General features: G+C 45.0%; 2 protein-coding genes and 3 pseudogenes across 6 annotated transcripts; 3 read left to right on the forward strand and 2 right to left on the reverse strand.

The window, feature by feature from the left end:
- Positions 1–2,914: 2,914 nt before the first annotated feature.
- LOC107529117 (large ribosomal subunit protein uL1m pseudogene) lies at positions 2,915–3,910 on the forward strand (annotated as a pseudogene).
- Positions 3,911–10,846: 6,936 nt separating this feature from the next.
- Positions 10,847–34,523, forward strand: SSR1 (signal sequence receptor subunit 1). The gene is made up of 8 exons (XM_016202422.2): positions 10,847–10,979; positions 13,670–13,782; positions 17,969–18,056; positions 19,483–19,745; positions 21,320–21,396; positions 22,274–22,352; positions 23,510–23,603; positions 32,200–34,523. The coding sequence occupies exons 1-8, from the start codon at positions 10,901–10,903 to the stop codon at positions 32,265–32,267; spliced, it is 861 nt and encodes a 286-aa protein (XP_016057908.1). The 5' UTR covers positions 10,847–10,900; the 3' UTR covers positions 32,268–34,523.
- A 29,967-nt stretch (positions 34,524–64,490) lies between these two features.
- On the reverse strand, positions 64,491–192,178 carry RREB1 (ras responsive element binding protein 1). Of its 5 annotated transcripts, XM_016202419.2 has the most exons (13): positions 191,964–192,178; positions 131,084–131,194; positions 127,752–127,874; positions 126,933–127,145; positions 121,803–121,892; positions 121,267–121,430; positions 101,605–101,749; positions 100,919–101,055; positions 85,224–85,413; positions 81,109–84,022; positions 74,687–74,851; positions 69,031–69,849; positions 64,491–67,812 (listed from the first exon to the last, which is right to left on the reverse strand). In XM_016202419.2, the coding sequence occupies exons 4-13, from the start codon at positions 127,101–127,103 to the stop codon at positions 67,289–67,291; spliced, it is 5,319 nt and encodes a 1,772-aa protein (XP_016057905.2). In that variant the 5' UTR covers positions 127,104–127,145; positions 127,752–127,874; positions 131,084–131,194; positions 191,964–192,178; the 3' UTR covers positions 64,491–67,288. The 5 variants fall into 5 exon arrangements, with proteins under 5 accessions (XP_016057905.2, XP_016057904.2, XP_016057906.2 ...); XM_016202418.2 differs by having other exon boundaries at positions 126,933–127,874; XM_016202420.2 differs by lacking the exon at positions 74,687–74,851 and having other exon boundaries at positions 126,933–127,874.
- Positions 192,081–193,017, forward strand: LOC148092506 (uncharacterized; annotated as a pseudogene).
- Positions 193,018–202,558: 9,541 nt separating this feature from the next.
- On the reverse strand, positions 202,559–203,408 carry LOC107529110 (small ribosomal subunit protein uS5 pseudogene; annotated as a pseudogene).
- Positions 203,409–284,679: the final 81,271 nt, after the last annotated feature.

Below are 284,679 nucleotides of genomic sequence, written 5' to 3' on the forward strand. Positions count from 1 at the left end.
AATGAAGATATATTTAAAAACAAACAACAAAAAACATAATGAGACTGTGACTCAACATATTTATTTAATTACGGTGAGAAAGATCCATAAATTACATACTGAAAACCTTTAGCTTAATCTTTTAGGGTCTTACAGTTCTATCCTAAATGAGTTTCTCCTTGAGTGAGGGAAAGAATATGTTAAATGACAGCATACTTGGTTCACTATTTTTAGTTCTCCACACCACTACCACCTCTTTTTAATTATTTTTCATTTTTTTACATTATTATCTTTCTATTTCTTACAGACCAAGAAGATTAGAAAATCATCTAAAATCCATGACTGAGGTAGGTCATACTGATGATCATTACAAACAATGTTATATTTCCATGTAATTTGACAGTCACACAAGATTACATAATTGTTCCAGAAGTTACCTTTCAGTGATGCTCAGCTCAGCTTTCCCCTCTGCCTCAGATGCGGGCCTCTTTGGCCTCGTTTTGCTCCCCTCCTGCTATCTAACCACTGGACGTTTTCTAAATGTGCTGTTATTTGTACGCCTTGCTGTCGTTGCCCATGCAGCCTCCCCTACCTGGAACGCTCTCCTCTGACTCCTTCCTGCTCCTCGCTTCAGTTCCCACCTCACCAGCACTGCCCGCTCAAGCTCCACCTGCTCCGTGAAGCCTTCCCTGCCCTGTCAGCCAGATGGAACTCACTTGCTTCCTCCCGTGTTGCCACACTGTACCCTTTGATGCAACAGCACCTGTAACATTCACTAGTTCTCTGCCTGCATGTCCCTTGGCTCGACTAGAACCCTTCTAGTTCAGGAGTTGTCTCGTGTTCATTTCAGTATCCCCAAGCACCTGTCCCACAATAGGTACTAAGTGGGAGTGAATGCTAGACTGGCTTGGGACCCAGGACCGAGCTACACTTGCTGGAGTAATTCCTAATAGAAGACGCCACTGCCACTGCCCCTGTCCCATCCCAGGCCATGGATGTGTAGTCATAAATATCGTGGCCTCTCTGTGACATAGCTCTGTAGGGAGGGGTACAGTTAAAGGTCTTCACTCTGTCTGCCCCGAGACCCCCGCTGTTGGCACAGCTGAGTTGTGAGGACACCTCAGTTCTACCCAGTCTTAGTTACGCTGTGCTGGCAAGTCACGTCTCGGGCTGCTTAGATTCCTGCTTCTGTTCCTTGTTCTTCGCTCTGCCAGCTGGCAGCCAAACCAAGGAAGATGAAATGCAACCAGCCTTGTTTCTTATCATGTTCCTGAACGGGAGAAAGGCCAAAGCAAACAAAACTAGTGATTAAAATATCGTATTGGTATTATTTGTTACGTTCACCTTTTCTTGTATCACTTTTCCACACGTAATCAAGAATCAGTTGTTCTGTCACTGAATGCCTGTCTTTCCCGAAAACTTAAACCTTTGTTTCCTTTCATTTTTAGATGCCAGATATTTTAGAAGGAAGTGGAGATGATTTTAATTAAACAGGAATGAAGATTAAACAGTAATCATTTTTGTCAACCACTCCAGGAGCAGAGTCACTACTAAGCATAGTACCCAGGTCAATCCACACAAATAATACATTAAAATTATATAAATGGTGAAATTTTACATTCCAAAAAATGTGATTATTTTCTTTCTAATTTCGTCCTGTAAACAATCAAACATATTCTACTTTAATAAAAACAGATGAATACAGTGGCTTCTTTTCCATATATCTATTTTCATTTTCACAGAATATCACTCCTATGTTATCAGGTCTCTAATGACATAAAAATAGTCATATATCTCATTTCAACATTTTCCCCCCTTCAGGACATCCTTTTTCTTTCCAGGCAAACAGGCTCTTCAAACCTTTGTAATTAAACCCTAGATGAAAGGAGAGGACTGTCTTTTGAGACCTAACACTATGTTTTCCACCTTAACCCAGTTCTGAGGAATTAGTTCTGAATTTAAACAAAGGAACCAGAGATAGCTGATTTTGTGAGATGTATCAGAAAGATAAGGAAACATAGATATTATCTTTTCGGTAAATCCCAGAGCTAGGGTGAAGGTGTAACCGTTGAGTCAAAAATATACCTTGAGCCCTGGCCGGTGTGGTTCAGTTGGTTGGGTGTTGTCCCGTGCATGGGGGCATGCAGAGGCAACTGATCGATGTGTTCTGTTCTCACATCGATGTTTCTCTCCCTCTTCCATCCTCTAGCCTTAAAAATCAATAAATCTTTTTTAAAAAAAGATTTTTTAAAAAAATCATTACCTTGAGTCAAAAGGGAAGAAATTATCTTATCTCACTGAAATTAGTTTTCCACTTCAATTAGTCACATAAGCACAAGAAGAAAATATATATCTGGCCCTAAAGGAAGTGCTGAATAAAGAAAAGTTGTATTGTTTTTATTTTTGTTGGAGAATTCTTTAAGGCAGGTCTTATTTTGAAACATAAACTTTGTTGATTTCTCAAATTCAAAAAGTTGCAATAAATTTAAGAAAAACCATGAGAAATGCACAGAAAGTTTATAGACATTACAGTGTTTAGTTTCAGAAAATCAAGCATTGCCCGGGATGCGTAGCTCAGCGGTTGAGCATCAACTTATGATCCAGGAGATCAACGTTCAATTCCTAGTCAGTGCACATGCCCGGGTTATGGGCTCGTTGCCCAGTAAGGGGCATGCAGGAGGCAGCCTATCAATGACTCTCTCATCACTGATGTTTCTATCTCTCTCTCCCTCTCCCTTCCTCTCTCTGAAACCAATAAAGATACATTTTAAAGAAAAGAAAATCAAGCATTGACAGTTTTGGAAGTGATTCAAGTTTTAAAAAGAGACATTATTATTATTATTGTTATTATTATCAGTTTCATGGTATCCTTTAGGGAAAATTAAAATATTATAGGAGAAAGACAAATATTGAGATAGATATGGCTAAGTCCGGAATGGTCACTATGGCAGTGGCTGTCAGACCCCTTGGTAGAGTCTTCCCACGATGGCTTATCGGACAGCTCTTTATCCTGTTTTGCACGTGTTCCAGTGCCCAACAGACATTTTGCTGCTGCTGCTGCTGCTGCTACGAATCCTGGGGAAAAAACAAGGTGACAAAGAAAAAGCATCAAATTAAAAAAAAAGATGAAATAGAAAAAGGAGTCATACTCCTTTACGGAAGGTGAAACTGAGCTTGATGTCTACTCAAAATGCTTATATCCGAGGCAGATACCCAAGGTGGAGAAAGCGATTCGTTTACTTAAGAAATTTCAAATTTTGGATTTTACAAATCCAAAGCAAACTGTTTATCTTGATTTGACACTGGCTATGGCACTGGGAAGAAGAGAAAAGTGGAGCCATTTGCCAGTGTTCTTAGTTTGCCATACCCATTCTTTTCAGAAATCAGTGAAGTTGCTGTATTTACAGGGAATGCATCAGAGATTAAAATAGCAGGAAAAAATGGAGCTGTGTCTGCAGGAGGAACTAATCTGATTCAGAAGACATTGGATGATGAAATTCAACCAGATGTTTATGTAGCTGTTCCAGAAATAATGCACAAGCTTAATCCATTAAAGAAGAAACTGAAAAAGATTTCCAAAGCTTACTCGAAACCCCATTGCCTGTGACTTCCCCAGAAAGCCTGAGTTATTTAAAACTAGGTGTGAAGTGAAGGGAGAGGAGGAAAGGGAGAGCATTTTCCAGACCAAAATAGCAACACTGGATACGTCAAGTGGCCAGAATGCTGCCAGTCTGTAAGCTGCTGTCAATGACGTCTATAGGTACAGATTGCTGACTTGGGGACCCTTTGTAGTGTGAGCTTTCCTTCGTAGTTTGACAAGGGAAGGTTTGTTAGTAAAGATGGAGCCATTGTTGCCTAAAGAAGTAGAAACCAAAGAGTAACAGAGAAGCTGCCTGAAAGTGTTGTACAGTAAAACCTCAATATAAGGAACTAATTCCTTATATAAGGCAAGGGAGTTTCTGTTAAAGCTGGATGTCCATTATATAATAAAGAAGGTTTTCTGAATGTACATGTTAAAAAATTGACAAATTAGTTTACCTATCTTTACTTATGTAGACACATTTGTGTAATTAAAATTAAGTATGTGTGAAAAGTTTAATTTCACAGAAAAGTTTTCTTTATATATTACTGTAATTTTAAATTTATACTGAGTAGGTCTCGCAAATGCGTGCATTCACCGGCCACTGAGAGTAAACAAATGCACGTGGCTGGGGCGGGGCTTAGCTCACCTGGGAACTTAAGCCCGCACCCATTCAAATGCTGCAGAAAGTCACTGCACATGACAGCAGAACCAATTACCATGCTCCATGCAGTGTGATCACCTGCTGATCATTCCCCGCACATTGTTTACCAGTGGCGACTCTTGCATATAAATATATAGACTATAGCCGTAGATATGTAATATTTATTTATGTCGGCGAAATTACTATAGTGGTTTTTCCCAACATGTGGCCTATTCACTAAAATCTCTTAAAAATAAGTGAATTAATATAGCAAAAAAACCCTGCTAGTTTTCACATGTCATACGTACCGGAAGTTTTGTCCTTTAAATTAGAATTCTGTTAAATTGAGGTCTGCAAAATCGAGGATTTGCTATATTGTGAAATTTTTAGTGGATGAAGAAGCAACAGAGAAAATTATAAAACTGTATAATTTTTTAAAAAAAGGTAAAGATGGCTAATGCAGCACCTGGAATCTGCACATGAATGTGACGAACCAGTTGGAATGGAAGGATTGACACAGGTTATCTACACAGAGGACTGTGTGGCTCAGTGCCACACTTGCCGTGTGAATTGTTAGATGTTTATGATCTTTTGCCTACACATTGTCTCAAAATGAATGCAACTCCTTCAGCGCATGTCCCAAGGATTCAGAGTGAAATTTAATCAACATTTAGTGACTGTCAGTAAACTATGGGACAGCCCGTGTTAGATGCCAAGGATACCAGGAAACTCAAGCAGAGATCACAAAGCATCGCATAATCTATTGGGGGAGGTGTAACTGCCCAGGGTGCTCTAAAAACATGGATGGAATGGCCCTGGACTAAGTGAGAAAACCTCAGGGAAGATTTTACAGAAACGGTGACACCTGAGCCACATCATCGGAGCTGACTAGATATTCCTCAGACAGATGAGAGAGGAAGGCAACAGCACACTCAGAGCGCAGAGGCCCAAGTACCCTGTTACATTCCCTGGACACGAGTGCTGTCTAAAACCCATGTTCTTCCAAGGACAGGAGATGAAGACGGTCCTGTTTTATGCCATGCTAAGAAATTTGGACTTCATCATTATGAGAAGCTCTGAAGGATTTTAAGTACAGATGCGATGTGGTCAGATACGCATTTTTGAAAGGTCATCCTAAAAATGATGTGAAGGGTAGGTTGATGGTGAGTGTTGCTAGAATCAGAAGTACCAGTTACGATACTGCTACTGTGCTCCAGGCAAGAAGAACTGAGTCCAGGAGCTAAAACAGTGGCAGTGGAAATAATGAGAAACGTGGATGCGAAGTGATTTTGAAGGTAAAATGAAAATGATTTGGGAATTGGTTAGCTGTGGGAGTGAAGAGAGGAGCCGGGGGAACCTAGCAGGGTTCTGGGTGGGCGGCGGTCATCTTACCTGAAGGAGAGAGTACAAGAGGGGCTGCTGGCTGGTTTGCAGAGAAAGATATGCTGAGCGTAAGGCTGCTGTGGAGCGTGGGGAGATTTTAGCAAGTAGTTAAATATATGTTGAGAAGGAACCAGTGGTCCGGGCAGGGGCCGAAGGAAGCTAAAGGAGAAAGTAGGCGTAACTGATGAATCGGGAGGAAAGAGGGACTGGGTTCCACAGAGCAGCACAGGAACAGGGACATGCCTTCCCTGGGGCTGAAGGAGGGGACCAGGACAGGCATGCTGGCAGCCACAAGCGGTGATGTAAGCTGAGGGAGGTCGCTCTCTTCAAGCACCAGGAGGCCTGAGGGGAGAGGCGAAACTTTGAAACAGCCACAGCTTCTGCCTTCACAGGGCAAAGCTTTGGTTTTCGCCACAGGATATTACAAGGAGTTCCGACTTCCTCCCCACCGCACAGCTCCGTGTTTTTATTCCCTCCCTTCTCCTTCCCTCTGGCCCCTTGCTCCCTCAACTCTGACCCAGTGCTTCCTCTGGAGGACCTGCTCCAGCAATAAGTTTTACTCTCTTGCACCTTCAGCTGATGACTCTTCAATGAATTCTTACCCTGGCCTAAAAAATACCCTGAACCCTGTAGTCCAAAGCTGCCCTGGGTCCTCTCTTTTTACACCCCATTATACCTTCTGAAAGATTGTTATTTACATTTTACAAAGCACTTTCACATATGAGCTTCATCAAGTGGCTAGCTCAACTCCCAGCATTTCTAATACACATATTCACAGTCGCAGTCTCAATAGGCCACTCTCATTTCTAAAGGCTATATTAGTTCATGGAGCTCTGGGCCAGGACTGGGGCAGAGACCAATATGTATATTTTCTCTTAGCTTACAAATATGTATAAAAAATACAGTATATAAACACATGAGGAATTACTATAATTAACAGATCTTTTTATATACTCATCCCTTTATCGAGGGATGATTTACATACCATAAAATTCTCCTATTGTAAGTGTACAAGTCAATGATTTTAGTAAATTTATAATCATACAATAATGACCACAGCTAGTTCTAGACTATTTCCATTACTTCCACCCCCAAATTTCCTCTAACCTGTTTGCAGTCAATCACTGCTTCCACCCCATTTTCTCCAGGGTTCTGGTCAGTCTTGTTCCAGGGAACATGCAGGAGAAGGGTTTGTAGGACAAACTGTGGTCTACTGCTGCGTCTGAGCAGGAGGCACTGAGGCAACCACTTGGTAAAGCTTTGGTATCACCCTGTCCTCTGCCACAATCCATCTTGTTTTTGTAGAGGCCAGCTGGCAAATTAACTGGAGTTTGACAGAGACCACAACCCCTTCCAGAGTGGCACACATCTCTACCATTGCCCTGGAGTATGGTGGTATTTTTAATTTAATATCTTAGCTGGGGAGGGAGTGGTGGTGGCAGTTTCAGAAGTTTCCACTTGGTCTTTCATACTCTCAGTAGCTCTGCCTAGGAACTAGTGTGAGGGTTCTTTCAAAAGCCACTCCATCTGTACTTTAAGGGACCAGATATGGATAGGTCTGATAACCTGAAGGACCCACTGTTAGCTGGACCTGGCTCCCGTATACTCTACTCTAAAAGGGGCCATGTTGGTACTTTGGGTCCTGGATATAATGTCAGTTCAGACCTCGTGTCCAACAATCCTCTAAAAGTCTGGGTATTCCCTTCCTCAGTGCCTGATTACTGTGAGCCAATGTCCGTAGGTTCCTTTGAGGAAGGATGGTGCATTCCCCACTGAATGACAGCCGTTGTGTTCCAGGGCTCCTCATCACAGGAAGCTGGCTTCTCTTCGGTTACTGGGTTCTGGGATTGAGAACTGACTCAGGCCCTGCTGAGACACAGATCATGACTTTTTATTGGGGTGAATGCCCTCAGCCTCCTGATCTTTCTTGATTTATTTAATAATATAAATTAGGCAAATGGGATCCAAACCACAAATACTAGATGGCTTTTGATAGACCTATGGACATTTTTTATTGTAACAGCAAGGAAGGCAGACCACAGATGGGGTAAGTGGTAGAGTTTATGGGGAGTGGTCAGGTATTTGTACTTTTGTCTGTCCTTTCCAAGGAAAGATGAGTTGGGGAGACCTGGTGAGGGAGGCCTATGAATTATGAAGAAAGAGGAAAAGGTGGCAGTAGTGCTCTGGGAGGGCAGGGAGCACAGGGAGCCCTCTTCTAAGTGAACAGTTTGGTTGGAGGGCCAGGACTCCGTTGAAAGCCTTCCTATTTTTTGTTTCTTTTTCCCATCATGCCCCCTTTTCATAAGGATCACAAAAGAATTTTTTTTCTGTTGGGGGGATAGTATAGCACACCAAATCTAGTTTGTTTCTTTGTGTGTTTTTTTGTTTGTTTTTCGTGGGGTTGTTTTAGCCCTTGCTAGGTGAAAGAACACTTAAGTCTTTGCTTGCATATAACAGATGTAACTTTTCTTACTTGACATTTCTTCATTTCTTATCAGGTCTGCAGCTGAAATTAGCTTGCAGATTTGTGGGGGGAAAATGTAACTTGTCACAACACAACAAATTCAACAAATATTTTCTGAGTTACCACTGGGTGTCAGGTGCTGTTCTATAACATTGACTCAAAGGCACAAAGACTCCTGGCCTCAAGATGTTGACAGGAGACATAATTAACTGTATGTTGTGTTAGAAGGTAACAAGTGCTGGAAAAAGGAGATAGAAAGGAGGAAATGGAGGGAGGGCGAGCGAGCAGGGGAAAGGGTGGAGGAGGGGGGTTGTAGTTTAAAAGTGGGAGGTAAGGGTTAGCCTCACTAACAAGTGACAGTTGAGCAAAGGTTTAAAGGATATGAAGTTCCTTAGCTACTCAGTTATATGAGGGAATAAAACAGAATAAAAGCCGGTGCTATTAAGCACATTTAATAATTATGATGAGGAAAATCTTAAGCAATCAAAGGGAAAAAATGCTCTGCTTTTACAAATTCTAAGTGAATAAAGTAACAGCAGTGGAGAATCAAATGCAGATTTGCCCGAGCTGTGTGCATGAGAAGAACCCAAATGTGGCCTATTCCCGGGAAACAATCATCTTCCAGGTGATAGGTGCAGAGGTGACAGAGGGAAAACATGGGGGGATATTTGGGAGGACCTAAATAAGTGAGTAGATGGAATTCTTTTTTTTTAAATTTATTTTTGGAGAGAGAGGGGAAGGGGGAAGGAGAGAGAGAAATATTGATGTGAGAGTGAGGCATCGGTCGGCTCCCTCTGGCGTGTCCCCGGCTGGGAATCAAGCCTGCAGCCCAGGCCTGTGCCCTGACTGGGAATCGAGCCAGTAACCTTTCGGTGTACAGGATGATGCCCAACCAACTGAGCCACACTGGCCAGGGCAGTAGATGGAATTCTTAAGTCCATAAATTAAAGATTGGAACCAACTAAGGGGGAGAGCTCTTGGGTGGGCACCAAGGGAAAGCTGCTTATTACAGGAAGAATGCAGATGACAAGCATGCAGAATGTGTGAGCACTAAGATCAGGGTGAGTATTTTAGTTCCCTGGTCCATAGGCTACTGCTTTTTATGCCAACTGGACAATTACACAGGTCTCTGTTTTCTGTATGTTTTTCTTTTTCCTACATTCATCACATCAGTCACAGCCACATTAGGCACACTTTTATTTGTCCCTGCTGTACCTTTAGTAGCTGGTTGTCTAAAATGCAAGTCCCCAATTAAATCCATTAGTTAACATAATTGGAGTGAAAGTCCCAGTTTAAGCCTAACCTGGATTATCCTCACAGGTTTAGGCTATGTCTAAACATGTCATAAGAACTGGACAGGCAGCACTACTAGAAATCTCTTTAACATAAAGAAAGAAAATCTTCCCCGGAAATCAGTTCTCTTAAGAAGAAAGTCTATGAGAGGCCCTTGCCCGGTGACACAGAGAAGTGATTTTAAGGACAGCAGAATGTCTGCATCTTTTTTTTTTTACAGTCCACACTGGTTTCTTTCTGGTGTTAGGAGAGAGCAGCAAGTTAAATAGAAGGATGTGTTTGTCAAAAAAATCTGTCAGACTCAGGAACCCAGAGCAGGTCTGAAACAGAAAGTGCCTCCAAGTGGGGAAGGGAGATCCTTCCTTTGCCGGTAGAGTGCACTCAGCAAGGCTTCGCCACATCAAAGTGGGGTCGGCAGTCCTGGCGGCTTTGGCACGGAGCGGAGCTTCGGTAGCCACGCACAGGAGCGAAGGCGGCCGCTGCCAAGGGGGGGGACGCCTTCTCAGGGAGTCCCCCACTTCTGCCAGGTGCCTCGGTGGCCCGGCACTGGTGGACTGCAGAGAGGGGTGGCGCACAGTTGGCTGAGCCCAGGCCCGTCAGGTTGTGGCTTCAGCAGACATAAACCGCGGCGGGGGCGGTAGCCCCTAGGCGCTTTTACAGGGTGCCCAGGGCAGCGAGGCCTTGGGCACAGCCAACGCAGGAGAACCGAAGATGCCCCAGGCCAGCGGGCGTGGAGGCTGGAATCAGGCCTCAGGTTCAAATCTTCCCGCCGGCCACTGACTAGCCTTTAAGCCTTTGGTGAGTTACCAACCTTTCCGTGTCCCAGTTTCCTTCTCAGTAAATAATAACCCGCTCATAGGGATTTTTAGGGATTAAATTAGATTATACATGAAAGCACAGTTCTGAGGGGGCAGTAACTGGCCGTCGTGAGCACCCAAACAGGGTGAGCTAATTTGTTTCAGCATCGATGTGGCACGTCACACTGGGCTAGTCCCACAGTACCTGGTATAAAGATTGTTTAACTGCATTAAACACTTTGGCAGCAACCCAAACAAAGCCCAAACCGGATGAGAAGGGGCGTGTACAGCCTTTGGCGCCCCTATCATACATTTGCCAAACGCTTTCTGTATGCCAGGCACTGTCCCTGATATCCCTCATTTAAAATCAGATACACTATAAAGACCTTACCGCGCCAAGCGCCCAGTGAAGCAACCACCACCGATGCTAATTAGCCGGGGTGGGGCCGGCAGCGAAGGGCAGTCGACTGGCCGCAGGTCGTCTGCCCGCACTAAGGCGGGAAGCCGGCTCTCGCGGGATCTCAGAGCCTGAGCAACCGGCCACGTGACTCCCCGGGCCTCCCGCGCACCCCACGTCGGGCAGCTTAGTGGCAGCCACGTTGACGGCGCTCCGCGACCGCAGAAGGGGGCGTGGCGAAGGTCCGTGCGTGGTACGTGCCCCGCCCCTCCCCTCTCGGAGCCCGGATGAAGAGTAACGCCATTATCGCCGGAGCTGCCGAGAGCTCCCGCGGACGGCCAGTGGACACCGAACGGGCCGCGCCATGAGGCTCCTCCCCCGCCTGCTTCTGCTTCTCTTGCTCGTGTTCCCCGCCACCCTCTTGCTCCGAGGCGGCCGTGGAGGTGAGGCGAGGGGAGTGGGTGGCGGGGCTCGGCCGGGAAGGAGATGCCAGGGACGGCAAGTTTAAAGCTGGAGGCGGCAGGGGCTCCTGGGTCCGGCGTCCACCTCGCCCGCCTCGCTCCACCTTTTCATCGCCCTGGCTCGTAGTAGGGGCCGCAGGGCACGTGGGGCGAGGCTCCGGTGGGGCCTCTGCAGCCTCCACGCGGAGCGCGCGGTACTGCCGGGCGACCTCGCTGGGTGCTCGCGCCGGGGCTTGGGCTTGCCTCCCGGGCCGGCGCCCGCAGCTGCGCTCGGAGCCGGCGGGTCCCGGCTGCAGGAGGGAGGAGAGGGGGCAGCGGGCACGGCTGAACCCCGAGCGCGCCGCAGCCCGATTTCTCCCCGCCGCCTTCAGCCCGCTCCACCCCCATCCCGCGGCTCTGGGCTGACGTGTCTTTCGTTTCCACGCTAGGAGTCCGCCTTCATTCATTCATTTGCTGAAACCTTTGTTTTCTAAACACCTAAACTCTTAGAGCACTTTTTGTTTTTCTCATCATCTTCCCGTTTGTCAGCCCCTGGTCCCTGTGTGTTGCCACGAGTCTTGATTTCAGAAAAGCTCCCCATTCTCAGCCCCCATCGCCCATCCCTGTGCTCCCGGGCGGACCGAAGAATCTCTGTGGGATGTGCATCACTTATGCCCTTTTTTTCCGTAACCATTTTTTGATCCTTGGAAATATGCCCTGAAAAAATACAGTCTAATTCGAGTTTTACCCTTTTATTTAGTTTTGTTTATTCCTTCCTGCGGTTAACCTGGTGTGAAAATAACTTAGCAGAACATTAAAAACGTGGAAGACTTGGCTTCTTGCCCCGGTTCTTTCATGAACTTGGATTTTTCTAATCTGTAAAGTGTAGTCTGACTCAATGATCGCTAGAATTCCTTTGATTCAATAAGTTGAAGCAAGCTGTGTGGCAAAATGAATGATAGTGACAGGTATCCACAAGTTGTTTTGCAAAGAAAAGTGAACTGACTGGCTTCTATTTAGTGGTTAGAGAAACCCAAGTGTGAAAATTAGCCGAAACTGTTAATGAATTCATTTGCAGGTTGAGGGATTCTTTTCCTTTACCAATTGCTTGCTGTTTTTTTTAAACAAATATTGTCAATTCTATTTGTATAGAATTTAGACTATATTTTTCAGGTTTTAAACTTTTAAAAAAACAAAAAGAAAGAAACATCAGTATCTAAACTGAACTGGGTATCTTTAAACATTTTTTGTGAGAAACAGTCTTTCTTTCAAAAGATGTTTCCTCTTGAAATAGTTTAATATCCACTGAAACATAGGGTGAAAAGCTGTTATGTCTCAGTGCTTAAATTTAAGTACAACTTTTAAATTACGTCAGACCTAGATTTTTTTTTACTAGTTTTTTATTTTCTCCCTCCTTCCCTCCCTCCCTCCCTGTCTTTTTCTTACTGGTTTTTAAAATGACTTGTTCAGGAAGAAGTAGAACTGAAAAGACTTAAAATATGTGGTCCTTAATGTACACTATTTCTCTTGGGTATTGCAGGATATGCACATGCTTCCTTTCCCACATTTTTTTCCCTCTTCTGAGTTGCCACATCATCATTCTTTCTGAGAAATGTTGGAAGAGTTGCTAGAACTTTGAAATTTCTTTTGAGTCTTGCCTGAAATAGTTTTAATGTGACTTATTTGGAATACGTTTGCATATAAAACTATGATTTATAATTTCTTGGCTATATTACAGTTATGCTTAACTTTTATTTTCATATTAAGTGTAGGGGAAATAAAAAAGTATCTTAGGACACGTTTGAAGCCATATGCAAAAATAAATGCATGATTTCTCTGCTATCAACCCTGAAGTTAACAGCATAGGGTTTTTACTAAACAATGTGTTTTATGCCAGCTAGTTTTTACATGGATGCCATGCAGATATTTGTTCCTTGGAATTACATGCTATCAAGTTCTAAGCCTTTGAGCTGTAGTCAACTCTAATAATAATGTTTCTTGCCTAGATATTGAGATTGCTGTTTTCCTTTAGACATGAGTATTTTTTTTGTTTTATTTTGTAGGGTTAATGACAGATTAAATTTTGGAATTTCTTTGGAAACACTTATTTTCCTTCATTTGCTTAACAAGATTGCTTGAAGTTCTTTATTTGAACTTCAAGGCATCTTTAATTTCAGGAGTTCATTTTTTCTAGTTAGGTGCTTTTTAAAATTGAACAGCATTTCCCATTAAAATTAACATTCAGATGTTAATGCTCTAAGATAAAGTCATATGAATATTCTTATATCATTGTAATTTGACATCATTCTTGTACGCTGTGTGATTGAATTGCTCCGAGGGGAAATTTTTGTTCACTATTCTTTTTTGTTGTTGTTGCTAATCTTTAGCCAAGGATATTTTTTCTATTGACTTTTAGAAAGAGTGGAAGGGAGGTAGGTGAGAGTGAGAGAAACATCGATGTGAGAGAGACCCATCAGTTAGTTGCCTCCCGCAGGCTCTCCATCCAGGGCCGTTGATTGAACCTGCAACCTAGTTGCATTCCCTTGACCAGGAATCGAACCCAAGACCCTTTGGTAAGAGGACCAAAGCTCTAACCACTGAGACACAACACCCAGGGTTGTTCACTATTCTGGAGATGAAAAAACATTAGTGTTCCAGGGTAGTTAACTGCTTGTTTTATATTTTATTGTTAGGCTCAGTAGCAGCAGCTCAAGATCTTACAGAAGATGAAGAAGCAGTGGAAGATTCAGTAATTGAAGATGAAGATGATGAAGCAGAGGTTGAAGAGGATGAACCCACAGACTTGGTTAGTGCGATGTATGATTTAATGTGTAGATGTGATATATCTAGAATTTGTTCTTGTATAAATAATTTGGTTTTAAAATTCTTGATTTTAGAGGCTTGTTACTGTGATTGGTGTGGACTGAAGTTGGGAGAATAGGGACCAGATCATTAATATTTTCTGGAAGGGAGGGCGAGCATATGGACGTGACTCTATGAGGCTAACAGTATAGTGGGAATAACACGGGACCATTTGTTGATAGATTTGGCATACATACTACTTAGCTTTCTCACTTTGGGTAACTTGTCTCTCTGGCTCTCAGCTCCTGCTTTCTTTTTTTTTTCCTTCAGTAAGCAAATATTTATGTGCCCTGCTATGTGTTGGACACTGTTTTGGATGCTGGGGTGAGCAGACCAGGTATTTTCTCTGCTGTCATGGAGTTCATGCTCTTGGAGCGGTGTCCAAGGGGTGAGGAGCATGCAGTAGACAGTATGTACAGGGTGTTCTGTACGAGTGAAGGACTTGGAGAAGATCTCTCAGAGGCCATCCAGCTCTGACACTGTAATTGTAGGATTATAGTATGACAGTAAGAATATTGGGCTAGAATAAGGATGATTGCAGCATGCTTCTGGCTGATTTCGTTTCCTCTCTCGGACTACTGTATCTGTGCCACACAGATATTTTTTGTTTTTCTCTTTTCATTATGCTACTTTTGAACCTAGAAACTTGTGATTCTAGATTTGAATTTTTCCCCCCCAAGATTAAACCAAGTTTCTATTTTTCTGTTATGTCATCGTCAAAATAATTAGCCTTGTATGTAGATACTGCTCCTCTTTTCCATCCTCATTTTTATAGTGTATCCTTTCCAACTAAGCTAATCTGCTTATTCTTTTGTTGATGATTAAATGACCATTTTATGCATTTGCACATACTGTTTCACTTGAATATCCCTACTAGTTTTAGTGCTTTTCTAATTCCCCCTCCTTTAAGAAACCTTTACTGATTACTATGTGTTAAGCTTTTCACATGTATGTATACCTATACTTTTAGGGTTTATATTAGGGCTCTGCATCTTCAACCCAGTTCATTCGATGTACTACTTTAACTAGATCAATGCATTCCTCCATCGGTGATGGTAACAAAAACCTCACTACTCAAAAAGTGCTGTTTGTGGTAAAATAACTTGGAGCCAACACTGTAAGGGAATCCATCCAGCAAAAGGGGATTAGAGATGGTATTTAGGGCTCTGAAATTTGGGCATGCACAGAAATTTAGTGATAGATTATATTAAAATCACTTTTCTGGAATTCAAATCTCTAGCAGTGGAATGTATTTATTGTGGAGGAAAAGAGTAGAAAAGGAAACTGTTGGTTCTTTGTTATAGTTACAGTTTAGCCAGAACTTTTCTATGCCTTGATCATCTCCCTTACCTTGAGAACTGTTAGAGGTGAAAGAATAACTCAGATTGTTCACTCTTCACCCTGGCCAGTTAGTTCAGAAGTATTAGTACCCTTTTCTATGTAGTTTTTCTCAAATCAGGAAATGGTTAGGGCAAAGTGAAGCCGGAAGGTACGGAAAGTGTTTACTTCCTTTAGACTAGCTAGTAGGTACCAGTAGTAGTAGGCTTATGTGGAACTCTGTAGTCTAACAAATGGGCAAGAGTTGGTAGAAAAGTTACCTCTAGAACTGAGGGCCCTGGAATTTCTCCTGTTTTTGTTGTACCCCAAGATTTGTATTATCAGCTTATACACAGCTGCCTTAGGCATCAAGGAATTGGGGGATATGGAAGGATCCTTTGCCATTGGGCCTGTGTCTGGAGTCAAGGGACAGAAAGGAGAGTTTCCTAAAATCTGAGCTACAAATAGCTGGTTTAGATGCAAGTTACTGGTTTAAAATTTTTCAGTGCAAACTTTTTAAAAATCACCTTGGGCTTTTCTACCCCCTTGATTATGCTTTAGTCTCTAAAGCGATGGTTGTAATATAGCTTGTCATCATTCTTTGAAAGTATTTTCCTTAACTGATAGCAATTTTTGTTTTGATTTTTATTAAAACAAGCACTATAGTAGTAACACTAACATAAAATATTAGTGTTATTTAAAATAGATAACATCCTGGCCAGTGTGGGTCAGTAGATTGATCATCTGTCCCATGCACCAAGAGATCATCTGTTTGATTCCCAGTCAGAGCCCATGCCCGGGTTGTGGGCTTGATCCCCAGTAGGGGGCATGCAAGAGGCAGCCAATTGATGTTTCCCTCTCTAAGAATCAATAAAAACATTTAAATAAAATAGATAATACATTCAAGTGGACTAGAATTTAAAAGGTGCAAGGTATATAGTGAAAAGTTTCTCTTACATGCCTGTCCCCCAGGTGCTGAAGTAATTTCTGCAGTACTGCCAGTGTCTTGATTCTCCTGGAGACAGTCTGTAGTAGCCAAAATATTCTAGCATAATCAGGTAGCAGTTACTAAGCAGTATACATCTTATGATATGCTAACTATAAGATAAATGAGTTTACCTTTACTTCCATATACTTTCCAGTTCTCACAACTAGCATTTCAAACATTTACCACTTTCAAGTGCCAAAATCAGTCCTCTTTCATCTTAGCAACAGCATTGTCTTCCTTGTCAGAAAGTGAAGGCTGTGAAGTATGAACTGTGTCAAATTTTCTACTCTCTTCTTCTAAATATATTATTCACCCATTTTTTCTACATTTTCTTTCCCAGCATGCTTCTTGAAACAGTGAACTGTACAGTTTTTCTCTTCTTCTCATTTCACATTTGTTCTCTAAATTGTTTGGTCCCCTGAATCCGGTAAAAATGTTCTTGCTAAGTCACCAGTGACCTAATTGCCAAGTTCCGGGCCTCTTTCCCATTATTATTCTGTTTGATCTCCTTTTAACATTTGCTGCTTACCCCTTTCTTGAGTCCCTTCATGTTGGCTTCTTTTGCACCCTCTTAGTTTTCCGTGCCAAGCTGCTGCTGCTTGGTCTCTAGTACAGTCTCTCACCCCCTTAAAGTGGTTTCAGCCACCACCACCTTATATTGATGACTTTCAGAACTCATTTCTAGCCATCTACTTTACAGTTACTGAGCATTATACCTGCATTTTCAGTGCTTTGCAGTATGGCACCATCTGGATGCTCAAATTTTGTATGTCCAAAATGGAATTCAACATACGCTGTCCATGCCACCTCTGTAAACTATTTGTTTTGATATGGCTTCAGTAGTTCAAGCTTCTGCCTTGCTGCTTTTTTTTCCTTTTTTGTTGCACAATCCAGTAATCAAATCTTATGGTTGGTTTCTCGTAGATGTTTCTCAAGTACACCTTTCTCTTTATTACTACAGCTTATGGTTCCTGCCTTCCTGTCTTTGGTTTAGAAATGCTGCACTGAAGTTTAAACTTTTAAACTAAAATTTGTTTACATTTTTAAATAAATTTATTGAGATATAATTTATAATAACTGTTTTAAGCATACAATTTAATGATTTTTTAGTAAATGTACCAAGTTGTGCAACTTTAATCAAGTTTTAGAACATTTCCATTACTCCAATATGAACTTGTCACTTTTTTTAAACCTTTTTTTTCAGTTGTGTGACAAATTCTCACAGGAATATTCTGTTAATCAGAATGGAAGTCTCTGTAGGCCGATAAAGGTATTCTAGGACAGAGTGAGCAAAATGTGGCCACACACCAAGTCTAGCTTTGCCCATTTTTTATGTATTGTCTGTGTTTGCTTTTACATGGTAGCCACATAGAAAGCAGCCACAGAATTGAGTAGATGCAACCAGGACCTTATAATTCTCAAAGTAAAAAATAGTTGATATCTGGCTCTTTACAGAAAAAGTTTACCAGCCCACACTCCAGAACCTTACAGTTCAAAGTGTGGTTTGAGCACCAGTAACGTCAGCATTTCCTGGGTGCTTGTTAGTAATAGAGAATTTCAGGCTTCACTCTAAACCACAGTCAGATCTGCAAAATCCCAGGGGATTGGTATGCACATTTCTGTTTGAGATGCACTGTGTAGAATTTTTATTTTAACTGATGAGATACGATGAAATTCATACAAAGCCTTGGAGAGGCAATATTTTGTCCCAAATCTTAGTGAAGTTGTTATTTTTAAGTGGTGGTGGTATGCTGTCATGGTGTCGTGTCGTCCTGTCCCCCCCCCCCACCTGCCTGCAATAATCCGTTTTTAACGTTTTTCTTAGGCAGAAGATAAAGAGGAAGAAGATGTATCTAGTGAACCTGAAGCTTCACCAAGTGCAGATACAACTATCCTGTTTGTGAAAGGAGAAGGTAATAGAGAAATACTAGTTTTAACTCAGATATAAGAATTTTTAAAATGACAAGGTCACTTTTTTGGGAAGCATTAGTAATGCTTAAGATTCATCTTCCTTTCTTACAAGTGCAGTGTAAACACATTCTGAAAAATACCTTATATATATGTATGAATACCCATGCCTATAAGGTACTATTCCTGGCATTTAAATTAATGGGGAAAAAATACTACCCATTTTAACTAGAAATTAAGTGTTCCTTTGAAAGAAACTTTTCTTAAACTCTTTTCAGACTGCCACAGTAAAGTAACATATTTTGATTGGGAAATTAGTGAAATATTAAATCTTTACAATTAGGCCTTGGTTGGAGCTTAGATTTCATGAAAAGAAAGTAAGTAATGGCTTATATTTAATAAGGGCTGTCGCAGGCACTGTTCTCAATACTTTGCTTGTATTATTTAATTCTTACAGAAATCCTGTGGGGTTAGTTACTATTGCTAAACAGATTTAGAGAGGTTAACAACTTGTCCAATGTTAGCCAGTTAGTAAATAGAGTGTGGAGACAGGGTTCAGACCCAGATCGGTCTGACCCCAGAACCTGTGCTGTACTGGATGAAACTCAGCTCTGTAGACTACAGTATAAATATGAAGGCTTATTATTTGAAGTTAATCTTCTTGGGCTTTTCAGGTTTAATGTTTTAGTCCCACACATGCTCCAATTTTATGCCTATGAGAAGTGTGATTTGATTAGGAGATTCCCTCTCCCCATTTATTTCGTAGCTGCCTCTTTGGGTCTTCCTTTCATATTTCATTTTGACTAATTGCTTAAAGTAGGTAGGGATTACCTGATTTGTGTGTGTGTTTTAACAGATATAGTTTTGGTGAACATCTTAGACTTTATCTTTCTGTTGTTCTTCTTTTCATTATTTGCACAGATAACATACTGAGTTGGGGGGTAGGAGGTGACTTCAAGACAGCGTCACTGCAAGATAATCTTACTGCTAAAAGTACACGACTCTTTCTTAGACCACATAATTTGGGTGTGATCTTGTCTGAAACTGAGATATCAGTTCAGCTCTGAAGTTGGAATGCTGGAATGTAGACAAGGATTTCAGTTTATACACCAGTTACTAGTTAGTGGATGACTGGAGTTGTCTATTGAAAGGGATTCTGGGGCACCTGGGTGTGGGAGGAGATTAACCAAAGAACTTATATGCATAACCCATGGACACAGACAATAGTGCAATGAAGGCCTTGGGGGGTGGGGTGGAGTGGGAGTGGTGTGGAGGGGGTCATTGGGGGGATATCTGTACTTAGAACAATAAGGATAAATTAAAAAAGAAAGGAATTCTGAAACCAAGTCTACATGTATCAGGAAAGGGTGCCAAAATCCACTAGTAATGTCTTTTTTTTCTAATCTTTCTTTTTTTTTTTTTTTTTTTTAGATTTTCCAGCAAATAACATTGTGAAATTCCTGGTAGGCTTTACAAACAAGGGTACAGAAGATTTTATTGTTGAATCCCTAGATGCCTCATTCCGTTATCCTCAGGACTACCAGTTTTATATCCAGAATTTCACAGCTCTTCCTCTGAACACTGTAGTGCCACCCCAGAGACAGGCAACTTTTGAGTACTCCTTCATTCCTGCAGAGCCCATGGGTGGACGACCCTTTGGTCTAGTCATCAATCTGAACTACAAAGATTTGAACGTAAGGCCCTCTAAATTTTTGTTGTTGTTGTTGTTAGAGATAGGTGAAGACAATTGACATTCGAATATTCTCGTGTTTTACTCATTCAAGTGCCTGTTTTGTGGTTAAAACTCCAGGGAGGCAAAGGTAAATTGCATGTGTCTGTTTTCAAGTCTATAATCCACTGGGAGAGATGGATGTAAGCAGGCAGTATTACAGCATAATAAGTGATACATTCTAGAGATAAGTGTAAGGTGCTAGAGTATTAAAGTGGAAGAGACTTGAGCTGGATCTTAAAAGGAAAGTAAGCCACACAGTGGAATCTACTATTTTTAGTAGAGTTTTAGCAGTAAGATTTATGGTTTATGAGATTCAAATAGCCTAATATAAACACTCTGTCTTACAGTTTTTAATATGTTATGGTATATCCAATGAATGAATAAGAGAAGCCCACACTTGTACTGCTGGGAGTTGACCTCTAGGTGCCAACTATTATGTCCACCTTCAGACAAGAGCATGTCTAAACCATTCCCTTTTCAAAAAGTTCTCAGAGAAGGAAATTTTATCCCTTTTGGAAACTTATTCAACCTTTCATCACTGTAGTGTCAACATGTTTATCTTATGTCTTACTTAAATTTCTTGTGCTGCAATTAAGTTTTTCTTTTTTTTAAATTAGTAGAGTGTAGAGAGGGTTTTTCATTTTTCCTTCAAAATAAGGTGGTATTAAGCTTTCTCAACTTTATGGTAAAGTGACTTGAAGAATTATATATTTCATCTTGTTTCAAACAGAAAACAGTCCATCAGGCATATCTGTAGTTTCAGTTCCATTTTAAATAGTAGTTTCATTAATCTATTCTGAGTTTTGGAATTGTCAACAGAAGAATGCCAATTGCAAGATCTTGAAGTAAAACTTATATAATTATAGTTTAGCAATAAGTAACACTATACCACCTTTGTGCAAAGCATCAAACACTGAAAACGGCTATCCATGTATTGTTCCAGTGATTCTGATGTATTTGAAAACTGAAATTGTGTTGAACTAACAAAATTGTTTCAAGATCACAACAGAAAAATATTTTGATACTGAAAATCACTAACCCATTTATTATAAAGAAATTTATTTCCAATCCATTGTTAATTTAGAACATGAATTTGACTTGTTCAAGTCTAGTTCTTAAAATGATCTGCTATTACTTACTGTACATGTTCATGCTCCTTTCTTGTTTTGGAGGGTTACACACAACAGAACCTAGGGCTTCTAGTTGTAAGAGTGTTCTGTGGACTTTGTTTCTTTCCGCATATTTTATCTTGGTTTTATTGTACTTCCCTGGTTCTTCAACTTTTCCCTGCCCCCAAAGGTAAGCAGGGGACAACGTTGGCAAACTTGGAGGCATTTTTTTATTTTGTAGGAGAAAGTAGCAAACATAATGTTGAATTCCCAATACTGAATTAGTACCATTAGGTATGACTTTGAGTATAATTTTCTGAGTAATAAGAAAGCTGTACTATATCTCTTAGGGTAATGGTTTTAAGAATTCTTATAGGCTTTTATTTTTTCAGTGCATTTCAGTTTTAGGGATTTGTTTTTTAAACAGGGCAATGTATTTCAAGATGCTGTCTTCAATCAAACAGTTACAATTATTGAAAGAGAGGATGGGCTAGATGGAGAAACGTAAGTGGGAGTTGAAATATGTAGATCTTGTTCTCATTAAGTAGGACTAGAAGGCTTGCCTCCTGTCAACCTATTTTTATTAAATGATGAAAATGGAACGGACTATAAATTTGGTGAAATCCTAACTATGTAAATTCATATTTTAGATGATTCTTATAACTATTCATACCAAGTTAATAAAGATACTTGAAACTGACAAAAATTTGTTTTAAAAATGTAGCTTCAGCTTTCCATCCTTGCCCTCTTCTAAAATCTTTTTCACCCCATTCTCTTAAAGTGATTACCAGCCTAACCTATGTTGCATGCCTCTAAAATTGCTTTTGAAAATGTAAACTATAAGATTTTATCTTGAAAAATGTGTTCTTTGTAAATGATGAGTTATTTCTTACTGTATACTTAGAAGGAATTCACCAAAAGTAATTTTTAAATTAAACTGAAAAATGGTCTAATATTTGAGGGAGACAAAACCTAATACTATTATAAAGCAGTTTTATTAATTTGGGGTCATATAATTGCTTTTCTAAATTGACTAATTCTTAGAAATAAAGTAAAAAATTTATAAGACTTATTACCGGGATCTAAATTGAATTTAAAATACTTTATTCCTTTTACTAGCAAGTTATTTGGAAAGCTTATATAGTGTTAGCATTATACAGGGTGGGGCAGAAGTACGTTCACAGTTGTAAAATAATACAGTGATTAATAAATAATAATATAAGAACAAACTTTCATCTACTCACAATTGTAAACCTATTTTTGTCACACCCTGTAGATATAATTAGCTATGATGTTTTTATAAGTTAAAATAGTATAGTTTTAATTAGCTGTGATAGTTCCTATGAGTTAATCCAGTTTATATTTCTTCCTTTTATATTAGAATCTTTATGTATATGTTTCTTGCTGGTCTTGGGCTCTTGGTTGTTGTTGGCCTTCATCAACTCCTGGAATCTAGAAAGGTAATTATAGCTGAACGACTTTTAGCCATACTTCAGAAGTTGTTACAGCCCAGTTACTGGACCCTTTTATTAAAATTAGCAATAAGTGTTACTAATAAGCACTTGCTCTTTAAAAGAGAAATACTTAGTCCTTAAGTGTTAATTTCTATAGCTTTCTTTGCCTTATTTTCATAATGGGTTTTTTTGCTCTAAATTTGTATATTCAGTATAATGGCATCTTCAGTTTTTCCCCCATTTGAATGAAGCCATTTTTTTAATTGGCTGTGGTTACCTTTCTGTGTATTCACAATCTAATTTTTGGACTGTATATTTAATACTCTTTTAGGTAAATAGTTTTAGGGTTGTTTTTGTTTTTTTAAGAGCAAGGCTAAAGAATGGAATTGAATTCTTTTCTTTCTAGCAGTTCTGCAAAAACTCTAGGGACAAAGTTTTCCATTGTTAGCTTAAATGAGATTTTAAGTTTTTGTTTAGTTTTAATCTGTGCCAACTCTTTAAGTATATTTAACTAACAATGCAGGAACCCGCCTGCATGCAACCTTTCAGAAATTTATCCTAAATTTTGTTGAAGTTAAAAATAAATTTATTTTTTAACATTTGATACTCAAAGGGAAAAAAATCATCATATAAGTAGAAAGTCTTAATAACATATGATGCTTTATAGCATAGGAAAATCTTTTTTTTTTTTTTTTTAATTTTTTAATTTTTTTAATTGATTTCAGAGAGTGGAAGGGAGAGGGAGAGAGAGAGAAACATCAGTGATGAGACAGAGTCATTGGTCAGTTGCCTCCTGTACTCTCCCTGCTGGGGATGCAGCCTGAAACCTGGGCATGTGCCCTGACCAGGAATCGAATGACGACGACCTGGTTCATGGGTCAATGCTTAACCACTGAGCCACCCTGGCCAGGCAGGAAAATATCTTCAAAGCCTGAAAATCAATCATTGTTTGAAGATATATTCCTTATTACTTATTCTTTAAATTGGTGCTAGACATGATTTCCCCCCTCTGATTAATAAAAACTTGAATAGGAGTATGTTTTAAAACTAGAAGAGAACATATTTGTCTATTAAGATATTTAAGTAGCTTGATAGGACTTTTTAAAACTATGGTAAACAATATAACGAAACTCCTCTGAAGTACTGTATTTATGTTCTCTTAGCGCAAGAGACCCGTACAGAAAGTAGAGATGGGTACATCAAGTCAGAATGATGTTGACATGAGCTGGATTCCTCAGGAAACTTTGAATCAAATCAGTAAGTACTCTTACTAACTTGGCTGGGAACTTTTTCTCTTAAATTGAAATTAAATATTTTAGATTTAGCAAAGTGCTTGGTCAGTGCTATTTAACACTCATCTTTTCCATTACTTGTATAGAATCTAGTATATAATGAGTACTTTAAAATTTTATTCTGTGTAGTTTTTAATTTAGAAATGCTTCCAAATCTGCAGTTTATATACAAATGTGTGAATTCTCTATATTTCTAATCTTTTTCCTGTCTCTTTTCTTTCCTGTTGCTTCAGTGCAGAGTAGACGAGGTGAGGCGATTAATTTTTAATGGTGTTTGCTATGTATTGGGGGTTCTACTTTATATTAAGCTAAATGAAAGTTTTTTAGCACTAACTTTGTTGGGAAAATTGCTAACTACCCAGAATAGTTTGAAAGAATAAACCTAAAATACTGCTTGATAGTTTCCTGAACAGATATATTTCAGTTTTATTACATATGCAATTAGTTAGAATATTAATTTTTCCAAAAGAATGTAGAGTTTTTCTCTAATTGTAAATGAATGTTTCAAAAACATTTATTATAAAAGTAATAAGGCCTCATTGTAAAAAATAAATAGTATAGAAGTGAAAAGCTAATATCACCTCCTGGATCCACTGACCCCATTTTCCATAAGTATTTGGCACTTATGTGTTATTCTAAGTATTTTCTATATATATCTCAGCATATATGTCTATTGTTCCAGTGTGTTTTACACAGATGGCATTGTATTGCACACTGTTGTACAATCTGAGTTTTCATGCTTTGAGTATCTTTTTGTGATAGTTACTTACATATTTACCTTATTCTTTTAATAACTAGCTAATATTTTATATAAATGTGTCATCATAGATTAAACCTATTCTGTATGGAAGGACGTTTGTTATTTCGAATTTTTCAATCTTAAAGTTAAATCTGTAATGAGGAAGCTTGTCATACAGCTATTAAGAGGTGGAGCCAGGATTCAAATGTGTTTGTGCAATTAAACACTGCACTGTGCTACCTAAAGTGGTAGTATTATAAAGTGAGTGAAGCAGAATTATCAAGTAATACTAAGTGCTCACATTTAAAAAATTTATTTTTAAAAAAGTGTAATTGAAGATTCTTATATTTAAATTTATGCAATTTAAAAAATTTTCTTGTATGTATTGCAAAATGATTATCACAGTACGTGTAGTTAGCATTCATCACTACACATAAGTTATAAATATTTTTCTTGTGGTGAGAACTTTTAAGATCTACCTTCTTGCCCTGGCTAGTTTGGTTCAGTGGTTAGAGCATTGGCCCGCAGACTGAAGGGTCCTGGGTTCGATTCTGGCCAAGGACATGTACCTTGGTTGCAGGCTTGATCCCAGCCCCAGTCGGGGCACGTGCAAGAGGCAGCCAATCGATCTCTCTCTCTCACATCGATGGTTCTTTCTCTCCCCTCTCTCCTCTCCCCTCTCCCCTCTCCCCTTCCCCCTTCCCCCTTCCACTCTCTCTGAAAAGCAATGGACAAAATATCCTCAGGTGAGAATTAAAAAAAAAACGAAGTTTATTTGATCCATATTGACAATATACCAGGAAGGAAGATCTGAAGTGCTCCCAGAATATACAGTTTGCAGTTGGAGTTAAGGAGGGACCGTAAGGAAGATCACCTGAACGTGGGGAGAGCAAGTCAGGGAAATCTCTGAGATTTGATTACAGATAGTTATCAAGATTGTGTGCTCTTTTGAGGGTGGTTACACTCCTGAGAAGTCTGAAAAAGGGGCATTTCTTTTGTGGAGGGGGCGGTATTTAAAAATCTCTTTTTTTTTAGAGAGAGAGAGTGGAAGGGAGGGAGAGAGAAACATTGACATGAGAGACATGTTGATTGGTTGCCTCCCTTACAGGCCCCAGCTGAGGCCAGGGATGTGCCCTTGACTGGGAATCAAACCTGAGACCCTTTAGCCTGTAGGCCGATGCTCTAACCACTGAGCCAAATGCGCCAGGGCAAAAGGTGCACCTTTTCAAAGGTGCACACAAAAAATGTGTGGAGCCCGGCTGGGCGTGGCTCAGCGGTTGAGCATCGACCTAGGATCCCAGGTGATCGGGGTTCGATTCCTGGTCAGGGCACATGCCCGGGTTGCGAGCTTGATCAATGACTCTCTCATCATTGATGTTTCTATCTCCCTTTCCTTTCCTCTCTGAAATCAATAAAGATATATTTAGGAAACAACAACAGTGGACAGCCCTGTCTGGTTTGGTTCAGTGGTTAGAGTGTCTGCCCGTGGACTGAGGGGTCCGGGGTTCAATTCCATCCAAGGGCACATACCTTGATTGCAGGCTCTGCCCCATTTGGGGTGTAAGCAGGAGGCAACCAGTCGATGTTTCTCTCTCTCCCTCCCTCCCTCCCTCCCTCCCTCCCTCCCTCCCACTCTCTGAAAAGCAATGGAAAAAATATCCTCAGGTGAGGATTTAAAAAAACACAAAACAATGGACAGGGCTTGCTTAAGGCAAAGGTAATCTTTTACTAGGGAAGTTATAGGCCTGAGGCAGGACCTTCCCAATTAGGAATTTATGATCAGACCATCCTGTAAGGTTATTTTGGGTTAGATTTATTACAGAGCCCCTTTTTTGTCCATGCACAGTACCTCTAAACTATTTCAGTTTGCGAAGAAATATTTTTCTGACAGAAACAGCTATCATATTTAAAGGTTTATTTTATTATATGTAATAACCAGTTCACATTGAAATTTCTTACATTGTCTCAAGACTACCCTTTATAACTGGTTTTTTCAGTATAGGATGATACATTGTGTCTGGTTATATCTCTTGAGTCCCTTTTCATTTACAGTAGCTCAAGCGATTGGTCACTTGCCTTGTGGAAAAGGGCTTCCCAAACATTAATTGTGTACAAATCACTTGAAAATCTTATGATATAGGTTTGGATTCAGCAGCTCTAGGGTGAGGCTGAAACATTGGTGTTTCTAATAAGCTTCCAGGCGACCCATGGATCACACTAAGTAGTAAGGCTCTAAAATGTCCCACCTTCCAGATTTGCCAGATTGTTTTTTCCTAATGTCTTTAGTTAAACTTTATTTAACCTGGAAGATAAATCTATAGGCTTAATTAGACTTAAGTTGATCTTTTTGGCTAATAGCATACTTCAGCGATATTCACCTTTTTCATCTCATGGCACACAGAAACTAATTACTAAAATTCTGTGACACACCAAAAAATACTTTTTTGGTGATCTGACAAAAAAAAGTATCATTTTGATTCTTTCACATTAGACGGCAATTGTTGTATTGGCTCTTGTCATTTTTTTATTTGAGGGTCTAAGGGAAAAGAGGTCAGTGTCCCTAATAGTCAGGTGTTGCATGTTTTAAAATTCTTGTGTCACACCAGTTGAAAATTGCTGGCATACGTCATACTCGCTTCTTCCTGTATCACATCAAGTACAACATCCCGTCATTAGTGATGCTATGTTGAGCACTAGAGTAAGGTGAAGTTGAGGTGTTTCTCCTTCCAGCCTAGAAGTTACTGCAGGGTGTTACTTTGACATCACATCACACACGTGTCCAGTTCTCTAAACTATTCACCAGTTGATAATCCTCTCCTGAGTCAGTATTCTAGAGGTTGTGATTATTTTCATGGAAATTTTTAGTAACTGCCATTCTTTTTTAAAGTAGAACTTTTCCTCACCAACTGAAACTGTTTGGCACCCAAATGGTAACAAATAAGCTTTTTTCTAGTTTTCTCCTTTGTGTTTTGATTGTCATCTCTAAATTTGGATTTTCATAGAACTGGTGTGTTAACTATATTCTTTTTGATGTTCAAATTGTTAGTTTTGGCTACTGGCTTCCTTTTTGAATCACCTCCAGTCTTATCCTTTTGATCTTTGAATGATCCCTTACTTGCCAGCTCAATAAGATAATCCAAACTTTTATACCTTCTCTGCTCTAAGAATGGACTTAAGCATGGTTCTTTTTCTGCAAGGACACCTAGATGATACTAGAAATGAAAATCTGAACTTTAGGGATGTCATTGATACTGGGTAACATTGTTTCTAGGCCCATTCTGTGAACTGAGATAGAAAATACATATTCTTGAAATCATAAATTCATACTGATATTTTTAATTCAATTTAAACAGTATTTTTGTTTAATTTTGTATGCTTGGTTTTTTTCTCTTACATTTGATTCCTTAGAGCAGTAGTTTTTAAAAATTTATTATTTATTGATTGATTTTAGAGAGAGAGGAAAGGAGAGAGAAAAGAGAAACATCAATTTGTTCCACTTATTTATGCATTCATTAGTTGAATCTTATATGTACCCTGACTGGGGATTGAATCCACAACCTTGGCATATTGAAATGATGCTCTAACCAACTGAGCTACCAGGCTAGGGCCTACAGCAGTAGTTAAACTTAGCATTCATCAGAATCACCTGGACTGCTTGTTAAGTTTGCTGAGCCCCACCCCCAGAGTTTCCAATTGAGTAGGTCTAAGGTAAGACCCAAGAATTTGCGTATATCTAAGTTCTCGGTTGATTTTTGAGGCTGCTGGTCCAGACCACACTTTGAGAACGACTGTCTTAGAGCATGGTTTTCTTAGAGTTAAGGGGTTGAACCAAATTGCAGGTACTTTAGGAAAAATAGCCATTTCTTTGAAGATAGGACATGTACTTTGCGTATTTGAGGATAAAATGGAGAAAACCAAGAGAGATTTTGAAGATCATGAAGCAGGAGGCGTGCCTGGAAGGTACCTCAGGCTTTGAGAAATTACCTTTGGAGAGGGATGGTATAAAAAGTAGGATGTATGAGTCCAATATTTAACTTTACAGGAGCTTTTCTCTGTCTCATCAGAATGTAAATGAAGGAAGGGTGGTTTGGAACAATTTGAATACATTGCTAATACATTTTTCCTGATTTGCCTTTGTCATCTAAAAATGAAAAGAGTTGCAGTGAGTTATGATTTTACTATAGCTGATTAATTTCTGAATTTTTTTAGGGTTTGGGGTGGTGGTGGTGAGGGATTGGGCTGAAAAGTATCATTATACACATTGTTTTTTGCCTAAATAAAATGCCACTTTCTGAGCTATTGAGATATTTGGAGCCATTTTCCCAAAAGCTCAGTGACTCCAAAATGCTATTACTCTGTTTCTCATTTGTCTGCTTCCTAACTTTGATTTGCTGGACAGGCAGGTGAAGGGAGGTGTGTTCCATGTATTCACGTATTTAAAAACCTGCAGGTGGCTGAAGTTGCTGGAAGTCATTGGTCACCACTTCACATCTGCTTAGTAGCAGCTATGTTCACACAGATGGCTGTTAGATTCTAAAGTACTTGTTAATTCTCAAAAATTATATTCAGCATATTGTTTATTTTTTAAAGTTATTTTGAAATCGGTAAGCTATGTGATGGCACCAGTTCTTAGTCTAACCTTTTTGAAAGTCTGGCCCGGCTGGCATGGCTCAGCAGTTAAGCATCAACCTATGATCCAGGAGATGGTAGTTCCATTCCCCGTCAGGGGACATGTCCAGGTTGTGGGCTTGATCCCCATTAGGGGGTGTGCAGGAGGCAACTGATCAATGACTCTCTCATCATTGATGTTTCTATCTCTCCCTCTCCTTTCCTCTCTCTGAAATCTATAAAAATATATATTTTTAAAAAGACTGATGAAAGTTGTAGACTATCTTCATCAGATAAGTGCTTCTGTGCTCAGTTTTAGGCAAGTTGATGCCCCTAAACACAACATTACTAACCTATGTAATAAAGGTCAGTTTTCATGTGATTTGTAGACTTAGTTTTAATATTTCTGAGTCATAACTCTTAAGATTTTTAAAAAGAATTTTTAGTTTCTAAATATGCTTGATAAAAATCTATTTTTTTTCTTTTTATCCTCACCTGAGGATATTTTTTCTATTGCTTTTCAGAGAAAGTGGAAGGGAGGGAGGGAAAGAGAAACATCGATGTGAGAGAGACACATTGATTGGTTGCCTCCTGCTGGGGCAGGGAGTGAACCACAACCCAGGTACGTGCTCTTGACAGAGAATTGAAGCTGAGACCCTTCAGTGTGGGGGCCAATGCTCTAACCACTGAGCAACACCAGCCAGGGCTATCATGTTTTTTGTGTTTTTTTTTAAATTTTATTTTTGTTTGAAATATTACAGATGTCCCTTTTTCTCCCCAATGACCCGTTCCACCCCATCCCATCCTCCTCCCCAGTCCCTCTCCCCCATTTTCCATGTCCTTGGGTTGTGCATATCTGCATATCAATTCTTTGGTTACTCTCTCCCGTTCCACCCACCTCCTGCCCTCCATCTCTCTGACATTCGTCAGTCTGATCTATGCTTCCATGTCATTGAATCTGTTCTGTTCATCTGTTTATTAAGTTCTTTAGATTTCACATATAAGCGAAATCATGTGATGTTTGTCTTTCTCTGCCTGGCTTATTTCACTTAGCATAATTTTCTCCAGGTCCACCCGTCCTGTCCCAAAGGGTACGAGATTCTTCTTTACAGCTGCGTAGTATTCCGCAGTGTAAATGTCCCACGGCTTTTTATCCACTCATCTACTGATGCTGTTTCCAGATCTTAGCTATTGTAAACTGTGCTGCTATGAACATTGGGGTACATATATTCTTTCTGATTAGTGTTTTAGGATTCTTAGGATACATTCCTAGGCAGCTCCATTTTTAATTTTTTGAGGAACCTCCATACTGTTTTCCATAGTGGCTGCACCAGTCTGCACTCCCACCAGCAGTGCACCAGGGCTCCCCTTTCTCCACACCCTCACCTGCAGGAGTCCTTGATTGTAGCCATTCTGACAGGTGTGAAGTGGTACTTCATTGTGGTTTTAATTTGCATCTCTCTGATGATTAGCGATGTTGAGCATTTTCTCACCTGTCTCTTGGCCATCTGTATGTCCTCTTTGGAGAAGTGTCTGTTCAGGTCCTTTGCCCATTTCTTAATTGGGTTGTTTGTCTTCCTCTTGCTGAGTACTATGAGTTCTTTGTACACTTTGGAAATTAGCCCCTTGTCAGATACATCCTTGGCAAATACGTTTTCCCAGACTGTGGGGTTCCTTTGTATTTTGAGGCTATTTTCTTTTGCTGGGCAGAAGCTTTTTAGTTTGATACAGATCTATTATGTATTTTTAAAATACAGGCATGGTCTAGTAATTTTGGAAAATAAAAATTAAGATCTTTTAGGCACATTACATTTTTCATACCATTGTTCTTGAAATGCTTACAAATTATCCTCTTACTTTGGTGGAAACAGCTTTTTCCAGCCCTTCACTTTTTTAAAAACTGGAAAAATAATTACTTATTCCATAAAGAGAGCTTATCTTCCTAATTTGAAAAGTGCCTCTACAAAATAAGAAGACACAATGGTAAAAGAGAAGATAGTCCTTCCTTTTTTAAAGAAACTTAAAGATGACTCCTTGTACTGAATGGAAGTAGAAGAAACTCACCACTAGTTTATTTTTTGTTTGGTAGTCTTCACTAAGACTCTAACATAAGATATAAAGAGAAAGTAAAAGCATAATATTTGTGTGTGTAGGATGGTCTTAGTATTGATACAGTGTTTTAATTTTCTTTATCCTACTGCTTATTCCAGATAATCTTATGAAAGTGCCAATATTATGCAAACTGCATGGCTGCATTTGTAAATACTGTCTTTAATTTTATAACCAACAAATATTTTTGAGCTGCAAATTTCATACCTTTTACACTATTTCCAAAGTGTTTACGTATGCATGTATAATCATGTTAAATTGTAGAATTCAAGAAGATTTTGCATGGTGGCTGCAACATTACATTAACCAAGATTAGATCTTTTCTCACCCTAATTGCAAAAGGTTTCATTTTAATTTAGTTACCTCTTAAAGGATTATATTAAAGGTTAGTTAAAATATCTAAACTAGCCCTAGCCGGTTTGTCTGAATGGTTAGAGTGTCGGCCCATGGACTGAAGGGTCCTAGGTTTGATTCCAGTCAAGGGCATGTACCTCTGTTGCAGGCTCAGCCCGGGTCGGGGCGTGCGTGGGAGGCAACCAGTCAATGTGTCTCTCTCACATTGATGTTTCTCTCTCTCTCTCTCCCCTCCCTCCCACTCTTTCTGAAAAAGCAATGGAAAAAATATCCTCAGGTGAGGATTAAAATACACACACACACACACACACACACACACACACGCCTAAACTAGATAAGGGGAATTTATTATTAGATGGCATATTCTTTTTTTTCTTCTTCCTGTTAATCTTCACCAGAGGATATATTTTTTCAGAGAGAGTGGAAAGGAAGGAGAGAGGGATAGAGAGAGAGTGAAAGAGACACATCTATTGGTTTCCTCACACACCCAACCCAGTCTGGGACTGGGGATCGAGCCTACAACCCAGGTACGTGCCCTTGACCAGGAATGGAACCGGAGACCCTTCAGCGTGCAGGCCAGTGCTCTAACCTTGCTGAGCCACACTGGCCAGGGCTAGATGGTGTATTCTTGCATGTGTGTTTGTTTTTAGAATTTAATTGTAAAGTTGAAGGGAAATGCTTTTTAAAATATCTTTTGAATCCAACATGCCTATAATAGTCAGGCAAGTTAAAACTTCCTCTTTTCTTCCAGATAAAGCTTCACCAAGAAGGTTGCCCAGGAAGCGGGCACAGAAGAGATCAGTGGGATCTGATGAGTAAATGTTCCTTTGTGCAACAGTTCAGTCTTTACTTAACCTGCCCTAATGTTTTTCGGCCTGATGGGAATTAGTGCAGAGAAGCCATATCACCATAGAAGGCAACTACTACTTATGTGTGGACTGAGCAATCAGAGTCTGACGATAATGTTGATGACAGTGCACTGCATTCATTTTTCTAAAGTAACAAATTTGTTTTTTTTTAAAACCATTAAAATTTATGTGTGCGTGTGTATGTATGTGAGCAGTTGGTCTTACCAGAATCATCGTTGAACTATGTAAGGCGTGCCTTTAGAATACTGAATATAATGTAACTGTTGCCTCTTTCTTACTGACATTTTCTGATATTTTCTCCCCAAAGTCAATATTTGCCCAATATGATTATAGATGTCCTGCCTTGGAATGTTTTAAAGAAAACAATCTGCTTCTTCCTTAGAATCCCAATTGATGGCACAAATTAGCATTTGGTTGTTATTGTTGCTGTTCTACAAGTAGTATTCTAAAGGCACAAGCAGGAGCAGCTGCTTTTAGCAAGAGTTGTTGTGGTATTTGCTGCTGTTTACCATGGTATGCACCTTCAGAGCACTTCCCAAATGAGTTCAAGGGACTTGGGGATCTCTAGGAACAAAATTTTGAAACATGAAAATTCTGCTGAATTTAATATATAAAAATCCAGCCCCCTTTCTTTTTTATCAAAAAGAAAATGGTGTGTTTGTGGAAACTGATTGTTGTGTTGTCCATTGTTCTATTTCTTACCCAAGGGATTGCTTTGGAATGATTTTAGACCTACTTAGTTCTTTTTAAAGAGATCATTTGTCTCTCCTTAGTAGAAGCATTTTGCTTAAGAAAAGTTGCCTTGGCTACAGACTAAGCAAAAGGTCAATTTATAGGGGCAGAGATATATTCCAACTAATTCTAATCTGTTATAAAAACTTAGTTGGGTATTTTTTAAATGGTTAACCAATTGTTTCTTATCTAATCTTTTTGGGATTTTGGTTGTTGATATAACTTTTTTTTTTTTTTTTAGTTAATCTGAAGAATTCCAAAATTCTAAGCACTCAGGATCTAAAAACCAAAATTAATTTGGACTTCATAAAATCCTCTTAGAGAGTTACTTTTGCCCTAGGTAGTAAATTAAGTTTGGCATTATTGCCAGACGGGATAAAAGGTAAAGTGTAATAGTATGAACAAATAAGAGGCTTTCTTTTCCCCCCTCTATCTGTAAGCCATATTCTTCCATGTATATTTTGTAAGGAAATGGTACGTGAAATTTTAGTGGCTGTTTAATTCCTGATTGTCTTCATTATAATGAACTGGCCACTCTTCATTATAATCCCCACCAGCACCCATGCCCACACAAAAACAATAAAACAAACAAAACACACACAGAATCTTTCCAGGTTGTTTAAGCATTTAAACATCTGAGCCACAGTCAATGACAATAAAATAGAAGTCATTGTATAGTTATTAATTGCATTGCAAGTAGGGGTGAAGGTGTTAAATTATCTGTTGGCATTGCTGAACTATAAACTTTCTATACCTGTAATATAAAGTGTTTGAGTTTTTAATTGGGCTGTATAATCTGTAGTTTATTTGGAAAAGCTCTATGAGCTTTAAGAAACTGCATGATTTTTTGTTTAATGTAATAAGAAGGAGAGCCCTCCACCTCCTCAAGGAATATATTCCCAGATATTTTTGTGATTGTCCAAGTTTGTGAAACTACTAGAACAAAATGCAGTGAGGTGTAGTTACAAAATGTAAATGACCTGTAGAGAGTTTTATCACCTACCTGGTAACACTGAGGCAGTGGCAAAGCCACACTGATGGACAGGTGCCAGCCCCTCTGACCCCTAAGTAATTTGCCTTACATACTAGCCCCTCCACTTCTGAGGTTCATGGTTGTGCCTCAGAAATTACTTGTCATGTTTTACTTTTTTAGAGTAGATTGGGAACACTTGAAAACTCAGATGCCAGGGGTCTTCTCTAGTATCAGTGAGTGTTGAGCAGGAACTGAGTCCATAGTAAATGGATTTCAGTTCCACACATGGTTTGTTCAAGCACACTGAATAAGCAGCCTGTTGTTTAAATGTAAATATTTGGGTGGCGTTTTTGTTGGTTCGATATATTCATTTGCTACATCAGCCATGATTTCAGAATTTACCTTTGAACAACTTGGTTTCAGAATCTGTAAAATGAACGAAGAATCTTGTGTATCAATTCAGACATGTGAGAATATGTGTTTATAAAGTGTGGATCTTGCTTTGGTTGTATAGCTTCATCATTCATTTCATGGATTTCAATAGTAAGTGACTTCCGAAACTATTCCTGCCCTCTGAGGTGTTGGAGGGGGGAAGGGAAATGGGGCCTCCAAGGTAGAAGCCTGAGGAAAACAAATCAGAAGGGAAGGAGCCTTGACTTGATTTTAGTGATGATTTTAATTTTAAATAAGCTTCAGATAATAGTGACTTTGATAGGAAAAGACAAATTTGGATCTTGAATATATATTTAAAAGCCACTGCCTCAAAGGTGTATTTGCAGTGTATCAGCCTTGAGTTGTATTTTGGCTCTGTTTGGGAGAAGTAAATGGTGGTAATGTGACGTCAAAACTTTAATGATAAGTTATTTTGGAGCCACAGTAGTAGATAAATGTAATATAATATGCAAGGCTTTTATATAGCATTCATCTTTTGTGGTACAGTGATAGCCATACCCTTGGTATGAAGGAAAATTTACGTTTTTAGTGAATTTAAATAACGTGTGTGTTTTTTCTACCATGAACTCAGCAATATACATCATCTCTCACCAAGATTTTGATAGGTTACACCCTTGATTTTTCAGTTTTTATTTTAGTTTCAAAATTACATGTTAGCTTAAATTTTAAAACACTTCCCGATACACTTGAAGTAAGTTACTACAGTTTGAGACATCATTTATAGCTGTAAAATTAATAAATTTGTTCTGATTTTATTAAGTCATATGCTATTTTTCTTTAAACTACATCTCCAGCTTAGCGAGGAGCAAGCTGGCACATATACAAGACCCTCCTTACTTGTATAAGCGGAAGGTTAGGTTTGTTAAGCTTCTCTGTCTAGATATCATTAGAGGACATTAGGAGAGACGAACAGAGCTTCAGAACTGACCTGCAGAACTCTAAGTAATAGTTTTTAGGGCTCTTATGTGCTTTACTAAGTAGTGTTTGCGTGATTTTGCCCTTTTTTCACTTACACAAAAACCTAGACTTGTAAGTAACTACATATATAACCTGAAGCTCTGGAGCTTTCTTTCTGGACTTAGGGATTATTCAGGAATGTGGAGCTAAGGGTTGGCTGCCTTTTTTAAAGCAGTAGGAAAGGAACTCATTTATTAAACATTAGCTATATAGTTTTCTGAATGAAAGTTTCGAGACTTTCATTCATCTCATAAACCTTCACAACAATTCACTGAAGGAAGCTGATAACTGTTCTCATCTTATAGGTGGAAAAAAACAAAACCACCTGAATTTAAGTAGCTTGCTCAAGGATACACATTAAATATGAATTCAGAGCTGTCTTATTCTAAAACATTCTTTCCCCTGCTCTGTGTTTAAGATGGAAATTTAAAAGATGGAAGTATTCTAAAACCAAGCATTTGGGCAGCTTACAAATATTTGGTTTTCCAGAACCCAGCAATCAGGAAGTTCAAATAACTCCGGTATGGAATGTGCTATATATACACACTTGCTGTACTGTCCAGTAGTGCGTCAATGCCACTCAACTCCACAACACAAACCCCAGAGTCTTCTGAGCTGTTATAAATTGATTAGTGTGTTAATGTTTGTGGTATGTGTGTATAATTTTTTAATTTGATACTGCATTTTTATATATAATTCAGTTATCCAGAATGCCCTATTTCATCTCTAACAATGACACATCTCTTTAAATGTCCCTTTGATTAACAAAATCACGATCTTTAAAAAAATTTTTATTCAAAATAGATTTACTAGTTTGATTGTATTTTCAAGTTGTAAAGGGTTGGAAGATTCATCCTCATGTTAGAGATGAGAGGGAAGCATCTGTCCTTTGGTTTATACACCCAGCTAGTGATAGGACTGGGGTACAGGTTAAATTCCTCAGTCACAGCCAGAGAAGATTTGACGAGGGCTCCTCTTACCTCCTGCTGTTCCTTATGTAGATTTCTTATGTAGACAGACAAGATGACAGTATATCATCTTGTCTGTCTTCCTCTGCTGGACTCTGCGCTTGTATCTTGTTTGCTTTTTATTCCCAGCTTCTGGTTCACGATTTTCAGGTGGGAACCTATCATAGGTGTTCAGGGAAAGAACAGGAAAATGTGGGCCAGTTTTCAAAGCCATCTTCCATGACATTGTGTTCAGAAATATTTCTGGCGATAACCCAGTCTTGGTAGTTCTGTGAGGTTGCACGGAGGTGATGTGTGCCCGCATGGGGATTAGGATGTAGTCCTCCCTGGCCTCTAACCAAGGGTGACCTTCAGAAGGCAGCTCATCTTGACTTTTGATGTGTGCTTTTTAATTGAGAAATATATGAAGTGTCAGTTCCAGATTGTCTGATTCTGTTACCTACATACCCTTACTTAATACAATGTTATTAAGTGATTCTTTCTTAAATCTATTTACTCAGCAGAAGAAAAAATTAAAACTAAGGTATAGTGTGGACTTATGTCAGGCTGCCTGGGTTCAAAATCCTAGCTCCCTCCTCTTAGTTGGAGGCGAATAACTTCTCTGGGCTTCAGTTTGGGGTGCTTAGAACATTGTCCAGTGTTAGGAAGCCATGTGAATGATGGCTGCTGCTGTTGTAGGCACTGCATTCTGTGAAGCATGGAAGGGGAAGGAAGTGTATATGGTACTATTTGGACTTCGATGTGGAGTGATAGTTAAATTCTACTACATAGAAAAGTTAAATGGTATTTTTTTTTCTTCATATGTCTTTATTGATTGCAGAGAGGGGAAGGGAGAGGGAGAGAGAGAGAGAGAAACATGACACTTCTTGTTCTTGGAATACACCTCGCCTCTTTGTCCGGTAGCCGGTTTGGTAGACATTGTGGGAGTCCTGGACATCAGCCATCTAATGTGCACCAATAACTAGCAAATTGTGCTCTGGGGCTGCACGAGTGTGTCTGTCCTCCAAGGACTGGCTTATTTGTAAGTGGTGGCTACTGTTCTCATATAGGCTTTTAGCTCATAAAAACTTGAACCTGGCGATAATGACAAAATTAAAAAGAACACAAAAACATAGTGATGGAGAGAGTCATTGATCGGCTGCCTCCTGCACCACACCACTGGGAATTGAACTGTGATCTCCTAGATCATAGGTCGATGCTCAACCGCTGAGCCATGCCGGCTGGGCAAACAGTATCCTTTTTTAACTACAGAGTAAAAGTGTTAAGATGGACATGAAATATGGCTAGGTCTGTGGATTTAATGAACCAGAGTAATAAGGCTGCCATGAGTAGTTTTTGTTGTAATAAATCTGTTAGAACCTGCACATCCAATTGAGAATTACCTTTTTCAGAACACTTGGAGAGGCTACGTGTTTTCCATTGTTTCCATTTTTGGAACTTAGAATTTCTTTCAGCTGCAAAGTCTAAGACCCAATAAACAAAGTCTTATTTACTTTTCAGAAATCTGTTTATGTGGTCACCCATCCTATTCACATTGTCAAAATAGGTGCTCAAGCTCTAAAGGCATTTTAGAAAGCAGTGTGAGAAATATTCTAGTCAGGGATAGTGTTCAGATTGAGCAGATACATATCTCTCTCTCCACATGTATTCTCGTTCAGTCCTCAACTTCTCCTCTGATCTTCCACATGCATTCTTGTTCAATTCTCACCACTCCTGCTCTGCTCTCCTCTCCACATGCATTCTCATTCAGTCCTCACCACTTCTGCTCTGCTCTCCACATGCATTCGCACTCAGTCCTCAACTTCTGCTCTGCTCTCCACATGCATTCGCATTCAGTCCTCACCACTTCTGCTCTGCTCTCCTCATGCATTCGCACTCAGTCCTCAACTTCTGCTCTGCTCTCCACATGCATTCGCATTCCTCAACTTCTGCTCTGCTCTCCACATGCATTCGCACTCAGTCCTCAACTTCTGCTCTGCTCTCCACATGCATTCGCATTCAGTCCTCAACCCTAGGCATCCTCTCATCCGTGATGAAACAGCCTCCAGGAGACCGAGGCACCCACACCACAGGTTTGGCCCATTGCCCTCTCCACCTTTGCTGGGAAAAGGTATATGACTTCTTAGTGTGGGAGCACATTCACATTAACACAAAATATTTACCTTTGTTCTGGTCACATCATTTGGGATTTGCTTGATTATTTTCTCTGAGGTAGACATCTGCCTCACTGCTCTAATTTAAGCTACATTTATAAATACTCTTCAACAGTAGCTGTCCTGAAAGAATCTGTCGCCACCACCCTTGGTAGAAGATTTAAAGCAGTGATACTTAGGTGAGAAGGGGACTTCCCTGCCCTTGAACTCTCTTGGGTTTATTATTAGAGTCACATATTTTGTAAGGTCTTGCATTTAGTATCTCATCCTCTTAGGTATTTTTAAATTTGTCCCTATAAGCTGATGGCACTTCCCACTGAGGAGGAGGTAAGATCTAGAGCAGGCTGTAGACTGCATTTCCTGAAGCTGTGGAGAAGACCGTGGTGGCAGGGTCACTCTTACGTGGTGTATGAGAATGGTTTTGCTTGAGTTTTTAACTTAGTTGAATCCACCTGGATAACACACATGTGGTTTATATCAAAGCCCCTGCCTAGAATTATTCTCATTTCAGGAAACACTGCGGTGGCTTTTCACATGTGGCCAGTAGGTCTGCTTTTAAGGAGAGATCCTGTACATGTCGGTCTTGGTCATGTCTACACAGTGAAGACTGTGCCAAATGTAGTCCACACAAGGCGCTCGCTCACACTGTGACTGAGTCTTACTCATTGTTACCAGTCCTATCTTCCAGATTCTTGAGAGAGAACCTTCAGATGGCACCTCCTTTCCTATCGCCCTCCCCATCTCTGGCTTCTTTCCTGATGTGTGCACCTTTAAAAAACCTTCCTGTCTTGAATCTTTTGCCTGATTCTCTTGCCCCTGTATTTATTTTTTAAATATGTTTTTATTGATTTCAGAGACAGGACGGGAGAGGGAAAGAGAGAAACATCAATGATGAGAGAGTCATTGATCAGCTGCTTCCTGCACGTCCCCTGCTGGGAATTGAGCCCGCAACCCGGGCATGTGCCCTGACCAGAAATCAAACCTGGATCTCCTGGATCATAGGCCGATGCTCAACCGCTGAGCCATGTCAGCCGGGCTCTCTTGCCCCTTTAACTGCATTCTTAGTTTTTTTTATTTTCCCTCTTTGTCAAAATATATACTAAGCTATTGGTTTTCTTTTCTTCCCCAGGCTGTCAATCTTTTAAATTTCCTTCAATTTAGCTTCTGCCCTGCAAAACATGTTCTCTTGGGATCTACTTGCCAGCCTTCTTTAGTCACAGTTCTCTATCCTCGACTAGTGCATATGACCCATGGACCACCAGCCTCCACGTTCCCCTTAGCTTCTGTGACCTGCTTCTACCTCCTCTCATTTCCACTAACTAATCCCAACTCAGGCACCCTCTCCTCTCTGTACCAGCCTTTGCAGAATACGCATGGCAGTTGTCATGGCTTCATCTGTTAACTACGTTTATTTCCTCAATCCTAATGTTCTAAACCTGAATTATTGTCTTCAGGCCATTCTGTCTGCAATTCATTCTCACTTAAATTTTCTGTTGTAGCCCAGGCAGCATGGCTTGGAGGTTGAGCATCGACCTATGATCCAGGAAATCGAGGTTTGATTCCTGGTCAGGGCACATGCCTGTGTTGTAGGCTCCATCCCCAGTGGGGGGGGGGGGGGGGCGTGCAGGAGGCAGCTTATTAATGACTCCCTCATCATCAATGGTTTCTCTCTCCCTTCCTCTGTCTGAAATCAATAAAGATAAATTTTAAAAAATTTTTTTCTCTTGTAACTCCAACAAATCGCAGGTGTCTTTTTCCCTCCATAAACCTCCCCAGTCTAACTTTGTACATTATTCAGTAATATGATTCTTCCATTTATCCCATACTGAATCTTAAAAAGCCCCAAGTACGGTGACTTACATGTAAGTATTTAATAAATTCTCATTTTATCTCTGCCATGAATTAGATTTCAGTTCTTGCTAAACTTTTTTCTGCAGCGTGAGGTTTTGGCTGTTGACTGAAGATGTTACCTGGCTATCTTTTAGGACTTTGTATTTAGGGAAAGTGGCAGTCATGAGTCCATAAAACTCTTGTGAGGCTTTGAGAAGTGTCCCTGCCCAAGAAGTATCTGGAAATCACAGCTTTTCCAGTTTGCCACTTAAACTGGTTTGCTGTCCTATAAATGCATCTTCTTACATATCCCTTAACAAAAGGCAGTCTTCAAAGTATTTGTGTGCAATACGAAATGTTTCCTAAGTGCCAACGCATATTACTGCTAGGTTTTTTTCTTTTTTCTTTCTGTGTCTTAAATATGAGAAGCACAAAGGAAATCTAAAATATTAAGCAAAAAAGAAAAAACAACTAAAATACAGTGTATCCCAAGGTATCTATACACACACTTAGAATAATTATAAAGGCAGTGTTTATTAGAATACATTTCATTTTCAAAATTGAGCCCTCAGCTGTTAAAGTGTGTTCATTTTTTTGGGACACCCTGTAGTTAACTTGAGATGATGATCATTAGACACCCTCCCCCTCCACATACTGAGAGTTTGGGTTCCCAGTAATTGTGGAGACTGCATATTCTGACCATTTAAAATTTTCTAACTGAGCAGAGCCTTGGACTTACTTCCTCATCTGTGTATCAGTGAGTCAGTAATACCTAAACTTTCCTTTTTTTCAAAAAAAATTTTTTTTTTTTTACAAATTTTTTTAAAATATGTTTTCATTGATTTTAGAGAGAGGAAGGGAGAGGGAGAGAGAGAGAAACATCAATGATGAGAGTCATTGATCAGCCACCTCCTGCATGTCTGCCACGGAGGATCGAGCCCACAACCCAGGCATGTGCCCTGACCAGGAATTGAACCGCGATCTCCTGGATCCTAGGTCTGTTCTCAACCACTGAGCCACGCTGGCTGGGCTCAAAATTTTCTTGAAAGTGGTAGAACTGAAAATAATTTGATTGGGGCTCTGCAAACTGGAGAGTTAGTCTCTGTAACTGTGTTATGTTCTCAGTCTTTTCTTCTGAAAGGAAAATATGAAGAATCAAAAGTACTTAATTCGGACAGTAAGAACCAGTATTTAAATGTCCTCTCTACAGTGCTTAAAGTGCTCAGTGCTAAGTAAACTTTAGATTTGTCCCAGATCTGAAAAGAAATACACAAAATGCTAAAGTAGTTTTTTGTGGTAAGGTGGGGGAGTGTATGGTCACTTTACATATTCAAAGAGAATCAAGGTAGAGTATTACTGGAAATACTTGAAATTATTTTTTCTTTAAAGGAGTCGAAGCTTTCCCTCTGTTATTTTTAAAATTAGTAAGCCACCTGTAGCTACAGCTGGTTTTATGCCAGGCACTGTGTTAAATGCTGCAGCTCTTGCCCCACCTTTTGATTCCCAGTCCCTCTGCCCCTGCCTGGCTGAAAACCCCTGCCTCCTGTTGCACTTGGGTGGACATAGAGTCTCCATCATCACCTGTAGGCCCTCCAGGATCTGGACCTTACTTGCCTCTTGCCCCTCTGCTTCCCTCCAGCCCCAGCCTTGGCAGTGAGTCCCTCTGCCCAGGTCTCAGCCCTCACATCATCTCTTGCCTGTTCATTAACCTTCCCTGACCTGCTTACCTCATCAAAGGCAAGCGCCTGCATCACACCACCCTGTCTGTTGTCCTTATACCCCTATCACTGTCTGAAGTCACCTTGTCCTTCCATTACCCGTCACACTCCTGAAATGTAAGCTTCATGGCAGCAAGAATTCTGTCTTCTTTAAGTCACCAAATCACCAAGTCTAAAAACAGTACATGGCACATGGTAGATCTTTAATCAGTATAATTATCACAACCATACAGTGAAGTACACGTCCCCATTTTGTAGATGAGGAAATTGAATACCCAAGTTAAATAAATAGACGTCACTTTATTAAGTGGCAAATCTGAGATTGGCACACAGGCCTGTCTGTCCAGAGCCTTCACGTGATGCTGCTGCCTCAGTATGGAAGTCCTGTAGGTTGAATTGCTGTGCTCTGGGTCCACATATGCCAGGCCCCTGCTCATGGGCATCACCTTCCAGGCCCATGCAGACGGCTGCACCTTAGGGGTTCTGAAGATGAGCAGCTGCATGGCCCCCTGGTTTACATTGCAGCTCTACCAGGAAGAGCTTTCCAAACAAAACGAAGGAAACTGCCAGCAGGTGCCCAGGAGCTGCTTTGTGTGGTGCATATGCCATCACTTAGGTGAGTTCTAGAAAAAGAAGTGAAACAATAAGATCACAGCCAGAACTTTAAAATGAAAAGTTAGTACCTAAATTGTAAGTCAGTTGTAACATCAAATATTTTTTCCCTTAAATTCATAATGACAAGCTTAGGAAACTATACCAAGTTGAAATAGCTAAATAAGCTTGTTTTTGTAATTTTAAATCTGTAGTATTACTCCCCTGCAAGAATTCTCCAAGTGATGTGAAGGCATTTTTAAAGCATAACCGTTCCTCCCAGGCTCCCCTGATACCTATCAGCATGAATGTATTTTGGTGCCCTCTGCTGCTCATGAGTGGTATGGCAGTGAACTGCCCATTCCCAGGGTTGCCCCTTGGCATTGCCAGAAGGGTGCCAAAGGATTCTGGAGATAAGACTGTTAGGAATTGTTCTGTTCTTCAAAAGCAAAGGCCTACTTCAACCAGCCTAAGCATTCCCTTGCTCCAGCCCCACCCCAGAAGTAAACATTAAATTAAAGTGAAAAATACTGCTTTTGCTAAGACATCACTGAAATGATTTGGGCTTTTAAGTTATTTGAATGATCACGTCAGTAGAAGGGTGAATGCTGTAAGAGACCCCCCTGTGGGTCACCTTAGAGCTGGCTGAGCACACTCACTGTGCTCTCTAGATTCATCTTGCCCCCCACGGTCTCAGAGGGCACAAAGCCACCACCCCTCTGCTTCACCTCCATCATGCCCATATATATACAATGCACGTGTTTATCTTGGATGAACTGATCAAATATTTTCTCTCATTGGACATCAGTGTGGTGTGATGGTTAATTGCTGTTGGAATTAGCACTTGTTTGAATCCAAGACTCACCCACTTACTGGCAAGATAACCTTAGATAAGTCACCTAACAGGTCTCAACCTGTTTCTTCATCTGTAAAATGGGAATAATAATATAGTTATTAATATTCAGTGAATATTTATAAAGCCCTCATTATATGTCAAGTGTTCTGTTGAATTTTTAAAGCTATTGCATGTAAAAAACAAACACCCTGCTCTCAGTTCCTAGCCCAGAATAACCTAATTTTCACTTTGAGGAATTCTTTTCCTTGCTACATAAGCAATAATCATTTGACAGCCAACTAAAAACCATTGACTCTTTTTTCTAGAACTGTGAAATTCTGTTTAAAAGATGTCCTTTTTTTTTTTCCTGTGCTTAATGGAGTCTCATATAATATTAGAGTTGGAGAGAATCTTAAGAATCACCCAATCCGGCCTCTTGCCCAGTGCAGGACCCCTGCAGGGACACCTCCACCTGACTAGGTGACCCATCCCATTATTGGACAGCTCAGCTGTTAGTTCTTTCTTGAACCCAAATAAAGTTCCTTGTGGTAATTGGCCACATAAAACCTTATATAGTTTATTGAATTATATAAATTAAAGGGTCCAAAAGGATTACTTGAGATACAGGATTACAATAATTGTCGCTAGTTCTCTCCCTCCAGAATGCGTTACCTGAACAATTATTCCTTGATCCGAGGCAGCATTCACAAACTCAATCACCTGCAAGGGGACGAGACGTGCGGGACAGGGCAGGAGGGTGCGTGTTTGCAGAGTTCAGGGCACCGTCCCCAGATCCGACCCCAGCTCTGAGCTGTGCCGGGAGTCGCTTTAATAAGCACACTGGCTCTTACAACTCCCTACTGCACAACATGCCCAAGGAGCCTGAAGACGCTGCAGCACGAGCTGGTCCGCCCCGCCCGCCCCCAGGGAGCCCTTAACCAGCCGCAGCCATGGCGGTGAGGGGGCCCGAGGAGTCTTTTCCTTGTACAGAAGCGGGGCTGCTTCACTTGCCCCTTCCTATTGTTTCCTACTCTCCTGGTGGGTGCCTGAGAGGCCAAGAGAAATTGGTGGCAGCGGCGGTTGACCCTTTCGAGCACTTCCTCTGATCTGGGGGCTCCTCTAAGCATTTTACTTGTGCTCAGTCATCTCATTCTCAGGGCAGCCAGCCCTATTTGGGATAAGTTCTAGTGTCACCATGTTGAGAAACCTGAAGCACAGACGGTAACTTGCCCAGCTAGTAAGGGATGGTAAGGCCCCAGAATGTGGACACAGGCAGTCAGACGGCGACATTCCTGCCTGTCTCTCTGGATAGCTCCTCAGCCTCTCCCAGGAGCCTCGGACTCATCCAGCCAAACAGCCAATGTCACAAACGCCCCTCAAACCCACCGTGGGAACAGGACGTCTTCTTTCCCTGAACTGCTTCCTCAGTATTCACTGGGGTTCCCCACTTCGCGGGAAAATCCCTTTTCTACAGGTTCTCCTCCATCCTGCCTCTTAAGCTCCCCCCTCTTATGTCCCTGTCATCCCTGCTGTGTGCTGTCATCCAGGATGACTGAAGCCCTTAGCTCAGTCCCTGCCTGTTAAGGGAGCACTTGGCAAGTGCAGCAGCCCTGTGAGGCCATGCAGGCAGGGCCTCGTGCTGTGAGAGCTTGGGCCCAGTCTCCTGTGCCAACCAGCCCACTGTGACCACTCTAACACAGCTGCCTGCGACTCCTGTGACTGCTCTGCTTCCATCCTTTCAGCAGTTCCCACAGCCTGCAGGACGCAGACCAGACCTCTGCTGTTTGCTTCTGCCGAACCTCGAACCTGACCTCTCAATAGGCCCTGCCTTGAACCTGTGTCCCCGCTGAACTGTGTCCCCTCTGCATGCACCACACTGCTGCCACCTCTCACCCTCGCACAGTGTGCCCTCCCCCGACATGGGCCATGCTGACACCCCACCCCTACCTGCTGGTCCAGCACCCTGTTAGGGGGTCACCTTTAATTTTGATACAACTTTAAACTTACTCAAAAGTTGCAAAATAGTACAAAGGGATTCCCTATACCCCTCGCCTTCACCCAGATCATTGTTTGCCACATATGTACACGCACACATTTTTCTGACCTATTTGCAAGTGAATTGCAGTCTGCTGCTTTGCCCCTGAACACACCAGAGTTGATCTAAGAACAATCTTTGACAATCAAATTACAGTTATCAAGACCAGCAAGTTTCACATTAGTGCAGTGTCTTCTAATCCACTGGCTGCGGCCAGACGTCACTAGCTGTCTCGAAGATGTCCCTCACAGCTATTTTCTTCGGGTGCAGGAGCTAGACCCAGATAACTGCTGCATGTAGGTGGCATGTCTCCTGAGCTTCCTTTAATCTGAGACATTTCCTCAGTTGGGACACGGATGTTTTTAAGGAGTACAGGCTAGTTGCTTTGCAGTGTCCCCAGCTAGATCTTGTGTGCTGTTTCCTCATGATTACGTTCACATCCTGCCTCTTCAGCTGTGGCAGGAACAGCGTGGAAGTGATTTGAGCCCTTCTCAGTGCAGTGAATTGAGAGGCACAGTTGCTGCTCACTTGTCCCTTTATTGTGATGTTGATACAGGGCACTTGGGAAAGGAGGGGTCTTGTTGACTTTTTCAACCTCAGTTTTCTTGTCACCTCTTTGAAGGAAGCTTTCTAAGGACCCCCACCCCAGGCATCACAGTTAGGTGTTTGTTCACATAATGCCTTGGGGTTATTATCTATTCACCAGGACTCAGTTGAATCCTGATGGTCGGTTGTGTGTCTGTCTTCCCTACTCGACTGCAAGCTCCAGGAGAGCACAGCCCACACCTTGCTCACCATAGCAGCTTAATAAATATTTGTTGAGTGAATGAAAGAATGAGTGAGACTATTTGGGAGCTGACTCAGTTACAAAGCAAAACCCTCCAAATCTGTCCAGATGAGTCTTTGTCTGTGGTGTTTCCTGCTTTACTCACAGAGCATGGCTAAGTTTTTGGATTTCTTTTTATGCCAGATTCTCACTGAATGCATGGAAGTCTGACTAAATCCCAACAGAGAGGCGCAGCAGTTGTCTTTCCTTTTGCAAATCACAGAATGTGCTAATTTAGAAACTTGGAGCCCCAAATCCTAGAGTTTTCCATTTGTTTCTTCATGGGAGGAAGGGGGGAATGAGGGGAGATTCTCTGGGTCTTTTATCATGAGAAATGCTTGGACTCATAAGAGCAGCATGAAGTGTCTTTCATAGTATGAAGGCCCTCCCTGCCCCACCACCGCAGGGCAGTGATTCAGTGATTCAAGGGCTGTCCTGAGGCTGCTCACTCTCTCCCTTTGTTGTTTCAGACGCAGGAGGAGGGAGACGCACTGATGTTGTCATCAGACCCTCCTGCAGCTCCCATGATCCCCAGGTGCCCGGGCTGCGCGCTCCGCCAAGGCTGCCGCAGGAGAACCCCTGGATGCGTGGCTCCTGGAGACTGGCCATCCTTCTGCACCGTTTGCTCCATGTGAAACTTAGGACAGCGTCGGTCCACTCAGCTGGGTTCTCAGCTGGCTCCTGCTGAGCCGTCCTCGCCGGGAATGGCTGTGCAACCAGGGCTGTGGCTTATGAGTACCAGCTGTTGTGCACTGCTTCTGGGTGGAGATTTCTTAGTCAGGCAGGCCTCCTTGCCAGCCAGTAGGGTGGGGGATGGGGGTCCCCACCAGTGAGGACTGGATGAATCGTGCAACCTGGGCTTTAGGCGCATTCAGTTTAGCTTGCTCTTACCTCATCACAAAGATGGTGACTGAGGTCGGGAGACAGTGGCTCTGGGTGAAGTGACTCAGGAGCCCTGTCACGTGATGGTTGCAACACATACTTAGTGTTTCCAGTTTCACCTTAAGGAAATGTTCCGGGTGAGCTGGGTGGGGAGGGGCCCCAGAAAGCCTTGAGCAAGTGCGGCAATGGATGGGGCGGGGCCTCTGCAGGTGGAGCTCAATGCCCAGAGGAGCAATGCTTCGTGTGACTGCAAGTCATCACGTCCGATCAGTGAGTGGGGTCCTCCCACCCACGACAGGCCTGGTTTTTGCAGGTGGTGCTTGTAATGGGCTCCCCAGGGCTTTTATTCTGACATGAATTGGGTGCGTTGCATTGCATTGCATTGAATTGGACTGAAATAAACTGAATTGAAAGGCCTACAGACAAGTATGACTCTCTTGCTGAGTGCCTGGCCCTGGGGAATCACAGACAGTCCCTGTTTTCACTCCAGCTGGGCCTATAACTGTAATACTGTGGAGAGGAGGAGGGAGAGGCAAGAAGGACAGTACAGGCCCAGAAAGTAGCAGGAGCAAAGGCACATTGTGTTTGAGGAATAGAGAGCCAGCCTGAAGCAGCTGGTAATTGTCCAGCTGACAGAGGATACAGACGGAGGCCCAGACGTAGTTCCCGTGGAGTGTGCACGGCTCATGCGTGGCCTGTGAACTGCGTGCAGCTGAATCTTGGAGTAGGCCCAGGAATCTGCATTTGAAACAAGCTCCAGAAGTGAATTTAAAGCTGGAGACTCACTGTCAGGGGGGAGGGATGAGCCTCTGCTAGCTGATAGGGAGCCACTAAATGATTTTAAGGTGGTAATATCATTAGTACCTATGTCAAGTGACTAGTTGTCACACTCCAGTGCACATCAGAATCCCCTGGAGGGCTGTCGACACTCACACTGCTGGGCCTAGTCCTGAGGTTCTAAGTCAGTTGGTCTGGGAGGTGCCCAGGTGGGTGATGCTGATGCTGCCAAGACATAGGTGATTCAAGGAGACTGATCTGAGTGAGAATTCCAGGAATACACCCAGACTGAAGGAAGCCCCACGAGCTCTTCTGAGGCGCTCGGTAGTCAAGACAGAAGATTTGGAGCACTTAAATTTGACCAGGTGCATCTTATCTACACACCCTTCTGGGTCGCAAACCCTCTGACAGAGTGTGGCACTAGGCACATGACAAATGCCATTGCTCATCGATCTGAAGGTGGGCAGGCCTGGGCCAAGCTGTCCAGTGGTGCCAGCTGGGGCATTTTGGTGTCCCGTGCTCAGGGTTATGCTGTCTAGCAAGCAGGTCCTGCAGAAGCCAATTGCTCTGAGGCCCCCTAGATGGATTTCTAGGGACCCATGCAATGCCTAGATTTCTGTAACCAGAAATGGTTTTGGTTTCCCCGAGGTAACAGGTGAAATTCCCAGGTGTCCCTCTGAAGGGTGTTACCCTTGGGGCCCAGTCACTGTGTAGGACTGGAAGCATTTATTTATTAGCAGCCTACACAGAATTGTGATTGGCTCCACCTGAAATGACAAATCTGTTCTTGCTACCACCCCATTTCTCACTGGCGAGCTTAGCACTACACTAGAGCCCAAAGGCACAACCAAACCAAACCAATTCCCAAATCCCAGCTTTGCGGACCTGTCCCCCAGGACTGCTCGTGACTTCAGTTCTGTATCAGTCAAGGTCCAATCAAGAGAGAGAAAACCACTAGTTAATTTGAACAGGGGAAGCTTGATGTAGCTATAACGGGGTTAGAGGAGACCTCTAAAGAACATGGGAATAACAGCTATAAGAACCTCTCCCCTAGGGCTGAAGTAGGGCACTCAAGGAAGAACCCCAGTCCTGGGCTGAAATCTGCTCATTGCAGAGAGCTCGCTGCAGTCACTGAAAGGCTGATAAGTTGCTGGTGGTGCCACGCTGGGGGCTTGCTGGAAGCCCAGCCTCAGGGCTCCCGGTAAACTGTTCCCAGGGAGGTGTCTTCCTGAAGGAAGGACTGGGTGCTGCTGACCACGGTGCACTGGAGGAGCCTGCTGCTGCTGGAGGACCCCCGCTGCAGCAGTCAGCTGAGTCAGCGCACAGGAGCCCCCTCCTCTTGCAGTGCCTCTCCACTGCCCTCTGCTGACAGAATTTAGCCAGCAAAGGACAAATATATAAAGGGCCCAGGTCCAGTTTCTCAGAGCAGCCAACAAAGGGTGACCTTAGAGCTGCACAACACTAAATTGATAAGTGGCACATTCCCAGAGATCGTTCAGCTCTTGACAAAAGAGTGCAGGTTCCGGGAGTGTGGCAAATCCATCCTTTGATCAGAGGAATCAAAGCGGCCTTTGATTCCTTTGAGCTTCTCTGTCAAACCCCTTCACATTACAGATGCCAGATGACCTGCTTCAGGCCACAGGACCTGGGAGGGTGTGAGGGTGGGCGAGGCGGCCAGCTAGCTCCCATCCTCCCTGCCCCACCTGTCTCCACAGGGCTTTGCCATTTAAATGGGCAAGTGGACCACTAACATCCATCTTACGGCTAGGCACCCCGAGTCCAAAGGGAACTCCAATCACAGGTCGTCTAGTTTTAGGCCAGGGGATACCGTGACTTTCAAACAAAAAACTTACTGTCTTGTCTTTCTGATTCTGTAAGGATATTTTTAATGAAATGTGAGGAAAAGATGGCGTGACGCTTGCAACCCTTTCCCTACTGAGCTTGCACTGCAGGGCCCAGCAAAGACTTGCTGATTTGACTCACACGCACCGGCACAGCCCTGGGCGCTTGGGCCATGCGCTCTCCTCTTGCAAACGTCAGGATAACCTTAATAGCGATGCAAGTAGCGACCCCTGGCACTTATCAGTGCTTCCTGTGTACCCGACCCTCTGCTCTGTGCCTTACCAGCAGGAGCTATGAGGCCCCACTTTCTTTAACCCTAAAATAGCCCACTGTCAGGTATCAAGTGCACCCCAAAACCAAACCAGGGAAGTGCCTTAGTCTGCTGGCGCTGCCATAACAATGCCACTGACGGGCGGGTTGAACAACAGACATCTGTTTCTCAGTTCCAGAGGCTGGAAGTCCTGGGTCCAGGTGCTGGCAGGTTTGGTTTCTCTAGAGACCCCTGTCCTTGGCTTGCAGACGCCACCTACTCCCTCTCCTCCCATGGCCTTTCTCTGTGCGAGCACATCTCTGGGTCTGTGTGTTCACATCCCCTCTTCTTATGAGGACACCAGTCAGACTGGATTAGGGCCCCCCTGATGGCCTCATTTCAACCTAATTATGTCTTAAAGGCCCTACCTCCAAATAGTCCCATTCTGATATACTAGGGGTTGAATTTTGAAGGCATATAATTTGTTAAAATTTCAGAAATAACAGAAGTAAAATTATTGTGCACACACCAGAAAGTTTGCAAACCAGAGCACGGGAACCAAGACGTGGGATGAGGCTCAGGGAAGGGTGTGTTGTTATAAAGCAGCTTATTCAGTGGGGAAGGAGTGACTTCATTCTCCACAGAGACTGGTGACAATGTTAGAATTTTCAGTAGTCACCGCATATCAGCCGTGGGAAGCAGTTCAAGTTTTGCCCACAGGTTCCAGAGGCATAAGCAAGAAATGACACAGGCCACATAGCCTTGCAAAATAAGCCAAAGTAAGCTTTGTATGTGCAAACTGGTCCTGTCTGCTCAGGGACACTTCTGGCTGCTCTCTGTTTTTGTGTGTGTGTGTTTTAATATATCTTTATTGATTTCAGAGGGGGAGAGAAAGAGAGAGAGAGAGAGAAACATCAATGATGGGAGAGTCGTCATTGATCAGCTGCCTCCTGCACGCCCCCGACGGGGGATGGGCCCGCGACCCAGGCATGTGCCCTGACTGGGAATTGACCGCAATCGCCTGGATCCTAGGTCGATGCTCAACGGCTGATTTTTTTTTTTTTTCAGCAAATGGGACATACGAATTTTGGGGTGGGGGATACAATTCGAACCTAACAGGCAATATTTTCTTTGCCATAAACTTGAATAGATATGTGGTTAAGGGATTTGAATGATAATTTAAGAAGCGCCATCTCTCACATTTAAGCTGCCTTTCCGTACTCAGATCCTGTGAAGTTTGTCTTCAGATAAACATGAAAGATTTGCAGCCTCCAAACTCTTGAAAATAGGTGGCGTCCATTCCATTGTTAGGATTCTAAGCGATTTCTCGGCGAGCCCCGCTCCAGTATCAGTAAAAACCTGAACTCTGGGCCCAGAATTTCCCAGCCATGATATAATGTAGAGGATCTTGTCCAACTGCCCTGGAACACAAAAGAGACCCATGCTTGCCATTGGCCGGTGTCCCCGCACACCGAGTGGGTGTCAGGAATGTGTCGGCTCCCACAGGCAGTGCAGGCGGGGAAGCAGGGCTCACACTCCCGCGAGGGGAGGGAGTCCAGGGCCCTTCTGAGGGCTCAGGTGGCAGCAAGGCCAGATCTCGCCAACGGAGGGACGCAGCACCCGGCTTTGCAATCTGGCCGGACTCAGGGTCTCCCAGTGTCTTTTAGAAAATGAGAAACTCTAAAATGAGCAGATATAGATGATAGTTTTGATAACATGTAGGAACATGTGATGGGTCGAGTTAGGGAGGCTATGAACCTCTCCTCTACATCAGAAGGAAATTTAACCTTTAAAAGACGGCATTTAAAAGACAGCATCATACAAACTCCATATATTTTCCAGGATCAACTGTACAAATAATGGTTTCTTTCCTTTCGCCTGTAAAAAAGAACGTATATGCTTAGGTTTCTGAGTATTTTACCTTTAAAAGACGGCATTTAAATTCCGTCAGCATTTAAATTCGGCCAGTGGGACCCACTCCTTGCCGGGAACTAAAGTTCCCTTTCATCGGATAAAGGTTAAGGCTTATCGTGGCCCAGCTCCGTGAAACGACCACGCGGCCCTCATCTGAGTCACAGCACCCTGAAAGGGGCTGCACTGTCCCTACAGGTCTCTAGATATGAAAGACTGTGTCCACCTCAGTGGAGGCCTTAAGGGCTCAAGGGGGCCTTGGGACTTTCATTTTAGGTGGCTTCTAATTATTTGAAGCTCTGTATGCACCTTACATTTTGGAAATGGGTGTTTTATACCCACTTTGGAGACAAGTACAAGGTCCAGAGGAACAGAATTGCACACCAATAGTGGGGCTGGGATTTGAATCCAGGGCTGTTTGGCTCCAAATCCCAGAAGCTTTGCACTGTATCACCCTCCAGGATACCTGTCAGCGGGCAGGTTCCAGCCTTCTGCACATCAGAAAGCCGGGGTGGGGGCGGGAGGGGGAGCTAAAGCTCTCATCGTGGCCCTGGCTGGTGGCTCGGTTGGTTGCAGTGTCATCCTGTACGCTAAAAGATTGCGTCCCGGTCAGGGCACATGCCTAGGTTGTGGGGCCCATCCCTGGTAGGGGGCGTGCAGGAGGCAGCCGATGGAAGTTTCTCACATCCGTGTTTCTCTCTCTCTCCCTCCCTCCCTCCCTCCCTCCCTCCCTCCCTCCCTCCCTCCCTCCTCTCTCTCTCTCTCTCTCTCTCTCTCTCAAAAAATCAATAAAAACATATCCTCAGGTGAGGATTAAAACCTCTCAGGGTGCAGCTGAACCTCAGAGGCTGATGAAATGGCCTGGGTGGAGCCCCACCAGGTGGCATCTGAACAGTCCCCGGGAGAGTCTAACAGGCAGCTGAGGCAGAGAACAGCCACCGTCCCTCAGAGGCACTTGGGGAGGTGAAAGCGACATTGCTCTTTCTGGGAGTGGGTGGGAGTCACGAACTGAAAACGCACAGCAGTCCTGCCGCTGGCCTGCTTCAGGGACCAGCCGAAGCTGGGCGCCCACCCGCCGCCCAGACCGCACAGCCTCTCAAGGACCGCGACTCGGGGCTGTGTTTCCATCTATGAAAGTAACTACTGGAGGGGACACAAAAAGAATAATTGTCCTTCCCTTTCCTTCAGTCTAGCTGAGGAGACCCAGCTGAGTCAAAAAAAGAAAAAAAGAAAAAGAAAAGAGACAAATATATTCCAATATATGGTAAGAGTCAAGTGAGGGATCTTGCAAGAGCCGGAGTAGTCAGGGAAGGCCTCCAGGAGGGGGTGAGGCTGAAGGAGCAGAGTCGGACTGGGGAGAGCCTGGGGCCGTGGCCATCTAAGGGAGAGGTCCATCGGGCACCAGGCTTGTGCCAGGCTTGAGCAGTTTGGAAGCCATTCTCCAAGCCCTGGTGCCACGGGAGACGTGGCGCAGGAAAGACACGTGGGAGGTCCCGGAGTGAGCCAGCTTCCATTCGTCAGTGTCCCCATCCACAGGCCCCACGGCCAAGCACCCCCGCAGTGACGGTGGCACCAAGTCACCAAGCCCAAAGGCCTGACTTCTCACTCCCGCCTGGTGGGCACGGTTGCCCTGCCCCCTCCCTTTTTAGGCACTACTGTCACTGTTCTCACCCTTTCTGGGCCTTTCACCCTCCTACCCTCAGCCTCTCTCTTCCCCAGGGTATTGCGTGTCCTTCTGGGCCTGCCTCCCCTTCCCCCCACTTCCCCGTTTCTGAACCCCTTCACTCCTAGAGCGTCAGCTCCCCTGCGACTCAAATCCCGCCCTAGCTCTCACCTGTCCCCTCAGCTACAGACATCGCCCCTGCAAACTCTCCCTCTCCTCCTGGTGGCCCCGTGTTCTCCTGTTGGGGAGCTTTCCACTCAGGCAGCTCAGGGACATCCGACTCGCCCGCTGCCCCAAGGATGGCATGCGACCCAGATGTGGGCACGTGGCTCAGACCAGCCAGGCTGAATAAATCTTGGCGCCGCATTAGAACGCGAAGCTGGGTTTGCTAAACTGTCGAATGTGAGAGGCAGCTGCTGGGGCCCCTTTGCTGCCATGTCAGGGACCCGCCTGGAGGACCAAAGCAACATACAGAAAGCAGAGGAGGGGGAAGGGACAAGGCGGTCCCAGCACCGTCCCGTGCATGTCTGGGCCTGGCTGTGCGACGTGGGGACCCCAGTCCCATTTGTGCACCGCTGGCCCGGGCTCCCCTCTGTCACTCACTGTCAGAGGCCTCCTGCGGGCCCCTCAACCAAGACTGAACCCCGTCTCCACGGCCCAGCGGGCCGGCTCCTCGGCTGGCTGTCCTGGCTTCACCCAGCCCAGGCACCTACCCCCCTGACCATTCATCTCTCCCTCTCTAACCCTCCTTCTCTGGAGCTTAGACTATTTTCATACTTTCTTCACTGGGCTTCCTGCCTCCACTCAGCCCTACACTCTGCTGCTTGGCTGTTTCTAGAATGCAGCTCTGACCTGCTAACTGATTTGCTCAATGACCTTCAGTGGCCCCACTCGCCACGGGAACCTAGCTCCAGTATTCTCAGCTCTCCTGATTCCCTGTTCACTGGCTCATGCATTTTTCCCTGTCTACCCAGGCCCTGTCCCCACACCCCTTCAGCCATTGGTGCACCCCACCCTACCAGCAGGCCCCACGCCCTGCATGGGCTACCCTGCCCTCTCCCCAGCCTTCCCTGGCCCTGGCGTCCCCCTCCCCCTGCCCTGCCTGTGGAGACTCTCCAGGAGCTTCTGAGTCCCGGACCAGGGGAATCCTCTGGCCTCCGAGCGCCCCGCGCCTGGCGCTCCTGCGCCTTGAGCAGCGTCACCCAACTACCAGGCCACTTGCCTACAAGTGAGCAGAGTTGGGGTGTCTCTCATCTTTGGATTTCTGATGAGCTGCGCATCCTGGGTGCTCGTGGGTATTTGCTGATGAACAAAGGAATGAACGCCCGGAACCATGACGCCTCCCGGGCCGGCTCCCTCTTCATCCTCTGACCCGCTCCTTCCAGGTGATTCCAATGCCCGGGAGCCCGCTCCCTGTCTGCGGGGCCAGGCTCCCCACCCTCCTTTCAGAGGAATGGAAAACTCGCGTCAGAGGCGCCATTCCAACACACTTGTCTTGCTCCTTTCCCCACCCAATTAAACAGACTTGCTCCCTGCGCTCTCCCAGGGAGACCCATGGAATGACACCTCCAAGAGCGAACCCTGATGTCAGCTGTGGACTCTGGGTGACCGTGACGTGTCTGTGTGGCTTTGTCCTTGTAGCAAATGCCCCACTCCGGTGGGTGTTGGTAATGGGGAGGCTGCGCAGCTTTGGGGGCAGGGCATATACGGGAAATTTCTGTATCTTCCTCCCACTTCTGCTGTGAACCTAAAACCGTCCTAAACAAATCAAGTCTTATAAAAAAGAAACAATACATAACAGGAAACACGGGCACCCCAACCAAGCCTGAACCCCCGGTCTCCATGGCCCAGCAGGCCGTGAAATTCAGTTTCAATGAAAAATTACTGTTTTCCTCTTTTTACTTTTGCTGCCCACATCGGCCTGGCTTTTGCTTTCACCCTCCTTTGGCACCGCAGGGGCCCAGGACTGACCGCCGACCTGCAGGCCCCCAAGCTGCTGGACGGGCCTCGAGAGTGAGCAGAGTCCTGTGCTGTCCCCAGGAGCTCAGGACAGGGCCTGGTGTGGCGAAGATGGGTTGAAGGCAAACCCATCATTAACATGGCACGACTGAGCCTCACTAGTTCCCATCGTGAAACTAGGTACCATTTTCAGAAAAGCAGCAAATACCGCCGTATGCAGGCCCAGGGACAGCAAATAAGATCTGGGCTTGAGGGCAGTGGGGGGACAGCAGCCCCCAGACAACAGCGGCCTGGCCTGAGACATGAGGGGGTGCTGGGCATTGGGGCGCGGCAATGGAAACACAGTTCTGGGTCGGGGCCTCTTTGGGCCTCAGAGAGAGGAGAACGGAGCCAGGTCACAGTGCCTGTGCAAGGTCACAGGGCCTAGTGCTCGGAGCTCAGTGCTCTGAGGAGCCATCTTCAAATCCTTTATGATTTTATCTTTGAACTGGTTTTGCGGGTGAAGTCTAGTGACACAGCGGAGTGTGCACCAGGGCTCGGGGCCTTGGCTCACCTGGGTCCTGCTCCCTCCACCTCCCAGCTGATGGGGTCTTGCCTGCCTGCTCCCACCCTTGCCTAGAGATCGCAGCTCCCTCGGCCCCAGTGGAGGCCTGAGGCCTAAGTGTGGGCGACCGAAAGGCCAGTGAGTGTGTCCCACATGCCAGGTTCCAGTGAAGCCCCAGGCACCTGTGGCCACAAGGATTCCCATGTCCAAAGGAATGTGGCCTTAAATAGCAAATAAAAAGCATCATGGAGAGAGAGAGAGAGAGAGGTTGTTACTGGGGCTTAAATCAGGGCTCCACAGTTTCATTTTTCATGGGGTCCCTCAAAGGATGCAGCCTGCTCAGGCTCAGGGACAGCAGGTGCCAGAAGACAGGGTGGCCCAAAGTTCCAGAAGGCAAGGCAGGTGCCTTGCTTGCAGGACACCGTGCCAAGGTACACCTGAGGGGCAGGAGTCTAGGACAGTCTTTAACTTTCCTGGGCTTCAGAATTCTCTGAATTTCCTAAAAATTCAAATGGCTCAGCCCCACATCCTGAGATCTTGAATCAGTATGTCTGAAATTGAATTTTTAATAAGCAACCGGGGAATTCTTTTTAGTGGGTGGGTTACCTACACTGTGGCAGGGAGAAGAAACTGTTCTGGAGGTTTGGGCTCAGCAGACGCCTGGGGGCAGAGGTGAGCTGTTGCTGCAGAGCCCTGCCCACCGCCCAGTCCTGCCCCTAAGTTTGGGTGTTGTTCGTTCTGCAGGAAAAGAGAGCTGGTACAGTTGGGGGTGCACTGAGTGACCTTGGGAATATATGGATCTCTTCCACGTTTCGCAGAAGCAGGTGTTGGAGGTCATCCAAGGGGCTGACCACCAGCTGACCTTTGGGCAACCTGAGGTTCCAAACCCCCTCCCTCTCCTTGAAATGCATGTTCTGCCCACTGTCCCCACAGTGGGAGCCGTTTTGAAGGGTGCAGCCTTGAGAGAGTGAGGTGTTGAGACCATCTGGATGGTGCATGTGACTGAACCCTTCTAGGGCCTCTTTATAAACTTGCTAGATTCTGGCCGGTGGGTGCCAAGATCTGCGCATCCCGTGGCGCCCAAGACAAGCCTCGCATGTAAGTTCCTTGCTTATCACACCTGCCACCTACGCATCTGGGTGGCCTGCCTCTGTCCCTGGTCTCTCCTGGCCCTCTGAGTACAGGGGTCATTTCAGATCACGAGCACGGCCCTGGCTGGGTGGCTCAGTTGGTTGGAGCGTCCTCCCTACACCAAAGGGTTGCAGATTTGATCCCTGATAGAGGTGTGTACGGGAGGACACCTATCGATGTTTCTCTTTCTAAACATATCCTTCGGCAAGGATTATAAAAGAAAGGAGGGAAGGAAGGAAGGAAGGAAGGAAGGAAGGAAGGAAGGAAGGAAGGAAGGAAGGAAGGAAGGAAGGAAGGAAGGAAGGAAGGAAGGAAGGAAGGAAAGAAGGAAGGGGGAGGGGAGGGAGGGAGGGAGGGAGGGAGGGAGGGAGGGAGGGAGGGAGGGAGGGAGGGAGGGAAGAGTTAAGAAGAAAGAACAGCAGCATGTGCTCCTAGTTTTCTGTAACTGCCCTTTCAGTGGACACCACAGGCCACAGATGGGCCACACGAGCCATGCCTGGGTTTAGAATTGTCCTGGTGGGCAGTTCCATCCTAATAAGGCCACTCATTAGCTGGCAGATCATTTCAATTCTCCTCTCTGCTGTGAGGCGATAAGGATATTTTCCTTCCCAGCTTACTGGACACGGGTAAAGACAAGACCCAACCGCCACAGGAAAACTCTGCGACGTGCAAAGTGCTGTAAGAACATGCCTGAGAGTGGGGAAGGAGACAGCGCTGGGCTTAAATAAAACGCTAATATTCAATGAATAAAAATAGTAGCGGAGCCCTGGCCAGTGCTGCTCAGTGGTTAGAGTGCCGGCCCGAGCACCGAAGGGTCCCGGGTTCAATTCCTGGTCCAGGGCAGGTACCTGGGTTGCAGGTTCGATCCCCAGCCTGGTCAGGGTGCGTGCGGGAGGCAACCAACCCATGGGTCTCTCTCACATCGAGGTTTCTCTCTCTCCCCCGCTTTCCACTCTGAAAATCAATGGGAAATATATCCTCGGGGGAAGATTCACAACAAAAAAGTAGCAGGAGAGAAAAAAAAAAGCTGTTAAAAAAAAATAGGATCTGAGAAGCAAGATGATGACTTTGGTCTTTATATTTTCCTGCAGCTCCCACATATTCTGAACCAAGAAGGCATCCCTTTTATTTCAAAGGCCTGTGGAAGCTGCCGCAGGCCCAGGCGGAAGGCGTGCCCCGCGCTGGCCCCACGGCCCGCACTGACCCCGCGGCCGGGCCAGGTGCATCTCTCCACATTTGGCCGCCGCTTCCTTCCCCTGAAAGCAAATCGGGAATGGAGTGCCCGCTGGTTTCTTATTTAGGACATTGCCTCTGGCAACCTCGAATCGGAGGGCACTGTTTTGTTGTTGTTAAAGAGCAACCTTCAATTTTAAGTTTAAAATAAACCTAGCTGTCCTCCCCAGTTCCTGGCCCCTCGGGGCGTTGAGGATGGAAAGGGAGGGGCCCAGGGCCTTGGCACCAGGCGTGGGGCGCCCGCGGGTGGCCAGCAGCACAGTGGCGTCCTTCTTGCTTCCCGGTCCCTTCAGGGAGCCTTTGGAAGCCGCGGGCGGGCAGGGGTGCAGAAACGGTGGCGGAGGCTGGAGACCCGGGGTGGCTGTGGCCAGGCAGTGGCCGAAGCGGGGGCTCAGAGCCCACACATTGCAAAGGCCGAGCTGGCTTCGCTCGCACTTCTCCTCCTAAGCTGGTTTCTCTCTTTTAAATGAGAATCTGCCCCTGTCTCTGCAGTGCCTGCAGGGCCATCTTCTTGGGGACCCGGCTCTGGGCTCTGGACCCCACTTCTCGCACGTCCGCCGCGGGCATGAATCCCCGGCAGCGCGGGCTCGCGGGTCTGGGCTGCCCCACCCCGTGCCCTCCCAGGCCCCCCGCCGGGAGCGGGCTGAGGCCGGGGCTTCCTAGGATGCTGCCTGGTGTGGGGAGGAGCGGGGCTCAAGGCCCAAACGGGGCCCTGGGCACCCTGCGGCTGGGGCTGGGCGCGGGCAGGTGACTGAAGCACAGAGCTAAAGGAGGGCGGCTGTTCCCTGGGACCCTCCTTGCTCGCAGGGAGCATTTTGTCAGGCTGGGCACTTCCCCAGCCCTGGGTGGGCGGTGGAGCAGGTGCCCCCGGGGCAGGTGGGAGCCTCCTGGAAGCCTCTCTTGGCCCACCCTTCCCCCTCCGTCAAACTGGCGAAGGCCAGGTGGGCCAAGGGGTCGGAGAAACCTGTGTCCTGAAGACCCTGGCTGACCTGGGATCGTGGGCACTGAGTGTGGTGCTGGCAGCAGGTCAGGACCCCAGGTCCCCTCTGCAGAGCGCCCACCCCTCACCCAGCAGGGGCTCTGTCAGCAGGGAGGAGGGGGGGCCTGAGGGCAGTGACTGGAGCTCAGTCATCTCCCAGGAGCTTCTCCGCAGGCTGTTCCCCCAGCATATGTGGGGCGAGTGTGTCCAGTGGAAGCTCTGCCTCCGGGGCAGCAAACGCGGCACTCTCACGGGGAGAGGTCCACAGAACAGTCTGAGAGATGCCACCACTCCCACCATGCTCACTTGGCAGGTGCCGTCCAAGCGCCTTAAGTGCATTAACTTATCTGCTCTGCACGGCAATCCTGAGGCAGGCGCTGTTGTTACCACCGCCTTAGAAATGGGGAAACTGAGGCACAAGGCCACTCATCAGGCATAAGGGGCAGAGCTGGGACTTGCACAGCAGCCAGCTTGCCTTGAGACCTGGCTCCTGGCCCTTTCTCTACCCGGCCAGTGCAGGGCAGGTGGCCGGCTGTGCGTCGGCTGTGGCAGGGATGGGGTGCGCCTGGGTGAATCCCTTGCAGGCATGACCCTCGCCGGAGCTCCCACACACACATCAGGTTCTCAGTGTGCTGATTAAATTCTCCGTCTCTCAAACATGGGTTGATGTTCTCTCCACTTACATGAAGTTCCTTGAGGAGTGAAACTCTCAGAGAGAGCAGAGCGGTGGGGCCAGGGGGCCAGGGAACAGGAGTTCGTGTTTAATGAGGACAGATTTTTGGCTTTATACGGTGATGGATGGATGGTGGTGAAGATTGTACACCCGTGTGAACTGTACGCTGGAAAAGGCTAAGATGGTACATGTTGTGTTCTGTGTTTTAGCGCACACACAATATAAACATGTGCTGTTCTAACTGGAGACCAGCGGCAGGACAGAGGTGCTTCCTCCTTAACAGCTTCCGGGGGCAGAGGGGACAGTGATAAAAGGGCCTGCTTGGCCCTAAATCCTCAAGCACAGAGGTGCTGATGGTCGCCTCACTGGTCAGGAGCACTGACCTTGGAGTCAAGCAAGTCAAGGTCAAGCCCAGTCCCACCTCTTGCTGGCCTTGGCTCCTTGGGCAGGGGCCAAATAAGAAAACGTGGAGAGAGTGATCGGCACAACCGGGCGACCGCTAAGCTGGTCTGCCTGCCGTCCGACTGGAAAAGGGCAATCGGAGGCCAAGGGCAGGGCCGTAAGTGTCCACTCAGCCCATCGAAGCTCATCTTGCTCAGGCAGAGCCACAGGCTGCAGCCAGGGAGTCGGAATCCTCGGGCTTTCCCTCCCCCTCAGGCAGAGGACAAGGTGCCCCAGGCTTCCCTCCCACTGCCTCTGGTCCCTCCTGCATATCGCTGGGGAGTGGCCTGCTGGCGGCACCTGCGGTGTGCCCTGGAGCCTCTGCCGGGTTTGTGGCCTCCAGAGGCCAGTGGGTATCGAAAGGCGAGGGTGGTGGGCAAGCCCAGAAACCACACTGGGGGCGGTGGCTGTTTCTTTGGGACCCACCAAGAGAGACTCCCATGTCCCCGGTCACAGGGACGTCAGCAGCCACAATGTGGGGCTCCTGTGGGGTGGACAGAAAGGACCAAGGATTTCTTCCTTTCTTTTCCTTGGCAACATATATCCTATCAAGGTTAATTCTCAGGAAGGAAGACCCCTCGTCCAGTGTGGCTCAGCTGATCGGGTGTTGTCCCTGGTTCCGTGCGGCAAAAGGTCACCAGTTCAATGCCGGGTTGTGGCACGTGCCTGGGTTGCAGGCTCGATCCCCAGCAGGGGGTGTGCAGGAGGCAGCTGATCATGTTTCTCACACAGATGTTTTTCTCTTCCTCTCCCTTCCTCTCTCTCTAAAATCAATAAAAACATTAAAAAAAAAGTTAATGCCAAACATCACACACACGTCAGAGCCTGTGTTCTGGGTGGACTCTGCAGGCTTTGGTTTCTCTGTAGCTCTCGTATCTGTCACGCACGCCTGTTGGCGCCCCTTGAAAATACACCCTCGACTCAACTTCTTCTCTGCCCCTTCACCCATCGCTGCTCCAAGCCCCTGCCATCGCGTCTGCGTTACTGTGGCTGCCTCTTGGTGGTCTCCCTGCATCGGCCCTTGTCCCCATCACCCCACCGTCACTGCGCGGCCAGGTGCCCCTCCTCACCCTCACCTGTTATCACTCCACCCTTGCTCACCCCACTCCGGCCCTGTGGTTTCTGCGGGGCCCAACATGCTCCCAGGGGCTTTCTCTCCGGGGTTCTCCCAGGCATCTGGGTGGGTGACTTTCTCACTGCTTGTTGTCCCTTGGCCTTGCTGGTCATCCGGCCTGTCCCTCCCAGGCCCTGCCCCTCATGCCTCCTCCCCTCCTTGGACTTGCACTAACTGCGTCTTCCCCATCTAGTCAGTTTACTGCCTCCCACTGTTAAAACCCAACTTCCACAGGGAAGAAATGTTTGGTTCCTTGCTGTATTTCTCCCTGCCTAGGACAGTGCCTGGCACAGTGCTGCCCAGCAGACGCTTTGGGGGGATGCGTGACCAAGGTTACCGGATGCTGGGCCGGAATAGACTGGAACACCCACAGCCGAGCTTTTACAGCTACAGAAGTAAAACTGATTTTCAAACACAAGCTCCCTCCATTTTCCCTCTCTGATCGGGGAATCAGCGTCACAGTGGAGAACACGGCTGAGGGAGGAGCGGCCTCCGGCCAGGGCAGCGTGGCTCCGAGAGGAAGGTTCCCTGCATGACTGGGATTCTCTCATAGAGGAGAAAACTAAACCCAATCTTTTAACCTAATAAATGCATTATTTTTAATGATGGAGTTGATAAATAAGTTCTGCAAAAAAAATGTCTCCACTCTGCACCTGCCTGACACCCTTCCTTTCAGTAAAACTGCCTGGGACACTGGACACAGCCGGAGACCTGGGTTTTCTCCATAGCTCAGGGTGTCAGCCAGCGGGAACCTGAGATGAACCCCTGGGAGAGGAGTGGGGTTGGAGTGGAGGGGTTGGAGGAGAGGGTTGGGGTTGGAGTGGAGGGGTTGGAGGAGAGGGTTGGGGTTGGAGGAGGGGCTTGGGGTTGGAGGACAGGGTTGGGGTTGGAGGAGAGGCTTGGGGTTGGAGGAGAGGGTTGGGGTTGGAGGAGAGGAGGGGTTGGAGGAGAGGGTTGGGGTTGGAGGAGAGGAGGGGTTGGAGGAGAGGGTTGGGGTTGGAGGAGAGGGTTGGGGTTGGAGGACAGGGTTGGGGTTGGAGGAGAGGCTTGGGGTTGGAGGAGGGGGTTGGGGTTGGAGGACAGGGTTGGGGTTGGAGGAGAGGCTTGGGGTTGGAGGAGAGGGTTGGGGTTGGAGGAGAGGAGGGGTTGGAGGAGAGGGTTGGGGTTGGAGGAGAGGGTTGGGGTTGGAGGACAGGGTTGGGGTTGGAGGAGAGGCTTGGGGTTGGAGGAGGGGGTTGGGGTTAGAGGAGAGGAGGGGTTGGAGGAGAGGGTTGGGATTGGAGGAGAGGGTTGGGGTTGGAGGAGAGGGTTGGGGTTGGAGGAGAGGCTTGGGGTTGGAGGAGAGGGTTGGGGTTAGAGGAGAGGAGGGGTTGGAGGAGAGGCTTGGGGTTGGAGGAGAGGGTTGGGGTTGGAGGACAGGGTTGGGGTTGGAGGAGAGGCTTGGGGTTGGAGGACAGGGTTGGGGTTGGAGGAGAGGCTTGGGGTTGGAGGACAGGGTTGGGGTTGGAGGAGAGGAGTGAGGTTGGGGGATTGGGCACATTCCCCGAGGCCTCAGTCAGCTCACACCCAGAAGTGGGAGAGGCACCAGACCGATGGGTCTGCTCAACATCAGGTCTGCTGACAGGCAAAGAAATTCCATGTTCTCAGCGCCTACATGCGTTTCCCGAGGACCCCAGGCTGCGCGCAGTATGGCAGGCTTCGGCGGGGGGAGGGTGTTTCCCTCAGCTCTGTGCTCCCGAACTCCGGTCCTTTTCTATCGCACTCCCCTCCCCCTTCGCTCTTCACACGGACCAGGGACAGGCCAAGTTCCGTTAGGAAAATGATTCCACTCCTGTGGGCAGCTGGAAATGTTGCCCACTGGCGGCCAGCAGCACCCTCCCCGGTGAGTGGAGAGGTTGGGAGGCTTGTCTCTTGCGAGCTGCTTGTTTACGTGACAACCATCCCCGGGCTTTTAGGTTGTCTCCCTTAGCACAAGTGGGGACCCCTCACTGGCGTCTCGGCACAGCCCGTCCCGCGCTGGGCGGTGTGCGCGGTTCTGTGTGCAGTTGTGTGTGTGTGTGTGTGTGTGTGGGGGGCAGCAGGGCCCCGGCAGGGAAGCCTCCAGGCCCAGAGAGCACCGCAGCCCTGGTCCCGCTGCGAGCTGGCGCTCAGGACCCTAGCGCTGAAGCATCGCCGCAGTTCGCTTCCCTGGAGCCCAGATCCTTGAATTGTTGTCTGAGAACCACTCCCAGCCGAGAACACTCAGGACCCTGTGTCCTCGCTGCTTCAACGACAGACCTTCGGGATGTGTGCTCAGATGGCTCTGTCCTTGAGCCCTGGGCTGGCCCCTCCCTTGAACTATGGGGGTCCTCCCCCACCCAGGGGCCACTCTATCCCTTGTAACTGGCAAGAAAAGGAAAAGGCAACGTGCACTTCTCAGGAGCTGCTACCCAGAAAACAGAATTCCTGGCTTCAGCTGTCACTAAACCGTGGGGCCGGCCCCTGGCCCCGGGAGGGACCACCTGTGCATGGGATTAAGTCACCACCACAGCCGCTTGTCCTGACTCTCCACTCTCACCCCAGGCGGCCCCACAACTGCAGCTGAGCCCAAGGGCCACCGGGTGACGGCGCCTTCAGGGTCCCACGGATGCCGGTGCTGCCGGGAAGCAGGACACACGGACGGGATTACAGCAAATCACAGGACAACTGTGTGACGAGCAATCGGCCGTTTTTAAAATATAACATTTATTGCTTAGATGGTTTGATACAGAACAGCTTTTCTTCTCATTTGAATTTGGAAGTATTATACAACCGAGTACAAAGAGGGACGAAAGTACCAAAACTAATCTTGTGATTCTGTTCATGTGGCATAAACCAGTTTTGTACATAACCTGTAGCAGCAGTTTTTAAGTTCCCTTTAGAAAAATATGAACTCTACACATTTATTATTGTTTCCTGTTTAATGCACGGGCTGAAATCACCGGGATCAACTTCCTTCTTGAAGAAAAGACAGGAGAGGAAAGAGGCGAACAGAGTGTTGAAGGGGCGGCGAAAACCATCCGACTGCCATGTAGCCCCCGGGCGCTCGGGGAGCAGCCCCCCGGGTTTTCTGTTTTGTTTTCACAGCCAGGAGTTTCATGTAGTGATTGAATCTCAGCATTGTGTCCACAAATCAAAGAGAAAAACTTGCACCTCAAAAAAACTTTTTAGAAGATCCTTATATATATATTTTTTGTAAAAGCCCTGAGAGGAGAAAGAATCAAACAAAATGTATAGAAACAAATTAGCGGGACATGCAGACTAAGCTACGATTCACCCAGAGTTTAAACAAATCACAAATTTCACAGTTTAATATTGGGGGGGGGCAGAACAAACAAATAATACATTTCTCAACCTCGCTAATAAAATGTGGCAAGACCTTACCGACTACGGGGCGGAGGGAGGCTAAATAAAGCTTTAAATCAATAGTGATCGCGGCGAGCTGCGTCTCGCTGCAGCGTAGTTACGTCACGGCCTCTCCACAAAGGGGGCAGCTTTCGTGTGGAGAGTTGCAAAGAAAAAGAAAACGCGAGAAACCCCAAATAACAGCAACAACGAAAACAACAACAATCGTCATAAAAAAGGAAGGGATGCATGAACTGGCTTTAACTGAGCGGATCACACCTGGTTCAAAGTGATACGGGGACGGCTGGTTCTGACGTGCATTCGCCTGGAGTAAACGAAACTCCATTCTGAAGCTAGTTCATGCATCCCCAATACAGTTAAAAATTATATATACCTCAACTTTTTTCCTTTCACATGCAAAGACATCGCTTTCCATTATTTCAAGAATATATATCTTCCTTTGAAGTCTGGGTAGTTGGGTTTTGGCCACCAGAAACTGGACAGGAGGGGTCTGTGTGCCTGTCTGCACACTTACACTGAGGGGGAGGAGGGGCCGGGGAGGGCGGCAGGCGTAGGGGCTCCCCCAGGGCAAGGCATGAGGATCTGAGTGGTGGAGCAGCAGGAGGCCCGGCGGCACTGGGCCCTGGGCGTCCTAGAGGTCCCAGCTGAAGGACAGGATGCTGAGCCCGAGCTCAGCTACAGTAGGATATATTTCTTTTCACTGCTGGCGTCTACAGTGAGGGAAGTCTATTGCCTGCATAGTATGCTCACCAACACCCCCCCCCAAAAAAAACAAACAAACAAACAAAAAACACCCTGCCTTTTGGTACCCAGAGGTTCAGGTTATTTCAGAAACTAGGAACAACACATTTATCTTCAAGCACCAATCCCAAATCGCAGGAAGGTAAATAGAAATCTACTTCTCGTTTTCAATCTTGCATGTGCAGTTTTATTACCAGTAGTAGTATTTCCTCACTTTGCAAATGACAGTAGCACACGCGGGTAAGGCTTGGGCTGGGTTTGGCAGGGGACCGGTGGGTGGCCGGTCTCCTCTCTGCCCGGCTTCCTCAACAGCCCTGGGCGCACGCACCCTCTCCCCCTCTGAGCTGCTCCTCGGCCGGCCGTGTGCGGGGGGACCCTGCTGGATTCTGCAGTCACGGAAGAAAGGCTTGTCTAAGTACAGTAGAAGAGCTCCCACCCAGGGGCGGCAAGGAAAGCTGCGGGCAGACGCTTACACGAGGACCCGGGGGACCCGGGTCTCCAGGACAAATATTGCCCATTTGTTTCTGCTTACTGCAGAGACCAGCAAACTGATGAGCTAAAAAAAAAATAATAATAATATTAATAATATATATACTGAAAGGGGGGAAATCAGACACATGACATCTGTGCATGTTCTCCATAGATTAAGTTGCCAGGGTAACTCTTCTCTCTAAGTTAAGAAAAAACGTCTTGAAACTTGAATAGGAACAGCATGTCTAATGCTGAGAGTGGAAACACGTATGAGGTCGAAGCTGGAATCTGTCCTGGTTTTGGCTTGAACCAAATTGGAAAACTCCATCCACCACATCCTGCAACATCGAGGACCAAATTACAGCTCCGCCATATAGCAGACCAAAAAAAAGAGAGAGAAAGAAAAAGGTCTATCAGAAATGAGCATCTCATCCATATTTCCTCTGGTAATTTACATGAAATTCACATCATTTTCTTCCAGTTATTGGCTATGGGTATCCAAGGGCATGTTTTTTCTTCTGTTTCCAGCTCACAAAAAGTACGTCACTATCACAGATTCGCAAGAACAAGCTCACACACACCAACACAGAAGGCAACGTTAATGCTTAAATGAAAAGGTCCTCTCCAAATAATTCATTAAAATATTTGCTTTGTTTTTAAAAAGTCTTTTTGGGACAACACAACACCCAGGACGACACTGAAGGACCGGTAAGTAGTTAAGGCACTCGAATCGTCCGCGCTGGTCTCCTGCACGGGCAGGTAAGGCTGTGGCATGGAGAGAGGGCCCCCTCCTCCTCGACGCGCACTCTCCAGCAGCTGAAGGGCACTGAGGAAGCCTCGCGAAACATAGATTCAGGACACTTTGCTCTGCTGGCTTTCATCTGTGTGCTGGGGGAGAGGAGCCGTCATTCCATCCCCAGCAGTGGCGAGGCACCGTCGGCGGCGGACAGGATGGGGTGAGCGGGCCTCTTGCCGTTCAGCTCCAGCAGGTCTTGCGTGAGGGCCACCGGGCTCTCCGGATCATGGTCACCCTGAGGTGCTTGCTCCTTGGGGCTGCCCATGGGAGCGGTCTTGGGAGCACTCCTGCCGGCTTCAGCCTGCCCGGCACCAGCCGTCCGACCTGCAGCCCTGTCCTCCCTGCGGCCAACGTCCTTGGCCAGGCTCTCCTTCCGGCTCCGGGTGACAGCCACATGGTTGCTGGCCAACAGAGCTGAATCGGCCTCATTCTCTGAGACGGGGTTGTTGCCGCTGTGGATGGACTCGCTCTCACTATCCTCCTCGCCCCGCTCGTCCTTGTCGCTGTCCTTCCCGCTGTCCTTCCCGTGATGTTTGGCGTGCCTGGCTTTCTGGTGGACACGCTGATGGCGAACCAGGCTGTGCTTCAAGGTGAAGGTTCGCTCGCAGGTCTGACATTTGTACGGCCTTTCTCCTGAGCAGTGAGGGAGAGAAATGATGTCTGTTAATGGTAGAGCACCAGGAGCCACCTCTCAGCTCCACACAAAAGCAGCCAGGAAAGGCGAGAGGCGTGGTGGCAGGGCCAGGACTCCCTCCTTCACAGGGAAACCTTTTGTCTGAACTGGCAAAACAGGGAAGCAGAAATGCCAGGGGCCAGCCACGGTTTCTCTCTCCTTTCATCTCTCAACCCAAGTTTTTCACACACTGATCCAGGAACCAGAATCTCATGGGAGGACAGCAGCAGTGTCCTTCCCACAGAGACAGGCACCGTTTCTGAGGGCCCTGCGGGCAATGGCACCTCCTAGGTCAAAGGCATGAGACACACTGTGTTCTTATATGAAGCAGCTGGGGCTTCCCTCTGGCTCACAAACACGGGTCTGTGAGCAGCTGAGCCCACCACCTGCCAGGAGCCCAAGAGTATCTCTCTGTTGGGAGCCAGTCCCGGAGCCCCCCAAATCCCTCAGCCCAGAGCAGAGCTGGTTGCCTGAGGTGGGGCAGTGTGTGGGGAGCAGGACTGTGCACCCTGCTGGCTGGGAGGTAGGAGGAAAGCCAAGACCAAGACCAGGGCCTGGGTTGTTTTGCAGGAGGTGGGGGGTGACATGCTTGCATCTTTTGGCTTCATGAGTGTATCCAGGTCGCCTTTGTTCTACTAAACAATAGCCTCTGCTGTGGGGCAGCTGGTGAGTTCCAGGAGTAAAGGCCTGTGCAGCAACCAAGACAGGAGAATCCCCCCACTCCCGTGGTGTGCCAACCTCCCACCTGAAAGCTAATAAGACAAACCCCGGTGCCTCCAAACAGACCACTGTCCCTACTGTCTGCCCCCAGGCTATAACCTGCAAACGTCCAGCAACACATCCTCCTGGATGCTTAGGAGAGGACAGCCACCACCCCTGGTCCAGAGACAGAAGGCTGAGGCTCAGAGGGACTGATCACGGTGTTCCCAAGGACAGCCCTGCCGAGGGTCACCCCACTGCCTCCCTGCAGTAGCCTGTACATTCAGGGGCTACGAGAACAGCCTGTTCAACTCCTAGTTTAAGGGCTTAACACGGACACGCACAAGCTGTCCATCCACTGCTGCTGCCGCTGGTGCGGTTCTGTTACTGCTTCTTCCTGACTCAGGCAGCCCCTCAGCAGGCCTGGGACCCGTCCTCCCTGAAAGAAGCCCCGGCGGCCGGGCCGGGCCTGCCCTTACCCGTGTGGGACCTCATGTGCCGGGTCAGGTCCTGCAGAGACCAGAACCTCTTGTTGCACACGGTGCAGACCTTCTTCCTCTTGTCCGCCTTGCTGGACACACTCCGGGAGGAGTCCGTCTTTGGCTTCTTGTCATCGTCACTCTTCTCGGAGGACTTCTTCTCGGCCGCGCCCTCCCCGTCGGAGGTACCCTCCGCCTCCTCGCTCTGTTTCTCTCCTGAGCCTTCTGACACGGCCTCCCCCTCGGCAGGGGGCTCGGGCTTCTCCTCTGGCTCCAGGGCAGCAGCAGCAGCGGGGACAGGCAGGGACCCCTCAGCCGCCCTCCTCTCGCCCTGGCCCTCCCGAGGAAGCGGGCTCTCCTCCCGGGGCACCTCGCGGCCATGGGCCTTCCTGTGGCGGCTCAGGGTCCCGACGAACTTGAAGCTCTTGCCGCAGACATCGCAGGTGTGCTTCTGGTCCTGCTGGGCCGAGCCCCCGCCGCCCACGGCATCAGCGTCGCCCTCGGCCAGCTTGAAGCCCATCAGCTTGCTGGCAAGGTTGAGGTCCAGGCTCTTGTTGCTGACCGCGTCGTCCTCCGGGCCGTCTTCCTCTCCGTCCCTCCCCGCCACGTGCTTCTCCTCGGGCTCCGGGCTCTCCGCCGCTCCCCGCTCCTCCCCATCCACGGGCTCGGCTGCTCCCCGAGTCAGCTCCTCCACAGGGGCCTCTTCTTTGACCTGGTCAGGCTCAGGGGCCCCCTCTGACCACGGATGCTCTCTCTCCCGAGAGGTGAGGTCCAGCACTTCGCCCCCCGTGGCTGAGATCTCTGCGTCTGACTGGCTGTCTGTGGGAGCAAGCACAGGGCACGGGTTGAGACCAAAGGCCACCTTGCATGCCCCTTCCAAGGGCTCTGTCGTGAATCTCAGCTGGACCCGCCCCGGATTATGACCCCTTACATCCATCCTCGAGGGCCCAAATGAATCTGGGGTTAACTTATAGAAGGCAGAAAGAGCCTCCACATACACACAGGTGGGGGCCACAGGCTGGCTGCGCCTCGGAGCCCCTGCCCTCCCCTCTTCTGCCCACCGGTGGCGCCCAGCGTCCCCCCTGCCACACACAGCGATGCTCAGGCCCCAGGGAGGTGTGAGCGACGGAGGGCAGACAGACAGAAGGAATGGAGAGGGGAGAGGTGGTGCATTCCAGAGATTCACAGCGCCAGGGAGGGTGAAGCTGAGCTGTAAAAGTTATTGTTGAGTGCAGAGATCATACAAACATGCAACATACACGGGAACCACCCCAAACATGGTATCTGATGACAAAATGGCCCCAAACACGCACGATGTGCTACAGTCACGCTCTAGCCTGATGCCCACTTTCCGGGGGAGCTCCAAGGCGAAAGGAGACATGCACACCCGGGGGGCTCCCTGGCTGCTGCCAGGACCCACGTGGGGAGTGGAAGCGCTTCCTGTCTCTCGATCTGTTCCTACTTGTCCACTCTCCACAGCAAAACCAGATGCGGACGGTCCATCAGTTTTTAAGACCTTCTCGAGGGATGGCCCTGTGGCAACACTGACGACACCACACCGACCGTAGTATTTATCGCAGTCTCCTCCTCCTCCGTGTTCAACAAGGGCTTAATGACCTTTCCACTGTGTGCTGTGACAGTGAAGCTGTCTGCTGAGGCCTACTGCTTACTACAGTCCCAATAGCCAATTGGGCTGATGAAACTCACTGTTTCACAGCACATACACGAGATGTGCCCCCCTCACAGGAGCCCTGATCACACAGTATGTGAGCCAGCAGACTCAAGCACCTCACCGGGACCCTTGCTTGATGTGGCTACATGTACAACGTCTCCCCGCACCCATCACTCTGAGCCACAGGTTTGAGTCTCTGCCACTGAAGCGGTCCTGGGGCCGGGGGTACAGGAGCTGACGCCGCCCCTCCCGCGGTGCCACCTGCCGGGGGCCTTTGGTTTTCCTACCAGTGTCCGCACGGCACGTCCCCTTACATCGCTTCATTGGTTTTGTTCTGCCTGCACCTTGGCAGCCACTGTTTGGGTATCTCAAGAGGCTTCAGAAGGAAAACAACTAATTGTGGCGTGATTGTAAAATTTCTGACAATGATTTTTGAAAATTATTCACCAGTTTAAAGATGAATCCTGAGCTAAGCACCCCAATGTTGAGCCACATTCTAAGCATAAGCCAGGTGCTCATTTTCTTCAATCATTCCAATAGGGGGCGTCTAGTAAATGGATTTTGGTATAAACTCTGCAATAAAAAAATATAAAACGCTCAGTTTCTCATTTGTTGGCTTTGTGGTAGCTACATTTTTAAAAAGAGGCTTAATCTCTGGTTACTTCCTATTTGCCCCAGTACATTAGGTTCTCTTAAGTATTAAGTTTTTTTACCAAAGAACATGGATTATTTTAAAGTTTAACTGTAGAATATATTAAGATGAACGTGGGAAAAAAAATCATAATGAATTCTGAAACCAAACTCAAGTCAATATACTAAGATCAGATCGTCCTCACTCCGGGGCCCTTCTCCTCTGTGTGACCCCAAAGTCAACCAAAGGCCAACTCCCTTCCTCTGGTGAACAAAGGCCACTTGGCTGTGTTCTACCAAACTTCCACCAGGGGGAGCGGGTCAGCAGGACAGCCCAGCCCCGCGCGGTCCAAGCAACCCAACTGATTTTTATTAGTGATTCTTGGGAACAGGCTTAACCTCTTCCCGTCACCTCATGAATTTCCAGCTTAGAACAGCAGGTCCTTTTTTGATCCCTGCCCTCCTCAGCCACCCACATGTCCAAAGACAGGTAGCTGATGACTTTTTATAAGCAATGCTACCCACCTTAATGCCTTAATTCTCGGTCCTCAACATGTGTGATGCTAAATCTAGAAAACTGCTAAAGGAAGCAGACAGAATCCCGATGGCACTACCTCCTACGGGAAAGTGGAGACTTTCATGTCAGCTCAACAGCGAAATACCTACTGCCTCCTAGAAGTTCAGGTTACTCAGCCGGAGTGAAAACGACCAACCTAAAGACAGCATCGGATGGGGCAGAGGCAAGGCTGCCCAAGCTGTGCGTGCACATCACCTCCGGAGAAGCGCATCCTGGGCTGCAGCCCACGCCGCAGGCAGGCCCGCAGGCAGGCTGCAGGCTGGGGAGGGCGGCCACCAATACGGGAGAGTTTGAAAACTTTCACATTTATGCGGCTTTAAAAAGTCATGCAGAGGTGCCCACAAATACAAAGGCCCCTACAGGTATCACCTGAGGAAAAACCATTCTAGTATTCCCCAAGGGCCAAGTGAGCCCGGGGACCTCTGCCCGCAAGAAAGGAGCCAAGTTTCAGTTTGACCCTGAATGAGCAGTATGCCCCTTTAAGCAGAACCGCCTCCCACCATAGCGTTTTCAGCATTCCTTTGGGGAAAATCTAGGGTGTATTTTCGTGAAAGACCTTATGTGATGGATAAAGTCAGACCCACGTTATAAAACACGTTTAGGGATTTTAAGAAAATGCAACCCAGGCATATAAACCTAGAAAACCCCTCAAGAACTTCCCTGGTCATTTCCTGCCTTTGTTTTTTTATGGTCTTCCTCTAAGGCCCCGCTTGTGACTTCATGGGAGGGAGAGCCCGAAGGAAACTGTCACCCCGCCATTATGCTCACCTGGTTTTAAAAATTCTCCCTGAAGTCACTGAGCCCCACCTCCCCTTCTTCAATCTCGGCCCTCTTTCTCAGCAAGGTCTGGGATCACAATTAAACCAAACATGTATTTTCTCTTTGCTGGTTTCACATTACAACTCTCAGTGAATTCTCTTTTTCCAGAGGCTTTTTCCTTTAGAGAAAACCTATAGCGCGGAGGTGAGGAAGGACTCTGAGAGGACTTGGAAAAACAAAACTCTTAACTGCAGGTTTAAAAACTAAACCCACCCACTGAGTAAAACCTGGTGCTGAACAAAGCTAAGACATAAACTCTGATTAGCTGGTGTGTGCAGGCTTCCACGGCGGCCCCTCATGGCAGGAATCCCAGGGCTGGTTCCTCAGTGCGACCCCGGTGAGCTCAGTGTGCACCCGGCACTCGTTATAACACTTTCAGACCTGCAAACTCCAAAACCAAGGGCACCCCTCGACCACCTCCCTTATCCCCTCCTCTCTCTCCTATGGGACCACCGGGTAGAAGCTGGTTCTAAACCAGGCTGCCCCCCTCCCCCCGGTCCCGCAGCACCCACTGCTAAGCACTGAGAGTCATCCTCTGCAGCAAACTCGAGTTCTGCCAGTGTCGCTGTGGTTTCCTGGGGGTTGACCAGCAGATGGTCCACCACCTTTGGCTCAAGGGACCCAAGTCATGGCAGCATTCCGTGGGAGTCCCCATCTTTTTTTACTCAAAGATCTTGGCAAATTATGTGGGAATGGAAGCTATGGGTGCAGCCAGCAAACTGACCCGCATTTTTAATACCCTTAGTGGGGTGGATTTTAACCAGAGGGCCTGGCAGTTCAAGGACTCGTTTCATTAGGGCTTGGTGGGAGGTGTGGGGAAAAAGCAGAGGGTCCGGATCAAATCTTCTCTTCCTGGATAAGCTACCCATCCACGTGCGCCCCCACCTCAGTAAAAGCTAAGGCTAAGGGGACCTGGTATGAAAGCTTCACCCTCTAGTCCACACTGACAGGGGCAAGGGACTCCCCGACAACACAGCACCCCATCCTCATCAAAGTCTGAGGGAGAGAAGCATAGAACACAATCACAACCCTAGAAAAATACATTTTTGGGAACTGTCACCTGCTTCAAGCAATGGGGGAATGTCAAGCTTTCAAGATTTGCAGAACTGAATCCATACCTGTAAGACTGTTATTAACCAATGGCCAGCTAGCTGTGTGTCTAAGTGACCTGCAGCAGCTAATTTTTTTAGTTTTGGGGGACGAGGGGTGCCAAACCCCAGTAGTTGGAGATGATAAATGTACTGAGTAGAAGACATGAGTAAATGCAGAAGCTGTGAGGGGGAAAAAGGTGGCGGGAGGCGCACTGGGCAGCGTTAATTGCTCTGTGGGGGGCTGGAGGAAGGAAGCGCATATCAGCACAGGAGAATACCCGGATTCAGTCAAGCAGAGATGTGATTAAGGAAAGGACATGCAGAGTGCTTTTTCAAACAAGACAAAGTTTTGTTTTACTGGGAAGAGAGTTATTGAAAAGAAAAACACCCCACCGCTCCCAGTCGAGGGCTGGGCATCCCTAGTTCCTGCAATACCCTGACATCTGTGTAGCCCATCCCTGCTCCATAGGATTGGGCAGAACCCCGGCCGGAGAAAACAACACCCCAAGCCTTGAAGGTTTCACATCCCTTTGAGATGTGCTGCTACCAGAGCTGAAATTGTACACCCTCCCTCATGTCCCGCCTCCAGCAGGCCCACGCCTGAACAAAGGGGTCTGCTGGAGGGCGACCGATCTTCCCCAGCAGCTCAGCACAGCCACCCAGGGGCTCTGCGGCGTCCCCACACCCCCCGTGCGTGCCCCCAGCCTGGGCAGGGCCCACCTTCCTGACTGGAGTCCTACGGGGAGCTGGGACGGCAGCCCCTCCACGCTCGGGGGCCGGAGCTCGCTAGGAAGCTAACCAAGGTGAGCGGGGCTAAGCGATGGGCTCTCCTCTGTCCCTCTCCTCTCCATCACCTGGAAGCACTACCTGTGCTATCATGGGGTCCAAGATCACTCTCTTTTGACTGGGGAATAAGCCCGTTTCTTCTCAGGGAACAGTTGGTAACTCCATGTTTGCGCAACTGGTGGCGTTCACAGTTAGATTTGGTAGAAAAGAAGGCATCGCATTTTTGACAAGGGAAGGGTTTCTGACCTGAAGCAGGAAAAAAAATAGATATTTATCTGGCTTTCTACTGCAATGACAAAGAAAAGTCGCTTTCGAGTCATTCTCCTGGGATTATTGGCATTTGCTTCCCCCTCCCCCACCCCATTCTTTTAAGAAAATAAAACACATTTTTAAAAAAACCTGCACACAAACAAGTCAAATGATCGTTTCCCTTAGCCTGAGTGGGATGGAAAGAACATTTTGACTTCAAAATACTAAAAGTTAACAATGAAACCAAGATACATGTTTAAAGTAAAACAATAGTATTACAATTAAAAATAAAAAATAATAACAGGAAGTGAATGAAGGGATTTTAGAGTACAGTAAGAAAACACCCATAGTTTGTGACAAGGACAAGACAGCTTGTAATAATTTCTAGCATCCTGAGTACTGTGCACGCTGGAAAATCAAAGGGGACTACTCCCGCCCGGCCCTGCTGCAGGAATCTGGAACCCCTGGATGTGTCTGGAGGAGTCTCCTCTTCCTGACCTAGGTGGGCCTGGCCTCCCACAGAAGAGGAAGGTGGGGAGTTCTGACTTCCCAGGACTCCTCCTGTCTGACTTGATGGGCCATCCGGCAGTGACCTCTGCCCAAGGTCACTGTGCCCCTAGCCAGCAAGTCGGAGGAGGTCTGCTTGTGGCATAAAAGGTTCTGTTTCCTGCTCTCGGCTCCTGCTAGTAACAAATAAGTGACCAACAAATCCCGAGTCTACACTAGGAGACCATGTGCTCCGCTCAACAGACCTGAATCCAAGGAGAAGGCACTCCACGGCCCTATCCGCCACCCCCCAGAGGGGTCACTTGAGAGAGGAGCCTGCCCCTCCTTCTCCCCAGCAGTTATCTGCCTTGGTTTGCCTATCCTCTCCTTTTATTTGGATTCCTTTTGTACTGTAAACATGATGTTTTAAAATGCAGGCCAGGCTTCTCTGCAACTTGTCCCTTGTTTGCATGCATGTGTGTGTGTGGGGGGGGGGGAGCAAGAACCAGAGTAGAAAGTGTGGACAGAAGGAAGGAAGGAAGGAAGAAGGGGGGAAGGGAAGTGATTAGGTGGGCCTCGGGAGAGAGAAGATGGGGGTAAATTGTTTACTGCATCACTGGATTCTTCTGCTTTTCCCCAATCTCCAGATTCTAAGGTCCCAGTTTCTGATTTTACAGGGTAAAAAGTTTGTGTACTAACAAACGGATTTCAGAGCTGCAGCCAGTATGTCTGTCTTGTAACCTTGGGAATGCCACAATCAGATGCACGTGTAGAGCTGCCATATGATCCAGCAATTTCACTTCTGAGTATTAATCCAAAGAAAACAAAAACACTAGCTGAAAAAGATATATGCACCCCTATGTTCACTGCAGCATTACTAGTAAGCCTAGATATGGAAGCAGCCTAGATGTCCATCAATAGACGAATGGATTAACCATTTGGCACCCCTCCCCCCAAAAACAAACAATAAACAAGACGGAAACAGAGAACAAGCTGATGGCTGCCAAAGGGGAGGAGGGTGAGAGGACAGGAATAAAAAGCAGTAATCATAAAATAAAATAATAAAACAACAAAAAGGCATGGCACTAAATACAATGTATGAGTCCAGACTGGATTACAGACTGGAGAAAAGTAGCTCAAAAGGACATTTTTGGGTTAACTGATGAAATCTGATTATGACTGTGGATCAGGGGGGAAAAAAAAACCCGGCAGCTCCAGCCGGGTGTGGCTCAGCGGCTGAGCGTTAACCTAGGATCCAAGAGATTGTGGTTCGATTCCCGGTCAGGGCACGTGCCCGGGTTGTGGGCTCCATCCCCAGTGAGGGGCGTGCAGGAGGCAGCTGATCAATGACGACCCTCTCATCATTGATGTTTCTCTCTCTCTTTCTCTCTCTGAAATCAATAAAGATATTTTTTTAAAAAAAAGAACTGGCAGGAAAGTCGACCTGCACAGTTCCATTGAAACCAATCATGGGGGCCTTCAGCCTTCCGTTTAGATAGCTATGAATGGAGGCCAACTAATGCAGGTGCACAGACCCAGGCACTCACGACAATGGATGCAGCATGGGCCTGGCACCTGGGCTTCACAGAGAGGGAAGGACTAGCATCATCACCTCCCAGCTCCACAATTCTGGGGGTGCCACTCATGCAGATTGGGCTGGCGTGCGACCCAGCACCACAGAATCACTGCCCCGCTAAGTTCTAGCATCAGTACTAATCAAAGAGAGGGAACCTCCATTCCCTCCTGAGCCGGAAGACCCTTTCAGGCAATGGTTCCACATCATCCTGGAGCTTTTTAAAAATACAGATGCTAGTGCAGATGATGTATTATAGAATTGTACCCCTGAAACCTATATATAATTTTATTAACCAATGTCACCCCAATAAATTCAATAAAATTAAATAAATTAATTAAAGAAAGAAACAGAATACATATGCCTAGAACAGTCAAAGACCAGGGAATCAGAAGCCTGGGGAGGGTGGGATCAGAGACCCAGGGACCTGGCTCGCTCACATCCAAGGAACTCCACAAGGGCCTCCAGCATCAAGAGAACCCTCGGATCACCTTAAAGTTTACCTTTACAGAGCTCAGTAAGTGTTTTCTGCTAAAATTATAAAAATGACCTTAAAAAAAATCATGCTTTTGAGTAAAGACTAGTTTTAAAAGTATTTTAATGTTAATTGTGTACCCTCCAAATTTTTCTTCCTTTTCACTAAAGATTGAAAATGATATTTAATAATTATGTGGACTCTGTTTTAAGTAAGAAAAAAATATTTTCCTTTAACATTTTATTATCAAAAGGCAACACGATGGTTTCTTGAGAGTCAGGCCAGTGGAGAGGGAGAGAACTGGGCTGAGCAGAATCGAGTCAGAGGCTGTAACTATGAAGTATGATACGACTCTTGGTTTTAAATAAAACTGGTTTCTTGCTTCTACCTATTACATGCTTACTCTATAATTTTCAAGCTGGTAAATGTTTCACTTTTATAACTGGGTTGACAGCCAGGCGGATGTCCCATGATAAAGATTCACATTAATGCTAAAGTCAGAAAACAAAATAATGACGCCGAAGTACTGTATCAAATTATGGAGATTCCCAAAGGGACACTAACGGGAGTCTTAAAAAGTTCACATTTCACTGCGTAAGTCATACATTTTAAATAGCAGCATGCTTTCTGGATTGCAAGGACAGAGGAAAACATGAGCCCTTTCAGTGTTTTATAATTGTACAGGTTTCAAACTTGTTGACTGGTCATCTATATGAAAAGTATCAAATGATTTCATTTACTTGGTAACTGCCACAAATTACTGCTTTAGCAGGGTGTTTTAAAATGTACATGTATGCATAAGGAGTTACCTTTGTGCCAACGACCTGAGATAGCCCTCCACCCAATGTGGGAAGAACCACTGCCAACCAGTTTTTACTCTCACAGAACAGTCAAAAAAGGAAATAAATTTTATACTAAACAATGCTATCTGGCAGGCACTGGGGCAACAGACAGGAGAAGAATGCACACTGAGAGTAAGGTTCATGACGCGGCTTCACAGCTCACACCTCTCTCCACCACCCCTCCACCTTCTCAGGAAAGGTCTCTTTCTTTCTGTATTTGCCAGAGGTGTGCACAGGGCTGGCTCAGTTAAACGGCCAAAGCTGCCACTTAGGAAAGTTCAAGCAGCCGAACACACCTGTTGTCAGAAATGATTTACATACTGAGGTTTGCACATCTTATTGATTTCAACTGTGATGCTTGTGGACCGTGAGCAAGGAGTAGAAGAGGTAAGTGGGGAGGGCCCCAGGCTGGTAAAGAAATGGGGTAAAACCAACGGGAGCAAGTGAGTGAGCCAGGGATCCCAGAATGCCGGAACTGGAGGGCACCCGAGACAACGCAGGGTCCCGGCCCCTGCGAGCTATGAGGACAGGTGACAGAGGAGGAAGCTGAGGACAGGGTGGGCATGGGCTGGCTGTGCTTTTCTGGCACTCACTCCTCCACCTGTGGCCTAAAAACACACAAACTGCTCACAAGGGGGAAAAGGAAGGAACAGTGAACTGTGCTCCCCTAAAGAGGCAACACTGCTCAGGCAGAGAAAGGTAAGGAACCAGGAAATGTCCCTGATCAACAGGACACCGTGGGCAGGAGAGGAGGGGAAGGAGGAAATCTGACAGCCGACACCAACTTCCTCATGAGACAGAATTCCTAGAACCTGAGCCACGCAGAGAGAAAGGGTGAAACCAGGTGCCCTCACCCAGAGCAACAGTGAACCCCTAGCTGGTCACTCAAATCCCGGTCTACTCAATGCTGCCCATTCGGGGGTGGAATGGGTGGGAAACATGTCTGCGAGATAACGGACAGACATGCTGGTGATTCTATGTGTTTGCCGTGTGGTCGGGGGAAGACTCTCTCTCCAGGTACAGACACAGTCTGCCTAAATGCAATCTAAAGCGCACAGGCTGGAATGCGGCTGGATTTTAATGCTACAACTAAAACCCCCCACAAAACCTCTTCCCTGTATAACACTTGTTCACAGGATCATTTCAGAGCCCATGTTTAATTTCTCTTATGTGTGAGCCTTAGTCTTATTTCAAAGTTTCTGGAGAGGCATGTCACAGAAAGCTGGGGAGCCAGGAGACAGGCAGCTCAGAGATTCTTCAACAGGAGTCGCCGACCAGAAAACCACTGGCCTGTGGGAGGGGGGTGATCGGATGATTTCCCAGGCTCTGCCCCGCTCCACCAGTTGATGAATGGGAAACGTTCTAACAGCACCAGGCACAGCCTAGTGCTCTATAAAATGACTTAACAGAGGTAATGCTGAGATTGTAGCTTGAAGCTGAAGCAGTGAAAGAGCCAAGAAAGTTAAAAGCCCAATGGGCACCAATGTTTGTGTGTGTCTGTGCGTGTGGCTAATGCCATTCTGTGGTCATTAAATCTCTAATATATAGGATTTTGGTCCACATCTGTCTTCTAACCTTTTCTCAAACCTCTTCCCAATCTTCCCCACTGGGACATGTGAGGATACAGGAAAGGAGGAGGCATGATCTATATAAGTTCAGACAGAGGACCGGGAGCCACACCACCTTGGCCATGGGGCAGTTGCAGGGACCCTGACCCTGGCTCTGACCTCGAGCTCTCCTACTCACTGCTTATTACTCAGGCGACCATAAGCAAGCTACCCTCTCTAAACCTCCGTTTCCTCTTGGCAAAATGTGGACATCGCCCTCAGGGGACAGTGATGAAGACTGGCTCTGAAAGTTTTCTCCACCGACCCTGAGCGCTCCCCTTATGGGTCAAGGTCTGCAGCCCACCCACTACGAGAACACAGTATGACAGGATGTCAGGGATGGGGCCAGCCAGCCATTAGGGCTTAGGGACGTGAAGGGACAGGGGGCAGAACATGCGTATAGTTACAACCCCTGCCTTAGCCCCTCTTCAACAAACCTCCCATCTTCCTCGTTTGGTTTCAGACGCTACCAAATTTTAAACCAACTAGAAAACTTTGGTATCCAAAAGCCAGGCAATCAAAATGACTGGATTCATAAGTGGGAACTTGTATCAGACATCTTTAAGGACACGGGCACAACTCCTTTTGAAAGGAGTCCCGGCCACGCCAGTCCTCTGGTGGAGACTGACGGTTTGCTAGGGAGAGACTGTCCAAGAAAAACGGCCTCACCCGAGGAAAATGTGCATGGGGTCTATGTACTAAGCACAGGACTCCTAGAGGGAGGGCGGTGGTGGGGAGGCTGACGGTGGGGGGAGGAGGCAGGGCAAGAGCTACGCTGGTCATCAGGCCCAGACCATCTGCTTTCTAACAAGTGGGAACAGAAGTATGCTCCTCCAGACTCTGAAGGCGACCATGAAGCGTCACCCAAAAAGGGCAGCAAGAGAGGCTGTGTGTGGGGGGGCAACTTCTTTCTAAGAGGCATCTCCTTTTCTGAACTGCCCCTTTCATTAGAATTGTCACTTTACTTTGTCAGGCTTACATCATTTTAAATGGAAAGAAAATGATAGTCTGACAATGCAGCTTATACTTAATAAACCTAGAAATTCTGGCTCCTGGTAAATGACTCCTCTGAGGACAGGCATGCCTGACGTGCCACCACTGGGTTCCACCAAACCAGAGAGAAGGAAGGAAGGAGGGGGGAAGGGAAGGGAAGCTGGGAATGGGGTCATGTGAACAGGGTCCCCGCTTTCGACCCCACCCTCCCTCTCCCCCTGGTCGGTGGCCAGTCTCCCTGCCGGGAAGTAGCACCACAGCCTGGCAGGCCCTCTTACCAGTGTGTGTGAGCATGTGCCTCTGGAGGGAGCTAGCCCAAGGGAAGACGCGTGGGCAGTGGGGACAGTTGATCTTCTGCAGGCAGTTGGCGTAAGAGTTCCGCTTTGCCCTCAGCAGCTTGTCTTCTGGGGGGCTGCCCCGCTCTTCGTCACTGGGCCCATTGTGGTCCATGGGGGTGCTGGCCAACTCGTCCTGAGTATCATCCTCTGCTGTCTGCAGAAATGGACTGAACTTGTTGGTGTCTGTGGTGGCCAGCATCTTCTCAATGCTGGCAAATTCCCCGCTGGAGTCCAGGTCGACCCCACCACTGCTGGTGCGGGGTCGGCTCCTCAGCCCCCTTTTCCGGCCTCTCTTCTTTGACAAGCCAGCTGGCCCCTGCTCGGTGGGTGAAGCTGCCTCTGGACTGTTGGCAGCAGGGGGTGGGTCGCTGGATTCTTTTGGGCTGGTGGTGTCGGCGGGGGCAGTGGCAGCTTTGGGGGCAGTGCTTCCTAAGCTGTCTGAAGTTGTGGTGTTACTGCTGGTGCTGGTGGGCCCTGGGTCAGCCACCTTGGCTTTGAGCAAGGTGGGGGCCGAGGATACCGATGAGATGATCTGGGCGATGGAGGCCAGTGGGGGCAACTCTTCTGTCATAGGGGGCTTTGGCAAGAGCAGGGGGGGCTTGGGGCGTAGAGGCCGCAATAAGGCTGGGCTGCTTATCAGGGTGGAGTTGCCCAAGAGAGGGGAGCTGTTGATGAGAGCTGATGAGTAAATAGGGACAGTGACCTGAAGGGAGCCCTGCAGGGGCTGAGCATGGGCTTCCAGAGTAGTGGCTGTTGAGGCTGCTGCTGAAAGGGCCAAGGGTTTTTCCAGGATTCCACTGGGCCCCAAGGTCACCGGCAGAGTAGGGCACGGTGGTGGACAGGGAGAGGGTTGCTCCCTGCTCCCTGGTTCCTGCTCAGGCTTCTTGGCTTCACTGGGAGCAGCCGAATCCTTGTCTCCTCTCCTAAAGTTCTTGGGGATGGACAGGTCAATGGGCTCCATGGAGCAGTCATAGGGGGCCGAGGAAGAGGGGCTCAGGAACAAGGCTGCGTTTTCCTGCTTCACTTGGACCAGGGCCAGGCCCTTCTGGGAAAAGTCCAGAGGCTCGTTGAAGTCTACTGAGAAGTTGCTGGCTGGCTCCAACTTGACAGAGACTTGGGAAGGCGGAGGCTGGGTGGGGCCCGCATGAAGATAGCCATTCTGAGACTCCAGAAAGGTGGCAAGGGGTTTGAGCTCGCCAAAGGCCCCGCTGCCCTCCTCCATCCTCGCTGAGGCCTCAGCCACCGGGGCCTCCTTGGAGCCCAGGCCATCCGCTGCCAGGATGTAGCTCTCGATGTCGTGCTCGGGCACATGCAGGTGCTGCTTAAGGATGTGGTGGACGCAGTTGCGCTTGGCTGAGAAGGCAGCGCTGCACTCCTTGCACTCGAAGGGCTTGGGGCCCTTGGGGCAGCCGCCCAGGCCGCGGCCGCAGTGCGTGCGCATGTGGATGCGCAGGGCGCGGTAGTGTTTCAGGTCTTCGCCGCACAGCCGGCACACGGTGTCTGGGGAGCAGAAGGCGTCCACCATCTCGGCCGCGCTGCTGGTCACGTACTCGATGTTCTTCTCGATGTCCTTGCGTGTGGCCTTGAGGTGCTTCTTGCGCAGGTGCCGCTCGCAGTTGGCCTTGACGGTGAAAGGGTAGTGGCAGATCTTGCAGATATAGGGCCGCTCGCCACTGTGCGTGCGCAGGTGGCGGATAAGCGCGGCCTTGTCTGCAGCGATGTAGTCGCAGATGTTGCACTGGTATGGAGAGATGCCCAGGTGGGAGCGCACGTGCGCGCGCAACACGCCGGAGAAGGCGAACACCTGGTTGCAGAAGCGACAGGGATAGAGCACCTTGCGCATGGCTGGCGATTTCTTGCTGCCCGGGCCGGTCATGATGGCCTTGAGGTCCCCCTCCGTTATCTCCTGCTTGATCTTGGCCTCCATGTTCAGGGGCAGCAGGGCCTCGATGATGCTGTCCTGCTCCAACTGTGTCTTCATCTCAGCCTGGCCAGGCAGCTCCACCCGTGGCTGCTGCAGGAAGAGCTGCATGGCCGTGTGTGGCTGGACCCCAGACTTGGACTGCAGCAGGTGGGCACTGGCCACCTCAACGGAGCCTTTGAGGAGCTTCAGTGGCGGTGGAGGCAGGCTGGGACTGATGGAACCAGGGGAGGCCTGCTGGGCATTGATGAGAGGGGGGGGTGTTGAGGTGGCCACCACCGTCCGCGGTGTGACCAGGGGCTTTGGCTTCAAAGGGGGCATGTGTTTGAAAATTGCCTGCAGAGGGGTGACAGGGGCCTTGGAGAGAGGCGGAAGACTGATTTGAGGGGGCGCTGAGGCTGCCATCTTCAGGATCTGCTGAATGTCGGCCAGCTCAATAGCCGACTCCCCGGAGATGGGCTTGACCACAATACTACTGTCGGGCTGGATGATGAAGCCCTTTTGGAAGGGCTGCAGGGACAGGTGCTTCATGCTCTCCTTGGTAGCTGGGAGGACTGTGACAGATCCCCCCAGGGAAGAAGCTTCGAAAGGAGACAGCCTCAGCATGTTGGTGCAGCCGGGGTCCTGAGGTAGCTGACACTTGAGTGCCTGGAACTGTATTGCTTGGTTGTCATCCGGCAGGGGCTCCTCGGCCGGGACAGGCTTGACGTCTTTGGTGTGCTGCAGGCCCAGGAAGGCCAGGAAGACCTTCTGGTCCAGGGCGTCACCAGGTAGGGTCTTGGCTTGCAGCCTTTCCCGTCCCTGGTCCATAGTGACATGAGTCTGCTTATGTAGGGCGAGCGAGGAGAGCATGGGGAATGCCTTGTCGCAGACGTCACAGACAAAACGGTGCTGCTCACTGATGCACCTTCGCAGGTTTGTTTCACACCAGGCCTGCAAAAGCAAGGAAATAAAGAGGAGCATTTAAAAATCATCGTAAACTGAGATGCAGAAAGCATCTGTTGTACAACTGCCGCAGCATCCAGCTTTCTCCATAACACATAAGGAGTTGACCTTTCCCTGCTCGCTAACTCCCGGAGTGAACAGGGAAACCCACAAGCATCTTAAGTATCATGTCTTTTTGATGAATGGCATAAGGTATCTCAGCAGAGAAGCAATGAAGTATAGTTAAGTGGTAATACCACGACAGTAGGATTTTCTTTTTAAAAACGGGTGCTTTGCAAAACTAACTGATGGGGACTACCTACCATTGGTGGAGAACCAGCTCCCTGTGCTCTCAGGAGAGAGAGAGTAGCATCCGGGATTACATGCGTGTACACATACGGGTGCCTACATATGGAACTGAGCTTGAGGCTTATGCATCGGAAGAATTTCACTGTTGATATCTTCTATCTCAATTTTTAAAAATTGGAAAAAAGGCCCTAGCTGTTTTGGCTCAGTGGTAAAGAGTGTCAGCCTGCGTTCTGAAGGGTCCCAGGTTTGATTCCGGCCAAGGGCATGTACCTTGGTTGTAGGCTCGGCCCCAGTTGGGGCGCACGTGGGAGGCAACCAATCAATATGTCTCTCACATCATGTTTCTCTCTCTCTCTCCCCCCTTCCCTCCCTCACTCCCTTCCACTCTCTCTGAAAAGCAATGGAACAAATATCCTTGGGTAAGGATTAAAAAAATAATAAAATAAAAATTGGAATAAAGTAGTTTCAAAGTAGTTTTAGCAGGTGCTTTAAAAGCAGAGAACAAATACGGCTCAGGTTAATAACGACCCAAAACATTTTAAATAAAAAAACTATAATGCCGGAAATATTTAGCTGTAAGGCTAGTTAAAGCTGCGATGTAATTAAAAATAAACATTCAACTTTGGTAGGGCCCAAAGAGCGGACAAAAGCACTGATGAGCTAGATTCAGGTGCAAGTGAATATGAAATTTAAAACAAAATGAAAGGCGGTCTACACTCTCAACCCACAACCCAAATAAGTCTAAAAGGGCCAAACTGAATTTCGAGAGGGAAGGTGTTGTTAAAAACAACACCTAATAGACCTAATTTTGAGGAAAGGAAACCTCAGGGTGAGGAATTTAAGTCCAACTCTGCAGACCATGGAGGAGGAGAGTGCTGGTTGTGCCACCCAATCCGCATACCTGAGAAATCCGAGGAAATTTCCTGCAGGAGAAGTCAGTGAATCCCAAGTCATGGAAGCCAGCAGGAATGGAAGGGTTGTTCTGGATGAAAGGCCTTCCCGTCGAGTCTCTGGGAAGCTGTTTGTGGACAAGCGCATTGTGACGTAGCAATCCTCGATGAGTTCGAAAGGTGACACAGCAAATGTCACATCTGGGAAGAAAGGGACAGGATATAAAGAGGGAGCCAAGTCGGAATTTCCACTTTCCCATTAGTCTTACTGTATAAGTAAATGAAAATAAAGTGATACAACAAATGACTGTAATAATAAAAATAGAAATGATATGACATCAAGAAGCCCGTCTGCTAATGGTCAGCAACAAAAATCTCTTCCTTAAAAAGAAAATTAAATCCTAACCACCTCTGGGTTCCAATCTCTGCAGACAGCACAGGTGTGCACACTGTCGCAGGCCTACTTATTCTACCCGATTATGTCACACAGAGCGACATTTCAAAGTTTCTCACTCCCTCTGCTCAATGTATTCGAGTCACAAAACATGTCTGAAAGTCAAGCACAAATTTACACAGTGTCTCAAGCAATCCCATCAGCATCCCATCATTATCTGAAAAATAACCATGGATCCCCCCTATTAAGTCCACACTAAGTCAGGCTACGCTACAGGGCAGTGGCACAGTCCCGGCAGGGGGGCGGGCATCCTGGCCTCCGTCTCACAGAGGAAAACGCTAAGGCTGAGGTCACACAGCTGGTGCCGTGACGCTGTCTCCCTTTTCTAGAAAACCTCCCACAAACGCAGTCCCTCTTAGTATCATCACGCTGCACCTGAGAGATGACCTCCTCCTTCACCTTAAATGTCCCAGGTCACATGGATGCATCAGAAACACCCTTTTTCAATACTTTTTCCACGTTCACACCAGTGTTGTCTTGTAGGTCTTTGCCGAGAACCACCATCTTAAGAACTATACAATCATCAGGATGTCACCAACATCCCCTACAACAGCGATTTTCAACCTTTCCCATCTCAGGGCACACATAACTAATTACTAAAATTCTGCGGCACACCAAAAAAAATGTATTTTGCTGATCTGACAAAAAATAAAGGTGTAACTTTGATTCATTCACACCAGATGACTATTGTTGTTGGTTGCTGTCACTTTTTTATTTGACGATCTAAGGAATAAAAGGTCAGTGCCCCTGGCTAAATAGTCAGATATTGCATGTTTTAAAAATTCTTGCGGCACACCAGTTGAAAAATCACTTCCCTAAACTGTCACTAGAGCTACACATGGTTATTTACATTTAAATTAATTAAAATTTCCTCAGTCACATTAGCCTAATTTCATGGGCACACTCCCATGACCACAGTGCCGTGTGCCAAAGATCATTCCAGTATTTACCCGTATAAGCCCATCTGTCCCTGCATACACCTCAGTGGAAACCTTTTTCGCTTCAAAATGCCTCTCTGGAAATAGATAACGAAATCACCCATGAAGCAGCTGAGCTCATTTTCATCGGGCGATGAAAGAAAGAAGTGCCAAGTATGTGCAACTCTGCCTCCTTTATCGCGCAGAGGCAGGCCACGGCAGGGCGTCCCGCCGTAGATGTGCCTCTCCTATCGCCCCCGCTAACTCGGCCGCATCTTGCCATCAAGATTCCTGTCATCATTCAATTCGTTTGGAATACCGAACCCTCCCCGCCACTCAAATGTGCAACTCCTGAGGGAATTCTGCTGCAGCTCGCCAAGGGTGATAAAGGCTCTGGGGAAGAGACAGCTTCTGAGAGCCCCAAATACCTCTAGGTATTGAAAGTTCTCACAGCAGAGGGCCCAGGCGAACCCCAAACCCCAGGGACCATTCCCTGCCAAAGTACCAGAGACTACATCACAGGCTGTGAGGCAGTTAAGTAGGGAGGCAGAATGGTTGCAGCCACTCTGGCTGGAACACAGTCAAGTTCCACACTGCATACTCCAGGGGGCGGCCACCCTCAGAGCCCCATGGCCGCCCCGTCCTGTCCTGCTGCCCTGGAAAGGGCACGTTCTCTTCTATCACCCTGGCTTTAGTCCTCCCAGGCTCAAGTTCAACTGCATGAGCCATGTGGTCACCAACCCATCACCATGTCACCAGTCTGCTGAGAGCTCTGTACTGAATTGAAAGGGCGAGAGAATATCTGAACTGGGGAAATTTAACACTAACCAGATATTAGATGATGTTAGAATATTATTTTTAATTTTTTAGATCAGCGATTTTCAACCAGTGTGCTGCAAGAATCTTTAGAACAGGCAGTACCTGACTATTTAGTCAGGGGCACTAACCTCTTTTCCCTTAGACTGTTAAAAAAAAAATAAAAATAGCCAACACAACAATAGTTGTCTAGTGTGAATGAATCAAAATTATACCTTATTTTTTCTGTCTAATTACCAAAAATTATATTTTTTTTTGGTGTGCTGCAGAATTTTAGTAATTAGTTTGTGTGCCACAAAATGAAAAAGGTTGAAAATTGCTGTTTTAGATGATAATAACGTCTTGTCTACATTTTTTAAAAAGTCCTTTTCCTTTATAATATGTAATAAAATACTTATAAATGAAATGTGTTGCCTGGGCTTTGTTTTGAAATCATCTGGGGTGAGGAAGAGATGAAACACAATTGCCTGTGGGTGGATAATTTCTGAAACTGAGTGATGAGTGTATGGGGGGGTCATTAGAGTAGTCTCTGTACTTCTGCATGTGTCCAAAATGTTCCTTAACACATCTAAAAAACCATCTCATTGCAAATGGCCAATGAGAGTGGGCTGAATTTTTGCTTCTTTTTCTAAGTTTCAACAATGTCCAAACCACTACTTGCAACAGTTGTGTGTGGGGGGCTCAGTCTACAGAAACTCCAGAAGAGAAGCCCCGACACTGAATCTCACTGTGGCACAGGCCATGTAAAGGAGCCCATTTCTCCAGGAAATGCACTGGACAATCACAGGGGCCGGGGGTCTGGAGGGCTCAGGAAGGCCCCACGTTGTGGGATTTACAGGCTGGCAGAATAAGCCACCCAGGGTGGGTTGGGTGGTCAAGTCTATGGTCCATCTGGTTTGCTACTTTATGAACTAGAGATAGTTCACATTTTCTCTCTCCCCTTTCCCCTCTGTCCTGCCTGGGGGGTAAGCAGGTGAGGTCTGGGGAACTGTGGGAGATGGACTCTGGTCTGTGCTGTGCCTGGAAAGAGACTAGGAGATAAAGGTAAGAAAGACTGGGGCAAGCTATAACACAGTGGGCCCTATAGGCACCTTCTGCTTGAAGTCTACACTAACTTGCTCTTCCAGAATTCATAATTAGCACCGCCTACATACATCTTGTGTAGAACATTTGCAGTGTTTTAAATTAATTTTTACCAGTGCCAGGCACTGTCCTGGATTCTGGGTCACTGCAACAAATACCTAAACTCATTTCATCCTAACAACCTAGCGAGACAAACAGCATTAGTAAGACTCAATGATTGAGTGATCCTTCAATCACACCTGAAAGTCCAGGCCTGTTCCTAAGCTCATCTTTCCCCTGTGAAGACAGCAGGGTTTACTATGCCCTGCAGAGAAGGGCTCGTTAATCAAAGTCAGGTAAAGAGGGGGACTTGCTCATAAAAAATGCTTCATGCACATCTTAAATTTTTTATTTAATCTATATAGTTAAATAAACCAGAAACCCTGAGGACTAAGAAGGGCTTCTGGTGGTCAACTGGGCTCAAAAAACAAACACACGCACAAAACCCTAGAGCAGAGCAGCCATTTCTGCACAGGGGCCTCTCATGCAATCTGCACTTAGCAGAGAGGCCTCCTCACTGAACTGCCAGCCGGCACTGGGTTCCTGCCACCTGAGCCAGCCCTTATGAGGGTTTCCTGGAATCCTATTTCAACCAATAGGGTCGAGGCTTTCCCCAGCCAATCTGGGATGCACAGCTCCGACCAATCAGAGCAGCTCTATTCTAACCAATCAGGGGCCAGGAGCGGGGACTTCTGTCTATATAAGCCAGCTCCCCTGTGGCTCTGGAGCACACTTTCCACAAAAGACTGCCTTTCCCTGGCTGGGGCTGAAACACTGAAGACAGGCAAGTGGAACTGACTTGTGCAGAGCAGGCCCATCACAGCAGAGCTGCCTAGCTGAGGAGGGGCCTGGCCTCAGGGCCACCTGACCCCCAGGAAGCCTCACAGGGAGCTGTTCCACAACTGCCATTTTCACAGCCATGCTGTATTACCTGTGAGCTGTTTGCACTAAATAAAGTTTCCTTCTTCACCACACCCCAAACTGGGGGCTCCTGCTGGTGTTTGAATTGGTGCCAATCACTGGTTGACAAAACACATTCCGTTGATCCTCATTATTTGTGGATTCTGTATTTGTGAATTTGTCTTTGTTAAAACTTACTTGTAAACCCCAAATTAGTAGTTGCAGCGCTTTCTGGATCATTCACAGATGTGCACAGCGCTGTGAAAAATTTGAGTTGCCCATGGCACATATTCCCAGCTGAGGTAAAAAAAGGAGACACTCTGCCTTCTTGTTCAGCTCTCAAACTGTAAACAAGTGTCTTTTTGCCATCTACTGAGTGCCACAATCTATTTATAGTGCTTTTTGGTGATTCTGCTGCATAAAATGGCCCCCGGGCACAGTGCTGAAGTGCTGTCTAGTGTCCTAAGTGCAAGAGGCTGTGATGTGTCTTATGGAGAAAATACCTGTTTAAGATAAGCTTCATTCAGGCATGAGTGTAGTGCTGTTGGCTGGGAGTTCAGTGTTAATGAGTCAGTATTATTTATTAAATAAGGTGTCCTTAAACAGAAACACAAATAAAATGAGGTTATGTACTGATCAGCTGATGAAATGCTGGGACCGTGTTTCCTCTAGGAGTAATGGTTCAGCATTCATTCTGTGCTCATGTTGCCCTTACAGAAAATAAGTACAGGAAGAACAAGAACTGACTGGACGCCCATTCACCCATCGTATGTGTGAGGCTAGTTCCACTGAGTGAAGTTCCAGGTTCCTGTCGCTGCATGAATCATACTCATAACATAACATCTTTGATTCCCAGTTTAGATTCAAGGGGGAGCAAGAACCTACATTTTTCCAAGCCAAACTAGACCAGAATCCTATATTTTTACAATTATTTCTCTCGACTGTTTACAGGTAGTCCTGCCCACCCTAAATACGACATAAAAAGAGGCCAATTTGGACAATAACCAAGTCTGCTCAACTTAGATTTTTTTTTTTTTTAAATCCTCACCTGAGGACCTGTTTTTACTGATTCTAGAGAGAGAGGAAGGGGGAGAGAGAGAGAAGCATTGATATGAGAGAGAAACATCAATCGGTTGGCTCCCATACTCGCCCCGACTGGGAATCGAAATTGTGACCTTTTGGTGTATGGGATGATGCTCTAACCAAGTCAGCCACCCAGCCAGGGCTAGTCTATTCTTTTTTAAAAACAATATTTCACTGGCTCATATAAAATTTAATGAAATTGTAGTAAATAATTACAAATATTACTGAACAAAAAGGTTGGGAAGAAATAATACTGACTCTTGGTAGCATGTAAGTCAACTGTAAAAGGTGAACAAGTGGGATGCAAACTCTCTGAACTGTACACCACCTTATAATTAAAGCTTTTGAGCAAGTACCTCACATCTATTTGTTGTTTAACTGAGAAATATGGGTATATTATGTATAGGTATTTATATACACATATATTTGCATGTATATATAACAAGCCGGGTACATTATAAAATATGAAAACAGAAAAAATTAAAGGGTGAGATAAAGTTCTATTTTTTTTTTTTGTACCTTAGAGACCTTTCTGAATACTCTCCACTACTGAGACTACTGCACCAGTGTACAACCTATTGGACATGAATATTCAGTGTGAGAGGCAACATAAGTCGGTTTTATAAAAACAATAGAGAGTCTTTCTTAATAGGGCAATCAGAATTTGCTGCACTTCTATTGTAGCAATTAATTTTTAATAAGGTTGAGTTTTCATCACATCTCTCTCTTCCTCTATTCTCTTATTCAGTTTATAATCCCTCCTGTTTCTGGCTTCAAGGACAGAGGTTCACACATAGTAGGTGCTCAATGAACACATGGCAGAATAAACCAGTGCCAACCACCACTCTGTGTCCTCTGCGGAAGGCAGCTGTGTAGTCGTGGGGGGATGGGCCCAGGGACCACAGGCACTGGGTGGGGAAGTTCCGATTGTGTGACCTTGTAGGATTTATTTCATCTGCATTTTAATTGCCTACTATGTAAAATTCCCCAAACATGCCTGAGATAAGAATCCCCTCATGACCTTGCCAAGAAACCAGAATCCACGTAAGAAGACAGACCTAGGAATCTGTATGTGAACAACACACCAGGTGACTAATAGACAAGTTTGAAAAACAAATTATACTGAGACTTAAGTGATGGGATCTTGAATCTATAAACACCTTAAGCTACAAGCCTGTGAGAGCTTTCACCTTTCTTCTCTAAGCCTGTTTTCTTTCTCATCTGTATGATGGGGATCTTTAGAGCTACTGTAACAGATAACAAAATCTTTGGAAAACTGCAAGGTAGTATTACAGATTTAAACATTATTTCATATTGCTAAGAACATAAAAAAAAAAAAAAAAAATCAGGAACAGCTCATTTCCTGGCAATCAGAGCAAACTGAAAATGCAGGAAAATGGAATTTTAATTTCAAAAGGATGTGTTTTCTCTTTTCACTCTTGAGAACTTCATAATCGTCTCTACTACTTCTGTTTAATTTTGAGATCCTGGGGAGAAATGTGTGTTCTTCCTGGTCAGCCCTCTGCTATATGCCTACAATACCTGCTTCCTCACCACTTTCCCCACCCTCCTGGAGCCACAGCTCACGAAGAGAAGCCCGTACACACACTCAGAGCTTTCTAACAACGTCTAAATAAGGCCCTAGATCTACAACTTCACACCTCTGTTTTCATGGGATTTCAACCAAGGGGCTCCCATTTCACTTCCAAGAAGATAAAGTGTCATCTCACACACAAGCTGCTCAAAAGTGGCAGAGGGAAAAAAAGTGCTTTGAAACCAGAAGCACTTTGCGAGGCTGGTTAAAAGGAAGGAAAAAACACCCACAGAAAAACACTGCCTCCCCTCTCACACTCGGCACCTGTTGACAGACCTAAATAAAACCAGTGAGGAAACCCATCACCCTGAACATTTGGATCAGCCTTTGTCAGCCAGAGACACCCCGCTCAACCAGCCCTCCCAAGGCCCCAGGAAGAAAGTTCTGCAACTTTGTTTCTAAGCAGCTCTTCAAGGACAATGAAGGTCATTGTACATCTGTAAGTGATGCTGGATGCAGAGCCAGCGCAGGCACGGTTCCTGGGGTATTTGCTAACCTCACTTGGGCCTGTCAGTCTTCATTAAGACCACAGCCATTGGTCAGGTGGTCCCCACAACTCTCCCCTTACCCCTAGTTTGGGGGATCTCTCAACTCTGCCCGGAACTTGTGAAGAGCATGACTGCAAAATGTATCGATGGAGTAGAACTGTAGAGTCCTAGGAGAGGGGAGCACTGTAGGACTATTTCATTTTGCAAGTGATTTTGACAATCTGCCACAGGGAAGTTTTACAAACCCAAGAGGCTGTTTTCTGATTTTCTGGCAACAGAGATGGCCCTACGTAGGAAACTGAGGGTAGCTTTTACAAAATGGAAACTACGCTCTCAGTAAGACGAATGCATCTGGGAGGAAATTTATCTAGTTGTAGGATTTAAACAAGCTAATAAAACTCCATCAACTCTTCTAAAAGCAAACTTGTTTCTTTCCTTTTTAAATCACATACAGAAATAGGTACTCTAAGGAAAACAAAAATTCATCAGTGGAAAAACAAGGATAATTTAAGTAAAGGTAAGAGTCCACGTGAAACACAGGGATGAATGCTAACGTGCCATGCAGCCTGTCCTCAACTACAAACGGGTGATCGCCTGTATGAACGCCCCATCATTCTGCTCAAGGAAACATGCTTCTGTGCCCCAAGGCAGCTCACCAGAGCCTATTTCACCCAGAAAACACTTGAATCCCAGCACATGTCAGCAAATGCCTTTATGAGAGAGTCTGAAAACTTAATTTAGAATACTTAAGTAGATTTTAGTATCCCCCTTCCTCCCACGTGACATCCCAGCCCTGGTCCTGCCTCTCACAGGGCTGCTTCCTGGAGGTGGTTCCTATGAGCAGGGCGGGGATCTAGCAGCTCTGTTAGGGGTGGGTGGAGAGGAGGAGCTATAGTTTCAGGGGCATGCAGAGTTGAGCTCTCTTGAATAGCAGACAGGAAAAGCAGCTGCCTTGAGACATATCTCCTCTCCCTTAGCACCACTTGTAATGTCACTGAAGAGGCCTGGGAAGGTGTGAAGCACACATAGGAGGGGGCTGAGGTTGGGGGGGGGGTATGACCCAGGGCACAGAAGTGCCCCCAGGGAAGCATGCAGGGGGTGGGGGTGAGCCCAGTTTCCACTGTGGCCCCTGGTATGGCAGGACTGGGGGCTCCCAACACTGGAAGCTGGAGGGAGGCACCCTGACCGCAAAGCCTTCAACGTATACTTTAGCTCTTCTTGTCCCTTCTCTTTTGGAAATCAAACAAAACAAGCAAAATCCCACAGCACACCGGCTCTGACCTTGACATTGGCCGGGCTAGAAAGAGCACATTGTTAACATGGTAGAGAAGTCTGACTCCCACTACAGCGGCGAGCTGCCCGGGTCCTAAAGCCACAGAGAGACCTGGCCCGCCAGCCAGTACTCAACCCCTGCCTCTGGCTGCCACAGCAAGATGACAGCAAGGGAAAGGCTGGAACCAGCCAGTGCAGGCAGGCCCAGGAAATACTCTCCTTTGTTAGCTGAGGTTTGTCCTTTCAATCCTCAAAGGACTTTATTGCAAATAAATGATGTTCTTGTTCATAGCCAGATCCACGACTAGTCTTAAAAACAAACAAACAAAAGTTAACATTTTAAACTCATTGAGTTGAGAACTGACATGTACCACAGCTCGCCTAACGAGGCAGGGCACCACAGTATCTGTTCTTTTTCTTTCCTTGCCTGGCTAGTGTGGCACAGTGGTTAAGCATCGACCCATGAACCAGGAGGTAATGGTTGGATTCCCGGTCAGGGCACATGCCCAGGTTGTGGGCTCGATCCCCAGTGGGGGGCGCGCAGGAGGCAGCCGATCAATGACTCTCATCATTCATGTTTCTCTCTCTCTCCCCCTTTCCCTTCTTCTCTCTGAAATCAATAAAAAAACGTTTTTTTTTTAAAAAAAACCATTTTCTTTTCTTCTAAGAACACTGCATAATTCTGGGCAGGGAAGACGCGCAGTGTGACAATGTGCTGTCATGGTCTGGTATTCTGGGTAAGGAACCCTGAGTAGAGCCAGCAGTGCTGATGGCTCACAGTAGGGATAACAGGCACTTATCAGGAATAACTGCCATAAGTAAAGGTATAAGCACTGATAACCACTAAAAAGCTGCTACTTTTTATTTTATTTTTACATATGAAAGGGACATTAGAAGTATGATAGCAAGAAACTGTTTTTTAAAATCATTACCTAAGGATATGTTTTTATTGATAATTTTTTTTTTAGAGAAGGGAAGAAAGAAAGAGAGAAACATCGATGTGGGAAACATCAGTCGCCTCCCATCCGTACCCTGACTGGCAATCAAACTCACAACCTTTTGGTGTGTGGGAAGATACTCCAATCAACTGAGCTACCCAGCCAGGGCCTAACAACAAGCTTCTAAACAACTTTCCCAAAGCACCCAAAATGGGCGGGGAGCATGTATACACATCCAAGATTGAAAGTCAGCCCTGAAGGCAAATTTATCAGCAATGGGATTTACAGAAATGAAAAACAAGGCAACCAAAAAGGTTTTTTGCTTTTTTAAAAATAAACCTAGTGGCTAAACAATCTCGGGACTAGCCCCTCCCAGTGCTCACTACAATAATATTTTCTCCGTCAGGTGACCTTAACTCTCCAGAACAAGAAAAAACTTTTTTCCCTATGCTAAAAGTATTTTCAAAAGAACGCTTTGGTAAATTTCAAACATCAGGAAACACATTTTGTTAGCATCTCAGGTTTCTCCAACAATCTAAGGAAAATGATGTGTGGTGCTATTATTTAAAGGTATCAAGTCCCTTCAAGCTTTTAAATATGTGACTTTTCGCACAGGTGGATTACAAAACTTGGTAGGTAGGATTCAAACCAAATTTAAGTAGTCACTCAGTTTTCCCAATCTTTACAAAAGCAAAACTAGATAAAAGAGGCTCTTTATAAAAATAAATAAAGGAAACCTGCTTTAATATTATCTGTCAAGTAAATAGTACCTGGGAGAAGGTCTGGAATTTGACTTCTCAATTTCACTGGAATGGGCGACCCAAAAAGAGACACAAACCATAACTGTAAACGTTGCAAGGTTTAAAATACCAGAAAGGGCATATTCTAAATGATAGTATCAGAGGTAAATGCTCATTCAGCATTTGTTACAGTATGATGGACTGTGAATTGTCTTCTTCCCCCTCACAGCAGTCCTGAAATCCATTTTGCAGATGGGGAAACTGAGTCTGAACTCTTGAGAGACCACAGAGTTGGCAGGCAGCTAGGATGGAGCCAGTAGCTTAATACCTCCCTGCTCCACTGCTATGCTGTCAGTTCCGAGGACAGTTATCTGCAGGTGCCCAGCTCCTTCTACAACCCGCGCCACATTCTTGATGCCTGCACACTGGACAGCGGCTCCCCTGGGAGCCTTTCTTAGCACTAACACTCCCGAGCTGCCAGCAGGCCCAACCCCTGTCATCAGAACCTGTAAAATACCTTGCTAAGAAAGCTGCTGCTCACCATGGCCAATTTCCTGAGATACTGGATTTCTTGCTCATTACAGTGTTTTAATCGAGACACTGACATTCTTTTTAAAAAGGGATTTCAGGCTTCATTTTTCCTGTTCTGTCTCCGGAGGCAAGAAGGGCTAAGTGCAAACAGCCTCTCCTCGGAGCCCTGCCCAGCTCAGACATTCCTCTCCTCTCGAGCCCACCCTCCCCTCCAGTCCTGTCCCAGCTGAGAACTGACATCCAACAGCTGCACTAATCTCTAGGTTGCTGGGAGCAACAGTGTGGGCCCTGTGACAGGGCCCTGGCCAGGGGCGGGGCAGCCTGCCCTCCCCACACCCAGGAATCCACCAGGCTGCACACGGTGTCCCAACACCCTGCTCGGTCTGTTCAACCAAACCAGTGTGGCATGAAGCCCAGGCAGACCTAGGGCTGGGGTGAGCCCAGAAGCCAGTGGCTGTCCCCACCCGGCACAACCTAAGTCATAGAGAGTATCCTTGGGCAGGGTGGAGAGGGGGCAGTCCTGACAAAGGTGTCTCCTGCTTCTAGGCCCGCTGGGAAGGAGGGGGGGGCAGAAGGGAAGTGTCCTCCCCTCCACCCTCAGCCACCAGCATCATTTTAAATTTGCTTCCATCCCACCTCTGAGTTGAGCCCTGGACCCCTGAAACTCAAATACAAGATGCCAACAAACATTTTGTAATACCCTCTTCCCTATTTTTAGAATGGCATTTAACAAGCGTGGAACCAGTGTCACCTGAATTAGTCTGAGGGTCTTCCTGCAGGTCATGGGTGTGTGGTAAAGGGAGTTGAACACTCTGTGGAACACGTGAGAACCCCGAAGAAAGAAGGGTCTGGCACCTCTCTCCACTGCCGAGACGAGGGGCAGCCCCAGCCCGTCCTCCACGCCACAGCAGCACTGACCCTCCCTCCACGCAGCGGTGCCTGTCAGAGGCCACCTGGGCTCCTGTGGACTAATTCCTGACACAGACTTAAGGGCACTGCCTTCAAATCTGAAATCCCCTTACAGACAACCAAGATCACAATCCAGTCAGCAGAGGGCCTCCCCCAGAGGACCGCAGGGAGCACTACCAATCCCATGTAGTACCCAGGGAAGCTTTACACCAGCGGGGTAAGGCTCCCTCTGCTTGAACACGGGCATCCTGCCCTCCCTGGCCCTGAATCTGCCCCCTTCGCTTTTTATACTGCTCGTTTACTTGCTTTCTGACTGGCCCCTGAGGGGCCGTCCCCAACATCACTATTTTTTTCTCAAGTCTAGTCCATCACCTGACACATAATAGGCACTCAATCATTTGCTAAAGTGATTAAAAAATTATTACTCGATCTCCTTCAATCAAGCCATGTAAGATTATACAATAACTTTTGCCAGACTGTGCCCCCAGCTGCAGCCGCATCGCCATGGCTTTTGCCAGACTGTGCCCCCAGCTGCAGCCGCATCGCCATGGTGACCACCCAGCTATCACCTGTTGGGGCTCAGCCCCGGTCAGCCAGACATAAGCCACTCAGACACAAGACCAGGGGCCACTGAAGCAAAGCCGCTGCCCTGGTGCCCTCCCCGCCACAGGTGGGCTTGTCCTAGACCTGCCCCTGCAAGGTGGGTTGCAGAGCACCTGGAACACGCCTGCTCAAACGGATGGGCTGTGACCATGCCACACACCCTGACTGCAAAGACTTAGTACATAAATAAGAATGTAGAACACATCACTGATGATTTTTATGTTGTACCTGTGTTGACATATTTTGGACATACTGGTACAATCAACAAAGCATCACCAATTTCACCTGTTTCTTTTTGTTTTCTAAAATGTGGCTACTAAAAAATTTAAAATGACATTTGTGGCTCTCATCCTACCTGTGCTGGTGGGCACTGACGTGCACCTCCCTTCCAGCTGGCTTTATTCATGACAGTGTACTGCCTGTTACTCTGTTCTATTCTTATAACCAAGCAAGAAATTCAACACCTCGAAACATCCCCACACAGGGATGTCCTTTTTCATCCACCTGCTCGCTGAACACTCTTGCCCATCACCTGATTCCAAATGCCAAGTCTCAATAAGCCCTGCGCTTCTTCCTTTCTGGGGAGCTGTGCAGAGGGGCCGGTTCAGTTCTAGTCTTGTCAGGGCCCAGGCAATAACTGACGAGAGCCAGAATTGCTATAAGCGGCTTCGTGTCTGCCTGTTGTTCTACGCTGACACTTCTGTTAATTTGAAACACAGAGGAACAGAGGACAACAGCCTTAGCGGTTATACGAGTTTAGATGTCCAACACTTTTTATTAAGAAACAACGAGCATCCTGCCAGTTTTGGGGGTGGGGGCAAGGGTAGGAGAGAAGAGAAGCCAACAGCTGTTTTGAGTTATAAACTTTCTGTCTAAACTGGTAGCATCTATCCCACTGTGGTTCTGCTGCCTCTGGGGTTTGCAAATGGAGTTGGTGCCTATTTTAGCTCTGGGTTAACAAGCAGTTTCTCCCACCAGCTACTGTCACAGTTCACTGCCTGGCTGGGCCCTGCTGGCTCCTGCCTGCCCCCATGGCCTCCTTGATAGCAGGCTATTATGTGGAAAGGCAGAGCAGTGAGGAGAAAAGGGAATTAACTATGTTCTGTAATCAACTCCTTTTGGTTTCCAGACACAAGCCCCACCCCACCTAGCAACAGCCACTAGACGGGATGGCTGGCTGTCCCGTTTGCCCAACAGAAGCAAGGCAACCCCTTCTTATGGCCACTGCTGGGCGCTGTGGGTGCAGCACCCAGGGACTCCAGTAGGAGGGAGGGCTGCCAGGAGGGTCGAGTCCCTTCCAAGCTACAAAACTTCTCCAGTCAACCTCTCACCAAACAAGGAGCATTATTAACTCCTGGGTAGGGAAGGAAAACAGGCAGGACTTGAGGTTCAACATGGTGGTCCTGGTGGCCTTGGCATCATGGCAAGCGAATTGCCCACCAAATTGTGCAGAACGGAACCACCAGTGTCCAGTGCAATCCCCATCTCCATCCTTGCTGAGTAGCAAGCACAGCCTGTCCCCGGAGAAGTTGCTTGTGGAGAAGGCTCCATTCCACCCTCACGCAGGCCGGCGTTTAAGAAGGGACACCTGATCCTTCTCTATCACTGCTGCAGCCACCCAGAAATCTCTACTGGGACTCAAGCTATTTTCCCTGAGGGGAGAATTATCTAGAAGGAGGCAAGTGGGTAGTTCCTAATGCTACCTGAGCACAGAGTAAAGCATGAAGTGAAATAAAACATATGAAGGAGCTCGGAGACTAGCAGTGAGTTTACTTTGCAGTGACAGGATCTGGGGGTCCCACAGGCTATTCCTGCCTCTGCCCACAACTCGCCATGTGGTAACTTCACCTCTGTTTGCTCAGGTCCTCAGTCTAGAGAACTATTTCAATATTCACCACCCACCACAAGCCCACATCCTGGAGATGCTGTGGATGTTAATAAAACGGTGAAGTCAAGTTCCTGAATCTCTCAGAACTACAGAGCCTATAAAAGAAAGAGTCAAATGCTTTTTCTTGGTAGACAAAGAACAACTGTTAAGAGACAGGTCTCAGCATCAGAGAACTGAAGGCCTGAAAAGGAACACAGGGATTATCCTTCAAGGTTCAGATGCAGCTGGTCCAATCCCGACAACAGGCCCATGCCCACTCCCAGGCATCCTGCAATTTCCCAAGACGGGGGAGTTATGCAACGACATTTTATAGCACTTCAATTGCTCAGCAGTTTAAAATCTTCATAAATCCTTTTTCCCCTAATGAAAAAAATGTCAAGCTAATGTGATTAAGGATAATGATATTTGACACAGCTTTAAGTTACCGTACAATTAATTAGGCTTTTCCCTCAACACACAAGTCTTCAGCTTGCTCAGACCCCTTCACTCCTCAGTCACAACCGAACAGGTGTCTCAAGAAGGCAATGTGGTCCATACATTGTGAGTCACACACAGATGTCGATGTCCAGATTTCTACACCCCATTGTCTCCTGAAACCCGAAGCTGAAGCCGTGCATGCGCTCGCCTGCCCTGGGGACCCTGGCAGACATGCAACTCTCCTGCCGCACATGGCGCCTCCCGATGGCGCCAGGCTCTTTCCAATGCTTAAAAACTATAAAAGCAGCAGCTCAGTAGGGAAAGGTTCCAAGCCTATCTGCTCACTAAGAACACAGGGCTTTCTGCCTGATGAACATGTTCTCAGAGAAGGTAGGGAAAGAAAGCTGAGTGCCTGCCCCCCACCCCTGTCACATTCTGCTGGGAAGTGATATTAGCATGCACTGTATGGGAAGGCTGAAGATCAGAAAACTAGAGCCAGTGGAGACCTAACCTTGAGGCTGGACCAGAAGAACCATCACCCATCACTGTTTCTCTGTGATGGGCTTCAGTTGTCAAATGTTGCATGAAGTTGAACTTGGTCTCACCCCAAAATGCACTCTCCATGGTCAGTGCTACCAGTCCAGTCCAACACCTATGGGCACCGGCTATGCCCTTCCTGTCCTTACCACATACTCTTGCACAGCTAACAATCATTTGGGTTGCAACACCTCTTGTGAAAATAATGTGCCTGCTGCCCAAAAGCCCGTGAGAGGAGACTCGAGTGCATGCCTCGCCGGGAGTGAAGGAAGCAGTGAACCTCAGTGAACACGTCCTGTGGCTACAGTCACCTTCACTCTCACACCTTTCAGCCCGACCACGCACACCATTCTTAATGGCCTAACATCCTCATTCCAAGTTGACAACATTTCAGCCCAGTATGTAGTGACGAGAGAAAGGGATATGCCAGCTGGCAGAGGAAACAGGAACGGGAAAGAGATTTCCAGAGTGCAGGTACAGTCCACCCTCCCTCCTACCTTAGTGGGTTATCTGAGTGGGTCTCCATGTGGGTCTCCAGTCCATACTTGCAAACAAACTCCTTGAAACACACTGGGCAGTGATACACTTCATCAGCCTTCTTCTCCAAGTCACCTGACTGCCCATCTTCTACCATCTTAGGGGAGAGGAAAAAGCAAAGTCATGAAGGAGGCTTCCCACACGGGCTTGCTTCCGAAGAGAAGCCACCACTCAGTTCAGAGGCTATCTAAAAGGAGAGGGTGCCACCTCCTAGGTATTTAGGATGCACCTGACCGGTCCTTCACTCATGCAACCAGTACTCACTAAATATAACATCTATCCGTCCGTCCACCCACCCTCAACCCACTCATCCATTCAACAAATATCTACAAAGCACCCAGCACCTGACAGGTACTGGGAGTAAAAGAGTGAGGACAAGTCCCTAACACTTATGAAGCTCCTATTCTAGCCAGAAAAAAAAAAAAGCACAGGAGCAACAGAGCAAGCTCTTCATTTCATCAGTGGGCTTGGAGAGGGGGCTCCACAGAGGAAGCACACAGGCTCTCTCTTCTGTAGACACCTTACAAAACAGTGAAAACAGTGTGGGAAAACACAGGCCAGTCCCCAAACTGCTAAAACAAAGACTAGTGGTATTTCTACCAAGAGTCCTGTGGTTAGGCACATCTGGGCTGGGAGCAGGGAGGACCTTTTTAGAAGGAGCTGGGTCTTCTTTCTCTGACTCGACATCGTGACTCAGTTTCCTTTTGGAGGACAGCCGCCTGCGCTTCAGCGGGGATGGAGGGGCTGTAGCAGTAGCACTGTTAGGGTCCTTCTCATGAATCTTCATATGTCTGGAAAGAACACAGATACACAATGTGATTTGGCAAAAAACTGAGTTGGTTGATGTCTTTTAAATTTTTTATATTTTATGTTTAGGCTTTGGAAAATATTCTCAAGAAGTATGATAATTTATATAGTGACTTCTCTGTTTTTAAAACCTATAACCTCCTCAAAGCCTCTTCAATCTCTTGCAACTGCTATCCAAAAATGTCACTTAACACCCTGCTGTCTGTTGGGAGACATCCATGAACTTCACTGACACCAATGGGACAAAAACAGAGTATCTGATGACCTATTCTTCTTATTCAGGCAAAATGGACTATTTTAGGGCACAAAATTCTACAGAATAAAGAATTCCCAGGCACCACTAGTTCACAAACCAAGTAATCACTTTGTATTTGCCCCAGAACCCAACCCCCCTTTACGAGTACTGTTTTCTCTTTCTTCTGCTTTCTGAAGGATGTTAGGGGTCAAATTTGAGAAGTTCTGACAGAGTAAATATCTGGGGTGCTTATTAAGACCCCCAAAGCCTTTCCATGCTGTTCATGGTGTTGGTGGATTAACAGCTCACGCGAAGAGCTGGAATAGTAAAATGAGTCAGTTACATGCTACAACCCTGATATCTACGAGACTAGGATGATACATGTAAGAGTTTTATGGATACCTGCTTTAAAGTGACCTAACTTGACCAAGTTTTAAAACAAACATCCTAAGAACAAGGTCTAGGACCTATAAGGAAGGAAAGTGCATTACGAAAAGACAGTCTCAGTGTCCTCCCACTGTGACATAAAGGTTCAGTCTTCCTAATGACAATCACCACGTCTCTGACTGAGTTAGACTGTGCCCCACGGCAGGTTGCAGCCACAGTTTCTATAAATAACTTTTATAGGATTGCCGTAAGGAGGCGTTCTTAGGATGGGAAGAAAAGCATCGTTTTCATGAACTGTCCGGTCACACTTGTAAACGGAAGTGCGGCCCACTTTCTGCTGTGCCTTCTTCAGAGACAGGCTGGGGATGCAAAGGCGAAGGAGCCTGCGAACCACAAGCCGGACACAGGCTCTCGGCCCAACTCCACGACACGGCTAAGACAATGCCTCTCCCTCCACAACCCGCCCTGCGACACCTGCATGGCCTCTTTCCCGTGTGTGTGGAGGGTAAGATGCTGATTTCCCTCGCTCTGGTTCTACAGGCGCATTCTGGCCGACCGAGAGGTCCCTGCATAGCCGCTGCCCAGAGCACCAGCCTGACCCTACGCCGCAGCTCAGATGTGGCCTGACCTCTGCGGAAACGGCCTCAGGGAGGAGGCAGGCCTGTTCTTAGGGGAACTGCTGTGGTGGAGCCAGAGACCCCGTGGCAGAGAATGGAAAAGAACCCCAACCGTAACACCCGTGTTGACGCAGTACCTCACTTAGGTTATTAGGAGAGGGTGCTGTTATTAGTTCTTGGTGACCCAGAGCCTTGGGAAAGTTCATGAAAACAGCCTCCCTCCAAGTATGTGCTCTATTCTAAGGTGATTTAAGGAGACCACCACTTAGTATCAGCATTTGGAGGGGAAAAAAGAAAGGCTGGCAAGTTTCTTTCTTTCTTTTTTTAAAAAAATGTATCTTTATTGATTTCAGAGAGAGGAAGGGAGAGGGAGAGAGAGAGAAACATCAGTGATGAGAGAGTTGTCATTAATTAGCTGCTTCCTGCACATTTCCTACAGGGGAATGAGCCTGGAACCCTGGCGTGTGCCCTGACCGGGAATTAACCTTGATCTCCTGGATCCTAGGATGATGCTCAACCACTGCGCCACGCCCGGATGGGTTGGCAAGTTTCTTTAGACATTTATTGGATGGCACATTCCAACTTAAAAAAAAATTTTTTTTCATAGCATCTAAAAATTAAGAAAGTCTGATAACACTAAGGGATACAAATTAGTACCAAACCCACCCTCCCTTTCAATAAATAACTTGAAATTAACTTAAGAAAAATGAATACCCTTTTCAACTGTCAACAGGTTCCTTGTGCAGATGACCATGAGGCTACAGTAACCTGTGAGAAGACCGGAAATCAGATCGACAATTGTGGGCAGTTCACTAGCTCATGCCAAGTTGTGCCTTCTCTATCACGTGATCCTAGTGTATCTAGTTCTTAGGATTTATGACAATTTGTTTTCACAGAGAGAGGAAGAGGAAGATAAGAGCGAGCACTCTGAGGATCTGGCGGGAACTTGACACAGAATGTTAGTCCATGTTGCAGATGTGGCTGCTGAGGTGCGGAGAGGCTGGCAGCCCCAGGACCTCTCAGCGAGGACGGAACGGTCCTTCGTGTGCCGACACCAGAGTCCATGATTTTCCTCCATGTCGCCTCAGAAGGCCAAGCCTTTGGATCTGTGTTCTAGGATCACAGGCTGAAATCTTAGGGCTCTAACAGAACCTGGACACTTCCTTTCTGAGTGACTATGGCCCAAGGACGAGCAGCTGATAGCAAATGCTAATAAAATTTCAATAGGGAGTGAAGGTTCCGAGGTCAGGCAAAACCATTCCCCGCATCCAGTCCTGCCTCTGTCTTCTTCTAAAAAACTGGGACAGCCCTTGAACTGCATCCCTGTCAAAGGCAGGGAGAGGAGACCAGGTCCAAGCAGTCTTGAGGGGCTGGGGCAAGTATGAGGCTTCCCAGCACACCAACCCACTCCAGTTTTCCGACTGAGCCCAGCTGGAGAGCCAGGTTCGAAGCTAAAGCAATACTCCGTTAGAGGGTTAAATTTCCGGTTGCTGGACAACATACAGGGTGTCCCCAATCTGTCCTTTCAGCTACATGGCGACCAACAGCTGCAGGCTCATTTAAGAACTTAATTCAGTCAATAGTTGAGCTGCCAGGGTTGGGAGCTCCAACCATTTCTGGAGTTGGTTGTGACCTGTGGTTAATGATACTCCTCCCCCGACCCCTGCTCTCCTTCCCTGGCCTCTCACAGCAGGACTGGCTGCACCGACTGGCTGCATTAGCTGCCCACTTCTTCCCGAACCCTCACAGGAAGTGGGGCGAGTCACCACGATGAGCCAGTCTCGGCCCCTTTCCCGCAGAACACGGCCAGAATGGAGAGGAGAGCTGGTGCGGGCGAGACCATTCTATTTCTCTTCCTTTTCCCCCCTCAGGTTTTGTATCAAGGACAAATTCATCTAATTTCCCTAAGAATCAATAAATTACAATGAACTTCAGAACTGGGAGGGAGATGAGATGATGTCCAACTTCCCACTCAACACGGAAAGTCTTCACTGTTGTTCAGATATAAACACACCAGACATACCACCTAGTTCTGCTTGAATACTTCCAGCCACCAGGATGTCTCAATTTTCAACAGTGCTAATTATTAAAATCGTCTTCCCCATGCTAAGTCAAAAATTCCACCCTTCTTTGTCCATCTGTCCTCAGGGGTAACAGAGAATCAGTCTGCATTCTCTTAGACCCAGTAGCTCTTCAATAGTTCAGGACGATGACTGCCTTTCTCCAGAGCTTCCTTAAAATCTCCAGCTCCTTCAGCCAGCTCCCCCAAGCTCAGCTCTCATCTGCTGAATTATACTAATCACTACTAACCTTGGAATGCTCTCCAGTTTGTAAATGTCTTTCACAAAATGCTGGGTCAAAAGGGAGTACCAATGTGGATGTGGTCGGAGAGTGAAAGCCACAGGGCTGGGACCCCCCCTCCCCCCAAGGCTGTGTAAACAGCTGGGGTTTCCTTATGTATGTTTAACAGCAACGTCACAACCTCAGTTCCTAAGAGCCGTCTCCTCCCTTCTGCACCTGAACAGTTAACGACTTTTCACACTTTCCAGATTGGCAAGGATGAGAAATATGCAGTGTTGGTGTGGTAAAGTATGCTTCTCATTCCCAGCACTAGCTCCTAGTGGCACATAGTAGGTGGTCAATAAATATCTGCCAAAATGGATGAATAAATGAATGAATAAGTATTTGCCGAATCACTGAATGGAGGGAGGGGTGGGTGAAGTAAATGCTGAAAATCTATTACACCTGCAGTATCACTACAACATATGCCATCAGTTTCTGAGATACCTTATAGTTTCCTTTACTAGGATTTAATGCTAGCAAACTTGCTATGAGACTGTACAGTAAACAGTGCTGTACTGAAGACTTTAATGAAAAACACCCCAAATGTGAACAGAGGACACACGCTAATTTTTCTCTATTGGAATTAATCTGTATTCATGCATTCAAAACTCAAAGTTTTGAGTTAATGTAAACTCAAAGTAAGCATCTGCTTTCTGCATAACATTCTAAAATTTTCTTTTGGAGGCCTGCCACTTCAATAGTAGCAATCCTGCCACACCTGGTCTGAGGAAGGGGTTTTATAAGAGCTCTTTCAGGAGTCCGTTCACAACACCCAGAGGAGCTTTTACAGTGAGGATCCAAACAAATACTGCAGATGCTTCCTAAACTAGGAAAATAGTCTAAACTGGAGTACTTTTTAGCACTGACAGGAGCCTACTTTGAATTTTGAGATGGATGCTGATTTTCAAAGTTTTCCTCCCATAAATATTACCATTATATTCTAAAATGTGAAAAGATCCACTATAGCCAGGGTGGGCCGCCTGGAAGAATAAGGAATATATCAGAGCTAAACCAAATATACCTTGTACAAGAGCTGAAGGCCAATCCAGCAATTCATGGAGACAGACCCATTTCTAAAGCACATCCATCTTTTCCTCCTTGAACTTCCTCGTTTCTAGTTCCCAAAAGGGGAACTTTCTGCTGACCTTTCTTAGGTATGTAAATCTGTGCATTTGGAAATAGAGGTAAACTCTTAGCCATTCAAGCCATGGCTTGCTCTGAGAAGCAAACAGGAATTGGGACAAATGAAAAAAAGCAAATTTGGGTAGAAGATGGTGTAGGAGACAGAGCGACCAGGTGATGGCACTGAAGTCTTGGGGCAGTCTCGGGGCTATGAGACGGTGTGTCCTGGTTCTATCACCTTGAAACCATGGAGACTCCCCAAGTTACTCAGGTGACCTCAGCTTCAGTTTTCACATCTGTAAAATGTCCCAGGAGAATAGTACCAGCCTCCTAGAGCAAGACACTGACATTTTTTGGATGTAAGCATTAAATCTCTTCCTGGCTCACCAGCAGTCCCTGCATAAGTTTACCAGGTACAAATATATAACAAAAAAGTTGGGAAGTTTTGCCCTGGGCAGGTGGCTCAGTCAGTTGGTAGTGTCATCCTGTAAACCAAAAAAGGTTGTGGGTTTGATCCCCAGTCAGGGCATGGAGGCAACTGATTGATGTTTCTCTCTCCCTCTCTTTTCCTCATTCTCTAAAATCATTAAAAACATATTTTTTAAAAATAAACTGGTCTTTAAAAAAAGTAAATACAATCAATAAAAACATATCCTCAGGTGAGGATTTTTTTAAAAAGCTGGGAAGTTAACATTATAGAATTATTTTTTTGGGTAAAATCCTTTGAAAAACTCTCAACAAGTTTAAAGAATCATGTTGTAGAAGGTGTCCTCAAGGCAAGTCTCAAACATTCTCCAAGAGTTCCCATATCTAACTTGCAGGTGAAGGCCAAAGCTCAGGTGACATCTAGACACTTCCAGTATTTGCTAACTTTTCAGCCTTAATTTCCTTATAAGTTTTATTTATGAACAGCATTATAAGGAAGGTCACTCCTTCAGGACACAGGACACAAACTGTACACAAATTGTACTCAGCACTGCTTAGGGACGCCAAACTGAAGTCAACAGGTTCAAAACAGGTTTTTACAGCCTGATTGCAGACATAACTCCACTCCTACTATTCCCTGTGCTTTTCCAGCAAAGCCTTGTGACAACCAGAGAATGAATGAGATTTAGAAGCATCACAGCTCTACAACCCATGCTTGGGTCAAAGAAAAGAAAGCCTGCAGAGAGACCTGTGTATGTTCCTGTAACAGATGCTCAGAGGCAGAGAGGGTGGGAGCTGTGACACTTATAATGTCAACAGAGTCCAGTGCCACCAAATGAGGGGAAGGGAGTGAAGACAGAGGTGTAGGGGGGCGAGGAGACAGAGGATGGCACAGCAACAATCAAGCCACTCCCCGTGTGGCCCCACCTGTGAGCTCAAAGGCACCTTCTAGTAATTCGGGTGTTGTTCAGGGTCAGTCATGCTTATCCAGAAGGCAGGCCACACCAGCTCTGCCTGGGTGGGGAGGAAGGTCGGACAATGGTGTACGCAGCCTTGCTGACTAAGGAGACAGCACTCTCAGAAAGATCTAGAAGCCAGCCTAGCGTGAAGTGCAAACCTCAGGGAGGCGTTTCTGCTGGCCGCAGGCTGCTCCCGAGGCTCTCGGGCTGTGCTTGGTGAAATGCTTGGATGTTGCGTCCGCCCCAGAGCAAGCCAGTGAGATTCCACGGGCTCTGACACTGGCAATATAGCCCGCACAGGCTAGGACAAGGGGAGGTCTGCACCTTAGTCCTAATGCTCAGGTTTACCCGGCTGCCTTTGCCTCTGCTCAGGGCAAACAATAAGGGAGGTGTTGAAAAGACCACCATGTCGCCTTGTTGACTGCAACCCAGCACTCTGGTGCTGCCATAAATCGAAACTGCATAAAGTTAAGGAATCTTAATTCAGAGTAGGGGTGTGCCGGGGGTTCAGTTTCACTATCTCCACTGCTCCTCAGCCAGAGCTGCTCTCCAACCCAGACTCAAGGGTGCATTTCTGGCTGGCCCCTCACACCTGCTCTCCTGTCTCCTTTGTCCTGATGGAGGAGGCAATTCCTACTCCATCTTGGTCTCATGTAATACCTTGGTACAAACCCCTCTTTGTCGATGGGAGGATGATGCCTGAAAAACAATTTCCCCTCAATGTTCCCAATCTCTCAGCCATCCTTCAGGCAGAAGGAAGGCAACCTTTTGGCTACTGCATTCCTTTCCCCCACTTCCACACTGATACTGGAAGCTGCTGACCTCAGATTGGAATCGAGGTACACTGTCTTCCAGTTACTGTCTGAGAAAACAGAGGGCCCTTCACTGCTCAGTCTGAAGCTCCTTCCTCCTCTCCTGACTCTCAAACACAGCGTAGGAGAGCCTGGCAGGTGGCCCATGTCAATAAGCCAACCTTTAAAAAAATCCTGATTCCAGACCGTTCTATCATGCTTTAGAACCAGTACACCCTAAACCCTCTTATGCTATTTTCCTTTGCCTTTCCTTGTTTTGCTAAAACTTTCATTTGTTATAAACACGCTTTGTACAGTATTTTGCTCCCTAGATACCTGTATATAATACCCACAAAAATACATAGTATATGTTGCCATGTAAAATCACAAATTCTTAAAAACCAGACAAAAGATCTCAAACGTCGGATGTTGACCTCTATCACACCCGAAGAGGCCCCTCTTATTCACGCAGAGCTAAAATGGGCTCGCTGGCGCTTCCCTGAGCTAATCCCGGGAAGTAAGCAGAAAGCTGCCACTTTCCCTTAGGTATTTCTGGGCAGCTGCTATGCTGGAATGGAATCCCCTTCCCCAGGCTACCCTCCCTCCACTTCTTCCCTCTTCCCACGCAGCCTGGGGTCGCAGTCCCACCCTCAGAGTTGGCCCTGCAGCGGGACTCGAGTACCTATGGTCTCAGGCGATGAAGCCCATCTGAAGCTGACATTCCCACAGTCACTATCCCCGAGGGAAGGGGTCCCCATCCGCTGCTGGTGAGCGCCCTTCTGTGGCAAACAGCTCAAGAGCTCCAGGTGAGCCAGTCCCCAAGCCTCAGCGTCCTGCCAGAATGGCAGCGCTGAAGCCAGAGGCCTTCCCTGCCTTCAGCCCCGAGGCATCAGCTTCGACTTTCTCAAGATGGCAGAAGCTGCTTATTCACATCCTCTTTCTACGTGCAGAGGGGGAAGAGATGGTTATCACCGTAGCAAGGTGGTGCCAAGTCACCGTTTGCTGCTCCTCAGCTGCTTCCAAAAGAGGAACAAGTAATGCTTAGGCTGGGTCCTTCGAGATGGCCTGCGGCCACAGCGAGAAATGGGAGGTGCGGGCGGTGGGAGCAGGGGACACCATCTCTGTCATTTAGGGGCCGTGAGAGAGCCCAGGAGGAACAGGGTACCGGGATCAGTTGGTCTCTGAGGAACAATGAAAATGAGTCCAAAGAGAAATGCCACCCGTGAACACCAACTAGGTGACAGAGCCCATGCTTGATGGCAGCAGTGCAGTCACCTTTTATCTAATATGGGATTAAGGTGGCACACACTGGCCTCCGCTCATCACAGGTGACGCATCACCAGGTGATGTGCTGCAGGGAGAGGAGCACGCTGTTCTAGCAACAGGAGCCAGGGAGGGAAGGAGCCAGAAAGAAGGGGCCAAGATTTGCTTCTGATTTTAGCTGAACCTGTAACATTGCAGCCCTCAGTTTTCTCGCCTGTAGAACTAGAACAATCCTTTGGGGCCAGCTGGGTTATATAAGCACGAAGAATTAAGTGCGGACACCACATACCAATGGGCCCATTTAAGGAAATATAGTCTCTCCCCACTGAAGGCCAACAAGCTCTCCATCAACCCAGAGTCTTGGAGGAGAAAGGCCCATGGGTGCGACAACACACGCCCGAGGGGAGGCTGAGTGGGACCCTATGGCCTACGCGTGTGCACTAAGATTTCTGCGCTGCTGGTTCGCTTTTTAGTAGAGGGGTGGGGGCAGATTTTGTTGCTAATCACCTTCCTTAACAAATCAGAAAAACGTTGACAGTGAGTGGGCACGTTTGGATGTTTGCTAGCACCAGCTTGTTCAGCCCAAACAGGTTGGACAGGTTGAATATTTAAACAAAGGTGGAAAAATGCAAGGCATAGAGCAGGACGTGCTGCGGTGGGACTGCGGCCAGCACCTGCAGGTTTAAGTGAGTCTGTGATGTGACGCAGGTGACCAGGCTCGCTTTCCCGCTTCTCCTCTCAACTTTAATACTTTCGTATTATAACATGAAATAGGACACACACTCAGGATGTGCTCAAAGCGGTCAGGACAGCAGGGAGGGCAGGTGGGCGAGGAGAACGGGGCACTCCGGAGCAGCAGCCAGCTCTCCACTCTTCCTCCTACCCCAGCGAACACATACCTTCCCTTCTGTGACCTAATTTCTAGCTCTCACAAATGCCAGGCTGTTCAAGTGTGGGCAAGCAAAGGTGCTCCAGACTGCGATGCCACTCACCAGTCTTACTTGGTGCAACTGAGCTTTAGAAATATTTCAAAAAGATATGTCAAAATGACCACACTGCCTGCATGCAAGAGAACAGTTTTTCTGCATCTGCTTAATCTCCAAAAACAAACCAGTAGACAAACACTGCCTCTGCCAAACAGAAGAAAATCTAAGCTATAAACATCAGTATCCAGCCAGCCAGATGATAATAAAACTATTTAATTATGAAGCAGATCGTAAATTCAAGAATCAGTTTTAGTATGAAAAAGGCTTCACCGGTATCCCAAGCTTGGGAAGTTTTATGAGCGAGATCTTTGGTGTAACTGTCCTCCAGAGAAAATGCAGAACCAAAAGTGAGCACATTTTTGAAATATCCTTTCAGAAAAATAAAATAAGTTATTCTGACTGTTAAGGAATATTGGAAAAGAAAAACAAAGTAGAAGGGAATGTTTTAGAGAATATCAGCAAACACGAAAGAGGTTGCACAAGAGACTGTCAACTAAAATGAGTCAACTGTCAGCTTTGCTACTTTCTTATGCTTTTTATCTTATTTGAATAATAAAGTTCTATGGCAAATCACTGTGCCTGGTCCTTATTTTTAAGGTGAGGGGTAACAGACACAGCCTTATATTAGTTTCAGGTGCACAACGTCCTGATTCGCTAAGTCCACTGACCTGTTCTCTTTCTCAGGGAATAGTGGTAGCGTCCTACTCTGTGCAGATTTCTAAGATGCAAAGAATTCTGACAGGGACGACAGATGCTCATCTAATACTATAAATGTTAATCCACACGAGAAATGTAAAAACACCACAGAACAAGGAATCCCGAAAAAGGTGTTCAAGTAGTACAGATTCGCACAGTTTGGTAAAGAAACAGGCGTAAGGCACACAGCTACTCTACAAAACACCGTTCCCAGACTGCAGGTTCTCAGGACACAGCTTGTGCACCCTCAAGGTTGAAGGGCACACAGGGTCTATTGTTTTGGTTTTGAAAATACACTGGCTTACCACCAAGCAGAAGGCACCAATGGATTAAGTTTTCCTAAGGGAGACGAGAAAGGAAGGGAATACAATTTGTTGAACATCTTATGGGAACCAGAGGCTTGGCTATATATCATAGCATTTAATTCTCACAGTAACAAACTCTGTGAGCAAAACGTCGCCCTGTTCAAGATGAAGAAAGGGAGACTCCCTCTGCCATCTGTGTAGCATTGTTATCGGTCCCACCCAAAGAGGAAGGAAGAGCTCTCAAGAGGACACACAGAGAGGCCACCTTTATTTAAGCCACTACTGAAGTTCAAAATCAAAGCAAACAGGTTTCAATTCCAGTCAATGAGATGTAAAGAAAGGCTAAAAACAAATATAATCAACAGCTCAGAATTTTTTTTCTGGTTAAAAAGAAAAAAGTTTCAATGGTTATTTTTTAAAAAATGCTTTTTAAACTACACCCAAAGTATGTCTACTTCAGTACACAGAGTACTGAATGTACAGAAACTGCCCGGATGCCCGGGAAACTACCATGTACTCAATGAGCATCCACCATGTCAGGGTTGCATGTCCAGGCCAGTTCACAGGGTCACACTGTAGCATTAAAATCACTTGGGGACACCCCACAATCACCTTTGCTGAGCTGCATGTGTGGTCACAGGGCACTGATCGTCGTCAGTGACTGGATGTGCCAAGGGCTCCAAGCATCCTCAAACGATTTTCTTCCAGGTTGTCTTTCTCCCAAGGGATAGTTGTAGGTAACTGAAATGTTATTATATAACCATTTCCCCTCTTTTTTTAAACATTTCAAAGGAAGCAAATGTTCATCTTGTCCTCAGTTGGGTGACACACAGATTTTTATCCTAAAAATACTTTCTTCCCATGTGAACTAGCATGACACCGTCCTTCCCTCACAGGAGTTTGTCAGGCAGCAGGCACCTGGCGACTAGGACGTGTTTCAGGATGGAACTAGCTGAACCTCTGAGTGGTCACCTCCACTCCTGAGAAGTAGCAAGTGGCAGAGCTAGTTACAGCGTGTCTTTAGAAATTCGATATTACCACAAAGTTCAAGGGGCCCTCCCTCTTGCGGGACTCTGAGGGTAAAGAAGTGACATCCCCTTCCAAGACACTGTCCTGCCTCTGCTCCTCTGTCCTTTCATGCTGGCCACCTGTTCAAATACCCCAGTTCAGTTGTGCATGCCAAGGGCTGGCTCCGCCTGAGCATCGGAGAGCGGCTCGCTAAATTCAGAGCCTGCGTGGTCTCATTTGTCATGGAGTAGGTCACATTTCTGTGCAGCGAATGCTTTCTTCCAGCATAACAGGAACACATAAGCCTCTGCTCCTGAAGGCTGTCCATTACCCCACGGCACCCGCAGGGTGTGCGTTCCTGTGCTCGGCAACAGAAAATCACCATCACTGCGGGAGGAGAGAAAGCCCTTGGCAAACAACCAGAGGACGTTCCAGGGATTTCCCTCCCTCACCTTCACCCTCCCGATGCCACAGCAGAAAGGAGAACACATCCCTGTGCTTTGGAGAATGCATGGAGAAGCTCGTCAGGAAAGTTTGCTCCTGCCAAGGTCTTCAGTGTGTTCTTACTCTAACACATGCTCCACAACTCTCTCCATAGTTTAAGCCCATAGTTTGCAAAACAAAGAACAAAGTGGGACTTAATTTCCTATTTTCCCAAGGCAATTACGGTGTGCAGAAAAACAAAAACCATCCATTTCAGAGACAGGATTTCTTCCAAATGAGGTCTGTTTCTATCCTCTCTTTCAAGTTCATCACTCCTTCATAGTGCTGCAGCCCAGCATGGTTTGGAAAGTTTTGCAAATCACAAAGCTCGATGCCCTTTTTCCTACATCCAGCTCTCCGAGGGAGTGCTCTGGCTCAGTTTCCCAAGTTTGTTTTGGAAGACAAGCAAGGCTCAATCCAAGTTTTCAACGTGGGAGCAACTGATAAAGAGTTCTGGGAAGTCAAAAGCTGGAGCCATGGTGATGTTTCCGTGATACATATTTTGTACTTGATGGCAACCTGTTATTCTGATCAGGAACTAAGCTGTGGTTAGAAAGGTCTGGGATAAAGAATTTTCAAACCTCAAAAACACAAAAGTCCGCAGACAGGGAAGCGGCAACTTGAAATGCTACACCAGATATGGCAATCCACTGAGATGGTCTCTTCCCCAACCTTTCTCAAAATGAGCTCGAATTCGCATCACTCTTGTCTCCCTAGTTACCAAATATACAATTACTTTAAAAATATCATTTACATTTACTTACTAGAATTAAATTATAAGTTATGGGCTTTTATCAGAGCTATAATGCAACTGATTACACATAACCTAAAATGCTACCTGATTCTGTGAAGCTTGTTTTCTTTTACTAACAAATCTGTTGGGATGACTGTGTGCTGATGGTCCTCCCATAAAACTAAGATAAAGGAAACTACAAAAAGACTGACTTGTGTCCTGGCCGGGTTGTTCAGTTGGTTAGAACGTCATCCTGATAAGCCAAGGTTGTGGGTTTGAGCCCCGATCAGGACACACACAAGAATCAAACAATGACGCATAAATAAGCAGAACAACAAACTGATGCTTCTCTCTCTCTAAAACCAATCAATTAAAAAAAAAAAAAAAAAGGCTGACTCGATAGAAACAAAGATAACTAACATATCCTCATAACACGGCTAGTGGTTAAAAGAAAATAAAGTGAGCTGTTCTATAAAGTGGGCGCCTACAAAAGTACCTCAATATCAGTTAAGAATAACCTGAAACTGAAAAGAATGGAGTTCTCGGGGTCCTCGTTACACAGGCTGTAAGATGTATAACGAGGCCTCTGAGTGCTGCAGCAACACAGGCCTGGGGTGGAGCCCACAGCAGCTGCTCACAGTAAACACCAGCAGGCAAGGCCTACCTGGAGGAATGTGCACACGCGGAGATACGGGTCACATGTGCATGTGCAGGCGACCTTCAGAATGGGGGAGGGGTGAGCAGGAGGCGGGGCAGGTGAATTCCGTGCTCCTACACCAGCCCTGTGGAATCGCGCCTCAGAGAAATGCACCTTCAAATCCACACACAGGGAACCCTTCATAGCAGAGGCCCTAGGCAACCCTCCGGGGCTCAGGGGGTGTGTGTGCTGGGGATGTGCTCTGGGTGTGTCCCGTGGGCCCCGGAGGCTGCAGGCTGCAGGGTCTCTAACCGCGCAGGTCAGCATGGGCTCCGGCGCCCCCAGTCAGCTCTGCTCTACTCAGTCCTAGGTGGTCCACAGATCTCAGGCAGCAGCAGCAACAGAAGCAACATGAGAACAAGAAGTCTGGGCTTCACAAAATTCACAGTCCACTGACTTCCTTCCACGCTTTCAAAATCAAGCAAGGATGCAGCTCATCAGTTTGGGTTTTCATGGTTCCCTTTCATTCCTGCACACATGTCCTGGGGCAGCTCTGGCCCCTGATTAATGTAACACAGGTATGTGCTTAGGAGAGATCACAGCTCACCATTCGAGTTTCAGATTCTGGAACAGATCCACCGGGACAAATAAATCTAACTCCACTCTCTCTGGCACATTTTTGTAACTGTTTTCACATTTTCTTTTTTTTAAAAGTACAGTTTCACCAACAAATGAAGATGGTAAAAATTATGACTGATTACCAAAAACCAAATATTCTTTTAACCCATTATTTGCAACTTTCTTCAGAGAACATAAGATAAATGTACTGTAGTGTGATAAACTCAAATATTCTAAATAAGCTTTGTTATGAAATAGCAGATTTTGTGTAGCAAAAGGCAAAACAAAGACAAAATGATCTCTCAATTTATTCTCTGGAATTACAGGAATGGTTATGTGGTATATTTTCCCTCAGTGGCACACAAAACAACATTAGTGACCATTTATTTGTAAGTACTACTTCAACATCATCGTAAGTGCTCTGCATGTATCAGACCATGAATCCCCACAATGTTGCCACGTTAGAATAGATATCACTGCCTTCCACACATGAAGCAACTGAAAGACAGAGAGGTCAAAACTTGTCCAGGGTCACACAGCTAGGAGTGGCACACCTCCCACAGAGTATTGCAAGGGTGCGTTCAGCTCTAACAATACAGACTCAGAAACAGCCCCCACCCAAGACTTCCCCACAGTACACTGTAGGCCTTCCAAGTGCTTTCACAAACATTACTGCAATTTTTAGCACAAGTTCTAAACAAGGTTTTACTATGCCATTTCGTTAAAGTATAGAAAAATTAAGCGACTGCTGCAAAGTTCTGCAGAATTAGGACTAGCACTTGATCCCCAACAATCAGTCCTCTCCTTCAAATCAAGATGATGCACAAAAAATAAAATCAGTACAAGGGCCAAATTACACAAACAACCCTAAGGCCTACTTTAAAAAAATACTTATAATAAATAGTAATTTACCAACAACTTCAATATACACTGTTCATAAATGAGGAATGTATCTTAGGATAATATCAAGGGCAGTGCTATAAAAAATTCAAAATCGTTTCTAAGTCTATCCACACAGACCCAAACAACACACAACACACAAAAACTTATGGGCTGTGACTAAGGCATGTTTAAAGGGAAATTTACAGCTGTAAATACCAATGTTAAGAAAAGAAGTCCTCGAACCAATAACCTCATCTTCTCTACCTTAAAACACTGAAAAAGAGCAAAGTAAACCTAACACAAGCCGAGGGAAGGAAACAATGTTTAGAGCAGAAAATTAATACAATAGAGGACAGAAAAGCAAGAGGAAAATCAATGAAATGAAAACTGTTTCTTTGAAAAGACCAACAATGCTGACAAGTGTTTAGCTAGACTGACTAAGGAAAAAGACAAAGAAGACTCAAATTATCAAAATCATAAATGAAAGAGGGTCCAATACCACCGACTTCACAAAATAAAAACAATTATGGGGGGGTACTATGAACAACTGTATGCCAACCGATTAGATCACTTATAAAAATGGCCAGATTCCTACAAAAGACATAAACTACTAAAACTGACTCAAGAAAAAATAGAAAATATGAACAGACCTATCACAAACAAAGAGACTGAATTAGTAATTTAAAAACTTCTCAGTGGCTTCCCTGGCGAATTCCACCACATATTTCAAGAAGAACTAATACAAACTCTTCACAAAGTCTTTCAAAAAACAGGAGGAGGAAATAACTTCCTGAATCCCTCTATGAGGCTTATATTAATTACCCTGATACAGAAACCAGATTAAAGAAAAGAACACTACAGACCAATATCTCTCATGATCACTGGCGAAGAAGTCTAACAAAATACTAGCAAATCAAATCCATCAATATATGAAAATGATTATACATTGTGACCAAGTGGGATTTATCCCAGGAATAAAATTAGTTTAACATCCAAAACTTGACCATCTCAGTAGATGCAGAAAAAGCATTTGACAAAATCCAACACCCTTTCATGATAAAAACACTCAGCTAACCAGGAATAGAATGGAAACTGAAAATGATGAAAGGGCATTGATGAAAAACCCACAACTACCATCATATTTAACGGGAAAAGACTGGACGCTTCTCCCTAAGGTCAGAAATAAGTCAAGGGTGTCCATCTCTTTACTTGTACTTAACATTGTACTGGAGGACCTAGTGAGGGCTAGCAGGCAACAAAAATAAACAAAAGGCAACCAGGTTAGTTTCAAAGGAAGAAGTAAAACTATCTCTATTTGCAGATGACACAATCTTGTATACAGGAGAGCCTAAGGAATTCACTAAGTAACTATAAGAATGAATACACAAGGTCAGCAAGGTTGCAGCAATGAGATCAACATAAAGTCCGAACTGTATTTTCATACAACTAGAAACACACAATCAAAAATGAAATTAGAAAACAATCCCACTTACGATACCACTAAAAAGAATACAACACTTAGGAATAAATTTAACAAAATATAAAACTTGCCTCTGAAAACTAGAAAACACAGTTGAAAGGAATCCAGTAAGATCTATGTAAATGGAAAATAGCCCATGATTAAAAATTTAGTATTATGATGGCAATGCCCCCAAATTGATCCACACATTTTGCAACCCCGTAATTATTCCAGATGCTTTCTTTGAAAAACAAACAAACAAACAAACAACCTGACAAGCTAACCCTAAAATTCATACAAAAATGCAAGCAACCCGGAAAAGCCAAGACAACCTTTTAAAAAATATCTAAGTTAGAGGATCCATACCTCCTGGTTTCAAAACTTACAAGAAAGCTACAGTAATTAATACAGTGTTAGCCTCAGGAAAGACATATAGATCAACGAAACTTAGTAGAGAACTAAATCCTTACATTTATGGTCAACTGAATTTTGATAAGGGTAGCAAGACAATTCAATGGGGAAAGAAAAGTCTTTCCAAAAAAAGTGCAAAAATCTGACCTTGGACCCCCCCTTCCTTGCACTATATGCAAATATTAACCTCAAAGAGATCATAGACATACGTGTAAGAATTAAAATTATGAAACTCATGAGATTCTACTTCAAGCCCAGTAGCATGGCTGTAATGAAAAAGACAGAGACAGACAGTAACAAGTGTTAACAAAGATGCAGAAAAATTGGAACCCTCACCCGTTGCTGGTGGGAACATAAAATGATGGTGCAGCTGCTCTGGAAAACAGTGAGGCAGCTCCTCAAAATGTTAAACATGGAGTTACCACATGACTCAGTAATTCCACTCCTAAGTATCTACCCAGGAGAAATAAACACATGCGTCCACACAAAAAACTGTTCAATAATGCTCTCAGCAGCATTATTCATAATAGCCAAAAAGTGGAAATGACTCAAAGGTCCACCAATTGAGGATTAAGTAAAACGTGGTATCCATATAATGGGCTATTACTTGACAATAAAAAGAATGAAGTACTAACACATGCTACAACATAGAGGAATCTTGACAACATTATGCTAAACGAAAGAAGCCAGTCACAGAAGACACATTATATAATTCCATTTATATGAACTGTCCAGAACATGCAAATCCAGAGACAGGAAATAGGCTAGTGTTTTCCTAGGGCTGGAGGGTGGGAAGTAATGGGAAGTGACTGCTTATGGGTATGGGTTTCTTTTGGGGGTGATGAAAATATTGTCAAATTGATTATAGCGATGGCTGCATAATCCTGTGAATATACTAAAACCATTAAACTGCATACTTTAAATGGGTAAAATGTAATGTATAATATATAAATTATATCTCATAAAGACGTAAACAAATAAAATAGAAATTGCTTAGCCCAGTGCCAGATGCATAGTGCGCTGTAACTTCAGTTATGATTATTTATAAAATGTGTTGTCAGAGACATCACTGTAGAAGGCAGTATGTATGCCTTTCTATAGGTGTACTTAACATGTGTCGTACTCAATCACAGATATTGTCTCAAAATACAAATTTTTAAAATCAGGCGTGATTGGGCCTAAGACCAGCGGTGGCTTGTGGAGGACCATAAGCGGTAAGTAGTCAGGGCTAGAGCAGCCAGGAGGGAAAGCACCCCATCGCGTCACCCTCTGCCAAAGTAGAGTTGGCCCTGGGGAGGCCCGCTGGGCAGAGGGCTCAGTAAGACAGAGCAGGGGAACTGCCCTCGAAGGGGACAGCGCCACCACCTCTTGGAGCAGATTCTGAGAGGACCTTTTTTTTTTGGGGGGCGGTTGGGGGAGATAGGAGGAGCGGGCAAAACACAACAAAATGGCAAAGAGAAGGCAAAATCATACCAACAGGCTGATATGGTGGCAAAAAAGCAAAAAGCTAAAAGGTACCATATATTTAAAAGTGGCAACTGTAATTCACTTCCTTCTTTGTACCCAAAACTCCTACCAGGAGAGGAGGCGCAGAGAGAGAATTGAACTTTTTATATGGAAAACAAAACAAAACACTTTATAAAAATTATTTAAAGTACTGATACCTTTCAGAGAGTCATACTCTACTTCTAGGAGTTGGGACTGGGAAATTCATAGGCTTTAAATTACTGCAGAACTACTTGGAAATGCGAACACTGGACAACGCCCATTGCGTGCTCACCGTGTGCTGAGAATTGTGTGTACTTATTTCTTAGCCCTCATTCTAGTCCAGTGACACGGGTATAAAATCTCACGTTAACGAGGGAGTAACTGAGGCGCACAGTTTAAGGAGCTTGCTCAAGGGTGGGACATGGGCAAGTGGCAGAGCTGAAATCTGCAATCAGGGGCCTAATTTCAAAATCCAGAAATTTACCATTATACTTGTATGTCCCAAGTATACCATCAGGGGTTCATCTCATATTAGTATTTATATGTAATAAAACAGCAATTTCACAATAATTATATAAAGTTTTCTTTTGAAATAAATATGGAAAAAAAGATGTTAGTCAACTTTAAAAAAGAAAGCACTCTAACTAACACCTAGAAGGAAATATAGAAAAATAAAAATAGCCTGATTTTCTGAGGTGAAATTTTGAGTCCCTTCAAAAAATTGTCCTAGAATTCTAATGTTCCCAACATGTTTGTGCTTAAAAAAAGCATTTAAAAAAAAAGTCTATTCTGCCCTGGCCAGTGTGGCTCGGTGGTTAGAGCATCAGCCTGGGCACTGAAGGGTCACGGGTTTGACTCCCAGTCAAGGGCACGTATCTGGGTTACAGGTTCGATTCCTGGCCCCAGTCGGGGTGTGTTCAGGAGGCAACCAATTGATGTGTCTCTCTCACATTGATGTTTCTCTCTCCCCTCCCCCCACTCTCTCTAAATATCAATGGAAAAAATGTTCTTGGGTGCGGATTAATAACAACAAAAAAGTCAGTTCTATCCCTAAAAACATATGTAATCATTCTATAAAGTATATTTTCCATTGATTCATTCCACAAAATTTTAATATGCCCACCACAGAGCTCCCTCCCGCTTCTGAGTGCGCCTCTTTCCCCTCTAGAAGTAAATTCTTGATGTTTATCAGATTTTCTATTTCTTCCTTTTATCCTATCTTACCCTGAAGCTCCAGGATCAGGGAACTTAACTATTTATTCAAAGGTCCCAGAAATTTTTCATAGAGAGAAAGATCTGCAGGGAACCTAGTAGGCATATGCAACTAGTTTTAAAAAGGCAAAGTTACTGTGCTATTCCTTGAGGGTTCCTCTGTATCTGATAAGCTGCCCACCTTTGGCACCAGAACAGAGAAATTGCAACTGGTAAAGGGGGGAGGACTCTAATCCCCAAAGGGCCAAAGACCTAGCCCAGGTACTTCTGTTTCCCAGAATGAGACACCTCTAATACTCCGGAGATAGTATGCATAGGCAAACAAAACCATCTCTGGCTTTTCCATACAGTGAACCAGATTCAGAACTCTTCATGTTTTCAGGCAAGTCCTCTCTCTGATGATGGCTGAGAGGAACCAGGCCAAGGCGGCCCTCACCCACCTGTGCATGTTCCCATTGGTGGTAAAAGACTGGCCACACACAGTGCACTTGTAAGGCCTCTCGCCAGAGTGCACCAGCATGTGGCGGTCCAGGGAGCTGGCCGAGCTCAGAGACTTCCCGCAGATGCTGCACGAATGGTCTGCCCCTCCAGTGTCTGTGTTGTGCTGCAGAAAGCAATCACCACAGTGGTCACTTAAGATGGGTCAAAACTCGGTAACGCAAACTCAGAGCTTTATCATAAAACCAGTAAGGCTTCTCAGCTATTTTTTTCTGTTTCACGTACGATGCAAAGTCTTCTGTTATATGTGTTCAGTGAACTCAATATTTGCTAATTTCTGAAAAGGTATTCTGTGATGACCTGGGACGTTGTCACAATTACACAGACCAAAAAAAATTATTTCATCACCACCTCTCAAAATAATGAAAATATTAAATCTAAATTAAACACAACCACAATTTATACGCTGAGATCAAATCACCTTGTCCTCTCTTAATGAAGAATGATTTGAAACAAAAGTATAAAAGCAGCAGCAAACCTGACGAATGTGCATAGTTAACTGGTGCTGTGTAGTGCAAATCTTTTCACACAGGGGACAGTTGTAGGAAGACTTCTCCTCTTTCGTTTCCTGGAAAGACATAATAAAAGGGAGAATCAATTTCACCTCGCAGTAAACTGGTGCCTATTCTCTCTGTCACGAGCACCTTGTCTCACAAGCTGCCACAATGAGATGGCTGAGGGGATGGGCTCTGGAGCGCCTGGTACGCGCTTGGGCAAGTCGCCGAACTGTTGGCCCTCAGTTTCCTCATTTGTAAAATGGAAAGAACAGCATCTATCCCATCACACTGTGATGAGGATTAGTTCAGTCAGCACATGTAAAGCACTGGAAGAGTGCCTGACACAGGGTAAGTGCTCAATAAGGACTAGTGCTCTTATTAGACGTCTTCCAATTAATCATCAGTGATGGCGAAAAATTAAGCATTAAGTCACGGCAGAGCTAGAAAGGAATATATTTCTCCCCAAGTCTGACCCAGGCTCCTGCTACTCTTTTCCACCTGTTCTCGGGGCTCCCAAGAACACATGAGAGGTAACGAAGTTCTCATGACGAAAACCCACCCTCCCAATGGTGGCAACGGGCGGAGCCTCAGGGCCCACCTGTGTGCCCAGCAGGCATCAACATGACCCTTCATTCCCTGCTGGGCGCCTCGACACTGCTCGTAAATAGTAAGAATAAGAATGCTGGCCTGTACTTGGAGAAGGGGTTCGTTTTATGTTCCTTCAAAACACAAAGGCCAAGCTGCGCTCAAGCAGTATAGTTTACCTTTTTAAGGAAAGTGACAAGCTCCTTCACTACCTGTACAACTCCTCTTTCAAAATAATTCAGGGGGGCTGTCATGGATGTGCTGTCGCAGCCTTCTCACACACACGATCCTGAGCACCACAGGTCTCTGTTCTCATCCCCCAAGCCAACCAGATCAAGGCCTGGAAACCTCTCCCAGGAATGTGGAATTGAGATGCTCAGAGACTACAAGGTCTGTGGATTTCCAAACATCAGCGGAATCACCCGAGGAGGTTTCTGAGCTTTCTCAATCAGACTCACAACAGGCTGGGTCAGAATCACTGGGGTAAGGGGAACTGAACCCCAAGACTCTATGTGCCCAGGTTTGGGGATGACTAAGTTACTAAGTTAGGTGATCACTAACACTTGAATGGAAAGTTCATGCAGGGTTGGGGCGGGACCCAGCAGCTTGCTGAGCCCAAGCCACGATGTGTAGCCGGGGAAGACGTCTGTGCTAACGGAAGTGGGAGACCGGGCAGCCGGAGAGAGCCGGGAGGGCTGGACCCTTGGGCACCTTTCAACAGACCTCTTTTTTCCTTATGCTCATTTCAGTGAGTTTCTGTTCCTCGCAAATAATACCAATTATAGAGCACTTACCATGTGCTAAACTCTGTACGTATAAAAACGTCCGTTTTTTCACAACCACTAAAAGAGACAGCCACTATTATGGATCCCTTTTTCTGGATGAGGAAACTGGGGCACAGAGAGGCAAGTAACCTGCCCCAAATCAGAGAACTATTACATAGAGCCAGGATTAAAACTCAGGCGAGCTGCTCAACAGCCCATGCCCTAAACCACCATGCTATATAAGTGTGACCAAAAAAAAAAAAAAAAAAAAAAAGACGCACTCCAAGGCACAGAAAAGAAACACCTTGTGGTTGGCTTATGAGAGATGATGAAAATAAAAGTCGCCCTGAAGACTATAAAAACAAATGGCACCACACACAGACAGGGTGGAACGAACGCACGATGAGGCCTAGTTTGCAGCTGCCGACGTGGCGCCCTCTCACTCTCCAAAGACCGGCAAGCCTCCTTTTAAGCAATACAGCCGTCCCCCCTTATCTGCAGTTTCGCTTTTCATGGTTTCAGTTACCCACGGTACAAAAATATTAAACGGAAAATTCCAAAAATAAACAATTCATACGTTTCGAATTGTGTGCCTCCTGCGCAGCGTGATGAAATCTCACGCCATCCTGCTGTCCGCCTGGGACGTGAATCATCCCTTTGTCCAGCGTCTCCAGGCTGTACACACAGTCACTTAGTAGCTGTCTTGGTTATCAGATCAACTGTTGAGGTATCACAGCGCTTATGTTCAAGTAGCCCTTATTTTACTCAGTAATGGCCCCAAAGAGCAAGAGTAGTGATGCAGGCAATTCAAGTGTGCCAAAGAGAAGCCACAAAGTGCTTCCTTTAGTGAAAAGTTTTGTATGTATAGGAAAAATCATGGTATATATAGGGCCCAGTACTATCTACAGTTCAGGCACCCACTGGGGGTCTTGGAAAGTAACCCCTGTGGACAAACCATTTTCTAGTCTGTGGCACTGGGTCTGAGAACTAGGTATGCTATATATTTTTGACTCTCAAATTTTAAAAAATTACAGGTATCAATTAACCCAGAGACAGTAAAAAGCATGCCAATGTCACTGAATCATCTGGAGACTTCCACTCCTCCCAGGGGTACAATGTATGTGTCTGGGGTGGGGTGGGGGTGTCATACCTTCTCAGCCCAGTTCTACTACACTCAGAATGGAGCTGGCCAAGAACCACCAAATAAAAACCAAAAACAGAAGTAGCAACGACAAAATAGGAGCACTCACTATCATAATGAGAAATGCCTCACAGCTGGGCCAAAATTCAGTCTTGGATTTTTTCGATGAATTATTAGATTAGCAATAATATATACTTAAAAAATATTTTAAAAGAAAAATATTTTAGAGGAAGATTCATCAGTAGGATGCGAATAAATGTTAAAAAGCCAGGTCCTCGAGTGACCAGCTTCTTGAGGCAAATTTAAAAAAAAAAAAAAAAAAAAAAAATCATCTTTCGTTCACCTCGAGGTAGGTAGCAGACATACACTGAGCAGCTCGTGGGCTAACTGGCACTGCTTCTGGGGCTTATCATGATCTGGACCCAGACTCGCTCTGAGGCTCACAGAGGCGCGCTGCAGGCCATAATGCCGGCCCACAAAATCCATGGTGCTCTGGGAAAAGGAAGTCTGTGAACTCGGATCCAGCTTTTAGGAACGAACCAAACAGAAAAGACAGCATCGTGATGCTGGAAGGAGCCCTACTGGATAGTTCTGAACCCAGTTATTGGGGCCATGCTAGTGGAAAGAGCACACTTTCTGAGCTGACAGATAAAATTAGCAGCTAACGTGATAACTAACCATTCCATAACGAAACGATCTGGCACCCGTGTCAGCGTCCAGCTTGGGCTAATCTGTCCTGGAGCTCGGCGCGAGCTCCCGCGGGCCTCCTCCCAAGGCTCCCTCTCAGCCGTCCCCATCCGCTCCCAGGTGAGGCTGAAGCTCTCTCTCCCCCCCACCGCATTCGGCTCTTGTTTTTCCTTCCAGTGCACTGTCTTTCCCATGCTACCTCTGGCCCAGACTTCCCTTTCAAAAAAGAACCAAAAAGAACCCGAGGAACCCTGGAGGCACAGGAGGTAGATGAAAAATAGCCCGGGTGCATACCTGTACCATTTGCTTCACCACACTTGCATAGTCATGCCCAATTACCACCCAGGGACAGAAGGGCTGTGTGTCCCCTCCTAGGGCTCTACCTACTGTCTCTGAACCACTGGGAGAGGGCCGGAGCCTGGACTGGTGCCAACTCTGCCTGAGCTGGGCAACGTCAGGCTATTTAAAGGGGAGGTGATCCCTACCTACCCCTTTCTTCTGGTAGAACAGAGAAGAAATAGGAGACAATGACCTGGTCTATGTCATTCATCCCCAAATGCCTGACACCCGGGTGCAGTACCTGGCTGGAATTAGGAGCCAGTATATACTGTGAAATGAGTGAATGGGTGGAGAGATGAAAGAACAGATGGATGGATAGACAGTCATGTGAGAGTGGAAATAAACCTTTGTTTCCCAGAGCTAGCGCTCCTTCTCGACTCAGGCCACAGTCATACAGGCTGAGTATTTTCTCAGGAACCCAGAGGAAGAGGCACGTGGAGACGAGGGAAAAGAGAGAGAAAAAGGTGTCAATGTTCTAACCCTAAAACACTGTTTAACTCTGTCAAGTCTTCAGCCTTGAGAAAGGTGTGGAGAAAATGGACACTCTCCCATGCTGAAGGGATTTTAGGCTGGTGCAACTTTTCCTGGAGAGCAAGTTACATCGAAAGTTTTAATTAATGTTTTACCTCTAATAATTTATAGAAAACCATCATAGATGTGCTCAGACAATTCTGTTTAAGGACAGTCACTGTAGGGTTGTTAATAAAACAAATTAATTCACAAGAGCGAACAAGGTTACTTTTGTCTCTATCCCTGGTATCTAGACAAACTCTTACGACTGCCTGCTCCCTAAGGATTTGATATAACCCCATTAAATCAGTTAAACCCAAAGCTAAATGCGGTTCATGTCATATGGATTCAGAGGGGAAACGAGAACTATTTACTCTCTACCTCATCCTTGAGCTTCGTTGAACATGCTGCTAACAGGACAGTAACCACTTTGCAAGTGCCCCTTTGCATGTCAATTAGAAGATTCATCTCATTTCCCGATGGAGGAGACTGGACTTTGACTACATCATTAATCCTCCCAGTCCCTGCCCACTCAGTTGCTCTTTCCCTCTTCTCCTGATCTGATGCCCACTACAAGTTCAAAAGGACTAAATCGCCTCTTAAGTGGAATTCTCTGGAGCCAAATTCTGTGCTTTGTCAAGGATGGGAAGCTGGAGAGCAGCCCTAGCACAACCAGTACTTATTTGCTCCCTAATCGGAAGACACTTAAAAACACAATCAAGGAGGTGGCTTTGGAAACCAACTTAACCAGCGGGTGAGTAAGGAAATGAACCTCACAGTACAGGACTAAGTTAAATTCTCTGCCTTGGCCATCAAATGAAGAAAGCTGGCAATCAAATCAAATCAAATCACAGGGCAGAGAATCAGGTGCCTTTACCAATACTGACACCACAACATAGAAAACTGAAATAAACTATGAAAAGTTTGCATTCAAAAAATGATCACAACCTCTGGGTATGTCTGTTTATATCTCAATACATCCCAGATTTTGTCTTAGCAAGCTGAGGCTCAAGGGAACATCCTTCTCCCAATGTTCTCAGGGACTGAAGCCACCAGATGTCACCACCTAGTACACAGAAGCTTACCTGGTTCCTTCTGCCAATCCGATTTGGTCCTGGAGGCTTCATGGGGGACTTGACGCTCTGGGGGCTCCCGCCATTCTCGGCGACCTTCCCTACACTCATTACTGCTGACATCATGGTGTTGATGGAAGACAAGTCTGAACCTTCCAAGCCAATGGGCGAACTTGACATCATTGGGACAAGGGTTTAAGCTTCTAAGAAGCCTCTGCCATAGAACTGAAAATTGGAAATTGCTGATGTGATCATTGGGAAATTTAGGCATCTGTCAGAGCCAGGTGGCCCTGGCCATGGCTACCATAACTGTGAGTCAGGCTAAAACACCTAAAACCCTGTCTTCAGTTCAAGAGGACACTCACATCCATGACTTAAGCTTTCATCTAAATGAAGTGCTGTCATATCAAAGAAAAACCTTACTTCCTTTCTAAGTGTATGCCACCAATACAACTCCCAAGGCCACCTGAGGCAGGTCTCTTTGCCTTTCCTAATCTTTCATTAGGCAGAGTGGCAAAGGCTGAGCCAACAATTAGGAAGCCCAGGGAGCTGCCACTGGCCAGCACCCTCCTCATAACCTAACTCATTTACTGCTACAGGAATGTAGACCTGACAACTTAGAAATCAGCAGGTTTTACTGAACTCCACTGCCGCAAGCCAGTGATTTCAATGGGGCCCAAACTGTAAGACAACTGAGGTGCCAACCCTATCAAAGATTAGAACCAAATTTCAAATCAACATAAAAAAGACTGCTTCTTAAAAAATACAAATAGGTAATGTACCTATACCCCAGAAAATGGAAGGAAGAAAGCCCAGCCCACTGCCAATTACCTCCATTTTCTGCCCCAACTGATACACTATGAGATTTTCCCTTGCTATAGCTATATCCACGTGGAGTAGGAAATGAGTCTGCGTTTCACTTCTTTTTTTTCTTCTCGGTATCACTCGTTGACACTGGAAGGGAAGCAAAGGCAAAAAGATTCAGTGCATATATTTTCCCTTAGTGAAAAAAAGATTGAAATCATTTATTTGCTGTAATCTCAGACCACAAAATTCAGGAGAACACAGGGAGCACAAGTGAGAGGCGATTTCTAAGTCTTCTTTTTCTTCCAAAACCATATTTTGTGGCTGCATTTCAACCTTAACTGATGTTCCCTACAGTGCTGTCACCCTCATTCCCAACAGCTAGAACTATTCTGTGGTATTTTACTTTCTGAAGCCTATATTTGTTTGTGTGTATACATGTGCACGCACATGTATATGTGTGTGTGTATATATACACACACCAGATTTTCTTTCACATTCTACCCCATACCCCATAAGGACACTCAGACTCCTACTTGACCCACTTCTCACCTCTACCTAAAACTCACCAAAGACAAGGGAGCTGAGGAACTCATTAAAGGCTCATAGTTCAGAAGGTATTAGGTCAGACCTAAAGGAAACCAGGTAACGTGAAAAGAGTGATCAAAGGGAAAACTGGCCCACGGCCACATCAAAAACCTACCTCCTTCAGGCCTTTTCTAGTTGTAGTCCTTGCAACTAAAAGTCGAGGGCTATAGGTATGGCCAGATGTGAGTCTACAGGTAAACGATTTCCCTCATTTTAAATGGGAAGGCATTTCGTAGCTGAAGCCTGCCGGTGGGCCACGCACCCTGCTCTCCACAGTGTGCATGAGCAAACCTGACCAGTCCACAACTGCCATGAAAGATCAAGCTCATTATCTAACAGCAAAGTGAATGCTTAGGGAGAACACCAGGAAGAACATGATTTCCTGTGGTTTCCTCCTCCAGCTTCAGGCAGTGTGACTGGGGACAAGACAAGTGGCAACACCCCGAACAGCTACGAGTGTGTCCAGCACCAGAGCAGGAGAGGCCTGGGAACATAACTTCATTAAGTGATATTGTCATCAGCTCAGAATCCCAAGCTAAAATCCTCCCAGAAAAGTCAGAGAGGATCTCAGGAACAGTACTTCTCTTGTCAAGAGACAAAATGTGCCTTCTTGTTAATAAACATTTTGAAGATATGAACCTAATGGTTTTCCAAATGGTAGATGAAAGGACTAAATGCAGAAACACCGAAAGAAACCTGCTTCAGCCTCACCCCACCCTCACATATTTCCTCATAAAGAGGAAAGTGGTGATCAAAACTAAAGGAGAGATAACACTGTCTTCCTACGAGTTTCCCCATGCTAGAAGACCATTGAAACTTATCAAAGATTGTGCTTCAAACTTCCCATTTTTAACTGTCTTTGAAAGTTTGCTTGGAAGATTTCTCTTTAAGAAAGACCACGTGATGCAAGTGCACACACGTAAGTGCACACACACCTCAATTCCGGTGTAATGGGTTTCTAACAAAAGTATCATGGGTCCCCTAGAATTGTAATCAATCACCATGTAATTATTTGATTCAAATAAGTGGACACCTTCAATACCAAAATCACCTTCATTCTTTTAAAGATACTTCCTCCCTAGTTTTAATGTACATCAAGTTATAAATAAATGACTAGAAATCTTCTTTACTATAATTATGCCAGTAAAGAGAAAATCAATCTTTCTACCAATTTATAGTAGGAGTTTAGAAGAGGATTGTGCTTTCGTCCTATGACTCTACTTAAAAAATAATAACGTGGCAGAGCTTACCAAGTCTGAAAGTAGGTTAGAATAAACACCTCTAGGCCTTAATATAAAATTTTAAGTTAAAATGAAAAATAAATTTAATTCTATCATTGTACAGGGAAAGAAATTGGAGAGGAAGGAAACATTCAATATGAGATTAACAAAAAAACATTCACCAAGCAGAGCCAAATTGATGGTAAGAATTTTTGTCACTGTCACTATAACGTCAAAGACACAATCTTGCAAACCTCCTAAGTGCATTAAATAGAGAATATCTAGCAATAGTCAAGACAGCTAATCAGCATATGGACTGAAAGTCGCAAGGGCTCATCCCAACTGGAAAGGAGAAAGGGCATTCAAACTTGCTGATTCCCATTTTGTCCCGAAAAAGACACTTGCTAAACTGATTTCTTCTTTTGGGATAAAGTGTGACATAAGCTGATGACACCAAGACCACTTACACTTAATTCCTTTTCCTGGTTTAAAGGTAAGTAAATAGTAATTAAAAAAAGAAACATAGAGACTGCTTATCTCTGTTCGGAAAGCGCAATGAACAAAATGAAAGCCGCAGCTACACTGTTTGAAGAGCCGGGGCACTCATTCCTGAAGAGCTGTTGGAGAAGCAACTCACCCCACCCCTCGGAGCTACTGTAAGCTTTTACTCCAGTTTGCTCTTATCCCGGAATTCTCCTTTGTGACCATGGTGTGGGGAAGGAGGAAAAGAACCTGGTGTGAAACACAGTGTAGCACATTCTTCCATGAGGAGGAAACAATCTACTTAAACATTGAGCTCATCTTTGCGCTAATTTAACCAGAGGCCAGTGGGCCAGTCATTCGCCAATTCTACCTACCCCATGCCCAACCCCAGACTCCATTAGAGTAATAACCCAAACTAATTAACCTAAACCTACTGATACTTCATCTCTGGGAATGAAAGATAAGTTTAACAGTTTAAGGTCCATTTACAAAGCACATTTTTCTTTATGGATATTTATAGTCTTAATATTTTTATTGTCTCCTTTGCCCTATTGCTACTCCCTGACAACATTCTGTACATCAGCCCCACCACTGCAAATAATAATAATAATAAATAAAATAAAAATCACTGGTCCCATTCTAATATAATCTTCTCCAACTGGAATCAGAGGGGATTGGGAACTCAGATGAAATTCCCAAATCACAGATATGAAAAGAAATCATCATCTTCATGGACATGGCCAAACGGACTGGCCTGGTGTTCCAGTTTTTAACATAGTCTGGATTTGGGGGTGGGAAGGGAGAAGCAGGAAACGGGGTGTATGAAGTGTTGCTTTTTTGTGAGACAAACACTAGGCACCCTTTGCGATTTCTCATCCCACATGTCAGGTCCAACAGGTCAAGAACTAGCAATTCAGTTACACCGGGAGTTTTGCATAAAAGCCTCTGGGGGACCTGGGGAAGAGGGAAGGAACCCAAGGGGACGTGGAGACAGAGAGGAAGAGTTTTAAAGGAGACTCAACATTCAAAGTTACTGTGACTCAAGAAAGTCAATAAAGTTTAACTGACCTGTTTTCTTTGTCTTATCAAGCTGGCCTCCTTACTGAGGAACTGGTGCTGGCTGGGCCCAAATGTGGGCAGGGTCACACCTCAAAGCCTCTGGAGCGGAGTGGGAGCAACCTACACAATGAGAAAAGGTTGACGACATTATGGAGGAGTCAACAACAAAAACGGTCCCATCTCTGTATTCTTCCACTCAATACAAGCAGGAGTCACAAATTAAAGATAACAAAACATTTCCCACCCCCTGCCTGCACTTCATAGGCAAGCTTCCAGCACCCAGGTGGATTCTACCCCGTCCAGAGCAACTGGAGTCAAGCGTGCCTTGGGCAGATGGGAACTTGAAAAGCATGCTCCAACAATGCCAAGGGCAACATCACCTGAGAATGCCTTGGACCACTGGCTCCAGGTAGAGCTTTGAGCATCTTAATGGCATGTTAATGCTGACGGATGGCCCGCTTAAAGGGTAGAGAAGGGCAAGACATCATTAAGTGCTATCAGAAACAGAGGAAAAAAGAAGAGCTGAAAAAAGTAAGAAAAATGAAACTGAACAGTTCCTCAATGTAAAAGAGTCGGTACATCTTTTCTTGAGTGACGGGAGAAGTGTCCGTAACAGTTCAAACAGGACTGAATGCGTATTTTCTTCTGCAGAGAACTCAAATTACACGCACCCTTCAAGAGCTTGGGAATGTCTGTTCCGGGCGCCAAGGGCCTCAACCGGCTGGCTGCGGAGAGAGCGGCGCCTGGCCCTCCACGGAGCGCGAGGAACCTGGAACGCAGCACTTCCCAGGGCCCTGGCGCTCGGCCCCACGGGCCTCTGAAAGCAGCATCCCTAGCTGAACTCAAGGGCAAAAAGCTGGGCGGTAAAGTAAAGTAAACTGCCACACAGACAAAGAAATACTTGCTCGGCGTGTTTTCTCATGTTTATTCCCTTTCGGAGTCAGAAAAGCTGCCCAGTTCTGGGAATGCCCAGTTATCATCCTGGCTCCTCTCTCTGTCCGCGTGGAGTCACTGAGCCCAAGGTGGCAAACCCCTGCCAGCCCCGCAGGCCGAGGGAGAGGAAGCCTCCCTGGCCCTTTCTGTTAGAAGCAGTGCCTCATGGCTTCTGACTCGGGGAACAGTTTCTCTCTTTACACCTCACTCCTTCAATTCATCTTTTTTTTCTCAGGCCTTTCTCTTTTGAAAAGTTCTTTGGATTTTGAACAAAGTATCGAGAAACAAGGAGTGACTCATAGGGACAGCCCCTAAATGGGGCAGAACTCCTTAAGCACGAGCAACCCCAGTAATTCTCAATGATTCTTGGAGACAAGACCTCCTTCAGCATCTGATGAAAATTATGGACCCTCCCACCGAAACATGCACATTCTCTACACCCAACATTTTTTTTTTTCAGTATCAGGAGGGCCAGGAACCCCAGAGACCCATCTGGGAAAAGGAGGAGAATACTGGTTTTACCTGAGATACAGAACCCATCTTCCTTTAAACTATGAGTCAAGTCAATTTTATTAAAATCCCCATGAGGTTTCAGAAATACAGGAACGAAACATCCTTTCAGATCATCTCCACTCATCTAAACTTAAAGATGCCTACGGCGAAATTAAACACTGTTAAAAAAAAAAAAAGGGGGGGGGGGACCCAGCAAGGTTTCCCGGTTATTATTCCTTTTTCATTAATGGCACATTTTATTAGGAGAAAAATCTAGAGAGAACTAGCTCCATGCTTTTTTCTAGAAACTGCCAAGATCTACAAATAAGTGAGCTACAGTTCTGTACATAATAAATAAAAACACACATCAGAGAGACAAGTCTCTGGAATTAAAAACTTTCAGAATATATCTAAGAATCTCAAAATTTGGGCATACTCCCTCCCCTCAATTAAAAAGATTCTTTAAAAAGTCCAAGTAACCTCTCAGCACACAAGGGGAACCAAGGGGAAGAAAGGACAACCTGACAGACCTGGCCCTGAAACTTCAGTCCTCTGATCTTGGATGTAAACGGTTTGAATATTGAGAATGTCTTGCAATTAAGCTGAGTAACAAGAGTGGCTATCCTGTTTATTCTGGGTTCCACCAGGCCAGAGGGATTCACAGAACTCAAGAGTGGAAAAGTACAGGGCAGTTCTTGGAAGAAAACCCAAGATACCCCTTACCTCTATCAACACTGCCTCAGGGGGAGAAAGAGAAAAAAAAAAAGAGCAGTGAGGGAGGCTGTGTCCTAGATGACAGATGACGCCTGTAGGGGAAATGTGACAATGCAGGCAGGGGAGGGCCGGGAGGGCGAGGCTCCTGGCTCTGGAGGGAGGATGCTAAGTCTCTGGCTTTGCATGCCCACAGAGGCCTTGCCCACACCCAGTGGAAGCAGGGTGACTTGGAGAGGGCAGAGGTCCACCTGTGAGGATGAGGGGGAGGGGAAGGCCAGCCCCCCAACTCCTCCTCCACCTGAGGAGACAAGGAACAATGCTGTGTAAAGCCAGAAAGAACCCGGTCCCAGATAGTCAAGAAGAGATGAAAGATGAAAGGGGAGATGCTCTAGAAATAAAGCTATCCAGCTTCTGAAAACCCTACAGACTCTTAAGGTGAAATCTAAAATCTGTCCTAAGGCCCCCAGGAAAGATGGGTAAGGCCTGGGATGACAGAGAGTCTGCCCCCTTCCTTCCCCCCCATTCGTAACAGCGAGCTTTACACCACCACCAAACTGGGAGAGCTGCTGCACTGAGCTTGTTTTGGTTGATCACTGATTGGAACAGCCTAGTGAACAGCCTAGCTGGCTCGTTCCATCCAACCCAGGAGAGGCTAGAAGAGTTTAAGGAGCTCAGGTACTAAACTGCCGTGAGCTGCTAGGGGACTTAACAAGCAGCAAGGACAGCTCTGGAAGGATGGGCTGAGGCAGAAAGGAAATATTCTTCCCCAGTCTTGGCCAGCTGGGGACAGAACCAAACCAGACTAGATGTCGCAGCATGGCACTGGCTGTCCTCCCCTGCCTGCCAAGCTCAGGGCAAAACAGTCTCCTCCAACCAGGACAGCCTCGCGTGTGCTCTGAGGCCCAAGACAGCTGCAATGACGGCTCTGAGTTCCAGGAAGTTGATGTGTTTCTTGGCTTAGGGTGCAGTCTATGCCTTGGATAGGGCGGCACCCATGCAAGTCACCCTCCCCCCTTGCTGACATGAGCTTTGGTCCAACGGGGCCTTAGAGTGTCACACTGAGCAGGCCCTGCACAGTCAGATACTGTGAGCTGCTCAAGGGGGCTGCTAAGAAGAGGGGGATGCATCTCTTGGCCCACGTTTAAGAGAGCAAAGTGCGAAGGGGTGGGGGACTGCAACCCTGGGACGTAAGCCCAGGTATGTGGGCCTCCCCTTGGGTTGTCTCCTGATCTTTGCCTCAAGACGGCAGAAAATACTTTTTAGTCTGCCATTGAAAGCCCTACATGCTATGGCCTCAGTTTACTTTCTGGCCTTCTTGCCTACCAGTTCCCATGGTTATCCCTCTGTTCAGTTTCTTCCCCCAGAACATTCCTTTCTCCACCCCATCCCTCAGGGGCCACTTTCCACATGCAGCCTCCCCGATTCCCACTAATCCCAGGCTCTTAGTTCCAAACTTGAACTCTGTAGTAGCAGCAGCAGCTAATACTTTTTGAATACTGTGTTGTCTGCTTTGACCTTCATTATAAAGACCCTTAGAGGTGTATAGATGAGAAAACTAAGGTGTGAGGGTTAAGTACCTTGCCCCCAACATCACGGTAGGAGAGCAACGTGAATCCAGTTTCTAATCTGTTTCTTTGGACAAAATTTGCAACTCCTAGCACAGGGTTTGAGAGAACAGATGTGCTTCTCTCAGTCACATTCTCTGACTTCTCACAATCACATTCTGAGTCATTTTTGCCGTTCCAGACTGCTCAGTGCCTGGCCTCCCATTTCCTCCTGATTCCAAGCAGGAAAAAGGAGCTCTCTCCTCCCACCTTCACTTCTGCCTTCCTCTCTGTGCCAGAGGCAGGGCTGAACTTCCATCACGGCACTGGGCAAGAGTCTGCAAGCACTCACTGCCCTCTCGGCACAGAGGGAGGGGAACTCCACATCCAGCACCGCTGTGTTCTGGAAGCACCCAGGCAGGGAGCTCGGAAGGAGGCCACCAGGCTCTGCCTGAACTCCCGCACAGCCCAGTCCTGCCCAAGTGGCTGAATCCAGCTGATCCACCAGAGCAAGCTGGAGCTCAGAAGCGACCTGTATGCTCCAGGTCACCTCTGCTTCCTTGAAAACGGAACGCACACGTGGAGCAAGAGGAAGCTCTGATGGGGGTGCCCACACTTTCAGGTGCTGGGTGGGATTCCAATAATATGTGTGTGCAGGAAGCAGTGGGGGCCAGTAGATGGGGAGCACTGATGGCAGGGAGGGAGTAGCCAAGAGTGCACAGAACAAAAATTAAGCAAACACTTCGTGAAGGAATTCTTACAGTCCTAAGAATTCAGTGAGAAGTTTCCTGTTACTGACCCTCCAGCAGAGCCATCCCAAAGAGTAGCTCCTGTCCAGCAGTCGCAGACCTCTGTCAGAAACGCCTTCTCAATACATGGAGGTCACTATGTGGTACACCTTAAACTTACACTGCTGAAAATGCAGCTTCTCTGGCCCGGGCCCAGAACTGCTGCCTCAGAAGATCCTCTGGGGGGGCCCTGTGGTCTGCGTGCTCACTCCAGGGGACCCAGCCTGGAGAACCAGCTCTCCTCCTTCCGCAGAGTTCTGGAAGAAGGGCAGCACAAAACCAAGGAGCTGCCTGAAAACGTCCTTCTGTGAGGACTTGAAAGGAGCCACCCTCAGAGCAACAATCAAGGCACTGGTTCTAACTTCAGCATTATTTACCACAATAAAATAATAATAAAGAAATAAGGGGGGATTAGTCCACTTGAGCTTCCTCAGGACCAGGGACATGTGGGATGTGAGCTTCAGATGGGGCAGGGCCTGCCTGCAGTTCACGAATCTAAACCACTCCGCTGGCTCCACGCAGCTCCCAACCCTCAAAGCCCTCTCCCCCAGCAGGTGGCTTCCCCAAGGTGACTTGAGGAAAAGCTCCTTGGAGGGTGCACCTGGAATGTCTCCAAAGCTGAGCCCTTCAGCCAGAATTTCCAGTGGCCCTGGACACCCTCGTGGTCCCTCCAAATCTCTTCCCTTCTCTGCTGCCCCTGGGCAGTGAGTGTGCCATGAGAGGTGGTGAGGAGGAGGAGTGAGGGAGGGTGACCCCAAGGAAAGCAGGCCTCCATGTGGCTCCCCCTTGGCCTCAGAGCCACCTCACCACCTACTGCGGTTTGTGTCTTATGGGACTCAGAGCTGGAGGAAGAAAAACCAGATGGAGTTCACCCCTGCTGTCTAGAGAGGCTCCCCTGCCGAGGTCTCCACTGCCCCGAGGGGGGGGGGGGTATCAGGGCTGGCAGGAGCCGCTGATGTTCCTTTCACAAGGCACAGGTCCCTGTCCTGGGTAAAGGAACACTAACATTCCGGAAGGTGACGGGGAAGGAGCGGCTTAGGGGAGAGCGACAGGTTCCATGCTGGAGGCAGTTTCTCTCTTGAAAGTAATTTGGACATTTTAATCACTACAGTGTACACGCTTTCAGCAGAGAGGCAAGTGCTGATTCGGAAGGCGAGGTTTTTGCTTACAGTTTCTCTGTGGAAGTCAGTTTCCACTCACTATTTAAAGTATGAACTGCCGGAAAGGTGGAGAGATCTTTCTGGTACGCGTGAGATAAAACCATCTCACGATACCCCATTCTTCCTGCACCTCTCTGCAGGGCTCTTGGCTTCTTCAGAGGGAGGAAATGGGGCAAAGTCCTGCGTATAAGCTTTTCTGTCAGGAAATAAGACTATGAAGAAGCAGATTCGTCTTTGCAGCTCTCCTGGGAGCAGGTCTTACCGACAGGATCTAACTACTGCCAGACTCATGAAGGTGAGACGGAGCTGCCACACGGCTGCCCTGTGCCACCCAGGACCCTGCTCTTCTGGGAGGGGCCCTGTCCCTCTCCCCAGGTGAGCCGGTCTTTTCCTAAACATTGCTTTTCTGCCAGGCCACCAGGATCTGGTTACTTCATCATTTTCTTTCCCAACTTAGCAGAAACCTGTATGGTTTTCCATTCTGCCGAGGAAGGTGTGAGGAAGGGAGTGGGCAGTCAAGGGAGCCTGAACAAGGGGGCACTTACACTGGGCAGAGGGCCTACTGCACCCTCACTACCCCCATGGCAGGGAAGGGTCTTCCAGGCTCAGGGAGAAGATGCCTCAGGAAGAGCGTCCTGCAGGAGATTAAGTCTAGGAGCCTAGAGCCCACCCCACCCTAAAATCTACTCTCTTGGCTTATCAAAAAAGGGTTGGGAGAGGCTCCCGTCACTCCCTGGCTGAGGAGTTTATATATCCCCAAATCTTATAAGGCAATGATTAGATTATTTGCTGGGTATTACACAGCTCTTAAGGGGCAGGGCTAAAATTCTTGTCCTTTCTGCTGCACCACAAAGAGGACTATTAAAAAACCACTCAGAGAGGGGTGATTAGCAAATTAGAGAATTGGGAACCAAGTTAGGGGGGAAGTAAGAAATGGCTGAAGGGACTAGAGATACTCAGCCCATTGAAGATAACTGCACACCTGCAAGGCAGGCTGCAAATACCCAAAGGCCTGGTGTGTGGAAGAAGGTTACACTCCTCCTACTTGTCCACCATGGCAGGAACAAGGTTTGGGTGGGAGGCACAAAAAAGCAGGTCTGGCCTAGCTGGGTGTGGCTCAGCTGTGGAGCATCAACCTAGAATCCAGGAGATCGCGGTTCAATTCCAGGTCAGGGCACATGCTCGGGTTGCGGGCTCCATCCCCAGTCCAGGGCGTGCAGGAGGCAGCCGATCAATAACTCTCTCTCATCATTGATGTTTCTAGCTCTCTCTCCCCCTCTCCTTTCCTCTCTGAAATCAATAAAGATATATATATATAAAAAAAAAAGCAGGTCTGGGGCTCTATAATTCTTTATAGCAGAGCTTTGAACAATTAATGCTGCCCACAATGAAATGAGACCCCATAAGGCAATGAGCTTGCTGTCCCTGAGTGTATTCAAGCAGAGGATCCTACAGTGGGTGGGAGACCAAATCAGATCATTCTTCTAAGATCTAGATTCTGGGCTTCTAAAAGGATGGTCCCTTTTCCATAATACTGTAAGATTCCAAAGCACACAGCAGAGAATAAAACGTGGTAGTATAGCTTCAAGAGCACATGCTGTGGTGTCCAAATCTTAGACAGGAAACTCCGCTGGCCACCAATGAGGCAACTGTGAGTCTCTGGGCCTCAGTTCCCTCATTCAGAAAATGAAGCTAATAATACATGCCCGCCATACCTTAAAGTACAGAAACCAATCAAAGGAACATTTATTAAAACGCTTTACAGGGCACTCTCCCTGTGGGGAGCCCACCAGAGCCTTTCCCTGCCCCCTCTTCTGCCCCCAGGCACCTAAGTTACCTCTGCCTTTCTCCTAAGCTTTAAGGGCCCTTCAACTACCTTCAGTAACTTCCTAAATAAACTTTCTCTTATAATTTGAAAAAACAAACAAACGAACAAAAAACACTTTACAAATGTTACAGTACCCCCAGGATGAGCTATTGGTATTATCCTCTTTACCTCCCTACATTCCAATTTATTTTGCCCCTGGGCCGGCTCTCCCCAACCCTTTGATTCACCCACTGGCTCCCCTCTCAGACTGCCAGTGCTCTGAGGGCAAGGGCCAGTTTACTGATTTTTTAAAAAAAATTTCAGCTCCAGCCCTTAACTATGAAATATAAATATAATTTAGCTTATGGCAAATGTAATCCCACTGACAATAAGGTGCAGAACATGCTGTAGGATGAGCAGGAAATAAAACCCCTCCAGCTTCAGTTCACGGCTGAAACAATTCCTGGTCAGCTTCACATTTGCTTAATTAATCAAGGAAGTTCCCACTGCTGGCTCCCGCAGAACGAGGCTCCCTCCCATTCTCTCCCACACCTCTCCCCTCCCAACTGCAGAACTCCATACAGTAGCTGACACCCAGCACCCCATCCCAGACTCTTAGGCAACTGGACCCCAGCGAAGGGACTGCTCTGGACATTCCTGATGCCTTCAGTTACATTTGCAGCCTAAGGGAGGAAGCTGGGGTAAAGTTCAGTAGCAGTTTGCTGACAATTTTGGGCAATATCCTGCAATTCTTTCACAGGCCGGAGGTTGTGGGGCTGGCCTTTGTGACAGGCTCTGGTAAAGGATTAGAAGCTGCAGAAACAGGATTCTCTCGTTTTCTCCTGAGGAGCTGGATGCAAGCTAAGTACCTCTAGGGCAGGTGGTTAGCCCAGGATCTGGGCTTTAAATTCCCAGAATTCAGGGTGGTTCAGCACGACAGCCCTTATAAATCAAAATTACTTTGTGAAAGACAGTGTTGCCACAAATGCTTCTACTCTACTAGCTCAGAGTAGGCAGTGGACAGGAGGAGATCACATCTTTCCTCGCCCACTGGAAAAGCAGTCAGCTGTGGTCAAAATTTCACTGTGGGTAACCAGACATTACAGACCGTCAGCTGAGAATGACTGTGCTGGGCAAGTTTACCAAGCGCTTGATGGCCTGCCCTTTATGTCTTCCAACAGATGAACTTTCCCCCCCAACTTTGCCTCTAAGAAAATTCTCCACCACTTTATCTGTGAAGAAAAACAAATGCTCCAGGATATAAGTGGTTGATAAGTGTTTACAGAGAGCCAACCAACTGAAAACACTAACAAGCCAATGTATTTTCTTAAAGTAAACTGAGCAAAATCCAAAAGCTACTGTGGGGCAGGATGGGGTGTTGGGAGGAAAGGTGTCTTGTGGGGCAGGTTTCTGTCTCCATCCCCAGCACTAATGAGCTGACCAGCAGAGGCACCCAGAAAGAAAGGCAGGGCTGTGGACTGGCATGGTCCTGGAGGAAGTCTGGGGCACTAAAGCCCTCTCGGTTCCTTCCCAACCTAGTTCAGGACAACTGCAGCCCCTGGAGTACCTAAATGCGCTGCTTCTGCACCAGCACAAAGGGCCCAGCCCCTCAGCCCCTAAGGGTCTGAAACAAGCATAATGCGCCCAAAGCACACTTGTCCCTTTGTTGGCTAAGCTCACACAGGGCACCGACTATACCCAGGCCTTTCAATGTGGGTTCACGTTTTACAAACACCACCCTGAGAAACAGATAACTGGTCTGCAAGCTCCTAAATGCTTCTTCTCCCACCCATCCCTGCAAGTTACAAGGGATAGGAAGGAAAATCTAAAAGCGGAGATCAGCACCGGTCAGACAGGACCCTTCTCTTAACGTCTCTGGTACCTGAATGAGAGTTCACCCAGGTGACAGAGGGTTGGCTGGAGTTCCCACCCACAAACTGGGTCATCGCTGCGGCAAAGGGCTGCCCTGCTCACCTGCTTGGCCCATGGACAGTCTGACCCTTCTCCACCAGGTCCCCGTGGGGCAAATACTGCACAGGGGAAATCTCTGGAGCACAAAGATTTGAAAACCCAAGCTCATGCCCATTTACTTCAGCAGTATGTAATGCAAACACTCCCTGTGAAATGGACTGTTTGGGGTGAAAAAAGACTGGCCCCTACCAATGTTTTCACTACACGAAATTGCTTTAGTGCACTTGCAATCATAAGCGGAGGATCTCTTGCTCACCCCCTTCATTTTACTTGAATGCCTGTGATAAAGGCACCCTCCTGTTGTTCAAAAAGAACATCCCTGCTCTTTCCTTTTATCTTTCCTTAACAGTTTGCCATCCACTGATAGGAGGGGCCCTGCCTTCAACAGTCCACACTTTTATCTCCCGCTGTCCCTGCAGCAACTCGAAGCCAAGGGCTGGATTTCCTGCAGTTCGCCTAGAGGGGCTGTTTGACTTGTTTAAAATATTACTGGCCTCCAGAACCTTGGAACCATGCCGGAGCAACACCTACCCCGCATCCATTTCAGCGCCAACTTTGAAAGTCTCCAAGTCCAATGTACCAGCACTCCCCGTGCCTCGGTGTGGGAGAGGCTTGGCCACTTCCAAGAAAGAGAACTCACTTTCCAGGCTCACACGCATGTTTACTTTGTGTCTGCAGCAAACATAAGCACTATCTTCATCAAAGTCCACAGACCCCAGAAGTTACAGTAGCTCAAGTAAAACTCTGAGTTTATACTACTAGTATTAAAATAATTAAGTAGCATTTAATAACACCCTTTAACCACTGGAGCGCAGACCAGTACATCATGTGCTTCCTTGCAGAAGCAACTGGCCTGGAATACACTGGACCCCTCGTCTGCAGTGATGAGGACATGATCTTTGATGTCCCTCCCAGGCCTGAGTTGGCGTATGAGATTCAGCTCAGCTGGAATGCTGGCGTGTTTTTAGGTCGGGTGTCAAAGCCCTTCCACCTGCGTAAGGCTACGAGCGTTCCCACGAATACTCAGGATCGGAAAGAGCAGCAAACTCTACTTCTTAATCAAGGGCAGTTGGGGGGCCGTGCACCACTTACGGGGTGGGACAGCCAGAGCAGAGGACCCTGACTCCCTGCCATTCAAGGCCAGGAGTTGCATTTTCTTGGCATCACACCAACACCAGTGAGGTTAACGGGTTCAGAGAATGATAAGATCAGATGTTCAAAACAGTCCCCCAGTGTTCCTTTTCTGGAGTATAAGGAATCTTTCCAAAGTCAATTAAAGAAAAGAAAAATGTCCTTGCCTAAATACCCCTTAGCCCCTCACAATCTCATAGGTAAAAGGGCTGGGCGGGAGAGAAGCAATGGAGCGATGACAGTAGAGGCAAGGCCATGGAGAAAATGGTGGCAAATGAGTGACAGGAGCCAGGTTACAGATTAAATCCACAACATTGATTTCTATGCCAACACTTCAAAACGGAGCTGGTAATTTTTGGATCTTTCTTTTTTTTTAAGAGGCTAGATAATGGAGTAACAAAGGGTGTTCAGAGACCAGAGCAGCCATGCAGTCTCCATGCAAAACCTAAAACGTTGCATCCTGTGTGGCCCCTCTCCTATAGCCACAGGACCTGGCCCTGTCATTGGCTCATCTGAGAACAGGAGCCAGCTAACCGGTTCGGCCCCACTGGCCAAACGGCAAGCACTGTTCAACATCCTCAATTTCCTCCCAGCCATGAAGTCAGGAACAACCTGTACAGACAAAGAAAGCAGAAAACTTGCGAAACAACGGCATCTACCGTGCTCACAAAATACGCCCGAGGAAACTTTTTCAAAGCCCTTTAAGATGCTTCATTACAATTCTGGAAAGAAAAAGCAGTCCACTACACCCAGGCACGTACATGTTCTCACAAACCCAACTTCATGCTCTGCCGGCCCCACAAGCAAGACACAGAATTCAAAATACAACTCAAGAGAGTGGCCCTGGTTGCTTCACAGATGTGGAATTGTAACTGACACTTTTCCATAACTCTATTAAAGGCCAGTGACATCCTGGAATGTTCCCAATCTGGAAACAGAATTTTCCTAAGGGGGAAAGAAATATCTAACAGATTACACAACAGTTTGCTACCTGGCCATGGTGAAAATGCTGTTTACAGGATGTTCAGAAAAAAAACCCTTAGTGTCTCTTCGTTCCTTATAGTTAACCCGAATGCGGTGCTCTGGCCAAGGCAGGAATCCTTCAAAGGCTTCTCCCACAAGAAACTACTAATTGTAGTGATGACTTTTTTGGTACTCTCCTAGCCAAGATTCATTTAATGGGATGAGAGTTTGGAAGACAGATGTGGAAAGGAATTCTGGTTCTGCCTATCTTACATAGATATTTCGAAAGAACCATGCTACTCATATATTCTGTACAACCCAAATTTATAGTCAAATATTATTATTCGCACTCACAACACTAGGCAAATGCTCCTTTACTTTTTCTTAGCTTACAGAAAGAGAAAACAAATGGACACATCAATCCATCAAAGTTGCCAGGCTTCAGCCACCAGACAGGTTTCATTTCAGAAATGGGTCTCTTTAGTTTGCTACATCTCAGTCCCAGCGGCATCCTGCTGCTTTCAGTGCTCAAACCGAAGCCTAGGAGAGTGTGCAGAACAACATGTACTCTCTTCTTCAAAGGGTTAAAATTAGTTGCTTAAGATGTTCTATACTATTTTTGTACTCTAGACATAGGGCAAGATTTGGTATCAGTGTGAAGACATAAAATAAGATGACCATCTTTCTTCATCATTAGTCTACTGTCTCAGACGTTAGAACCACCAAGAGCTGAGTGACAGAGCCCATGCCTCAAAGGCTGACACTCAGACTGGGGAGACAGAGGAGACCTGAGACAAAGAGATAAACTCCAATCCAAAGGAAAGTAGATTATGAGTCAAACACTGTAAGCACTGCAGGGTGCCCCAGAGGTAAGTCATCAAGCACGAGGGCAGTAGGGCACCGATTCTCAACCTTTTTCATCTCATGCCACACATAAACTACTAAGATTCTGTGGTACACCAAAAAATATATATATTGCCGTTCTGACTTTTAAAAAGGTACAATTTTGATTCACTCACACTGGATGGCTATGGTTGTGTTGGCTGTTGTCATTTTTTTAATTTGATCTAAGGGAAAAGAGGTCGGGGCCCCTGACTAATAGTCAGGTACTGCATGTTTTAAAAATTCTTGCGGCACACCGGTTGAAAATCGCTGCAGTAGGGAAAAGCAAACCTGAGCTTGAAAGAAAGATGCAGCTTTCAGAAGACTGGGCATTCCATTTAAAAGGAAACACATGCAGGAAAAGCTTGGTGACCTAAGAGGTACATCTGGATGGAGCACAGTGTCTCAAAAACATTGAGCTCCTAAATGTCTATGTTTTCACTCTTCTCAGGTGAAATGAAAAATTTTATTGAGATTCTCACAATGCTAAATTCTTTTTTTTTTTTTTTTTTTAAGGTTAAAATGCCCTTTTAAAAACGAGATGACAAAGATAGTAGATGGTGGAGATTGTTTTTTTAATGCCCTTATTTTGGGTGTGTGTGTGTGTGTTAGCAATCCCATGTCTAACTGCAAAAGTTTTGCCTTAGGTTTCTGACCCATGAAAACAAAGCCCTTGGGGGACCCGACTGTACCAGTCATGTGTGAAAGGAGGGAGAGAGGAGTGGGGGAAATGGCAAAGATGGGCTGACAAAATTATGCGGAGGTCAAGGTTCCACCTCGCAGAGATGAACTTTATATCCTGTGGCCACAGAAACCCACTGAAGGGTCCCCCACTTTTTTTTTAAGCCCTACGCTGAAATGATCACATTCATGTTTTTAAAAGCTCTTGGGTAGCAGTTTTAAAAGATGGACGGTTAGAGGCACATAACCCTGTTAGGAGGCTACTGCAAATATCATCTAAGGGACAGATATGAGGAGAACAGGGGTCCAGAAAACCTCATCAAGGGACCAACCTGGCTGTGCAGAATGAAGGCCAGAGAGATGCTGGGCTTCCTGCATTAGCAAGAAAATGAGTGGCAAGGCAGTTAACTGAAAAGCAAAAAAAATTCCCCATACAGGAGTGAACACAGCAGGAAGAGACTGGCTGTGGAGTAGCAGGATTAAGACAGTTGTGTTTAAAGGAAAACCTAAGAATGTCCATAGAAAGGAGCAGATGGGAAAAAGAAGGTCCTGGAGGAGGCAGGAAAGGAGGGCCAGGGGCTCCCAGGCATGGGAAGACGAAACACTTGTGATTATAAAACACATGTAGCCCTATAAATATAAGTATCACTGTCAAACCATGAAAATTGCTAATGAAAATTGACCATCACAAGCAGCTCATGTGGGGGAAAATGCTTAAAAAGGCTAAACTTAAAGTTACAAGTCTACGCAAAACTTTACCAAATATAAAACAGGAACAAAATCTGTCCTCTCACTTTCAAAGAGCCGATCATATAAAACTAACATGTTAGATACTGAGTTAAAACATTCTGTTGAATTGCTATGTTCTGGAGCAAAGCTGTACAGCTGAGAGTTCTGTACCAATGAAAACATTCTCGATACTTAAGGTCCAGTATGGTAGCTGCCGGCCACACATGACCAGCCAGCACTTGAAATGAGGTGAATGTGACTAAGGAGCTAAATTTTAAGTTTTTATTTAAGTTTAACTTAAACTTAAATAGCTACACATGGCCAGCAGCTGTTTGGCTGTTGTACTGGACAGCACAGGATTTATTGTCCTTTTTCTTTCTCCAGTAACCTTGGGTTACTAGATTGCAGTCCTTATTGTGTTTGATCCCTGGAACTTTTAAGCCCTAAGGCAGAAATAAAGATGACCCAGTAGGGCTTTACCTGCAGGCAGGGGAGGGGTGATCCCAAGAGTAACTTACTTTGCTATCATTTTTCATTCTTCCAGGTGTTTATCAGAGGTTCAGTGTATACAGGGAAACAACCCATGAAACCAGCAACAGAGGGACATCTCCTAAACCTGACCAACTTCACCCAGGTGAGTCACCACCACCACCCTGCCCCATCTGCCCAAAACCTGCTTAGGCCTGGCCCCACCTCAAACATGAAGGTCTATGTCTGAAAACATGAGAAAATATTTTAAAAGTAAGATCAAGTTTAAAAAGCAAGTGAGTACATTTAAGCATTCAATGTTCTGATAATATATTTATGGACGAAGTCTGGAAAATGCAACCTGAAGTGAGATATGTATCAATGGAATATGGCGATTACAAAAAAAGTGTATAATTTAATGTCACTGTACACTTAATTTTTGTAATTTAAAGTTATTTTTAAGAATATACAAGAAAGAAAATAAACTGCATTCCTTCTCAAGATACAAAACTCTTTCCCTCCCTCTCTCCCCAGGTTAGATCTAGTCATAGCCAGCGCCTTGCTCACAGTAGGCATTTGCTTATTAGTTCATTCTGTAAATATGAGCCAATTATGGGCCACCTATTGGGCAATATGCTCAGATTCTACAGACAAGTACAAGACTCATACCCTTGAAACTGTGTGTAAAATTTATGTGGTATTTGTTTTTTGGAGAAAGAGTCCATAAATTTGATCAGACTTTCAAACCTTCCTTTTTCTTGTGAAGATGAGATCAACCATATAATTCACTTTAAATAGTATCTGACATATACATGGCAATAACTACTCAATAAAAGTTGGTGAAATCAATCCCCTAAACAATCTCCCAATGACTGCCAAAAACAGTTATAATTTTAGAACAGAACCCCTCCCACAGAAAGGAAGGGGAGATGCTGGTGAGCCCCATCTACGTTGCTGTGGCCGTGGTTTTTTCCTATCCCTCCAGTTATTTCAGGAGTAACTGTTTGAAGACTAACAGGAGTTAGTTTCTTGATGCTATTAGGTTAAAACTTTCTGAATGCACGTATTATCACCATCTCCAGGCCATCAAAGGCATGGAGGAGGTTTTCGGTAACTCCACGTGGAGGTGTGAATGTGGCCCAAGCACCAGCAATTCCTGGGAATCTCAAAGGGGTCCCAGAATAGTGTGTGGTCTTGTGGAGGATGTTTGTTTTGCAATTAAAGAAAAGTACTGGGGGCATTAGTGAGTCTTTTAAATAGAGGCCAAGAATTAAAACTGTCTCTATGCACCCAACAGTTCTTACTTAAATAGAAATGCACGAATAAAATAAATTGGCTATAAAAGGGATTATATTAACTATAAAATTCAAGAGTCACAACAAGGGGAGTGGGGAAAGTGACTGATTAAAAGGTGTTTGGGGGAGGGGCTGGCTCTGTTCTTGTTTTCTGATGTCCTTTGAAGGTGAAAACAAAAAAGCCTTTCTGAAAAAAATAAACAAATGGGCCCTGAAATCTTCCTTTTGGGGGGAAAATATTCTACTTAAGGCTCTCAAATATTTCTTAATGATAAAAATACATGTCAGTCATCTCAATTAGTAACTACTGATCTACTACTAGACTGGCGGGGTGGGGGGTGAGTCCAGGAGCTCACCACCTAGCTGAGGGAAAAAAACAACACGTGAGAATTTAAGAGAACTCAGTGTTGTCTATGCAATACTAACCTTGAGTCCAAAAACACTGGCCTGTGCAAGTGAAGGGTATCAGGTGGAAAAGAGGGTGGAAGGAGCTGATACCCAGTAAGGACCACGAGAAGCCAGGTTCTGATTCCAGAGGCTGTGAGGTGGGGAGCAAATTATGGGGAGCTGGGAAAGCTGGGGCAGTGGGGGGAAAGGATGTTGGAATTTTAAGAGAACCTGCTTGAACATGGTACAGGACTGCAGGGGAGACCTGGCTAAAATAGGAACAAAGGGAATAGATAGGAGAAGGTAAGCCTGAACGTCTCTCAAAGAACTGAGGGGACCTGAAAAAGCAGAGGGAGCTACGGAATGAGTCGCTCTTGCCACAGGCTAGACTTCCTGGGGCACTAGAGTGTGATTAAGGGGGATGGTGACACTGTTTTTTAGACACTTGGAAAGTGAAGAAAAGGAGAGGCATCAGAAGGGAAGGCCTTGGTACTATGGGATTAGTATACCGGTGAGAAATCAGAGATAATGTGCGCATGTGGGATTGACCCCTCCAGAGAGAGGTGAGGCCTGAGCTAGGTGAGCTGACACTTAGAGATAAGAGGGTCCAGGATGGAACATGAACACCCATTTTAAGCCACTGAGATGGCAATAAGGGCTGGTAGGATGAGGTCCCCAGGAATTAGGAGAATGTGTGGTGTCCAAATAAATGCGAAAACATTAGCAATGAAGGGGCATAACCCTTCTGCGTCTGAAAAGATGAGAGTAAAGAACATCTGAAGGGGTGCTCAAGGAAGCTCATGGTTAGATGGTCTTAATCTTGAGCACATAGTAGGCACTCAATTATTTTACTGATTAGTAATCTCAAGAAAATGGGCAGCTGGTCATATGCTCTGAGTAGGAGGAAGAGAAAAGGGGAACAGATGGTGCAAGGAGCCAAGGGCCCCGGGGAGCTGGAGGGAAGAGGACAGTGGCAGTCAGTGATAATCAGGCCTCCCTGCGGCCAGGGGCAAAGAAGGCGACAGAGGGGGCTCTCAGTTGGCTTAGGAATTACAACCGCATGGTCTCGAAGTGCTCGGGAACAAAAATGGGCTGAGGGCAGCAGCGAGGAGGCCCTCCGGAACCCTATCCTACTCAGGGTGAATCTGTCATGTTTCCTACTCTGGATGGCTGGCTGAGAAGGGAGGAAAACTGCGGGACTTCAAACGGTTGCATCTTTTATTCCTGCTATTTGAGGCAAGCCTGTTCTGTTTCTCCCAGCAGATGCCCAATTTATGTATGTAGCTGCTCTCCTAAACAGTAAACAAGTGGATTCTCTCTACAACTACCAAGGGCACCAGGTCCTGGAGAGTAGAGAAAATGGTTTCCAAACACCCAACCCAAAATGGCTTTGCCTTTTTTTCAGGCTGAACTTCGTAACTCTAACCCAGATGCAGCTCAGTGCAAAAAGCCACTGAGACACCACAAGGGGCTCACGGGAGTTGGTTCTTCAGTGAGCACAGCCCTCCACAAACCCAGGGTTCCCAGCCCTTCTCTCAGGGCAAGCTGGTCTGGGCAAATCTGTACTCAGGGCTTGGTGACTCAATTAGTGTGAGTTCAGTTGCTCTTTTTTAGGTCAGTTCTTTCTTCTTTTGTTTAGATCTGATTCAAGATTTACTTCAATTATCTACACCTCTGTTAAAGTACCTAAGTAAATTAAACCATTGTAAGAGATGATGGGAAAGGAAGTGATGAGGGAAAGGAAAGGAAGAAACTGGATCTTTAAAACAACATAGGCAAATAATCTTTACCCTTTCCCCTCCACCATCTCTGTGCTCCTAAATTACTAAACTCCTAGACAAGCAACTGTTTTCTCAAAGGAAAATTTAGACTCTAAGACTGAAAACCCCGTGGTTAAGCCCTGGCTTGCAGAAAACTAAAAATTTCAGCAATTCTGGAATGAAATGTCATGGTCAGAACTATACAAAGCGTAGCAGCTGTTCCCAGCCAACATGAAAACCGAAAGGAGTGATGCTATCTTTAGCCTTTACCTAGAGTCAAAGCTGGTACCGTCCTGGGCAGAGCTGCCAAGAAGCTGTCTCAGTTCTAGTCTGCTGAGCACAAGAGACAAAGAAGGCAAGGGAACGCATGGGCCAGCAAAGTACACCTAAACAACAACAAATAATAGACCCACCTGTGAGGAAGAAAATGCAGTTAATAATTAAAACTTTTTAAAGGATGCAAGGAAAAACAACTGCTTGAAAAGTAGTTCTCAATGTCATTGGGAAGATCCTTTTCAATTAAATCAGTTCAAAATGCAAAAGATTAGATCACGTCTAACTCTACCTGAATTTCCCAAGTGGAAGAGGAAGAACCCTTTTATCAATTTTCTTGGAAGCAAAAACACATTTTCTCTATTAAAACTCAAGGCCTGCTCAAAAAAAAAAACAACACTTAACAAAAACCTTCTTCGGACCACCTCATGGAATCAGGTCTCAGATCAGCATCTCAGAGGGCAACTGATGATGGAAAATGAAAGACCTGAGAAGAACCAAAAGAGAAGCTTATGAGAGTAAGTTTCTCTCATAAGCCTGAAGCTCACACACAGGTTAAATGAAGACAATGTTTTTCTGATGTGACTGAACTACCTCATCTGAGAAAACACTTCCTACTAGCAACCCCGTTCTACCCCTAACAACCCCATTCTACTTACTATTCAGTTTTAAATGACTGGGCAACTGCTGCCTCTCTGTGCATCCTCAGGATTGGCCAACACTGTTACCCCCCCCCCCACATAAACCACCAACGAATGAAGCTGGTGGTGAGGGGACTGAACTTGTAATGTGAACTGCCACTGACACACCACACTTCCTGCTAATTCTGATTGGGTCTCCATTCAAGAAAAAGTGAAAAATTACTGCAAGGCCTGGTAGGTTTCCTAGGTCAGCAAGCAGACTCACATAACAGTTAGGTGGATTTGGGAGCCAGTTGCCCAGGTCTACATTCTGCCTCTTCCGCTTGCCAGTTATGGTAAGTAGCTTGACCTTGTGGCACCACCCGTAGACAGTTATGGAACCTCTTTCTGCCTCAATTTCCTCATCTATAAAATGGAGACGATGATAATACCTACAACATACGGTTGCTATGAGAAACAAGTTAAATCTGTAAAATGCTTAAACACAGCCTGGGACATATAGTACAAACCCCCAAAGTGCTTGCTATTATCATGTATGTGCTCACACCTGAACATACATTTACTATACAAATACACTAACTAGCAAGTGCTTATCAGGACTGCAGGGTTGATTCATTATTATCAGTTCAACAGGTGGTAAAAACATTCCATTCATCTAGGGCAGCGATTTTCAACCGGTGCGCAGCAAATTTTTAAAACATGCAATACCTGACTATTTAAGGGGCACTGACCTCTTTTCACTTAGATTGTCAAATTAAAAAAAAAAAAAGACAACAGCCAACCAACAATAACCATCCAGTGTGAACGAATCAAAATTACACCTATTTTTGTCAGATTGGCAAAAAATATAATTTTTGGTATGCCGCAGAACTTCAGTAAATAGTTTATGTGTACCATGAGATGAAAAAGGTTGAAGATCTCTGGCCTAGGGTAATGGTTCTCCAACATAAGCATGTACCTAGGGAGCTTTTCGTAACAATTTCTGGACCCCACCTCTAGAGTTTCTGAATCAGAACGGCCGGTGGGGCTTACGAATCTGTGTCACAAGTTCCCAGGGGATGCTGATGCACTGGTCTGGAGATAAAATTTGAGAAGGACTGGTCTATGGGATAGTTAACTCCTTATGTTCTATGTTTCAGGCCTAAGCCTTACCTAGTTTATTTATGTGCACAGTGAGACTTAAGGAGATAAAAGAAAGGAGAGTAGCAAACATGTCTGAAAGAGGTTAACTGCTCAGGGAATATTCATGTGCTTCTCCACACTGCCTAGCATCCCTACGCCTCTGCACGTGGCAGACCACGTGACAAGTTCTGGCCAATCAGCTGTGAGCAAAGAAGTGCATCACTCCCAGTATGAAGCTTTTAAAAGCCGATGTGTGACCCACTGGCCTTTCCTTACTGTGGTGACCTGAAAGCTGGCTGACAGCAGCCTGGATCCCCGGGCCACTGCTTGGAAGGGAGCTACATCGGAGAGCTGCTAAACCCGTAGCAAATTTCACATAAACAAGCAATGGCATTTTACGGGTTGAGTCACTGAGATTTTTAAGTTGGTTTTATACTCAGCACAGCGCTTAACCCAACTAAATTTCTTATCATCATTATAAAAAGGACATCCACATCAGTTTTATTAGGTCCCACCTATCAAACATATATGCGAAGTTAAAATCAGTTAGCTAGGATTTCTATCCTACTCTCATTCACTTCAATTGGTCAAAACAGATGAGTTTTTTAAAATCTCCTATTTGGGGTCTGTTTCTAACCAAATATAAAACTTCTTCACTGCAACATGATTACGTAACAGTTGCCAGTAATTTAGAAAGCTAAATATGCTAAGAAGTATTGAAAATGTGGAAAGTAAATACACTGAAGGATTCAGATCAAGAGCCCCATGAAACAAAGCACATGCGCGTGGCACGTGCACTACTGGAATCCCTGGCTCTAAGGGCAGGCCAGAGGAAAGGGTATAATTTTATACATTAAAGCATGTGCAAACTGATAACATATTTTGCCCAAATGGGAGGTGGTCTCTTTAAGGTAAAAACATTACCATTTAACCACAAAACTGCTCTTGAAAAATATATTTCTAGTCAACCTAGGAAAAGTTTGCAATTTACCCCCCAACACACAGCCAAAATAAAGTATAATCTGGAACAACTCAACAACATAAACTAGAAAACTTATGAAATACAATATTAAAAGAATTAAAGAGAGAGAATTAAAAAGATGTACTGGAATCACACAGGTCCTTCCTGGCCAATAGAGCAAAACGGCACTTCTTTGCAGGGCCCTTGATGAGGACTTTAGTTGAGTGGGATCTGAAAGGAATCTCACAGGTGAGGAATTCTCCCTAACTCTTTCTCCAAACGGTGGGGAAACACCACCTTAGTGTAACTGAGCACAGGCACACTTTCAAACTCATCTTCAGAGGAGCTCATGCCTCTCTGCTCCCCAATTAGCACTGGCAAAGCTCAGTGTTGAGATGAGGGATCCTGCTGCTTCTGGCCTTCTCAAGTTCTTAGGCCCTTTGAGTGTCTCATTCTCTGGGTGTGTCACATTCCATCTCTTTAGGTACTTGCATGTGGCCAAAAGAAAAAAAAGGTAAACACTCATGTAATGCATTTGGTCACATATTACAACTCAGCTGTAAAACCGGAGTTGAAAATAATAAAAAGGCCCCAACACTAAAAGCTGAATTTCTCTAATATTCAGCAACTGTTGGGTTTCTTTGGTGAGTGGTGTGTGTTTTTTTCTTTTTTCTTTTGTATCAGGAGACTTGAAAACATCATTTTAAAAAATGAAAACCTGAAAATTTAAACATCTTTATTTTTTTTTAAATCGTATGACACACTACCTTCCAGGACATGAAGGAGGCCAATAATCTCCATGTGTACCCTAAAACAGGGTTACTTCTTTACTTTTTATTAAGGAGCTAACACTGGGGGACATTCTCTAAGAGAGAACAGGAATAATGTGCATTTAGATAATAGATGGATGTACTACTAAAAAAAAGACAACAAAAATTCAGCATCACATCTTGCTAGCGCTCTCCTGTAAAGCCCCTGAAAACTCCCTATTACCTAGCAAGTTGATTTTATAACGCTCATAATGTATCCTCGAATCAGAATCACTGTGTGTGCCTCTGCAAGAAACATAATGGGAACATCCACATTTAGAAAATGAAAGATATATAAAAGCGATCTCATGTGATTTCTGTAGTCTAACTTGTTTAGTTTAATTCTTCCATAGTCATGTTCATAATGAATCAAGTGATAAGTCAATTCCTGAGGGTTTATAAACATTATGCTTTATACAGCCAAAAGCCCCTTTTCATTTACTTATTGCCCAAAGAGGTTTGTGGTTGCAGACTTCTACGCATTGTCCACATGTTGGGAATTACTTTGGAAGCTTAACAAGACGGTTCCCTCTATCCCCGTGCCAACCCAGCAGGGCCGGCCACCCTCTCCCAGGCGCACAGGGAACCAGTGTGCTCATCAGCAGAGCTGTTCCCACTGCTCTCACTAACACTGCCTCCTCCAACTTGCACCCAAATCAATCTCAGGACCTACAAATGACATGTCTCTGCAATGTGCAACTTTCACGCAGACCTAAGGCCACGAGGAAAATCAATTCTTGACTAAGTGACTCCCAAACCAGCACATCCCACACACTCTGAAGTTGCTCCTCTCTACAGACTCCTCAGCACAGAGACCGCTCCAGGGGGCTGGTGTGCAGATCATATGACTACTGAAATCCCTTGGATAAAAGCAAGCATTGTCCACTTTTCCTTAAAATCTCAAAATCCTGGATAAGATCAGCAATCAAGTAACATTTCGATCCTCCAACAGCCTTAAATCAATTGATCAAGTTCTTCTCTTTGGTTCTCAATCTCCCCCCACCCCCCAATAAATAACACGATGACCAGTAAAAGCCATTTTAGTCAGCTTTTAAAGCAGACTGACAGCATTTACTTTAAATAAAAGATTAGGATTGTGTGAAGGGGAAAGCTTTGAAACAAACAATGAATGTTATGGACTGAGATGCTAACAACTGCCCCCCAAATTTCTGCCGTGCCTCTAACACGCGCTGGAGGCATCAGAGTATTCACTGAAAACATGCTCCCTTCCTTTCCTTCTTCATGCTCGGCCTCCAGGCACACAGACAAGTCTCCGTGCCTGTGATTCACGGAGGCTGATCTGCAGCCGGCCAGCAGCTGTTCAAGTCCTCGCCTGGATGTCCTCCGCCCCTGCACCTCCAGCTCCAGTTGTCCTTGAGGCCGGCCTACCCAGTGGATGCTGGAAGCACATCGTCTCAAACTGAGCCTGAGCCAGCGCAAAGGGCTGCAGGTCACTTCACAGGTTACATAAGAACAAGACACAAATTCTTTCACCTCTGCACCGTCCCCCCTGCAAGCCCTCTCTGCCCTGTCCTCACACAAAGAGTCATCTCAAATATCTGCTCTTCACTTCCTGGGAAGTAATGGTTTTTATTACTTTTCCATCTGCTGTGAGCATCTAACACCCAGATAACTAAACGCCTATTTCTTATATGCAATTCACATACATTTCCCTTCCCCGACAGAGGCACAAGCCTCTAACCATAAGAGAAAACTTTCCACCTTTGGCATGGCAATCAGAGGTACAGTTTCCATGGACACTCAGAAGACCGAATTTCAAAACTAATTTCCATTTTCAATAGGAACAATTTCTCTTAATTAAAAAAAGGTATTTGATTCAGGAGCAGAAATGTTTACAGCAACCTTATTCATATGCTAACAATGAATTACAGCAAATCTAAGGGCACAAAAGACTTAAATTTAATACTATTAGAAGCTAATATGTGAGTAATTAAAATGCATCTATGGGTATGATTATTAAAATAGGGCCAGCAGCGTTCCATATTGAAGGAGATGAAATCGAAATGCTTGGAAACCACTGGTAGATGTTAGCTACCCAGGGGAGTTCTCAACCACAGGAAAATGTCTAAGATACTTAATAACGCTGAGAGAGATTTCAGTGTCCCACCACGGAGTGCTTGCTGTAGTCAGCTCCATCTGTAAAACGGAGCTACTGAGAATAAAATTAACAAATAACCTAGAAAATATACTAGACTCTGCCAAGCAAACATAACATTATTCTTCCTGGCCAAAAAAAACCACGTGGACACAATTCCGGGTGACATGTTTGGTTCTGGGCACGGATATGAACTATGGGAAAATACTGAGTAAAATGAAGGCAAACTCATAAAAACAGACCAAGGGACTTTAGAGCTAAAGTCCCTTCTAGCTCTAAATTCTATGATTCTTAGAATAAGCCTGTAGTTGGGATGAGGGAAACAGTACTATTCCTTCCTTCCATTCGTCATCTGATGCCTTAAAGTTAATTGCTTAGATATTTAAGTTTTCTGAGGCTTCCTTTAAGTTTGGAATTCCTTTTCTACAGAGACTCCATCTCCCAGGGTATCCAAGACTTCTCTGGTACTCACCAGATAGGGGGTCTTCTCTATCACCTCCTTTTTAAAATTCATGACATTTTGTGTATTATTTTAGTTAAGAATATAAAAAAATTCACAATAGAAATATAGATAAACCACCTAATAATAACTGAGACATCATTTGAATCTGTTAATGAATCTCTTCTTTTCCCTGCAAATCTGAGTAAAGTACATTACATTTTAGTGTCTATCTGAATACACTGGGAGGTGCATCCTAACACTTCATGTTAACTCACAAAGCAGCTGCACAACTCTGAGGGGTGTTGTGGGGGGAAGTATTCAGGAGTTAATTTTCCATATAAAACTCCTGGGTGTAAATCATTCTGAAGTATCTTTCAGACTTCCCCCTCTCCTCAAGCAGAGCCTGGTGAATCAATGTATGATTAACCTCTTTGGGCAGTGACTCAGGATCACTGCAATGAACAACTATTACACAAGGTGCCTTTGGAAACTAGCATAATATCCCCCGTGCATCAGTTCTGCCCCTATATCATAGGCCTCAATAGATCCACCATGTTTTTTTTAACTGAAGTTTTTATTGAGAACATGTGGATACACAGAGTTATAAGAAATAACCAAGAGGGCTCCTCTGTTCACTTTGCCCAGCTCCCCCAGTGGTAACCAGCCATACTGTTAGCATTCTTCTGTCTCACCCCTGAAACCCTTCCGTGTTGCTGTCAGTGTACCTCCTTCTGACGGCTTTTCTCCACCGACAACCGCCAACTTTGGACTCTAACTTACTGTTGACTGGAGATGGGAGAACCCAGGTGGTCACGGCCATATCTAAAGAAAGAATAAATAGTGCTAGAGTGTGGGTCTGAAAGATCTCATGAATCAAGGGGAGGAGGGTTAGTACTAGGACTTCCTACCCTGCATGGCTTTGGAAAGCTTTATTTTGCATAAACCCATACCTCCTGCTGGTCCTCCCTCACTCACATGCTGAATATTCTGGACCCAAGAATGCCAAATAAGTGACTTCCACATAAGTGACACATTACTTTGGAGTCCATCAAATACCAATTAGTTGCTGTTTCCATACTAGAAATCAGTACTCTGGCAGTACCCAGTGTCATACTGTTTGTTTATTTTGTTTTGTTTTTTGTTAGTCTTCACTCGAGGATATCTTTTCCATTGATTTTTAGAAAGAGCGGGGGGGGGGGGGGAGAGGAAGAGAGAGGGGGGAGAGAGAGAGAGAAACATCAATATGAGAGAGACCCATTGGCTGGTTGCTTCCCCACACTCGCCTGGATCAGCGGGGATTGAACCTGTAACCCAGGTACCTGCCCTTGACTGGGAATCGAACCCTTGACCCTTCTGTGCACAGGAACGACGCTCTAACCACTGAACAACACCAGCCAGGGCCCAGTGTCGAACCCTTAAATTTTCCACCAGGCCCCATTAATAATTTGAAATAAATACACATAGCCTTGAAAATAAATTTTTTTTTCTGGCCTCACTGATGTTTTTGAGGTAGTTTTAACTCATCAGTCACTTGTACTACTTGGAACAATTCAATTATATAAGTTGACAGAATAAAGTTCTGAAAAAGAGACAATAAAGAGCATAATAAATGTGCTTTAGAGACTTCAGTGAGCGAGAAAACTGTCACTTTGTTCTACCGCATTAGGAACTTCTCAAACAAAGAGGCCTGATGGAGGCAGACAGAAGGGGCTTAACAGCTTAGGAAACGGGAAGGATGGTACCATTAACTGTCACACAGTCAGATACAATTCACTCTGCCGAGGCCAAAGAAAGGAAACGAGGCAAAGAAAGTGCCCATCTTGTCTCCGCACGGTATCCAGACAGCCCAGCACTGGAGACCACCTTTCATCAAAGGTTATCATAATACACAGGTGGCCTGGGAAGGCTGGCAACAGCCTTGGAGGGAGGGGGGAGGAAGGAAAAGAAAAGAGGAGGAAGCGGAAGAAGCCTCTTATCTGAACCACAAGACTCACTCCCAGCCCAAGTGCCTATCCTTAGGTATTCCCAGGAACAAAACAACTGCATTTCTTTCTTATTACTATGTCCTCTCAGCTCCAGAGACCCAGCCCTGCCAAGTGGAAAAGGGCCGCAGTCGTCCTGCCCCGCAGAGAGGGGAGTCGCACCCCGGCCCTGGCAATCCGAGGGCGCGGGGCTGTAAACACAGGACAGCTCAGGGAGATGGGACAGGAAACGGTGCGGGGACGGGGCAGGGTGGCACTAAGGCAACTTCTCCACGGTGCCCTTGGCGCATGTTACTGGGAGAGCTCACCCTCACAGTGCCACAAGAGGCCCCCCCAAAAAACAGTTCAAGACCGGGAACCATAAAACACAACGCGTGTGGTGTTAAAAATACTAAGAAAAACAAGGTTTTTATTCTGAAACAGATGAAGAGAATTCAGTTTCTCCTCACATGACAATACAGTTGCTTTAGTTTTCAGAGTGCCAGGCACACTGGGATCAGAAACATGTTTCAGACAGTGTGAAGATGGCAAGAAGAAAAGCCCCTTTTCCCCTCCCTCCCTCCCAAAAAGAAAAGGAAGCCACAACAGAAATAGCCTGGGCCTGCTGCTGAGTGCGCCGGTCTGCGCCGGGAGAGGTGCCCTGCAATGCGCGTTATAGTGAGCTGAAGCATGCCTATATATGGTCTGTTTACGGAGGGGTGCCACACAAACACCACGCAGAACTTATACGAGACCAGAACTGGCTTTTAAAGAGCTCGGTTTCTCAGCATTTACGGCCACAAGGTATCTCCTAAGTCCAAGCTAACTTCAGATGCTTCCAAAAGCAACGTCTCATGACTTACTGGCACTGGGAGGACAGGGACTCCCCTCACTGCCCTCCACTCTCCATCCAGACCTCGCCTCCTGCCCTTCCCACCTCCCACTCCCCCCACAAGGCACCCCCCCCACGGTCCCGCAGAAGCATAACTGCGCACTGAAGAATGTCTGCTGAATGGGGCCTATGTTACACGATGAAGGGCACAGACAAGCACGCCATCGATTTCTGGAGAAACAGCTGGCAAGGCTGAGGCCTCTCGCACAGGCTCCTCATCAGCACAAAGCATTTTCATCACATCAGATGTTCTGCTCTGGAGAGGGAGAGCCAGACACTGAGGCGGGTGGTGTGCTGTATGTGTGTGGGGGGGCGGTTAGGGGATAATGGGAAGATGCTTTAAAGTCCTGCAGAGGAAAGGGGGAACAGAGGAGGAAGGAGGAGAGGGAGAGACGGAGACAGAGAGAGAGAGACAGACACAGAGAGAGGGGGGCAGGCTTCATCACTGGCTTTAACAGTCTTGCCCAACCTGTTCTGCGGTATGTTCTGTTAACTCCTTTCTGGCACATGGATGCAAACAGCAACCCCTTTCTTTACTCTTCTTTTCCCACAGCCATAATGCAACTTGAGGCAGGCTTGCAGGGAAAGGTCCCAAAGAAAAAGGCTAAACGCCTTACTGACTAGACTCAAACCTGTAATTTTTATCATATAGCTTGAGACCTTCACTACTAGCTCCTAGGGCTGTCATCTTGCTGGATAATACCAACCCCTCAGCCCTCTCCATCTCCTAACTCTTCTCCTCCCCCTGAAAATACATAAAGTGAGGTTAGGTCCTCAAACAGGTAAGCTGAAGTTAGGCTGAGCCAGGCCCAGTTTTTATTCACTTGAACAAAGCACTGTGTAAGAAGGAAGCATACAATTAATGGTTTTTCTTCTTGGTTTTTTTTTTTTTTTTTTTGCCTGACATTAGGCATTTACAGGGTTAATACACAGCCTGCAGACCAGAAATCTACCTGCTTAGCAACAGAAGCATCAACTAAGCCACACTGGTTGTTTTGACACAGGAAAAGCAGTTTCTACCTGGTGAAAATACCTGGTGATGTTTCAGTTGCCATTTTAAAGCAACACACATATTAATCACATGAAAAGAGCAGTCAAGAAACAACATAAAGGGAGAAATGTCCAATGAGCGTTTACCCAGCTTAAAGGTACAGATCAAACCAAGCATGAAAATGCAAGACTGCATATGGAGAAAGCACTCTAAAAGTTAAGAGCAGCCTCAGGGTTGAGAAAACTGCTCTTGGAATCAGTAAAACCTGGGCTCACTTTCCCATGAACTTGTTTGTAACTGCTTCGTCTTTACATGGACCATAAGGACTCTTCAGGCAGTGGGAGACCTAATCCTTACAGAAAGGCAGATTTCCCCCCTCTAAATAGTGAGATGAAAAGGAAAGCATGAATCTAACAAAAGGCTGCACTTTTTCCCTTAAACATGTTAGTATGTCTCAATTTTAACAAAATGCTAATGCAACCCCAGGCCTCCATAATCTCTTTGAAAGACAACAAATATTCCTTGAAACCTAAATATCTACTTTAAAATTCAACTATAGAAAGCTTCTTCATTTTTAGCAAGTGATTATTTCCTTTTCTGAACCTCCAGGATGCTGAGGCTTGTAGAGTTGGTTGCTGTGGGGTGTTTACTGCAGTTTTAAGAGAAATTTGTCTCCCTAGCCAGAACAAAGGCGGCCTAAAAGCAGTTAGAACCAACAATTTGGCCCAGTTGTTGAATATGTAAAACACAGCAGAAAAATATGTTAATACACTCTTTTAACTAAAATACAATTAAGAAAGAATACTGTTAAGGTATGTATATGTAACATATACAGGGTGTCCCCCCAAAAATGTATACACACTTTGAATGTATAAAGTCAGTGTTTATTAACATACAGTTCATTTTCAAAATTTAAAAGACTCTACAGAAATGAATAATTTTTTTGGTTCATGCCTGTTTTCAAACTGATGACCATTCTGGTCCAGGCACTGCTGATAACTCGAAGCAGTGGAATCGCAAACATCAAGAATCATTTTGTTCGGTATTTGTGTGACCTCAATTTGCCGACTGCTGCTGGTTTTGTTCCGTAAACTTTATCTTTTATGCATCCCCATAAAAAAAGTCTACTGGCACTTTAGGATAAATTTTCTTTGTTCAAAGCTTAGTCTGGCTTCACCCATTATTTCAAATCAGTTAAACCTGAAAAGGAGTAAAAATTAAGTGAGTTATCAGCTGTTATATGTGTATACATTTTTGGGGGATACCCTATATATTTACAGGGCTCAAGAATGTATATGTGAGAGAAACAAAACAGAAGTAAAAATTTTAACATTTTTGGAAATAATGATACCCAAGTACTCCAGAAAACCACCTTGAGAGTTTGGTTTTGATAGCTTCCCTTAAATTCCAAACTGAAAACAATACTTGAAGACAAAGAGATTGTGTTAAAGTTTAAAAAGAAGGAAATATAATGACCCAGGAAAAACCTAAACTTTCTAACTTCAATGCAATTTCAAATACAATTTCAAACACATGGTTCTTTGAGATTATTTTAAAAAGCATATATGCAAAACCAAGCCACAAAAGTAATCTCCTTTAATACTTTAATAAAGTAAAATACTTGCACTTATTCAGAACCCCTGTACTAACAATTTGAGCAAATAAAACCTTATTTCTGAAACTTATATTTCAAAAATGTAAGCTGGGTCAAAGAAACTGTAGTGTGGACAAAATGGTGGTATTTAAAGCAAAAATCTGGCCTATGCAGGGGAAAAAAAAAGAAAAAGGGGGAAAAAAAAGGCGGCAGTGATACACTCTGGTCGCAGGCAGAGTGGGCTGCAAGGCCAGTTGTATCCAACAGTTGTGCTTGAAACAACAAATGGTGCATTCATAAACTGCAAAAGCCAGGGCTGTTCGAGGCCATAAAGTCTGCACACGAAATGATGAGCAGCCGACTTTGCTGTTGTTTCATAGTAAAGGAGTGAAAAAAGGAATGAATTCAGTTAGAGGCACTGGCTGTCCCTTCAGCTGTGGCAAAATGGTGAGCAAGAGGGTCTAGATAAAGAGGCCCCAAGTCCTGTATACCCTCTTCTAACAAGAGCTGGGCCTAATGATAACTGAGTAAACACCTCTACATAAGATAATACTGCAAGAACCTTGCAAGGAAAAAAGGCTGAGCAGAAGCCAGAGAGTACATCTTCCTTCTATCCTTTTAAAGAAAATATTCAGCATCCTGAAATCCACAGCTTCAGACCAAGGGATTAAACACTGGTAGCCTTATTACCTGTGACATTACCTCTCCGTGGCCTTAACAAAAGAAGCATCTGGTACCAGCTACTCAGCATCCCTGATAATTCTCTCAGAGCACCGACTTCTTAAAAAATTAATTAGTGGCATGTACACCCGCCAATGCAGACAGCCTATTCCAGCCCGGGTACCACAATACCTTGCTTAATAGGAAACACAGGGTTGTATCAAGCAAGCATCAGACGGGAGAATTTCAAGTTTTCTGTCATTTCCTAAATCTACTTTTTAAAAAACTCCCAGTGTCTCCAATGTATTCGTCTCATTTGCTGTAAATGTAAAAGTAACCTGTCTGAACCACTCACTGGGAAAGCATTTTTGAATGGACAAGCCCCAGCCTTACAACAGACCTACGGAATCTCAATCTCCTGGAGTGGGCCCTGGCAGGTGTGTTGGGGAAGTTCCCCCTCCTCTTAAGAATCACTGGTTTGGATGCTGCGGCTCAGTGATCACCAAAAAAAGCACATCGAAAATGAGAAAAGTCACCAAGTGAAGAGGCTGTGCAAAATAGGTCACTGAACTTGTTCTACCTATGTTGTTCATGGAGTAGTGCAGGCCGCAACGTCCCTGGTTCAGTTAGCCGGCCACCTCCAGTTCTGCCCCAGCCACACGACCGAAGAGAGAAGCAGGCAGGAGCCATGGGCACCGTGGGCTGTGCCAGCTCCCAGAGCCGGGCCTGCCTGGGGAAGGCCGGGCACACTCAGCGGGGTGCCCCTGCGGCAGCCGGCCTGCGCCCATCCCAAGCAGGGCTGCTGGTTTCCAAACGACCTGTTGTCCTCACTGGTAAGGTACCTGAAGTACAGAACATCAAGAAACTACATCCCAGCTCAATGGGATCGCTATTAAAATACTGATTCTGGGGGAGGAAAGGGGGGGGCCCACTTTCAAGAGAGGTACAAGACTAGGAAGTGGTTGAGATTTAAAACGTGAAGCCACTGTCGCCTGTTTGGCTCTACTTTGCCCCTGCGCCTCGGTTCTCAGGAGGCGGGTCCTACCAGGCGGGAGAAAACAGTTGCCCAATACTCTGCGCAGAGGGGCAGGAGGCCCACCAGCGGCGCCCCCGCGAGGGCCCCCCTTCCTCCCACGGTGCCGTCCCTTCGCTCCGGCGGCGTCCGCACCCCTCCTCCTCGTAATAAACGGCTCTGCGGGTAATTTTTTAGCTACCTGCTGTTTTCATTTTAAAACAGCCATCAGGTAGGTAAACCGAATGTCTCAACGCAGAGCTCTTCGGGGAAATAAATTCAAAATGCAAGGGGCTAGCTCACGCCTGGCAAGACTTCTGAAAATTTAAGTGGTCACGGGGCCGAAGAGCCTCAATTCAGGGGGGGAAAGGAGGGGTGGGGAGGGAGGACTTCACTGAGAGCGCACACATTTTCTAATCTCTCCCTACGAGGAATTCAGTTTTTTAAGAAACAAGCTCATTACTGAACGGGCTCTTGGAAGATCGGCGGTAGTTCCTTAAATCGCCGCCCGGCCGACGCGGGCCGAGCGCGTCAAGGTCCTCTAGGAGGAGACGCCGGCGCTGCCCACCCGCAGGCACGGCCCCGCCCCCGCCGGCCCGCTGGCCAATCGGCGCCCGCCGCTCTGACTGACGGCCCCGCGGCCCGCTCCGGGGGCCGCCCATCGCGGGCCCCGGGTGGGGCGAACAGCAGAGAGGGCCCAGGCTGGACCAGCGCCCCCGCCAACCCCCGGGGCCCGGCGTCGTCGGCCCGCCTCCCACACGGCGCACTGGTCGCAACTGCACCGGCGAGTCCCCCGGGACTGCGGCCGACGGGCTTTCAGCTGTGCGAACACATCTGCTTAGACGGCGTCCCCGGTGTCCCAAGGCTCCGGGGCCGCAGGGCAGGGCCGCGGCCCAGGCCTGCGTCCCCCGCGGGCCCAGCCGCCCCCGCCCAGCCGGCCGCACGCCCTCCCGCGGGGAGCGCAGGACCCAACTCGAGCGCGAGCACCTCAGTCTGCGCCTCCAGGGGAGACGGGACCCCACGCAGCAACTTGTTTTCTCTTCCCAGCTTCACCCTTCAGTCATCTGCGACAGTCGCCCCGGCAGATGCACAAACGACCACGCAGCTAGGGAGCAAAAAAAGATGCCCAGTGGCAAACTTTTATTTAGATGCTTCCACACTCCCCGCTGAAGGCAGGAAGAGGGTAATATTTACTGTCAGTAATTCTTAAAAACGTGCAAGCCCTTTTAATTAAAGAGCATAAACCACATTCCTATTATGGAAAAGGATCCAGAGAGGCGAGAGTTTTAGAATATTACATGATTTCCGAAACGAGCATGTTTATTCTATATTTGGCAATATTTCATTCTAGCACTTGCTTTATGACTTACTGTGCTAACTCCGGACATGAAATTAGTTATCAAAGGGCAATCCTAAATAATCTTTGAGAAAGGGGGGAGGGGAAGGAAGAAATCCCTATCAAATTGAAAGAGATCTTCAGAATCACTTTGTTACAGTACTTCTTTGTTGAGGCCTTGAAGAACCTAGAAGGCAGCCCTGAATAAAGCTTGAGATTTTTTTAAACGAAAGAAAAAAGTTTTAAAAATCACTTGCTTTGCCATTCAGAGGGAGCATCTGAAGAAATGTGTTTTAACCCCAGTACACAGCAGTGCTAGGCAAAGCAACCTTGACAGGCCCACAAAACTAAAAGAGAAGATACTTAGTGTGAAACAATGTCTTTTCCCTAAGTTCTAAGTCGTTTTTAAAAACTCAACATCCATGTGACCTTGGACTCTCATTTTCATCTGTCTCTTGCAGTACACTCTCTTTGCTAACCATTCAGCACACTGCAAGCCCTGATAAAAGTAGTTAATGTTTACTGAAACCTGCGCATGAACTGTACTAAACCTGATAGCAGTGAAAAGGCAAAGTTCTGTTAACAGCATCCATGTACAATTTAAAAAAACGGGGTGGGGGGGGACAAAAGGGAGGAATCATTTTTTTCTTTCTAGTTTGAACTTAAAATTTCTCACTGATGAATAAGTTGTTATACATCACCAATGATGCTTTTAGTCTATTTAGTTCTTTTGGGGAAAGAACTATTTAACATTTTTCTAATTTTATTTTATTTTTCACAGAATTTAAAACTGAAACCAATCTTTTTATATCTCATGTTCTCTCACTTTTTTTGAAGATTACCTGATCAATATAACTGGTTTAAATTATATTTTTAAACATTTATTCATTTGAATGGCTGCTTACAGGTTACAGCTAAAGAACTATTTCATGCAAAAATTTAACATTTCAATGGTTACCACCTAAAATGTTTTTCTCCCCTTGAGCCTTTAGTTTTTCAAATGTGAAAACTAATTAATTTCAGTCTAATCAGATCTTTAAATCCAACACTCTTAATATTACACTCTAAGCACAGTGAGTTAAATATCAAAACTTGCTGATATTTTAAACTTAGTGATAATGTCTTTTTCTCCCATTTCCACACTGTCCCCTTTTCTCCCATTATTTCAGTTAAAATAATGTTTCAACTTACACACACACACACACACACAGACTGTATGTATCCAGAACAGGATGCTCTCAGGTGTTTAAAGCCAACTTTCTCTCTCCCCCATCCCCCCCTTGCTTAAAGGGCGGCAATAGAACCAGTCACCTTGGAAACAAACATCACCCAGTGTTTGCAGAACAAACAATGGTACCTTTTCAGCCAGTACCAGGCAGGCAGGCCAAGGGGCAGCCGAGCAATTCTGGGCCATACAGGAGTGTTAACATATTGCATTCATTCAGTGCACGAAAAAGTAGTTCAGTACTGAAAATGAAGTGCTCTCAAACGTGTGAACCTTTGGCTAGAAACCATAGACAAAACAAGCAAGGTTTAAAGTCAAACGAGGTTACCCCTAGTCAGAAAAAAATATATTTGTATTGTTTTTAGAATTGCTTTACGTGCCTTATAATAAATACAATAAGCTACACTTTTTGTCACTGAAAATTACCTTCTCCGGCAACTGGGAAGAAGTTGCTGAAATTATTTTTTTCAAAAAAGCATGTTTCATTTAATAAATCACGCCTACAAAACCATCATGGCATTTTTCTAATATGCCACCATTTAAAAACATGCATATTGCTAAGCACCTTAACCCACGCCCCCTTGTGAATTTTTGGTAGTGATAAATCTGACTATAAGCTAGAAAATTAAATTCGATTTTAAAAATGGCACCAGACAGACACATAAATTTATCAGGGCCCTGAATAACAAGAACCACTTTTTCACCTTGGATAACAACAATAACTAAGCTCCCATTTACTGAAGACTTACAAAAACTATTCATTTTGGGTAGTTCAAATATGAGGGGAGATTCCTGCTGCTGTTTTTTAAAAGTTCAACCGAATAGCTAATAAAAAAACATGCAAGTGTTCTTCAGATCCTTCAGAATGAAATTTCTCAATGTTAAATGTAAGTCACAGTTTCCTCCTGACTCTGGGTGTGTGCTGAAGTTTTCCTTTTCACCAATTAAGAGAGAAGGCTGGGCCCAACTGAATTATTTGGGCAGGAGTTTGAAGTCAGTTAAATACCACAGTAACTGGCATTTTCGATCACCTCCAGACTAAGGGACAAATGCCTAATTAACATGGACCAACATGCAGCTTAACCTGGAAAAGTGCCTGTCCTTTTTCTTTCTTTTATTTTTTCTCAAAGATTTAGGTCTTTAACATCCTTGAGTTAAAGTACACAAAGAGTGTCTAATGCCATCTGACTGAGGTGTAAAAGTCTAATTAACTAATGCTTTTTTTTTTCTTGCAGCGACAGTAAATCAGTTAACGTTATTAATCTTCCTGGCTGGGTGTGAGTCAGGAGGACGACAGAAAGGGAGCTGAACGGTCATACTGGGTGCCCTTGAAAATGAAAAGGAACTTTGCAAGTGATGACTGATAATCCTGGAAACTACTGAGAAATACTTTAAAGCACAACAGCTGGGCGTAGCACCAGGCCCGATACTCTAAAAACTGAAGCTTCGGCTCCAGGGCAGGGAAAGGAAGAGGAGGAGTCAGGCGGCTGAGAAGTGACTCTCATCTCCCATCCTTTCCTTCAGCATCAGGGAGAGAGGGAAAAGAGAGCAGAGCAGGCGCCCAACAAAAGCAGAACTGGAGCCTTCCATTCCTTTATCTGATATCGCACATTTCCAAGTAATTTTTTTAGTAGACCAAACAAAAATTCCTACCTGGAGTAGTTTGGGCAAATGACTCCCAGTTTGGCCAGATAGGCTAGTTTTAATTAATCGGTAAAACAACTGTTTTAACATTTGGCTTCTTAATTTTTATTGCCTACTCTGCTCCCCAAAATACGTGCGTGCATATCACACTCATACTAGCAGACCATAAAGTTATCTAATGCATTCACTGAATTTGCAGACAAAATGCCAATAGTCAGAAAAATTTCTGAACCACAGCTACGTCTGTACTGAAACAATGGTAGTAACTGCGGTCAGCCCCTCCGCCCTCTGCTCTGGGTTCCAACTCCCTGTCCGGCTCCTGTACCCATTCCAGAAGGCAGCTCCTTCCCTGGTGGCCCAGGGGGCTGTGGGGAGGCCCGGCCTGAGGAAGAAGGCACTTTCTCAGTCCCTCCCCGCTCCTGCCTCCTCCTCCTAGGCCTTCCTGGGAAACCCAGGGACAGGTCTGAGAGTGAAGAGTCAGTGCCGGGCTTTGGGGAAGGAACTCCCTGTGCTGAGCCACTCCCTTCCCCAGATCCAGAGCAGGGCGAGATCCAGGGTGATGACCCCAACCGCAAGCAGCTTCCTCCGTCTTCTCAAAGAACATCTCAGAGGGGCAGAGTTGGGAAAGGAAGTGAAAGAAGGAGGCCCAGGTGCCACTGCGGCTTTATCTTTTCCCTCAGTGTTTCTATCCAGTTTCTGTTTCACTGCCCCCTCCCATAAGGGGTATATGAACTGATGTGCACATACCTTCTAAATGAAATTCTGTAGGAAACACAACAGGTTTGATTAACGACATGTTTTTACAAGCCACCTGATAATAAAGCACTCTTGGAAGTGTCAGGGTTCAGAACTCAATCCATTTTGAATAAAGATATTTATCCTTTGTTGATTTAAATGTAAATGTTTTTAGAGATTGGTATACATTACTTTGTGCACTATTATTCCTAAAAGTCATCTTTTCTCCTGTTTAAAAAGAGAAAAGTCTACTTATGTACTCCTGTTTATTATGTATTCAAAACCCCCTCCTCAAATAACATCTTACAAAAAACTTAGTTATTTGCTATTATTGCCTACTCACTGGGGCCTGAAGCAAGCTGCTGAAGGGGGAAAAAAGCCCAGATGATTAAACAAATTTTCAAAATAAACTAAAGTAAAATCCTTAAAATATAATTTATAATTCATTTCTTTTTCTTTTTTTAAATGGTAATAACATCTATAAAACCAAGGCAAGAGGAGGCACTGATAGAGTCCCCTTTCAAATCAAACATTTTAGAATCAGAATTGTAAAACTGCTTTGGAATTCTTCAAATTATGTCTGGAGGGTTTTTTCCTTGGAAACCTTTGTGAGGTCAGTGTCCCTCAAAAGAAACCATAGCCTTCAATGTGTGCAGAGGAGATTCGTGGTGGCTGTGTGTATCAGTGAGGGGAGGTTCTGGTCCCATTGTACAGATGGCCACCACCCCGTAACTAAGGTCAGCTGACTCTAGTCACATACTGCCTCTCTCACCAGGTCCACTTAAAGAAGTACGTAATTCTTTCGGCCTGCTTTGTAAGAATCCAGTTTTATTACTTGCAGAAAATCCAAACAGCAAGGTTTTTCAGGATAGTAGCTTCCTAAACCCTATTCATTCCCAGGCTCAGCTGATATGTACACACTGTTTTGCAAAGAAACTGCTGAAGATTCCCTAGGGCAACTTAAAAAAGCTACAGAAGCTTGAAATAAAGATTACATTCAACATTAACCACATAAGCAGAGTATCTGCTTCTAGCCCTGATTCCTAAGAAAAGGTGGAACATTGGGATGAGTTGCCTTCAGCAACAAAGCAGCTTCTCCTGCCAGCATCATGGATCATGGGGGTTAAACAATGCAAAAACTGCATTATTAGAGGCATCACTGTTGAATAACAATTACCAAACCAACAAACATCCACATTTTAAAAAGAAGAAAACCGGTCCACAGGAGAATGGAGATACCGTTTTTTGAGGCAAATCACTCCACTGGCAGGTCTTTTGGCTGCTGCCCTACCTTAAAGAAGTTTTCGGGATGCTTAGAACTTCCTGAGTGTGAGGGCACACTTCTTTCTTAAATGACAATAGCTTCTAAACTCAAAGATTTTAGTTTGCTTCTACAGATTAAAAAGAAACAAAATGCTGCCTAAGGCATCATTATTTCACCACCTAAGAATATGATAAAGAGATTCTGCCCATTTTACAGATGGAAAAATCGAGGTGCACAGTATAATATCTTTTCCTTAACCATAATCAATAATGGGCTTGGGTTTGGGACCTTCGTCTCCTAGCTAACAAATCCAGCCCTCTCTAAGAGATCATATGAAATTAATAAAAGCGCCAAGGAAGATTATGGCAGCAGGTATGTTGAAATATTTCTGATTCAACTCACTTCTCCAACATTCCTTCCTTTGAAATGATGAGAATGAGGTGAGGTGGGCAGCTTTGGAAACTTTAGTAGTGAGCAGGTGGGAACAAAATGCATCTTCCTAACCTGTCATACAATGGCCCTCAGATCGTCCACCTACACAGTGGGTCCTGGAGTTAGAGAACATCACTAGGCCTTCAGAACTGACTTAATTGTTATTTTCCTATTAGCCCTTAGAGTTATTCATATGCAGAATCTATCTTCTTCCAGGGCAGGGGGATCCAGGGAGCTATTTCAGGGGTCCACTTATTCCTATGCTCATCAAACCAAACATCTTCAAACCAAACAAATCACAGACATACAATATACTATTATTTGGCAAGAATATGAAGTAATTAATATAGATAAATTCCACTGCAAGTGTTATTTTAAAGAACTTTTTGTAAGAGCTGCCCAACGAATTCTAAAAATAAAACTAAAATTACGTTTGCTCTGGAAAAATTTTTACATTAAAAGAGGTCTTTACATTGGAAAAGATTGGGAATAATTGTTCTTAAATGTCCAAATAACATGACATTGATTAAAGCAAAAAAACCTCATTAAAAATACAACCACAGGCAATTAACACATCGCATCAGGCATAACAAGCACAATACAGTATCCGACAAGATGGAAAACAGCTTCCTCTCGGGAGAAATTGACCCTTTAGACGGACCCTTTGAACTGCTCAGTCTGTTTTTCAAAGGTGACTCTGATTTGTTTGGAGTAATAAGATGACAGAATATATGCTAATCAAAATTAAAAAACAAATACATTTTATTGATGTAGCCTTTTCCTTTTTAAATAAAATAATTTATGATTGACTATGTATTCATATGTTTATAGTAAAAATTTTAACCCTAGATTGGCTTCACTAACCTAGGAAAATACCCTTCCTCACCTTACATGGTGAATACATGGAAAATGCAAAATAATTAAAATAATAGCCCATGATCCCCCCAACAAATTATGCCCCATTAAAATGATGTGATTTTCATGTCTAAGAACACTTATATGGATAATACTTATCACATATTTTTAATAGACATGGTATAATTTAAAGGTATGCACAAACATGAATTATTTATTGTCCACAAATGTAATAAATCTAATTTCTGTAATATGGGTATATAACCATAGAAGACCATCTTGAAGGAGATATTATAAAATAAAGTAATTTCTGACTCATGAGAGTAAATAATTTTACTTTCTTTTGTGCTTTATTAGATTTTTTTTCCCTTTTGTTCATTTAAAATTTTTAAAAAATATATCTTTACTAATTTCACAGAGAGGAAAGGAGAAGGAGAGAGAGAGCTAGAAACATCAATGATGAGAGTCATTTATCAGCTGCTTCCTGCACGCCCCCGACTGGGGATTGAGCCCGCAACCCGGGCATGTGCCCTGACCAGGAATCGAACCCCGATCACCTGGATCCTAGGTCAATGGTCAACTGCAGAGCCATGCCTGGCCGGGCCACTTAAAATTTTTTTATGGTAAATATGAAATATATGTGCAATGAAATAAAAACCTAATGGGAAAAAAAAAACAATTTTTATTCTTAGGAACCTCTCCTGGCCTCATGCTCCTCACCTGTCAATTAAAGGGGTGTAAGGGGAATAACTGGACAGTGATCCCCGAGGCCGCTCCTGATTGCAAACAGAGAAGATGCAAATACAGTTTAATCAAATCTTGCCAATCAACCACTTAGCCAGGGTAGATTTAAATGGACTTTACCAATTCCACTGCTTGTACTGCTCGATAGATAGTATGCCAAAGACAGGAACACTGATGGATAAAACATGTTTTTAAAAATTTCAGTGGCTAGCAAGCTTTCAGAAGGCATCTGCAGACAAGAGGCCTGAAACCCAACAAATGCAAATGCCACTCATAGAATGTTTACACTGTGCCAGGTACTGGGTAAGTATTTATAGTGCTTTACATCATGCTCTGTGATCCCATGACATAGATCTGATTACTCCCTAGATTTTAGATGTGTAAAAAAATCTGTTAAAAAAAAAAAAGATCTGTGGTGTGAAAGGCAAACATTTTCAACTGCGATGTGTGCCTACGGGCAAGTTACCCAACAACTTGGTCTCAAAGCCTCCATCTATAAAAGGTATAATAATCCCTGCGCCTTATTCATTCGCTCAACAAATATTGACTGCACATCCAGGATATGCCAGGCACTGAGGGAGGTGCTCAGGATCACAGGTGAACAAAAGAGATAAAAAGGGACAAAAAGCTCTCATGGAGCTTACATTCTAATTCAAGGAAAACAGGTAATACATGCCTAAAACGTAGTGGGTGCTTGATGAATGGTAGCTCTCTTTCTTCTTCCTTCAGAAATGGAAAAGGCATTAGAAAACAAATGCAACAGAAGCCAGCGAGTCAATTTAGCACCAAACGTTGGTGCTAAATTAAAGATTTTTATTTCATGCCCGGCTGGCATGGCTCAGTGGTTGTGCATCGACCTAGGATCCAGGAGATCGTGGTTCAATGCCTGGTCAGGGCACATGCCCGGGTTGTGGGCTCGATCCCTAGTCGGGGGGGGGGGGTGCAGGAGGCAGCCGATCAATGACTCACTCTCATCATTGATGTTTCCATCTCTCTCTCCCTCTTCCTTTCTCTGAAATCAATAAAAACATATTTAAAAAAAAATTCATTTCATAAATACAGAAGAGCAAAAGATTAAGAGCACGTGTACTGGAGCATGTGTATTGGGCTCAAATTCTGCCTGTCACTTACGGCGGGAGTCACCCTGGTCAAGTTATTTAAACTCTCTAAGCCTGAGCTTCCCTGTCTGTAAAATGAAGATAACAACCACCTCATAAGATAGATGCAACAATTAAATGAGACAAAGTACAAAAAGCAGGGGGTACCGTGCCTCTTATACATTAAGGGCACGTGGTATGATCAAACTCCACCTTCCATATCTGCAAAATGCGGACAATGGACGCAGCTCGGAAGGGCTGCTGTGAAGATGACAGAGATAATGCACAAAAAGCATTTCGCACAACAGACATATGATGGCACATATGTGCTTCTTAAAAATGACTATTAAGCCCTGGCCAGGTGGTCCAGTTGATTAGAACGTCTTCCTGTATACCAAAAGGTTGTGGGTTCGATTGCTGGTCAGGCACATACCTAGGTTGTGGGTTCCATCCCTGGTCAACGTGTATATGGGAGGGAACTGATGGATGTTTCTCTCTCACATAGATGTTTCTCTCTCTCTCTTCCTTTTGCTCTAAAAATCATTTTAAAAAACCCCAACATATCCTTGGGTGAAGATTAAAAAATAACTATTAACACAAACGAATGGGGAAGCGGCAAGAATGGCACCCCCACAGGCAGAGATCCAAAGAGCAAGAGCCGGGGAGGCCACACCCAGAGTTAGGAGCCAGGGAAGAGTTTGCTCTTAGCATAAGTGCAGAGTGTGTCCACAGCGGGATAGGTGCAGACGGTTGTGAAATGACAAACCAACCAAATCTGAGTCACCAGGGTGGCATCTGTAACGTGCACATCATGTAGGCCATGGCTCTGATTAGCTTTCCTTTAGGCACTTCCAGCTTTCCCAGAGGGTTGAAGGAGCAAAGGGAAGGAGGAATGGAAAGGAATTTATACTTTGCAGGTTTCTAGAAGAAGGCATGCTGGCTGTGGAGGGTAAAAGTGATTTGGGGGATTATCAATAAAATAGACATCCAGACCTCCTGTTGCCCTCACTTAGGGCAGGAGAGGGCACCCCTTCTCTCCTTTTGGGCTGAGGCAAACAATACCAGCTTATTTGTCACCACCTGGAATGCCAAACACTAAAGACTTGAAAACTAGGTGTGGGGGCTGGACAGGGCTGTAACACCTGGGCAGGTGTTCACAGTGCTGCAGGTCAGGTCTCCACACACCACACTGCAAAACACACATGAACCAGGAGAGCTTTCGGCCCTACCTAGTGTTAATTAACACAGAAACCAATACATCAACGTTATAAACATGGTTCAGTATCTACGTAAACAAGCCCCTTAGGAGACATACCGGACCAAAAGGATCTGAACCCAACCCTTCTATGTCAGGGCCCAAACTGGAAACAGGTCTCCGGTTGCCCTGCCGCACCCTTCCAATCACACATCACCCTCTCAAGGGTGGCTCACCAGGAGCTGGTTAGCTAAGAAATAAAATATTGAGCCAGAGTATATGATTGAGCTTTTAAACAAGTCTATGGCTGTAAAGAAATAAAGCCTGCTTGTGTGTATGCATCAATCCAGTGGCTTTAGGCACCTTGGAGATCCTGAGCATCGCTTGGTTCATCCTGTACCCGTTGCTGGGATGCGCTCTCTGCCTCGGGCCAGAAATAAACAGACAAGTGAGCCACAGCAGCCACCCAAGCACAGGCACAGCCATGCTCCCCCTCCGAGGATGTCTGCAAAGCCTCATCAGGCCAACCAGTCATTTCTCTGCTCAAAACCTTAGGACTCCCACTTACAGAATAAAAGCTCCAATTCTGTCTGCCCCAGCCCACCCTGCCCCAGGTAGCCCTCCAACCCTATCATGTTCCAGTACACAGTCCTCAGCCCCAAATTACACCCAAAATGCCAACCCCCTCTGCCCCTTCCCGCTTGGACCTCATCCCACGCTTTTTCCATAAGCCTCAGCCTTCCCAGGCATACCTGGCTCAGGGTTCAGATTGCACTCCCAAAGACAAGACCCACCATGCTCCACCAGGCCTAAAACTAGTGTCCTAAAACACAGGAGTTGCTCAATCAGAGATAGTTCAGACAATTTCGAGGCATTCAAATAATGTATTATGCTCAAATTCAAGCAAACTGTTAAAAAAAATCAAGACAAATGAACCAAGTCAAGGTTCAGAATTGTTGGACCAGGAACTCTGCAGGTACCGCAGTCCAATGAGATTTTGTGTAACACGAGGAAGTCCCATAAGCTTAAGGAGATAGGCCATGAAGCTTCCTGGTAGTCTAACTAGCTGCAAGACCTCAGAAACGTGAACATTGATAAACCTGTCTCCTGTCTTTAAAAAGGAGAACAAACAATGCACCTCAGCCATGGAGTAACACATGCAACCCGAGCACAAGGCCTGGGCATAGGGTGCCTTCCTTCCCTCACCAGTATGCCCCAGCTGGTCATACAGGCAAAGGGAACCACTCAGCAGCACTTTCAGATGCCTCCCCACCCCAATTTCCCTCCTGGGCCCCCAAAGCCCCACTACAGTTTACCAGCATCCCACTTCCTCCTGCATAATTCTAGCTCAAATGAGAGACCACGTCAAAAAACAAAACTAAACAAAAAAAGGTGGCAACCAGCTAGTTAAATTGTAACATAGAAATCAGTTTTAGGTGATGAGAATTACCAGTTTACCGAATCCACAGGGGCCTACCCAATTTTTCACAACCCTTTCATCCAGGTCCCTTAGTCTGTGGGTACAGGCTTTGAAGTGCATGGTCACGCATACAAAAAAGTGAGTATGTCCTCCCCAGAGCACAGAGAACTGTGAAAACCTAAGAGTAAAGGCAATATTGTGTCTTCGAGGCCTGCTATCTGACTCCCTTCACATCCCCCGCCCCAGATTTTTTAAGCCTTGGGCGGCACACAGCAACCCCTTTCCTGGCTGAGCTCCAGAGAGGGAGCTGGAATCCCAGCAGAGGCCTGGCAACGTGAGGCGCAGAGCAGTTACCTGGGCAAGTGCAAACGCTCTGCAGGCGAGCGTGGCCTGAACGGATTCTGTTTCCACCAGTGGCGTTCAGCCCCTAAAGCCTCCATCCACAGGGTCATCAAGACTGCACACAGCCCTGGTCGGGTGGCCCAGTTGGTTGGAGCATTGTCCTGTACACCAAAAGGTGGTGGGTTTGATTCCCGGTCAGGGCACATACTGGGTTGCAGATTCCACCCCCGGTCATGGTCATGAAGCATAAGCATGCGGGAAGCAACTCATCCTTGTCTCTGTCTCTCCCTTCCCCCCCTTTCAAATCAATAAAACATATCCCCGGGGAAGGATTAAAAAAAAAAAGCTAGCCCTCTACCTGCTCCCTCTCCAAGCCCCCATTCACTCCTAGCTGGCAAAATGCTGCTTAAAATGAATTAACAGACCCCTTCTGACAATCCACCCTCAATACAAGGTGGGGCAAAAGTAGGGTTACAATTGTTCGCATGGAAAATACTATAGTAATTAATAAATACTAATACAAGGATAAATTCTGTGCTTCGTGTACTTACAACTATAAACCTACTTTAGCTCTGCCCCTGTATTTTTGAGAGGGGGGGAAAAAAATGAGTCTCTTTTCTCTAATTCCACTACCCTTGATGGGCTTAAATAAGTACTAATGAGTATAACACAACTAAGGAAGTTTAAACACTGTTAAACTGAATTCCATTTGCTGAAAATAAAGGTCCCACTTTTCTAATCATTTAACACCACTTCAAATGGCTGCCCACAGGTCCTGGGCTGAAAATCTCCTGGAAGAAAACAGGGAGGGGGAGAAATTATCCTGCTAAATATGGCACAAAATTCCAAGTTCATCTGCACTTCGCTGAACATGTCTCCTTTCCTGCCTAATTTTTCTAAAGGGTTAGTTAGCAGTGTTCTCTCTCTGAGCAGAGCTGCTCACATCATGCCCTAATTCAAAGCACTTGATGGCCCACAAATGCCTACACAACAGAGCTGTTTTCTAGTCACCTCTCAACACCCCTCTCACCCTAACTCAACACAGCATCCCCAACCCTATTCTCTAGTAACACTCGTTGCCCTACCTTGTCCCCAAATAAACCTCATATTTTTGTACTCCGGGGCCTGTACTTACACTGTTCTTTTGCCTAGAAGTTCATTTTCCCTTCCCCACATGCTTCTCCACGTGGTCGGCCCTTCATATCTGAAAACATCACTTCCTCTTTCCCTGACCACTTCCCACTTCCAGGTCCTCTGCCTGTCCTGGTGTCTGATGGCTTGATGCCCTGGTGAATTTTAGGGCAGGGACCATGTTGTGCTCATCCGTGTGTCCCCAGACCCTGGTACCCTGGGCAGGTGGTCAAGAAGTGGTTTCCAGTACAGAGAAGCTGATGGCAGCATTACACGGACGGGAAAGCACAGAATGCTGGTCTCTTTTTCACTACCCTTCTGCTGAAACTAGCAAATTGTCATGAGCAAAACAACAATGATAACGAAAGTATTACTAGTAAATAGAAGACAGCTCTGTTATAATTGAGCTGGTGGCACACAAGGCTGAAACTTCCTATTTGTTACTAATTTCCAAACAATCCTCCTCCCCAGACCCACCAGAAACAGAAAACAAACCATCAAGTGCTCATCATAATTCAAGACCTGCCAGTTCTGTAACTTGCCCAGACACCCCCACAAAAGGGGAGGAACAACACACACTTGTAACCCCACCCCCAAAACATCCTAAGACTGGAGGCCCCCAGTGCACATGGCTCCTATTGCTTAAAAAGCAAACAAAGCCCTGACCGGTGTGGCTCAGTGGTGGTTAGAGTGTTGGCCTGTGCACCGAAGGGTTGCAGGTTTCATCCCCAGCTCCGGTTGGGGTGTCTGAGGGAGGCAACTGATCGATGTGTCTCTTTCATATAGATATTTCTCTCTCTCGCTTAGGTGCCCACTCCATTCCACTCTCTCTCTAAAAATGAGTGAAAAAAAAATCCTCTGGTGAGGGTTAACAACAACCAAAAAAAGCAAAATAAAAATACCTCCTACAGGCTGTCTCCTTTAAATATGGACAAATTTTAAGATTAGGTTAGTAATTAGATCAATCCAATTGCTGCACCTACTTCACTATTACCACAGATCACTGGGCCTCTTCCATCACCAGTCCCGACCCCAATTCCAATTTCAAGGCAAAATCTTGAATTTATATATTAAATAAAATGACAATAACTCATTATTATATAAAACAACAATGGAGCTGTTTTCAAGGCACTGGCCTACAGAAACCCTGAGAAACACTCAATCCCTCAAATGCTTATAGAATGGACAGTTTCCGGGCTCCTCAAAAGTGGCCAGCATACAACACAACATACTATTCTTACTTTGAAACAGAGCACAAGCATTTTTAGTGAAGCTAAAAGTGAGTGCCCACAAGAAAGAACTCGAGGCACGCACCCACTGCCCACCCCACAGAGGGCCAGCAGGAGCCCCAAGTCCACACCCACCTTTTCCCACTTCAGAGCATCTCCCCCTGTGTGAAAGACAACTTCCCTTCCACTGGACCCCCTTGAATGGGAACTTGGGGACAATTTTACCCTCGAGCAGGACTTGTCCAGGGCCTCACCCCACCTCTGCACCATGCTGGCCCAAGCCGCTCTGGGGCAGCCCCTCCCGGCTGGCTGCCCTGTGAACCAGCACCATGTCTGCACGGCCCCCTCCTGGTCTCCACAGAAGCTCTGGTCTAACTCACCTTGTCAGATGCCCAAGAGAATGACGTGTTTCATAGGTAAGTTTCAACCCACTATTTCCAGAAGGCAGCAACCCCATCTCGTGCTTGGTTTTGCACAGCAGGCTTTCAGAGGATATTCACGCAGTGAATACATCATGTCGTCATGGGAGGTAGTCTGGCAGTGGCTACAAGCTCAGGCTCTGGAGTCAGGCTGCACTGTGGCTCCCACTAGCTGGCTGCCTCTCTGAGTCTCAATTTCTTCATCTCAATAATGAGGATAATAATTGTACCTACATCGCAGGGGCAAAGGGTTACTATGGGGAATGAATGAGATGGTGCATGTCAAGAATCTGGGGGCAAAGGTAACTAACTAGTACTTGCTCAATAAACGCTGTTCCCACTACTCTCTTGCTAAGAGTTTTCCACATGAAAAGCCTAACAACCGAAAAAGGGTGAAAATTAAAGTGGAATAATTCAAGATGTTCAACTTATCAGACTGGAGTCATATGGCTTAAGTCTAGCAAGGGCAGAAGAGAAACTGAAAGACAACTTTTGGTTTATCTGATTTAAAGCAAATACAGGCGGGCCTTGACTGAAGACGTGTTTCACCAAAGGTGGTCAGTAGAGCGAATGCGCTATTGAACATATTTAAAAGCGCCCTGGGTAGACTGGTTTGTAATATGAATCACCACGCCATCATGTCTGTGGTTTAAGGCTGGGTTTCTGGCTCCGTTTTCTGTGGGGTGGCTACCATCAGACTTCCCAGAGACAAGCAGCCAGAGGTGCCTTCCAAAGTTCCATTCACCACAAAGAACGCAGTGAAATAAATCTACGGGGCCATTGTGATCATGGTCTTTAAATGTAACCATGTGACCAGTGCTAACCACACTACCTCCCCCAACGCGCACACACTCCCCCTCCTTTTTCTTGACTATACCACAACATGGACACATGACCACACACCATCTACTCTCCAGTGGATGGATAAAGGCCCAAAGCAAGCTTCACTGGACACGTGTGCCACAATTATTCACCCATGTCAACATCAAGAACCGCTCGAAAAGAGACAAAAACAACAAAAATGAGAAGAGGGGTAACCTCCCTGGACCACAACAGAACCCGCCCTGCACCGCACTCACCCATTCTAAGGCAGAGCAGCCATTTCCCGAGGAAAAAGTAATCTTTCCAGCCTGCATCCCAATGCCACACTCTTAGCAAGATCCCAGTGGCTTTGGGTTCACAATGAAAGGACATCTCAGACACCCTTAAGAAGCACTGGATGGCCTAGCCCGACTTAACCACTTTGACCTTCTCTGAGGAACGCTCAATAAAATTCCAAAGCATGTAGTTCCTTTATTATTATTATTATTTTAACCTTTTTTTTTTTTTTTAATCCTCACCAGGGGATATTTTTTCCATTACTTTTACAGACAGAGTGGACAGGAAAGAGAGATATATGTGGAGAGAGAAACATCAACGTGAGAGAGACACATCAATTGGTCGCCTCCTGCATGTGCCCTGACCAGGGCCAGGAATAGAGCCTGCAACTGAGGTACATGCCCTTGGCCAGAATCGAACCCGGGAACCTTCAGTCCATGGGACAATGCCAAAGCATCTATTTCTTTATTAACTTGTTTCATTAACCTCTTCAAGAGCTTTACATAGAATATACTCAATTTTTGCCCTGGTCGGTGTCGCTTAGTCGGCTGAGCATTATTCCATGCACCAAAAGGTCACCAGTTCGATTCCTGATCAGGGCACATGCCCAGGCTGCAGGTTCAATCCCCAGTCCAGGTGTGTGTGGGAGGTAACCAATAGATGTTTCTCTCTCTCTTTCTCCCTGCTTCCTCTCTCGCTAAAAAAAAAAAATAAAAACATAAAAAAAGAAAAATATATATTCAATTTTCATTCAGTTAATCGTAACACAGCAGATGGTCTAACATATCCAGAAGGCAGCCACGTAGAAGATATTCCAACACCAAAGGCTAGAGAACCTAATACAAGCCCTTCAGAAAGCAATAGCAAGGATGCAAGTACACAACTGTTTAAAGAAAAAGAAGTCACCCAGCAGATAGAGTACATGGTCACCATTATCTAGTAATTATGGGTGGGTTACCCAAAAGTGGGCACTGACACCAATTCTGGATGTTTATTACAAGGTCATTATCTAGTAAGCTATATTTACAACAAATTTCTCATTAGACCTCCCAATCCATACTTCTGTTTGGTCAGAGAAAGGTGAAATACTGAGTTGTTCGCACACTACCTCAAGATTAAAATTTTCAAAATATATGTTTAAATCCAGTTTTAAAAGCTTTTCTTCCCAGCACCTCCTTACCAAGCTATTCCAATAAGAAAAAAGTGGGAGGGGGCAAGGTCTTTGTTGAGGCTTTTCCCCTTATCAGTTAGTCTTATCAAATTTAGGGCTAGAATACAGTGTGACCTGTTCTAATGGGATTTATGGTGGCAATGATGCAGGAACACCCAAGCTCCTAAGCAAGAGATAGAAAATCTCGTTCTCAATGTGGACAGACCACCAGAGCTCTCTGGGGCCCAGTGAGACCTTCAGGTTACATCAGTCAGGACTGACACCATAAAGGAGAAGCATCTTCGGGGCATGCTGGGGCTCACCTAATGTCAATGGGATGACATCAGAGAAAAGCATCATTAACGAAACCTGGGAGCACTGCTCAGACTTTCTTCTGAGACAGTGATAAAGGATGGTGTCCCAGCTCACACACAAAGGGATGGCTGTGCAGTCAAGTGAGGCAGACACCCCCTCAGAAGCAAGAGTTGGGGACAGGAGAAAGGAACTGAGGGTGGCACTCACTGAGTCTCCCAGAGCACTCACTAATGGAGCTCTTGGAGCATCAGACTGCACAAGGCAGCATGCGTGCACTCCAGCTTCTAGTTTTTACCAACTCAGGGAAAAACACATCACTTTTCTATCTCATTCCACAAAGATTTTGTCTGCCTTGAAGAAAAAAAAGTTAACTAAGGCAGTAAAAACCCAAGGACTACCTGGGGTAGCAAGTCTGCCATCAGCAGAGGTGTTCAAATGCAGGCTACACAATTGCTCAGTGGGAACCACCTCCATTCCTTGTGAAAGAGATTAAATCCTTTTCTTTGGCACCCACAGGCCTAGTGTAAAGCCCGGGACACAGTAGATACACAAGTTTTGTTTATGAAGGCACTTTGTTTTCACACAAATTACTGGTCAAGCAAAATACTGATGTGGGTCTGAGACATTCGGAGCCTCAGGTGACCACTGAGAAACTAAGAAATAAACTGGAAAGTCGGGTCATGAAAGGAGTCCTGACAATCCTAAAAGACGCTTGAGCAAGTCTGAGAGTCCTAACCTGTTCTTAGCCAGAGCCTCTTCCCCTCAGGCCCGTGCCCCAGCCACACAGATGAAGCATCACTGAAACAAACAGCGATCTGAGTGCCCTTCAGATCCAGCTGGGTATCTAGCTCATCTGAAAACCGTGCAGAAGCTCAGGCTGCCTACGCCAGCCCATCCATGTTCCTTTTGGCATCAGGACATTAAAGGAAGGAGGAAGAGGGGAGGGGAGGGAAGGAGGAAGCCATTCGTCTGTTTCCATAGGGAAGACCTAACTTCCCTTTCTCACTTTTGTAAGTACTTTTTGTGCTTCATCCATGCCAGGCATATAATTTTGAAGCAACAGAAACATAATACAAGCAGAGAAAATGATGAAAAAAATAAATATTTAAAAACTTAAAGGGTAGGGAACGCACCTTGTTCATAAACCTTGCTTAATCCCCCTTTCTGATCTCAAGGAAAGATGTATCACCCTCTACCCACTACAAAAGCCAGAAACCTGAAAGCCATCTCTCTTCCCCACCCTACCCCACCCAGCTGTAAGTCCTTCCTACCACTTAAATCTCTGTCAAACCAATTGAGGCTTCCCATCCCTCTTGTCACCATACTCCAAGCCGTCACTGGTTTTCGGAGTTTTGAAAAGCTAGCCTTCTCACCAACCTTGAAACAGAAGGCAAAATAGCTGCCTCCTTCACGTCTAGTTTATTCTCCCCCCTGGGCAGGAGCAGCCTTTTCAAATGCAAACCTCATCATGCCATTTCTTGCCCTCATACCCTCGGTAGCCTCCCCAAGTGGGGGGGAAAAATTCCAAATAAAGGTGAGCTACAAGCAGCATGCCCTAGCCCCTACCTACCGAACCACGCGTGTCACTGACTCCTGCGTCTTTTCTCCCTAACACCCACACTTCTCACCTCAGTGGACACATCTTCCTCTCCAACCTCGGGGCCGTCTGTATAAGCTGTTTGCCTTCTCACACACTCTCCTTCCCTTCGCCATCCTTCAGGTATGAGCTCAAATGCTACTTTTGTGGGATGCCTTCCTTGACCTGCCTCCCAGCATCCTCTGCTCCTCCCACAGACACAGAGGCCAAGTTTCACTTCACATGTTCTCGGCATACTTAACTTTCAGCACTTAGCACAGATTTAAATATCTTTAGTGGTCGCATGTGTCTCTTTCAACGTCTATGAAGCAGCCAGCAATTGTTTCTCATACTAGTATAGTACCCTTGGTGCTTAGACACACAGCAGATAGTCATATATTTATTGAATAAATAAAAATCAACAACTGAAGACCTATAAATGTTTGGGTTTTTTTTAAGCCACCATGAGGTTGGCAAATTTTGGGTTGAAAAAATGTGTTTTCCAAAAGGACATTGAATCTGATACTGAATTCAACTTGATATCATCTTTAGGAAAGGGGGTTAGGAAGCTTTACTAAGCTCTTGAGCCACAAACAGTTCTCAGAAATCTTATTTTCACAATTCAGATGCAAATTAAATTCAGAGATATAAGAGTTAAGTGTCCTTTAAAAATTACACTTGGTTTAAAATTTTAAGTAGGACAGTTTAATCCAATATAGTTTTAGTTTAACTAACCAAGTTGTGGTAAACCTGTCTGAGATGTTCACCAAACAGTTTTATATAATTATCGCCTCAAAGCAATTAAAAGTCCTAAAGTGGAAGAAAAATGACTTTAAAAATGTTTTTAATTCCTTGCTTGAAAAGGAAACTCATTTACATGGTTCAAAATGTAAAGGTACAAGAATGTTCATAAGCAAAACACCTCTCACCCCATCTTCTTGGTACCTCCCCTATTTCTGGAGATATTTATATCATTTTAAAAGAAAGTTAAGAAAAGATTCTGAGATGATTTTGTGTATTTGTTTTTGTGGGGTTTTTTACAATAAAGTCTCAGCATAAACAAAGTTCCCCTAAAACAGTGAAAATGATTTATTGTATAAATATTACATATAACTGACCTCTATCAAATACACATTGCACATGCATACACACAAAGAAAGCAAGACCCATATCCCATAGGTTTCTGGTTTGGCATTTTGTTTTAAATCCAAGGAGTAACGGGAAAAAAAGGAAGATTAAATTATACACAGACCAACACTCCTATTAACTCATACCACTAATGAAACAAAAATCTAACTAAGCAGAGAAAATGGGCCCACACATTGGAGCTCTGAAGTGATTTTGGTCTTTGATCTGTGTGCCCATCTCTCCCATTTAATATAAACTTCAAACCAACAGCCAATCAAAAGTAGTTATAATTAGTAAGGGCTGAGTGTGACAGCTTTTAGTGCAATTAGGCATTAACAAAGATTTTTTTCCTCTTAAATTTTGAGTAAATTAAGCTGAGCAAACTTTTATTTTAAAATGTCTGTAATTCAAATGCTTTCCCACCAGTGTGCACTTAAAACCAAATCTCTGCCTGATGGGTGTGCTGGAGATGTTAGTTTACATCTGTTTCCTCCTCTTACTTTGTACTGATATTTGGGACTTGGCTTCCAAATTGTATGCTCTTCTCCAAAAATAATGTGCACCTCTTCAAAAACTCTCATGTTTGTATTAGAAAACAGTTCCAATCAACACTCACTACCAAATAAGCACCAACTATGAAATATTTGAGCTAGGTACAGGAGATGGAAAAATAGGAGTAAAAGTCTCTCCCTACCTTTTTAAAAAAATTGATTTTGAGAGAGGTAGAGGGAGAGAGGGAAATATCAATGTGAGAAACATTTATCAGTCACCTTCTGCTTGCACCCCAACAAGGGACCGGACCCACAACTTGGGTATGTGCCCTCACCGGGAATTGAACCAGTGACCCTTCAGTGCACAGGCCGATGCTCAACCAACTGAGCCACACCAGCCAGGGTCCTCCCTATTCTTGATGGGGGTTGGGGGGAGGGGGGAAAACAGGTCAACAGGTCAATTACAACAAACACTAGACAGATGGGGGAGGGTTATTCTGGGTGGAGGACCCAGTTCTCCCTGCAAGAGGTGGTATTTGAGATTCGCCTTGAATGAGGATTTAAGAAATGCTATTTGCTAGAAGTGGATGGAGACAATACAGAGGGACCAATCCATGCAAAAGCAGAAAAAGTGAGAAAGTACCCAGTGTGGCAATGGTGTAGGGGAGAGTGGCAAGAGCTAAAACTAGGCAGACAGTTTGGAAGCAGACGATGAAGGTCCTTGCGTGCCAAGTTGAGGAGTTTGGATTTCTTCCTGTGGACAAAGGGGAGCCAAGCGATGTTTTTCAGCAGGCAAACGCCATGTGCAGCTTTAGTTTTTGAGCGGAACAGAGAATGAACTGGAGTTCGCACCCACTGGTGGCAGGAAACTGACTGAGGAGACGTTTGCCGCATGATGAGGGCCTTGGGTCAGGAGCAGTGGGACAGCAGGTGTCACAGTCAGATTGGAGAGAAGTTTAGGGAGGGTCTGCTAACGGAACGTGGGGGCTGAGGGCTGAGAGACGAGTCAAGGACAGCAACGCAGTTTCTGGCCTGGAAGACTGGGTGGATGGTGAATTTCAGATCACATTCTAGAAGTGATGGACATGACTTTTACATTTATAAGTTACTTCTGAGGTACTTGCAGGTGATCAGGGTGACAAAAGGTCCCAGCCTGGGGAAAGATGTAAATGGAGAAAGAGAGCAGGGAGTTGCCATTTATAGGTTGGAGGAAAGGGCAGAAGAGCACCAGAATCCATGGCTCTCATTACTGGTACCTGGTGTGGGAGGGCACAGGTGGCTTCAGAACAGGCCACTGATCACTGTCAGCACCAACAATGCAAACTGGATGCCGACAGCCCGTCCACTGGTTTAGGATGTGAAAAAAGCTCTGACTAAAAGATCACTCCTGTCCCTATCAGACATTTCTGGTCTGAGGAATTCAGTTTTATATTTGTACGCTACATTAAAAAAATTTTTTTTTAACTTTATCTTTAGTTATTTATTTATATTTCTTTGATCCTCACTCGAGGATATTTTTTCCATTGCTTTTCAGATGAGATAGGGCACGTTCAGGGTGGTATGGCTGTAGACTCCATTGCTTTTCAGAGAGTGGGAGGGAGAGAGAGAGAGAAACTTGGATGTGAGAGAGACACATCGACTGGTTGCCTCCGGCACGTGCCCCAACCAGGGCCAAGATTAGCCTGCAACCGAGGTACATGGCCTTGGCCGGCATCAAACCCAGGACCCTTCAGTCTGCAGACCAATGCTCTAAACACTGAGAAAACTGGCCAGGGCCACATTTTTCTTTTTCTTTAAATCAACCACCTTTTTTGTGTATTCAAGGTCCTGGAGTCCCAAGAACATAAAAATAATCATGGTCTCTTCCCTGTGTTCCCTCCCCATCCCTTCCAGCCCCGGCAGCAGGTCTGCCATCCACTCTCTCAAAGAGAAGAGGTATGGAGAGAAGACCAGACTCCAAAACACTGCCTTGGAAAAAGGGCGGGTAGTTATGTAAAAATTTTGCAAAAACTTGAGAAAACAAAATAAGGGAAACTAGGAGTGCAGAAGCACTAACTGTCAAGCAAGCAAGGGCCAGTTCAAACACTTTTAAAAGGGGTGGTGGTGGTATAATCCACATAGGGTACAATGTGGGGGGGACTGGCAACAGCACCAGAGCAAGTTTCCTAAATGACTGAAGAAGCGACTTGGAAAGCTGAGCCCCCTACCAGAACAGCCTCCCGATGCCAATGAATCTGGTTTCTTTCAGAAGCAGCTGAGTTCTAGAACTATTATTTACTAAGAGGTTTTAAAATACATTTGATGCTGCTTAATGTTTTCCCCAACCCCAAATTTTCTGCAAAACCTTGAACTTGCCAACCATAGTACCTTACAGGCATGTAACAAGAGCTTACTTGCTTTATGAAATCTCAGATACCCAAATGTATCTCATGCTACACTGTGAGTACACCCAGGGTACCTGCCCAGGAGACACGGGCTAGGGCTATGGTACCTTTAAAGCAGACTTTCTCACCATCCACTGACACTGGGGACCGAGGAATCCTCTGCTGTGAGGCCATCACTGTGGTTCCCATCTCTAGCCTCTCCCTGCCAAAGGCCAGTAGCACCCCTCCCCCAGCAAAGCTATCAAAAATGTCTCCAGACATTGCCAAATGCCCCCTGGAGGCAAAACCGCCAGGCTGAGAACCAACTTTAAAGGGAGAGTCCAAAGCTTACAACTTGCCTTTCCCATATCCAGTCCTCACTGAATTATTCTTATCCACTAAGAATAATCTTCTAGTTCTGTTTGTCTCTTGCCACTCAAAGCAAAAAGAAAGTGCTGCCTTCCCTGATTTGAACACAAGCTCCTAGGCAAATTCTGCCTGAAGTGATGACATTGTGCACAATTCTGGAAAGGAAATCCAGAGTGGGCACCCACAAAGTTTCCTGAGCTCAAAATATAATACTTTCTTCCATATATAGGTTTTGACTTGCTGGGACATTTATTTCATCCTTATAACCCCATGATGTAGAAAACCTGCTGAAAAAACATGTATAATCATACTTATCAACAGAAATGCTCCCAAAGGCAAAAAGTTTCTTTGTTTAATTGCCTTATATCTTCAGATTCAACCACAGAATTATTTTTTAAAGGATCTGGTCTCATTTTAAACACACACACACACAAAGATAAAGGGATACTGTATATTTAATGCTCAGTCTTCTGAGGCCAAGCAGACTTTAAAAAGCAGGTGCTATACAGAGCTAGGCTAGGGTTAGGGTCCTAAGCTTGATTTATGATCAGCCATTGGGTGGATATTGGCACAGTTGTAAAATGGGTTAAATATACCCACCTAACCCTCACTGTGTAGCTCTGAGGACAAAATTGGAATCTTATTAAAGGCCTCTTCTCAAAAGCAGGGTGAAGTTAAATTTGTCCAAGGTACACCCTAATGAAAAAGGAAATTTTCAAAGTAATTAAGCCACTAAAAGTCCCAAACATTTGTGTAACAATCCTATCCCACAGTTTCTGAAAAAGGGGGGAAAAGAGATGAGATACCAAGCAGGCCAGGGGAAAAACAAATAGAGCCATTTAAAAGCTTTATCTAATTACCCCCACTGAGACTTTTTCTCTGCAGTCTGGCTGGTTGACAAAGAATGTGGGGGTTTTCATTGGGCTTTCTCCACCCTATCAGGACCACCCGCCCTCATAGAGTCTGAAAGGCCTCAGGTGAATCCTGCAGGAGCAGTCAGTACCCAGTCTTGGGGATTTTACAGAGGCTTTCAAATTCTCTTAGCATTACTTGCTTGAATCACACTGAACAAACAGTCTCCACCCTCTCCCACTTCTTTTGTCTGAAGCACCTATTCACCAACAGCCACCTCTACTGATGGCTGACTGGCTCACCTGTATCCTGAAGTACCATCAGAAACAAGATGCACCAGTAGCTGGAAGAAACAGCTCCCTGCACCCTCTTCCCAGGGCCTCCCTTCCTCTCCACCCCACCCCATCTCACCAACAGTCAATACTCAGGGAAGGTGAGAAGAGAAACTGAGACCAGCACAGTTGATGACACTGTCCCACAGGACAGCTAACATAAAAGGGAAAAGTCTGCCACCCTCACGCCCCATCTTCCTCATTCTTCTACTAGTCGTAATGCAAACACGATGGTTCTGCTCTCTGTATTCTGCCTCCTATGGGAGTGGGAGAAATTAAAAATAAGTGATGCATTTCAGAAAGCACATCGTATGCCTCCCTCTGTGTTTCATATAGTACACCTTTTACCTCTGATTTATGGGGAGGCCCCCCAAGGCATGGAAACCACAGTCTGACCCCAGGATTTTGAAGAGGGCCAGAGCTATTTCAACTCAAAAATCATTTCCTAAGTCAGACAGAGAAAACTCATACACCCTGCCCCCTCAAAGGAACCCATCCAATTTCTTAATTATATTTGGATATGAAAAATATTACTCAACTTTGCCTGTTCAGTAGGTCATATGTACAGAAGTAACCTTGAGGCAGGGAAACTTTTGACTTACAGAGGACTTGCCTTTCAACCAAGAGATGATTACCAGCCATGGCTTCAGTTAGACTTCAACCATTTTATCTCAATGAAAAACTCCAATATCCTTTAACATACTTATGGCAGAAATGTAATGTAAATCACATTTTTCCCCTAACAGTTTGTCAGTCCTTCCAAAGATATACTAAACCTAATACAATTATTTTTTTGAAGGTATTAAGAACTGGGCTTAGTTAACTGAGATGGGGAAATGGAGTAAAGAGGGGGAGGAGCCCTATCAAAACCTGAGGGAATGATAATTTCAGTAAAGGGGTAAGAAAACTATGTCCTGTTATCAGGAGAGACTATATTGCATACTTTCTACTGCTACTATACTGCATTTCTATCTTTTAAGTGCAAATCTGTTTAATAAGGAGTGAAGTAAGATATTGCTTCATGTATTAGGTAGATTTCCTAAAACCAACTAAAAATTCTGTTATTTGTAAATGAAATACATGATGTTACTCACACCTATCCTCCAGAAGGGAAGGTTTAACCTGAACACACAGGTAATAGGCTAGAAGTCCGCCCAGACAAGCTGCCATCTGACACCGGAGTTGGTCAGAGAGCATGAACTTCAATTAAAAGACACTTTAAAAAGAAAAAGTGATTATTTAAATATAACAAAAACAAAACAAACTTAACACCATATCTTTCTGGGTCAAAGGACATGGAGGACTCAGAAATCAATTAAATCTAGTAAATAATGTAAACCGAAGAAGCGCTCCCTTTCAAAAATGCTTTGGTTAATTTTAGCATCCTTCTGTTTAGCTGCTTAGCAACCCTTATCCTATGACCTTTTGAGCATCACCTACTTTTCAGAAGGATAATGAATAGAAACATCAAAAGGATTCACTTCTGACTGTTTCTAGTGAATATGTTTAACCAATTTTTGTAGGAGTTAAATTTATATTAATTATGCCATACAAATCCCTACAAGAGTAGAATTTTTAAAACTTTATTAATTAGGAAATAGCCTTTGCTGAAGGTAATAAATGATGTTGACAACTGAGCGTAAGATAGCAAGCAAAAATTTCCAAACTGACCTAGGAAGTGGACCAACATAGCAATTTAAAATGGAACAGAAAAATGAAAGCTACATAATAGCAACCGGCTACTGCCTGCCATACAGCAAGTAACTAATAAACAGCTGTACATCAGGTGAAGGATTAACAAGGTTAGCTTTATTTCCCCCCTTCAATATTCTGTACCTGTCTTGGATGTAAATAAGACGTCAGGAGTCAGCCTGAAGAAACCTAAAATAAAAGACCCTTGAGTCAAAAGGTCACTCTTGTTGGATGATGTAAACAGTTAGGAATGGATGCTCGACCTGTGCCAGCTGAGTCAGACCCATCTTCCCCATCACATAACAAACACTTCTCTGCCATGAGGGCTTAGACTCTTAATTTTCTAATGATAAATTAATATCTAGAAAAACTCAGAGAATCATATGCCATATAAGAGTAAGCATCAGCAGCACCTAAGAGTATCACATAACCAGCAAATACTCTTTAAAAAAACAAAATATCCTAAAATGCAACCAGCTTAGCAGTATTTTTAAGAATGATAAAACAGTGCAAAGTGCAAGTTCATTAACAACCTAAAATGGAGCACGAGCTAAACAAATAACTAAATCAAAGGGCTCTCCCTTTCTTTTGTAAAAAGGGGGTAGGAGGGAAGGTATTTTTTCACACATTTAAAACTTGATAAAAGCCATTCAAATGTTTAATTCATCAGTGTAACCAAAGCTTAAAACACATCAAAGCAGGATCCATCAGCCGGTACCCAGAAGGCTCCCTCCAAAGAGCAGCAATAAAAAAAACAAAAACAACCCTAAAATTAGTGGCTCACCTTTGCATAAATTTGAAGAGTCATTCTGAACCTATTCCTTCAAAAGTTCTCTGTGACTCTTGAAGGAAGCATACAACTAAGCGTTTGCAAAAAAAGAAGAAGAAAGAAGTTTTAGCCTTAGACTTCCGGGTTACATTGTGTTAGAACTGTACCTGCCTACTCGAAATCGCACCAGATCTGGGCGATGCTTTTTAAGGACGAAGCTGCTGATGGTGGCTGGGGGCACCCCCCCAAGCAAAACAAAACAAAAACCATCCCTTTCTTTGCAGTTCCTTTTCCTCCACCTTCCCCTTCAACTGAAACTTATTTCAGAATACACTCACGTGCATGCACAGACCACTGCACAGCTGAAGAAAAAAGATCTCAAAAATATGGGATGCACATTAGCAACTCAGCCTTTACAGAAATCATCTCAAGTCTCCTCTTCAAGACAGAAATACCTCGCTATTTCCAGCATCCCTATCCAACAAGCAATCTTTATTTCCATTGGTTTTCAAAAGGCTCAGCTTAAATCTACACTCTAAAACAAGCAGGAGGGTTAATTCTGCGACGGATGAAAATCTTCGGGCAGGTTTTTTTCAGCACACCAAAAGTTCTATTTTTTTATTCCCCCTTCTATCCCTCTCCACTACCATCACCGCCCCCATCTCCCCCCCAAAAAAGAAAAAAACTCCAAAGTGCCCCGAATGTGTGCTGCTGCTGGCTCTGAAGCCGTGTAGAATTTCGTAATGGAATGTGAACTGCTCGTCCGGATCTGGGCTCACGTTCTATCTTCTAACCAGTAAGGATCGAGGGAGGGCAAATCTGCTGAGCAAGGAGAAATACTTTCCTCCTCTTTTATAACCCATCACGGATGCACCGCGGGCGCTGGACGCGAGCTGCGTGCGGCGCCTGTCAACCGGCCCGCCCGCCAGCGGGTCCCCGCGACCCGGGGGTCCTCGAGCCCCCGGCGTCCCTCCTCCCCCCGGGGCCGCACTCCCCCCCCCCCCCGCGCCGGAAAAGTAAAGTAGCCCCGCCGAGCAGCGGGCTCGGCCGCCGCCTCCCGCACTCACGAGTTTCGCTCGGCCCCTCGAGCGGCAGGGGAGCGAGTCACCACATCCTCGACGCGACCCTCGGCCCGGTTCAGAAAACACGCCGCGTCCCAGGGAGGGGGCCGGCGACGGGAAGGACCTCCCCGCTCCTTAGCAACCATTAAGGTCGCAGTTTCCTAAGAGACCGCGAGCGGGGAGGGGGTGCGGGGGGCTGAGCCCGAGGCTGGGGGGCGCGCTCGGTCCCCAGCCTCTCGACGACGACGCCCCCCCCCCCGCCCCCTCTGGGCGCTGCGGGCCGGGATGGGAGGAGGAAGGGAAGCCCCAGAACTCGCAAAAAATTGGTCCAGCGGGCAGCGGACAAAAGTTTCCGAGCGCACTCCACAGCTGGGAGGCGAAGCGGGCCCCGGCGGCCGGCCCCGCCTCGGATGCTCCCGGCCTCCTTCCTGTGCTCGTGACGGCGCCGGGCGCCGAGCCCCCCCCCCCCCCCACCGCGATGCAGGCTCAGCTCCACACCGATGGCTCCCACGAAAACACGTACACCGCCAGCGGAAGGGCCAGGGAACAATACGCGGACAGGGCTCCGGCCCCCGCCTCCCCTGGTCACCGGGGCGGTGGTCGGCGTGACCCCCAGCCACGAGCCCGGAACGGGCGAGGGCGCAGGGCTACCCGCGGCCGCCTCACGGCCGGCGCCGTCCGCCAGGGAGGATCAAAGTCCGCAAAGCAGGGCGCGGCGGATGCTCCCACCGCGCAGCCCGAGCGGGCACCCCCGAGCCGGCACCCTAGGCGGGTACCCCCGGATACCTTGCGGCCGCGGGCAGGCGCCGTCATCTCCGCGCTGCTCGGCCCGAGAGGGACTCGAAAGTATGTAGGAGAAAAGTTTCCCCTCCCACATGGGGGGAGGATGTCGGGGGAGCGAGGGCGGAAGATGGAGAGCAGCGCTGGGAAGATGTTTCTGGCCGGCGGTGCGTGCACCATCCGAGTCCCCACGGTGCTGGTTAAAAATAAATTGGGCGGCGGGCGCGGCGGCGCGGGTCGGGCTGGATTCCTGCGCTCGGACGGCTAATATGGATGCGCATCAGGTCCTGGCGGCGGGGCGCTGCGGCGGCCGCGGCAGCTCGCGCTGGGAGCTGGTTGGCAGAGCCGGCGGCTCGGGAAGGGGAAAGGAGCGGAGGAAGGGGAGGAGGAGGGGGAGGAGGAGGAGGAGCGGCCCGGCGCGCAGCCCGTGGGGAGAGGGCTGCCCGGCTCATCCCCGGCCGGCCCCACCGCCCCGAGCGCACGCAGCGCGGCGTGGGGCGCTCCGGTCCTCGGCTCCGGGAAACGGCGAGTTTGAAAAGTACAACGCGCCCTGCAGACTTCGCCCTCCCCATCCCCAAAAGTTCTTTAAAAGGTCGCTCCCACTCAGTCCCAGACATCTCGCTGCCACCCGAGTCCCGCGAGCCGGAACCCCGGGCGCGTACTTACGGCACGGCAGGGCGCTGGGCTCCCGGGCATGATGCCGTGGGGACCGGTGGGCTTTGGGGAGAGAACGAGGAGAGATGCAAACTTGTTCCGGAAAAGGAATCAAAATGGCGTTTCTGGATGTGCAAAGTTCATCAACTCCGTAGTCACTTCCCCTCCTCCTCTTCTCCCACAGGGAGGGAGGTGGGCGAGGAGCTGGCGACCCCGGCGCCCCAGCCGTCGTCCCGGCCCCCGCCTCGGCCCCCCGCCCCGCTTCCTCGCCCGCACGCTCGGAGACTCGCTCTCCCCCTCTCACCCTGATAAGTAGACACATCACGTGTTGCTCCTGCCAGTCTCCTGGGGACGTGTTACTGAACGGCCGCGGCGGCGGCTCGGCCGGGGGTGGGAGGGACCGCGGTACCCGCCTGTCCCCCCCGCCTCGATTTAAGCGGGGTGACCGCAGTTTCCATCCCGGGATGGATGGAGGTGGAGTCCCCCACCCCACCCCCACCGCTGCCCCAGGTTTGCCCCACGCCCTCCGCAGGCGCCTCGGGCCAGGGGATGGGTCCGGCCGCCCCCGGGGAAGGGTCGCGGCGGCCGCCGCCGCCCAGCTCGAGCCCGAGCAGCCCCGCGCTCGCGGGCCGGCCGCCTCCCGGGACCACCGCGCCCCCTCCCCTCCCGCCCCTCGCGGCGGGCGACGCCGCCTCCAGCTTTCCATCACCGCACTCCGCGGTTTGTTTCACTATTTTAACAGAGGAAGGGAGACAGGCGGCAGTGCCCGGGAGGCGAGAGAGGGGCGCCTCGGGGGCCGGGACGGGTGGCGTGGGGGTCGAAGTGCCCGGCCTGGCACCGCCCCTCTCGGTCTCGATGGGAGGGTGAGCCCCACCCGCGCCGCTCCCTCTCCACGCGGTCCCCGCTCCGCATCCAGGTGGGGCGAGCAGATGCTGAGACAGGAGATTTAGGAACTGGCGCTTCACTGGGCCCCCAACTAAGGGGTGTTTCTCTGCAGGGCGCGGTCCCTCTAGCTCCGGTGCTGCCATCCGGGAGCGTGTTCTCCGTCCAACAAATTCAACGCTGACTTGGCCTTTGTCAATCTTTTCTTCACCACACTCCCCAACCGATGCTCAAGGGGGGGGGGGCTGTGGCCCCCAGGGGGCCGAGGAGGGCAGAGGCTTCTAGCGCCCCAGCGTCCCCACCCCCTGAAGGAAGGGCTGGTGCTGTGTCATCCGCATCGCCCTCCGCGGCATCGGGGAAGCCACATGCAATATCTCTTTCTCTCAGAGGGCTCCTGTTTCAGCTCCGAGAAGCAGGGGCCTCCCAGGAGCCGCTCTCCATCTCCGCAGCTCCCACCACCACGCTGCGGCCCGGGCTGCTGAGGCCCAAGTTATCACAGGGCCCAGGGCAACCAGGCCTGGGCTAGGCTTCCTCCGCAGAGCAGCTGACATGTTTCCAACTGTTAATACTTTTCGTACTGAGGTTCTGAAAGGGCCTGTTCTCAGCCTTTGGAAACAACTTCAGACAGATAAAGGGTGACTGTGGTTGTGGAAAATAAACACCACCACACACCCCAAATCCTAAAGACAAATATGCCTCTTAACTAGTTGCAGAGAATACTACTGTAGAATTATGCATTTTAGACGAGTTAGGCAAGGTGATGTTATACACACAGAGAGCTTGCTACTCTACTATGACCTTTGACCCTGACTCCACCACTGCAGCTCCTCTGAGGACACCTGCACACCACACAAAGTTTTAAGTCCAATCATGGGCCTTTAATTTGCAGCCTTCAGTGGAACTCGAGTTTTCAGGGCTGCAGGCAGAAGTGTCCGTCTAGGCATGGACTAAGTGGATGGGTTCTGGCCAAGAGAGAACTCTCTAGAACCAAGCAAAAGCTCATTACCTCTGACTTGAGATAAGAGGGCTAGTCCACTGCCCAAGAGGGAACTAATTCAGCTGGCTCTTTCTCTGACGTCCAGATTCATCAAAATTAAGTTTTCAGAACCTGTTATGTTTCCCATGGTCTACTGTTTACTGAGGAAAACTCTACCCAAAGAAGCTGTAGCACTTGCACTTTTCTGAGTCTCTCCCTACCCCCACCCCATCTCCCCAAGTGTATTATCAAATGCTTTTTTGAAGACGGACCTGCCCTGGGAGGAAATGGCAATTCTCTAAACAGGCGTAATAGTTCACAGTCACCACAGAATTGGTGTCTGGAGCTTCAAAGTTGTAATGTGTTCTGAAGAGAAAGCAAAGGAAGGGCCGTGTGGGGAATGCTACTTTATTCATTTGCCCTGCCTTGGATTCAGGAATTAGCCTTTCCTGGTTTCCCCAATCACTGGTGGGGTTTGAGTGGGAACAATATCAAAGTTGGAATTTTGCTTGTGATTTAACTTATTCTGTAAAATACATTACACTTGCAAAGCTACATTAATTTTCATGACAAATCACCACCTTTATAATGTCACATAGATAACACTGGCAACTAAAAAGAGAGAGAAACCAGTATAAAAGTAACTTTTAAAAATTGAATTCTAATGATTCTGGGTCCTATGTTCATCTTTTCTAGCTAGCTAATAAACTTGCAAGTCAGATAACCCACTGAAAGATCTGTTTGTTCATATTATGTATAAATATCATTTATCTGACAAATATCAAATATCTAATAGGTAAAAAAAAGTCATACTATCAAAACCACAATGAAATGCTACTTCACATCCACTAGGACGGCTACAATAAAAAAGACAGATCATAAGTGCTGACCAGGGTGTGGAGAAACTGGAACCCTCATGCATTGCTGGTGGGAATGTAAAATAGTGCAGCTGCCTTTAGAAACAGCTTGGTATTTCCTCAAAATGTTAAACATTGAGTTACCACATGACCCAGTTATTTTACTTCTAGGTACATACACAATAAATAAAAACATATGTCCACATGAGAACTTGTACTTGAATGCCCATAGCAGCATTATTTATAATAGCTTAAAAGTGGAAACAGCCCAGATACTCATCAACTGATGAATGGATAAACAAAATGTGGACTATCCATACATGGAATATTATTCAGCCATGAAAAAGGAAGAAAATACCAATATATACTGCAACATGGATCAATCTAGAAAACATGCTAAATGACATAAGCCAGGCCCCAAAGGACAAATATTATATGTTTCTGTTTCTATGAAATGCCCAGACTAGGCAAATCTATAGAGACAGAAATTAATGTTTTCCTAGGGCTGAGGGTTTGGGGGGAAATGGGGATTGAGTGCTCATATGTACAAGGTTTCTTTTTTGGGGTGATAAAAGTGTTCTAAAATTGATTGTGGTGATGGCTGCACAATTCTTAATATTATAAAACCATTGAATTGTATACTTTAAATGGGTGAATGGTATGGTATGTAAGTTATATCTCAATAAAGCCGATATGTATTTACATATATGAAATTGCTTTAGGTTCTATAGTGGAGATATGATACAAAAATGGATAATTTATAACCCATGCCTTAAAAGAGTTCATAATCTGCCCTAGCTGATTTTGCTCAGTGGTTAGAGTGTCGGCCCGTGGACTGAAGAGTCCCAGGTTCAGTTCTGGCCAAGGGCACGTACCTTGGTTGCAGGCTCAATCCCCGGCCCAGTTGGGGTGTGTGCAGGAGGCAATCAATCGATGTGCTTCTCTCACATCTCCCTCCCTCCCTCCCTCCCTCCCTCCCTCCCTCCCTCCCTCCCTCCCTCCCTCCCTCCCTCCCTCCCTCCCTCTCTGAAAAGCAATGAAAAAAATACCCTCAGGTGAGGATTTTTAAAAAATTTACAATTTAATCTCTGTACATGAAGTAATCATGAAATGCAAGCCAGCAACATATATGAGAACCATCAACTAGATACAAAATTCAGGGGTTCAGAGAAAAAGAGGTCATTTCTAATAAGAATAATCAGGGAAAGCTTCATGGAAGAGAAAGCAATGGAGTTGAGACATGGAGAAGGTCCAGTAATTTCGTAGTGGAGATTGGGATTAGAAACAGCAGGTGCAAAGGCATGACTGTAGCAAGTCATGAGTCCTGTTCAGAGATCATTAAGGATTCCAGTGAGGCTGGATTATAACAGATACAGGAATATATGCGTGATGAAACTGCAAGGTAAACAAGCTGAGGCTATCCCACAAAGCATTTTGAATACCATCCATGGAAAACCTTAGGTCCGAGGGCCTGAACTAGGGTGCAGGTAGAGGGAATGGAGCACAGATGATCAAGACCCATTTCAGAGGAAGAAGTGACAGAAAAGCAACTGGTGGACTGGGAATGTGGGTGTAAACAAGTGAGGGCCAAGATAATGCCTGGGTCTTAGCCAGGTGAGTGAGAGAATGAATGACAAAATGAGAGTCAGAGGTTGGGGCCCATGGAGGAGGAAGGTGCCAGGCTAGGTGATGTTGAACTGTATGGAAAACACAGAGTTCTGCCATGAGAGAGAATTAGGAAGAAAAAAGATGTGGACATTGGAAAAGGCCACTTGGAGGAGATGACACATCTGCTGAATCTCACAAGATGTGTAGGTGTCCCCGAGGCAGAAAGGAGGGCCAAGGCCCTTCAGGCAGAGGGAGCAGTGAGTAGTAAGCTCAAGGGCAAGACGAGGAAAGCAAGGTCAGTTCCCTGAACTGCAAATATGTACCTCTGTGGCTGGACCAGAGCGAGGAGGGGAGGCAGTAAGAGATGAAACTGGAGAAACAGGCAGTGGGTCGGACCCCCTAGAGCCCTGTGCACCTCGCAGCTAGAGTGCACTTCATCCAACACTGAGGCCCTGAACGGGCTTAAGGAGGAGAGTAGACAGAGCCTCCCTCATGGTGCCGTGGAGAAGGGTCTGGAGGACTCGAGACAGGAAGGCTAGTTAGGAATTAAGAGAAGAGTTCATCTAAGAAGCAATAAGGACCTAGTAAGCCACTGGCTGCAGAGGTGGAGAGAAATGGATTGATTTGAGACATAATTAGGACATAGATTCAACAGAATTTGACCAATTTGATACAAGAGCAAAAAAAATCCCTCTGGAGCACTGGCGAAGAGGTGTGTCACCAAAAGAAGGCAAATCACTGCAGCAGTGGCAGAGTGACCAATGACAGTGCAAGGATTAAAGCAAAAACAGTGAGACAGGCAGAGGGACTAAAGGCAGGAGATGGTAAAGAGATGGAATCCACTGGGCTTGGTCCCAAAGGGTTGTGGCGTGAGAAGGGAATGAAGGAAGGCTGCTTCTCTGGTCCCAGGTTTGGTTACCTGGATGGGTGGCGGGTCCGTTCACCAGTGGCATGAGTGGTGGGCAGAGGCCAGTGGTGTGTGGAAGATGAGAAGAGGCTGGACCCTGGAAAAAGGCCTGGCGAAACATCTGAGAGATGGAGAGGAGAAACAGTGAAGGGCTAGAGGTTGAACCCAGGGAAATGCCTGCAATTAGGTGGCAGAAGAAGGAATGACAAGAGGTCTCTCATGTTCCTCTAAAGCAGCAGAACAGCCAAGGAAGTAGGGGCTGCCAAGGGAAAAGGTGGTTAAGAGTGTTAAGATACAGAGAAATAAAGGCAAGTAGCTGAAAAAAAGGTAAGATCGGGCAAACTAAGTTGATTTGAGAGTGGAAGGCAGGGGCCACAAAACAAGGGGTTAAAGAGTGACTGGAAGAAGAGGAAGTGAAGGCCATGCTCCGTGAGAAGTTAGGTGACAAAAAGGACAGAAAGGAAAGTACCAAGAACATGGGTAAGAGCAGCTAATATTTACTGAACATCCCTGTGTGCCAGGCACTGTTCTAAGGGCCTCGTGTGTACTGTCTTGCTTCCTCCGCTCCACCTCCAATCTGGCAGGTGCTATTATCTCACCCATTCTACAAACGAAACTGAAACAGAGTCCCGACATCACACAGTTGGTACACAGAGCTGAGATGCACACCAGGCAGTCTGACCCCAAAAGTTGTTGTCACTGCTGTTGTTAGTTGAGAACTAGTTTGCCAATAACAATGCTTACTTGACTATCTTGACTCATCTCAACAAAATGCACGGGGCTGGACTTTTGCAGAAGGGCCACTGTTATCTGTGCAGTTGTTTATCAAGGATTTAATTGGAAAGGTATGGAAAGTACAGCATTAAGTGTTGCTCAGTTGCTTTCTAACCATCTCTCCTTCACATCAACCTAAGAGATGAACCTCCTTCTGTTCCCCAAGAATTACACGCCATATGTGCGGACTATATTCTACAGCTGTAGCCGGATATTCTATGTACCCAGCACAGTAGGCTAGAGATGATCTACCAGGGTCCACCCTCTTAATGTCTACACCAGTGGTTCTCAACTGGGGTGATTCTGACCCCTGAGGGATGTTCAGCAATGTCTGGAGACATTTTTTGGTTGTCACAAGTTGGAGGAATGGTATCACTGGTATTTACGGGTCGAGGCCAGAGATGCTGCTTAATATCCTACAAGGCACAGGACAACACCCACAACAAAGAATTACCAAGGCTCAAATGGCAAGAGTGCTGAAGTTGAGACTCCTTGCTCAACAGTGCCTTGAAAGTTATCTCTAGGAATATCAGAGTCTGGAAAGGGGTTTAGAATGGGTAAACCACCCAGACCATTTATGTGAGCAGGAAAGGAATGTAGGTCCAGAGGGGAGAGAATACATAAATATGAGACAGAAACAACTTTTGAAGGAAGGTGTGTCTGTGTGTGTGTGTCTGTGGCAGAGAAGAAATGGTAGAAAGATCATACTTGGGGAAAAGAAGGATAATTCATATTCTATGATGGGGGGAGGGAAAAATAGTAGTAGGCACCTACTGAGAATAGTCATGGGAGAAGGCGCTTGTGGGGGTTCCCATCGATGGCTCTGAATGGGGAGAAGCAGCAGCGCCGAGAGCCAGGGAGCAGCAAGGGGCTGAGGCTCAGAGGGAAGAACCCAGGAATCGGTGGTAGGAGGGCTCAGCTCTGTTTTAGCTTCAATACCATGGAGCCGCAGAGGAAAGCAAACATATGGTAGGGATTACTGCCGGTTGGAAATTGAAATGAGTAAAATCCATCACAAGGGGGATGACACCGGCAGGGGCTGGGGCTGTGGGAACAGGGAGTGGTCTAGGACCCAAAGATGAGGAAGGAAAGCAGGTTCAGTGGCTGGGAGGGTGAGGCAGGGTGAGGGAAAGGGGGGCTGAAAGTGGGGAAACAGGGACAGAGACCTCAGGGAAAAGAGGGCCAAAGGACTCTTGTGAGATGGAGCAGAACTCCTACTGACGAGGCTGAGGATTGGAGAAAACTATAAAAGGCCAGAGGACGCACTCTTTACATGGACGGTCCTGTCACTGAAAATGAAGGAGGGGACGGGCTTGAAAGGAAAAATTGAAGTTGGTATCAGTAGGTGACCTGGGTACAGACTAGAAGAAGCAGGCATAACCAGATGTCACCAACGTCAGAGGAGGTATTATGGACTAAATTGTGTCCCCCCCCAAATTCCATGTTGAAGTCCTAGCCCCCAGGACCTCAGAAGGTGACTGCATTTGGAGATCGGGCCTTCACAGAGGTAATTAAGGTAAAATGATATCATTAGGGTGTCCTTATAAGAAGAGATTAGGACACAGACACACACAGAGGAAAGACCAGGTGAGGACACGGAGAAAAGGGAGCACCTACAAGCCAAGGGGAGACGACTCAGAAGAAACTGCCACTGCCAACATCCTGATCTCAGACTTGCAGCCTGAGAATGTCAGGAAATACATTTCTGTTGTTTAAGCCACCCAGCCTGCGGTACTTCCTTACGGCAGCCCAAGCTGACTGATGCAGGAAGGAGGGACTAGAAGAAGATGGTGAGCCTGGTATGGAAGGGACAGTAGGGAACGTGTTCGGGGACTCTACGGCCCCGCCAGTGACCTGGGACTAGTCTTCCTGCGGAGGGGCTTTTAGAGGAAGCAATGTCTCTAAGGAGAAAGCAAGTTCCCATCAGGATGTGGAGGTAGGGGAAGTGCTGTGGAGAGGCCTGCGAGTTAGATTCCTAGAACAAAGGGTTCCCCGGCCTGAATGGATGGGCTGTCCCTTGAAAGTGGGAACAAGTCTTGGCTAATGGTCTCTCCATCCCAGCACCAGCGCAGGACCGGCACACTGCAGGTCCTTAAAGGATATATTTTGCAAAGTGTGCAGAGGGAGAATAGGTACATAAGTGGGGTGGGAATGACCTGGAAAGGGCTGGGGGCATAGGAGAGTTGCTGGAGGAAGGGGTTTGCTGAGGAGTGGCAAGTAAGCAGACGGCCGAGAGGCAGGGGTGAGATGTCATTTAGAATTTCCAAACCCCTGCAGTTTAGCTCAGTGCTCCCTCTCAGACAGCAGCACCGTCATGGGATGGGCTACTGAGAACACCTCTACTGAGAACACCTTAATGATGTATTTAGGGTATTTGTGTTACCCTAAATACATCATTACTTTACCCCGACCACTTAAGGAATGCATTATTTCCGATGGCTGGTGGTTTTCCCTTTGAATTGCCACATGGAATAAAAACTTCTAAAATGTACTATGCACTGCCTCATTTTTTCCCTCCCTTTTCTAAAAAAAAATCAGAAAGTTAATATATAAACAAATTATTATCATAAACTTCAAATATTACATTGGATTGCCATACAAAGATTACTTTTTATAAACAAGATTTATACTAGGCCGCGAGATGGTCTCATCTTCAAGAAACTAGACATACCTGAGGCAGCTATTTGCTAGCATACCCTAGGACTCCACAGTAAGTTCCAATTTGAGTTTTTTGTCTGCTTCTATTATTTTTCCTCCCTCACTACCTGGGCTGTCACTTGTCACTTCTTTCTGAACTCAGTGAGCCCGGCAACAGCAACCTACTCTTCCCTAACAGTTTGTTTCTGATCCCCAGAGATCAGCGAGCAAGGTAACCAAGATTGTTAGAAACGGGCGGCTAGTAAGTGTGAGCACCAGCATCTCCTTTTGTTGCCCAGAAGCCAAAAGTTGCTTATTTCCTGATTCTCAGTTGGGTTTTAGATTGATGACTCATCATACTTCTAAACTATAAAAGTCATTTCAAAGATATCAGAACATTAGGGAAGGTTAAATAAATAACTCTTCTAAGCCAACCTTTCCTCCAAGACACAAGTTCATTACTTATTAGAATTTTTGAATGATTTAACTTCAGGGACCAGTTGTCTCCTCCTTCTGACTTCAGACAAGAGAGCAGAGACTAGAAAAAGTTGCTCTATTTTCACTGAATGGAGATTCTTTATTTGCTTAAAATACTAGTCATTATAATTAAATATTTGTTTTTTTCTAAGATAGAGCTCTTCATTCACAAACCAGAGTATAAAGAAGTGAAATAAATACTCTTTCAATAAGGAGTATGTACATGTACCTTTGTGTGTTCAATGGATGGGGAATGCATAGAACCAAAGTAAAATTTCTGCAATTTCAGGCAAGTAGACCCCAAACAGCACTTATAAGTGGAGACCACTGACAGTGCTTTAATATTCCCAATGACACTGTCCATACTGCCTGGCCACCGATCATCTTGATCACAAAATAGGTTCCCATATTCCCAGGTCCAAGGATCAGACCAGAGTTTTCAACTGTAAAAAGTGCTAAAGATGTTGCAGTAAATCACACAGCTAGATAGCTGTCAAAGACTCTCACCATTTGTAAACACCGAAGGTAACATGTATATCCTAGCACACAGAAAACTCTCTTTCTTTCCCTCAGAAAGAAAGAAAGTCAGATCTAGTGCTTGTGTGTTATTTCACGGTGAGCTGGGTACTGGGTGATTTTACCCATTGCCTCTGACTTCCATATGGCAATGGACTTGGCACTGTCAGGCACACTTCAGGTAAGGAATAGAACACATGCTCAAAAAATAAGTATGTAGGTTGACTTTATGTTACTTCATGTTACTAAAGAAGCTTGACACTCATTTACTCATTTATTCAGCCAGCAATTGGTAGGCACTGATGATGTTCCAGACTCTACATACAACAAGAAACAATCTCTGCCCTAGTGAGCTTACAGGCTAAAGATTTGTTATGTGCTGAACAACAAAATGTCATTAAAACTATAAAAGCTACACTACAGACTGCCTCCTCTGTGGGACCTTTTATAATAAAGCCAGTGTATGCCTTTGCTGTGGGCTGAATTGTGTCCCTGCCAAATTCATATGTTGAAGTCCTAGTCCCCGGTACCCAGAATGTAACTATATTTGGACAAAGGTCCTTTACAGAGGTAATTAAGGTAAAATGAGGTCTTTAGGGTGGGACATAATCCAAATGTGCTTATAAGAGAAGTAGATTAAGACACAGACACACAGACACACACACAGAGAAGACCATGTGAAGACGGAGGGAGGGGATCAACAAGCCAAGGAGAGAGGCCTCAGAAGAATATAATCAATAATACTGTGATAAATAGCATGGAGACAGATGATTACTAGAATTAGTGGGGTGATTGCATTGTAAGGTATTAAAATGTTGAACCACTATATTGTACAACTGAAATTAATATAATTAATATAATATTGTATACCAACTACACTTAAATGTTAAAAATGAACCTTGAGAATACTTAATTTCATTTAAAAAGTTCATTTTTAAACAGGCTTAATTCAATTTCTTTTTCTTGTATAAAATTATGTGGTAGCCACAGCTGGAACCTGGGTCCTCTGCACAGAAACTCTGGGGTGGTCTTTGCAAGATGGTCAGTGAGTTCCTGATAGGGAGACTTGGTGAACGCCATCTCTTTCCAGAGGCCGGGGGTGAGATAGCTGTGGGTCTTGGAGATGGCATCAAAGGTGGCCTCGGTGAAGTTGCCCAGGGTGGCAGTGCAGCCCCTGACTGAGGTGTAGCAGTCATTGATAGCAGCCATCAGCAGCAGCTTCTTGGGCACAGGAGCTGAGATGATGCCAGTGCCCCTGGGGACAGGGATGAGCTGTACCAGCACAGAGCCACAGCGGCCAGTCACCTTGCAAGGGACTATGTGGGGCTTTGGATCTTGTTCCCCTAGTAGCCTCCCCACACAGAGACAATAGAGAGCTTGGCCAGGATGATGGCCCCAACAGATGGCAGTGGCTACTTCCTTGGAGCACTTAACACCCAGGCTGACATGTCCATTGTAGTCCCCAGGGTGACAAATGCCTTGAACTAGGTCCTCTGGCCAGCATGGGTCTGCTTTTGCCCTGGCATAATCTTCAAAACCTCGTCTTGAGAGATGCCCCCAGGAAAAAGTCAATGATCTCAGATTCCTTGATGGGCAGGGAGAAGAGACAGATCTGCTCCAGGGACCTGATCATGTTGTTGACCAGGAAGCCCAGCTTGGTGATGGGGACCTACTCTTTGTCCTTGGCCTTGCCTCCTCAAAACTCTAGGCCTCTGCTAACTCCAAACGCGGGCTGCGACCTTGGCCTGATGCACTGCAAAAGCACCAGGGCCTCCCATTCCAGCACCCCCAGGGCCTCCTCCAGCACCCACGTCATCCACCATTTGGTGTTTCCTTGGAAAAGATGCTCATATACATAAAAGATGCTCATATGATGCTCATATATATATATATATATAAATAAATAGAGGAAGAGAGAGAGAGAGAGAGAGAGAGAGCTCAGGCAACACTGATCAGCTGCCTCCCACATGTGCCCAACCCGGGATCAAAACCACAACCTGGGTATGTGTCCTGACCAAAAACTGAACCACAACCTTTTCATGTATGGGAGGACACTCCAACCAACTGAGCCACACCGGCCAGAGCTCATGATATATTTTTCATGAAAAAAAAAAAAAAATAGCTGGCTACAAATAGATAATCCCATTTTTATAAACAATAAAAAATTATACTCACATATACATTTAAAGAGACAGAAGGGTAGACACCAAAAAGTTAAACAGTGGTTATTTCTGGGAAGAAGGGTTATGAGGGATTTCCTCTTTCACCATTCTGCTTATCTCTATTTTCTTATTTCTCTACAATAAAATACAATGATTTGTTATAAGGAAAAAAATTAGTTTCATTATATCACATGAAGTGACTCTCTTTAATGTCATGAACATCTGCACCAAAGTCAAGGATCTGAAGCAATTATCTACAGAATGTAATAGGCACTGCAGGTAATTCAAATTTTAAAACACACAGCCCTCTCCACACCAAATCCATTCCTCTTCCACACAATGTACCTTTACACTATAACTGCATCAGTTCTTCATATATCCTATGGATTACAGCCATAACATTGTGTATCAGATCACATTTTATTACTAAATTGAAATCCAAGTTTCAGGCTTTAGCTAAAAGAATAGTTTTTCTTTCTGTAGCTTCTCAGAAATTGGATTTTATAAAGCAAAACAAGGACTGCAAATATACTTGGATGTGGCAGATTACTTGGAAAGAGCATAGACTAGGACATGAGACAGCTCTGGGTTCCATCCTGGCTCCATCAGTTACTGGCTGTCACTAATACAGTTGTCCAATCTGGCAAACTTCAGTTCCTTCATCTACAAAACAGATGTAATTGCCACCTGGGCACTGTCATGAGGATTAAGAGATGACATGCATAAGGCATTAAAAAACAGCATCTGGTCCAGGGTAGGTGTCCAGTAAACTGTAACGATTATTATACATTTCAAACACATATATATTAATTCAATAAAAGTGTTAAGGTTACAGCAAATTCCCTATGTAATCTTTAAAAACACACACAAAACAGTCTTGGCTGGTGTGATTCAGTCTGTTGAGCAATCGCCAGTTCGATTCCTGGTCAGGGCACATGCCTGGGTTGCAGGCCTGATCTCCCATAGGGGGTGTGCAGGACGCAGCCAATCGATGTTGCTCTCTCACATCGATGCTTCTCTCTCTCTCTCCCTCTCCTTTCCTCTCTCTCTAGAAATCAATAAAAATATTTGAATAAATAAGTAAAATAAAACCCAGAAAAATGTCACATCCAGGTCATTATTTCTTAACCACTACATCATCATCATTCATTTATGAATATGATTATACAGCTGGATTTATATGTGTATGCATGTGTATGCATATAAGGTGCTTAGTTGCTCATAACATCTTAATGTTATGTAAATTATATTATGGTGACAACAGATAAGATAAAACAGAATGAAAATACTGACTTAGAAATTTTCTGCAGCATTATAACAGTGGTTTATTTTATAGAATGGGATACATCTGAGTGAGGTGACTCTGGTCAAATTGGTCCTGTTGCCTCCGGTGAATTTGAGATAAGTGCTGATTTTCACATGATTACTCCAATAGAGAACCCGAAGTGCACAGAGGGTAATAATATGCCCAACTTAAACAGCTGGGAAGTGGTGAAGCCAGGTGTGGAACCCAAGTCCTAGGAGTCTGTAGCCCAAGTTCGTTCTATTGCACTAAATAGAAGGACAGAAAAATTTAAATCTTCAGTAGGCTGTAAGTCTGTAGTTACATACAGAAACAAACTTGTAGTTTTAAAAAAAATAGACAGGAGGGAGAGGGGATGAGTACATCCAGATATTAAACATGCAATAAAGCTAGAATGTACATAATGTACATATGCTAGATATACTATGCTATGGTGCCAATGTAATGATAGACTGATAATGGAATCACGCAGAAAACCTGGAAGTAGTCGGGATATGAAAAAGATGGCATTTCAGATCACTGGGGGGAAGGATAGATTAGTCAACATAGTTGGAAAAATTGAAAGGGAAAAAATTTACACAAAATAGTAACATCACACTAACTTTACACAAAGGCTAAAACTTATTCCGAATGTTCTAAAGAATTAAATGTAAAATATAAAATGGTAAAAGAACCAGATGGAAAGTAGGTAAATATTTATCTGATCTTCAGGGGTATAAAAGGTGTTTTTTTTTAGAGAAAAGGAATAAGCCATAAAGGAAAAAGCCATGTTTTGTTTACATAACAATTTTAAATTTAAATACATAAAAGACACTGTAGGCTAAATTGAAAGGGAAATTATAAACCAGGAAAAAAGCCTCTTTACAGGCAGAGTGGGTTAAGAACCTCGATATAATAAAAGCTACGCTTTATTGAGTCCTTATTAGGTGTAAGGCAAGCTAAGCGCTTTGCACACAATATCTCATAATAATCCTATATGAGAGATACAATTAGTTCCACTTTTAAAATAAATAAATGGAAGCACTGAGTGGTTAAGAAGTAACATGTCCAAGGTCTAATAGCTGATGAGTAGCAGGACAGAGATTTGGGTGTTGAATTCTTTCTGAGTTCCACACTCCTAACTGCTATGCTCTATCTTGAGTCAACATAAAAAGAACACCTCAACTACAAAATCGGCAATGCAATTTACAGAAGAAAACATATAAATACTTAATAAACATATTTGTAATGTTCAACATCAGTGGTAAGAAAAGAAATGTACATTAAAACTTGCCATAAGATTCTTTCCCTAACAAATTAGCAAAAAATTTTTAAAATTTCAACATCTAATTTTGGCAAAGCTGAGAAAAACAGGTATATGTAGTGGGAATGATACTGTTTTCAATTACCTTAAACAGAAATTTGAAAACTTAAGCAATATGTCCTTGAAAATGTATACCTCTTTCAGTCATTCTACTCTAAGAAAAAGAATTATAGCACTGGCCAGTGTGGCTCAGTTGGTTAAGTGTTGTCCCATGCACCAAGAGGCTGCCAGTTCAACTCCTGGTCAGGGCACATGCCCAGCTTGTGGGTTTGGTCCCTGGTCGGGGTGTGTGCGAGAGGCAGCTAATTGATGTTTTTCTCTCACATTGATGTTTCTCTCTCTTTCTCTCTCTGAAAAAAACCAATAAAAACATATTTTAAAAACAGAATTGTAGCCTGGCTGGTGTGGCTCAGCAGTTGAGCACCGACCTAGGATCCAGGAGACCACGGTTTGATTCCTGATCAGGGCACGTGCAGGGGTTGCGAGCTCGATCCCCAGTAGGGGGCGTGCAGGAGGCAGCCGATCAATGACTCTTATCATTGATGTTTCTATCTCTCTCTCCCTCTCCCTCTCTCTGAAATCAATAAAGATATATTAAAAAAAAAAAAAAAAAGAAATGTAGAAACTTTCCCAAAGAGATATAGACAAAGATATTCGTATAAGGATGGTTATCGTTAAATTATTTGCCATTATGAAAAACTGAAAATGAGCTAAATACATACTAATAGGGCTTTGATGCATATATGGTAAAATACTCCCATGACAGAATAACATGTTAACCACTAGCAATCATGAAGTATAAAGCTACTTAAAATAGGAAAAATTCAAAATACAGTAAGTGGGGGAAAAAAACTTATAAAACTGTATGTAGCATTTTTAAGGTTTTTGTATTTGTCCACATTTTTCAAATTTCTACAATAAATACTGATTACTTTTACATTAGGAAAACAACTGTTATTTTAAAATACCAATAAACTTTAACCAGAAGATTACCTAGTTTAAGATTATAGAATTTAAATATGGTTTCTACTTAAAACTTAAATGTTTCAACTTTTGGTGTGCATGGGAATTCAAAGTAAGAATCAAGATTAAAAGGTTCCTGTGGGACCCAAACCAGATAAAAGCAAGGTATAGATTTCTATATAGAGAAACTAGGGATTAGGCCATTAAAAGGAAGATTTTCAACCCACCAGCTCACCCCCAGGAGATTAATTGCTTTCCAATATTCAAATCCATAAGAAGACTCATAAAGACCTCATACAGAGACAGGTAATTTTAGAGGAAATAGTAACCTGTATATTCAAGATAAGATTGATCCTTAATTTCTATCTTTCTTCCTAGGTAACATTAACATTGTAATTTATATATAAAGTTGTTCAAATTGTATGAATCTTCCAAGATAACTGATTTCTAATTTAAAAACACTTAAAAGGTAAGAAATGAAATATACTTCTCCAACATATAAACAGTATCTATTTCAAACCACAGCCAACATTTTAAAGGAAGTCCTTTAAAAATAAGAATAAAAATCTCCAAAAAAGAAAAAAATTATTTAGTATTGTTTTGTAAGTTTTTCTGGCCAATGCCATAAGACATGAAACAGATAAAGAGATTTAAATATTTGAAAGAAAAAGGTAACTATCATTAATTATAGATTATATCACTGTCTAACTAGAAAACCCAAAGAAATGAATGGAAAAATATATTTAAGAAAAATCTAATAGCAATAGCTATCATTTATTAAAATCCTGTATGTCCAATATTGTAGCACTGTATTCCCAGAGTTGGGCATCTGGTAAGTAGTAGAGCTAGGATTCAAACCCAAGTCTGACAATCCAAAGACTGCACAGACTGTGTTCTTTTCAATGCTTTGCTCTGTAAAGTGAATAGTTACAATGTGCATGTATGTGCGCGCACATGCACACACACACACATTTCCTATATGAAAGCAAAAACTATCACAAAAGTCCAATTTTTAAAACTCCATTCAAAAGCAACAAATTCATAAGGTTTGTGTGTAATCAATAAAAGGGAAAAAAACCACGTAGACATAACCTAAATAAGTATAGATATAATAAGAAATAGAGATGAAGCAAGATTTAGATAGGAATAAATTTTTATATTTAAAATATATATTCCAAATTAATTTATACGTTAAATGCAATTCTGATAAAAACCCCAACTGGGTAAAATATTTTATAGAGAGAAATATAACAAGATAATTCCTGCATGTGTCTGAAAGAAACAAACAGACCCTGGCCTGTTTGGCTCAGTGGTTAGAACTTCGGCCGATGGACTGAAGGGTCCTGGGTTTGATTCCGGCCAAGGGCACATACCTCGGTTGCAGGCTCAATTCCTGGCCCCATTCGGGGGGCAACCAATGGATGTGTCTCTCTCACGTCAATGTTTCTCTCTCTCTCCCCTTTCCACTCTCTTGGAAAAGCAATGGAAAAAATATCCTCAGGTGAGGATTAAATAAATAAATAAATAAACAAGTGAGACTAGAAAAAAATTTGCTAAAGAACTATAGGCAAAAGGGGTAGTATATATTACAATAATTATAAGTCTGTAATTAAAAGAGCCTGGGACTATGCAAGAAACAAACAAACTAATTTATAGAACAGAATAGATAAACTAGAAATAGATTTGTCTAATATACTTATTAGAAGTCAGTTTATGATCAAGAAAGCACCAGTAATCATCAGACATGGAAGGAATTATTCAGTAATTAGTTACTGTTGGAATAACTGGCTACCAATTTGGGGGAAAACATCAAGTTAAGTTCTTACCTCACACCATACACCAAATAAATTCTTTAGGATTAACTAAGTTAGAAATGTATTTTTAAAACAGAAAAATAAGACAAAACCAAAGTTTGTTATACTGCTGGAGAGAAAAAAAAAGTATCATACCACTGTAGGGGAAAGAAATTTTACAACTTAAATGCAAATAAGGAATAGACTATATAAAATTAGAAATTAAAGGCACATCAAGGAAAGAAAAACCATAAATGCTTAACTCAGCAATATTCAACTGGTGTGCCTCAAGAACTTTTAAAGCATGCAGTACCTGACTATTAGTCAGGGGCACTGGTCTCTTCTCCCTTAGACTGTCAAAAAAATGACAGCAGCCAACACAGCAATAGCCATCCACTGTGAATGAATCAAAATCATACCTATTTTCTTTTTTGTCATATCGGCAAAAATATATTTTTTGGTGTGCCGCAGAATTTTAGTAATTCATTTATGTGCCATGAGATGAAAAAGGTTGAAAATCACTGGCTGAAACATGTAGAAATCTGAACCATCTCAACGGCTCTCTCCCTGGAGCACACCGGTGTCTTTCCCCACCCTCTTCCCCAGGCATGTTTTCCTTGCCTCTCTCTTTTTCCTAAGCTCCAAAGCCCTTCAAAAACAAAACAAAACAACAACAACAAAAATACGAACCATCTCTATGTCAAAAATTAAAAACAAAAACGGAAAAAGGTATTTTGTAATAAAAAATTACAAGAGAAATATATATTAAGCAAAATCATTTTTAATTTTCCTCTTTCATTAGAAAAAAATGCCCGAAGTCCACCAAAATATAACAAAATAATACAAATACGTTCATTGCTGTATTGTTAATGGCACTGTAAATGGGCACAACCCTTTTGAAAAACTTTATTTACACACTATATGTACATATTATTACAGCTTTGTGTTTTAAAAAATGTTAGAAAGGACTGAAAAGGAAATTACAAAAAGAAGTGTGAGAAATGGTAATGGGTTATATATTTTCTATTTCTCAAATTTTATGTAATTGCATTACAGTATTTATTTTACCAATTTAAGTAGGCAATCTTACACGTATTGAACTTTATGTGTTATCCCCTTGCAGTACAGAATCTGGGATTGGAGACGCAATTTTCAAAATCATCTAAAAAGCAATCATTCCACTTAAAACATAAACCTGCGATAAACAAATCTTGCATTTATCCATTTACCCTAGAAAACTAATGCTTTTGTGGTAGGTGAGTGTGGAAGGAGTAGATCTTTGTAAAACTAAAGAATGTGTGAGTGGTGGGTTAGCCTCCCACTGAAAGCACACCCCTCAGCAGACTGGTCAAATTAAGTGCCTCAGCCCCTGCCCACGTGCCTGGAAGAAAGACCTTCAAGGAATCCTAACCCGCTCCAACCCACTTCAACCTCCTTTCTAAGAGCAAGTCCCGATCTCATGTCTCTTATCGTAGGTGCCCGAAGAGCCTTAGAGCTTAGCTAGGGCAGACAGAGCACATGCTCGCAGCTGTGGACGCCAGGAAACAAAAAGGGGAAGGAGCCTCTCCTCACGCCCTGTCCCATCACACAGAACACGGCCGGAGGCTTCAGCCGTGCACACCGCCGAACACCAGCGTAAAGCAACCACTGTCCCAAACCGCCGTGAGACACCACCGTGGGCTCATCAGGATGCCTAGCATCAAAAAACCGGAAAACAACAACTCAGCGTTGGCAAGGATGTCGTGTAATGCTGGTGGGAATGGAAAATGGTACAGCCTCTATGAAAAACAGTATGGTAACTCCTTAAAAAATTAAAAATAGAGTTACCCTATGATCCAGTGATTGCACTTCTGCATGTCTACCCCAAAGAATCCGAAGTCCATTATCACACCAGTGGGAAAATGGAAGCAAGCCGGGTGTCCAGAGACGATGAGTGGATAAACCAAATGTGTACATGTACGATGGAACATTATTCCATCTTAAAAAGGAATTAAGTACTGACACATGCTTCAGTGTGGATGAATCTTGAGGAACGTACGGGGACTAAAATAAGCCAGACACAAAAGGACAAATATTGTACGGTCACTTCTGTGAGGTCCCTAGAGTAGTCAAATTCACAGAGACAGAAAGCAGAATGATGGGGGCCAGTGGCCGGCGGGGAGGGAATGGGAGTTTGTGTTTAATGGGGACAGAGTTTCAGGTTGTGAAGATGAAAAAGTTCTGGTGATGGATGGTGGTGATGGCTGCCCAACAATATGAAGGTACTTAATGCCATGACAATGGCTAAAGTGGTAAATTTTACGTAAGGTATATTTTACTGCCATATATATATTCACACGAATGCTAAAGGCACCAGTCACATTCAGTGACTATTTTATTCAAAGATGAAGATTGCACCTGGCGACATCCCGTGGTTGGGTACATGGATGTACACTGAGCCGTAGCCAGTTCTAGGGAACCAGCAGGGTGATCCCTGCTTCTTGGGCTTTGTACAACTCAAACCAAAGAACGCGGGCACCACAGGACACTGAGTGCTGGAACCATAAAACAGTGCCAAGCAATTTCCTTATCGCTGTCTCCTCAACTCAGAATTTTTTACCAAGGGCAAAGTTCTCAGCCTGTGGAACTCCTGGGGTTTGGCTCATGCAGTGCTAACAGTTCTTTCATGTTCCAGAGAGAACACCTAAGGGGCTGTTGTCCCAAAGGATGACACCACATTATAAAATGAGGCTGGCTCAGAGGTCTGGTCTGAGTGTTTGCTTCAACAGTCTGAACTCCAGTTCAGGGATTATTTTGAGAATTTAACAGCTATAGTCAAACATGTCAACTTGTAACTTGCCTAAATAAGTCACCTGTCCCTAAGCTGGGGTCCTGAAGCACCATTCAACTCCTCCAGCATTGTTTGCTGGACAAAGATACAAACCCACTTTTCTTTTTAAAACCTGGTCCAATGGCTCTCTGAAGCCGTCTTTAGTCTTGTAAAGACTCTCTGGCCACCTACTGGATTTTTTCAGCTCGAGAATCAGGCAGAAAAAGAGCAACTCACTACCCTTGTTCAAAGGAAAGCGAGAAGAGTTGCAGACTAGAGGCTAGACAGACTTTATTATTCAGTACCCACTGGGATTTGCAAGAGAATAGCTCAGACGCAGTCTGTTACTACCCTCCTCTCAAGGAAAAAGCCAATTACTTCTCCTACCTAAAGAGTTTAGCAGGAGTGTGGAGCACAAAAGCATCTGACATCTTTATCCTGGGCACAAGGAGGGAAAAATAAAAGGCGACAAAATTCAAGCAACTCTGCTATTTTTTCTAAGTTACCAGGAAGAAAAAGGTTTAAGTGACTTGCCAGTTTTTTTGAATATAAAAAAGGATTATCAGCTACTTTCACTTTCTAACAAACAGCTCGAGTCTTCTAAATGCGTCCTGTCTGTGTAAGGCATTTCATTTAAACCAAAGTCATTTTGATTAATAGAGAAAGAGATATTGAAAAAAACCACCAAGACCTTTTCTTTTTCCTTTTTTTTAACACGACTATTCTGTTGGATGTGGCCCTTTGAGATCAGAGAGCAAAGCTACAAAAAAATGGAAGTTACAAGTCATTCAGGAAGAGCACACCCAGAAGGGAAGGCAATTCATTGATGAGTTGCTGACTTGGGGCTGTGTGGCCCATGAGAAGCAGGCTCAGGGGACAGATGCTGAGACAGGCAGGCCTGAGGGGAGGCAGCAGGGGTGCTGGGAACCGCGAGGTTGTTGCTCCAGCAACCTTGGCCACAGCTGTGGACAGGAGGCGAAACACTAATTTTTCAAAACCGGGGCAGGGTTTGAGAGGTGCTGGTAGTGAGCGCCTGCTCCTCAGGTGCTAATCCTGCCAGGCGGTGCTGCCTCTGAGAAGGCCCGGAGGCAGGGTTTCAGATGCACACACTGCAGTGCGGGGAGGACCTCAGGGCCTACGAGTGTAACACACACGTTCACAGTACTCAGAGAGCCTGGGGTGCAGAGAGCAGGACTCAGAGAGAGACACTGGGGTGCAGAGAGCTGATGGGACTTGCTAAAGGTCCAACGCTGCACAATGGTGGGGTTGGCGTCAGGCTCCGGCCTCCCAGAGCAGAGCCTTCTGACTGCTCGGGCCTGGGAGCACTCACGGTGTTAGCATCAGTCAGAGGGCGGCCCCATAAGGCCACGTCGCCCTGTGCAGGTGCCACCGGGGTCTGCTCTGTCGTCAGGAGGCGTGGCATGGGTACACACTCCCGGAGCCCTGCAGGCCCCCCAGTTGTCTGGGGGCAGCCCGTGCAGCAGTGAAAGCAGTCAGCAAAAGGCTAAGCGGCCAGCAGGCCGGGCGCAGACGCGCAGACGCTCCCCCGGCTCGCACCTCTGCGGGTGCTTTCCAGCTGCCTCCAGTGCTGCCCTCCAGTAGTTCTCCCGGAGTCCAGGCTGCTTGAAGCAGGGCTTTCACGTGCCACTCTGTTCTGTTCCCCTTCCACCCTTCCAAGCAGCTAAGGACACCCTTATGGCCATGACGGCCTTATTAAGGCTAATTGGGGGGGCGGTTGTCGGATCAACAAAAACTGGTACTCTGAACAGGTTCAGATCACGAAGCTGGACACAAAAGGAGTTCGCAAAAATCAAGAGCCCTGACTCAGTCTTGACCCAGAGACTTGCCTACCTGATCCACTTAACCCTTGCCCCGGCCCTTGGAGGCAGATATATGCCCCCATTATGTAGAAGACAGGTTTAGAGGTGAAATTGCCCAAGGTCAGAATGAGCCCAACTCACTCCAATGTCCCCACGTTACCACCACCGGTCCAGAAATCACACGGGGGGGGGGGGGGGGGGGAGCTCCGATTGGGCTGGCCCTGCTTGAAATAAAGAGTCTGGCTCTCCTCAAAGGGGCTGTGGTTAAACCAGACCAACAACTCCATCTTGCTTTGTTCAGACAACTCCGAAGGCACCCGCCCGGACAATGTGCCTTACCCTGAGGACGGGGCCTGAGGGGGCCACTAAAATGCCGGGTGGAAGGCAGGAGCTGACAACCCGTTTCTGAGAAAGGGGAGTAAATTCCCGATTACCCCTGCCAGGTGAAAACACACCCAGCTGTAAATACCCTACTGGAGCTGCCGTCCCCGTCTCCCCAAACGCCAGCCAAGACGCGGGGTTTGAGAAAGCTGGGGAAGGGCCCTTGTTGAAACCATGGTCAGAGAGTTACAAGGGGCAAGGAGGCCTGGGGAGGGGGGGTGCGGGGGAGACTGTTCTGAGCACCGAGGCACTGTTTTCCTGCTGGCCCTGTGAATGTACCGAAAGTTCTCCAAGCTTACAGTACAAAGGTTAGGGAGCGACTGATAAGTTGGGCAAGAGGTCTGCGGCCCAGACGGCTGTGGCTGTTTAAATGCAAGGATGAGCAGCCACAGGACAGGAGAGGACAGTGAGGACAGGAAGCAGGGCATCACAGGTGACAGGGCTTTGTTGGCTAAGGAATTTTTCAACCGAAGAAACCATCCAGGGGAAACAGGTACACCTGCCTGCACGGTTTACACTCAGCTACGTAACACGGGGCGTGCCTCTGCCACCATCACCAGCTACCTCTCCACGCTTCGTCAGCTGCACTGACAATGGGTGTTTCAAATTACAGAATGATATGCGTGGAGTTAGGATGCAACTCAACATTCTGGCAAGCAGAGGCCCTCATTCCATCCTGACCTGAAGATTATTTGTGGGTATGCGTGTGTGTGCACTCTCCACTGAGATGAGACATTTTCAGTTGCTGAGATTTCTGAAAGATTCCAAAATTGGGCACAGATTTCAGACTGTTTTCTGGAGGGCGTGGCACACAAAGCAGTCACTATACTGGGCTCTGACCACAGGTGACGATGTCCTCTGGCAGTTAATGGAGAAAGTTCTGGGAGGGTGGAAGGGGCAGGGGGAGTTGGTGCATCAGAAAGCTCAGAGGAGGCTGCTCCAGGACCAGAAGTACCTACTGTGGCAGCTGCCAGGAAAACTCAAGTGGCTGAAACCTACTGTCTTTGAAGCCAAAGGTGCTCCTAGACTGGGCACCACACCTATCAGGGTCCAAATTAAAGCATTTACAGGTCCAGAAAGGTCACCTCTAGGAGAGACTTAACAGTGTTCTGCTCTGGCAAAGAAAGAAGAAATGTGCAACCTTCGCTGGCTGTGGCAGAAAGGTGGTGTGAGAAAACAGGCCTTCGTGGTTATTCCATTGGCTGCTTGGTGGTGGAAGATTCCCAACCTGGATGTGAAGGTTTCTGTCCCATTGCTCTCTGCACCTGTGCAGGAACATGGTCCAAAGACACACTGCCTTAGGATGGTAAGGCCAGTCCCTTCTCTAACACGGGTGTGGGACTGTTAAAGGGGAGGTCTATTGTCTCCTTAGAATAGAAAGACTACCTAAATCAGTGATGCTATAAAAATGCACAAATCCTGACTCGCTCTCTTATTAGCTGAAAAACTTAAGACACGTTATCTAACCTCTCTGAGTTTCTATTTCCTCACCTCCACAGGCACCCGACGTTCTACTATACAGGGCTGCTACGATGTTAACGCGCACAGCACTCGGCAGGGGCCTGGCCCACAGCGGAGAGAGGCATTCATTCAATCAGAAGTCCACTTCGTACCAATCCCAGAGTCACCACTGGATACCAAGCGTATGTATTTATCTCTCATATACAGTATTGTAAATGCCTGACAATTCTGCTTTCTCAGCACACATTTATTAGACATAAGTTCCATGAAGGCTGAGACCTTTCCTGTTTTATTAATTGCCATAACCCCAATGTTTAACTAAATATCTGTTGCATGAACACACTGCTGAACAAAGTGGAGATGCCCACACTATTTGGAACAATTGTATGTATACTTGTAGTTTGTGTCCAGGGATGATGTAGAGGAGCATTTCTTAGAACTTAGGGGCCACACTGCTCTGTGTGCCGTTATTAATGCCCGGTGCCCACAGTCTCTGGTGCACACACTCCTAACACAGGGGCTCTCACATGTTTTGGTCTCAGGACTCCTTTGATGATCAAAGAGCTTTCCTTTATGTCAGTTATATATATTTGTATTTTCCACTTTAGAAATTAATTTAAATCCAATTTATCAAAAACGACAATCCTATTACATGTTGATATAAATAGCATATTTTTTATGAAAAATAACTCTATTTTCCAAAACAAAACTTTATTAGAAGTGTGCATTGCTTTACATTTTTTCAAATCTCTTTGAATGCTGGGCTCTAGAGAAGATGACTGGATACCACACACCATGTATCTTCTGGGTTAGCCCAGATAATAAAAAAGTAAAAACCAGAAAATCTTATTGTTATAAAAACCGTCTGACCTCCCTCATGCACCCACTGAAAAGATCAGGGATCCCTGGGAGTCCCCAAACCAGACTATGAGACCTATTACTTGACCAGTGAAAATAATAAAACATCGTATTTGTTTTCTACTATTAAGGGTGGTTTATTTTACAAACATTCGAATTTCAAATTTCAAAACTGAACCCTATTTTTAATCATTTGCCTCAATATACATGCCCTCATTCATCTGGAATCTGCTAGATACTGTAGCTACCATAATGACAAAGCTACATGAGTGTGTGTGTGTGCGTGTGTGTGTGGGGGGGGGGGGGAGAGAGGGAGGGAGGGAGGGAGGGAGGGAGGGAGGGAGGGAGGGAGGGAGGGAGGGAGGGAGGAATAAAGCTTCCCTTGCAGGGAAGCTGAAAACCCAACATGTCCAAAACTGACGTCTTTATCCTACCCCGAAACCTGCTTCTCAGGGGTGAAGGTACCATAATTTTTTCAATGAAGCATATTTTCCCCAAGGTTAAGTCCTTCATGTCTCAGGCTTGCATCTCTCTCAGACTGTAGTTGACACCCAGAAAGTCCACTCTGCCTCAGCTTCTCCCAACCTCACTTTCCCAAGCACCCCATAAAAAGGCTGCTTCCTCCTTAGAGTCTCTTAAGGACAGTAGTGGAAAATTCTTTGTTCCCATCCAGTCTAAACCTACAGTTCCCACTCACCATGCCACTGCTTGGCAGGTTTAGAAACTTCACAAATAAAATTACCAGCTACATGTAACCAGACTGTATTAATTTTCATCGTTATCATTGTAATAAAATGGAGAATCGAATTTTATCAGTTTATGGTCATTCATAAAACTATTTTTACAAAATTGGGCATTGGTTTTGAGGCAGAGCCTGGGATGCAGCACTATAAATCAGATCGTTTCTATGTGTTAGAGGGAATCCCACCACTTTACATCAAGTTCTCTTTGTGAAGACCCATGGAAGGAAGGTCTTGGTGCCAAGGCTAAAACTGTGTTTCTCCTGCACCACTGTTTTTATATTACAGGGTGCTCTGAATTTTATTACTAGTCATTGCCCTTATTTGCTTTGAGTGGTAAGAAGCTCAAAGCCAACTCTGAAAACCTCATCTAGCAAATGATCTGAATTTCATGCATTTTGTGTACCAACCTTACCCGAAGCTTTAGCTTACATTTCTACTTCAGCCTCCATTCACCTATTTATTTGTTTTAAATACTGTTGTCTTATGTGTATTTCTGTAGTCCCTTTTTGGGGTGAAGCAGGATATATATGAATAAATACATAGTGTGAATCTTTAATCTACCTCAAACCAAGTTTCTCATATGAGCCCTTGAAGAGAATGGGCCAAAATCAGTTGTAGAAAAGTAGGTAGTTAACATTTAGCCACTTGTTTTTTTATAGTCCATATTATTAACTACACTTCCTGATTCATGAGCTGTTATTTAACATTTAAAAAGTTCAACTACCATACATTTGATCCACTTTGAAGGTGTTCATGTACAGAAGCTCTCCTGGGATTGAGGAAAGGAAGAATGCCAGGTAAATTATATGTATTATCATCTACTCCCCACAAATACCGATGAAATGCTATTATTTCTTTCCCATTTGATAGGTGAGAAAACTGAGGCTCAAAAAGGTTAAATAACTTGCCTAAGGTTACACAGATGGTAAGTGAAGCCAGACTGTGAAACCATGTCTGTGGTGCTCAAATGCTGCCCAGGGTGTGTTCGTGAAATTCAGGGAGCTGTACATTTATGACATGTGCAGTTTTCTGTGTGAATATTACTATTCAGTAGAATGTTGAAAAGAAAAGAAAAAGGCCACCAGCTTTTCAAGTCTATCTCAGAGCGAAGTCAATGGGACAAAATTAGTATGAATGAAGTAGAGCAGAGGGCCAAGTAATGAGTTAGAGGCAGGGGCCCTGATGTTACTGCCTCAACTATTCAACACTGATGGGATTATATTTAATGAATGAACTACTGAATTTAATGAATGGATCCTTTATTAGGGCTCTTCCACTCTTACGCTCACTCTCCAAGGACACTGGGTCAGAGGGATGGCATAAGTTACAGCCCACGCCTGTGAGTGTGAGGCCTCCACAGTAAGGCAGGAGGCCTAGAGTAGATTAAAAAGTAGTAACGGTGGTAACAACCATATGTTCCACTTCCTTTCAGGAGCTTTTTGTTAGGCTTTCTTCTGCACCCTTATAAATGTGTAAAAGCAAATGGGTATTAAACTCTCCTGGAGGCCTGGTAATATTTTAGGAGAGCTTCTCCCAGCATCTGCCATTGTATATTTAGAAGTCTACAATAACTTTATCACTAGCCTTTAAAAGAAAGCCCTACCATCGGAATCATTTTGAAGTTAAAATTCTCATGGCTTATTCATGACATGATTCAGCTTAAGGCAGTGCCAGTATAAAATCAGATTAAAGGGGTAGAATAAAGGTACTGCGCTGGGTATCAGGAACTAGGTTCTAGTCTTGCCACTAACTAGTTACCTTGAACAAGTCACTTAATACATAGGTATTCCTTTCCCTTTTCAGTAAGATGGAGAAATCAAGCTAGATGATTTTTTAACTGAACTTATTGGGGTGACATTGGTTAATAAAATTTAATAGGTTTCAGGTGTACAATTCTATAATACATCATGTTTATATTGTGTGTTCACCACCCCAAGTCAAGTCTCCTCCCATCACCATTTATCTCCCCTTTACCCTCTTTAACCTCCCCCTCCCCTTTCCCTTTGGCAATCACCATACTATTGTCTGTGTCTACAAGGTTTTTTTTTTGTCTGTCTAACCCCTTCACCTTTTTCACTGAGCCTTTCAATCCCCTCCCCTCTGATAGCTGTTAAATCTGTTCTCTACATCTTAAGAGTCTGTTTTGATTTTGTTAGTATATTTTGTTCATTAGGTTCCACATATAAATGAAACTATGGTGTTTCTCTTTATCTGACTGGCTTATTTCACTTAGCATAGTATTCTCTAGGACCATCCATGCTGTTGCAAAACCTCAGACTTCCCTCTTTTTTACAACCAAGTAGTATTCCATTGTGTAAATATACCACAGCTTTAATATCCACTCATCTACTGATGGGCACTTGGGCTGCTTCCAAATCTTGGCTATTGCAAATAATGCTGCAATGAACACAGGGGTGCATCTATTCTTTCAAATGAGTGTTCCAGGTTTCTTCGGATATATTTCCAAAAGTGGGATCATTGGGTAAAATGGCAATTCCGTTTTCTAATTTTTTGAGGAAACTCCATACTGCTTTCCACAGTGGCTGCAACAATCTGGGTTCCCACCAGCAGTGCACTAGGGTTCCCTTTTCTCTACATCCTTGCCAACACTTATTGCTTATTGATTTGTTGACGGTAGCCATTCTGACAGGTACGAGATGATATCTCATTGTGGTTTTGATTTGCATCTCTCTGATGATTAGTGACATTGAGCATCTTTGCATATGTCTCATGGACATCTGTATGTCCTCTTTGGAGAGGTGTCTATTCAGATCCTTTGCCATTTTTAAAGTTGGATTGTTTGTTTTTGGGGGGGTTGAGTTGTATAAGTTCTTTATAAATTTTGGATATTAACCCCTTATCAGATGTGTCATTGGCAAATATGTTCTCCCATACAGTGGGTTGCCTTTTCATTGTGTTGATGGCTTCCTTTGCTGTGCAAGCTAGATGGTTTCTAAGGTTTCTTCATGACCAAACACTCTACAGTTCTGAGGTGCCTCAAAAATAATTTTATTAAATTCCCACCTGCATATGGAACAATACTAGACATTGAACATCCTCTCATGAAAATTAAGGAGCCCAATTAGGGCACAGTGGTAAGCAAATGGAGTACTTATGGGCAAAGCTGCGATGTTCCTTCAAAAACATCTGGGCCTCCTCCAGTTTCTAGACATCTGTCAATCTTGTTAGAGGCCATGAACCTGGCCATGGTAATATTAGCTCTGAAGGAGCCCTACCTGGCCAAGAGGTCAGGCAAAGACAACAGAGCCCAGAGACAAAACAGGAAGGCCAAGCAAATGATGAATGACATTATAAGCCATCAAAAGGTCTCTTTAAATCTCAGAGTGATCTTACTGACTAGGGTGTCTGGGTTACTGTCACACGGATAGCCATTCTCTCGAAAACAGAAAATCCTATTTGATTATGGAGTCAAAAGCAGAAAATACAGTAGAACCAGGCTAGGTCTGGACACACAGGGGCATTATCTTCATATCGCAACCACAATGTAGAATTTGTATGACCATGGGTTTCTTTACGTCACTAAGCCTTAGTTACCTGGTTCAATTGATTATTAATAGAAGTTAATGAAGAAAGTTATTCTGAGGAATAAGTGGGAAAAAACAAGTAAAACACTTATCACAGAGCCTGGTAGAAGGCAGTATTTCTATTTCATCCCAAAGTCTTCTCATTTCTGCATGGGCATCTGCTAAGAAGTTACTAGTTTTTTTAAGAGACTGTAATTTCCTGTATATGCCTTTCTTTTGTGGATTCCCTACTCCAGGCCAATGGGCCTCTGAATGCTCAGGAAGGACTTCCTAAAGGAATAATTTATGTCACATAAGACAATCGCAAGGCACAGTTATGATCCAAGTAGACCTTTTGGGCCCATTTCTGCTGAAGGCCAGTTTTTGTTTTTGTTTTTTGTAATTCACAAAGGTCAGGATTTTGCTTTGAGGATCCACAAAGACAATGACAATTCTGTATCAGCTATTTGACTCTCTGGGCAAGTTATTCAATCTCTCTGTGCCTCAGTTTCCTCTTCTATAAAATGGCACTAATCACAGTAGTCTACTCCTAGATGTAAATGTGAAGTGACTTGACACACGGCACTTAACAGGTGTTGGCTATATTATTTTAAACCTCTTATGAAATTTTCCATTAAGTGATATGTGATCAGTGAAAACCTGAGCTTACCATGACTTCAGCATTGTTACCAGGCCCTGCGGACTGTCAGTACCCCCAGGGCATCTTAAAATATTTAAATCCCTGCCTCCTTGTCTTATTCCCTTGGCCTGGGTCAGGCCCAGGAATCTGCATTTTCACTGAGCCCCTTGAGCAAGCCCCAACCGGTGCTCACTGAACTAACACTACCTTGGAACATACTGAGAAACCGGATCAAATTTGGGTGATTCCCCTCTCCCTCCAAGAAACAGATTTATGGTTTGGGTAAAAACCATTAAGAACACATTGGTTTTTTTCATTGGTTTCACTTTGAGTTTCTGCCTCCTGCGCTACGAAGTGAAATCACACAGAGCCTGGCAGTTCGGGTCCTCACCTCCCACGTGGGGCAGAGTGCCACATGACCAGAAAGCCTAAACCGAAACCAGGGGAAGGCACATGTCGAGGGGAATCTCTCTAGTTTTTCCCTTTCCTTTCTCTCTATTAAAAGAAAAAATTGTAACCCCAGAGAGGTGTATGTGACATGTGTGACAAACAGAAAAGGAACAACCTGAGTTTCCTCCAGAGAAAGCTTACTTATGCTGGGTGCTAGTCAATGCACAAAGTAGGCACTCCAACCTCAAAGGGTGTGGCATCTTCAGTTAGGAACACTGGAAATAAAACCTTACAAGGGTCTGAAGCACACTGTGGGTGGTCTACAAGTAAATATTGACATACAATGATCTCATAAATTTAAAAGAAATAATGAACTGAAAGTAGCCTGCTATACAACGTAAGATGAGCCAGATCACCAAAACTCTCAAACAGGCTTCAACAACAAAGGCAATGAGATACAATGGTCTAAAATTATGCAATATTCGTAAAATGTTCAATCCCGTGAAACCAGGGCAGCAATTGTGATGGGAAATCCCCCAGATGGAAGTGTCCATATTTCTTGCCTGCTCCTAGCAGCATCTTATGCAACATAAGCACTAAATAATTATCAATCAAACATTGCCAGCTCATAAAACATACTAATAAAAACACAATAATATTCTACACACCCCTAAAAAAACCTTTAAAAATATCATTTACAATAGCATTAAAATTTTTAAGATTCCTAGGAATACATATTATATGTATTTCTATATGTTATATGTATATGTAGCAATATATCTTATATACATTATATATAGTTTTATAAAGAAAATTATAAAACTTTCTTGGGACATTGAAGAGGTTATAAATAGAGAAATCGATGTTCATGGGCTTATATAATGTTTTCTACGTGCTAGACACTATTCTAAGTACTTTACACATATTATATGTAACCATTTAATCATTTAATCCTCTCAATTACCTTATAAGGTAGGTACTACTATGATCCCTATTTTACAAGTAAGCAAATTCAGGCGCACTAAGGTTAAATAAATTCTCCAGGGTCATATGGCCAGTGAGGAGTGGAGCCAGGATCTGAACCCAGGAAGCTGAAGATTCTGCATGCTGCCTTTCAGTACGGTGGACTCCCTATTGTAAGCATGCCAGTTCTCCCGAAAATGGTCTACAGATTCATTGCAATCCTAATAAAAACTCCAATGGGTTCTGTTAGGGAATTGCACCTGTCTTCAAAATTTATGTCGAAGGGCAAAAAGCCAAGAAGAAGGCATGCTTGAAACAGGACTAGGGCAGAACATGCCCTCCCAGGGGTCCTGACTTCACTAGGAAGCTGTGGTAGCTACGGTGGTGCAGGGCTGGATCAGGATTGACAAAGAGGTTAGCGGAACAGAATAGACGGCACAGCAACAGACACAAGTGGCCACTTGCTGTGTGTGTGACAAAGGCAGTCTTCCAGATCACGTGGAAAAGATGGGCACTTCACTGAATAGTGCCTGGACAACTACTATACATTCAGGCAAAAACCAAAAAACAGATCCCTACCTTACAACATCCACAAAGATCAGTTTCAGGTTAATAAGATACAATAAAATAGCACGTAAAGGCGAAACTATAAAGGACACAGGAGAGTATCCTCATGAACCTGGGACAGGGAAGAATTTCTTAAACAAGATATGAGAATTATTGACCATAAAGGAAAAGATTGATAAATCCAACAATATTACAATTAAGAGTTTGTGTGCATCCAAAGGCTTTATAACCAGAGTAAAAGGACAAGTCACAAAGTGGTAGAAGATATTTGCAACACATATAATTAACAACCGATTCATACCAGCATATGTAAAAGAGTCCTACAAAGCAGTGAAAAAAAAAAGACAATCCATAGAAAAATGGGCAAAACATTTGAACAAATACTTAAGAAAACAGGCCAATAAGCCGCATTACTAATCAGAGAAAAGCAAATTAAAACCACAATGAGACACCACAGCACATTCACCAGACTGATGAAGGTTGAAGTCTAACAACACCAAACTGCAGTGAAGATATGCAGCAGGAGAGCCTCGGAAATATAGACTGGAACAAACACTTTGGAAAAGAGTTTGGATTATAGCATAAAGTTAAACACACAAATACCCTACAACCCCACAATCCATCTCCCACATACACCTTAGAAATCTTTTGCACATCCATACTAGATTATATATATGCATATATGTGTGTGTATATATCACGTATGTACACACACACCACACATATGTGTACACATATACGTGTGTGTGTGTGTGTATGTGTGTATGTTCTTACAAGCCTTTTTCATAAAAGCCAAAAGCTGGAAACAGTTCAAACACCCATCAACAGTAAAATGGATTAACGGACCGGCGTAGTACAGAGGAATGCCAAACAGTGCAAACCCATAAATCCCAGCTATAGGCTACGTCTTGCAATCATATTGTTGATAAAAACAAACAAGTAAAAAGTGTTACATACCAAACACTTGCAAAACTAAATGATGTCATTTAAGTATATCTATAGAACTGTAGGCTTCCTATGGCGAGAAGGGGAAGGTGGTTTTGAAGTAGAGACGGTTCTCAGGCAATGTTCTATTACTTCATCTGGATGGGGGTTACATGCGTGTCCACTTGCCAAGTATTCATTCAACCACAGATATCCATCTTTTTCTATGTTCTTCTGCATGTATGCTCTATTTCCTAATTTCTGATTATCCTCTTAAGAAAATGCAAGTCATCTTCCTGAATAGAAGAGGCCTGCTTTTAAAAAGAAAGGCACCCACAAACTTCCAAATTTAAAAATTCAAAGATATATTTCAGAAGATAAACCATTAAAGACAGCTAGAATGTTCAATGGTAAGGAATCCTAAATAAAAGCAACACCAACTCACCAAAATCTGATTTTACTACCATTTCTATGAAAGTTAAAAGCTGGAGCCTGACAATTAACATCGATGCTGGGTGGTAGTAGACAGCAGAGGGATTAACACTGAAATGATTAGAGAAGCGGTAAGAAATGCAGAGCAAATACCCAATAGTGTTTTAGTCACGTTTTAAAGACAAGCTATAAAATTTAAATAGAGCTATACAACAATACTTTTTAAGAATTCTTTTATACTTCTTCATCTTCATCTTTTCATCTTCTTCATATTTTAAAAAAGAATTAAGAGCCCATGCCCAACTAAGACTTTCCACTCCGACTGCAACTAAGTACAAAATTATACAGAAATACAAATTATTTCCCCAAATGTCTAAACTGACACTCTGACAGCAAATAGGTTTCTCCTCAGCAGAGTTTTCTGAAGTCAGTTCTGCCTTTGTTTTTACTAGGAGGCCACTTAAATTTTACCCACTTGTTTAACTGCAAGGATTGAAACAAAATGTTTGCTGGCCAAACAAAAACACTGGTTTTAAAATTCTCCACTTGGGCTGCTGGATAAAACACGTGTTTACTGAATCAAATGTTTTATTTGGAAAAAGCCTGCCAGAGTGGACACTATCCAAGAAATACACCAGGATGTGCTAGGATGGTGATATCACACTTTGATAGAAGCTGACATTTTAGGGCAACTTAAAGTTTATTTCAAAGAACAGAACAATAAAAAAACCTATTTGTCAAAAAAAAAAAAAAAATCAACCCAAGGCCTAAAATGCTCTTACTGGATCATTAAATTAGGGCACTTCAATCCCCCTAAAAGTTAATCTCTTTCTATAATCAAAAGAATCTTACGACATTCAAAAAATTATTATTACTACTATTTTAGAGCCAAGCCTCTTCCTTTACATTTACTCTATACCTTCTGGTCCTCCTATGGGACATGGCATGAAAGACCATTTCTCTCTCTTAATAAGATACACTATATTGTTTAAAACTGCTTTCAACATCAAAATTACCTTGGGTAACTTCTGATAACTTACATGTATACTAAGCTAATAGTGGTTCAGCACTTGCCTGAACATGACTTTTAAAAATCTTCAAAAAAAATAAAAATAAGATACACTAGAACCCTGAAATGCATTAACCACAAAATAGGATTGAGCATAAGTCAAATCTAACTTGAAACCCATCCAAGAAGATTTACTTTCTTAAGTGCTAAAAGGAAACAACCTAAAAGATAGCCTTGGGACCCTGTGGTTAGTTTCATATGGAGACTCCAGTGAATGTATATTTGGCCAAATCAGATTCGCTTAAGAATTTTCATCAATAGTTTCCTGCTAATGTTAGGAAAATAAATAAAATGGGTCATCGTTATATTGTACAACAATGGTCTCCAAACTTTAAAAAGTATATCCCTCACGTTTAAAACCATTATGCATATATCGAAGCACATGCAAATTTTTATTAACTATATACTACTATTAGGCATTACATAACATATATAAGGCCCTGGCCAGGTAGCTCAGTATAGTCCTGATGTGCTAAGGCTGCAGGTTTGATCCCCGGTCAGGGCACATACAAGAAACAACCAATGAATGCATGAATAAATGGAACAACAAATCTATGTTTCTCTCTCTCCCCCTTCCTCTCTCTCTAAAATCAATAAAAATTAAAAAAAATAAAAATATATATATATATATATATAATGGACAATGCAAAGGACTTAATAAATATTTCTCTAAAGACAACATACAATTGACCAATAAGCACATGAAAAGATGCTCAACATCATTAGTCATCAGGGAAATGAAAATCAAAGCCATGAGATACCACTTCATATCCACTAGGCTGGCTATGGTCAAAAAAATAGAATATAATAGGAGCTGGCAAAGATGGGGAGCAATTGTAACCCTTGTGCATTGTTAGTGAGAATGGAAAACGTGGAAAACAGTGCAGTTCACAATGTTAAACATGGAGTTGTCACACAATCCAGCAACTCTACTCCTATGTATATACTAAAAAAAAAACTAGAAACAGGGATTTGAACGGGTACTTGTACAGCCACGCTACATAAATTCACAGCAGCATTATTCAAAATAGCCAAAGTATGAAAACCACTCAAGTGTCCATTAAAGATGAATGGATAAATAAAATGTGGTTACACAGACAATGGCATATTATTCACCCACCAAAAAAATTTAAGTACTGGCACATGCTACAACATGAATAACCTTTGAACACATTATGCTAAGTGAAATAAGCCAAATCCCAAAGGACATATATTGTATGATTCCACTTGAAATATCTAGAATGGGCACAAAAGACAGAGAGTAGGTTAGACGGTAAAGGTGAGCCTGGGAGCTATTGCTTAATGGGTAAGGTTTCTGCATGGGGTGACAAAAATTTTGGAAACAGACAATGGTGATGGTTGTACAAAATACTGAATGTAATCAATGCCACTGAATTATATTCTTAAAGTGATTATGACGCCAAATTTTATGTTATATCTCTTTTACCCTGCATGCTATACAGGCTGGGTTTGGGGTGGGGAAAGAGCTTCCAAAGTTAGTGAACTGGATATAGGGTAAGGGGAATATTGGGGAGATAACAGGGTCTGAGTTTTGGTAATGCCTACGACTCAAAAAGCATTTTATTTTTAATCCCAACGGCAAGAGGAGCCCTTTCTGAAAGCTCTCCCTAGAACTGAGCGCGAGCGCTCGCCTACCTCCCGGGCAGGCCTGGAGATCTGAATCGCTGCGGACACCAGGAAAGCCTCACTCTCCTCCAAAGCGCTCAGGCCCCGCCTCGCAGAACAGACCGTGTGCTTTCTCAATCGTTTTATGGTCTCAGGTAAGACCCAAGTCCAGCTTAAAATACTCCTTTTCAAAGCTGTTTTCAAAGTCATTTTCATCACTTCTCCCCCCTCAGGCTCAAGAGCATCAATCATGGCGCAAGTGACAGGAAATAATAAAAAGATTAACAGCTCAACATCAAGAAGCACCTATGTACTGCCTATGAGGAAAGTGTCGAATGCGAGGCTGGCTGGGGACCAAGGTAATCAAAAGCAAAATACACACGAGTCTGAGGGCTGACATTTCAGGAGGCAGAAGGCCCTGCTAACCACAGAAATGACAAAGCAAAGGGGCAAGGCTGTAGAACAATATATTTCTGTGCTAACACGCAGCACAGAAATGTCCGATGTGTCATAGAGTTTCATCGTAAAATAGGTTCGTGTAGATTGCCGGATGGTTTGCTTTTTAAAGCTGGAGTATTTTTCTAGTAAAATGTGTAATCTCAGTTTCAAAAGAAAAGTAGAAATTGAGATATGCCAGACTCGCAGGATCACCTGAACTTGCACGTTTTATAGATTTGCGATGCAGCAGCATGAACTGACTGCCGCTTTCCTTTTGGGAAATCAGCTGAAGTTCATGACCACACTGCCCTGGGAAATAGTTAATTCACACCCTTCAAATAGTTCACGGGACTGACTCTCAAATTAATCCTTTAGAGAGGGCTCTCATCTGAAGTACTGTATTTCTATACCAGGAGAGTACAAAGTCTTCAAAGTCTACTTCTAAACACAATCAGTCAGTTGTCTAACCACTATGCTGTACGCCTGAAATCAATACAAAATAATATTGAGAGTAACTGCTATTGAAAAAAACAAACGTGAAACAGAAATTCAGAATGCCAAAAAGTCAAAAATAGCACCTTACCTTGTGCTAGCAATATATTTTGATTTGTGTAAAATAAACAAAATTGATTTTTTTAAAAAAAGAGAATCAGTCAATTATATTGGGTGTACATGTGTGCAGGACTGTGAATACGTCGGTATTCATACAAAAGAAACTGCCTCCTGAGTTCTTGGTGAAATTCTCAATGGCCCATGCCTGGCATTACTTCCACTGGTAATTAAGTCCCACCATGAAATCTTAGCTCTTAAAAGATGAGTCCTCCAAGCACAGAGAAACATATATCATGAATATTCCTGTGTAAAAAAATCATTCCGTTCTAGTTCCAACACTGACAGTGTTCCAAAACTCTCTGCACAAAGCCCTCTAGCATGCTATATTAAAAAAAAGTTGCCAAACTGGTTTTCACACATCTTCTCAGGGCTGATAAGCAGAAGTTTACTAAGGCAGTTTTGAATAAGGTAAACTCAGAAGGATTCTCTAAGTTTTCCCAAAGTTTGCAGCGCTTTTTAAATGGAGGGTTGTGAAATAAGCTCTGAACCTCCAGAGCCAGCAGAGATGAAGGCAGGCATGTCTCCTTTGGGAAAACACGAACCCACAACTTTTTTGGACCGGCAGGAAACATCCTGTTGGACTGACTAGCTTCAAACCTGTTTTGTGGGTATTGTAAATGACTGAGTGCAAACAGTAAGGGGTTGTGAAAATAAATTTTCTAATGTAAAAAAAAAAAAAAAAAAGTGAGCTAAAAAAAAGAAGTGATCTATAGATTTGTGTCCACCAAGAACTCTGATGAATGGCAATAATGTTCCCAATCTTTCTTGTGAATCTTAACTATTTAAACTTAAAAACTGTTTCATTTAATGATGTGATCATTTACATCATAATAAATTCAGAGGTTCTTGCTTACTGAGAATTTCTATGGTTGCTGATACCCATGTTTTCATAAAAAGCTGCATTTCACTAGAGAAACTAGGATCACAGCAGCAAATATTACCTGGCCGTCAGTGTATGTCAAGAAAATATTTCCAAAAAATATGCAACAAACTCTGGAAACTCTAGGAAACTGTGTGAATTAAATTCTGTAAATTCACATTTGACCGAGCACATCCTCTCATTCTACACTCAAGGCTTCAAGAAAACTTTAAAATCTGTATCAAGATACTAGCACTACTTCTGGCTTCTTAAAGAAACCCCAAGCACAAAACTGCTGCTTACTGCACAATCAGCTGCCATGCAAGGACGCACTGGGGCACTGGGGCAAGAGCCACCTACCTGCCTTGTCTTACGAGAGGACTTGGACGCTCAGCGTTTGTGCTTAATGCTGTTCTCTCTCACTCACAGGGTTTTGTGTCATCTGGATTTCACTTGCTGACATTCTTAGACTATCCCCTTATATTCCAAATGGATGAAAAACTTGAATTCTATTAACCAACACGGTAAATGTACTTAACAATACTGAACTGCACACTTAAAAATGGTGAAGTTGGCAAATTTTATGTGATGTGCATTTTACCATAATGCAGAAAAGAAACCAACTTCGTTCTATCGTCTTCTACTGTTCTTTGGGGGGGGGGGGGCTCCACAACAACAAAATAACCCACCCCTGGCTGCAACAGTTAGAGGCTTAGAAAGACCGGGAGTTTAAATTCTGCATGGAGGGGGAGGGGCCACTGCCCCTACAACCTCCCCCATCAATTTTAATCATTGGCTTCTGCCCGTTGGTCCACCAGACGTGTAGTAACAGGGACATGTGAATTTGTCTCTTTATCGTTATAAACAGGGAAGGAAAAGGAAGAGCGAATGATCATTTGTAGCCAGATAATTAGCATCAGGCTAACTGAAAGTTGCCTGTGACAAATTGTTTGCTGCTGCTCAGTAGCAGAGACTTTTGTTTTTCTGACAATAAAGAAACATCCAGACACATAGACCGACAGGTATTCCTTGAAAGAGGTGTGAATAGTCATCACCCTTCAGAAATCCAACCCCACCGTTCTGACCACTCATTTCTCTCTGAACTAGAACAGCTCTGGTGTTTAGAGCCCAGAGCTCGCCTTGCCTTGTCTCTGACTTCTCAGCTCCCTTGGAGAGGATCAGCCAGTCTCCTCCTGAGAATACTGCCAACTGCCACACCCTGGGTCTATGCAGCCAAAGGTACAGGAAGTGGTCTGCCCAGGGCCTGCAATATTGCATCATTCTCAACATGCTTCGATGGACACTGTGTGAGTCACTCAGCACACACATGGCACTTCACCCCAACCCTTCCCACCTAGCTAGGCAGAGAACTTCTGACATCCACCCAGGCTTCCAAACCTGTGCTAAATTTGGAAAGCAGCAGGTCATCAGGATGTAAACAACTTTGAGCACTGCCTATCAATGACAGTCCATCAGATACAAAGCAAAAGAACAGGCTGAAACCAACACATGAAAAGTCAGAATTCTTGCTCTCCTGAGGGGAGATAGAAGGCTCAGGGAGAGGTCTCAGACTGTGGAACAAACTGGCTAAGGTACTAGTTCCTCCAAAGAAATCCACACCAGACTGACCTGTAAGAGCTTATTATTAAAAACGCAGGCTGCCAGCCCAGGATATCGTGATTCAGTGCCCGTGAGTGGGACCCATTAATCTGATGCGCCAGGTTAGAGGGCCACTGGGTTAAAAAACTTGGGTGAAACAGGGTTGGTGCAGTAGATCATCTCGAACCAAAGCCCCAGGAATGACTACCTTGTACTTTTATGAGGAAAGAGAATTTTGAAAAATTATATATGTACATATATATTCTAATGTTCGCTAGAACTGGCCACCAAATTCAACTTTAGTTTGTTCTGTACCTCTGACCAACAATCACCTACTTCTATGTAGATGACTTGCATCTCTACTGTGCCAAGACTCATCCATTTTTCCTAAATCCAGCTGCCAATCACAATTCCATTCTCAAATAAGCTCTTCAGTTTACCTTGAGCACTGGCTTCCTGTTCCATTTTCTGTTGATAGTACCACCTCTCAAGATTTAAATCCTCGGTCACCTTGGACTCTTCAAGTCCACTGACCTCTATAACCAAACACTATAAAATACTGTCAATTTTCCTTTTATAACAACTCACAAAGCATTGCCTTCCAACCAATTCCCATTGATACTACCCTTTTCCAAGGCCCCCTTGGATCTCTGCAGTAGCCATCGATGGTCCCTAAACTCTCATTCCACTCTAACTCGCATGGTTAACTTTCCCCAAATCTAAATTTGTGTATTTTCCTTGCTCAAAATTCTGTCACAATTTCCCACTACCTGCAGATAAAGTCCTACCATCAAACTTGGCCAGGCATTTATGAATCCTCATTGGTCTGTCCCCAATCTATCATTTAAATGACATAATTTCATACTTGATCCATCTCCTGCAACTTCCTGCCTCTTGGCTTACCTATTACTTCTATCACTAAGAAGGCCTATCTCTCTAGCTTTAAAAATCGAGTACATCCTTTAAGACCTAAGTTCAAGTTCTACCAACTCCCTCTGGAGCACTTCCTGATGGCTGTCACCTGACAGCTACCCTCGCAGGACATGAAGAGCACCGGGCAACATCAGAGCCTTCCTAAAGTAAGGGTGTGTTCTCTCTTACCTTCCCTCTCACCCTCTGCTCTCGCCCCTGCCCCACCCCAAGGAAGTTCCTGGGCACTTTATGACTGAACTTCCATTGACAGTCCACTGAACAATGGCAGCCTGGCAACATCTCCCTAAAATAAGCAAACTTTTATTCTTCCACAGAAGCGATACCGGTTGATTGTTAACATTTTAGAGAATAAATAGAAGGAAAAAAACTCTTTTAAATCTCTCATTATTCCCCTTTGCAACTCATTCTTTCACCTAAGAATCCATCATCTCTTCTTACGCATATATGCACACATTTTTACTGGTGTTTTTTAACTTCTGAACAGTTAAAAACTTCTTATATTTGTCATCAAGCTGTCACCCCCAACTAAACCATATTAGACTTGACTCTTTTAGGAACAAAAGTATGAGTCTCTATAATCTCCAGAGTGCTTAACACAATTCTATACACAAAGTAGGTGGCTAAGATGTTTAAAACATATTTTCAATCAAAAAAGTATTTTGAGGGTGCCAGTAAATGATTACCAATGCACTGTCCAAAATAATCCATGTGAAAACCTGCTTACACATACATGATTTCTTGAAAAGTGCCCCCAAATTTATGTAACAAATGTTTTAAATATACAAGAACAACCCTGGCCAGTGCATCGGCCGGAGCAGGGAAGGGTGGTGAGTTCGATTCCCAGTCAAGGGCACATACCTGGGTTGCGGGTTCCCTCCCTGCCCCTAGTCAGGGTGTGTGTGGGAGGCAACCAGTGGATGTGTCCCTCTCACATCACTGTTTCTCTCTCTCTCTCTCTACCCCTTCCCTCCATCCCTCCCTTCCACTCTCTCTGAATAGCAATGGGAAAAATATTCTCAAGTGAGGATTAACTACACTTCACATTATATGAGAACATTTCCCTTTATGAAGAATCCTATTGTCAATCCTTTAACAGACAGTCATTCTTTAATTTGCTTTATAAATCTGATTTATAACTAAAATGAAGATCACCCTATATATGTTTCCTTAATTCAGATGAAATTCAGGGAGTAGGAAGAAGGGATCAGAGGAAAAGAAAGCGTGCCACTTCCTTCTTAACTTCCATTTTCAATCTGTTTCTATAGCAACAATTCTGGTTTGAACCAAGATTTTCAAGTCTAACTATCTCACAAAGAAGGAAATCATGCTCCTTAACAGAGTGACAAAATCTACAATCATAAACATGTTCATTTTTTCCAAGTTTCCAGAAGACTTTTATGTAACTCTATTTTCATTCAGAATGAAAGACTATTCAACGTATGGAATTTGTCAGCTTCCAACCATAGTTGTTCGACAGTTTAGGCAAACACCATAAATGAAAATGAAGGCTTTTGCCAATTGAACTGAAGATCTTCTATCTAGAAAGTAATGTAAAAAGTCCAGTGGACCACTCCAAAGAAGGCCAACTACTATTATTATTTTTTTATTATTATTATTTTACTAATGAGCAACTCAGTGAATAAAAAAAAAAAAAGGCAGATTGAGGATGGTTAGACCACAAGTTTTCACAACAAAATGAGCTCTTCCATATATTTACAATATGATTCAACTTATAAAAGTTCAACTTACTAGTTTTTGCTTCCTATGGAAATATACTCTTTAATTTAAAATATATCAATTTTGCCTGAGCCGGGTGGTTCAGCTGGTTGGACCGTCACCCAAAGGTTGATAGTTTGATTCCCGTCAGGGAACATACCTAGGCTGTGGGTTCAGTGGATTGATGTGTCTCTCTCACATTGATGTTTCTCTCTGTCTCTCCCTCCCTCTAAAAAAATAAATAAATAAATAAAAATATATATCCTTGGGTGAAGATTAAAAACAAAATGAACAAATAAAAAAACACACATCTCAATTCAGATTTCTTTAACTAGGGTTGCGTTGGAAAAAGAAATTTACGTTAATCCTAAATCAGCTTTCAGATAACTCTTAAGATCTTTTTAAAGGATAACACACCCTTTTTACTTCTGAATAAAACTCCAGCAGCTCCCGTCCTTCGGAGTTTTCCGCTTCCTGGGTGTTTGGGCCCTGCTTCCACAGCCTGTCCTGCGCTGGGTGACTAAAGCCCAGGGGACAAAACCAGCAGAGGGGAAAATGGGAAAGGTGCTCAAGGAGAGCCGGCTGCGCACTTAGCACAGCTAATCTTTGTTCTTTGAGGCCTCATCTTTTATTATTATTTCTTCCTTGATTCTGCCCGTGCCACCCGCTTTCAAACCCAAAACCCATCACTTTTCAATCTGGATCCCTCCTTCTAATCACGTGGGTGGGTGGAAGGTGCCACTGTGCTCAGGAGGGAGCTGGGCTGCTCTCCCGCTTTGAGGAAGGATGGGGTTTGGAGTTGTTTGTTTTCTTCTTTTAATAAAGGCCTTTTCACGTTTGTTTCTCAGGCCTTCCCCAAATACAAAACTGTCACTGTCTCCCGCTCCTTCCAACTCTAGGACACCAGCTTCAAACCTTTGTAGCAACTAAGTCAGCGTTTGTTAGAACTTGGGTAAGTTTATGGCAGCCTGTGCCTGCATTTGGGAGACTCAAAAACTCCAATGCAAAAACTTCTCCGTAACAGTAAAAAACAAACACGAAACAGGGCAAAACGCCACCGTCTTGCCAGCTTTCCTTTCACGTTTTGGTTCAGTAATAAGAAAAGTTAACCCACCCCCCTCGCGCAACTGCAGCCTTCTCTGGGTCAGGCTCACCTAGAACATTCACTGCATCATTGCATCCAAGCCAAACTCGGTTACTGAGGCAACTAAGTTTTTCTGCCCAAAGGGTCACGGGGAAACACATCCCTCGGGATTCCCTGGTAACCGTCCACCGATAATGCCGGGGAACCACAACAGCAAACACTCGCTTTCCAAGGCCGGCGCGGGCCACCTCTGCCCGACACGGGGGCGGGGAGGGGGATGCGTTGCGGGTGCGCAGCGTCCAGTTACATTCCTGACCCACTTTCGCATCCCCTCCCTCCCCTCCTCCTCCGCCAACTCCCGGGCCGGCCGCGCGGGCAGCGGCGCGCAGAGCAGCCGCCCGCCAGCAGCTCCCCAGCCGCCCGGGCCGCGCGCACCCGCCGTCGAGCTCCGCGGGGGACCCGGAGGGAGGCGGCGCCCGCCCCCCACCCCGGCTTCCCCTGCGCGGCCCCTCCCTGGTCACGTGGGCTCGCGAACACCTGTCGGTGACTTCAGCCCCTAGCGGAGCCCCTCCCGCGGCCCCCCGCGAAGCCCCCTACCGGAGGGGATGGAAACGCCGCGCGGGCCCCGTCCCGGTCCCGCACACCCCTCTTTGCTCCGGGAGGGTGCGGGGTATGGCAGGCGAAGCAAAGTGCAAAAGCCCCACGACATCCCCCCCAGCCCCATGTACCCTGCACGGCGGAGCGGGGAGGTGGGGTGCGCCCGCCCCCAGCCCGCCCCCGCTGGAAACCTGGGCTCCTCGCGGGCGCCGGGAGGGATGCTGCCGAGCCTGGGCGGGGGCCGCTGGGGCGAGGGCAGGTAGCGGGTGGTGACGGGTGTGTATGTGCGTGCGTGTGTGCGTGCGTGTGTGTGTGTGTGTGTGTGTGTGTGCGCGCGCGCGCGCGCGCGCCGAGTCGCCCGGTCCAGGAAGGGGGAGGGAAGCTGCCGTCTCGGCTGCAACTTCGGAGCGTGCGGAGCAACTCAGCAACTTCGCCTGCGCCGCGCCCCTCCCCCGCGCCGCCGGCCCGGACGGGGGCTGCGCCGCGCCTGGGGACCCCGGCGCCGGGCCCCGCGGGGACAGACCGCGGGCCGGCCCGGGCTGGAGCTGCAGGAGCCGCACCGCTCCCGAGGGGTGGGACTGGGGGTGCGCCTCCACGCGCCCCAGTCTTGGAAACGACGCGCGGTCCCCGCACGGCGCACGCACGCCGCGGTCCCCCACCGGAGGGCCAGGCGCTAGGCCGGGGGCGGAGGATGGCGGCGGAGCCATGGGAACTATGCCGGGGGCATAAATAAGGAGAGGGCCGGCGGAGGCGGTCCCCAGGCTTCCAGCACCTCGGGGGCGCCTGCGGAGCCCCGGGAAGTGCGGCCGAGCTCGCACACGTTTTCTCGCCGCCCCGCAGCTCCCTCCCGGCGGGGGAATGCGGACGCCGCCTGGCGAGACAGGCCCCTGCCGGCGGATAGCCCGCGGGGGACACCGGGCCCGGGGCCGGGGAGAAGGCTGCGGAGTGTGGGGCGAAGGCGAGTTCGAAGGTGACCCGGCCTCCGGAGGTCACGGGCTGTTTGTTCTGGGCCCGAAGGACGGCGCGAGGGCCTGGCGGGTCCCGCCAGCCCTGAGAGCGCGTGGGGACCGCCAGGTCCTCGTCGGGATAGGTGGAAACATACAGCTCGGACTTTGCGAGGAGCTAAACTCGGGCGTGCGGGGGGTCACGGGGGAGCCTGGGCCCGCCTGGGGTGGTACACGCCGTCCCCGAAGTCATGCCCACCCCCCCTCGGCGCCCGATTGGCTGGGTGGAGAGGGTGGACTTGGGTCGGGCCGTGCGCTCAGGCGTAGGGTCCTGCCAGCCTCCGCACCCTTGGCCTGGCAGCGGATTGACTTACACCCCCAGCCTACCCCAACACTCGCATCCTTCATCTGACTCACTGTAGGGTTACTGATGCCTTACGCCCAAGCCTACTGCCTGTAAAGTGCTGGAGATTTTAATGACGATGTTACGACGTTGAGTCACTTCGGGGTGTGGGGCTTTTCAGAGGCAAAGGGGTTCGTTACGTCAAGTGAAAGGAAGCTACCTGCGTGGAGAAGCCTGTCAACCGGCTGAATGATTTAATTACATGCCATCTTAATTTAAAGAGATTTACATGCTCGTTGAGGACAGCTGGACAGTTATCTTCTGACGTGGACCTGGGAATTACTTTTTAACTGAACCACGTCCGTTTCACACCAAAACGGGTGACCAGTATATCTTGTTTTTTAACTTCAAAATTTTTATTTCTTTTGCTTCTTACTAAAAAGAAATAGCCTTTATTCTCTGAAATAACTCTGAAAGCTCTAGGCTACAGTGTAGTTTTCTAGAGTGTTGTTCCAGGGAACACTAGATCCTCTTTAAGTTCGTGGATGATACTTTGGGGGGGGGGGGGGGGCGCTGAGGTCATATACCACATTTCACCTATTCCAAGATGCAGATACATAGTTTTGAATTTAACATCTCTGATGTCAGATTTGACGGCATCTTAGCATTAAGTCTTAGTTTAATTGGCAGTGTTTTTCTTTCTCAGTGGTGCATAAAATAAGGAAGTTTGAGAAATGCTGAGTTAAACAGGTTTCTTTGTTATACAACAAAAATGCAATCTGTAGCTCTACAGCAAGGCCTTTCAGAGTCTTCTGTGTGCTAAAGATGTTTGTAAATCACCAAAAAGTGGTTATGATACGCAAACTTTCCTAAATGTATTTGTCCAGTCGCCTGTTTTTGTGAGCATTACTGCTCAGGACTAGTATTCCTTTCCGGAAGTGCTGCTCTAGGGGTTATGCCAGATTTGAACGGAGCAGAGGGAAATGTTCACCTTTCAAAATGGTACCCAAGTGTAATCAGGAATCACTCATGTTAACTAAATTTAGTGTCATTACAAAAAAAGAGATTTGAGGAAATACTCAACAGCAGAGCTGTTCACATTCAGCTATATAGTAGAAACTGAATCAGGATCATCTTTAGGGAACTAGTTCCAGTGAACATTTAGGTCATCAGAAAATTCATGTCCCTGATATATACAATTGCTGTTACACTACCTCCTGCATTATTTAGATTTGTAGAAGTTAATGCCTTAGTTAAATTAGACTGGCACTAAGCTACTAACCAATTACTCAAAAAATTCCCCTAAAAGATCATTATGAAAAATATAAAAAATGGTGAGTGCATAGGCGTATATTTTTAAATTTGAAAAAGGAAGGAAGAAGCATATAAAAATTCCCAAAGAGAGATAAAATTCAGCATAGGAAAGAAAAAAATGCCTATCATTCATCCCTTACCAAAGGTTAGAGGCAAGGTTGGATTTTTATAAGTGAATAAACTATTCTACTTGGAATGTTTAAAATACAAATAATATTTAATTTTTTAATACGGACTATAAAAGGTGCATTTTCATAAATTAGCTCATTTCGCCAGACGATAATCTTGTAAGGCAGATGGAGCAGTCATTCATTCGTTTATATAAGAAATTTTTATCAAGTACCTACCAGATTCCAGAGATGAATATGAGAAAATATCACTCTAGAAGTTATATCTGATAGGAGAGATGAATAAAATAAATAATTGTAACAGCGTGACAGTGAGGCTCAGAAAGGTTCATGACTTACCCAAGGTAACTAGAGTTCAGGATTTAACTGGTCTTACATTTCAGATACCCTGCTCTCTTCTATAATAGACATGCTCTCATCTTTGCAAATAACATCATGTAGGTATAGTATTTGAAATTAAACATATAATCAAACATGTTGAACCTTAAGAACCAGAAGAAATTTAGAGGTTATGTAGGAAAACTCACTCATTTGACAGGCCTGGAAACTGAGAAACATAGAAGAAAAGGATTTGTTCGAGGTTATATAATGACCAAGTGCAGAGTAGAATCAAGGTGTCCTGACTCCCAGCTCTTTGTGCCGTAAGGTGCTGCCCTCCATTAAGAGATTGTGAGCAACAGCCTTAGAGAAGTCTTTCTCCAGTGGTTCTGCCTCTGGGCCCATCTCAGTAAAGGCCTAGAGTGATTGTTAAATCTATGATAAAATGCCCCATGACTAAGCACTTACTTAAAGAAATATTTCTAAGAGGAACTGCAAGGGGATTTCAGCTATGCGAGTTCCTTAAAAACAGCCATTATTTTTAAAAGTTGAAGATATATCTGATAAAAAATAAATATGGGACATTTGGGGAAATTTCAACACTGACTGTGTATTAGAGACTATTAAGGAATTACTGTTGCTGGTTTAAGTGTGAGTGGATTTGTGATTATGCTGTTTTAAAAAGGAGTTCCATGTCTTAGACATATCTAGTGAAATATTTGCATTGAATTTATATGATGTCTGGTATTAAAATAATCCAGCCTTTTTTGTTGGGGGAAGGGAAGAAATGAAGACTATAAATGAAATACGATGCCGTATGCTGAAACTAAAAGGTAGGTATGTGAGAGTTCATTATACTATTATCTCTACTTTTGTGTATCTTCAAAATTTCCAAAATTAAACTTTTTTTGTCTATATAAAAGAAAAACTTATCACTTCTCCTGTCCCCCCACCCCAGGAAAAAAGTGCTTCATAAATGTTGAAATACTTCTTGTTGGATGTTTCAGAAAGTTAGTTTTCCTAGTCAAGGTTAGAAAGAAGCATAATCAGTCATTTTAATTGCTGACATTTGCATAGGCTAGCACCTTATAATTTACAAACTCTATTCATATCAGCACAGATCTTTCTTCACTCTCCTGATTTGCTTGGGCCTGAAGTTGAAAGCAAAGGACCTCGATTGTGTTCTGCACAGAACAATGCCTGAAGCCCTATCTGAAAATTAAATTTTCTTAGCACTTTTAAATGGTAGTAAAAATCCAATGGATTTCCAGGCACACGCTGAGCTGCTTCTGCCTTGCAAGAATGTATTTTCCCTTTCATTTTAGGTACCAGAAGGGGCTGTGCTAGTATTTATTTCAGCCAGCTCATGTTCTTCTTATAGAATATTAAGTCAATCTCAAAGCCACATCATCATGGAATCTATACTATTATTAAGGGCCTCTTTGCGGCTAAGAAGAGTTGGTGTCTTACTGTTTTTATTATAAGATTTATAGAGCTGGTTTATAGTACTGTATTCTTAATTGTATGGGTAATACATTTAAAACACATGTGGCAGTTACAGTTCTGGTTCTATTTTGAGTTATTTTGGGTTTTCCCCCTTTCTATTCGTATAAGGTATACCTGCATCTGGAAACTATCAAAATATCACAAAGACAACGCAATGAATGTGGTTAATTAAAGGGATAGACACCACAGAGGTTATAGGCAAGATCATTATCATTCAATAAATATTTTATTGGCAATACTTGTTTTGCAAAGAACTGGAAAACTAACATGGGTGGCATTTCTAAGCACATAGAAATGAAACTAATTTCAAGATGAGACGAATTTCATGTGCTCAGATGGTTAGGGGAAAGCAGTTTATCTCACCTTGCTTGCAAACAGGAAACACTTTAAGGATGTGTTGACCATCCCTTCCTGTTTTCACATCACGTTTCAGCTCTTAAGTCAGTGGTTCCCGGTTGGTGGCTGAGTAGTCCCTCAGGGACACCAAGTTATCCCAAAGGATCAGGGGTGCTTTATGTGCATCAAACACTTTCTGTAGCTGAATAATAAAATGACTTGCAGCCCGGCCGGGCGCGGCTCAGCGGTTGAGTGTCAACCTAGGATCTAGGCGATCGGGGTTCGATTCCCGGTCAGGGCACATGCCCAGATTTCGGGCTTGATCAATGACTCTCTCATCATTGATGTTTCTGTATCTCTCTCTCCCTCTCCTTTCCTCTCTCTGAAATCAATAAAGATATTAAAAAAAAAAAAAATGACTTGCATAGTGGTGTACTCTGTCCAAGCGTATGTGTTTGTCATTAATAGATAAACTAAAAATTCACTTGAAAGTTTTTCTAAATTTATGCTATCACTTTGTTCTTATGCATCACTTAAACAATGGGTCATGAAAGCACAACGGCAGTTGACCCTTGAACAACACGGCTTTGAACTGTGTGGGTCCCCGTATCCATGGATTTTTTTCAGTAAACACAGTGCAGTACTGTAAATGTACTTTTTCTTCCTTATGATTTTCTTAATGAGATTTTCTTTTCTCCAGCTTACTTTATTGTAAGGATAGAGCATTTAATACAGATAACATACAGAAATATGTCTTAATTGACTGTGTATGTTACTGGTAAGGCTTCTGGGCAGGAGTAGGCTACTAGTAGTTAAGTCTGGGGGGAGTCAAAAGTTGTAAGTGGATTTTTGACTGCACAAAGGGTTGGTGCTCAGAACCCCTGCGTTGTTCAAGGACCAACTATACCATCTTATATATGGAAGAAGGCAAAACAGGAGAATCAGCTCTCTAGGTGCGAGGTTCTTTGTCAATTTGGTAAAGCAGATTCTCTCTCTCTAGTCTTATTCTATGTAACACATAGTACTTTTATTGTTTAGTTATATACTACATGACACAAGAGATAAATGGTGCCAGGGACTATTCGATGCACTCATCTGAACTGTTTTATCATTTGGTTATCAGAACTGAAAGTTCTAGGCATACCTTCTTTGTCACTTTTTAAAAATATATCTTTCTGTTGATTTTTTAGAGGAAGGGAGAGGGGGAGAGAGAGAAACATCAACGTGAAAGAGAAAAACACCAATGATCAGTTGCATCTCGTATGCATCCAGGCAGGACATCTGGGACCTAACCTGAAACCTGGGCCTGTGCCCCACCTACCTGGGAAGACTGGAATCGAACTGGTGACCTTTTGGTGCACGGATGATGCCCAACCAGCTGAGCCACACTGGCCAGGGAGCCACTTTTTAAATTCTTCCCTAATATACTCATTTTAGTGTTCAAAGCCAAGAAAAGTTTTCACAATCTACATACACTATCAGACCCGAAATATCCAGGACGTAGAGATCTCTGCAGGAACTTTGTACAGCCATGGAAACTTAAAATTAGGTGATGCTTGTCAGAAATGCAAGTGTTGTTCAGAGTGGCTCAGAAGGCTGTTAACACAATAAATGTGTATTCTCTAAATTTCTCTACTCGCTCTTTATGCACTCTCCCTCCAGTGGGGTAGCCTGTTGTTTTAGGGGACGTTAGTCTTGAATTATTACAGCAAGCAAGCAGATGGCATCATTGCTGGGTGGGTCCACCATGAAGGATGTTACACTGAGTTCCTAAATCATAATTGGAGGTGGGATTAGTTGGGGGAGTCTTTTTTATTAACAAATCCTCTTCATTTCATTTATTATCCAATCATTATTTGCCACTTACTAAGCCCTTACTCTGCATCTGGCACATTATGCTAATCTTTACAACAGCCCTACAAGGTGAAAACTGTTATTCTTCCATTTACAAATGAGGAATTTGACACATAAAGAGGTTAAGTAATTTATCTAAGGTCATGCAGCCAGTAAGTGACAGAAGTAGAACTTGAACCTAGGTCTCTGACTCCAATCCCTGAACCAGGACAGACTACGCACTCCTCAGAGAGGAGTTTCAATTCTTGTGGGGCCTCCTGTCCAGCTCTTAGGTTTAATGCCTTAAGCACCTGCCTACTCTTATCTTTAGAAAGACAAGAACTTCTATAAACGGAACCAAAATAATGGCAGCTGTTTTCTTAGACCATCCATCATTAGTCACTTTTTCCTTCATCACTTCCCAGTAGATTGTAGGCTGGTAAGTGGCTTAACTATTACCAAGGTCATCTGCACAGTTTATGCACAGATGGCACTGGGCTAGTTATGACTTAACCTAATTACTCTGGCCTTGCTAACATTTCACTTCTAGTTAGAGTCATAAAAAAAGGGGGAGATTTTGAAATACTTACTTAGCTCTACTACCTTAAAGAAAAGGAACATTTTTTGAGGCAAATAAGCCCTAGCTTTTAGAAGGGGGGATTATTTATTATTTGTCTAAGTAGATGTTAATTAAGAGGATATTGCACACAATAGCTATGAAGTCAGCAATGACACATGAAAGCTGAAAGATCCCACTCACTAGTCAACATATGGTGGCTGAAAAAATGGAACATCTTGATGTGACTTCGCTTCTAGCCTCCTGAGTGCTCTGACATGGAGCTCGCTCTCTCACCTCCTGAACTCATTTCAGGACCCTGTGCCATTTTGCCACCACCAGCTGAGGACTCGGTCTTCATTTTCCTCAGTGTGCCTCTCGTTTTTGAGGTGGGTGAAGATGAAGCCTTACTAACCATGCCTACTTTAAGTCCAGTGGGACCGTCTGCCAGAAAGAAACTCGTTCCCCTCTCTTATTAGGAAGACCAAAACCAAACGTGCGCAGTAGTGCAGGCCGACGTCTACCGTCTCCCATGCACAGCATAAACTGTCACCACCCCTTTGGTATGGAAGTCGGAGGAAGCCACTTATATTTGGGAGTTGGGAAGAAAGGGAGTGTCAGCAAGGCCAGAAACTCTGGTTTCTGGGTCCTGGGAAGCAGTGAGACAGCAGAGCTGACGGCACGTGCCAACTGTCAGGTGGCCGTGGCCCTGGGTGGTGGTGGTGGTGGTGGTGGTGGTGTGGTGGGTGGGGGAGAAGCCTGTGGGGAGAGGGGTGGGGGACAGGACAGCGGGAAGCCCAGCCCTGCCTCTTAAAGCAGCTAACACCCCCTCAGTGAGACAGAGGCTGCATGCTTTGTGGAAATAGTAAAAATATAGCCGAGGTTAGGCCCTGAGTCCTGGCTGCCTGCCAGTGGCAAGGAGAGAAGCCAGGGTCTCCCATACCCAGGGCCAGGCAATGTCCTTTGCGTGCCCGGGGCCTGACACGCCTGCCTGCCTGCCTGCCTGGGATTCCGGCTCTCAGCCCTGCCTCGTGGAAAGAGCTCAGCTTTTTAATACCATTTGTTCTCTTGCCTGAATAACCAAGAAGTTGAAATAAAAAGGTGTGTCTGTGTTTGGGCTACAGCTGCAGCTTGCACTGTGCCTCTAAATTTCATGTGGAGGAAAATGCAGTATTTCAAACCACAGATCTGGCTGCCGAGAGACAGTTGGCTCTGGCGGCTGTTCTTGACCAGATGAGGCAGGTTGAACCCTTGTCAGCCGCCTGCTGATTTGCTAACACTGCCCATGTCCCAGGTAGCAGGCTCAGATGGGTCTCAAAATAGAGTAGCACACATGGCTGATAAGATGCCAGAGAGCAGAAGGTAATGCTACACCATCTATGACATAGCTTCTAGAATAATCGCTGCTGCCCTTTGCTCCAGAAGCCAGCTCAGTGCATTAAAAAGTGGAAAGTCTTCAAGCAGTTGGGGTGCAGTTTCTCTGCCGTTGGTTGAGCCCCCGCTGAGCTTTGGAAGCTTATAACAAGCAGTTCACAGCCTTTCCTCTTCTTTCTCTTCCGTTTTTGGCTTTAGAGGGACAGATCGCCAAACAAACTTTCTGGTGGCCGTGAAGAAGGACACAGTTCTCTGCCCAAGCGCGTGCCAGCGTTTTACAATCACAGCTCACGCCGGGCCCAAGTGAGCTCTGCAGCCAGAGGCCCAGGGGCCGCTGCTGGTGCGGCCTCCGCTTTAGAGAGCGAGCGGGGAGGACACCCAGGCAGGGAGCAGGGTGTCAGGGTCTGGGGACAGCAGGTTCCCAGGCCGAGTGACGCTGGCGAAGGAAGGGGGAAGCCCCATCTCGGGAGAGATTTCCGTGTTGGCTGCCCTGGGTGCCTGATGTCAGGTACCCTGCCCCTCCCCAGAGTGACCTGAATGCTCTCCTCCTCTGCGTGGGGACTACTCCAGTGTTTATAGAGGAAGCCGGCAAGTGACAGGCACAGCCCCACTTCCTGGTCAGGCTGCTGACTCACCCTGTCGCCCCTCAGGCCATTTCCTTCATTTCTCTGTGCCTCAGTTTCTCTGTTACAGGAAGGATGAAGAGGGAATTCCCCTAGGGGCCCCAGGAACACCTAATTAATGTTTATGTTTCTTTGAGATAACTGGGATTAAGTGGTCCGATTACTGCAAAGCGTCATTACCTGGAAGATTACATCTTTATTGTCAACCCCAGGCAGGCGCCGAATGGCTTCGGTCTTTGAGGACATCTTTCTGATTATCCACTCCTGACATTCCTTCATTCCTTCCCCTTCCCTTTTATCTTTCCCTGAGTTGACTTCAAGTTGTCTTTTGCATGAAGTTTTGTTTCTAAACAGGAGACTTTCATTTCTCTTGGATCATTCCAGAACCTAGATGAGAGAGAGAGGGAGAGGTGTTTTTGAGGAAGGGGTGGGATGCTGCTAGCTGCAGGCACAACCCTCTGTGTTCTTTTAAGGGGTTTCTGCTGTCCCTTTGTACTTGACTTCCTTTGCTCCTTTCCAAGTGTTGGCTTCATTGTTTGCCCAGGGTGACTACATCACTTCCTCTTTGGGGGGTCTGTGTTCTGTCTCCTGCTAGGGCTGAAATGTCGTGTCATTTGTTGGGTTTTGCTGGGTTATGTTGGGGGTTGGTTTCTGTTTTGGTGTTCTCGAGTCGCCAAAGATCACTGGTCACCAGAATCTTCGCCACTCTACCTCCTGATCCACGATGTGATAGAAACTCGCAGTCCTCAGCACTGACCAGGAGCTGTGGGCTCGTGTGTAACTGCTCTCCTAGTTCTGTTGCCTATAAAGGGAGTTCCCCTGCAAGGGCAAAACCCAACACAACCCACACTGCTGTTATCTTTTCTTCCTGCTGTGCGGTCGGGCTGCTCTGTCGCTTTGCTCATGATCTGAACTTCATTGAAGAGTGGGTCTCGGTGCCTCTCATCTAGAATATGGTGCCAACCTCAGATCTTCTCCTCTTCAGACTTCCCAGCCTCTCCTTGGCTCCTCATGGATGACTTTGCCCTTCCTGGGAGCAGTGCTTCTCTGCTCTCATCAGTACCTTTTGGTAGATACACTTGGAATGTATTCACTCACTCCCCAAGCAGAACCGACGTATTGCGTGTGCCAGACACGCTAGACACTAGGTGTGTGATGGGGTTGTGTGCTTGACTCCCTGCTCTCTGAGGGTAGTGCTGTGGGCAGGGAAGGAGGTGGAGGTGCAGGTGATGGAGAGGGTTGAGAAAGACCCACAGACTCATCAGCTACAGTGCAAAGAGAAAGATTTCTGAAGGTACCTGTGATCTAGTACCAATAATATTCCTAATATTTATAGCATGGTATTATTTATTATAATGAAGACATTTCCTGAGCTCTATGTGCCAAGCATTGTGCTAAGTAATCTCATTTAATCCTTCCTCAGCCCTCTGTGCTGTTTCAATATTATTTTCCTAATGAGGGAGTAGAGGCTTGGGGAGGCTAAGTAACAAGTGTAGGGTTATTAGCAAATTTCAAACTCAGGCAGCAAGGCTATGCTGTCCAGAGAAAGAAAAGCTGGCCAGGACCCTTTTGACCGGAGTCTTGCCTATACCTGTGATAGTGCTAGAAATTAAGTCTTCTCCCCATGTTTCCCTGAAGAGAAAGGATGTATTTCTTGCATTCTGGGTGAAGTTACTGTGTTCTGAGGCACATCGATGCCTTGGGTACTAGGCTCCTCCAATCTATTCCTACCTCAGGCTTGTCTTAGTGAGCTCTCTATTGGGCTTAGGGGAAACTTTGGGCCATTCTGCCAATTCAAAGAGGGGGTATCTCCTTAGAAAGGGATTTTTGGGGGTCATACAAGAGGCAAAGTTACTCTCCCTTACCTATTCGGAAAGAATAACTTCTTTCTAATGTATTTAAAACTATTAAGATTACATCGTAGACCTCAGATGAGCATCCCTCAAGCTGATGTGCTTACCAAGGTTCAAAAGAGGCCTTGTTATGTTCAAGGGCCATATTGCAATTCTTACTATTTGACTCTTAGTACAACTTGCTGCTGACTGCCATCTTTTGAACAAATCTGTTCTCTTGATTTCCTGATTTTCTTCCCATCTCTTTGGAATGTTTTATTTGTCTCCTCAGTGTTGGTGCTTTCCAAAGACATATTCTCTTGTTCCAGGGCCCTCTCGTTTTCAGAGGTCTCATTCATCATCAGGGCATCAGTCACCATCAGTGTGAGGGGCAGGCCCCCTGAGTCTCTGTCTCCAGACTGCCTCTTTCTTCTAAGGTGTGGAACAGGTGCCCAGCTAGTTTGTGTGGCTCACAGGAACCTCAGACTCAAAGGTCCAACACCAAACTTGTCCTCTTTGCCCCAAACCCTCTTCTCACATTCTCTGTGTGAAAGGTGCCACTTGCCCAAGCCCAGGGCCTTGAGAGCATTCTCGACTCTTCCCTTCCCTTCTCCCCACAACAGCTATTCCTTCAACAAGCTCTGTGATTTCTTATTCTATAAGTTACTTGAATCTTTCCCTTCTCTCCATTTAATTGCTGCCGCCTTAGTTCATGCTACCATCCTCTGTTGCTGGCTTCCTGCAGTAACCTTCTACCAGTCTTCCCTGTGTGAATTCTTGCTCCTGCCATTCCAGGCAGCTAGAGCAAATTTTCTACAACGCAGATTCGATTATGTGACTCCCCTACTTAAAACTTTCCAATGGTTGCTACTGCTCTTGGGGTAAAGTTTCAATGTTTTAACATGGCTTACAAGACCCTATGTGATCTGTTCCCTATTTATGCTATATTTCCCCACTTCACATTCATAATTCTCTAATTAAGCATGCTCCATCTTTAGTGCATTCTAATTTGTCTGCCTGGTCTATTTTCTCCTCTCCTGATAAGCTTTCACCTGGTGTTAGGGGCTAAATTGTGACCCCCTCATTCATATATTGAAGTCCTAACCTCCAGTACCTCAGAGTGGCCCTTATTTGGAGATAGGGTCTTTACAGAGGTCATCAGGGTGGGCCCTGATCCAATATGATTAGTGTCTTTATGAAAAGGGGAAATTTGGACACAGGTAGGCTTAGAGAGAAGAAAGGGTGAAGCCACACAGAGAAGATGGCCATCTACAAGCCAAAGAAAGAGGCCGGCAACAGACCCTTCCTTCACAGCCTCACCTTGACCTTAGACTTTCAGCCTCCAGAACTGTGAGGGAACAAATGTCTGTTGTTTAAGGCACCCAGTCAGTGGGACTTTGTTACAGCAGCCCTAGCAGACTAAGACACCTGGATGTTTCTTGCTTGTCCTTTAACTCTAAAACTTGGCTATCGCTTAGCCATGACCTCCTAGACTGGGCTGGATGCCCTTCTCCTGTGCTCCTCTGAAAACCCCGCCCATTGGTGTCTCATTCCTTCTGTTAGAGCACATGTCACTCCACATTAATTGTTTTTCCTCTGTGCTGCCTAAAAGGCTGAGCTCTGTGAGGGCAGGGATGGAACTACCTCACATGCCTCTGCATCTCCGGAGCCTTGCACAGAGCAGGGTAGAGGCCTCTATGAGGTGTTACTGCTGCATAACAAAAGACCCACAACTTAATGGCTTAAGACACCAACAAATATTTACTACTTCTAGTTTTTGTGGGTCAGGATTGGGGAGCAGCTTAGTTGGGTGGTTCTCTCTCTCATGAGGTTGCAGCCACAATGTCACCCATCATCTGTAGGCTTGACTGGAGCTAGAGGCTCTTGTTCCAAGCTGGATCCCTCCCATGGCTGTTGGCAGGAGGCTGAGCTAATCGCCCCGTGTGAGCTTCTCCAAATGCCTATTTGAGTGCTCATGACATGGCAGCTTGATTTTCCCCAGAGAGGGTGATTCAAGAGAGAGAGCATGGAAACTGCTAAGCCTCATATGTCCTAATCCCAGGTGGGCCATTATTTCAGCCATATTAGCCACATTGTATTAATTAGAAGTGACTAATACAGTCACAGTGCATTTAGCGTACTTTGATAGAATTTGTAGATATATTTAGAAACCACGGGACTTGTTGAATTAATGACACATTTTGGGTAAGTGCACCAATATAAGACCCCTATTCATTGATTCAGCCAGGTATTTCCTGAGAATCTACTACTGTAGGACTTCCCCTGGGTAGACGAAGGCTGAAAATTCCCTGGGAGAGTGGAAAACATAAAAGTAGAGGTGGCACTAGTACCTCATCTCTCAAACATGTGTGTGACAAGGAGCTTTTCATAGCAGCTCTTTCTTGTTTTTATTTTCTAATATATATTTTGGAACCATTTTCATGATTATTTGTCCCATATCTCCTTGGACCATAAGCTCTTGAGGTGTATCATATTTAGGACAGAAAACACACACATTGGTTGCTGAATAAATGTTAACAGACTGTGTAGGTACAATCTATCATGCATGAGTGTGTGCACTTAATAGTAGCTTTGGTTTATGCAGCACAGGGGCTGCTGCCGTCACTGTATGGAGAGTTGGGGAACTGCCAGAGCCCTTCTCCCAGCTCCATACCTGTTCCTCAGGCCCCATGTAGAGTCAGAGCCTTGACTTCACTTTCTGATGGGTGGCCAACTTCTGCCACAGCCTTTCCTATTTTTTAACACTTTTTTGCAAAGATTGCCTCATTTCCTTCCCCAGCAATCCCTAATACTCAGGGAAGTCAAACTTGTGGTTTCTGGAAAATCAGAATGGAAGAAAATAGCAGTAGAGCATAGTTTGGCCAAACATTTTTAGATCTTCCTCCATGTCTTAGAATAAGCTAGTCACAAGTATCAGAAGTCAGACTTGAGGCCAGGTCAGTGTTTTGACTCTGTCCTGTGCTCTGTACCAACTATTCAACAAGGAAGCAGTAGTTAAGAATATGGGCTCCATAGGAAGACTGTCTGGGTGCAGAGCTTGGTGCTGCCATTTGCTAGATTCTTTAAGCCTCAGTTGATCATCTGTAAAATGGGAATATTAATGGTACCCATCTCAAAGAATTGTTGTGAGGACTCAGGGAGAGGATCCATGCAGAGCTTGGCATATAAGTGCTCAGTAAATATTAGCAATTATTATACTACCCCTGCTTATATTTTATTTGGGGTGGGGTAGGTGAATAGAAAAGATTCTGTATTACCCATGTCAGATAAGAATCTACATTTCCTCATTTTTGTATCCTAAAACAGCAACTCTAAGTCATTTAAAAAATTTTTCTCATTGATTTTTTTTTTTTTTAGGGAGAGGAAGGGAGAGAGGGAGAGAGAGAGAGAGAGAGAAAGCTACATCAGTGTGAGAGAGAAACAGTCATCGGTTGCCTCTCGGATGCACCCTGACTGGAAATTGAACCTGCAACCTGGATATGTGCCTGACAGGGAATTGAACCCACCAGCTTTGGTGTATGGGATGACACTCCAACCAACCGAGTCACACCATGAAGGGCTCAGTTGTATTTTTATATAATGTATTTTTTGTTTCCCTGAAGTAGAAAGCTTGCTAGGAGCAGTTCTGACAGTCTAGGATTAAGGTGGTGGTGGTGGTGATGTGTGCACACTATTTATTTGATATATTGCGTAAAATTTTCTACTGTCAGCATGCCAGCTTTTGTTATGAGACTGTGTTGGTGGAGCTACTCTACTAAGATTGGAGACTTCTGTTTCATACCTATACATTTGAGAGAGAGGTGGGTCCTTTTGAATTTTGCCTGACATTGGCAAAAACTTAGTCTGGGACTGAGATTGGCTATTTGTTGCATGAGTCACGGAGAGGGAAAGATGAAAGGATGGGGCACATTCTCCTCAACTCCTTGGATAGAGAGAGAAAAGGAAAGGGAATTTTTTAAAAGATGGCTATCAGCATCTGAGGAAGGAACCATAAAATAAGTCAGTAATTCTCAAATATTTTAAAGTTCCTTTGTCACGTTGCTTTCTGTTTGATTAGTGACTTCCCGTCTGCCAATATTTTTTAAATTAAAGCAAATTGAGAATAACTTTATTTGAGGACAAACCTGTAGGCAATGGCTGCAATAATGGGATATATTCAAAAGCGGCCCAGGAATGCCTGGGCAACTTTCTGGGCCAAGTGTTGTTGCAGGTGACTGCAGTGGGCTCCCGCGCCCACTCCTGATGCACTTTCTTATGCTTCATTATTTCCCAAAACATTGGGGCTTTTTCCCCACTTTTAATTCTTCCAAAGGGAGATTTACTCTTAGAAAACTCCCCGTAGCTACTTTATTTTGCAGAAACAGAGTCCAACTTTCTCTATAACCCCAGTAGCTTAAGCATGTAGCTTAATTTTCTTTTGATTCCCTTATCCCCTTAGAGATAACTTAAGACAGAGCTTCAGATAAGGTCCTCAGCAGCAAATGGATTATTTGTGGCATAGACCAAACAGGGGGAGGAGCTTGGATGGCTTTATTTAACCTCAATTCCAACTTTATTTTACTAAGGATGGAGGGAGGAGGGTGGGGACAGTGGTTTGTTTTTCTGCTTTTAAAGTGCTGAAATGCTCTTTCCCCCTCTCCTTCCCCTCAACCCCTTGGCAGTGCTGCTTTTTTGCAATCCAGAATCGCCTCCCTGCTCACAGCGCCTCCTGTATGCTGCACACCCCTTTTAAAGGCAGTAAAGGCAAGGGCTGCTGTTTCCAAAACCCAAATGCACTCATTAGAAAGGAGTCTTTATTTTGGAATTTTCTTAGAATAACTTTAGTTGTGTTTTCCCAGTTTTGCCTTCTTTCTTTCTTTTTTTTCTTAAATCCTTACCTAAGGATATATATATTTTTGTAATCATTTTTAATCCTTACCTGAGGATATTTTTTCCATTGCTTTTCAGAGAGAGTGGAAGGGGGAGAGAGAGAGAGACAGATGTGAGAGAGGCACATCAATTGGTTGCGTCCCGCAGCCATCTGGACCTGGTGGGGATCGAGCCTGCAACCAAGGTATGTGCCCCTGGCCCGAGTCAGGCCTGGGGCCCTTCAGTCCACTGAGCCAAACCAGCCCAGGGCCTGAGGATATTTTTTCCATTACTTTTCAGAGAGAGTGGAAGGGAGGGAGGAAGGGAGAGAGAAAGAGACACATCGATGTGACAGATATGACAGAGGCACATGAACTGGTTGCCTCCCGCACACCCAGTGGTGGCGGTGGAGTTGGAGCTCACCTGCAACCGAGGTACGTGCCCTTGACCAGGAATTGAACCCAAGACCCTTCGATGTGCAGCTGATGTTCTAACCACTGAGCACACCGACCAGGGCAGTTTTGCCTTCCTTTTACTTTGTAAATTCTGGGGCTAGATTCTGGAAGTCTGAGTGAGTGCACAGTGGAGAGTGATGGATTTTAACACAGAGTTTTAACACAGAGCAGCGTGATCTAGGGACTAGAACTTGCGCTGGGGCCCCCTGCACGTGGTGCCCAGTAAATGTGTGAAATGACTTGGACCTGGCGACTTTCTCAAGCTCCTAGACTTGCCTCGCTCACTGGAGGGTGCCGGTCTCAACAGTTCACAAAGCACGTTTTCATTTTACACCCCGTGTGAAGCTCATTTCTTGATCTTTCCGTCTTGCACGTGTTCATTTTCCTTAGCTTTCTGCCCACACTGCTGCTCAGCACTTCAGCTTTCAGGCTCAGGCAGCCAAAAAGCAGGAGAACGCAGCCAGGAGCAGTAGGACAAACTGCCGGGAAAACACTGGCCTGGAGGGCTCAGGATTCAGGGTCACGGTTCCACTTCTTGTCCTTCACTGACAGGCGGTATCCAGCACGAGGGAGCTGCTTGCTGTGCATGCGGAGAGAGCAGGTATTTTTCTTTTCTTTTCTTTTTTTTTGAAACCAATATTTATTTCTTGTGATCCTGACACTGCTGTTTATTATTATTATTATTATTATTATTATTATTATTATTATTATTTACCTGTAACTCTAACCATTGTTTTATTTTTTATTTTATTTTATTTTATTTTTTTCTTTATCTTTATTGTCGAGACCATTACAGATGTCCCCCTTTTAACCCACTGGTCCCCCTCCACCCCACATCCATCCCACCCCCAGGCCCTCCCCACACCAATGTCCACTTCCATGGGCCATGACCATAAACATACAAATTCCCTGATTAATCTCTCCCCACCCACACCCCCCTCCTCGCCTTCCCTCTGAGATCCCTCAGTTTGTTCCAAGCTTCTATGTCTCTGGATCCACTTTGTTCATCAGTTTATTTTGTTTATTATATTCCATATATAAGTGAGATCACGTGGTACTTGTCTTTCTCTGACTGGCTTATTTCACTTAGCATAATACTTTTTATTTCTCTCTATGCTGTGCCAAAGGCCAAAAGGTCCTTCCTCTTTACAGCTGCATAGTATTCCACGGTGTAAATGTGCCACAGCTTTTTTATCCACTCATCTACTGATGGGCACTTGGGCTGTTTCCAGATCTTAGCTATTGTAAGATGAGGGAGCTGCTTGCTGCGCACGGGGCGAGAGCGGGTATTTTTCGACAATACTGTTTGCAAAAATGTGGGCTGCCTCAGAAACAAGGCCTCCCGTTGTGAAAACATACGGATATTGTTTAAAGCACCTCAATCTGCATAGCGTATCAGACTCTTTTCTTGAAAGTTGCCTCATTTCCAGAAATACACAACAAGCCTGCAGTTCAAAATGGAATTGGAACACACGGGACAAATGGACAGCAATGACACCCTGACACAGGCACACGTGAGCCATGCACACTTCATACCAGAATGGAATATTTTTACAAAAGTAAAGAAACTATATTATTAGAACCTGTAAGGAGGCAGCTTCGTTACTTTTCAATGATTTTTCTTCTTTGTAAGCTTTGCGTTTGTGTGTTTTCCCCAGACGAACACATCTTCTTTAGGGTGTGTTCATCCTCTAGGCAAGGATGAGTTGCTTTGGATTAGAAGGAAATCCCCTTAGCGGTGAGGTTGAAAGGTCCCCAGCCTCAGAACCAGGTAGACCCGAATTAGAACTCTGCCGTTTATCCCGCTATGTGGTCTTTAAGGTATTTCTTGACATCTGGGAGCCTCAGTTCCCTGTTATTTTTTTAAGGGAATGTGTGATTTGTTATATATGAGATTGCTCTATAAACACATTTTCTAATTTTGAAACGGGACCAAGAATATCTTCCTTTCGAGCTTGTGGTTGTGAGTCAATGAAAGAGTGAATGAAGCCCAGGGAGTGGCACCAATAGGTTCTTAGCCATCTCAGCCCCCCTGCTCTTTGGCTTATTGCACCTGGACTGCAGGTGGGCCCCACTGTACGCAACAAAAGGCTATGCGCACACTGATCTTTATTTAAGGGCTTTAGAGTAACTCTTTAAGAAACTACTGGTGAATTAATTGGCACAGTAAAATTAAATTTATAAAACCAACAGCTTCTTTGGTTCATATTTATTTTATCTACTACCTGGCAAGACTTGCGGAGAAACAGATGAAACCAGCGGAGGCTCTGCCTTCAAAAGCTCTTGGCCTATTAAATTGAACCGTATGAAATTGCCATTTTTGTGGGACAAACACGCTGGACTGTCGGCAGTTTTGTATGGTTCAACCTGGTGAGAGGAGAGAGGGAGAATGTTTGTAGCGTAGGATCTGCGAAAGCTCGGCAGGGGAGTGGCTGCCCGACGGGCACAGCCCTTTCGCAGCCGCCCTGAGCCGCAGGTACCAGGCCGTGGGGGAACCTTTGCACCATCGCTGTTCACAGGCTTACTTCTGAGCGGCTTGCTCTGCCCCTCCTGCTCTGCACTCTCAGCATTACAGCCTAGTCCTTGGGACGGACACGGCCGTGTGGGCATTGACCTTGGTCTTCTCTCCAGCTGGCTCGGGCTCCTCCTCCCTCTGGACTGTATTAGGAAAACAAGACTTCTGGTTGAACTTGGCCCCAGAATCCCTTCCTCAAGGTCACTCATCTGGGTATATGTGGTGCCATTTTAGGTGCAGAGGACAATATTCTCAAAAGGGAGGGGGCCCTGCGATATGGCCTGAGGTCCAGCGGGCAGCAGTGCCGAGTCCTGTCCCGGGACAGGCCTCATGGGACCCCTCTGTGATCGCTTACTCAGAATGGGTCTACTCTCGGGGCTCCTCCTGCCTGGTGAGACACCCTATCCCTTGCTTTGGGCCTCCTGGATGCTGATCGCACTTCCATCACCTGTTGTCACACTTGCCACTGACCATCTTCTTTCTCCTGAGAGGGGCTCCCTCTCTCCCAGCCACTGCAGTGGCTCCACCTGTCCCAAAGCCTGCTCCACCCTCCTGCTGCAAGAGTGCCAGCCCGCTGCTGCTAGCCTCACAGGGCCCCTGGGGCCACCCCCAAACAGGGGCGTATTGAGACAGGGAGAGGCAGATCTGATGTCTCATGTGTTCACTCACCTCCCAGTTACCCAGCTCTTCGCTGGGCTGAGTGCTGGGCTGGTTGTGATGGGGAGGAGCTCTCAGTCTGGCGGGGAAGCTCCGTCTGTGAGCAAGTGATCTCGTATGGAATGCTGAGTGCTAGGAGACAGGCACACACAGATGAGGGGACGTCTGACAGGCCACACAGAAAGGAGGGGCTTCCACGAGCAGGGGAGTCTGCAGGACTGAGAAGGGAATTCACTTGTCTCATGAAGCAAATTTTGACTGGGCCCCTATTTTGTGACAGGCACTGGGGGGTGCAATGGTAAGCAAAATCAGTTAAGGCTCTGCCCCTGTGGAGTTTAGCGTCTGTTGGGGGATTATCAATCAAGTGAGCACAAAAATAAACAAATACTTAAACACTGTAGGAAGGATGAGGGAGCGTGGGGACCTGGCTGGTCTGGGGGATGGAGGAAGGACTGGGATTTGAAGACTGAATCGGAGCTGGTCAGGTGTCAAGGGGGTGACCATGAGCATTTCAGAGAGAGGGGCAGTGTTTGAAGGAGGGCCCTGTGTCCAGGGGGCCATGGCTGGAGCACAGCGGCAGAGCCGGGGAAAGGCCAGGATAAGGATCTGTTTAGGCTTTCTCCTAAGAATGCTGGGAATCCAAGGGCAGGTTTTAAGCCAGGAGGCAGGGTGGGCAAAGGGTGGGTGACAGGATCAGATTTGAATTTTGCAAAGGCTTCTGGCAGCAGATGGGAAGATTACAGAGTATGTGAGTAGAGGCAAGAAGTCAGGATTTATTTATTTATATACAATGGGATTCTATTATATGTATTGTTCTGTAACTTGCCTTTTTAAAAAAACTTATTATTCATATTGTCTATCTCAGTCAGCTTAATGATGCTCCCCAATATTCTGTATTATAGATGTACAGAATCTATGCAACCATTTATAGTTTATTTAATGATTTATAAATTGTTCCTAATTTTTCATTTTTACAAACTCTACTGGCAGAAACATCCTTGAACCTGGATGTGGCAGGTGGAATTCTGAGATATCCCTAAGATTTCCACCTCTGATGTAACTCCCTCCCCTGTAATCCCCTCCCCTGGAGTATAGGTAAGACCGTTGAAGAGGGGAGGTACAACTCCTGTGATTGGGTTAATGAACCTGGATTATCTTGGGTGGGCCTGGTTTAAACAGGGGATCCCTTAAAAGCAATCTCTGAAGGGAAAGATTTGAAGTGTGAGGGGGCTGAATGAGGGGGTCACATGCCAAAGTCCTGAAAATGGGCTCCAGTTGCTGAGCGTTGTCTGTCCCTGACAGCTAATGAGAAAAGAGAACCTCCCTATACAACTGCAAGGAAGTAAATTCTGTCGGCAACCTGAGGGAGCTTGGAAGCAGAGCTTTCCCACATTGACCTTCCAGATTACAATGCACCGGGCCCACACCTTGACTTCAGTCTTATGAGATCCTGGTCAGAGGACCCAACTAAAATGTGCTTGAGAACAATTTTGTGTTGTTTTAGCTGCCAAATTGGTGGTAATTTGTTATGCAGCAATAGAAAACTAACACCATGACCATTTGAATACATTTTCTAGTATTTCTCTAGGGTAGACATAGAGCAATGGATTTCCTGGAGTTGGAAGGTATGCATATTAAAGAAATTTTTTAAAATTTATTTTTATTGATTTCAGAGAGAGGAATGAAGAGGGAGAGAGAGATAAGAACATCAGTGATGAGAGTCATTGATTGGCTGCCTCCAGATTCAGCCTGCAACATAGGCATGTGCCCTGACTGGGAATTGAACTGTGATCTCCTGGTTCACAGGTCAGTGCTCAACCACTGAGCCATGCTGGCCGAGCCACATTTAAATTTTTAATAAGTATCTTCAAAATGTCCTCCAACTTACAGTCCCACCAGTGGAGAAAAAAAGTATCTATTTTCCCTTACTCTCACTGATTATCATCAGTTTTTAAGTTTTGCAAATCTGATGGATAAAAATAGTACACCATTTTTGTTTTCTACGAAAATATTACTTGTTTTTTACCCTATACAGTATTTAAAATTTATTTAAATATATATTTATTGATTTCAAAGAGAGGAAGGGAGAGGGAGAGAGAAAGATAGAAACATCAATGATGAGAGAGTTATTGATCGGCTACCTCCCGCATACCCCCTACTGGGGATCAAGCCCTTATCCGGGGCATGTGTCCTGATCGGGAATCAAACCTCAATCTCTTGGATCACAGGTCGATGCTCATCTGCTGAGCCATGCTGACTGGGCACATAGTTGGTTTTTTTTCTTCTTCTATGACAAAAAAAGGTATAAAAATGTCCTGGTATATGCTAAGTGCTTGATAAATGTTAATGATCATCACTACCATCGTCATCATCATTGATTCATAGGAATTAAAAATATAAATATCCTATTCCTCTCATATTACAGTTATTGCATATGTTCTATTTCAGTGTGATTTTTATGGAAAAAACACACAAAACACCATTTTTTAAATGTTGGCAATGAATTCAGCCAATTAAAATTAATAGATAGATCAACTATATTTCAATTAAAAAATTGATAGAGCAATTTTGTGGGTCAAACAAAACCACTAGTGTACTCCCCCTCCCTTTCTCCCTCTCTTCCTCTCTCCTTTCCATTTTGCTGTCCTTACTCATTTTTTGGCACAATGATATTTATTCCTATTAAATGAGTGGAGATGGTGTGGGTAGTTTCCCATGTCTATAGTTTATAAGTAAGAATTTCCTGTTTTTTGAAAGATTGGAAGAACTCACCTATAAACCTATCTGCATTTGATGTTCTATTTTTTGGGGGGGGGAGTGAGGTATATTTTTGGCTATCTTTTTAATTTCTTGTCTGGCCATTAGCCTGGTCTGTTTTTCTGTCTTTTCTTTGAGTCAATTTTTAAAGTATATATTTTCCTATAAATTACCCTTTTATCTAGATTTGCATATGTATTGGTATGAATATTTAAATAAGGTTCTCTGAATGCTTTTTGAATTTTTATCAAATTAATAGTTATGACCTTTTTGCCATTGCTAATGTAATTTCTTTTTATTTATATTTATTTATTTATTTAATTTATTAATTGATTTTTAGAGAGAGAGAAAAATATTTATTTGTTGTTTCACTTATTGATGTATTTATTGGCTGATTCTTTTTTTTAAATCCTCACTCGAGGATATGTTTACTGAGTTTTAGTGTGAATATGTTTTCATTTCTCTCGGAGTGAAATTTCTGGGTCTTGTGGTAACTTCACGTTTACTATTTTGTGGAACCACCAAATTGTTTAGCACAGTGGCTGCACGACTGTGCATTTCTACCGCCCGTGTACAAAAGTTCCAATATCTTCACGTCCTCCCCAACACTTGTGATTTTCCATTTTTTCCAAAATTGCCATCTTAGTGGGTATGAAGTGATATATATTGTGACTTCGATTTGCATTTCCCTGCTGAGTAAGGATGTTGAACATTGGCCATTTTGTGTATGTTCTTGGTAGGGATGTATGCTCACATGCTTTGCCAGCTTTTCCATTGGGCTGTTTGTCTTTTCATTGTTCTCTTGGGAATAATTTCTGAACAATTGCATTAAGTGTCACAGCCGTACTATCCCCAATTATTTATGCTGTCCCGTTGAAATACAGTGCTGGCCACAAATGCAAGCTGCGTATGTGATTAAAATTTTCTAGCAGTCCCAGCCATGACTACATCAAAAATAAAGAAACAAATAAAATTAATTTTATTGATTTTTTAGAGAGAGAGGAAGGGAGGGAGGAACATCGATAAGAGAGGAAGACATCAATCAGTTGCTTCTGTACGTATCCTGACCGGGGACCTGGGACCGAACCTGCAACCTTGGCATGTGCCCTGACCGGGAATTGAACCTGCAAACTTCTGGTGCATGGGACAGTGCTCAACAACTGAGCCACACCGGCCAGGGCTTTAATAGTATATTTTAACAGTATTTGTTACTTAACCCAATATATCTAGAATAGTATTATTCTTTTTTCTTGTATAAGGTCTCTTAAGGGCATATGTTACAGCTTCAGCACATCGCAGTTCAGACTAGTCACGTTACAAGTGCTCAATGGTCTCAGGTGGCTGTTGTCTACTACACGGGCAGGTGTGCTTAGATTTTCCTGTAAGTTCACAATAGTAAGACTATTGCTTTGCTTGCTGCTCTTTCTTATATTTTACATTTTCATCTATGTTGGCTTCATATTTTGGGGTGGAAAGTGAGGAAATTCAAACCTAGTGGCCTCTTTGTACTCTGAGTGGCATGAGGCCAGTTTGGAGAGGGTGCTGGGACTTGAGGGCAGCACCTAGAGACAACGAAGCGTTAGCCTAGGAAACCGAGTGTGAGGCACTTACAACAGTTCAGAACGGTAGCTGCGACTGGGACAGAGGGACGAGGCGAGAATGCTTGGGGACTCTAGCCTGGGGGAATGGGGCTGCGCACTCGGGAACCCCAGCAGAAGGAAATGGTTTGGGGAAGATGCTGGGCAGCTTGGCCCCACAGAATCCAAGAGGCGGTGTGACATCTAATGGAGCAGCAAGGTTGGAAGCCTGGGTGTGGCACTCAGTGGGGAGCGAGAGGGTGGAACCACAGGGGGGAGGGGGGACTCACCCACAGAGCAACGGAGCTGGAGGCAGCCGGGGGCGAGGCTGCTGCTGGGGGACAGGCTGGGGCTTCGAGGACAGGCGGGGCTTTGAGGACAGGCTGGGGCTTTGAGGACAGGCGGGGCTTTGAGGACAGGCCCGGGCTTTGAGGACAGGCCCGGGCTTTGAGGAGCGACTCGGGAGTGTGAGGACCAAGAGGAGCAGGAAACTATCTGAAAAGGAGCAGCCAGGAAGAAAAGTCTAGAGTTGGAAGAAGGAAGCGAGTGATCAGAGAGAGGTGCAATTGGGAAGTGACAACAATAATAAAATACTGATATTAATCACTGTGGAGATATTACTCTCTACACACTGAACTCTGGAGATGAGGAAACCATTGTTTTTCATGTGTAAAAATGTGAGCGCGACTAATACATTTTGGTAACTCTGAAAGATAGTGTACATTTTGGATTTTTATTTTATTTTAAATCCTCGCTTGAGGATATGTTTATTGATTTTTGAGAGAGAGAAACATCGATCGTCTTCCTTCCGTATGCGCCTCAACTGGGGATCACACCCGCAATCTGGGTATGCTCCCTGGCCGGGAATTGAACTCAGGATCCCTCTGTGCAAGAGACCATGCTCCGATTAACTGAGCCACCAGGCCAGGGTGTTTTGGGTCTTTGAAGGTGGGTGTTGATCTATATGCCGGGTCTTTGCTGTTTGGGGAATCCATGACCTAATACCACCCACCAATCCAAAATCCATTGGGTGAGCTTAGTACATCTTGATTATGTAAGTCCTGCTTCAAGCCTCCAGAGCCTGCCTGGAGCCTTCAGGGTGAAGCCACTGTGTCCAGTGTGGAACGTGAGAACCTTGGTGGTCTGGCCCTGGCCTGCGTCTCCAGCTTCTCTCTCCACCCCACCTGGTTTTCCACCCCTGGCCTCACACACATCCCTCGGAATGGGCTCTCTCTCCAAGGGCCTTTGCACATGCCGCTGCTTTCATCACTCTCTCTCTTCCCCACTCCTTCGCCTGACTAAGCACCTGGGGTGATCACTTTAAAGCACAAATCTAATTGTGTCACTTTCTGGCTTAAAACCCTTGAACAATTTCCCAAGATGTGTACAATAAAATCCAAACTTGTAACCTTAATCTATAAAGCCTTGTGTGATCTGGTCTTTACTTATCTCACTGACCTCAGCCCCTTCATGCTGCTCCTTGCCCACTAAATTCTAACCACACTGGTCCCTTTTCCTCCCTGCTCCAACAGCCCACCAAACCTGTCCTTGCAGGCCATTTCCTCTGCTTGAAAATCCCCTCACTCCATCTAACCATTAAAGCCTCAGCTTAAACACCACCCCCTCAGGCCTCCCTGGCCATGCGCCACTCTGTCACATTCTTTTGTGCATTAGCAGGTCCCTTCCTCCTGGAATGTAAGTTTCTAGTGAGGAGGACCTTGTGGTGTTGGGTCCACTGCTCTACCTCAGCACTCAGAGCAGCTCAGAGCACATGATAAGCACTCAATACCAGTTGAATGGATGTAGGCAATAGGGTCACCTCCTCTAGGTAGTCTTCCCTGACTCCTGTTCCATCCCAGTCTGGATTAAGTTCTGCTCTGATGCCCCACTGCCCAGTGAGCCTGGAGGCCCAGGATAACTCATCTTGCTATTCCCAGTGGGTGGCAGAGCTCCTTGCCCAGCACAGACCTGTAATCAATGTCCATTGGATGAACAAGGCAAGGGTAAGTAAGAGAGACCCAGAGAGGAGTCCCTCTTCCTGTGACTCCTGGAAAACATGCGGGTTCCTGTGGCTCCCCTGTCCTGACTGAAGGAGGAGGCAGCTATTCTTCCAAAGTGAAGGTACTTTTACACCATGGAATTCTATGGGAATGTAAGAAAGAAGGATCTCTTACCCTTTGGGACAGCATGGGTGGACCTGGAGACTATTATGCTCAGCGAAATAAGCTAGGCAGAGAAAGACAAGTATCACATGATCTCACTTATATGTGGAATCTAATGAACAAAATAAACTGATGAACAAAACAGATCCAGAGACACTGAAGCATGCAACAGACTGACGTATTGGGGGGGCGGAGAGGAAGAGATTAACCAATGAATTTATATGCATATATGCTTAGGCTGTGGGCACAGACAATGTTGTGGGGAAGGCCAGGGAAAGGGGCAGGAGCGGGGCAGAGGGGGTCAATAGGCGTGGGGCATCTGTAATACTTTCTTTTTTTTTAAAAAAAATCTTTATTGATTTCAGAGAGGGGAAAGGAGAGGGAGAGAGAGAGAGACAGAAACATCAATGATGAGAGAGTCATTGATCGAGCCCACAACCTGGGCATGTGCCCTGACCGGGAATTGAACCCCGATCGCCTGGATCCTAGGTCGATGCTCAACCGCTGAGCCACACCCGGCCGGGCTGTAATACTTTCAACAATAAAGATTTTTTAAAAAGGTGAAGGTCCTGCCTGCACCTCTGGGTATGTCATTTCCTAGTGTGCCCTTTCCAGACAAATGCCAGCAAATCTTCCTGGGAGAGCCAGGCAGTTGGAGTGTCCCTGGGAGAGTAGGCCAAAAGCCCTGGAGGCTTGCCCTGCTGGGGAGAGGGTAAGTCCAGACACTGGCCTGGCTGATTTTTATCAATCTTCCTTTTAGTGCATTTGTATGTGAAATGTAACAAAACAATTACTTAACAGTCACTGCAAAACCATTTCAGACAGCAGCAGTTTCACTCAACCGGATTTTGTGAAGTAATCATAAAAACTTTAAAAATCAAATACTGGATTTAAGTGGCAAACATTTCTGAATTAATATCACTAAGACTTAGTTTTCTTTTTTTTAATCAGTTTTTTAATTTTCATTTTATTTTTGTTTAAAATATTACAAGACTTAGTTTTCTAATTGTGTTTTTTTAAATGCCACCTGAGGCATTAACTCCATTTCCTTTTTATAGGTGAGGTGCTAAGGCTGAGGTGATGAAGTTAATGAAAGAATGCCCGTGGGAGCTCCTGGGTTTTTCTTGCTCAGGGGAAATGCAGTAAAGCCGAGTGCAGGGAAATCAGACTTGAAGGAAAGTGAATCCAGGGAAATGCACTCCTTTTGGCTTTTTCATTCCCCTCTCCTGGCAGTCCAGCCTCCCTTCTTTACTCTCAATCCCTTTTCCACATCCCTTCTCCACCAATTCTTACCTCCGACTCCTCAAAAAAAGTTTTCCAAGTCACACTTCCTTGTTCAAAATTAGAGCCCCAGGCACTGGAATTCAGGCTGTGAATCTCCCTGTGACAAAAACAAGGGGAAAAATGTTTGTGGCAGATTGGAGACTCGAGAGAGAAAATAATGAAATAATTATTATTTACCTAGAATTATATACAGGCACACAACGGCCCAGTGACGACTGACTCCAGCGTGGCAAGGCCCTCCCACTGTGGCATCTCCATCAGCGTCTGGTGGGAGAGATGTCCCAGAACTTTGGGAGGCTGGTTGCTGGTCTACAGGACACCCATCCTTGGTCGACTCCTCAATGCATCTCCCAAAGTGTAGGCAGCAAAGCAGCTTTATTATGATCACTATTTTTACATTGCAAACACTTCCAGCATTGCCCCTCCCCTCCTTTATGTTCACTGGTTTGTTTCTGAGAAACTTGTTTTACTGTTGCTTTTTGGATAGATTTGGGGAGAAGGGGTACATGAAGGTTCCCAGAGGCCCTAATCCTTACCCCTGGCAAAGTCTGCTTTTCTCTGGACAACTTTTTCTCCTTCATCTTTGCTCCTGACTAGGACCATTCCAGATCCTAGGCCTTGGCTGAAATGCATGTCCCTACTACCTTTGCCAGTAAATCAGCCTGGCTGGTCAGATGGGCCACCTGGTTTACCTTGAACCCAGGTCCCTCCAGGGACGCTGTGGAATCTTCTAGGTTTGGGTTTGCACCATGCCACTCAAGATCCCAATTTACTCTATCCACTTTCATATTTGCTCCCATGCCAAAAAGGAGTCGCAGTGTTTCCAGATGTTTTCATGCAGCTTCTAATCTTGTTAAGCTATGGGGCTTCTATCTCCCATTTCTTTTCTCCCTGAGGCATAGCTTCCACTTATATTTTTGGAAGGGCTTTCCATGAAGATGGCCTGGAACTTCCCACTTCTGTCTCTTCTGCATAGCCTTTCCCCATCTTGCCTTTTGTTCCCCCTTCCTTCCTGTGGCTTGGCTGTTCTCAGGACATCTTGGACAGAGTCCACCCCCGAGCATTGCTCGGTACTTCTCCAGCATCTTGCCTTTTCCGAGTGGGTGGCTCTTGGAAAATAGGTTAGCTTCAGAGCCTGTGTACTGACCACAGCTGTAGATGACACTCTAAGTTAGGTATGAAAGACAGAGATTTTTCAAACCTGAAATTTCTTTGACTTCTTTATAAAGTATTGCAGGGGCGAGAAGGACAGATGGGCCTTTCTTAGGGAGCCCAGAGCCCAGTAGGGGATAAAAGAAGTTAAGCAAGGACAAAAACCCACAGAATGGTGGCCTGGGGGCTTTTTAGGGAGATACAAGTAACCTGCTTTCTCACCCAGACACCCCTTTCCTTCATGGACTCACTAGTTACTCGTTACTTACTATATATAGTAAGTAATGTCAGGGAGAGAAAAGGAACCAGAAAGAAAAGTCTCCTATTATCTTCTCCATCCAACGAGTTAGCCTCATCCATGCTGCCAGCCCTGACTTCCCCATTTCTGTGCCCGCGTCACCTCCCCGGGTGGCTCACGTGGGACCCAGCGCCGCTCTCGCTCGCCCAGAGCCTGCCGGGGCAAGCCCAGCGGATTATGTCTCACAGCGGGCCCCAGCTTCCCCAGCTGCCAGTGGCCTGAACTCTGGCCCGTCCCGTCCCGGACTCTTTAAGTCTGGCTGCCCTGCCCACGCATCAGACCCTTGCCCTCACGTTTGCACTCCATCTCTCCTTTGCTCTGGCCCTTGGCTCTGAGCTCCACCTTGGTCCAGCTATCCCCGCACGGCCGTCCTAGGTGTGGCACCTTACCTGGCTCTCTGCCTTTGTTTGGATCTCTGGTCTCCAGCACGCTTTCTGGTCTGGCCAGAGCCAGTCTCTCTGGCACAGCATTGTGTAGAGACAGGCAGTTCCTTTGCTTTTATGTGGCTTTTACTCAAGCGAGAGGGGCTAGACTGAGAGAACACATTGAAGTACAAGTTCTGAGGGGGCACTGTAGGTCTCATATTTCTGCTAGAAAAGCCTACAGAGAACCTCCAGAAGACCTACGGTCTGAGTCATATTTGTCGAACAACACACGCTACTGTAGTTGTAGAACAGAATAGGACATGTAAGAGCGCTTAGGAAAGGGCTGGAAGGATAGTGTATACCAAGCTGATAAAAGGAATATTCTGTGCTTCCTCCCAGAGTCTCCCGTACAAGAATATACTAATAGCCCTGGCAGTGTTGCTCAGTGGTTAGAATGTCAGCCAGGGTTCCGCGTTCGATTCCAGCCAAAGGCACGTACCTCAGTTGCAGGCTCGATCCCTGGCCCTGGACTGGGTGGGTGCGGGAGGCAACCAGTCAATGTGTCTCTCTCACATCGATGTTTCTCTCTCTCTCTCCCCTCACATTCTCCCTCCCTTCCACTCTCCTTAAAAAAAAAAAAAATCAATGGGAAAAATATCCTGTGGTGAGGATTAACCAAGTGTGTGTGTGTGTGTGTGTGTGTGTGTGTGTGTGTGTGTGTGTGTGTGTGTAACCATCCTGACCTGGCCCTTGGTGGTGGTCAACACCACGACAGGATCCGCAGGGAGGGCTGTCTCTGGGCTCTGTCAGCGAGGGGTTAGCTGAAAGCAGTCCCGAGTGCCTCCCTAGGCTGTGTGAGACAGAAGATAAGAAGGCCTCTGGGAAGGGTTTTAATAGGTAATGTGAGCTTGGCCTACTGGGAAATATGAGAGAACAAAACAGATGTTGACTCAATTGGCTCGTCAATGGAGCAAATCAAACATCACCACAGTGGGAATTGGATTAATGTTGCTATTTTACTTTTCTTGTTTAGGTTAATTTAGTGTGAACACATGTTGTTGGTGTGGGCTTTACTTATCAGATACTATCCCATCCTAATGGCTGAACCTTGGAAATGCCATGTTCTGGATTTTCAGGAGAGCATGATAGATTCCTATGTTCATAAGCTGAACAGGTAATGCGTATAAACTTCCCTAATGACTAATATCTGGCTCTGCTTTAATTACTTAATTTCAATAGCCTCTTGATTGCTCAGCAGATATAGCAGTAAATCTTATGTCCTATTGCCCAGTTAGTTGTTATTTTAACAAGTAGAAGGGTTTCTTATGTTGCTGGCCTTGATTTTTTGGATTACAAAAGTCTCTATACATCAATTATGTTTATTGTCAAATATATTTGTATGTGTTTGCTTTCCTGGGGCTACCATAATACCCTTCAAACTTCTTCCAAGGGCAGAGTGGGACCACTACACAATGCTGGATCGGAGGGAGAAATAACACTCCCCTGAAGAACCAACCTTGCTATTGTGGAGCCAATATATTTACTGTGCTTAGACTGAGCACTTTCTGACCTGAGGAATGTTCAGATGCTTGTGCTAGTGAGCGGTTATAATGGAGTCCCCTGGACTTTGAACACTACCTTTGACAGACAGGGCTACCTCAGCTCCATCATGAAGTGCATCTGGCAGCTGGAGAGATTAAAACCTGTTGAAGCAAAATAACTCCTCAGTTAGCGATACATTTTAGCATTTTTCTTTTCTTTTTTCCTCACCAAAGGATATTTTTCCATTGCTTTTAGATAGAGTGGGGGAGAGAGAGGGAGAGAGAGACACATCGATTGGTTGCCTCCCGCAAGCACCCCGACCCAGGGCTGGGGAGCGAACCTGCAATCCAGGTACCTGCCCTTGACCGGGAATTGAATTTGCGGCCCTTCAGTGTGCGGGCCGACACTCTACCGAGTCAAACTGGCCAGGGCGGGTATTTATCATTTTTGCTATAAGGAAACAAAAAGTCCTTCCTTACATCACTGAGGAAACCTAGCAAATATTTCATTAACATTTAGAATTGATTCATGGCCCCAAGTCATTTATAGGAAACCCTAGCTTTGGCGTGGAGCATAATCTACAGCAACAATCAAGCCAGAGAGGAAGGGTAATGTTGCTGAGTGGGTTTTGAGCTTTTTCTAACTGCACTTTCCTGGGTCTTAAGGCTCTCAGCACTGGTATGGGCTACCCCTGGATGCTCGGAGCTCCTCAGGGGACGATTGTCAGCTCGTGAAGTATCTACGCTTAAGATTCTCTGTGACACCATCTCCTGTCCTCCCACTGAGCTCTCTCCTGTACAGTCTCTGTTTCCTAAGATCCTCCCTCTATGCTTATTGTTCTGCGGAAAACCAGTCTTTCAAGACAAGGCGTGGGGGTCAATAATGACTTTCCCTCAGAGCTATTTTTATTTTACTAGGAGATTCCTGTGAAAACTACCAGTGCCTTCGTCTAAGTAAATAAATCTCTGCTATTGGGAATTTGAGGTATGTGGCATGACAAGTTGGGTAGACAGTCTTGCTTGGAAGAAGGGCTCTCCAACTGGGAAAGTGTAGGAACTAAGCATTTTACAACCATCCTAGCTAAGTCACTTCATGCCCATTTCCTCATCTGTTAATAAATATAGATGATGACTTTATAATAGTTTCCTGCTCTAACATTTTCTGGTTCCATGAAATGAGTGTTTTCTTGGCATCAGTGACATAGAGGTCACCTACTTAATTTTCCTGGACGTAAGTGGCTCACCAATTCTTAAAATTTGTGTTGACTGTACACCCACGTTCATAGCAGCATTGTTCACAGTAGCCAAGAGGTGGAAGCAACCCAAGAATCCATCAACAAATAAATGTATAAATAAAAAGTGGTATATACAAGTGATGAAATATGATTCAGCCTTAAGAAGGAAGGAAATTCTGACACACACTACAGCATGGATGCACCTTGAGGACAGAATGCTAAGTGAAATAATCTAGACACATACTGCGTGGTTTCACTTATATGAGGTTCCTTGTATAGCCACATTCATAGGGACAGAACGTAGAAAGGTGCTTGCGAGGGCCCGGGGCAGGGATGTTAGTATTTAATAGGTGCAGAGTTTCAGTTTGAGAAGATGACAGAGTTCTGCAGATGGATGTGGTGGTGGCTGCACCAATGAATGTGCTCAATGCCAGTGAACTGTCCGCTAAAAAATGCTTACAGTGTTATGTGTATTGTCACGATAAAAAAATTTGCGGTAACTTCGAATACTCAATGCTTGATAATTGATCAATATGCGAACACAGCACATCACATTTCAATCTGTAGTCATTTTATTTCACCCCGTTGGTTTGTACCTGCTTGAACTGTGTTACCACAGCTCTTCAGTGGGTTTTTATTTTTATTCATTTATTTTTAAATTTTATTTTATTGAATGTATTGGGCTGACATTGGTTTCTGTTGGTTTTTAAATAGCAGCTTCTCTGAGTGTGGCTGGTTTGGAAAGGCAGGGTCTGAACACAGTCGTGACTTGGCCACACTTGGTTTTGCAGATCGTTGGACAGGAAGGGAGAGCACGTTTTGTCCAGTATTATCATCACTCATCTAAATGGAACAGATGTGATGTAATATAGGAAATTCACAGGTACTGTGACACTATCCTCAATTTCTCTTTCTTGTGATTATGAAAAACATTTTTATAAATGCAAGTATGTCTTTTACCCCAAAGTACTGAGTTTAAATTTGTAATTTTCCTTTATCTCTCCCCTTCTCTCCTCACTCTCTTTGGGGTGGGGGGGGAGTTAATATTTAGTATAAAACATAAAGCAACTTATTAAAAAGAAATAATTAAGCTTAATTCTTTCTACGTCAATAACAGCCTCTCCGTGCATCTGAGTGTTGCGTGTGGAGACCCTCTGCAGCCCTGCCTTGGGGCACCCATCCTGTTTATGCTGAGGCTGAATGTTGAACATGGTGTTCAGGCAGGGAAGGCTGAAGCTGGAAGGTTGACCATCTAGTCAAAACCAGCATTTTAATTTAATTTTTTCTTAATTTTATTTTTCCCCTGAGTATGAGAGTAAAACACATACTTATTATAGCTCTTCTTTTAATCCTCACTTGAGGATATTTTTTCTACTGCTTTCCAGAGAGTGGGAGAGAGAGGGAGAGAGAGGAAGCGAGAGAGAAACAATGATGTGAGAGAGACACTTTGATTAGTCGCCTCCCACATGGGCTTCGACGGGGCCGGGGATCGAGCCTGCAACCAAGTCACGTGTCCTTGGCCGGAATCGAACCCTGGACCCCTCAGTCGGCGGGGCTGGCACTCTAACCACTGAGCCAAACTGGCCAGGGCTATAGCTATTCTTCTTTAAAATTTTCTAAACACAACCTAAATTTACCATTTTAACCATTTTAAGTGTACAGTTTAGTAGCGTTGAGCATATTCACACTATTTGTGCAGCCAATCACCACCATCCATCCCCAGAACTCTTCATCCTCCCAAACTGAACCCATTTAACACCAGCTCCCCAGTCCTGCTTGCCCCCAGCCCCTGGCAACCACTGTTCTATTTTCCGTCTCTATGAATTGGACTACTCTAGGTGCCTCATGTAAGAAGCAGCACACAGCATTTGTCCTTTCTTGGCTGGCTTAGTTCGCTTGGATAGTGTCCTCAAGACTCACCCATGCTGTAGCCTGCGTCGGCACTGCCTTCCTTTTTAAGACTGAATCATATTTAAGTGTATGTATAGACCACATTTGGTATATCCATTCATCTGTTGATGGATACCTGAGTTGTTGTTTCTCACCAAATATAATTTTGGAAAATATGGAGACGCATAAAGAAAAAGAAAGAAATGAAGTTCTATTACCCTCTCATTGCTCAGGGGTGATCATTGTGAACCTTTGGCAAGTTTCCTTTAATAGCCAACACTGGCATTTGTGGCTAATTCTTCCCCATTGTAAGGGAAGGTATCTTCATGAACGTTTCTTTGTCTGAGTTTCTGATAATGTTTCTTAGAAAGGAAGTCACTGGGCCAATGGGTGTCAACATTTTTAAAGTACCTGATGGGTAACGCCAAAACGCCTTCCAGAAATAGCTGCAGTTTTAACACTAGAAACCTGAGTAGCAGAGAGTCTACCTTTGTGTCTTTGTGGCTCTCTTTACAGTGAAAAAATATTCTGATAAAAACTGAATTTACACATTCAATTGAGTAATTTCACAAGCACACACTATTGGTACCACACAAATCAAGTATCTGGAAACTTGACTGGTTTCTTTCCCCCATGATCTACCAGGGATTTGGGACTTGAACATGACTCTTTATGCAGGGATAGAATGACTGGCTCCATGTGCAGCTCTGGGTGGGACCAGGGACTGGAAAGGGCTCAGGGATTTGTACTCATTTATGTGAGGTGCTGATAGCCAAGGGGGGCTGTGAGATCTGGAACATCACATGGGCTACGTGTAGCCTCACTTCCTGCTGCCCTGAGAGTGAAGGTGAGTTCCCGTGTCTCCTGCTCGTATGATTATGTGGGGTTCTGTCCTTGCTGCGAGGGGGAGAGCTGGACACTCTAGACCTCTCCATGCAAAGTTACGAACGAGCCCATCCACAGTCCTGGTCCTAACGAATCTCTGTCCACGATGGGCAACCACTTAGCGAGTCTGGTCTGCCCAAACTAGCTGGTTTCTTTCCAGAGGCCACGTGGTTTTGTCGACAGAGCACCTCCTGTAGCTTTGGAAGTTCAGCTCTGCCATTCATTAACTTGGTGACCTTGGGCACATTGCTTGCTTCTTTGAATTTTGGTTTTTCCCTGGGTTTCCTCAGTGAGAATCAACTCAGACTGCTCTTTTAAAGGGACTTGGGAACCAGAAAAGTCTAAATAAATATCTTGTGTTATTATGAGTCCAGGGGCAATTATTTGGTGCTGCAAAGATGGTGGTGGTGGTGATCAACATTGAAAACAACTGGCTCTCTCAGATTTTATTATCATTGTCATGGTATCACTTTAAAAAGAATACAATATTTCTTATATTATTGCTTGATGCATTTCATTGACCAGCATTTACATTTGCATATTCTGTTATATTTATTCCCCACAGCACCATGAAATAGCTACTGCCACTCTAATGCACAGGAACGTGCTATCCCATGGGGGTTAGTGATTTATCCCAGGTCATGCAGGAGCACAGCAGGGGGGTGAATGCTCCTGCATTCAAGGCCATTGTATTTCTACCAAATCCCCAGAATCTGAATGTCCCTGGATGGGAAGATTCCACGGGTATTTCCTGCTTTGCCTTGCGTGAACTTGGGCAAGTTACTGCAAATTGAGGACCAGGAAGCCTGGAGTTCAAGGGATAAGAAGGTTCTTTCCAGATCTTGATTCTGAAGTTCAGGCAGAGTTTATTATGCAGGCTCTGCTCTTGCTACAACTCTGAGTGGCCCTGCCTCCCTGCGTATGGGGAGTAATGTGAGGACAAGAACCGGGGCCCGAACACCTCCAGTTACAGCCCCACCCCTCCCAGTGAAAGCTACTTCTTACCGTAGTGCCCAAAATAATATGCTTCTTCCCTGTTGTTAATTCTGAAGGCAGATGCTTATTATTTATTAGTCATTCCAAGACAGTCTATTTAGAGCAGTTATTGCCTATTTTGCAAACACACATTAGCGATATGTACATATTGTGGTGTTTGACCCTGTAAACAAGGGTTTATTATTATCCTCAAGTGCTCACACTGCCCTGTAAAAAAGTGACATTAATATCTCACATTTTCCCTCATTGTGGTTAATGCTAACTAGCAATCTGTGTTAACCATTTTCAGACTGTTCTCTTGGGGGAGGTAAGAGAAAGGACTTCTTAGTTGTTTGTGAGTGGAAAATGGCAGACAGTCAGAGGGAAGGTAAATGGTTAAGGTTTTAGTGCTTTTGCCATTTTTGGATGTGTGGCACCCCTGTGAGATCCTCACTGGGCACAGGCGTGGGAGCAATGAGCCCGTGGTGTGCTGGATCTGATTTTATGCAAACCTGTAATGCTGCCCAAGCTGGGTTTCCGCATGAGCCCAGACAGCCTTGTGAGGACTGTGGCGTGGAAAACTGTCTGCTGAGATGAGCAAATCCAGTCTACTGAATGCCAGCGATTGTCCTGCCGAGACCAGCGCTGCACTCTGTGGGGATGGGTGATGCAAGTCAAGGAAATTACAGGCTGCCCAGCCACTAGGCCTTCTGAAAAGATTACGGGGTGACTTACTGGTCTTTAGGTGGTCAGGGGCTTGGGGAGAAGGTTAGATTTAAAGCATATAGTTAGAGTTGAAAAGACTGGGCCTGGAATCTCAGAGAGATCGAGACAGACTAGAGAAAGCTCCAGGCAAAAAGAGGTCTGGGTTCTTGTCCTACTTCTGACCCAGCTCGTGGGTGGAGCCCCTTGGAGCCCCGGGGGGCTGCTGTGCACCGGCCATCTGCTCAATCTTCTCCAGCTGAAGGGAGTCAGAACCAGGACTACAACCCACAGGTTTCCATGTCCAGGCCAGGATGCCTTCTGTTCCTCAACATAATTTATTGCAGTGATTCTGCATCAGGTTTTCTCTCCTGATGCTTCTGATAGTCTACTCTTAATACATTTCACATTTAGTGAAGGAGGTGTAATAACTAAGGACAACCATCAAGTGAGTGAGTCCAAGAGAACCAGTTTGGGCAGTTTCAGTGTGAATACTGTCCCTTTGTTATGGTCTGAATCATGTCCCCTAAAATTCACATGTTGAAGCCTTAATCCCCAGACCCAAGATGTGATGCTCTCTGGTACTGGGTCTTGCAGATGTAATCAGTTCAAGTGAGGTCACACTGGAGTAGGCTGGGCCTTAATCCACTATGACCAGTGTCCTTATAAAAAGAGGAATTTGGGTACACACACACACACACACACACACACACACACACACACACACGAGATCGTCGTGTGAAGATGAGGGCAGAGATCGGGGTGTTCTTTCTACATGCCAAAGATATTTCTTCTACAGCAAACCACCTGGCAGCTGGGAGAGAGGCCTGGAGCAGAACCGCCTCTACAGTCCTCAGAAGGAAACAGTCCTGCCAACACCTGGGGCTTGGACGTCTGGCTGTGAAGCAAGATTTCTGCCCTGTGAGCTGCCCAGTTTGTGGGTCTCTGTTGCAGGGGTCCCAGCAAGCGAGCTCCCTCCCCTGACTCTGCTCCCTGTGGGTGAGCACTGCACTGGCGCCTGTCATGTGGTCTCTGTCAGCTTTTTCTCTCACCCACATAGTTAATGCTCCCTAAATTAAGGTAAAAGTAAGCACCACCATTTAATTTAAGACTTTTAGTTTTAGGGTTTTTTTTGTTGTTGTTTGTTTTTTTGACACAAAGTGAAAAAGCACTTTCTAAAGAAACTTACTTGATAATTTTTCTTGGGGGCCTTATTGGTATTTTCACCTGGGTCATTCACTCCTCAGTCCGGTTCCAGAGTTTATATTGCCTACGAGATATGTGGCACACTTGACCTAATAGAGAATGTGCTTTTTATTTAGTCTAAATATTGTCCATACTTGTTGGCAATGCCAGAAGGGCTACCAGGGTGCCAGGGTCATGGGTTTTGTTGAGCTGTGGCTAAAAAGTCCCATCTCTCACTGCGGGTCCCTTTCAGGTCCACTCTCCTGGCATGTCTTTGGCCTGCGCTGACCGCTGGGAAGCGATGTCACAGGCAGAGTTGAGCTGCTTCTTGTGCAGCCAGGTCCTCATAGTGGTGGATTCGCATGTGACCATCACACCCTCAAGGGCGATCCTCCGCCTTATAGAGCCCAAAACCTAATTTTGTCTACTCACCCAGACTATTCTGTGACAGGGAAACTTTTAAGCCTGCCTGTCAAGAGGTGTGCATGTTTCTGGGAACTGAGGCACCCATGTTCCTTGTTCAGTGATGCTTAGTGAGGATGGGGTCAGGACAAATGAACTGGCACCCCTGAGAAAGCCTCCTGCCCACTGCTGCCCACAAAGCCATTGAGCCTCCTGCTCCGTGCGGACCACCCACCCCGTTACCAAACCTCTTCAGACAGGTCCAAATCCAAGTCATTAGGTTAAAGCTTCCCTTTAGATTAATTATAGAGTTAGCTATATGAAATTTGCGGTTTTTGAGGGTCAAAAATAGCCCAGTATTGATAAATTCATATAGTTCAATCTAATAGGTTTTTAAACTTAGATGAGCAAAAAGTTTGGAAACTAGAGGTTTCATGTACCCATCGCTCACCTTCCCCTAGCGGAGGAGGCATCCTGCATAATATGGCTCCCTAGCAAAACCAGGAAATTGATATAGGAAATTGATACAGGAAATTGATACATAACTGGCCAGTTTTCAGTTTCTGTGCCACGTTTTCATTTATCGTCATTTCACTGAGTGATTCCCTCCACCTTTCCCCGTCTCCTTCAGCCTCCATGCTGCCAGGGAGGTGGTCTTCACTGCCTCTCATTCCGTTTTCCCAAGCTGACTCCATCCGTTTCCGCCAGGCCCTAATTCTCGGTGTGAACTCCAGGGCCCTCTTTAGGGGGCGGCTTCTCTGCTCTCCCCCCACCCTGCTCATCCTTTCTGTCAGGCCAGCCCCCTGCCCTCTCGACCTGGGAGCCCCTCCTCAAGCCTCAGCCTTGTCTAGCGTTTCTCACCTGCCAGACCCGTGTCTCTCCCAATATTTCTAATTTGGAGCACATTTATTCATTTTATGGATTCTGTTTCCTCATCAGTAAAAGGAGAGGGCTGGATCACCTGCAGGTCTAGAGCAGGGGTGGGCAAACTTTTTCTGTAGAGGGCCGGGTAGTAAATATTTTAGACTTTGGGGGCCATACGGTTTGTCACAACCACTCAGCTCTGCCCTGGTAGCACAAAAGTAGTCATAGACAATATGTAAATAAATAAGTGTGGTTATGTTCAGTAAAACACTGAATTTTGAATTTCACATCATTTTACATGTCACAAAATATTCCTTTTAAAAAAAATGTTTAAAAATATAAAAACAATGATTGACTCATAAGTAGTAAAAATAAGGGGTGGGGCATATTTGGCCCACGGCCTGTAGTTTGCCAACCCTTGGTCTCGAGGGAAGAGACTGAACTTGGGGGCCAGACAGATAAGGGTTTGGGTTGCTTTTGTCACTTGCCAGCTGTGTGACCTGGGCTGGCTTGCCAGCTGTGTGACCCGGGCAGGCTAGACAGCCCTCTTACGCTCCGGCCTTGCGGAGTTGCTGTGAAAATCAGAGATGCTTATGCAAAGTGTTTGCCATGCAGAGGGCGCGCAATATGTGTTAGCTCCTTTTTCTTTCCCTTGAAGATCTTTCTGAAACTGGAGCTCACAAAGTCCCTTTGTGTCGTGAGGCCTTTAGGCTGGCTTCAGCATCTTCTTGCCTTAATTGGAAATGTACATATGTGTGCGGAGAGCTTTTATGCTTACATCTGGGTTTCATGCCTCTCCATGACAACAGGGAGAAATTACCTCTCATTATGTCCACCTGCAAGAGGTCCCGAATTTTACATCGTATGTGAAATGCCTCAGTTTTGCAATTCCTTAATCTTTTAGAATTTTATAGCTCTTTATGGTTTTTTTTTTAAATCAGGAAGTTTTAATAAAATACAAAAGATCAATGTGTTTTATATATTCTGTAAAAGAAACAGTTAAGTAATAACTCAAAAATCCTATTATCTCCAAGTGCCCAGCCACAAAATTGCAGGGGTCATGGCCCCTGAACGAGGAATCTTTTCAGACCTCTCCTGGACTCACTCATTTCCCTGTCCAGCCAGGTTCCTTGCTTGGACACTTTAATCTATTATGGACTTGAAAGTGATTCACCTGCATTATTTCACTTGACACCCAGGACCAGTTGTATTAGTATCTTTTCTTATGAGGAAACAGGCTCAGAGAGGTTAAGAGAGTGGCGAACACCACACAGCGGTGGAAGAGACTAGAACGCAGGCCCTGGGCCTCCGGGGCTGCTCTGCCTGCCGCACAGCCTGCTGTTAAGCCTGCGTGCGCTTCCTCCCGCTCCTCCATCATAGAGTTTTTGAAGGTGCAGTCTACATCTTTTTTGTGTTCTGTGAGACATCCTGAGCATCTTTATACAGTGCAACTTGTCAGTTGTCATTTAATAACTATTTGTTCATTTATTCAGACAGGCAGAAGCTGTCATTCAGTGGCTTCCCCGTAAGCATTTGCTGAGTGCTTGCGGGAGCCGAGGGAAGACACCATAAATGCTGCGGAGGCTACACAGCGATGGCTGTGACTGTCAGGAGTTTTTCGATTTGGTAGTTTTAAGTAAGAGCAGGAGCCTCTTGCATTAAACTGACGCGAGTCTAGAGCTCAACGCTGGTCCTAGGCCACTGTCGCGTTGTGTGACCTCCACAGATCTCGTTCCCTCCTCTGTAGAGTGGAGAAATGAATACCCGCCTGCTAGTGATGTAAGACTGCGAGTGTGCGCTTTCTAAACAGCGCTTTAAAATAGTAGCGATTATCAATAATAAGCAATTAATAATCACATCAGGCGCGACAAGGGAGTTGCACTGTGGCAAAAGGGGCTCCAGGCCTCAGTGGCGTGCCCCTGCTTCCAGGTTTGTGCTCTGCGTCCCTTGGGGAGGCTTCTTTCCCTGGGACCAGGCTGCCTGCGCAGCGTCTACCTGGGGCCAGAGAGCTGGGCAGAGCCCGCGGGCGCTGGGGCTGGCAGCCACGCCCCTGCCTCTCGCCCCCTGCTGGCCCGCCCAGCCCCGCGCCCAGCCTGCAGGGCTCGGGGAGAGGGCTGACCTGTCCCTCCGTGGAGGCGGCGAGCACTTCCGAGCACCCTTACAGCTTACCACACGCGTGGCACAGAAAAGACGTGTAAACGCTGAATAAACATTCACACTGAGTGTGCTTTCAGGCTGAATTGCTTCCAGAATAAACGATTCTTGAAGAATTTTCTGAGGAAGGCTTGTCATTGTAACTCTTGTCAGGTTTATATAAAACAAAAGATTACTGTACACGCACTCCCAGCAATTGTCAAATTGAGTTCTACGAACACCAAGCTTCTGTTTATCTTCTTGAAGGCTTTCCGAGGCAAACACTGATCAAAGCAAATAGTTCTTTTTTGTCAGCCAATCTAGGCTTTTAAAACGAATTTGGAGAAATTAATGGCATTTGGAGACCCATTAATTTAAACAGACACACACACACACACAGACACACACACAGTTGTCAACCCTTTGGATCCTGTATCAGTCAGGGTCTGCTAGTTACAAACAACACATCCATTCTAGGGGGGATAAATCTAGTAACAGCAATTAGGTATTTCAGAAACTTTCCAGGAGAGTTTTGCACATAGAAACAATGGCTGAATCACACTGATTACATTGCCGGCTGTTCCGGTAGAGGGGTGACTGCTGCCAACATTGGGCATGAGGCGCTGTTACTCGAACCTCTGCCAAGTTGCCCCTGGAAGCTCGATGCCTCCCTTCCCTGTGCTCTGCCACTATGCCCCAATGGATTCTGGGTGACTTCCTCCTTTTTCAAAAAAATTTTAATTATTTAAAACAATCTTTTCCAAATCAAAATCTCATGCACTTCTCACCTTAATTAAATGATCAAGCTTTGCATTCCTAATAGTGAGAAAATCTGACATAGTATGTCTCCTATGTGATTATGACCTATGGCAACATCACCTATGAAATGTTCTTTTATTAGGATGCACATGATGTCTGGTTATCTTTACTTTTGTGATAATAGCAGCTATTGGTAATTGTTGCCTAGATCCATTAATTCACTGGGGGTTATTCTATTTGGTGATATTCTAATATTACTATTTTAAAATAATTTTTAGCTAAAATAATTTAATAAAGATACTCTTCCCTTTATCTACTTTTTGGTTACTCAGTTGTTCAGATCATAATGGAATTGGCAGGGTAAATATTTAATTTTTTTATTCTTTCCCTTTATTTATTAGTTTTCAAGATCATGAATTGGTTCCCTAGCACCCTATAATTCTCTAAAGATGACCAATTAGTTTAAAAATTATATATTATCATGACTTCTTGTATAAAAACACATTTGATGATTTTCAATCAAATTGAAGTTATCATTTTTGAAGTTCAATTGTTCTATATCTTGCTAGTGGAAGCCTGTTTAATTTGATGCCTGCGGTCTTTTGACACGGCCCTTGTGGTCTTTTATAGTTTCCTCACTATTTGGTATGACAAAAAGTTTCAGCTTGCTTTGTACATTTTGTGCCTCAAACTAAAACCAGTCATTTCTTCAAGAAGCCCTGGTTTCTTTTTGTGAAAATTAGCATTTCAAGACCATGATCGGGTCACGAATGTTTGTTGCTACTGGGTTGCCCATTGTTTCTGGGTATCTTCAGTGGGCAGAGCTAGAAGATGTATATATGTAATATTACACATATGTAATTTTTATATATTTTAAAGATAAAATAAAAGGTAAGATAAAGTATTTCATGGATTTTTAACTGGTACCTCCAATTCAAATTAATCACTAGTTTTTTTAACTTAACCATTTCTTTTATTGTTTATTTATTTATATTTTTATTGATTTCAGAGAGAGGAAAGGAGAGGGAGAGAGAGATAGAAACATCAATGATGAGAAAGTGATTAATGGGCTGCCCCTTGCACCCCCACACTGGGGATTGAGGCCACAACCGGGGCATATGCCTTGACTGGGAATTGAACCTCAATCTCCTGGATCCTAGGTTGATGCTCAACCACGAAGCCACACCAGCCAGACTAAATTAACCATGTCTAAGTTAGATCTATACATCCTTTTTTTCATCCTGAAAACTCAAAAATACAGGGGATGTGTACTGAAAGCTAGTTCGATTCCTGGCCATGGTACATTCCCAGGTTGTGGGCTCGATCCTTACTAGGGGGCATGCAGGAGGCAGCTGATGGATGTTCTGCTCTCACATAGATTCTCACATCGATGTTTCTCTCTCTCTCCCTCTCCCTTTCTCTCTAAAAATCAATAAAAATATTTTAAAAAAATTACAGGGGATGATATAATTAGAATATCCTATGATTAATCGTTTATCTTTTCTCATATTGATCACGTAACAGTCTTAGACTAATACTATTACAACCACCACCACAAATGGAATTACTTTGAACAGTTAACACATTCTTCATGCGTTTTCTTTCTTTCAGTTTTTAAATAGTTGATGTATCTAATTTGTCTGAGCACATGGTCAATGCATACTGACCATTAAACCTCATCTAGTCTTAGTTCTACAAGTAACTATATGTTTCAAGCTCATCATCTGTCTCTCTGGCCATTTTGGTTGTCTAGGCCTTGTTTTCTATTACATTCTCCGGGAAAAGTTTATGGATGGCAATAATATTCCCTGATTTTTTTGCATGTTAAACTGTGCCGTTTATACTTTAAAGTCAGTTTTTAGAATATGAAACTCTTGAATCACATTTTCTCTCCCTAAGAATGTTTATACATTGTTTTATTTTTGTCTGGCATACAGTCATGCTGTCACAAAGTTTTATGGAAAGTTAATTTTCTTATTTTAAATATCACTACCTGTTTTTGCCTAGATGCCCAAAAGGACTTTTACTGTCCAGTAGTTTTTTTCTAGAATACATTTTGGTGTTGGTCATTCTGAGTTGGTATTTTTAGATACTCCATGTGCTCTTTCAATGTAGTTTCAATTAGTTTTTTTTCTTTTTCTTGGATAGTTTTTGAAATAAACTTCTTAGTATTTGTTCTGCTTCCTTGCCTTTCCATCTTCAGTGTCTCCTATTATCCTATGTGTTGGATCTTCTTTGCCTATTGCCAATATTTATTACTTTATTCCATATCCCTTTTATTTTTGTTCATTTCTTGTTTATTTTTAAATTTTCTTTAACAATTTCTTTCCAGTTCTCATGTATTGTGTTTATTCATTGTAATTTTTGAAGTGATTTCTTTTTTAATATACAATTATTTCCTGAGTTCTGTCATCTCATTTCTGAGTTTTCTTACTTATAATTTATGTTGCCCTTTTATGTCTTGTATTCTTTAAATTTATATTTTAGTGTTTGTTTTTTTTAAATAGAAAGTACACAGTGTGGTGATGGCCAGAGGGAGAAGGATGGGGGCTAGATGGGAGTGGGTGAAGGAGGGAAAGGGGGACATAGGTAATAGTGTCAACAATAAATAAATAAATAATAGAAAGTTACACTTTTGATCTGTTTTTTTTTAGGCATGTGTTTTAGACAATGTGGGGTTTTGTGATCTATAGAGATGCTTTTCAGCTTCTTGATCTTTTTTCTTTATAATAACTTCATGTGGTATTTAGTTTTGAAATTTTTATGTTTCTTATTTTAAAAATGAATTCACCTGAACTTTTAGAAGGAGACATGGTTGAAAGTACTCTTTCTAATTTTTATCTTCTGTTGTTTTCATGTAATGTTTCTGACTCTGTTTTGTTCCTTTACTTTTAACTGGGCTGTGTCTTCCCTTTGTCTCTTTCTACCTCAATTTTGATTCTGCTTCCAGAAGTTCTCTGCAGTGTAGAACCCTGTCCTGAAAGAAAGCCCTGACTTTACACTTTTAAAAATTCACAGGAGCTTAACTTCTCCAGACCCATTAGCTCTTACTGAACACCTCTTGTACTCACCCACTATTGCACTGGGAGAAAACCCTTCCAGCTTCAGCTGCTCTTCTCAAATTGTCCCATTGAGCTCTCTGTTATATACCTGTTGGCTCTTTGGGAGTTTTCCTGATCTCAGGTCTAGCAGATACCCTTTTGCTTCTCTCTGATTTCCCCTGCACAGATGCTGAGATCATGCAGATTGTGTGACAGTTGATGATCTTGCATTTTGAGGTTTGTGGGGAAGATGTCATCTAATTTTGTTGTAAATGTTGTACATGGCGATTTGGTTTTGCCCTCTAGTTACTTTATCTGTTTTTATGTGGAGATTCAGAGATTAAAAAACTATACCACTGCCTCCATCCTCCCATAACTCCCTCTATATGTATCCCTCTTTGAAATTCCCTAACACAACTGGAAAAAAAAAAAAAAATCTGGTGCAAGTGTATCTGATTGGTTGAGTTTAAGTCACATGTTTTGCCCTAGTTGCAGAAGGGGTTGGGAAAGTAGTTTCTGGCTTTCACCTTGAGAAAGTGGGACTCATAATATTGGAAGTGCCCTAATATAGGAAGGCTATTGAAAAATACACCAACTATATCCATGATGGATCTACATGCCAAAGCTTGGATTTTATATATATAAGCTGGGTTGATGCCCTTGTGATGTCATTTGACCCAAAATATTTGTACTAAAGACATGCTAGTGCTTGGCTGGAGTGGCTCAGTTGGTTGAGTGTCATCCTCTGTGCCTAAAATGTTGTGGGCTCGATTCCTGGTAGGAGGCTTGCAGGAGGGCAGCCAATTGATGTTTTGATCTCAGATCGATGTTTCTCTCTCTCCCTCTCCTTTCTTCTCACTCTAAAAATCAATAAAACTCTTTAAAAAAAAAAGAATTGCTCCAATTAAAGGGCATTAAAGTTATTTCTAGGGTTAGCATATTGTCTGTTAGAGACTCCAAATTTTATTTTAATAACAAAATTATGATATTTAGGAGGTTTAGGTCAGTTTATCTGATCAGAAGACTGGGGAAATGGTTGGTTCATCTCACAAACCAGTCATTTGGACAGCCGGTTTTTGGATTGACTTCATCACTATAAATTGACTGTGTGTGTACATAGAGCTTTTGATTCTAGAGGTCAACAGAAGCACCTCAAATAATCTTGTCCATTTTAGATATTTCTATGAACTGAGGACGAGCCAGTCTGCTACCTCTCTTAGGGTCCTGTGCTTTATACTGTTGAGCATCTTTTTTTCTGTAATAGCACTACAGTTCAATTGATTTTGACCATTTCCTGGTGTATCCCAACTTGTTCACTTTCCCTACCTGCCTGCTGTGGAGGTCCCAGCATGCTCTGGAGTGAAATCTTACAGTTTATAAATAAAGACATTCAGGAAAAGATTTTAAATCTTTACATATCCACCCATTAATTAAATAACACAAGTTTCTTTGATTCTTTCATCACAATGGCCCAAGCTGCAGATGAAGTAGACAAATTTGTGATGAACAACATCTATCTAATCTTTTCAGTAAATGGACTCCTCATTTCTCCACCAGCCAAGAGTTCCTGGTAGAATATGTTATTTATAGCACTACATACAGTGCCCAGCAATGCAGTGTGGGCAATGAAACATGACAACTGGTTGGCTCCTAGGGGAGGGAAGCTTCCTTTAACATTGCCTTGTTTCCTGTTTTTGCTGCTATATTTGCTAAGAGTGTCTGAAGCGTGGCATTTAATGAGTGTCTAGTCTGAACATTTTTTCACCCAGACAAGCCAGGAGGACTACCACTGACTATTTTCTAAGGAGATGTTGGTTATCAGCAGTAGAGAGCCTGCTGAGTAGAGTCCACTATTGATTCTAAGGCAAATCCTACTCGTTACTGAGCACTTACTATGAGTCAGGCTCCTCTCACACACATGCTTATCATTTAATCTCCCCAAGAACATCATGCACAACATTGACTTTGCAGAGAATTTTAAAGTTCAGAGAGATTAAGCCCTTCAAGTTCACAGGTGCGCAATCTGTGCAGTTGTGCTGGCCCCAGAACTGAAAAGGAGCCTGCGTTTGGTTTAATGCTCTGGTATGACCATCTTGAGATTTTTAATAATTTTTTAAATAGGAGGCCTCCCATTTTCTTTTGGTAGTGGATCCTGGAAATTATGCAGCTAATCTTGTTTAAAAGCACTAATGCTTGTCCTTTTCAAATGCCTATGTCTCCTTCTATGGAGGTGATGACTGCCTCCAACTTCCTACACCTCAAGAGGCAGGCTGGGTAGTTGTGCTATGTGATGGGGCGCATTGCCCAGGTCAGGAGGAAGAGTGACTAGATGGGGGAGAAGGTGGTGGAAGGAGCTCCCCATGGGGGCTGGCTTTACCCTACTCCTGTCTCACGCCTTTCTCTCCACAGGTTCATCCCTTCCTCCCCAGCTCTGCTAGCTTTCACCATACTCACAATGGAGTGCTGAGACCAGCACCCAGGTCTCCTGATTCCAGACCCCATGCTCTCCTTGCTAACCCTACCTGTGCACAGGCAGATGGACGTCTTGGTTTCAAATGTTTTAGCAACTCTTTGATTAGTCCAGGTTCACACCAACCACATCATCGTTTTGTGTTCTGGCTGGACTTATCTGCAGTTGGGAGGATGACTCAGTCTCTAGTCGACAACTGGCTTCTGAATTCCAGACACCAACTGGGCAAATGCAGCTGGTATTTCTGCAGGTACCTCAAGCCAATCATCCATTATCTCTCAGCCTGCCTTTCTTCCCACAGTGTGATCTCAGTTAGGGAAGTCACCTCTGGGCCAAATGCCCTCTCTGAATGTCTCCCCTTTTTTTTATTCTCAGTGTCACTAAATCCTGTGGGTCCAGCTCCCCAGAAAAGTCTCATCCCCTTTGTTATGGCCTTAGTGTGTTTCTTGGTTACCTCTGCCAGATTTTATGGCCATGGTAACTGGTCTCCCTCTCTTTCTAGTTAGTAACACTTTATATTGTAATTAAATTTACAAAAATCTATATTTGATGTGTCAAGAAGGGGAAACTTTGTTTTGATTTTTATTTTTAAAATTGAGATATCATTGGCATATAATATTACATTAGTTTTAGGTGCACCACATGATTCAATATTTGTATACATTGCAAAATGATCCCCCAAATAAGTCTAATTAACATTTGTCACCTTATATAGGGTAGCAGGTGTCTTTGCCCTCTCATTGCTCCCTTCTAGGCCATTCTCCTCTTTTCTATTTATCTATTGATAAAAAACTTAAAAAAAAAAATCTTTATTGCTTTCAGAGAGAGGAAGGGAGAGGGAGAGAAAGAGAGAAACATCAATGATGAGAGAGTCATTGATCAACTGTCTACTGCACACCCCCTACTGGGGACCGAGCCCACAACCCGGGCATGTGTCCTGACAGAGAACCAAACCGCAATCTCCTGGATCCTAGGTCGATGCTCAACCATGGAGCCATGCCTGGCCTGGCTGTTGAAACAATCTGGATCACTCACTCTCTTGCTTGAAACCTCCATGGGCTCCTTGTTTGCCACAGGGTAAGGTAAAAACACCTTTCACTGTCTGGCCCCATTCTCTCTTCTCAATTTCACCTTCTTTGTTTCTCTCCTGCTCTCCATGCATCAGCTGCCCAGGATTCCCTGTCCTCCAATAAATGTAACTTTATGCCTCTCTTTCTCTGCATTTTCTGTTTCTGCCTGGAATTCTCCATCTTGCCTTTCCTCACCCGCCTGCGATGTATGCATTCTTCAGGACTCTGCTCAAATGTCAGCGGTGCTAGGTCTTCCCAGACCCCCACCCCTTCCCAGTCTCCCTCTGCTTCTCACACCTTCTCAGACTCTATTGTAAGCATTTGGCCAGGCATCTATCTGTCAGTGGTAGGGGGTAGGAATCATGTTTATTCATCTTTGTATTTCCAGTGACTAGCACAATGCCAGGCATATAAGAGGGGCTAATGAGATATATGTGTGTATGAAATCTTGAGTGATTGTATTGTTTTAAAAACTTATTTTGTTCTTCAAAGAGGACATACAGATGGCCAATAAACATATGAAAAGATGCTCAGTGTCACTAATCATCAGAGAGATGCAAGTTAAAACCACAATCAGGTATCTCCTCACACCTGCCAGAATGGCTCCATCAACAAATCAACAAACAACAAGTGCTGCGAGGGTGTGGAGAAAGGGGAACCTCAGTGCACTGCTGGTGGGAAGGCAGACTGGGGCAGCCACTATGCAGAACAGTATGGAGTGTCCTCAAAAAATTAAAAATGGAACTGCCATTTGATCCAGTGATTCCACTTTTAGGAATATATCCGAAGAACCCAAAACACTAACTTGAAAGGATAAATACACCCCTATGTTCACTGCAACATTATTTACAATAGCCGAGATTTCGAAGCAGCCAAGTGCCCATCAGTAAATGAGTGGATAATAAAGCTGTGGGACATTTACACCACGGAGTACTACTCTGCCATAAAAAGAAGGAACTCTTACCCTTTGGGACAGCATGGATGGACCTGGAGAGTATTATGTTACATGAAATAAGCCAGGCAGAGAAAGACAAGCACCATATGATTTCACTCATATGTGGAATCTAATGAACAAAATAAACTAACAAACAAAATAGAGACAGACTTGTAGATAGAGAGCAAGCTGATAGCTGTCGGGGTGGTGGTGAAGGGATTGAGGAAAAAAGGAAAAAAAA

This window comes from Miniopterus natalensis, chromosome 9 (genome assembly GCF_054644295.1).
Source record: "Miniopterus natalensis isolate mMinNat1 chromosome 9, mMinNat1.hap1, whole genome shotgun sequence".
Classification (NCBI taxonomy): domain Eukaryota; kingdom Metazoa; phylum Chordata; class Mammalia; order Chiroptera; family Miniopteridae; genus Miniopterus; species Miniopterus natalensis.

Bases quoted from the DNA above. Each gene is read 5' to 3' on its own strand.
- SSR1 (XM_016202422.2), top strand. From the start codon at position 10,901: ATGAGGCTCCTCCCCCGCCTGCTTCTGCTTCTCTTGCTCGTGTTCCCC. The intron at 18,057-19,482 runs GTAATAGAGAAA...TTTTTTTTTTAG, and splicing joins CCTGTTTGTGAAAGGAGAAG to ATTTTCCAGCAAATAACATT. The intron at 23,604-32,199 runs GTAAGTACTCTT...CTTTTCTTCCAG, and splicing joins GGAAACTTTGAATCAAATCA to ATAAAGCTTCACCAAGAAGG.
- RREB1 (XM_016202419.2), bottom strand. From the start codon at position 127,103: ATGATGTCAAGTTCGCCCATTGGCTTGGAAGGTTCAGACTTGTCTTCC. The intron at 121,893-126,932 runs GTAAGCTTCTGT...ATGTCTTTCCAG, and splicing joins GGATTGGCAGAAGGAACCAG to GAAACGAAAGAGGAGAAGTC. The intron at 84,023-85,223 runs GTATGCGGATTG...TTGCTTTTGCAG, and splicing joins AATTTCCTCGGATTTCTCAG to GCCTGGTGTGAAACAAACCT.